This window comes from Monodelphis domestica, chromosome 1, assembly GCF_027887165.1.
Source record: "Monodelphis domestica isolate mMonDom1 chromosome 1, mMonDom1.pri, whole genome shotgun sequence".
NCBI classification, from domain to species: domain Eukaryota; kingdom Metazoa; phylum Chordata; class Mammalia; order Didelphimorphia; family Didelphidae; genus Monodelphis; species Monodelphis domestica.
Genome location: NC_077227.1, coordinates 432,412,425 through 432,645,288, shown reverse-complemented (window position 1 = coordinate 432,645,288; position 232,864 = coordinate 432,412,425). Strand labels below are relative to the sequence as shown.

Sequence of the window (232,864 nt, the reverse complement as noted above, 5' to 3'; positions counted from 1 at the left end):
CTGCTCTTGTGTCCTCTATCATATAGTGACATATAGTTGTAAAATGTGGGCTGCACTGAGAAGTATCTCCTTCTTTGTGTAAGATTCATGTTCCCTTAGTCACTTCATTTTCATGTTTGAATTTAGCTTTAAAATTGGGTAAAGAAAGCTGGCATATCACACAGATACTGTTGAAAGTTTGGTGTTTGACAGAGAGTGGGGACAGGAAAAATGTAAAAGGTTATTACTGGTGGTCTTTCAGAGATTTTTAGTTTAGAGGACAGTATGATAGCAAGGTTTTTTTGTTCTTAGTGGTTTTTTGTTTTTTTTAAACCTCACCTTCTACCTTAGATAGTTAATCAATATACTGTGTATTGATTCTCAGGCAGAAGAGTGGTAAGGGCTAGGGAATGGGGGTTAAGTGACTTGCCCAGGGACACACAGCTAGGAGGTGTCAGGTCATATTTGAACCCAGGACCTCCCATGTCTAGGCCTGGCTCTCAATCAACTGAGCCACCCAGTTGCCCCCTTGATAGTGAGGTTTTGATGGGCAACTGTGCTCTTATCCTGAAGTAAATTTATAGCCATCGTTTTCTTTATTGCTCCCAGTTTATTTAAAACACTATGACCATAGTAGTGAACAATCAGGGCAATTGGGTGATATTAGAAAAAATAAATAATACTAATGACCTGAAAATATAAACATCTTTAGGATCTACTGAGGCTTAAGAATTGGCCATCCATCCATATATACATACATAACCAAAACCAGTGCCAATGGAATAACCCTTTTTAGAAACATCAAGTATTAGCCTACACAGAAGCAGTCATTCTTAGTTATATGAAAGCTAAATGGAGTATCCGCCCCTCTCAGACTTTAGGAAGTTGCAGGTTTCTGGTAATTCAGTGTGAAAAGTCGGTGAACATTTTTACCAGGACACTGATTTGAAGTATTTGACACTTCTATACCATTTTACCCACTGGATTGTTAATAAAAATAGAAATCCATCAGAAACCTTTTGATCAAATTATTTTGCTTGTATAGGGAAATCCAATTTATTTGTGTTTTATTTATTATTTGTAGTTTAGATATTTATCCCTCTGTCCAAATCCCATTAAAAAGCTTTTTTTTTTTTTAAGTTTAAAAACTAATAAATTTGTCTAAGATTATAGTAACTAAATTAGATTAGCCTTTTACTGCAAGAGAAACTAGAATCAAGCCAGGGAACACAAAAGTTTCATAGACTAAAGGAAGAGATAGTAACTGGTACCACTAGAGATCTTATCATGAAAAGAACCCCAGAGTAAGAATCAAAAAGCTTCAATCTGAATACTAGGTCTCTGCTTAAGCAACTATTTGACCTGGGGCAAGTATTTTAATCTCTCAGAACTTTAATTTTCTCATCTGTTAAATGAAGTTAAACTATGCTGTCTCTTCCAGCTCAAGCTCCCTTCCTGTTCTTAACATTTTATCATAATTGGATGGTCCACTGATCTCTTTAATACCAATTTTCCGTCTTGAACATTAAAGTTCTTTTATTCCAAATTATTACTCAGGTTAAAAGTAATGGTGATGAATCTTGGCTACAGTTCCCGTTTGAAAATTGCAAAATCTGAAAGTGTCTTAAAATTAACGAGTGATAGAATATCTGGGATAAATGGTTGATGGCCCAAGAGTTATTTGAAGACTGCAGATATTACTAGAAACACTTGCTTTCTGAGGTACCAATCATGTTTGTATTTCCCAAAATTATGGAACACATGGTGCTCATTTGTATTTCCTAAAACATGAAGCAATGAACTAGACTTGGACACATTATAAGCATTCAGTTCAAACAGTGTATTATGAACACTTACTATGTATCTATTGTCAGTCCTTCACTCTCATCTGATTTCATGACCCTATAAACCATACTACCCATAGGATTTTCCTGGTAATACTAGAGAGGTTTGCCATTTCCTTTTCCATTGGATTAAAGTGAACAGGATAAATGACTTGCCCAGGATCACACAGCTAAAGGCTGGATTTGAATTCATGGAGTCAGTCTTTTCTGACTCCATGGGCCATGCTCTATCCACTGAGCCCACCTAGCTGCTTCCTAAAGATTATAATGACTTATTTAAAATCTGACTCAGCCATAGAGTTTCAGATCTGGAGAAGACCTTAGAGATATAATCCAAACCCTCTTATTTTACATATAAGGAAACAAACCAAAGGAAGGAGAAATAACTTGTCAAGACTAGAACTATGGTCTCCTGATTCTCAAATCTAGTGTTGTCCACTACTGGAGGCTTCTTGAGGGAGAGAGTATGTCGATAAGCCTGCATTTAAACACCTACTATGTGCTAGGCATAGGGGAGGCCCAGGTTGGCCTCAAGAAAAAACACCAATACTACCCACACACACAAACACAATACTCAAATTGCTTCTAAGTAACTTTAATATAGGTTAATTAGGGAGATATTGACTCATTACTATAATGATGAATTATTGGGAGTGGGGCTTGTGGGAGAGAAACGGATGCATGGGAAATGTAAGTAATGTAAGGACAAAAAAATTTGTATTAATTAAAAAAGTAAATGGAGACCCAGAAGCCCAGGAAGTCGGGTTCCTGTGTCCTTGGTGGGAAAGATCTGGGAGGACAGACAAAAGACCTTTGTATTTGGAGACTGAGAACTCTTTAAAAAGCTCAGAGAGAACCCCCAGGGGCCTGAAGCCAGATGGCAAATATTGAAGGAAGCTAGTTGGTGGAGTGGAGGTGGAGAATGTAAACCATTCTCTCTAGGAGTTGGATGAAATTCCTTTCCTGGCTGAAAAGGACAATTACAATTAGCATCTAAATCGCTAACTGGAATGTTAAAAATCTTACTTGAAACTTGAGTTGTAGCACCCTATTCCTCCTTGCCTATACAATTGCACCTCCCAGTGGAGAAATGAAGCTTTCTTGCATTCCAACCCTGGGAGTTGGGAGTTCCAGTAGAGTTTGAACTCCAAGAACAGCTAACTGCCTGGTCTGTGTCCTGATTGCTGAAAAATGTCATTCATTCTACCAATTTCTGGGAATCAGAGCTGCAGCTTCAGAAGTTGGGGGGGGGGGGTCCCCTCCCAACTGCTTTAACACTTGATTTTCAAGTCTGTGTCTTCCTCTTGTTCCTCACACAGTTCCAAGGATATGACCGGTAGCTTTTGGTTTCTAGTTCTAGTTTTTAATGAGTTCATTTTATTCTACTAATATTATTGGTAGAAGAGCCAGAGGGAAAAAAAATAGAAATGCTATGGCAAAGATTCATCCTGGAAACCTGCCTTTTTCCACATTAACCATCAGGCCAGACTTCAAAGATCTCCCAGAGATGGACCCCACTTTCAGATGTTCTCAGGTAGTCCTACTGTTATCACCAAGGCCTCTGAGGAAGTGGCAATGGTAAACCTCTTTAGTAATACCTAACATTTATTTTTTAACCTTTACCTTGTGTCTTAGAACCAAACTATATGTTGGTTCTAAGGCAAAAGAATAGTAAGGACTAGGCAATGGGAGTTAAGTGACTTGCCCAGGGTCACAAAAGTGTCTTGAGGCCAAATTTGAACCCAGATCTCCTATCTCTAGGCTTAGCTCTCAACCCACTGAGCTACCCAGCTGCCCCCAATGGCTAACATTTATATAGTGCCTACTCTGCCAGGCATTGTGCTAAGTGCTTTTCATTTATCTCACCCTTGACCGACTACAATCTTGGGAGGTTGGTGCTGCTATTATTCCCATTTTACAGATGAGAAAACAAACAGGATAAATGACTTGCCCACGGTCATCCAGCTATTAGATGTCTGAAGCTACATTTGAACTTGCTTCTTCTTATCCAGACCTGATGCTCTGTCCATTAGAGGGAATTTTGACAGGTAATTAATTACATTTAGGTCTTCCTAGTCACATCTTATAGTCTAAAGCATGGTGGCTTTAAAAGGGAAAATGATGACTGTATCAGTCAGCTGCCAATCTACTTGCTAATCACTTTCACTTCATATGCTGTCAATGCCAATTACTGTTAGGTAATCCCCTTACAACCCTCTCATTGCCATACTGTACCCACTAGTAAATTGTTCAAGAGAGAAAAATGATTTTCAGTTGAAAAGGCTCCAGCTCCTACTAGTGCTTTTTTTGTCTACCTTGATGCTAATATGCTAATATCTTTTATGTGTATATTGTTCCTCTTAATATTACTGATATGGGTGAAACATAATTTGGATTTTTGCCGTAGAGATCATATAATAAGGATTTATCAGTTCTCAAAAAGGACTTTAATTGAGTCGCCAAGTACAAAGGATGACAGATGCCTCTGAAAGGAACTCTTTGAGGACCAGAACTTCCTAATCTTCCCACCTCTTTGTCCTTTGGCTTAGACTGCTTTTTGCTCTACCTCCTGGGATCCTGCGGGACCCTCTAGGCACAGTTTGTTCAAAAGGGAGTCTAGCAATTCTGAGGGCCTTATGGGAAAGAGCACTATCCACATTCAGAGGGAAAACTGTGGGAGTAGAAACACAGAAGAAAAACAACTGCTTGATCACATGGGTCAAGGGGATATGATTGGGGATGTAGACTAAATGATCATCTTAGTGCAAATAATATGGAAATAGGTCTTGATCAATGACACAAGTAAAACCCAGTGGAATTGCGCACCAGCTCTGAGAGGGGGTTTGGGGAAGGGGAGGAAAAGAACATGATTTTTGTAACCTTGGAAAATACTCTGAATTAATTAAATTTAAATAATAAAAAATATTGCTGTCACTAGGTTTTAAAAAAAGGAGGGAGGGGGGGGTTTCTAGGCAATAACATTGGCAAATTAAATGGACTAGACAGAGACGTTCTGGGAAGTAACAGGGATCCATCTGGACTGAATCACCAAGCACCATGCATAGAGCAGAACAACTCCCTGGCAATGGGATGTCTAGCAGGACTTAAAAGGACTTCATTTTAAGGTACTGAAAGTCCTTATAGCTCAAGTACCTGATTTCTGGTGTCAAAAGGGAATCCCCTTTTATCATTTTTAGCTTTGAATTTTTAAGGGTGTTGCTAAATCTCCTTGCCCTAGGGACAGTCATCTCAAGCATTGCTTTGGCCACCAGGTTCCTCCTTGAAGAGATCTCTGCACCCACTAGGTCACCTCAGGTTCCTGTGTGCGACAGATCCCCTCTGGAGTTTCAGTCATCTCTCCCTGAGGTCTCTGTGCTCTCAGGCCTTATACATTGATTATTCCAGTGATTATTTTTCCTCCACTTTCAGAACAATTGCACTTTTCTGTTTGGTGTCTCTGAATCATGGGTCTAAAAGTAAAAAGTCAATTGTACATTTCCCTAGATGACATTTCAGACCAGAGGAACATGATCAGGGCCAATCAACAGAGGACTCGTGATCTGAAGATAAATTTACAGTCAATGCAGTCTACAAATCATGTCAAGTTTCTGATGATGAAGACAGGGCACCTGGGCCCCAAATTCTTAGTAGCCTTTCCTGTAACCCAGGATCTGTTTTCAGGAACCAATCCATTCTAGGTTTGCCAAGTTTTTTGTCCAAATGTATAGACACATTTACCCAGAGAGGAGAGACTAGATTGGCATTTCCAAACCTTGATTAGGGCCTAATGCTATCCCCTTCTTGAACAACTTCCTCTGTCACATTTTGTATGATGGATGATATTGACTCTCTTAAGCCCTGCTTGGTTCTTACTTGTTGCTATCAGGCAGAAATCTAAAGCCTTTGAGCTTAAAGTGGACCTCTTGGTTCACAGGCCTGCTCTCAGTTCCCATCCCTTTAGTTTAATATCCCCTAACAGCCTTCTCCCTGGGGCTGACGTGGTGTGGATAGGAGGTGTCATACCTTTCTTGTCTTAGTCCTTCACCAGAAATCTGATGAAGCATCTTGGAGAGCTCAGGGGTGTGGGTCCCTTCCCCACCTCCAGGCCAGACCCATTTCTCATCTACAGTCCAGCTGGCCACAAAGAACAAAGGTAGGTTTCAAAGGAAAAGAGGGGAGAAAAGCCTAAACTGACTGGCAAAATAGAAAGAGCCCTGAATTGGGAATTATAAGACTAAAGTCAAATCCTACTCTTGCCATTTAACTACTGGTGTGGCCATGAACAAGTCACAATACCTATGTGCCTCAATATAATTTATTTTTAAACTTTAACCATCTGCCTTAGAATCAATACTAAATATTGATTCTAAATCAGAAGAGCTGTAAAGGAAATTGATGTTAGTGATGGCCAGTGTCACACAGGAAGTATGTGAGGCCAGATCTGAACTTAGGTCCTCCCAGCTCCAGATCAGGCACTCCCTCCACTGTGCCAGCTAGCTCCCCTCATCATTTGTTAAATGAAAAGTTTTGGATTAGATGACCACTCTGCTCTGGCTCCATTACTTCTTGGGTATATTTAAAAGGGAAGGAGAAATGCCCAAAAGCACTGCAAGTAGGGGTGGGAGTGAAGTTTCACCTCCTGGTCAAAGTCTTTGTTTCTGCTACAGTAAACCATCTTAAGTTCTCACCGTTAGCCCAACAATAGTTCTTTTTTTCCATGAAGGTCTCATTTTCGCCATAAGATAGTTTTAACATTATTTCTTTTATGTGCCCAAGGCCCAATTTAGTTGAGAAAATGACATTTGGACAAGGAAAGAAGCCAAGGAGTACTTTAGCATTCGATTTCCCCCCCCCCCCAAATATTCTGAGTAACTTAGCCACATAACATCTTGTAAACTATCCAGTTTGATTTTAAATAGGAGTTAAAGCTAAATTCTTGAACAATAGAACAGTCAGTCACTAGGAACTACATTGCTCATAAATTTATTAATGAATATGAAATCCAAGATTATGTGCCCAAGATGCTCTTTACAGATCCCCAATCCCCTTATCCAGACATATTACATATTCTTCCACAGACACACTTGGACATCCCTGTCTGCCTTACAGATTCCTGAGTACATGACAGGATTTCCCACTTTCCTCTCTTCTTTTTGTTTTTTAACCCTTACCTTTCATCTTAGAATCAGTACTATGAAGAGTGGTAAGAGCTAGGTAATGGGGGTTAAGTGACTTGCCCAGGGTCACACATCTAGGAAGTATCTGAGGTCAAATTTGAACCTAGGACTTCACATCTCTACACCTGGCTCTCCATCCACTGAACCACCCAATTGCCCCCTTTTCCTTCTTCTCTTGCAGACATATTTTATATTCCCTCATAAAAATACCTAGACTTGCTACAGACCTTTGAGCATGCCCCCTTCAGAGATCTCTAGCTCTTTATAGATCTCTACATAGCAATATATTTGAGAAAATTTAACTAGAAATGCAGAAAAAGAAGTAGAAAATATATATTTTAAAAATTGGAAATAATCCACATGCCCCATACTCTAGGATGCACTAAGTAAAAGTAGTAGATAAATGGCCTGGAGCACTAAAGAGCCATTGGAAATCATGCATATCTCTCATCAGAGGCTCCATCCTGACACAAAAGACCCAGATAGATGTCTGGGGTCCTTTACTTCTCTGATCCATTATATCAATTCAGAGGGGATACCTGGGAATGTCTGGATCTGGTTTTGTTGTTTGTCCTTCATTTTCAAAGAGGACTAGTGACTTCATGAAGTGATATCTTGATTTGGGCATGAATTGGATTTAAGTGAGTCAGAGTTGCAGGAAGTCATCAGCCTCACTCTATTCTCAAGAGTTATTGAAGTCCTGGGGCAAAACAAAAGTCAGGATTACCAGTGATGGCCTGGGATGTGGTGAATGACTTTAGCATCTTTGATGCTGACCAAGCTCTAGGCACACCATAGTGCCTGCCTCAGTCCATTGGAACAAATCTTTCTCATCCACCCATTACACTGGGGGAAGTCTTCCCTTGCTTAAGACAGCCACTTCCCTTACTCATCACTGGCTTGGAGCCCACTGCTAACTCTCAACCTGGGTTAGTCCATCTCCTAAAACAGTTTATTAGGGGATGGCCTCTCTATCTCCTATAGCTTCTTGGAGATGCAGGTGAGAGTTGAGTGCCAGGTAGACACCAAAGGTTCTTGAACAGTCCTAGGAAGTGCTCTAAGGAGCCACCTGGTCACAAGATTTCACAATTCTAGTGGATAAAATATGAAATGACTGAGAAAACAAAGGTTAAATCTTCTGATCACATAGATTTATTAAACAATGCATGAAATTGCCTAACAAATCAGGACCAGACCCCTTCCTCAGCTTAAGGCTAAACCTCCAATATAGGGGAGGCAGACTTTTATACATTAAAAACAATCAAATGAGACCAATTATCTAAATGGAAACTAATACATTAGGGACTCTGATTTCTAAATGGATAAAATATAAAGGACTTTCCAAGTTGGGGGGAATGAGCAAAATAGTGTAATTCCCTGAATTCAGAAAAAGAAGTACACACTTTCCCCATGTATGTATGTAAATAATCAAAAGAACATATAAAAAATAATGGGTTGATCAGTATGGGGCCAGATTTCAAATAAAGACACATGGGTTCCTTGACATGTATAATTGTGAGGATATATCAATCTTTGAATCTGACTGGATTTCTGTTCAGCATAGCCTAGACCCTTAGTTAAGGGTCTCTAAACAGCAGATACAGATCGGTCCAGTTTCTTGGCTGCACAGACCTAAGTTTAAATGATGCCAAATTTCTTCCAATTTCCACAAATTGAATAAAACTCTCATTGGACAGAATTTGGACTAGACTAGACTAATTGAATATGAAAAGATCAGAACTAGAATCAAATCACAAGATGAAGTCAAGGTGGTTCACACCATTTGCTGTCCCAATCCCCTCAATTCCCTTTAAAAAGTTTAATTTACCTGCAAAAGGACACAAAAAAGATTTACAATCTTTCCCATGGAGAAATCACAAGCCTCTCCATCCATGAGGCCACATTCCCCCACACACATACAAACACCTGTATGGCTGCAGTGACTTAGAGAACTACTCTAAGTTAGCCCCCAGTAAAGAGATGAGAGTTATTCCCCTATATTTGTGCTCTATATCACATACCTCCCCCTAAGCTATTTCTCTAGCTATTGGACTCTTGGTCCTCCATAGTTCTCAGCATCTGTTGCTATACTCAGCCCTGCTTTGCTACTCCCTACTCAAGCTCAGCTCTTCTTGAAGGTGCTAATTACCTTCTCTCTGAGTACCACCCTATCCTCACACACACACACATACAACACAGAACTTTCTATTGAGTTTTATGGAGATTCACTGACACCCTCATTCTCTTTTATTGTGAAAAAATTCCCTCTGTCCTTCCATTTCCCAACTTCCTCTGAGGCAGTTGGTTGAGTTAAGCAAATTAGCCCAAGCCATGTCTCAGAGATCTCCAAAAGGAAGAGGGAAAGATCTGCTCCAGGCCTCTGGAACAAACCACTGTGATTCAGAGGGAGAAGGTTAATGCTATATGCATTAATGTATTTATCTCAGAACCATACAAAATCAGTCAATGAGTATTCATTAAGTACTTGCCATGTGCTAAGGCACCATGCTAAGTGGTGACCAGAGCTAGAAGGGACCTTCGAGATGGATCTAATGTAGCTCCTCATTTTAGAAATGAGAAGACTGAAGACCAAAGAGAGATAGTAATTGCATTCTGACTTGAACCTGGATTTCCTGAATACAAATACAATGAAAAGAATATTAAATAGCTAGTATACACTGATCACAATCTCACACACACTGATTTTGATGCCTCCCTCTAGGTAAGGAAGACCCCTGGAGGCTATAAATTGATTGAATTCTATGTATGTTTGGTCTCATTTTATTTGGGGGTAGGGGATGGTTCATAAGGAAAGAGCACAAATTGTTAGTCCTAAAAATAAAAAAATAAAAAGACAACAATGGGCAGAATTGGTCCTTTCCCATGTCTGAAGATCAGTCTTAGGGGAGAACAGTCCTACTGAGTAGATCAGTGTTGTTCATTGAACAGAACAATGAGTCAGTCCATAGATATGAAAAGGTGATTTTACTTCTGATTTTGCTTTTATGTGCCTTTTTTTTAAAAATCCTGATCTTCTGTCATAGAATTGATTGTAAATATTGGTCCCAAGGCAGAAGAGTAGTTAGAGCTAAGTAATTGGGATTAAGTGATTTGCCAAGGATCACACAGTTAAGAAGTATCTAAGATAGGGCAGCTAGGCTCAGTGGATTCAGAGCCAGTTTAGAGAAGGGAAAGTTGAAGTTCAAATCTAGTCTTAGACAATACTAGCTGTGTGACCCTGGGCAAGCCACTTAATTGCTGGTTGCCTTGCTCTTACCACTCTTCTGTCTTGGAAGCAATACACAATATTGATTCTAAGATGGAAGGAAAAGGTTTAAAAATAAAAGCTTATAGAGAAGAGTTTGGTGTAATATGAACAAGAAGATGGATGGAGGACTGGACATTTTACTTTCATCCCCACTTCTCCAAGATAAAGCAATGTCAACTTTCTTCATGATCCAGGACACCCAGAATCCAAAAGAAGGTTAAAAGAATAACAGTCATCCATGAACCAACTCTTACAGACCCTAAGTTCATTCAACACCACTCTCCCATTTTCCATGTTACCAGCAGAAAAGCTCCACTAACAGGCCCCAGGACACAACACAGGCTTACAACAAAATCTTCCCCCTCCCTCTTTCCAATACCATTGAGACTGGATCCAAGTTACATAAATTCACCACGACCAAGGCAAACAACCAGGTGGCAAAAGCCTCCACAACCCTTGTGGAACCAGCACTGTCAAGCTCCAGACTGCCAGAGTAGAGTCAAAGAATTGAGGAACAGAGGGGGCAAGAAAAGACAGGAAAAGACATTGGAGGAGAGGTGCCACTAAAAGGTTGCTGTGTAGCATTCTACTTAGCCTGAGGTAAAAGGGCACAGCATCTAACTGGTCTAGTTCTGATCACCCAAAACTCAACTAGGGCAGAGACCAGGGCTGGCAAACTATGAACTTGCCCTACAGGGAAAGAAAGTGGGATGTTTTCAGGTCTAACTCCCCATGAAACCACAATCAGAGGAAAAGAAGTCATAAAGTTGACAACAGAAGAAAAGGGGAGGTGTCCTGAATTTATCAAAGATTTCAGGAAGGAGAAAACTCAAAAGACCTTGAACACAAACAGATTAATCAACAGGAAAAAATAGTAACAGTAAAAGGAAATATGGCCTTCAGAACTAGTTCAGGCATCTATGAATAAATACTGCAAACCAAAGAAAAATGATCCAACACTTAATGAAACAGAGGACCCTGTGGAACTTTAGAACATAGAACCATAATGTGCTGTCCCTGGGCAGTTCAAAAGAGAAATAAGAATTATGACAGGAGTATACAAGGCAAAAATAATGGCCATGGGGGCAGCTGGGTAACTCAGTGAATTGAGAGCCAGGCCTAGAGATGGAAGGTCCTAGGTTCAAATCTGGTCTCAGACACTTCCCAGTTGTGTGACCCTGGGCAAGTCACTTAACCCCCATTGCCTAGCCCTTACCACTCTTCTGCTTTGGAACCAATACACAGTATTGATTCCAAAACAGAAGGTAAGGGTTTTTTAAAATTATAATAATAATAATAATAATGGCCAGAATAGAAAAACTGGAATCTTCAATGGCAAGCCTCACCAAAGAAGCAAAAGAGAATAATTGTTTGAAAATGTAAATACACAGAAATAAAGGACAATCTAGAAGAAGAATAGCAAAAAAAAACACCCAAACATTATTTTAAAATATGCGCACCATGCAAGCAAAACACACTGATCTTGAAGGCAAGATATATACACAACCTAAGAATCATAAATCTTCCAGAAGAACATGACAGGATAAAAATTCAACACTATAATGAAGGAAATGATGGAAGACTACTGCCCAGAACTTCTTGACAGTAGTAATTGAAATATAAGGGGAAAGAATTCACATATCATCTCCAAGAAAAAACCCAGCTTTGACAACTTTAAGACTAATAATTTTTAAATTTCACAATGCAATCCAGAAACAAGAAGTGATCTGGAGAAAGACCTTCAAATTAAAAAAAAATTTTTTTGAATAATATATTACTTTCTTGACCCACTAGGAAATGTAGAACAGAATGTAATCATTTTTTCTGAAGAGCAATGAAGGTCAGAATGCAGGCCCAGGGTGACTGACCTACCCTATAATCCTGAGTTTAAATCTATGTGAAAAAAGATGGATATTCAATAATAAAGAGGAGTTTGAAATATTTGTAGAAAGAAAACCGGAATTGAAGAGTTTATTAGTACCTCCAAACAACAGAATACAAAAATGAATAAATGCAACCATCAAGGACAGAAACAGCAATAGAATGATAGCAGAGACCAATATGAAACTTTTTCTAAGAATGCTCAAGGAGATAGGGGTAAAGCAGAAATCTGGTAGAAGTAATAGTGAAGAGGCAGAAGGGAGCATTATAGTCAAAACCAGGTGGAACCCTGCCAAAGAAGAATTAATGTCTTTGGGATGGGGGTGGGGAGGATATTACATTACAACATGAGAAGATATTTGAAAGAAGAGAGGAAAGCAAATGGATAGAGTGGAATGTGTGATGTGCCTTGGTCAAATCAAGATCTAGCAATGAGAGAAAATTGACCTCTGATCTTAGAAAGAGAAGAGTCTGCAGAAGAGTGGGTGAAGAAAAAAAAAGAAAGATTGGAAAGTAGGAAGAAGGGAGGAATCCATGCTTTGGTGGTGGGAAAGGACTCCACTGATGGATAAAAAGAGATGATCTGGGAAGGCAGATGGGGACTCTTACCTAAGAGTTTTGATGCTTAAAAAATTTTATCATCCATTGAAAAGGGAGCAGTCAGAACTAAGACCAACTGACACTGGGGAAATAGGAAACCTTGGAAACAGGGAAGAGATTTCAAGGCAAATGTAGAATTAAAAAGCAACAACCAGGGTCAATAATGGGCTTACATGATCAGAGATGTGGAGGGAAAGGAGTCCTATCATGGAACAATATCCTCTCTGACACCTGAATAAACAACAATTTCTGAGAAGAAGCACAATGGAAAAAGAGAATCCTTGGGGTAAACCCTACAAGGCAGTGGCAGAAAATAATTGGAGGAGAGGGCCTAAAATTGGAAGCCCTCTTGGAAGCACTATTGCTTTAGAAATTTACAGAACAGAGAGATTAGACAATGATAGGTATCCTGACTCAGAGAATAAGGGTCTAGAGTAGATGAAAAGGAGATTAAGATTGAGAGAACTCTTTTTTTGGAAGAGGTACCAAAAAATGAAGTTTTAAGAACTGATGAAGAGAAGAAGAGGAATGGGTTATCTACTTGACTAAAATGAAAGTAGGAATGGGGAGAATTATATAACCAAATAAAACCAAGAGAGGAAAAAGAACTAATAAACAAAAATGAAAGGAGGGGATCAGAGGTGAGAAGAGAGGCAGTGGGAACCGGGCCACTTAAAAAAAATGTAAATATTTGTTACTTTAAAGTAAAAATAACTGAAGTTAATTATAAAAGAAATTCTTTTAAGTTAAAGAAGTTAAATAATTTCTTTAAGTTACTTAAAACCTTAAGGCTTAAGTATGTAATTGAAGGAACATGATACTATGAAGAGAAAAAAATCATTGCAGAAGAGAAAAAAATCATAACTTAGAAAAACAAATTAGACAGGAGGAAAATATAAACCTAACTTTTATAACTTTAAATGTGGACGGATCAAACAGACCCAGAAAATTATTAGATAAGAAAACAAAATTCTACAATCTATTGTTTACAAGAAACACATTTTTTTTTAAAGACATTCATAAAATAAAAGTGAGAGAATGGGGGGAAATTTACAACTCATCAAGTGGACCCAAAAAAGCAGGAGTTGTGATTATGCTACCTGACAAAGCAAAAAACATTCAGAAAACAAAAGGGGATCAAAAAGGAACTAGAACTATGTTATGCTGAGAGGAACCATATGTAAGAAATCAATATCAGTAACAAATATATATGTTCCACATGCCTTACCATCCAGTTTCATAAAAGAATATGAACTACTGCAAGAAGTCATAAACAGTAACACAATAGTGAGACACTTCACTAATCCTTTTTTCATTTTGGGATAAGACTATCACAAAGATAAGCAAAAGGGAAAATATGTTGCCAAACAAATTGCTCAAGAAACTAGAGTTAAAAGAATTAGGATATCTTCTAAATGAGACAATAAAAAAATATACATGTTTCTCAGGACTACTTGGAATTTTACAAGAATTAACTGGGAAGTAGGGCACAGAGATAACACAAACAAAGGCAGAAATTGTTTATACATTTTTCATAGACCACAGCACAATAAAAATAGAAATTGGATCAGGATCATAAACAAAAGATACCAACCCAAATAAGACAACTATGAAATCCTAAATAATGAGTGAGTCAAAGAAGTCATAGAAACAATTGCTTTGTAAAAGGAAATTTTAATGATGAAACATTATCAGCATTTCTGAGATGCAGCTTAAGTAATCTACAGAGAGAAAATTACATCCTTATAAGCATATATTAACAAAATGAAAAAGGACTGATGAACTGAACGTACATTTTTAAAAAATAGAAAGACAAATAAGAAAACAAAGACAAAAGAGGAGGTTTTTTTAATATAGGGTAAACAGATAAATTAAAAACAAAAACCCCCATAGAAATGATAAATAAAACTAAAAGCTGGTTCTTTGAAATGACTGATAAAGTTAATGATTCAAAATCGTCACCCCACAGCTTCAGTCTCATTTTCTTGGAAAAGTCTAGGGCTCACAAATATTCTGGCTCAGCCCCCAAACCTGATACCTGGAATTCTCTATCTCTTTTTCTTCTCATGCTGTAGTGGACTACACTGGCTGTTCTTCCTGTGCCATGTTCATATTCACTTCTGTGGAGAATCCAGGCAGAAGAGCTATGGAGAAAAGGCTAGGACTTTGAAATCTTTGTTATGAAAGCCCTGACTCATCTTCCTGGAGCAAATTACAGTCTTTTCTTTTAGCTCCACCAAGGGAAGTTATCCCAGGGAAACACCAGCCTGATCAAGATCTTTCCTTCTAAGCTAGGACTTCGATAATCTTAAGGCAGAAAAGTAAGGATGAGTGATTCCAATAGAAGTGGAATGTCCCAAGGCGGCATCATGACCTTTATTCATTCTAAACACGCTCTACTTATTTCAATGTAGGTCATGCTTTTTTCCCAAATTCTGGCTTATAAAAGCCTGAGTGCAACCTATAATCATGCTTAGTATTACAGCATAGTAAAGCAAAGACTTAAGATCACCTGTCCTTCTCTTTGAGAGATGGCGCCAGTTGCCTGGTGAGTCATTCATTATGAGATGAATGTAGAGACTGTTGAGTGTTTTTTTTTCTAATTAAAAAATATAGGTTACTGTTGAAAAAATGCAAGCCCATTGTCAGTCAGAGGTTGAAACTCAATTCCAAATCAAATTTTAAAACAATTGTCAAAACTACACTCAGTAGAGAAAGAGGAAAAATAATAACTGTTTATATTTTCATAGTACATGAACTAGGATAATGGTTATTTCAGTGGAAAGAAGAGAATATTGTGGAGATTGTAAAAGATATCGTGGATGTGGAGATAGCAAGATTTGGCAACTGATTAGATATGGGAGATAAAGAAGACAGAATCTCCAGAAGCTAATGAAAAGGGAGAGTTTTTAAGAAAGGAATAAAGATGGCCTAGGACAGAGTCTTGAGAGGTATAAGCCTTTAGATACAAGATACATAGGGATGGAGTCCTGAACATGGAGCTAAGAAGATGTAGACTCAAATCCTACTTCTGATACTAACTAGCTATATATCTTTAGACAAGTCATTTAATCTCTTGAGCTTCCATTTCTTCATCTATAAAATGAAGAGACTGAACCAGATGGCCTTTTAAGGTCCTTCACAGCTCTAACCATATGACATCAGCCCATGGAAGCAGGGAGGAGATGGTCTTGGAATAGCTGCTGTGAGGAATAAAATAAATAATCAATCAGGGGACAGCTAGGTGGCTCAGAGGTTAGAGAATCAGGCCTGGAAACAGGAGGTCCTGGGTTCAAATCTGATCTCAGACACTTCCTAGTTGTGTGACTCTGGGCAAGTCACCTAACCCCATTTGCCAATCTCTTATCTTGGAACTAATATTTAGTACTGATTCTAAAACAGAAAATAAGGTTTAAAAAAAAAAGACTCAATCAAGAAAGATGAGGTTGCTGTAGAAAAGGAAGGTTGAATTTAGATAACATTTTTTTTTTAAGGAAATCCAATTGACATAGTTAAGTAACCTTCTCTAGAAGTACTCAACAGCAAACTAACAGATGGATATAAATAACTAAGGGCTGGAGCTTGTTTCAAACTAGATATATTTACAGTCCACCTAGTATGAGGATATGTTGTATCCTTGATAAGCTACTCTTCCTCTCCAACCCTGGTGTCCAGGAATTCAGAACACAAAGACCTAAGGTCCTCCTTCCTATTATCAGGAAAACCCAGCATACCACGAAACAAAGCTGCTGACATCCATCTCTTCCCTGCCCAGATCTTGAAAGTCAACAGCACAAGATCCTGATGCCATAATCAGAATAGAAACCTTTCAATTTCAAATTGGCACTGAGAAGACTAAAGCCATCTGAACATCTCTTTCTGGCAGCTCCCCTCTTATTTTTCAAAATTGCTTAATCTCCTCCTACTTATCCTCCATATCTCCATCACAGGAGAAGATATATATCCCTACTACTTCCTAAGGGATCCCTCTACCTGTTCCCTTGATGTCATTTCCCCTGTCTCCTCCAAGATCTTGATCTAAAAAACCTCTCTGTCTCGATTTTCTTATATCTTCAATCTCTTTCATCTCTGGCTCCTCAGGTACCTACAAAAATGATCGGATTTCCTTAGTCCTAAAAAGACTTTCCTTTTTCTTTCTAATTTGTCTAGATTCTATCTAGACAGGACTCTTTCCTCCCTTTCACTCCTTGAAAAACCTCTAGAAAAATGTTTCTAAACCCATTCCTTCCACTTCCACACCATTTATTATTACCTCAACTTCCTACAACCTGTGAGTTGTCCCCACAGTTCAATGGAAATTGCTCTTTCTGAAATCAACAATTGCCAAATCATATCCAATGGGCTATTTTTTTAAACCTCATCCTCCTCTATTTGCTTATGACTTTTATGCTTATGACCATTAACTATTCTCCTCCCAAAGAATATCCTCTCCATCCTCAATAATAAAAACACTATACTCTCTTGGTTCTCCTACTTCTCTATTCATTTCTTCTCCATCTCTGACTGGGCCCCTATTCTCTTACCCTAATGTGGGTATACCCCTACAGTTTACCATCTGAATTTCACTTATTACCCTTTTTCTCTTGACAATCTCATCAACTTTCAGGGTTCAATGACCTTTTTTTGCTTATCACTTCTAAATCTATTTTTCTAGTCTTGATCTCTCTTCTAAATTCCACAGACCCATCTCCAGTTATCTATAAGGATTTCCCCTAAACATCCCCTCAGGACCTCAAACTTGTCTAAAACCAAGCTCATTTTCTCCTCTAAATCAGCTCAAAAATCCTCCAATAACTCTCTAAAGAATGTGTTTAACTCCTCTGTCTGGCATTCAAGGTCCTCATAATATGGGATCACCCTTTTTTTTCAGCTTTATCTCATATTATTCCCTCTAATATGTTCTATGTTTCAGCCAAATTAGCCAACTCTCTGTTCCAGGAACATAATCTTCCCACTGACATTTCTATGCCTTTGGACTATTTCCAAAGCTGGAATGTTCTTACTTTCTTTACCTGTTAAATTCCTCAGCTCAAATGTCATCTCTTCCATGAAATCTCCTTGACTCCCCCGACCCTCATTTTAAAACACCATTTTCCCTTATACCTCAGGTAGCACTAACTAAAAGAATCTGTCAGGAATATTTGCATGATAGCAAGAGATACTGGGGTAAACTCCTTGAGGGCAAGAACTGTATCCCCTTTAAATGTTGTATCTTTTCCTCTAATACAAAGTTCTGCATGCAACAGGAAATAAATAAATGTTGGTTGTAGTGTGTTAGATTATAAATGGCCAGAGGGCAGTGACGATGTCATTTTCCTTCCATCTTGGTATGCCCAGCACTACTCATGCTGGCTTGCCCTTCAATAAATATTTATTGAATTGTTGAATTTTTGTTTATAGTCTATAAAAATACTGCAAAAATGGTAAAACTATTCACTCATAATGAACTAAAAATATCTTGAGGCTAGGTTTCATATTCCCCATTAGGACTAAGAGGGAAATAGTATTGTCCATTAGCCCAGGAGTCAAATCCAAGAAAATATATAAAGGATAGATGTACAAAATGGCCCCTGACTTTTGGAGCTGTGACTAGCCTACAGTTCCCAAAGAAAATACCCAGGAGTTTTACTGAATTATATATTCAAATAGTCAACAGAGTAACATGGCAATCAAAAAAGCTAAAGCAATCTTTAGTAGAGGCAGTGTCAAGAATGAGAAATGGGAAAACCCCACCATTTTCACATATTCCACCCCATCAAACCCAGTCAGGTCACAGGTGTTCTGTTTAGTTTAAGGTGCCATACTTTAGGAAAATATTCTGGGCTGACCTTGACTCAGGCAGGTCCCCAGTAAATTAGATAAATGTTACTGGAACAAAATGAGACATGCATAAGTTATTCACAGATAAAGAAAAGATTGATTTAACATCAGCAGGATAAAGTGTCAGGCAAGAACAAATCAAGAACTGAAAAAAGTTTGATTAAGAAGTTTATAAAGGGGCAGCTAGGTGGCACAATGGATGGAATACCTGACCTGGAGTAGGAAGGAGCTGAGTTCAAATTTGACCCCAGACAATTCCTAGCTGAGCAAATCACTTAATACCAATTGCCACGCCCTTATGGCTCTTCTGCTTTAGAACCAATACTTAGTAGTACTTAGTATTGGTTCTAAGACAGAAGATAAGAGTTATATTTTTTTAAAGCTATTTACAGTTAACAAATGATTGACTTAACAATAAGAGAAGGTGTTAGGCAAGATCAAGAATTGAAAAAAGTTTTACTAAGAAGTTCATTAAGTCATAAGGAAAAGGGGTGAGCTGAAATAAGTGGCTTTCTCCCTGCAAGCCTTTGTAAACCTTTACAAAAAAGAGAGTTCATGATGTCGAGTAAACTAAGCAGAACCAGAACACTGTACACAGTAATAGCGATATTGTATGATGATCAACTGTGAAAGACTTAGCTACTCTTGATCCTGGACAATTCTGAGGGATTTATGACAAAGAATGCAATCCATCTCCAGAGAAAGAACTGTTGGAATTGGATGCTGATCAAAGCATGCTATCTTTTACATTAGTTTATTTATAGTTTTATTCTAGAGTTAGGATATGGAAGCATGTTTTGCATAACATGTATAACCCCTCCAAGAGAAGGGAAGGAAGGGAATTCAATTTGGATCCTAGAATTTTGGAAAACTTAAATTGAAAATTATTATGTGCAATTGGGAAAATAAAGTATCTTTGAAAATTAAAAAAAAATTTAAAGAGAGAGGTCAGATCAACAGAAGGAAACAACAGCTGACTGGCCAGAACACGGGCAGTTTCCAGAGAAGATACATAGGTTACTTGAGATATATAACAGGATGAAACTCCTTATATTCCTTGCATCAATCTTTGGATTCCCTGGAAGGTTTTTTGAGGTTATTATGACCTGGAATTACTGAGTTAAACATTAAACAAAGCAATAAGTCTGATCTCTCAGTCATGCGGGGCTCAGTTGAAACAGTGTAATGAAGTTTTCCCACAAAGGATATTCAACAGAGACAGGTATTGAGCATATCTCAAGTTGATTCAGCTGAGTGAAGCTCCCTTACCATCTTGATCTCCTAACCAAACCTCCAAGCCAAGGAACTCCTACCCCACAGCAACACTGACAAACTGGACTCTGTCCAAAGGAAAGTGATTAGGATAGGAAAAAAAGATTGAAAGCTGATGGATAAGGATTGGTAAAAGGAACTGGGAGTGTTTATTGTATAGATAAAAAAGCTTGAAGAAAAACTTAGAAGTTCTCCTAGTTTTCAAAGGCTGCATTGTGAAGGATTAAACATCTTCTGCTTGACCCCAGAGTATAGAGCATGGGGCAAAACAGGATAAGATTCAGTGGATTTCATTTGTTCCTAAGGTAAATGCAAACTCCTCTGCATTCAAAGCTTTTTGAAATCTGGTCAATGGTGATTCTTTAAGTGCCAGGCACTGTGCTAAATGCTGGGAATACCAATATAAGAAGGAAAAAAAAAAGACAGCCCCTGTCCTCAAGGGGCTTACATTCTAATGGGGAAAGGCAAAACACAAAAAGCTAAAAAGTGGGGAAACATGAGAGGAAGAAGACACCTGACAGAGCGTAGGGAAGGTCATGGTGGAAAAGTCTGTCAAAGAAGACCCAAAGTACTGCAGCCAGGTGATAGATGATATACCTGGACTGGTGAGCTCACTTCTTAAGTGGAGATTTGGAGTTCATGGCCCCCATATCCCAATCAGGGAGGCAGACAGTAATAATGAGGTGGAAAGCCAAGGCAGATAAGGTATTACAGGATCATTATGTAATTCCAATACTGAGTTGGTTCTAGGCATTTTTTCAGGTTTGTTACTCTTCATGTCTCTTCCTGCAATCTATATTCCAACTGGTCAATTTGCCTTTTTTCATAATATTTAATTCCTTCTCCATGCTTTTGCATAGTCTGTCCCTACATGCCTGGAATATACTTCCTCCCCAATCCCTAAAAATTCCTAGCTTCTATGAGAACCCAGCTAACTTGCCACCTCCAAGTAAGCCCTTTCCTGATCCCTGTTCTTCTCCCTTCCCTCAGGTGCTAGAGTCATATGCCACTCCTCTGCTAAATCATCTTTTAGTAGTTTTGGCAGTGGATAAAGAATCAGCCTTGAAGCCAGGAAGACCAGGATTCCAGTCCCACCTCTGACATAGTGACCCTTGCTCTGTCATTTAACCTCTTAGTGTTTCAGCTAGGCAGAGTATAACTTGTAGAAAAGTTATAGGCCTGCATTAATTGGGGAAAGTTTCCTTACACTAGTGAAATTAAGGGTTCAGTTCTTATATTGCTAAAAATTCTCCATATTGGTCCATATCTGGGTACATGTTATCTTCCCTGATAGAATAAAAGCTCTTTGAGGACAGAGACTATTTCTTTTTTGGTTTTGATCCTTAGTACATAGCACAGTGCTTGGCAAAGAAAAGATGCTTAATAAATGCTTGTTGATTATTTGATTGAGGTTGATTTTAGGAAGAAAATATTTCCTAACAATTAGAGCTATCTACTAGGAAAAGAAGGGAAACTGTCAAATGGGGGGGAAATTTTGCATAAAATATCTTTTAAAAGGTCCAATTTCTAAGATATATAGAATACTAACAGAAATATGCTGATGAAGAGCTATTTCTCAATCCATGTCAAGGGGCTATGAAAAGATAGGCCCACTTATACACATATGCATGTGTATAAATATATATATATAATTTGTACACATATATAGCATATACTTATATATGTATATGTGCAATTATAACATATATACATCTATATCAGTGGAACTATAAAATGGTCAAACCATTTTAAAAAGCAATTCAGAATTGTGCTAGGAAAATGACTAATATGTTCATATACTTTATCTGAGTGATCTCAATCCTAGGAAAATACTCCAAAGAGGTCTAAGACAGAAAGAAAAGTCTAATATATACCAAAATATTCATAGCAACATTTCTTTGTGATAGTAAAGAATTGGAAACAAAGTATATTCCCATTGACTGAAAAATGGCTAAATAAATTGTGGCACATGAATGTAAAGGATAATCATTATTCCATAAAAAATAATGATTGTCCACACATGCAGAGGCAGCAACAGCAGTCACAAAAGCAGCAGCTTTCAAACTTGTCAGCCCAGAGACAGTAAAAGATCAGAAAGAAATTATAGGGCTCCCTTTGCTGGCACTGGACACAATTAGTGCTGATTTGCAAATCTATTGCCCACACAAAGTTCTGGGTTGTATCAGGGCAAAGAAGAGCACTAATGGTCAGTCACAAAGAAGCAGAGACTCTGGTTAAAGTCTCAAATGCAACTTCATAGGAGCAGGGACCCTTCATGGATAAAGACCAGAGTTCAAACCAGGAGAGTAGTGACCATACCTTTCCAAGGATAATACCACCACGGAAGCACCAAAAAATTGTAGAACCCTAGAAAATAGCACCATGAAAAAGCCTAAAGCTTGGAGCAGTACCTCCCAATCCCAGAGGAGTAAAGTCCAACTTTAACATAAAGTTCAAAGTAAAAAAATAGGCTGGGAAAATGAGCTATACATAACAAAATAATTATTTGACCATACAAAGCTCCAACAGTGGCAGAGAAGCCCAATTTATAAACTCATAGAAGACAACAATATGAAAACAGCTATCAAAAAAAACTTTAAAGAAAAATACTAATTGGACCAAAGCCCAACAAGAATTCTTAGAAGAATTAAAGAAAGAGATAAGAATAATGGGGAGGGGAAGTTGGAAAAGAAATGAGAGTGATGCAAGAAAAATATGAAAAAAAGAATTAACAGCTTGATAAAAGAAATTAAAGTAAATATTAAAGAAAATAACACCTTAAAAACAGAATTGGCCAAATGAAAGAGGTACAAAAATTCATTAAAGAAAATAATTTGTTAAAAATTAAAATTGGTTAAGTGGAAACTAATGACTTCATAAAACATCAAGAAACAACAAAACCAAACCAAAAGAATGAAAAAAAAAAGAATATGTGAACTATATCACTAGAAAAAAACAACTGATCTGGAAAATAGATTGAAGAGGGATAATTTAAAAATTATAGTGGTACCTTGGTACTCATCATTAATTTATTCCAGAAGGTAGATCAAGTACCAAAGAGGTCAAGTACCAAATGAATTTTTCCCATAAGGAATAATGTGAATTGAATTAATTCATTCTAGACATGCAGAAAACTTAGATTTTATAAGGTATTATATGCATTAATGAAGTTGTCCTTTACTAAATAAGCATTATTAATATACATAGACATAAATAAAAACCAATAATTAGATTAAATAATTTTAACTTTACTAGTAGTGAAAGGAATTCATGAGCTAAGAGGATGTTGAGGAAGCAAAATATTGTTGTCTGGAAGACAAATCCTCTTCCATAATATCTGAGGGCAATTGCACTTCTGGAGTTCTTTCTCTCTCTTTTCTGTCCCTTCTAACCACTGAACCCTGCTTGAGATTAACCAGTATAAGTTTCACAAGAAATCTATCTAATAGTGTTTGTTTTTGTTGCATTCAAAATTCCTCTAAAGTGGGCAATGGTCTGGTCATTTAACAAATTTGCAGTACTGATTGCTAAAACTTTATCAGACCCTGGGCAAGTCACTTAACCCCCATTGCCTAGCCCTTACCACTCTTCTGCCTTGGAACCAATACTCTTCCAAGATGGAATTAACTTCCAAGATGGAAGTTAAGGGTTTAAAAAAAAAAAAAAACTTCATCAGAATGATATTTTTCAACAAAGTTTTGAACTTCCACCGATTTTGCACACATTTTCTTGATTAAAGAAGTGGGAACATCCTTCTTTTCCACCTCTGAAGAAAACTTACCCACCACTAGCTCTTGATGCTCCCTTTAAAGTTCCTGCAACTAGTCAGTGTTGAGCTTTTCTTTATGTTCCTGAACTAACATTTGAATCTTTTGTTTCAGCTGGAGTGGAAATATGCTTCCCAAGATCATGAGACCGAGTTATAGCAAGCACACCAAGTACCAAGCAAACATCAAATACCATAACAATTTTTTCTCATCAAAATGAATCAAGTAGCAAATTCAATGTGTTCCTAAATCATCAAGTACCAAAGTTTGACTGTTTTAAACTATCTGAAAGCCGTGATCAAAGAAATAACCTAGACATAATATTTTAAGAAATTATCAAGGAAAACTGCCCTGATATCTTAGATACAGAAGGAACTAATAGGTACAATAGAAATTGAAAGAATGTACCCATCACCTAATGAAAGGGATCCCAAAATGAAAACTAGAAAACCAAATTTCAGAACTCCCAGAACAAAGTGTGTAGTTAGAATTCTTTCCTCAAAGTCCCTCTTACCCAGCCTCCTCAACCACATTTCAAGAAGAGAGAGGGCAGTGCCACACCAAAACTTTTATCCTCTGTCCATTCACACAGTGTTCACACAGCGTAAGCATGCAAATAGGATGCTATGTAAGATGGACTTTGGGAAGAGAATTCTATCTACACAATCCCCCGCTGTGATTCTTTGGGAGACGAGCATGTTTAAATCTTCCAGATTTACATGTCTAGTCTCCCCAATGAATCATTTCACATAACCAACTTATATCTCTAAAGATCTCTTACTAGAGGTGTATACAATATTGCACTTTCTAAGGGGAAATTACAATAATTCAGGGATAAGAGGGAAATAAAAGAGAAAGATAACAAAACCAATGATTGCTAGGTATTGACAAAAAGCCAACTGGGGGCAATCCCCTTTGGCATAAGAGTGTACATTCAGAGTAAATGTGTTCAATCCCCCTCAGTTCAATTCACTACATTCCAAAGTTCATTCTGGACCTTATGATGCAGTGTGTGGTTTCAGCAGGCATCTTTATGGCACCTTCTCCAAATAGTTCACTTTCTCAGTTCGGGGAGTTGAGTTTCTTTTCCTGCAATTACTCTCAAAAAAAATTTTTTTTTAATCTTGAATACTACAAAAATTATACAAAAGGAAAATACTTCAAGTAGACAGAAAAATAATTCAAATATTGTGGAAACACAAGTGGTATTACACAAAATCCAGCAGCTTCCCACTTAATGGAAGATTTGGAACACATTATTCTGGAAAGCAAAATAACTAGACCAATCAAAAATAACTTACCCAGCAAAACTGAGTGTAATTCTTCAGAAGAAAAATTTTGATATTCAATGAAATAGAGGATTTTCAAGCATTCCTAACAAAAAGACCAGAGCTAAATGGAAAATGCAATATTTAAACAGAAAACTTAAGAGAAGCAAAAAAAAAGTAAACAACAAAGAGTAATGATAAGGGACTAAATAAACTTAAGTTGTTTACATTCCTATATGCGAAAATGATATGTATAACTCCTAAGAACTTCATCATTATTAGGGCAATTTAAAAAGTTTACATAGACAGAGGGCATGGGTATGTCAATTACATTGGAATAATCTCCAAAAAAATGAAGTGATGAGAAAGAGGGTTGTTCTGGGAGAAGGGAAAGGTAGAATGGGAATTTTTTCTTGTATAAAAGAGACACACAAGGAAGAGCTTTTAAAATAGGGGGGAGGGTGGTGGGCAGTGCTTGAAACTCACTCTCATCAATTGATTCAAAGAGGGAAGAATATACTTATACACCCAGCTATATATAGAAATATAGCTTACAAACTGTGAATACCTTAGACCAAGCAATGTCATTACTATTCCTCAAGGAATCCAGGGAAAGAGGAAAAGAACTTTTATATTCCAAAATATTTATATCAGCTTACTTTGTGGCTGCAAATAATACAAAACTGAAAGGATGTCCATCAACTGGGGAATGGCTAAACAAAATTGTGGTATATTATTGTGATGGAATACTACTATACTATAAGAAATGATAAGCAGATTAATTTTAAAAAACTAGGAAAGAACTACATATGATAATGAAGAATGAAACTAGTAGAACCAAGAGAACATTATATAAGGCTATCGATTTAATATTTGAAAAACAACTTCTCCAGAGAATGAACTGAGAAATGGAAACATGATGTTTGCCAAACGATACCTTGTATGGTGTGGGGAGGAGAGGGAGAGATTGAGATATTGGGAAATAAATTCAAGGAAGGAAGGAAAAAAATGTAACTTAGTGGGACAGGATAGGTGGTTCAATGGAGAGAGAGCCAGACCTAGAGATGGGAGGAGTTGAGTTCAAATCTGACCTCAGAAACTTCCTAGTTGTGTGAGCCTGGGCAAGTCACTAAACCCCAATTACTTGGCCCTTACCACCCTTCTGCCTTGGACCTGATACTTAATAAAGGTTTAAAAAAATGAAATATAACTCACCCATAGGGAAATAGGAGGGAAAGGAAATAAAGAAGTGGGAGTGATGATAAAAGGGGAGGGCATATTAAGGAAGACCAGGGTTAGAAGTAACTTTTGATGAGGGACAGGAGAGAGAGACAGAGACAAATAAAGAGACAGAGACAGAGATAGAGAAACAGAAAGAGAGAGACAGAGAGAGAGATGGAATAGCGAGAAATGTACAGTTACTAATCATAACTGAGTGTGATGAGCTCACCAATAAATTTAAAGCAGAGAAACCAGAATTCAACAATATGTTGTTTACAAGAGACACACTGATGCAGAAAGATACATATGGTTAAAATAATAGGCTAAATCAGAATCTAATATGCTTCAGCTAAAACAAAAGAGACAGGAATAGCAATCATGATCTTAAAGCAAAATTAAAAATAGACCCAACTAAAAGAGAAATTAGATAAACTAAATTATGCTAAAAATACCATAGACAATAAAGTAATATTAACAATTTTTGCAGAAAGTTTCTCTGATAAAGGCTTCTTTTGTCAAATATATATTTTCTAAAACAGACTCAAATTTATGAAAATAAGACCCATTCCCCAATTCATAAATGGCAAAAGGATATAAGCAGACAGTTTTCAGAAGAAGAAATCAAATCTATATCTATAGTCATATGAAAAAAATTCTCTAAATCACTATTGATTAGAAATTAAAACAACTCCTTATACCTATCAGAAATAACAAATGCTGGAGAGGATGAGAGAAAAATTGGTATAAGATGAACTGATGGTAGAGTTCTGAACTAGACCAGCCAATCTGGAGAACAATTCGAAATTCTGTCCAAAAGACTATAAAACTATGACCTTTGACCTAGCAATACTGATACTAGGTCTATATCACAAAGAGATCAAAGGAAAAGGAAAAGGACCTATATATACAAAATTATTTATAGCAGCTCTTTTTGTAGTGGCAAAGATTTGGAAATTGAGGGGATGTTCAGCAGTTGTGGAATAGTTGAACAAATTGTGGCATATGACTGCAATGTGACTATTATGATATAAAAATTTATAAGGGACGTAGTTTCAGAAAAACACAGCAAGAACTATATGAACTGATTCAAAGTGAAGTAAGACCTGGGAGATCATTGTACACAATAACAACAATAGTGTAATGATGATCAACTGTGAAATCTTGGCTACTTTGATCCAATACAATGATCCAAGACAATACCAAAGGACTCATGATGATAAAATGTTATCTACCTCCAGAAAGAGAACTGATAAACTCTAAGGGCAAATTAAAGTATAATTTTATATTTTTTCTTGCTTTTTAAAAACTATCACTAATTTAGAAATATATTTTGCATGATTTCACATGTATGATTGATATTATATTGTCTTCTAGGTGGGTATGTAAGAATAGAGGGATAAGGGATAAGGGAACATGCAAAATTGTCTCTAAAAGGGAGAGAGAAGTTAGCCATGAATCCTGGTAAAAGATTCTAGAAGGAGAAGGCAGTGCAGAGGAGGGTTTTGGGAAGTTAACTGATTTAACTGTCACTACACAATGGTCCTGTCCCTGTGCTAGAAGGGAGAACAGCTGCTCCTTCCACTCCTGTAACCTGACTAGTTTTGTGGAGAAACTTGGAGGGTTTGGGCTTGGAAGATACTTAGGAGGAGATCTGGGTTTCCCTGCAGTGCTGTGGACAATTTGGCTGTGATAATTTGGCAAAGGTAAACCAAAGGGTTTAACATTTGGGACTTTGGGTTTTTTACCTAAGAAGCCAACCCCAGGCTTGGAAAGGACTCAGTCCACTTGTGAGTTCATTCTCACTAGCCCTTTTAGGGACAATTACGGTTAGTGGACTAACAATCTGAGATACTTAGTATAGATAGTCAGATGGTTTGGGGGGTTAGATAAGATCAGGGAACTGAAAAGAAGAGTTGTAGATGATCAGAAGAGCTCTCTCCAGAAAGAGAAGTAGAAAGTGGGTGGAGATAGAGCTCTGTAGAGTCAGGGACATATTGAATCTTAACTATCAGTTCCCTAACCTTAATAAGCAAAATAAACGTGTGTTTTCATATAGTCTCAAGGGGTTTTGCACTTCACTGGCCCTGGGAAGGTCCCTAGGTGGGTTTTTCATCACCAATCCATCTGGGTCCTTCTCTATCCACAAATCTCCTTTTGGAGATACATTTCTTTTTCAGGTTTGGGATGGGGTAAGAGGGAGAGAGAATTTGGAATTCAAAATTTAAAAGGCAAAGGATGTTTTTTAAAAAATTATTATTATTTTTTAATTTAGTCAATTTAGAACATTATTCCTTGGTTACAAGAATCATATTCTTTCCCTCCCTCCTCTCCCCCCCTTTCCCATAGCCGATGTTCAATTTCACTGGGTATTACATATGTCCTTGATCAGAACCTATTTCCATGTTGTTGATGTTTGCACTAGGATGTTCATTTAGAATCTACATTCCCAATCATATCCCCCTCGACCCTTGCAATTAAGCAGTTATTTTTCTTAGGTGTTTCTACTCCCACAGTTTTTCCTCTGAATGTGGATAGCGGTCTTTCTCATAGATCCCTCCAAGTTGTTCAGGATCACTGTATTGCCACTAATGGAGAAATCCATTACATTCAATTGTACCACAGTCTCTGTATCAGTCTCTGTGTATAATGTTCTCCTGGCTCTGCTCCTTTCACTCTGCATCAATTCCTGGAGGTCATTCCAGTTCACATGGAATTCCTCCAGCTTATTATTCCTTTGAGCACAATAGTATTCCATCACCAACATATACCACAATTTGTTCAGCCATTTCCCAATTGAAGGGAATCCCCTCATTTTCCAAATTTTTGCCACCACAAAGAGCGCAGCTATGAATATTCTTGTACATGTCTTTTTCCTTATTCTCTCTTTGGGGTACAAACCCAGCAGTGCTATGGCTGGATCATAGGGCAGTCTTTTATCACCCTTTGGGCATAGTTCCAAATTGCCCTCCAGAATGGTTGGATCAATTCACAACTCCAATTTTGCCACATCCCTGTCATGTTAGCCAATCTTCTAGGTGTGAGGTGATACCTCAGAGTTGTTTTGATTTGCATCTCTGATTATAAGAGATTTAGAATACTTTTTCATGTGCTTATTAATAGTTTTGATTTCTTTTAACTGAAAATTACCTATTGTGAATTTTAAAACTATTCCACCCTAATCAGACTGTACTTTAGAAGATCCGATTTAGCTATTTCCTGATTAGTAACAATGGAGATACTTGGTTTAACAGAATCAAGTCTTGGGAACTCTACATTTCTCCACCCTACTCAGTTTAACAAGGTCAGGAATGTCTGCTCCATTCTCAAAGATTTAATTATCTGAGAAAATGGCCTTAAACAGACATGTGCAGAAAACAGTGGACAGACCCCTGGGCTGTCCTAAGTCAGGCTAAGCTATCATTAGTACAGATGAGACATAGGAAAGTGACATAAAACCATCTATATAAGGCACGTTACTGGCTCTCTTCGCTCTCTTTCCCTGGAGAGGCAACTCTGGCTGGCAGCGTGCTAGACGTTCTGATATCTTGGAGTGGTGGTAGTTATTTGTCTGGATTTGGCAGTGAGTTTGCCCTTGAGCTGATTCAGGTTCAGGCATCTTGGCTGAGCCCTTTTGGAGTTCAGGCTGATTCCTTCCTCCTTCACACTCCAAAACCTTACTTTCTAGATCTCCTAATCTTCCCACACGGTACTAACCAGGCAGGAGAAATCCTACTCCCTTTCCTTCTTCCTTCTTCTTAATCTCCTCCACTTTATCAATTAAATTTTCCAGCTGACTTGGGTATTTTATTATTTGGGATTTTCCCTGGTGACCAATTAAATTTAGAGTTTAAGTAACAACACTGAAATTAGCCTTGACATTATTCATGTCCCTTGCCCATTTATCAATTGGAGAATGGCTTGATTTTTTTTACAATTTATTTAGCTCTTTATAAATTTGAGTAATTAGACCTTTGTCAGAGGTTTTTGGTATGAAGATTGTTTCCTAATTTGTTGCTTCCCTTCTAATTTTGGTTGCATTGGCTTTGTTTGTATAAAACCTTTTAAATTTGATGTAATCAAATTATTTATTTTACATTTTGTGATTTTTTCCCCCCCTAACTCTTGCTTGGACTTAAAGTCTTTCCTTTCCCAAAGATCTGACATGTATACTATTCTGTGTTCACCTAATTTACTTACAGTTTCCTTCTTTATATTCAAGTCATTCACCCATTCTGAGTTTATTTTGGTGTAGGGTGTGAGATGTTGATCCAAACCTAATCTCTCCCATACTGTCTTCCAATTTTCCCAGCAGTTTTTATCAAATAAAGTGGATTTTGGTCCCCCAAACTGGGATCTTTGGGCTTATCATAGATTGTATTGCAGAGGTCACTTAACTCCAAGTTTATTACACTGATCCTCCTTTCTGTCTCTTAGCCAGTACCATACTGTTTTGATGACCACTGCTTTATAGTATAGTTTGAGATCTGGAACTGCAAGGCAACCTTCCTTTGCATTTTTTTTTCATTATTTTCCTGGATATCCTTGATCTTTTGTTCTTCCAAATGAACTTTGTTATGGTTTTTTCTAGTTCAGTAAAAAAGTTTTTTGGTAGTTCAATGGGTATGGCACTAAATAAGTAAATTATTTTGGGTAGGATTGTCATTTTTATTATGTTAGCTTGTCCTACCCATGAACGATTGATGTTTTTCCAATTGTTTACATCTATTTTTAATTGTGTGGGGAGTGTTTTGTAGTTGTGTTCATATAGTTCCTGTGTTTGTCTCGGCAGATAGATTCCTAAGTATTTTATATTGTCTAGGGTGACTTTAAATGGAATTTCTCTTTCTAATTCTTGCTGCTGGGATAGGAAAAGAATGTTTTAAAAAATGAGGTTTTTTTTTTCATTAAATAAAATCAATAAATAAAAATAAAGACAACACATAAAAGACTCACACGATAGACCAAAACATACTATATTTCATTTTCTTTCTTTTTCTTTTTTGTTCAAAGTCTCTTCCAAAAAATGTTTTACATTATTGCACATGTAAAATCTATATCAGATTGCTTGCTGTTGTGGGCATTTAATACTAATCTGTATCCTTTTTTTGGCACCTAAAACAACCATAGAATTTTAAAGGGGAAAAAGTTTAATCTTGAAATTGAAGTTATAACATGCTTCTTCACCCACCCACCCCACTTTTGAATAAATGTAGAGACAAAGTCTTTGTTTATCTGTAAATAAACCTCTTAAGATAGAGTAGCAGAGAAAAGTGGATATGAGCACTTTGGCTATTCTAAAGATCTGGTGTCCAGAAGACCTGTCTCTTAGTACAGAGTGAGGTCAGAGTGCTCCAATGAAAGAGGCTTGGGAAAAGGATGTCATGAAGAGCATAAATTGGAGCAAAGGGAGGAAGTAGACTGGTGGGAAGGGGTAAGGAAGGCTGTCAGCCATGCATTCTCTTTCTCTGGCCTGTTTTCTATTATTTCACAAATAATTTTAAATTCAAATATGGCCTCTAGAGAATATTAACCCTAACACCATCTCAGGGAGCAGTGAGGGGAGAAAAGGAGTGAGACAGACAATTTAATTCAAAATTTTATTTTAAAGGGTTAAAATCTTTTTATACACAATTGAGGGGGGGGAAACATATTTTTAAAAAAAGACTCATATGAGCTGATGCAGAATGAGTTAAACAAAATCAAGAAAACAATACAAAATATTTAGGGCTTTGTTAATGAAAGGATCAAAAACTGAATCTAAACTTGATCCTGAGAACAGGTGAAAAATTGAACCAGAACAATGTTTATACTGTCATACTCCATTGATATATTGCTTAGTTTTGCTCAATTTATTTTTTCTCTTTTATTTTTAGTCTCTGTTAATATTGATGGTGCACCATGAAAAAAGGGATATATTTAGAAATTAAAGTAAAAAATAAAGATACCAATAGACATTTTCTTTACAAAAAGATAAAATTATCCAAAGTAGAATGGGCTGCCTTAGAAGGAGTGGCTTCACCTCCTTTGGGGTTCTCTAGCAGAGGCTTATCAGAGAATTTTATTCAGATATTGATTAAATTATATCAGTTAGGCGGTACAGTAAATATAGCACTGGTCTCGATGTCAGAAATATAAGATCCAGGATCCAAAGAAGGAAGTACATGGAATGCTACATGGTCCTCTGCCTGTGATGGGCAGAAAGGAGAGAACACAGGCTGGGAAAGAAAAGTCAATGGAATGGGGAGGAGAGGATACCACTGTAGGAAGGATAGGACTCTAGAGAGGGAAAGAGAGAATCCTGCTAGCGGATAGTAAAATAACACTGATGATGAGTATGCTTATCTATATATCTTGCACTGTGCATTGCACATAGTAAAAGCTTAATAAATTTTGAGCTGGTTGAAAATTGCTGGTGGTTGGATGGAATAGGATAGCTGTTAGAGGGAACTGATAGCAGGAAGGCCAGAAAGCTGATGGAATGCCAAAGGAAAAAAAGTATGAGTCAGAGCATAGACATAAAAAAAGGGGAGGAGACATAAAGGTATGGAAGGAGGCCTTAGAGGGATGCTTCAATTCTCCCATTGGGTAGCACAGCCAGAATCAGAACTTTGCCTGCCGGGCTCCAGGTAATACTGGGAAGCAGCTGGAGGCACAGCCTGAATAAGGAGATTTGGAAAAGGTGAGAACAGCAAAGAAAGAATAGTCAACTCAGTGAAAGTAAAAGATGCAAAAGGAGAATAAAAGTCCACTGTGTAGATAGTCCCTTTCTTTTTCCCAGTGGGCAAAGTTTCTGGTTCCTGACTTACCTTGTGGCTCCTTTCCATCATCACCCCAACTTCTCATTTCTGAGCCTCTCCCTACTTCCGTTCTCCAGCCTGGTTGGCCCATGACTCTGGGCTCTGGCCTCTGTTTGCACCCACAGAAACAAGTTGTCTGGCCAGAAAGTCTGGCCAACACTTTTCCAGAGCAGCTCCCAGACCATGAGGTAGGTAGGAATGTGATGCTTTAAGCCAGCTTCCACCTCCCATCCTGAGGATCACAGCCATCCCATCCCTTCTACAAATAATCCTCAGGAGGCACAGCCAAGACTACTCTTCCAGACTGAATCTCATCACCCTAGAAGAGGGGGAGATTGCTTTCTCCCACTCTCTGCCACCCCCTTTTGACTTCCCTATTTCCTTCACCTATAAAAGGGTTAGGTTGGATTAGACAAGCAATAAATTCCCTTCAAATTCAACCCGTACCTTTCCTTCCTCCTCTTTTCCCTCCCCCTAAGTCCCCTCCACTTCTCCCTTCGTTCCCTCCTCCAAAAACAAATACTAGACATTCCACCCCCAAGATGTAGCCTTAGGGGCCTTTCCCAAAAAAAAAGACAGGGATCTGAGGCAAAACCTCTTTGTACCACTTCCCCACTCCCATTCCTCCTCTCTCCCCCAAGTTTTCTAATCTTATTCAAAATGTCCCTTAATGTGATGTTTACTTGGCTTTTCTAAATGAAGGTAAAAATCAGTCCCTACAAATCTCCCTATAAACCCTCAAAAGTTTTTTAATTTTCCAGAATCTGGTGTCTTTGTGACTGAGAGCACAATGCATTTCTCTCACTTCCTCCTTCCATTTTAGCATGGATTTTTGCCTGAGACCTCTCTGTATCTGTAACTTAATTCTACATCTTTTTCACTCTGAGTCTTTCAGAAGTACACACTGGGGAGCCCAAAAGGGTCATCCCTCCTTTCTTCTTGCTCAAATACTGTCACCCCTCATTTCCAAAGAGTTCCTGACACTTTGGAGGTGAGATCTCTAGCAGCTGGAGGACTGAGAAAGGCCTCTTTCCTGCAGAAGGTGGGATTTGAATTAATTCTTGAACTATGGTAGGTATTCTAAGAGGTAAGTAGGGAGGGCATTCCAGGCTTGGGAAGTCAGACAATAAAAGGCATGGAGATAGGAGATAGTTTGTCATACATGACTATGAAAAATGTCAAGAGCATCCAAATAATTTCACACAATAAGGTGTGCTCCCAGGCAGAGAAGGAATGAGATAGACTAAAGGGTGAATCAAACCGGTACCCATCTCTTCTTTTTTTTTTTAAGCCCTTACCTTTCCATCTTAGAATCAATACTATGTATTGGTTCTAAGGCAGAAGAGGGCTAGGCAATGGGAATTGTGACTTGCCCAGAGTCACATAGCTAGGAAATGTCAGAAATCAAATTTGAATCCAGGCCTGGCTCTCCATCCACTGAGCCACCAGCTGCCTCCTACCCATCTCTTCTGATCCTGTTTCCTCAAAGGACTTTTTATTTAATGAGGACTAAATAAAATGAAAATTATAATTCATTGAGCACAGTGCCTGACACAAAATAGATATTTAATAAATGTTTGTTCCCTTCTAAGGCCTCTTTACCATAACTATAATAATATTGGAATCCAAAAATCTCTTTAAGAGGCAGATGCCAATGTTTTTCTGATAACAGAGCCCCACATCTGCATTATGTGTTCACCTGTATACTGAGAGAGCAGAGTCAGCAGAATCAATAAGGTCAATTTCAGAGTCAAGCTCAGGAATTAGAATCAGAGGACTTGGGTTTGGATCCCAGTTTAGCTACTTACAACCTCTGTGACTCTTGGCAACTGACAAACTTTATGGTCCTCAACTTCATCATCTGTATAACGGAGAATTTGATTAGATAATGTCTTTGGTATTATTTAACACATTTGTACCTAAGTTAACAGTTTGTTGTATCAGGAAGGGCTCATTCCATGGTGTGGAAAAGCAGAGATCATGGTCCAACAGTATCTATTCATAAGCTAGAGTAAGGAGAAAAGGATCATCAGTTAATCCAAGGCTCCTAGAAAAATAAATTTAGTTTTTTCTTTTTTTTAATAAAAAAAAATTTTAACCCTTACCTTCCATCCCGGAATTAATACTGTGTATTAGTTCCAAGGCAGAAGAGTGGTAAGGGCTAGGCAATGGGGGTTAAGTGACTTGCCCAGGGTCACACAGCTGGGAAGTGTCTGAGGCCAGACTTGAACCCAGGACCTCCCATCTCTAGGCCTGGCTCTCAATCCACTGAGCTACCCAGCTGCCCCCTTAATGAAAAAATTTTTAAGTAAAATTTATCCTCAGATATCCTAACTCCTCCTTCCCCTCCTTGCACCTTTGAAGGTAGCACCCCACAAAAAGATATGCACATATAAATTGTCTTTCATGGAATGAATGTTGTATTTTGTCAAAGGTCTTTTCTGGATCTATATATATAATCGTGATTTTTGTTATTTTTGTTGTTAACAAATCAATTTTATGATAGTTTTCCTTACACACACACACACACACACACACACACACACACACACACACATACACACACACACATATAAACCATCCATGTATTTCTGGTATAAATCTTTATTTGATCACAATGTATAGTATTTTGTGATATGTTGTTGTAGTCTCAGCTAGTATTTTACTTGGGATTTTTGCAGCAATATTCATTAATAAAATTAGTCTATTAGATCAGTTTTTCTAATTTTGGGTGGGTTTTGATGCTGGGAAATGTTTGCCTGAATTTCAAAAGGCTCTGTTCTACTAGGCCCTCCACATTTCTCTCTCTACACTCTTGGTGTCCTCATCAACTCCTATTGGTTTAATGATCATATTTATGGTGATGACATATGATGCTGGCATGTATATATGTATGCATTTTACAAATTTATATGTATTGTATATAAAAAGTAACCAATCTTGTGTCATTAATTGCCTATTGGACATTGCAAACTGAATGTCTCCAATATATCTGAAATTTAATATGAACAAAATTGATCTAATTATCTTCCCCGCACCCCCACCCAACACACACTCTCCCAAATTTCCCTATGGATGTAGCCAATTCCAATTGCCTAGGTTCATATCCTTGGTATCGTCCTCAATTCCTCAGTTTTCCTTAACCTATATATCTAATTAGCTGCCAGATGTTGCCATTTCTTCCTCCCCAATATCACCCACTTCTGACAGACATTTCTCTCTGCTCACATAGCTACCCCCTTAGTTCAGGCCCTCACATTTTGCCTAGATTATTACAATAATCTCTTAATTGGTTTGGCTGCCTCAAGTCTGTCCTGATTTCATTCTCCACACTACTACCAGAGTGATTTTCCTTAAGCACAGATATCACTTCCCCATTCAATAAACTCCAGTGGCTTCTCGTTGCCCCTAAAATAAAATATCAACTTCTGTAAATCATATCACCTCCACTTTGCTCATCAGCCTCACCTCCCCACTGGAACTTTGTACTCAATACCTAAAAGCTCTCCCTATTTCCAGCTTGCCTTCCTGTGTTATAAAGAAGCAACTAGGTGTCACAGTAGATGCAGAGCTAGACCTGGATTTAGGAAAACTTGAGTTCAAATCCAAACCTGAGACTCTTACTAGCTGTGTGATTCTGGACAAATATTTAACTTTTTGCTTGCCTCAATTTCTTTGTAAAATTGGAATAATAATAGTATTTATATCTTCAGGCTATTTTGAGGATAAAATGTAATATTTGTAAAGTACTTGAGGGCAGGAACTGCATCCCAGATAAATTCCACTTATAGCCTATAAAGCTCTAATGTTCCTTATCCTTATTCTTACAGATGACTCTTGGGTCCCAGAGATTATATCTCCCCAGAATTCCAGAGGTACCTCTGAATCTCTAGGGAGGGGAAGGGAATTAAGTTCATAGTTTCACCCAGTTCTTAGAGAGCATAGTCCCTCCAAATTTCAAGATTAAATCTCTGCCTTTGTTTAAGTTCCAAGCATCCTGACTTCTCAGGGCTTCCTTGATAGCAATAAATCTGGCCTGGAATGCTGTCAAGTTGCCATAGCTAGATTTAGATTCTAGGTCTGGGGATACCACTTAGTTGCTCACCTGTGCTTATAACTGAAAAGGACAAATAAAAACCGAAACCTGAGATAGTAAATCTATGGCATATGTGCCAAAAGGGGCATGTAAAGCCCTCTCTGTGGGCATGCCTGTAGTCACCTGCCATATCCCCTTACTAGAAAGCCAGAGGGACTTGGGGTAGAGCAGTTCCTGGCCCCCTCTCCATGCACCTGAGGACATTCCTCACTTCCTCACCCCTCTGCCCAGCAGCCCAATGACAGCACTTCCTCTCCCCACCCCCCACTTGGGGTAAGGCATTGGTGGTGGTGGTGGGGTTCACATGCTGTGTGAGGAATCAGCACAGACAGCAACCTGTTGAATCTGATTCCTGTAAAGGTGATTCTTTAGGTGGGATTGGAGAGGAGCTAGGTTTGAGGGGAACATAACTTACAGTGTGGCACATTGCTGGAGGGGAGCAGAGCTGGAGTGGTCTCTGGCCAGGGCATGGTGTGGCACTTGGTATGTGTATAGGGGGTGGGCACCAAACTCAGTCTAGGGGATGGTGTGGGGGCAGGGTCCAGCACTCTATCTCTAAAAGGTTCACCATCACCGCCCTAAACCAATTTTTCAGGGCTATACTATAGGGCCTTTAGGGAGAGGTGGGAAGGTAGTCCTTTTCTTTACCCAGTTCAGTTCATGGTGCCAGGGCTGTGTGCCCTCATGTCTTCAGACATAGACTATTTTTAAAAATCCTTATCTTCTATCTTGGAATTGATAATAAGTATTGATTCCAAGGTAGAAAAGTGGGGAGGGTAAGGCAATTGGGATTAAGTAATTTTCTCAGGATCACACAACTAGGAAAGATTTGAACCTAGGTCTTCAGGTCTTTTGCCTGGCACTCTCTATTCACTGAGTCACCTAATTGCCCCTATACATAGATTATTGCAACAGTTTGCAATTTGGTCTGCCTGCCATAAGTCTCTCTCCACTCAAGTCCATTTCCTTTTAACTGTCCAAGTAATTTTCCTAAAGCACAGATCCAACCATTTCACATACACATACTCTCCATAAACTCCAGTGGCTCCCTATCACTTCTATAATCATATAAAAATCTTCTGTTTGGCATTCAATACCCTTCATAACCTAGTTCTCCATGCCTTTGTAGACTTCTTATACCTTACTCCTCCATCATGTACTCATTGATTCAGTAATTCTGTCCACATTATTCCTTTAAAAAATACTCCATCTCTTGATTCTGGGCATTTTCTCTAGTTTTCCCCACTGTCTGAAATATTCTCCTTCTTCATCTCTGCTGCCAAGCTTTTCTGGACTTCAAGTCCCAGGTAAAATTCCACCTTCTACAGGAAGCTTTAACCAATCCTTAATTCTAAAGGGCATTTAGATGGTACAATGGACAGTGTACCTGTAGACATAAAGTTTCATCTTTTTGAGTTCAAACCTGGCCTCAGATAATTACTAGCTTGTCCCTGGGTAAGTCACTTAATTCTGTTTGTCTCAGTTTTTTTCATCTGTGAAATGAGCTGGAGAAGGAAATGATAAACCACTCCAGTATCTTTGCCAAGAAAACCCCAAATGGGTCACAAAGAATTAGAGATGCCTGAAAAATAACTGAACAAATTAACTTAATTCTAGTGCCTTTCTTTTATTATTTCATTTAATCTCATATGTAGGTTGTTTGTACATATTTATTTGTATGTTGTTCCCCATTAAATTGTGAGTTCCTCCAGGGAAGGGACTGTCTTTTATCTACTTTTGTAATATCAGTGCTCACGACAATGCCTGGCACACAGTAGTTGTTTATTGATTGACTATGGGTAACTAAATCTCTTTTTTTAAACTTTTCCCTTCTATCAACTAAGTATCAGTGGTCCTAATGTAGAAAAGCAGTAAGGAGTAGTTGAGTGGGGTTTAAGTGCCTAACCCTGGGTCACACAGCTAGGAAGTATCTGAAACCAAATTTGAACTCAGGACCTCCTCCCAACTTTAGACTTGGTGATCTATCCATTGTGCTACCTATTTGCCTTGTAAATAGGACTTTTTCTGGACACAACTGGAAATAAAGAATGAGATTGTTTCAGTTTGGTAATTTTTAAAGTAGATGCCTAGTCCAGGGGGCAGCTGGGTAGCTCAGTGGATTAAGAGCCAGGCCTAGAGATGGGAGGTCCTAGGTTCAAATTTGAACTCAGAAACTTCCCAGCTGTGCGACCCTGGGCAAGTCACTTGACCCCCATTGCCTAGCCCTTACCACTCTTCTGCCTTGGAACCAATATACAGTATTGATTTCAAGACGGAAGGTAAGGGTTAAAAAAAAAAAAAACCTATTCCAGCTATGTAGCCAACTGAAAGAATACTACCCACATAGAAGACAAAAACATATCTTCCAGAAGCTGATCTTGGTACCTATGTATTAGGTGATCTGGGCATGAGCAAGGTAGAGCCCCATTACACTGGGCACAAAGGGTACCAAGAAAACACTTTCTAAATGATGTCATTTCACTTCAAGGAGTACCTTTCAAAGACTTTTTACACCTACTCTGAAATCTGTGATTGATATGGATAGTATCTTATTATTTATACTGGGGTGATATGACTTAGTTTATCTATCACCTTATCCTTATACCTACTTGCATGTTATATTCACAGTACTTAGAATAGTGAATTCCCAATAAATGCTTCTCTCTCTCTCTCATCTATCTTTTAAACTCCTTTACAACCTTGCTTTAAACCCATCTTTCCAGGTTCATCATACATTACTCCCCTCCTATATACTCTGGGATTAAGACAAAGCTAGTCTTTCTGTTTCATATAAAACACTCTCTGTCTCTCATTTCCTTGCCTTTGTACTGGACATCTCCTTCACCCAGAATTCCTCCTTCCTACCTCTGCATCATAGATTCCATTTCTTCCTTCAGGTAGTAGTTCATGTACCACCTTCTAAATGAGATCCTTTTTGATTCCCTTAACTTCAAGTATCCTCCTTTTTAAACTATGGTGGATTTATTCTGTATATAACATATATGTGTCCTCGTTTTCTCCGATTAAAACATCAGCTTCTTATCAACATGGATTATTTCATTTATTGTATTTGTATCTCCAATACCTGGCACAATGCCTTGCACATAATAGCTGCTTAAAAAATCCTTGTTGGTTGATAGGAGCCCCTTTACCATTATGTGTCACTGCTTTTATTCATCTAAAAACTGAGGGTGTCCAAACAAGTAGGAATGTTCTTTCCTCAGAGAATATCCTGAAATCACTTTTACTTCCTTTTCAGAAACAATTTGGCATTACTATCACTGAGGCCCCAAGGCCTCTGGTTATGACTACACTGTGTGTTCCTGTTTTCTACTATGTACTTATCCAACCACAGCTGTTTTTGAGGGCAATGAGAACAGGAATGTAGAGGATCTGGTTGTACTGGTTGATCTGGAATGAATGGCATCATTCAATTCAAATAAGGATTTATGTGGAAAAAATACACAAATGAAATAATCTCTGCCCTCAGGGAGCTTACATTTTACTGGGGATAAAAAATCTGTACCCAGAGAATTAATTATTTAATATATATGTAAAATAAATATAAAGTAATTTCTGAGGGTATGGAGGAGTTTTAAGGATTCCAATAAGCAGGAATGAGGAGGCAGTAGAGGATGGGAGAAGGGGAGGTGAGAGCAGTGATTGAGCTCTGGAGAACACCAGCTTCTGAAAATGTGTTGACCTTTGAGTTCAAAATTCTAGGAGTTTCCCATGTTGAGAAAGCAGCCCTAAGGAATGCACAACCAGGACTCATTGGGATGGCTCTGAATGAGGACAATATTGTGATCTTGGATTACGGAGCAAAAAGGAAGACCCTTATGACCTTAGAGCAAAAGAAGTAACCCCTGTTAAAGAAGTGGCCTTTACTTTAAATGTGCAAATTTAGTGAGCAGGAACATGGCCAAGTATAAACCAGGTTACACAGATACATATCATGATGAAACCAATGGGGTTGTTCCAGTCCTGACTACACCACACCCAATTGTGTCATATCTAACCATCTTTCACCTGTTGATTTCATACTCAGTAGTTATTTATCCTGATAGTCATTCTTCCTTAGAGAAAGGGGACTGGGACAGCTGATCTCTAAAGATGTAATAGGGACAATTTAGTGGTTTTTTTATGTTGTACTTGATCTAACAGTGGCCATTCTTTTCTGTGAGGAGGAGAATCAATTGTTTGATAGTCCAGTTTGCATGGTAAGACCAGGTTAGGCACATAACTCTAGTAGCACCAGGACTGAAGGGCCTTGAGGATTTTTCTGGAACCCATTATTAAAGTTCCAAGCTAAGAATGTCTTGTCCACTGAAACTCTGGGGCTCCTCTTCCTCCTCCTCCCTGCTTATTCAGAAATGAGCTTATCTTTCCCTCTAGTTTCACAGAGCTCATTATCTTTGTTTCCATTATTATAATTTTCCTTCTACATTCACCACTGTCATCCTGTTTGCCCTTCAACTAGGTGGAAAGTGTTGGATTTGGAGTCAGGAAAATCTGGATTAAAATCCTGCTTCAGCTACTTCCTTAGCTGTGTGACACAAAACAAGTCACAACCTCAGCTACAGTTTCCTCAGCTGTAAAATGGGGATAATAATAACATCTATTAGACAGGGTTGTTTTGAGGATCAAAGGAGGCAGCTAGGTGGTTTAGTGAATAGAGCCTTGGGCCAGGAGTCTGGACCACCTAAATTCAAATCCACACTGAGACACTCACTAGTTGTGTGACCCTAGGCAAATCATTTAACATTTGTTTGCCTAATCTGCTAGAAAAGGAAATGGCAAACCACTCCAGTATCTTTGACAAGAAAACCCCATACAAGATCACAAAAATAAAAAAGGAACAAAAGAATACTTTGCAAACCTTAAAATGCTATACAAATGCTAGCTATTAACATTTTTCAACTAACCTTCATGTACTGTGGTCTCCAGTCCTTCACACATCTTAATCATCTTCCACTGAATGAGTTCTCAATGTTCTTCCTCATAGTGATTATGAACCCAGAACTGGATTCAATACTCCATATGTGGTTGACTGGGTCATACAAAGGAAAGCAGGAAATGTTTTGGGAATTGGGTTCTAATTTCAACTCTTTTTCTGGACTATCATTAAATCAATAATACCATTGCTTTACAAAAGACTGTCAATTGACTACTGTATTCATAAATCTGCCATCCTTGTGATTCCCCAGAACAAAACTTTATTCCCTGGCTACCAAGACACCTATAAATGTTGTCTTTTAATGTTAGACACAAGGTCCTTAAGAACAAGGATTGTCTCTCTTTTTTTCTTTGTATCACTGACACTTCGCACGGTGCCTGGAGCACAGTGTTGTTCATTCTTTATTCTGAATGGAACCATCATGGGGTAAAGTCTTGAATCATGCATGAATTGGATTTAAGTGAGGTAGAATTGCACAGTCATCAGCCTTACTTTCTTCTAGAGTCATCCAAGTTCAGTGGAAAGAAAAAAAGTCAAGCTGACTGGTAATAGCTCAAGATGCAATGGATGACTTTGTATCTTTGATGTATGACCAAGTTCTAAGTGTTCCACAGCACCTGCTTCAGGATGCCTTCATGGCCATTGGAACAAAATGAACAAATTGTTCTTATCCACCCATTCCACCAGGGATTTGGGTTAGACATTCCCCTAACTCACCAAAGGCCTGTCAGTTACCCATAACCTAGTTAATTATTCCTTCTGCCAAGATGGTTTTACTGAGATGTGGTAGCTATGCATTCTACAGTTTTCTGGAGCCACAGGTGAATTGGGTGAATTTGGTGGCAGACACAAAAGATAGATAAGCAGTCTTGCAAAAGGTTTAACACAAGAGGTGTGTTCAGGGAGGACTTGGATACAGTAAAGGTTTAATAAATATTCATTTATTTATTCATTTTCACTCTCTCATCCTATAAATGTAATCAATTAGTAAGTCCTCTCAACTCTACAGCTACATCTTGCATCCTTTCCCTTTTGTCTACTCAGTGTCCACCAGACCTCAGTTTAGGCCCTCATGACCTCTATGGCCTATTGCAACAGCAGCTTGATTGGTTTCCCTGTTTCCTTGACTCAAATGTCTCCCTGCTCCAATTTAATGGCTTTATATGGCTGCCAAAGTGATTTTCTTAAGGTGAGTCTAATCATGTCACCTACTCAGTAATAGTAACTCAGTAACAGTTCCCTGTTACCTTTAGAACCAAATATAAATTTCTTTATTTCAAATATATCTTTATTTCAAATATTTGGCATTTATTTGGCATTTAAAACCTTTCTCAACCTGGTCCCTATTTATTTTCCCAGTCTTCATACACATTACTGCCTTTGGTGTACACTATGATACAATCAAATTAACCTGATCAATCCTCCTACGTGGATTTTTATCTCCATTGCCTTTGCATTGGCTGTGACCCCAAGCATGGAATGCACTTTTCTCTCCCCTCTGGTTCTCAGAATACTTATTTTCCTTTAAGGATCATGCAAGCACTACCTTCTACATAAAGTCTTTCCTGCTCTCTCCAGTTTTTCCTCCTTTCTCTCGAGAGACTACCACTAGACAAAATAGATAAAAGGTAATATTTTGTATGTACCTATATATAGTCAAGTTGCACTTATATACATGTCTCCTCTGGATTGATTTTAAGCTCCTTGAAAGGGATTTTCGCTTGTATCTAAGTCGGCTCTTTTCAATGAATGCTCATTTATCGATTGAGTGTTAGTGTGTGTTTAACTTGCAGTATGCTGGAGATGGAACCCAGAGCTTGTAGTTAGATTCGGCCTCAGAACTCAGGATGTAAATCCTTTTTCTTAGGGCTCAGTTTCCCCTTTTGTAAGATGAGGGACGGGATGAAGTTTGATTTACATCTCAGACTCAGGAATGAGACCTAACGTTCTAGCCTTTCAAGTCCGGGGCCCGCGAGGTGACAGGGGAATCCCCCAGGCGGACCCTCAGGGACTTTGCTCCCAGGAACCCCTGCCCCGCCCCGCCCCTAATCTGCTTTTCCAGCCAGCTAAGACCCCCATCACCGCAGCCTAGACATTCTAGCAGTGAACCCCTCCCACCTAGGGGCACCGCCTCCAGGCAGCTCACTTCTCCTTGCCATCCCCTCTACCCTCCATAGCCCTCCATCCCCCGCGGTCCCGGCCTCAGTCCCGCCCCTTCTTGCACTACGGTCAGCCTTCCAGTCTATCAGTCAGTCAGCCTCAGGGCCGCCAGCAGCCGCAAGGGGGGGGCGGGACTGGGCGCATGACGTCATTTCCGGTGTACACAGACTGGCCGTCGCGGGCGCGGGGGGCGAGGACGCGTCGCAGGTGAGGAGCTGAGTCTCCGGGCAGGGTTGGGAATTGGGTAGGGGTCGAGCCTTGGGTTTTGGCCGGGTGGGACGTCTTTTTTGCGGTCCGTCGGTCCCTGTCTTCGAGGAGGGGAGGTCTGAGGCAGTGGTATGCGCTGCTCAGTGCTCTTGTCTTCTCCTCGGGGCCGGGGCCGCGGGGGGCGGCGGGAAAGGACGGAAGCCGGGAGGAGCTGTGAGGCTCGGATTGTGGAGCCGATCTCGGGGCTGTTGTGAGCACCCTCCACCCCCACCCCCTCCAGAGGAGCTGGGGTCGGGGAAGCCGGGGACTGCAGCGCTGGGCCGAGACGGATCCAAAGCCACTGAGCCTCCTGCTGACACCTGTCACTGCACCCGACGGTCAGGCGGAGGAACAGGGGTGGAGGCCAGCAGCACCGAGGCGCCCCGGGATCCCGGGTGTGGAGGATACTTTGGGAACGGTGTGGGCGTTAGATTGGGGGCACAGAAGCTATTCGCACTGTTTTTGCTAAGAGTTTCTCTAGAGAAGAGGAGACAGCATTCGTTCCTCCTGGTTTTGTGCTCTCTCAGTCTACCATCTCTTCCTTGGCTTGGTCTGTCCCCAGACCCTCCTCGTCTATCAGGGACGGGGATGATTGAGGATTGTTGGGTACGGGCTTATCGCCTCCATGCCAGGTTAGTATATAAACATTGTGTATCACCAGAGCTCTGGGTCAGAAATGTATGTAAATCTTGCTTATGACTCATATCTTCTCAAATCTGAGCTTAACCAGGTTTCACGTAGGTTCCCTCCCTCCCTCTCCCGAAGTTGGCCAAGGAGGAAAGCCCCTAATCTTTCCAAAGTAGTTGTATTCCCTGGAACGCCGAATTAGAGCTTTCAGAGCTGCAGGTTATTCAGTATTTCTTTGCATGCACTAGTTAATAGGCATGTTTCCCAGGGAATCCCATAGAACTGTGCTGCCCCTGTGTTTGATCGATGATTTGGAGAACTCCGTGTGCCCGAAAGAGAGCTGTTTTTCTTCTATTTTGTGGTTTTCATCCTCTTCCCACCCTATCCCCCAATAAACAAAAATAAGCAAAGCAAAACAAAAAAAACTTTATACTTGGAGTGGTCATCTTTTATATGGTTTTGCTGGTCAAAATAGGAATGATGCCAGTTGGGGGATGGGTAGGGTTCCAAGTACCCTGCTACCCTGGTTCTCTCCCCCATGTCTCTTACAGTATTTAGATTATTTCCTTAACAGTCAACTTTTTTCACTTTATCATCTATACCTCTTAACCTATTTATCTTTCTGTTTATCATTTTCTAGTACACATCCTGAGACTTTTCCTTTTGCACCTCAAAGGGAACGTGCTTTTCCTGTTTCATTTAGGCGTGTTCAAACGTGTCATGTGCTGGTCCATGTAGTGATTGCATTTTTCTATACTGCCCTTTCTATGGTGACTGAGAGCACCAACTTGCACTGTAGAAAGTCTGGTCTGCTGGTGTTTAGCGTGTACTAGGATGTAGTCCCTGTGTATGAAACAGAAAGCCTGAGTATAACATTCACAATTTTAGCAGGGAGGAGTCTTTTAAAAGGCACTGGCAGATGAATGACTATTCTAAGAAAAGGGTAATTGAATTTGTGTCTCTTCTCTGCTTCTAATACTGCCTGCTTGCAGTACTCTGAATAAATGAAACATTTCTGCTTGGCATGATAAGAATTTTGTTTATACCCACTCCAGAATTTGCCAGATGCAGATTCAAAGTTCCAAAGCAGTTACTAATTCTGTGTGTGTGGGTGTGTTTGTGGGATAATGTCTTTGTATTTTGTTGCTTTTATTTATATATATTGAGAGAGTTCAAGTTTTGACTGATTGTAGTCTGTACTTCCTCTTTATGATTTTTCTTTTTAAGAGAAGTTACTCAATATCCAGGCGAATCTTTAAGCAAATATTTCATCAGATCTAATTTGCTTTTAATTTGCTTAGGTGGTTTATTGATATTTTCAGTGGTTGAGTTTGGGTTTTTTTTGCATACTTCATAAATAACTCCATGTGAGGTCTTTAGGTTCATAGTAGTCACTTTTCACTGTAGCATTTGAGAGACTAATCTATCTCTATTTTTGCACACAAATACGTAGGTTAACATTGGAGACAAAGATAGAAAAGTCTTCTCAGATTCCCTTGGCAGGCTTAGAGTTTTTCAATCTAAAATTATCCCCATATTTGTGCAAGACGGACCATGTTTCAACCATTATCCTTTTAAACTAGTTAAATGTTTAAGATGAATTATTTTCATTTGATTCTTCTGATGAAGCATGATTTAAGTCAGGGTTAGTATGGTGGAGTTTCTAAGTCCATGGGAAAATAGCTTCAGGTTGAATAGGAAATTGATTTGTCTTGCTGGGCCAAAGTATACTCCTCTCTCCCCTCCCCCCAATTAAATTTTGTTGTTGTTGATCATTAGCAGAACCGAGAACCTGTTCTCCTTTATTAAATCTGACAATATAGACTAAGCAACTTATTTAGGGGACATGTAGCAAGTTAGTGGCAGAACCAGGTTTGGAACCCAAACTGCCTTCACTTTACTCTTTCCATGTTAACATGCTGCTTCTGTTTGTGGACTCCAACTCAAAATCATTTTTCATAATTCATTATACTTAAGGTTCATGAGGCACATTACATATTTTTAGAAGATTTTCATAACAATTTTGCAATATAGTGATTCTCTTTTATAAACAAGGAAAATGAAGGTTAGAAATTGTAGCTTTTCCAAGATCACATAGCCTTTTTTTAATGGCGAATAACCCTCTTCTGACTTCCAAGTTCACTGTTATACTATACTATTCTGCCTCATTCAAAGATAAATAAGACAAATGATCCCCACTCACATAGAGTTTACAGTGAATAAGAGAGATGACACAGATATAAGTGTAGTTAAATAAGGCAGATATATGATAAATGTATGAGTGGTATAAACAAAGCACTGCTAACATTCATATGAAGCAGAAATCATTTCAATTTGGAATGATGATCATGGAAGCCTTTCCCAGAGAAGGTGATATTTGAGCAAGGCCCTGAATGATGGGTAGGATTTCAAAAGCTAAAGATTGATATTGAGAGTGACAGAGGAAATGGTGACATGAGCAAAGACATCAGGAAAGGGGGCAGGTATCTTTAGGGAATAGTGAATAATCTGTTTGCCCTTAAGTGGAATAATGTGACAATCATAGTTTGGAGCTAAGTTGTAGAGGTCCTTGAGTGATAATACAGAGCCATTGAAAGTTTTCTAAGTGAATAAAAGAAATGACTGCTCCAGTGACTACTGGAAAAAGGAAAAGCTCATCTTCAGAGGATGTGGAACAACACAAAAATATTTTGTAATTATAATTATAAATAGCACCTCAGTCTGAAATACTTGTGCTTTTATATGTAGGCATACCAAAAATATTTTGGGGTTCTGTTCCAGACCACCATAAAAAAGTGAATATTGCAACAAATTGTGTCACATTAATTTTTTTGTTTCCCAGTGCATGTAAGTTAATTTGCATTATACCATAGTCTAGTAAATGTATAATAGTATCATATCTAAAAAAACAATTTATATGTCTTAATTTTGAAATATTGTTAAAAGATGCTAACTGTTTTTTGGATCTTTAATGGGTAGTAATCTTTTTGCTGGTGGAGAGTCTTGCTTTGATGTTGATGGCTGCTATGCCAGATGGGGAGGTGGTTGCTGAAGGTTGGGGTGGCTGTGGTAATTTAAAAAATAAGACGACAAGAGAAATTTGCCAGTGTCAATTGGCTTCTTTCTTTCACTTGATCACTTATAGGTCATTATAGTGTTATTAATTGGTCTAATTTCAATATTGTAATTCAATTGTAAATCAATATAATTCAAGGATGTCAGGAGAAGGAACAGTCAAACACATTTATCAGTTGGTCTTTTATGGGCACTCTTTGTGGCACCCCAAAGTAATTTCCTTAATAGCATCAAAGATCATAGATCACTATAAAATTTAATAATAATGAAAACATTTGAAATATTAAGAGGATTCCCAAATTATGACACACAGACATGATTTGAGCATAAGCTGTTGGAAAAATGGCATTGATAGGCTTGCTTAACTCAGATTGCCACAGATCTTCAATTTGTAAAAAAACACAATATCTGCAAAACAAAATAAAACAAAGTTGAGTAAAATGAAGTATGCTTGTAGATCTCTCAATGATAAGTTTGAATAAATAGTGAAAGTCTGCTTTTTTTTGGTACCTAGGTTTCAAGTAATATAAATCTTATTTTATTGTTAACATGATTTAACCACTCTATTGATAAAAAGACAGGACATGAAAAATTGGAATTTTTCTTGGTCTTGGAAATTAAAAAATCACTAGTACATGAAATTTGCAATAGGTGTATATACTTTAACTTTGAGTAGAGAGAACAAATATTTCTTTAATTAATTGAGAATAATTAATTTCAGTGGCAAATTATAATTTTCATATTATAGAATGAATTTACATTCATATGAACACTTATTAAGCTCCTTTGTGTCAAGCACTGTGCTCAGTGCTAGGGATACATATATACATACATATGTATGTGTGTATATATATATATCTTTCCTTCAAGGAACTTAAATTCATTATTGTTTATAATCTCTATGCATTATTTCCTAATACTCTGAAATTTATTTAAATATTTAATTTCTTGGCTGAAAAACTAGAGAAAGATTATGGAAAAGGTATGTTTGAGCTTTGGAAAACTATTTTGGATTTCTTAAAGGATCTAACTATTATAATTATATGTAACTTTTTGCATTTCATCTTCTAAAACATTGAGGCTGGGTGATGATGGTGTACACCTATAATCCCTACTCTTGGGGGAGCTGATGCTCTTGAGAGAGTGTTAGATCATTGAGCACAAGAGTTCTGATTTTCAGGAGGACTAAAAGCCAATTGAGGCGTCTCGTCTGAGACTTGACTCTTAATATGTTGAAGGGTAAGAGCATCCTATGGAAGAGGCAACTGACTCAAGTTAGAAATGGAGCAATTCAGAACTTCTATGTTAATTGCAATATTGAAAAATTAATATTATGCCAGGTGTAATATGCTAAGTGTAATATTTAGAAATTGGTTTGGAAATAGGATATTTGTGAAAAATTGGTGTGGTAGCCATTTATAAAATAATTAACACTTAAGTCACAAGGATGATAGTGACCTTTAACAATTTAATTTTAATATATAAGAAAGAAATAAGGAGAGAAGGAAATAGATTTCCTAGCCTGCCTCCCTAGTTTTACCAGCCCACATGAATGTCTTCCATCCAAGCCACCAATGCTGGATCCCAGACAAGCTCCCAACCAAAACTCTCCAAGAGCAAAGACCCACCCAGCCTACTCTACGGTCTCATTTTTTTTAAACCTTTATCTTCAGTCTTAGTATCATCCAAGGTAGAAGAGTGGTAAGAGATAGGCAATGGAGGTCAAGTGACTTGCCCAGGGTCATGCAACTAGGAAGCATCTGATGCTAGACATGAATCTAGGACCTCCTATCTCTAGGCCTGGTTCTCAATTCATTGAGCCACCCAGCTGCCCCATATAGTCTCATTTTTATAGTCCTCCACATCATGTCCTTTTCCTGTGCATTGGTCTAGCACATCTCAGGAACCCAAAGTCTCTGTTTGGAGCATTCCAGTCAAGCCAGTGGGCTGGTGCAAATGAACAGAAAGTTCAGGATCCTAGAAGGAAGGGATTCCTTTCACACATGATTGTTATTGGTTTGAGCCCATAGGTGGCTGCTGCAACTCTAGTCTGGGAAGACCCAATAACAACAAAAAAAGAAAAGAAAAGAAAAATTGAAGTGAAACTTGTATATTTTACAAACTTTTGGACCCCTGTGATCATAGAAGCCAGAACCTATTTTCTAAAAGTAATTTTTCTCAAATGAAGTTTTAAAAAAATTATAAAATTTGTTTCTCAATTACATGTAAAAACAATTTTAACATTTATTATTTAAAATTTTGAGTTCCAAATTCCTTTTCTCCTCCCCTCTTTCTCTTCATTCAGAAGGTAAGCAATTCCTAAGATAAAGTTGTGACATTATCACTTTTCCAACTCTGTAAATTCCTGTGGCTTCCTATTGCCTCTCAGAGAAAAGATAAACTCCATTTGGCAAAATCCTTTACTATGTGGCTGCAACCTATCATTACAGCCTCATTATATTTATTCAATGACTATTTCCTTTCCCACATAATAAATCTAGACCAGTGATGGTGAACCTTTTAGAGATGGAGTGCCAGGCCCTTTCCCCCCAAACCCCCCAGACAGAGTGTCATGCCCACCCTTCAGACTCCCTGCTGTGCCCCCTTCCCTCCCACATGCTGGGTACACCCTGCCCCCTCCAGCTCTGTTGCCTGTGAGCCACCCACCATACCCCCTGCATGCTCCCATTGACTGCTGAGCAGAGGGGTAGGTGATGTGAAAAAATGTCATCAGACATGGTGGAGAGGGATAGGGGAGTAGCTCTGTCTGAGTCGCTCTGCCTTTCTAGTAATGAACTCTAAGGGTGGGGGGTGGGAAGGGAGTGGTGGCCAAGTGCCCACAGAGAGTGGCCATCCTTGGCACCTGTACCATAGGTTTGCCATTACTAATCTAGACATTGGTCTTCACATACTGTACTCTTATCTCTAGTTTCTGTCTTTGCATGGCCATACTCCATATCTATCCTTACCTTTCCCTCTTAGAATCTCCTACTTTCTTCGGCTCAGGTGCTAACTTCTACATGAAACCTTTCTGGATCTTCACCACTATCTTGCTAACCCCACTCTCTTATAAGTGCCTACCCTTTTTAGATAATTTGAATTTGTTTCATATTTATTTTGTATATATTTACATATGTACTTTTTGCCTTTTCTGATAGCATGTAGCTTAATGTATGCATTTTTTATCTTAAAAGGTCAGTCAATAAATAGGGGCATGTTATTTGTATCTCTGTCTATTGTATAACTGTAAGGATGTGGCCTGTGGAAGAAAATTGTATGTGAAAGTCATCCTCTTTTAACAACCATAGAAAAGATTGCTCTAAGTTCACTACTAATAAGAGAAATGCAAACCAGAATATCTCTTAGGTTTCATCTTACATTCAGAAACTTGACAAAATGACAAAAAGATGGTACTGTAGGGACTATGGAAAATCAACGTACTAATACATTATTAGTGGAATCTTGATTTAGTACAGTCATTCTGGGAAGCATCTTGGAATTAATAATTGCAAAGAAAATGTCTAAAATACTCATACCTTTTGAATAAAAAATCCACCATTTATCATATACCCCAAGGAAAGAAAGATCTTGTATGTACCAAAATATTCATAGCACTTTTTATGGTATCAAAGAATGGGAAACTTAAGTAAATGTTGATAGATTGGAGAATGGTTAAACAAACTGAGGAATGTGAATATAATGAGGAATTACTGAACCGTAGGAAATTATGAACACAGAGAGAGGCATGGGAAATCCATGAACTGATGCAAAGTTAAGTAAGGAGAACCAGGGAAATAATAAATATAATATGAATAGAAATTAAAAGATGCTATGTAATTATGCACAGTTGAAGAGAAATTCAACTTCCTCACTTTTTTGAAGATGTGGGAGACTGTGAATATACTATACTGTATGTATTTTCAGGCACAGTTGGTGAGTTGGTAAGTATAAATAAATTTCTTTTTCTTTTTGGGGATGTGTGCTACAGGTCATGGCCCTCTCAGTAAGAGAGGGAATAGGTATATTTGGAAAGAAACATATTGTAAAAACAAATAAAAATGAGTCTACCTGTTTTTTCTCATGACTTCATGTATGCCTTTGATGTGTGTATAGACAAAAACAAAATATTTTATACTTAAGAAGTTAAGCATGTGAATGTATAGTATCTAGTATCTTCTCAGTTGTCTTTTTTTTTTTTGCTAGAGGTACTATATATATGTATATGTTTTTGTGATTTTTTTTATGTGATTTTTAAATATTTTTTGGGACCTTTTCTTTGAGATAACTGTTTCAGGCTAGGACTGTTCAAGGTTAGTCTCATAGTAGTTTGTGTTTGATATGGGAACAAAATTCAGTGACAGTGACCTCCTTTGCTTTTTCTTGCACAAAACACTCCCTCTTCTGATTCTGTCTTTTCATTGGATGTCCCCCATGCCTAGAATTCTCTCCTTCTTCATCTCTGCCTCCTGACTTCCCTGGCTTCTTTCAAGTCTGGCTAAAATCCTACCTTCTCCAGGAAGAACTTCTTGATTTGCCTAAATACTGGGGTCTTCTTTCTTTCTGTTGTTTGTTAATAAATTATCCTGTATATATCTTGTTTGTACTATAACAGTTAAAATTAGTTTCTCTGCTAAAAGTAATATATTGTATGAGGTTTATTAAAGATTAAGAAATAAAGAAAATACAAAATAAGAAAGCACATGCCTAGGCACAGAGCCCTTTCACAACCACTTACTTTACATTTTGCCTGCTAGGTAGAGAGCCTCGTGTGCTTAGAAGCGGAAGCAGAGAGACCCGAAGTAGGCAGAGAGTCAGTTTAAATACAGTTTTTGTTCTCTGCCCAGGTGGGAATTCAGGTGATATTATAGGGAATTCTGGGAACTGCCAAGGACTTCTGGGAATTGAAGTCTGGGATTCAAATCTCCATTTTTACAGTACATAAATTTTGCCTTTCTTTATATCCTCAGTGCTTAAGTGTCTGTTGTTGTTCAGTCATGTTGGACTCTTCATGATCCTGTAGACCATATTGGCCATGGAATTTTCTTGGCAAAGATACTGGGGTGATTTGTTATTTACTTCTCCAGTGGATTAAGACAAACAAAAGTTAAATGACTTACCCAAGGTTACACAAGTAGTAAATGTCTGAGGCCAGGAAGACTCATGTCTTCCTAACTCTAGACCCAGAAAATACTTTATTCATTGAGCCATCTAGCTGCTCAACTTAGTTGTTTGTTAACTGACCGACTGACTATGCTTGTAGGTCATTCAGTAGTTAGGAAAAATTTAGTCATGTCAATAGGGATAATCATTGAAGATACTCTTGTTTAATTGAACTGATTAAAGTTCTATTTCCTGACTTGTGCATTGTGAAAATAAAAATTGTTTTTTCCCCCTCAAAGGCAAATTCTTATTAATTTGATTCACTTACCTATATATCTTAGAAATGAGATCTTTATCAGAGAAGATTACTGCAAATTTTTTTTCCTATTTACCTGCTTGTCATCTTCTCTTAACTGAATAGGTATTTTTTTGTGCAAATATTTTAAATTTTACACAAGATTCAGAATTTTTCATTTCACTTTCTGTTACTCTCGCTACCTTTTGTTAGGTCATGAACTCTTCCTTTATTCATAAATTTGTCAGGTAGTTTCTTCCATGCTCCTCATGATGTGACCTTTTGTGTCTGAGTCACATACCCATTTAGAGCTTATCTTGGTATGTGTTATGAGAGGTTGGCTTTTGCCAAACTGCTTTCCAATTTTCTCAACAGTTTTTGTTGATTATTGAGTCTTGACCCAGTTGTTGTGATCTTAGGGTTTATTAAACTCTAGACTACTGTGCTCATTTGCTTCTATATGTTGTGTACCTAATATGTCCACTATTCAACCACTCCCATTTCTTAACCAATACTTAATTGTTTTCATGATTATGGCTTTGTGATATGGTTTGATGTATGGTACTACCAGGCACCTTTCTTCCCAGTTTTTTCATTGTTCCTCTTGATCTTTTGTTCTTCTAGATCAGTGGTTCTCAAGCTCTCAATTTGTAGCAATGAGAATGCATAATGCATATCAGGTATTTACATTCTGAATCATAACTGTAGCAAAATTACAGTTTTGAAGTAGCCACTAAAATAATTTTTTGATGGATGAGGAACTGTATTGTGGGGTCATGGCATTAGAAAGGTTGAGAACCACTGTTCTAGATGAATTAAAATTTTTTTCTAGCTTCTAATACTTTTAAAAGGAATCTAATTTGCATGGGAACAATTATTAGTATACTACTTCTATTACAGGTTATCTTTAGTCATTTTCTGAATCCCTTCAATATTGTGTGCTGGATTTAGAATCAGGAAAACCTGAGTTTGAATCTTGCTGTGACCATTTACTAGCTCGTGTAACTGTATAATAGGGATAATAATAACACTTGCCTCATAGGCTTATTGCAAGGATCAAATGAGATAATATATAAAATACTTTGTTTTATATATATATATATATACATATGTCATATATAATATGCAAAATACATTGTGATATCAATGTTAATAATTATTATGGCTTTTAATTGGCCTCACTTTCATAAGAACAGTGTGATATGACTTTGATTTTCTTAGTAAAGTAGGAAGCAAGGACATCTAGAGAGGGAGGGATAAAACTTGAGGAGAAAAGAGCTCTGAAATAAGTCACTGAGGGCAATATAAATCAGTATGGTAGCAAAGAATGGGAGGGGATATGGTATGTAAATGTAATGGAATATCATAGTGATAAAAATTGATTATTTAAATTAATACAGAGAAGCACAGAAAGATATATATGATATTGATGCAGAATGTGGTAAGTGCCAAGAAAACAATATGTATAATAATGCACATGGAAAGAATCACAAAAAAATCAAAAGTAAATGCTGTAAAATTATAAATAACAAATATGATTTCAAAGAAGACTTATGAGAAGACACTTCCATTCTATCCTTTGGTGGAAGTGAGAGGTCCAAAAGTGTTGACCACTACATGTTTTCGGTCTTTTAAAATTTCTTTCCAATTTTATCATTTTTTTTATCAATGTTATTAATTATGCTGGGGAGGGGTTTCTTCTTTAAAAGAATACTTTCCAGAGTGGTAGATCAGGTATACATAATACAGTTATAAATGACCATGGTAATCTAGTGTTTGATAAACCCAAAGACCCAAACTTTGGAGATAAATGCTTAATAACAAAAATTGCTGGGAAAACTGGAAAATACTCTGGCAGAAACTAGGTATAAACCATCATCTCATACTGTATACCAAGATAAAGTCAAACTGGGTACATAATTTCAACATAAAAGTGATATCATAAGCAAATTAGGGGAGCATGGAATAGTTTCCTTGTCAGATCTATGGATAAGAAACAAATTTATGACCAAACAAGAAATAGAGAGCATTACAAGATATATAAAACAGATAATTTTGATTATATTAAATTTAAGAGTTTTTACACAAACAAAACCAATGCAACCAAGATTTTTTTTTTTAAAGCAGAAAACTGGCAAAAAAAATTTTGCAGCAAGTGTCTCTGATAAAGGCCTCAGTTCTCAAATATATAGAGAACTGAGTCAAATTTATAAGAATCCAAGACATTCCCAAATTGATAGTCAAAGAATTTGAACAAGTAGTTTTCAGATAATGACATCAAAGTCATCTATAGTCATGACAAATTTATCTAAATCACTCTTGATTAGAGAAATGAAAATTAAAACAACTCTGAGGTAATACCTCATACGTATCATTTTGACTGATGATAGAAAAGAAAATGATAAATATTGGAAGGGATATGGGCAAATTGGGTTAGTGGAGTTGTGAATTGACTCAGCTGTTCCAGAGAGCAATTTGGAATTACTGAAAGGGCTCATAAATGTGTGCATACGTTTTGATTCAGCAATACCACTATCAGTTCTGTATCCCAAAGAAATCAATAAAAAGAGAAAAGAATCTATTTTTACAAAAGTATTTAGAGCAACTCTTTTTGTAGTGGCAAAGAATCGGAAATTGAGAGGATCCCTATTTGGGGAATGATTGAATGAATTGCATTATCTGATATAATGAAATACTACTGTGCTAGAAGAAGTGATGAATAGGATAATTTCAGAAAAATTTGGACTTACGTGAACTGATGCAAAATGAAGTGAATAGGACCAGGAGAACATTGCACTTAATAACAGCAATATTATATGATGATTAGCTGTAATTGACTTAGCTATTCTCAGGCATACAATGGTCCAAGATTACTCCAAAGGATTTGTGATGAAAAATGCTGTCCAACTCCAGAGAAAGTACTCCTGGCATATCAAAGCATATTATTTTCCACTTTATTTTCTTTGTGGCTTTTTTTGATATGTATCTTCTTCCACAACATGTCTAATATAGAAATACAGTCTGCATGATTACAGATATATAACATATCAAATTGCTTAATGTCTCGGGGATTGAAGGATGGAGAGATTTTGAAACTCAAATTTGTAGAAAATTAATGTTAAAAAGTAGCTTTGTATGTAATTGGGGAAAAAATAAAACATTGGAAAAAATTAAAAAGATCATTGAGGGCAAGGAAAAAAATTAATTTCCATCTCTCAGCAAAAGACTTTGTAAAATGCTCTACCTTTCTTCCACCATATGTTTGTATGTGTTTTTAATTTATTTTTATTTTTAAATCAAAGTATAATCATCAATGTGGAGCCAGTTATGTTTGTCTGGTGTTAAACCCAATATTGCAAACCTTTGTTCCAGCAAAAGAACTAACATAAACAAAATTAAAAGAAAACTATTTGTATATGGAGTGGTTCTTTGGGAGGTAGGGAAAATTATGATGATTTTAAAAAATCAATAGAAACTTATTTTTTAAAAGAGTCAGTGAAGGAATAGAAGTTTTTCTGTGTAAGCAGTGAGGGCATAGTTGAGATCATTTAGAGTGAACCCAATTGACAGAGTACTGTGCCTTCATCGTTGTTTGGTATTTGAGAATAGATAAGGCAATTAAATGGTAGGAGTGATCTAGGAATGAAGAGCAGTGGGGGACATACAAACAGCAGCAGGACAAGAGAATTGTAGAAAGAAGTGACAGTATATAATTTAATTGATTAGAGTCTCATCTGAAGGGGGAAAGGGAAGCTAGGGTAGAGGTGATAGATTAAGAAAACTGAGAATGATAAAATGACTATAGGCTGTGCTGAAGATGAAGATCAGGTTTAGGAAGAATGAGGTAGAGAGTGAAATAGCACAAGTCAATTATAATGAAAGGGAATTTCAGAGTTCATAATTATAGAAGTGGTTATTATGGGCAATAATGAAATCTTAGCTATTACCATCCTTATAAGTGGCTATAGTAGGTTGATGCTATAGATCATGAGGGTTGAAGCAATTGAAGTGGGATGCCACAGTATTTGAGAGGACTTCTATATAAATTGTAGTCTTCACAAGTATGAGGTTAGAGGTAAATAGAGTGCTAAACTTAAGAGTCTGGAAGACATGAGTTTAACTTATACATAAAAAATTTACTGGTTATGTTACCATGGGCAAGTCATTTAATCCCTCTTAGCTTTAGTTTCCTTTTTGGTAAAATGGAGATAATAATAGTACCTGCAAGATTGTTGTGAGATTAAAATGAGACAATATATGTAAAGTGCTGTGTAAACCTTATAAGAGTATGTAATTATATAGGACAGCTGGGTGGTACAGTGGATAGAGTACCAGACTTATATTGACACTAGTCAGGAAGGTTGATCTTCCTGAGTTTAAATCTAACCTCAGATATTTGTCAGCTGTGTGACCCTGGGCAAATCACTTAACCATCTTCCCCCCTCCAAAAAAACTAAAGCTTCCCAAGGGGAGAGAAGCTTTAAGGTAGGAAGATAGAGGAAGGATAGAAGTTTTGGATACTACAAGGGGGATGGCGGAGCCAAATTATAGATATGAGGTGGCAGGAATGAATCAGAAATCCAGGCCTTATTAATTATCAATGAGCCACAGCAAAACTCCGATCAGTGGACTACTCAGAAGGCTTGTACCCATCCAGTGATCCAAACTTAATACCACACAGGTCGGAGAGATGATAGAGAAAAGAAAGTGCCTGGCCAAAGGCCAGGTCCCAGGTGAGAGAGATAGAGAAGGATTAAAGATGGAGCTTGGCCACTCCAGCAAGGACAGACATCAGTGGGAACTGAGATCCAAGTGAGGAAGAGAGGGAAGAGAGGAAGAGAGAAGGTGGAGCTAATCTCTTTGATATGCAAATATACACAATACATAGGGATGATTATCATTGGTTATCGACAAGGTATAGGTGTGGTTTCTCTTAGCCAGGTGAGCACAAAGAAACCTGTTTTTCCACCTAACCTGTGGGAAGTTGGGGTCAAGGGTCAGAGGCTTTCCTAGCCAAGCACAAGACTGAGCATGCTCAAGACTGAGCATGCTCTCTTCTGAGACAATCTGTACATGCTAACTGTTTCCCTTGCCCATAGCTAGGGGTGGACTGCTACAAAAACCCAAAACAAAACAAACAACCCAAACCCAACTATTATAAGTAAATAAGGGGCATTTTTTATACTGATAGTAGTAGGCTTTATGTGGACAGGGATTATATGTTATCCATATAAAAACATTTTTTAAGTTAAATAAGAAAATGATTAGTGATGCAGGATTACTTCCTCAAATTATTTTGAAACAAAAATTGGTCTATATGTAATCAAATGATTTATAAATTTGTGGAAAATTTATAGCTTTTAGGCTATTGGGTAATTTAATGAAAAAGCTACCTATTTTAAAATACTAAAATAAAATAGATAAAATAGCACATTCCTATTCAATTTGAACTCATTCTCTCCCTAGGCTGCTTTGCTTAACATGCATATTTAAACATACTTTTTCCTTCCTTAGATAGAATTCTATTAGATATTTTAGTTCTGTAGTTTAGTAATTCTTTTACAAAGATATTGCATTAGATAGTGAGGGCACCATCATCTTTCTAATTACTCTAGTTCACCCGCTCCAAATCATTTTTACAGAATTCTTTATATTTAATCTATTTTTGCTAAGTTTTAACATTTTCTCACTAGCATCTTTCATGTACTATTCTCTGCTCATATGGCCATCACTTTAGTTCTGGCCCTCATTTCCTCTAGCCTGGATTTTTTTTTGAAATATTTTGTTTTTATATCATTTATCTTTATCTCTCTTATCTTTCCCAGTAAAGCCCTTTTCCAGGTAGCCATCCCTTATAAAAAAATAATAAAAACACAAAGAAAACAGTTCATGAAAATTAACCAATGTATTAAAAAAAAGGTCTAGTATTTGTAGTATTTCCACACACCTGGTCTTCACTCAACCTCAGCAAAAAATTGGGGAAGGGACCTTGCCTTCTCATTGTTTTTCTTTGGAGACAAGATTGATTGTTATAATTTTATTGTATTCAGTTTCAATTCTTTTGTTATTGTTGTTCTTTCCATTTGCATTATGTGCCAATGGACCCAGGCTTCCAATGCCGAGAGAGTGGGACTGTCTCTGTGCATCGACTTTTCCACTTAAATCTTCATGCACAAGTGTCTTTGTGCACAAAAACACACAAAGACAATCATCATCCTCAGTTACCGAGAGACTACTACTATACTATACTATTATCATCTGTGTATACTATTTTCCTGGTTTCGCTTACTTCTCTTTGTATCCATTCATATAGGGTCAGTGATGGTGAACCTTTTAGAGACCATGTTCTGTGCCCTGCCCCCCAAACCCTCCACACAGGGGAGAGAGGAAGCATTCCCATTGGGCAGCTGGGCAGAGGAGTGGGTGAAGTGAGGAATGCCTTCAGGGAGTGTAGAGAGGGGGAGGGGAGGGGCCCCGAGTGCTCTGCTCACCAAAAACTCTGCCACCTGTGAGCCACCCACCTTACCCCTTGTATGCCCCCTTTGGCTGTTGGGCAGAGGGGTGAGGGATGTGAAAAAAGTCATTAGGCACAGTCGGGGGGGGGGGGGGAGCAGCTCCACCCAGTCCCTCTGCCTTTCTAGTAAGGAACTTTGGGGATGGGGGGTGAGGAGGGTGGCCAAATGCCCATAGAGCACCCTGTGTTTGCCAGCATTGATATAGGTCTTTTCCATGCTTCTCTGTTATTAATTATATTCACTGATTCTTAAAATGTGGTAATATTCCATTACTTTTGTATACTATAGCTTAAGTCATTTCTCAATTGATAGCCATCTACTTTGTTTCCAGTTATTTATTACTACAAAAAATGTTGCTATATTTTTATTTCTATGAGAGCTTTTTTTTTTAATTTTTTATTGATGACCACCAGTATTTGCCTAGCAAGGGAATCTCTGGGTAAAAGGGTATTGGATATTTTAGTGAAGTCACTTTGTAAAATTTGAAGTTGTTTTTCAGAATTTGCCTGGACTCCATTGCAACTGCTTCCTAATTTCACTTTTGTCTTCTAAACTTTTTCCTTTCCATCCATCCTTCATACAACTGCCAACATAATCTTCGTAAAGTATGAGGCTGACCATGTCATTCCTGTGCTCAAGAAATTTCAATCCTTCATTTAACCTTTAAGATAAAATACCAACTCTTTTTTTGCATTTAAATTCTTTTGCAGCCTGGTTTCAAGCTGATTTTTTTCTGACTCCCCCCTTACTCTACATTCAAGCCAAACTGACCAACTTATCTCCTGAAGTAGGTACTCCAGTTCTGGTTTTTGGCTCTTTGCCTGGAATGTATTTTCTCCCCACTTTTTTACTTCTACCTCTTATACTCCTCTGTTCCTGCCAAGGTTCGGTCATGTACTGTTGCCTTCTGGAAGCCTTTTCTGTTCTCTGTAGTTGATATAGCTCTCTCCATTCATCTAAAATTATCATATGTGTGTATGTATTTGTTGACATGTTGGATCCCTCTAGTAGAATGTAAGATTCCTGATAGTAGGGATACAAAATGAATAATAGTCCCTGTCAATGTAAAACTTTAGAGTTGATCATTATACTGGATATCCCAATTAGTCTTGGTGCAATTTTAAACCTTAATAGCTTTTTTTAAAAAACCATTACCTTCTATCTTAGAATTAATACTAAATATCAGTTCCAAGGTAGAAAAGTGGTAAAGGTTAGGCAATGGTGGTTGACTGACTTGTCCAGAGTCAGTGTCTATAGTCACATTTGAACCCAGGTCCTCTAGTCTCCCGGACTGGCACTTTATCCACTGTGCTACCTAGCTACTCATATTAAATAGCTTCCCAACTCTTAAAACTGCACCAAGACTTTTGGGACATCTGGTACAACAATCATCTGTACAGTTATCATAAATATACTTTTGGTAAACCTACTATTTTGGAATTAATGTTTTCAAGTTTAACCAGATAATGGATAGTCTTCTTGACCACAGAACCAACTAAACTAATGCATACATTCAGAATATCTCTAGTCACATGAATTCTTTTTCTTTCTTTAAAAAAAAATTGGCTTATTTATTTTTACAACAAAGAGTCTGCATTAGTAGCAAAGGTTAGCAAGTGTCCCAAAGTAGCAGTGTCCCAAAAGTCTTGGTGCAGTTTTAAGCCACAAAAACTTTTTTAAAAAATTGACTTAAATGGCTTTTTAATAGCTTTTAAAATGCAATTAAGGGGAAAGCTAGGTGGCTACAGTGGGTAGTGAGCCAGACCTAGAGATGGGAGGTCCTGGGTACAAATATGACCTCAGATGCTTTCTAACTGCATGACCCTGGACAAGTCAACAAACTCCATTTGCCTAGCTCTTACCTCTCTTCTGTCTTGGAACCATTACCTAATATTGATTCTAAGATAGAAGGGAAGGATTTTAAAAAATGCTATTAAGACTTAATTTTTTTTTCATGTGACTAGTTAACATATTTGGCACAGGATATTTTTATGTATTAGTTTAGTTGTTTCTGTGGTCAAGAAGAATTTTTATCTGATTAGGTTAAAAATCACCATTTCCTTTGTAGATATATATCAGATGTAAAATCTGTCCTAAACCACTAATGATAGGCACTTTGTTTTTGTAGAGGAATGTTACATTTTTGTGGTGACAGGTTGAAAAAGAAAAGTAAATATGTCATCACTGTAAAGACTTAGTGAGTTATTCGGGTAGTTTGTTTTCTTAGAATATGGGCAAAATTAACTTGTTAAGCTAGTTTTTTTTTTTTTAAGGAAATATCTTCAATTTATTGAAGGAGTTGCCATTGTTAATGAAAATGTTTCTCTACAACCTTTTTGTCTCCTCCTTCCAGTTTTTCCACTACTGACAAAATAAAATTCATATTGTATTACTATATTTTAGTTCATGGTTCTATCATACTGATCAGTAAAATTTCAAATCCTTTAAAAAAAAAAGACCTGGAAAAATGTCAGTAGTTTTTGTCACTTGTTCTTTTTTTTTAAACCCTTACCTTCCCTCTTAGAGTCAATACTATACCTAGGCAGTGAGGATTAAATGACTTGACTAGGACTACACACCTAGTAAGTGTCTTAAGTCAAATTTGAACCCAGGACCTCCCATTTCAGGCCTGTTTCTCTACCAAGCCACCTAGCTGCTCCCCTTGCTTCTTGTTCATAAATGATTTATTATTATTGTTATTATATTTCTAGTGTGTGGTGTGTATATATATATATATATATATATATATATGTTTTTGCTATTCAGAACTTGAAAGAATAAATCAAATTTAATATTAGTCACATTGTTTATGAGATTTTGGAACAACTTAATACAGTTTAAGTATGCATTCATTCTTTGTCTACCAAAATCAGTACACTTTCTGAATCTTGGGAAGTTATTCTTGTATAATAGAATGGTGGAAAATTTTAAGAACTTTGGTAATCTACACAAGAGCAACAAAGCTTATCTATAGTTCAGACAAGGTCTTTTCTACTTACAGATGTGACTTCCTTTTCCATTGTCTTCTCTCTCCACCCCAGCCTTTCCTTTTTGATTCTTTAAAGATACACTATTTAGTGATTTGTATTATAGAGGCTGGGAAATGGTTATTTTTGTTGCCCTAGAGCCAACTTCCTTTTCTACTTCCTTTTCTTGCATAGCAACTGCAGGGAAATGTGAAACTCTCTGGCTACAGCTGGCTACATTGTGAAGGAGGCTGCCAAGGAGAGCACCACACAGCTATGGCTGTTTACAAAGGTGGGAAGGGGTTCTTCTAATTATCCATTTTTACTACACTCCTAAAGACTACTCATAGATGGAGCAGAAGAGTGGAGTTATTTGTGCTGGTAATAGCATGTTTTCAACCCATCAGTAGGTAACCAAAATTTATTAGCACCTATGACTTACAATGCATTTTGCTAAATAGAGAGCATGACCTATTGGAATGAATATCCTGGATTTAGAATAAAGAGAAATTTGATTTTGGATCTTGGTTTATATACTTGGTATTTCTTTGAGGTCATTTAGCCCTTCTGAGCTTCAGTTCCCTCATTTCTAAAATACCTGCTTCACAGAGTTGTTAAGAAAGCACAAGAGGATCATCAGATCATAGATCTAGAGTTGGAAGATTTTAAGAGGCCATTTAATCTAAGCCCCTTATTTTACAGTGAAGGAAACTTAAGGCCTGAAGAAAGTTAAATAACTTGTTTATAGTCATACAGATATTAAGCAGTAGGGACAATATTTGAATTTTTGACTCCCAAACCAATGTTTTTTCCACTGTAATATGCTGGTTTTCCCTTTACAAACTTCAAAGCACTCTAAGTGTGTATTATTATTAGAAGTTGGGAGACGAAGATGAAAAAATATATCTTTGCTCTAAAGAACCTATATAGTTAGGGAGATAAGTCATTCATTTTTGCATGAAAATTAATCAAAGAAAACAAAAAGGATAACCTAGATGGCTAGAAGATTAGGGAAAGGGGTTCCTTAAACATATTGCCTCAATTGAGAACTTTGTCTTCTTTTTAAGAAAAACTTAAAAAAAAACCCCACACATTTTTGATTAAAAAGGATTTATTTTTCTTTTCTCTCTTCTACTGGAAAGAAAAAAAATTTTGAACAACTATGCATAGTTAAGTTAAAACAAACTCTTTCATTGGCCATGCCCCCCCCCCCCCAAATATATATATATATATAATTCTGTACCCAGAGTCTGTTACCTTTCTGTCAGGAGTTGGGTAGTGTGTTTCAGGAATCATAGTTTGCCAATGGCAGTGATCAAAGTTCTTTAGTCTTTAAAAGTTGTTGGTTTTTATACTGTTACTGTATATATTTTTCTCCTTGTTCTGATTACTTCACACTATATAAATTTATACAAGTTTAATTGAAACCATATCTTTCAGAAAATGTAGGTGTCTCAGTGGATATAGAGCTAGGCATAGAATTGGGAGGATCTGGGTTCAAATTTGGCCTCAGACACTTCCTAGCTGTGTGACACTGGGCAAATCACTTAAACCCAGTTGTCTAACCTTTACTGCTCTTTTGCCTTGGAACAAATTCACAGTATTGATTCTAAGACAGAAAGAAGACTTTTAAAGGTTTAAAAAAAATTCTTCCTTGTATCATTTTTAAAAAAAACATTTTATTTGGTCATTTTCAAACATTATTCATTAGAAATAAAGATCATTTTCTTTTCCTCCCACCACCCCCTCCCCCCACCTCTCCCATTGGTGATGCATGATTCCTCTGGGTATCACATGTGTCCTCGATCCAAATTCATTTCCATGTTATTGGTTTTTGCATTAGGTTGTTCATTTAGAGTCTCAACTCCATCATATCCCCTCCACCCCTGTTGCCTTTCCTCAGTGTTTTTACTCCCCCCGTTTGTCCTCTGCTTGAGGGTAGTGTTTGATCCCTGCAAGTTGTTCAGGGACATTGCATTGACACTAATGGAAAAGTCCATTACATTCGATTGTACGGTGTATCACTCTCTATGTACAATGTTCCCCTGGCTCTGCTCTTTTCGCTCTGTATCATTTCCTGGAGGTTGTTCCAGTCTCCATGGAATTCCTCCACTTTATTATTCCTCTTAGCGCAATAGTATTCCATCACCAACATATACCATAATTTGTTCAGCCATTCCCCAATTAAGGGGCATCCCCTCGTTTTCCATTTTTTTGCCACCACAAAGAGTGCAGCTATGAATATTCTTGTACATGTCTTTTTTTCTTATCTTTTTGGGATACAAACCCAGTGCTATGGCTGGGTCAAAGGGCAGACAGTCTTTTATCGCCCTTTGGGCATAGTTCCAAATTGCCCTCCAAAATGGTTGGATCAATTCACAACTCCACCAGCAATGAATTAATGTCCCAACTTTACCATATCCCCTCCAACATTCATAACTTTCCTTTGCTGTCATGGAACAAACATGGAACAACCTCAGAGTGTTTTGATTTGCATCTCTCTGATTATGAGAGATTTAGAACACTTTTTCATGTGCTTATTAAAAATTTTGATTTCTTTGACTGAAAACTGCCTATTCATGTCCCTTGCCCATTTATCAATTGGAGAATGGCTTGATTTTTTTGTACAATTGATTTAGCTCTTTATAAATTTGAGTAATTAGACCTTTGTCAGAGGTTTTTGTTATGAAGATTGTTTCCCAATTTGTTGCTTCCCTTCTAATTTTGGTTACATTGGTTTTCTTTGTACAAAAACATTTTAATTTGATGTAATCAAAATTATTTTACATTTTGTGACTCTTTCTATATCTTGCTTCGTTTTAAAGACTTTCCCTTCCCAAAGGTCTGACATGTATACTATTCTGTGTTCACCTAATTTACTTATAGTTTCCTTCTTTATGTTCAAGTCCTTCACTTCTGAGTTTATCTTGGTGTAGGGTGTGAGGTGTTGATCCAAACCTAATCTCTCCCACACTGTCTTCCAGTTTTCCAAGCAGATTTTGTCAAATAGTGGGTTTTTGTCCCCAAAGCTGGGGTCTTTGGGTTTGTCATAGACTGTCTTGTTGAGGTCACTTACCCCAAGTCTATTCCACTGATCCTCCTTTCTGTCTCTTAGCCAGTACCAGATTGTTTTGACCACTGCTTTATTATATAGTTTGAGATCTGGGACTCCTTTTTTTAATTAGGTTGACCAGTACTTTGTCTATTTTGTTTGTTTTTTCAAAGTACCAGCTTCTTGTCTTATTTATTTCAATAGTTCTATCACTTTCAATTTTATTAATTTCTCCCTTAAGTTTTAGGATTTCTAATATGGTTTTCTTCTGGGGGTTTTTAATTTGTTTGCTTTCAAGTTTTTTGATTTGTATGTCCAATTCATCTCTGCCCTCCCTAATTTGTTAATATATGCACTCAGGGATATGAATTTTCCTCTGAGTACTGCTTTGGCTGCATCCCATAAGGTTTGAAAGGATGTCTCATCATTGTCATTTTCCTTGATGAAATTATTAATTGTTTCTATGATTTGTTCTCTAACCTATTTTGGAGCATCATATTATTTAATTTCCAATTGATTTTTGATTTTGCTCTCCATGTACCCTTACTATCATTATTTTTATTGCCTTATGATCTGAAAAGGTTGCATTAATTAATTGTGCTTTTCTGCATTTGTATGCCATGTTTTTATGACCTAGTGTATGGTCAATCTTTGTGAATGTGCCATGTGCTGCTGAAAAGAAGGTGTATTCCTTTTTATCCCTATTTATTTTTCTCCATATATCTATTAACTCTAATTTTTCTCTAAGATTTCATTCACATCGTTTGCCACTTTCTTATTTATTTATTTATTTATTTGATTTATCTAAATTTGATAGTGGTTGGTTGAGGTCTCCCACTAATATGGTTTTACTGCTTATTTCCTCCTTCAATTCTTCTAGTTTTTCCATTAGAAATTTGGATGCTATACCATTTCTTCCATACATATTGATTAGTGATATTTCCTCATTGTCTATGTGCCCTTTTATCAGGATGTATTTACTTTCCCTATCGCTTTTGATCAGGTCTATTTTTGCTTTGGCTTTGTCAGATATCATGATTGCTACTCCTGCCTTCTTTCTGTCAGTTGAGGCCCAATAGGTCTTACTCCAACCTTTAATTCTGACCTTGTGAGTATCTACCTACCTCATGTGTGTTTCTTGAAGACAACATATGGTAGGGTTTTGGATTCTAGTCTACTCTGCTATTCGTCTATGTTTTATGGATGAGTTCATCCAATTCAAGTTCAATGTTATGATTGTCATTTGTGAATTCCCCAGCATTTTGATATCCTCCCCTAATTCTGCCCTTTCTTCTTTTGCTATAATCTTTTATACCAGTGATTTACTTTAAATCAGGCCCCCTAGTCCCCTCTCTTGTTATGCTTTCCTTTCTGGCCCCTCCCTTTTTGTTCCCTTCCCCTCTCCTCTCCTTCCCTCCCTTTTTGTACTCCCTCTCCCCCAGCCCCTCTTAGTTTCCCCTCTCCCTTACCCTGTCGGATAAGATGGAATTCAAGATCTCAATGGATCTAGATGCTCTTCCCTCTCAGAGTTGATTTCTCTGAGAGTAAGGTTTAAGTAATACCAATTAGCACTCTCTTCCTCTCCTTCTTATGAGAGAATTCTTCCCCTCCCCTTCCCATGTGTATCTTTGTGTGACAAAGATTATTCTATTTAACTTATTTCTATTTCTTCAAGTATATCTTAGTACCATCATTGATTCCCCCCCTCCCTTTTTCTTTCTTTCCATTTTTTCCACTCTGAATCTTGTTAATGCCCTGATATTTCCGTATGAGTGATTCTTCAGATTTCTCTATTATTGCATACAATTTTTGAAAGTTACATATAACATTTCCTCCATATATTAGTATATATAATTTGATCTAATTGTAGCTCTTATAGAAGAGAGTTCAAATAAAAGAAAAAAAAATACTTTTCTCCTTTTCCCTTCCTTTCATATTTACCTTTTCATGTTTCTATTGCTCTTTGTGTTTGGATGTCAAACTTTCCACTGAGTTCTGGTCTTTTCTTTACAAATACTTGGAAATCTTCTATTTTGTTGAATGCCCATACTTTCCCCTGGAAGTATATAGTCAGTTTTGATGGGTAGCTGATTCTTGGTTGAAGACCCAGTTCTCTTGCCTTTCTGAATATTGTGTTCCAGGCTTTGCGGTCTTTTAGTGTGGCTGCCGCTAGATCTTGTGTAATCCTTATTGGTGCTCCTCTGTATCTGAAGTTCCTCTTTTTAGTTTCTTGTAAGATTTTTTCCTTAGCTTGGAAGCTCTTGAATTTGACGATTACATTCCCCGGGGGTTGTCTTTTTAGTATAGAGGATGTTCTATGAGCCCTTTCTATTTCTATTTTTCCCCCTTGTTTGAGAATATCAGGGCAATTCTTTCGATGATTTCTTGTAGTATGGCATCAAGATTTTTGGGTTTTTCAGGTAGACCAATGATTCTCAAATTGTCTCTCCTTCCTCTGTTTTCCTGGTCTGTCACCTTGTCAGTGAGATATTTTATGTTTTCTTGTAATTCATTAATTTTTTGACTTTGCTTTATTAATTCTTGCTGTTTTGCAAGATCATTTGTTTCCAGTTGCTCAATTCTGGTCCTTAAGGCCTGGTTTTCTGCTTTAATCTTTTGGCATTCAGCTGTAATTTTTTGGTTCTCTAATATAATTTTTTGGTTTTCTTTTTGAACCATTTCCCACTTTTCTTTCCAGAGGGCTTCCATCTTTCTGATGATAAGCTCCATTTGAGACTCTTCCAGGGCTTGTGGACAATTTTCATTTTTTTCGGTTTTGTCTTTGAGTTTCGTCCAGTATTTCCTCTGTAGCCTGGGTTTTTCCTCCATAAAATATTTCGAGGGTGACAGCTTTCTTTTTTGATTTCCTGCTGGGATTTTGAGGCTCCTGTGTACAGTTTGCCATTTTTTCTGGATGTTTTCAGTTCCCTCTTTAGTCAGAAATCAGAATCTGCTGAGCAGGTTTTTTTTATATATCGAGTTAATGAGCAGGCTCTAGATTTTCCTCAGTCCTTTGCGGCTTTTCTCGGTACCTTCCTCCAGGGGGTGCTCGGTGTCTGGCTCTCTTGCCCACATGGTTTTCTGGTTTAGCTACTTTCAGGGGTGGGTCCCCTGCAGACCTAGTCAATTCCCAAGGACTACAAAAACGCTCCCTGTTCGTTCCAGAGGCACTCCTGTCTCACTCCCTGGCTCCGGTTGGAGAGCTGGCTCTGGGCACCTGAAGTCTGTGTTCTCTCACATCTTGAGTTTTTCTGCCTAGTTGCCTTTGGGGGGGGGTCCCCCTGGTGTCCTAGTCAGTTCCCAAGGGCCCAGAAGTGCCCTCTCCTTGCTTCAGAGGCGCCCCTTGCTTGTTTGTCTCAGCGTGCGCTGGCCCCGGCTCTGGCCCTATAGGTGTGTGTGTGGGGGGTGAATCCGCTCGCGTTTGGGAGGAAGCCCTTTCCCCCTCTTATAGGCTGGTAAAGCCCCGATCCCACGCACCTTCACTGCTGCACCCCGCTTTAAAGCTCCTCTGCTCCTCTGATATAGATTCTTGAGGTCTTTTGGGGTGATCCTTATCGGTGTATGTCAGTGTATGTCGGGGAGAGTGAGTTAAGCCACATTTAGCTGGCCACCATGCTTACCTGGAAGTCCTTGCATCATTTCTTATGGCACCGTTGTATTCCATTATACTAGTAAACATAATTTGTTCAGCCATTTTCCACATAATGGATTCCCCCTTAATTTTCAGTTATTTGCTATTATAAAAAGAGCAACAATAAATATTTTTTCCTATGTCTCCTTTTTTTCCCCTTTGATCTCTTTGGTGTATAGACCAGGAAAAGGGGTATCACTGGTCAAAGGGTATGTACAGTTTAACTCTTTGGGCATGGATTCAAATTGTTTTCCAAAATGATTATATAAGTTCAGGAAAAAAGGTCTCATTAATGTAAGAGAAAGACTCCTGGGCTACCATATAGAGTCTCCTCATTTTAAAGTTCTGATTTCTGTCATTTGTAGAACTCAGTTCTTCAAATATAATTTTAGTAGTACAGTGCTGCCAAACTCTATTAGGAGAAATCAAAGAACCATGCTGAAAAGGTATATTTCTCATTTAGTTAATATCAATTCTTTTATTCATCCCTTTGACTCTAGCAATTTAGTTTCTGTTCTAAACTTTTCCTTAAGACACTTAAACCACCGCCTTCAACCTTCATCAGTAGATCTCAGTTTATACTTTACCAAGAAATAGTTATGTGTTCTCTTCTCTTTCCAGTACTATTGCCAGATCCTCCCAACATCATTTCCAATTTTCTACTCTTTTGTTCATCTTGAATGTAAGGGGGGACTTATTTTCTCAGCCAGATAAAACTTTCTATTTGTACTCTTGATTTTATTCCCTCCTGTCTTGGACTTCTAGGAACTTGTTCTTTTTGTCATCTCCTCTTTACCTTATTCTTCAATGCTCCTTTATCCATCGGCTTCTTTTAAATACGGCCATATTTTCCCATCCTTTAAAAAAAATTAAAAACCTTTTGGTTGACCCTACTATTATTTCAGGTTGTCATTAGTCCTATATCTCTCCTCTCCTCTCTTTCACTACCAAAGGATAAAGAGATAATGATAGATTAGGGTTGCATTGGTAGAAGGATAAAAAAGTTACCAATGTCCATGACACTTAGCACCTTCTCTATAGCTTACTTACAGTTGTAGAGAGTAGCCTGGATCTCTGAGAGGTTAAGTGATTTGCCAAGTGTGACATTAATTGTTGCTTTTTTTTTTAAGCCTTTCTTCTCAAATCTGTGCATTGTGTCTTCTGATCTTCTTCCTTGACTGATATAGCTTTCTCCAAGCTTATGGACAATCTCTGATTTGCTAAATCAAAGGAACTTTTTTTTTATTTTTTTTATTTTAAACATTATTTTATTTTGTCATTTTCAAACATTATTCCTTGGAAACAAAGATCATTTTCTTTTCCTCCCACCCTCCCACCACCCTTCCATAGCCGACATGCTATTCCACTGGGTATCACATATGTCCTTGATTCGAACCCATTTCTATGTTGTTGGTATTTGCATTAAGGTGTTCATTTAGAGTCTCTCCTCAATTATGTTCCCTCCACCCCTGTAGTCAAGCAGTTGCTTTTCTTTGGTGTTTTTACTCCCACAATTTGTCCTCTGTTTGTGGATAGTGTTTTTTCTCCTAGATCCCTGCAGAATGATCAAGGACATTGTATTGACACCAATGGAGAAGTCCATTACGTTCGATTGTACCACAGTGTTTCAGTCTCTGTGTATAATGTTTTCCTGGTTCTGATCCAAAGGAACTTTTCTAAAATCCGTCTATAGAATTTGTTGGTAACGCTCTCCTCTTCCTACTATTTGACACTAAATTTGTCTGGTTTCTCTCTATTTGTTTTTATCACTTCTCACTAAATTTTGTTTAAAATTTTAGCCATTTTGAGACCAATTTATTCCTTTTAGTATATGTGTGTACCCTGTCTTTTGTCAGTCAAGGAGATTTCAGCAGTTTCCTTGGGTTCAACTATCATCTCTATATAGATGACTCAGAAATCTGCATATCTAGCCATCCTCTGTTTTCTGATTACCAGTTGTATATTTCTGCCTGTGTGCTATACAGCTCTATTTAGATATCTTAAACTCGTGTCCAAAACATAATTTATTTTTCCTCTTTTTAAAAGAATTATTTTAAAGTATTTTTCTAAGTTTACATGCTTCGTGTTCTCTTCCTCCCTCCCCTCTTCCATCTCCCCTCTGGGAGCTGACAAGTAATTTCACTGGGTTATACATGTATTATGTATACCTATTTTCATATTATTCATTTTCATAATAGAGTAGTCTTTTAAAACCCAAACCCCCAAATACTATACCCATATAAACAAGTGCTAAATCATGTTTTTCTTCTGAATTTTTACTCCCACAGTTCTTTCAATGTGGATAGCATTTTTTCTCATAAGTCGCCTTGGGATTGTCCTGGATCATTGCATTGCTATTAGTAGCCAAATCTATTACATTTGATCATCCCATAATGTTTTATTACTGTGTACAATGTTCTAGTTCTGCTCATTTCACTTTGCATCAATTCATGGAGGTTTTCCCAGTTTTTATAGAAATCAAGCAGTTCATTATACCTTATAGCACAATAGTATTCCATCACTATCATATACCACAATTTGTTCAGCCATTCCTCCATTGAGGGACACTCCCTTATTTTCCAATTTTTTGCCACCACCAAAAGGAAAAGTGTGACTATAAATATTTTTTACAAACTTTTTTTTTAAATATCTTTGGAGTAAAAAGTACTCTCTTTGGAGTAAAAACCTAGTAGTGGTATTGTTGGATCAAAGGGCATGTACTCTTTTAAAGTCTTTTGGGCATAATTCCAAATTGCTTTCGAGACTGCTTGGATCAATTTACAACTCTACCAACAATGTATTAATGTCCCAATTTTGCCATATTCCATCCAACATTTATTATTTTCCTTTACTGTCATAATGGCAAATTTGCTAGGTGTGAGTTGGTATCTTAAGAGTTGTTTTGATTTGCATTTCTCTAATCAGGAGGGATTTAGAATACTTTTTCGTGTGATTATTGATAGTTTTTATTTCTTAATCAGAAAACTGCCTATTCATATTCCTTGACCATTTTTCTTTTGGGGAATGGCTTGATTTTTTTGTACATTTGACTTAGTTCTTTATATATTTGAGAGATTAGACCTTTGTCACAGAATATTGTTATAAAAATTTTTCCCCCAGTTTGTCACTTACCTTCTTGCATTGGTTTTATTTGTACAAAAACTTAAAATTTAATGTGATCAAAATTATTCATTTTACATTTTGTGATGTTCTCTTTGTGAATGTTAAAAACTATAAATGCCAAACTGTAAGGGATAAATTTAGTGTTTTGACTTAAAATCTAAAATAAGTGGTCGCCATGGGAAATTCCCAAATATGAAAATACCCAAGTCAGCTGGGATTTATGGAGATTTTAATTAATATAAATGAGGGAATTAAGGGAAGGAGAGAGAAAGAGAGAATAGCTAAGCAGTAGAAAAGGGCCTAGGCCTGAGCCTAAGAGAGAGCAAGTCAGTCTTTATCACTCAAGACAAGATCGTCTCCAAGCAAGGTTCTTTTCCTCTGAACTGAAATCCTCTCCAAATTGAATTCAATTGTGAACTCAATTCAAAGCATCCCTCACTTCAACTGCAAACTCCAACCAATTCAACTCAAATTCAATAAGATCCTTCCTTTTAAAGAAATGTTCTCTTATGTTACCTCCCCTAAATTTTCACATCTACCAATCACAGTAGATGCTTTTTCTCAGGACTGCCCATTCTTAGTTCTCATCTTCTTTTGTTCTCACCTTCTCTGGTTAGATAAAATCTACTGAGTACTTCACACCTCTTTTGTTAAGCTTGCCTTTTGTAAGTTACTTAACTTTTTAGGTACTAATTTAACCTTTATAGGTACTTAGCACCTTTTTGTGTTAATCTAAAAATAGACCTAGCTTAAGGTTCTAGCTTTACTATAAGTATGATTTAGGGACTTTTCATTGTTCAATCAGGAGTTTGCAACTTTATCTTCCCCTAAGGCACTGTCTGAGAAGGGAGGAGTAATTTTTAAAGTTCTCAATACATTCCTCAATACATCAAGTACCTCCATTGTTAAAAATGGGGAATAGCTAGGCAAAATCTTTTAAGGTTCAGTCTGAGTAGTTTTTAAGATTCACAGCTTATCTTTTTCTTGGTCTTAAATTCTTTCCTTTCCCATATATCTGACAGGTATACTATTCTATGTTCCCCTAATTTACTTATAATTTCTCTCTTTATATTTAAGTCATTTATCCATTTTGAATTTTTCTTGATAATAGGATGTGAGCTGTTGATCAAAGCCTAATTTTTCCCATACTGTTTTCAAATTTTCCCAGCAGTTTTTGTCAAATAGCAGGTTCTCATCCCCAAAGCTGGGATTTTTGGGTTTGTCAAACACTAGCTTGCTGAGGTTATTTACTCCATGTCTATGCCATTTATCCACCCTTCTATCTTTTAGCCAAGTACCATATTGTTTTGATGATCACTGCTTTATAGTACAGTTTAAGATCTGGTACTTCTAGACCACATTTTTTCCCCTTAATTCCCTTGATATTCTTGATCTTTTTTTCTTCTAGATGAACTTTGTTATAATTTATTCTGATTCTATAATAAAATTTTTTAGTTGTTAGATATAGGTATGGCACTGAATAAGTAAATTAATTTAGGTAGGATTGTTATTTTTATTATATTAGATTGTCCTACCCATGAGCAATTAATGTTTTTCTAATTATTTAGATTTAGTTTTAATTGTGTGAAAAGTATTTTGTAGTTGTGTTCATTGTTAATCTTTCCTCTTAAACCATTCCCTGTTTCTAAATTCCTAATTTCTGTTGAGAGTACCATCATTCTTGTCAATCATCAGATATACTGTTATTTATTATTTACACTATTATTTGCAACCTTGTTCATCCTAAACTTTTCATATTCTTTCATATCCAATGTCTAATCTTTTACAGTCTTGCCGGTTCTATCTCCACATCACCATTCCTATAAATGTTCTCTTCTTTCCTCTCAAACCATGATTATCCTAATTCATATCCTCATAACCTCTCACCTAGACTCTTGTAATAGTCACCCAATTGTTTTTCCTGCCTAAAGTTTCCTCTTTCCTGTCCATCTCTCACAGTGTAATATTCTTTTTTTTTAAAACATTATTTTATTTGGTCATTTCCAAACATTATTCATTGGAAACAAAGATCATTTTCTTTTCCTCCCCCCGCCTCCCACCACCTCTCCCATAGCCGACACGCGATTCCACTGGGTATCACATGTGTCCTTGATTTGAACCCATTTCCATGTTGTTGGTATTTGCATTAAGGTGTTCATTTAGAGTCTCTCCTCAGTCATATCCCCTCCACCCCTATAGTCAAGCAGTTGCTTTTCATCGGTGTTTTTACTCCCACAGTTTATCCTCTGCTTGTGGATAGTGTTTTTTAGATCCCTGTAAATTGTTCAAGGACATTGTATTGACACCAATGGAGAAGTCCATTACGTTCGATTGTACCACAGTGTATCAGTCTCTGTGTACAATGTTTTCCTGGTTCTGCTCCTTTCACTCTGCATCACTTCCTGGAGGTTGTTCCAGTCTCCATGGAATTCCTCCACTTTATTATTCCTTTTAGCACAGTAGTATTCCATCACCAACATATACCACAATTTGCCCAGCCATTCCCCAATTGATGGGCATCCCCTCGTTTTCCAGTTTTTGGCCACCACAAAGAGGGCAGCTATGAATATTCTTGTACAAGTCTTTTTCCTTATTATCTCTTTGGGGTACAAACCCAGCAGTGCTATGGCTGGATCAAAGGGCAGACAGTCTTTTATCACCCTTTGTTCATAGTTCCAAATTGCCCTCCAGAATGGTTGGATCAATTCATAACTCCACCAGCAATGCATTAATGTCCCAACTTTGCCACATCCCCTCCAGCATTCATTACTTTCCATAGCTGTCATGTTAGCCAATCTGCTAGGTGTGAGGTGATACCTCAGAGTTGTTTTGATTTGCATCTCTCTGATTATAAGAGATGTAGAGCACTTTTTCATGTGCTTATTAATAGTTTTGATTTCTTAGGCTGAAAACTGCCTGTTCATGCCCCTTGCCCATTTATCAATTGGAGAATGGCTTGATTTTTTTGTACAATTGATTTAGCTCTTTGTAAATTTGAGTAATTAAACCTTTGTCAAAGGTTTTTATGAAGATTGTTTCCCAATATGTTGCTACCCTTCTGATTTTAGTTACATTGGTTTTGTTTGTACAAAACCTTTTTAATTTGATGTAGTCAAAATTATTTATTTTACATTTTGTGACTCTTTCTATGTCTTGCTTGGTTTTAAAATCTTTCCCTTCCCAAAGGTCTGACATGTATACACCTAATTTACTTATAGTTTCCTTCTTTATGTTTAAGTCATTCACCCATTCTGAATTTATCTTGGTGTACTATAAATATTTTAGAACATATAGGTTCTTTTCCCTTTTCCCTGTTTATCTTGAAATACAGACCTAGTAGTGGTATTTCTGGGTCTAAGATTAGATATACATAGTTTTATAACTCTGGGCATAATTCCAGATTTTCTCTCCAAACTGGTTAGATCAGTTCACAGTTCCACTAGCAGTGTATTAGTATCCTCATTTTCCTATATCCTCCATCTCACTTAAATTGGTCATCAGTCCATCTACAAGTTTGTTTGGCAAGTCGTCTTATTTCTTACAATCTCCTTAGCAGCTTATTTCACATCTTATTTTTAAACCTCAAGTCAACCTTTATTTATCTTTCTCTCAGCAGTTAACCTTCACCTCTTTTTATGGCTATGCTTCACACAGCAGAATTTGCCAAACCTTCTTCTTGTCAACTATTCTTTTTTTCCTTCTCCCCTCAGAGAGTGAATTGACTGGTCTCTCCACTTCCCACCCCCATTTGAGACTTCTATTTCCTGATCCCATCCATTTGATCCATCCATTCTCAGGTTCTCTAGGACCTTGCTTTTTATCATCACTCTTATCCTTGTCTCCTGTCTCATCTTTTGATTGACTGCTATTGATATCTTCCCTTTTGCCTGTCTACATCCTCAGATAACTATTATCAAAGAAATATAGTTAACTAGTTTACTCTTTTTAGTCTCTCAAGTTACTTTATTTTTCTCTTGCCCTTTCTTGCGTTCTGAAAAGTAGTTTTTTTACATTAAAAATTTTTGGTTATTCTGAACTTGACAAATGTCAGTGCACATAAACATTTACATATGAACAGAAAAAAGAATTGTTCATGAAACTGTGAATCTATTATGAAGAGCTTTCAGTTTTTAAAAGAAAATAATACTTTTTACGTTTGTCCTTTTTGTATCTCCTCAGTCTCTTGTTTTCATCTTTTTGAAAAACGCTACAGTGACCCAATTTTACGTCTTTTATTTTTTTTGCATCTTGCAATTTTTTTTAGAATTTCTCATTGTTAGTTCTCTCACTTTAATATCCTAAGTTTTAAAAAAGATAGTATAGTACTATCTCATCACTTCATTTAACTTTTCAATTCATTTTTCAGTCCACTGCAGTCTTGTTTACAGTCTCATTGTTCTACTGAAACTGCTCTCTTCAAGGTCATTATTGTTATTATTATTGCTAAATTAAGTGAACTTTTTTTTTTCAGGCTTTATCTTGCTTGACATTTTAGTAATATTTAACACTCCACCTGTCCTTCCTTTTTGCTACTCTTTCCCTCTTGGTTTCTCAGACAGTGTACTCTTATGATTCTTTTATCTTTGACTTTTTTTCCTTTTATTTCTCATCCTCCTTTCCTCAAATATGAACATTTTCCCCAAGTTCTGTCCTAGCCCTTTTTTCCCCCATTTCTCTACAGCTTCTACTCTCACAACTTCATTTATTATCATTTATAAGCACATGACTACCAAAATCGCTTCCACCTTAAACTTCCTTCAGCTATCTATTTCCATATTTCTAACTGCCTTCTGGATATCTTCTCCTGGATGTCTTGTCATTACTTTAGATTTAACTGTTTAAAACTGTACTGTGTCATTTCTCTTTCAGACTCAGTCCTCCTCCTAACCACTTTTTATTAATGGCCTTGGGGTCATCTTTGATTCCTTCCTTTCCTTTTACCTTCCTTCCCTTAACCCCTAAACCAAGCCACGTTCCATCTCTTTTACCTTAATACACCCTCTCATATCTGGAGCTTTCTACTACTATAACTACCTTCAACTTTTTTCCACCCATACTATTATAATAAACTGATTGTGTTGTCTGCCCCTTTTGTGATCAATTCATCCTCTACACCTCAAATAGAAAGGGAACTACTAAACCCTACATCAGGATCTCTCTTGGCTCCAAAGTGACTTTAAAAAACATCTTAACGTTGTCTATGTTCTATTGTGTTTTATTTTTGTTGAATATTTTTCTATGTTATTGTTCAAATAACTTCCTAAGGTGCCATTTGGATTATGATACTCCTTTGTTCAAAAATTTTGTTCAAAAAAATTTTTTTTGAACAAAAAAGATTTGTTCAAAAATCTTCACCAGTTTTCCTTTGTAAAATGAATAGCAGAGAAATTCCTTTTTCTAGCATTCAAGTTTATCCATAATCTGCCTCCCATCTATATGACCATTCTTATGGCAGACAATATTTTTAACATATTTGTGAATTCTGCATTACAGTGAAATTGGACCACTCTGTCCCACAGTTTCATCTTTCTCTCTTCTACCTGTGTCTTTTGCCCATTTGGTGCTACCTCATCTAAGAAGCTGCCTTCTCTGATTTTCTGTCCATTAGGTGAAAAACGTTCTTTTTCTGCACAGATTTCTGATAGCACTTTCCTTGGTTCTTTGCTTTCAATTTATCTCTCCCCCTTTTTTTGTTTGTATGTATGTATGTATGTATGTATGTATGTATGTATTTATGTACCTCTCTTTCTTACTGTGATGTCTGGCATCTTTCCAAAACCAATTAAAGGTTAAGCTAAATTTTGGTTCCTTTGAGATTGTGTTATTCTATGATTTTTACTTCTATACTGAGGGAAATTATTGATGTTTAAAATATGGTTGTCTTTTATTGTGTGTACAGGGAGTAACTTGTAATTGTTGAAAAAATTATACAATTTACTCAAAATAATACAGAAACCTCTCTTCCTCTTAATTCTGAATCCTGATCATTGTCTTTTGGTTGTGCCTGTCCAAAATATATTTATTGATGGATTAATTCAAAGGGTTTTTTTCCCATTCTAAGTCATGCTATCTTTTTTTTTTTAAACCCTTAACTTCCATCTTAGAATCAATACTGTGTATCAGTTACAAGATAGAAGAGTGGTGAGGGCTAGGCAGTGGGGTTAAGTGACTTGCCCAGGGTCACACAGCTAGGAAGTGTGAAGAGAGATTCGAACCCAGGACCTCCTGTCTCTGGGACTGACTCTCAATGCACTGAACCCCCCAGCTGCACCCGCCCCTCCCGCGCTATCTTTTGATGCCTTCATCTACTTGATTTTTTCCATGCAGATTGCTGAGTCAAACTCTTTGAGGATTTTTGATAAAACGATAATGGGTAGTAGAAAAAAGATTGAATTACTGAACTTGTTTTCCTTTTACCGTTTTCTTTATCTGAAAGAGCATCTTTATATTAAAAATACCTGAACAAAAATATTTAATGGCGAATTGAAACCAAAGATAAGTGGGGCTAGAGTAAGAGTTCCTAGTTGTCTTTATTCACCAGACCTAGACAAACTACATTCCAAATTGCTGAAAGAATTAGGATTTGTGCTTGCTGAACTTTAAAAGATGATGGAATATGATGGTGGTAACCTAGGTTTATAGAAGGGCAAACATCCTACTTGAGAAAATGAGAGAGACAGACAGAGAAGAGACTGGAAACTCTCTGCACACTATAGTCTGGTGAACTTGACTTTGATTAAGAACAAAATTCTAGATTGTATTATTAGAGGGATAATGATCACAAAGAGCCTGTATGACTTCATCAAGATCAGGTCATCCCAGACTAACATCAATTCCTCAGTTATTAAACTAGGAGGTCAGGGGAATCAAAGCATTTTATAGAATATCTCAGGCTATTCTTGTAGACAAGATAATAAGAGGATGGCTAAATAATAGTATTGTTAGGTGAAATTCAAACTAGTTGAGTAGCTGAAAGTAAATAGTAGTCAGTGATAACTTCTTGTCAGCTTGGAAGGTCACTTAGTGGAATACCCTAGAAAACTTCCCCACCTGGCCATGTGCTATTTAACATTTTTATCAATGGAAGGCAGAGTTATAATGGCAGAGTATCTGAAAGAAGCATAGTTTACTCTTCCCTACCCTTCTCCCATCCAAACCTCCTCCCCAAAGATCTAGAAAATGTATCAGACTAAATTCCAATTGGGAAATCCAAGGAAAAGTCAGTGAATTGTTTTACTAGTTCTTTAACAAGACTGGCTGTTTTGGTAACACTGTGAATGGGATTTGTCCAGGAGTCTACTATACATAGAATGTGACACCACCCAGGAACTGCTGCTGCAGAGTGAAGTGTACAGAAAATCAGAACAATCTAAACAATAACTACAATATTGTTAAGACAAACAACTTTGAAAGATTTAGGAACTGTGATCAACCCAATGACTAACCAGTTTCATAGTTGATACTTATTCTTTTCAAGGCCAATCTCTCTAATTGTCTCCTTTATCCCACCCCTTCCTGTTTCCTCCAGATTTCCCCTATTATCATCTGCTCTTCCCCCCTTTAATTTTCAAGTTCTCTTTATCTACTGATTCCTTCTTTGCCAGCATACTTCTTTACAAGCACACTCAGATTTCCTCTCTCCTTTAAAAAACCCTTACTTGACTGTGGATGTTTAGTGTTTTCCATTTCACATCCAAATTTTCTGTGATAAGGAGAAAAAGAACTATATTTGGAGCCAGAGGATCTGAATTTTGAATCTGCCTCTTTCACTCATTGTGTATACTTGACGGCAAGTTACATAATCTCTATGGGACCTCAATTTCCACATCTATTAAAATGTGAGGATTAGACTGGATGATTTGAAAGATCCCTTTTAGCTCAAAATCAGTGATTCTATAACCCTCACAATACCCCCATGAGAGAACATTTGATAATTTTTTTAATCCCTTTTTTGAGGCTGAATGAGCTAAGCAGGTTACCTGCTAACACATATTAAAGTCAGTGCTTTTTCAGCAACATCATATTGCACTTTGATAAAGAGTTTTAAAGTTTTCCTTTTTTCAAAAAATGATTAGGTGACAATCCCAACCCTGGAGGATTTGGGAAGTATATATTTTAAACTCTGTGCAAGTTCTACTTAATATAAAATTATTTTGGTTCCAAAAAAGAAAAATGTAGTTATTTTAGAGTCTCAGAATCATAAGCTAAAATGCAAATAAAATATTTATTTGGAAAAATGAGTGCCACTTTATGAAACTAAGATGCTCTTTCTACTGTATGAAGATATTTCACTGCAAAGAGCAATAAGAATTAGTTTTCAGTCTACTGTTAGTAAAGAAAGACCAACATTTTATATTAAGTATTCTCAGGGGCATTGATACTTCTCTAGAGAACAAAATGCCTTTCAGTAAAATATGTGACATTTTAGATATCTTACAGTTATGTGATATTTTTTAGGTTGCTTATTAGTGGTGTCAGTACATTCCTGGGGAAGAAGGGTCACCAGGAGGAATTTGGTAGGAAGAGCTAGCAGGTCCTGACTTCTTGTCTGAACTGAGAAATGAAAGGCAAAAAAGCAATAGAGAGAATAACAATAACTTCCCTCTTCTCCCCTTCCTAAGGGGTCACACAGTTAGAAAATTTTGGAGGCACAATTCTAACTTCCTGACTCCAGGTTTATGTACTGTGTCAATTAACCTAATAGAGAAGGAGAACACTATTAACAAATTTAATGTAAATTTTAGCAAAACTTTTGACACAGTTGTCTTTTGTGAAGAAGATGGAGAAAGGTAGACTAGTTAATACAATTTGGTAGATTCAGAACTGGTTGTATGGATTAGATGCTAAGGTTCAGTGTCAATGTAGCAAGAGATTTTAGATGTGAGGATTCCAGGGAACTGAGCTTGGTTCTCTGTTTAATAGTTTTTATCAATGGCTTGGATAAAGGCTCATCAGATTTGTAGATGACACAAAGCTTGGAGGAATAGTTAACACAATGAATGAAAACTAGAATCAGAAAGGAACTTGACAGATTAGAGCATGAGGTTGAATCTAAAAAGATGAAACTTAATAGAGGTAAATATGAAGCTTTATATTTGAATTGAAAAGATTAACTTTATATGTGTGAAATGGTGGTGGCATGGAGACAGCAGATATTTTGAAAAGGATTGGGGATTTTAGTGAACTCTGAGTACACTATGAGACAGCCATATAATTTCCCAGCCACAAAAGCTAATACAGTATTGTATTACTTTCAGATAGCACACTTTCCAATGCATCTAGCCACCTTGTTGTTTAAGTATTTGTTGTTGTTGAGTGTTTTTTCAGTTGTGTCCAACTCTTCATGACTATTGTTTAGTATAGTTGTTCATAATTAAAATGCAGCACATTTCAAACCAGCTTTCATTTATTTGTCCTTGGAAAAATATAATTGAGTTCTTTTGAATACCTAGTACAATTTCAAGTCATCAAGGGTTAATGTAGTTCTTCATTAAAATTAGGTTTCGACTAAATCAACTAAGTGAATAATTTTGAATTGTATTGAATTGATAAATTTTATTCTCTTTTGTATTAATTATTCCCATTATTCATTATATCAGGCACAAAACATAGATATTATGTATGGTGTTGCTTGAGTTTCACTTAAAGAATTTTTCTCACTTTTCTATGTGGTGTTCCAAAGTCAATTCTTTGGAGGGAAAATCAGTTCAACTTTAGCTTCTTCAAGAAAAAAAAAAAGGAAGTAATTGAATTTTTTATTCTTAAACCACTACTATTTGACATGTAGATATAGCAAACTGAGAAAGAGCTAAAGCATCTTTCTGATTATCAGAACTTAGCATATTTGTGTATATTTTTCAGGTCTTCAGTATTCTTTGAAATGCTTCATTCAGTTAGTTCTTAATTTCAGTTTTGGATTTAATGGTAATATACTGCTCTCATGCTAATACTCTATTTTTGGATTAGAATTTTGAAATCTAATAGTTACAAATTTGTAGGTTTAGCTTTGTCAAATTATCACTTCTTTAAATGTTGTAAAGCAATCTTTGTATCTGATTTTTATTGACAGATTGATTCTAAATAGAGAAAATAGCACAGGAGGAGTTAAAATGTGAACAGAAACTACTCATTGTTCTATAACCTTCTTAACTTTTTTCCCCCTTACAGGAAATGACCTAAAGGCCTTACAAATACATTTGTGCATTCTTGCCTCAGACTTTACAATTGAGTATAAACTCAATCTGGAAACAACACTTATTAATGTTACAAAGGAAACAACTACCTCAAAAAACAGAAGGAAAGGAAGAGGCACCTTGGCAACTTGAAATAACAAACACTCCAGTTTTTAATAACTTGACTTGCGAAAAAAGAAGACATTTTATTTTTTTTTCCTGCAGCATTAAGAAGAAGCACTACAGGTAAATGGATTTGGCAGACTGGCTCTGTCAAAATAATGCAGATTGGATCTGTCAAAAGGACTTAGTTTAAAGTAAAGATTCTCTGCACTGCTTTTTATAGTCGCTGTTGATCAGTGTGTGAGTTTTTCTTTTGTTTTGTTTTACTTTTCTGATATGTTATTGGAAAGTATTGAATTTTTTAAATTAAGGTTATTTTTTCTGTCCATATAGATAAACAGTATCAGGTGTCAAAATATTCTGGCAAAATAATTATTAGTAAAAGGTTTTTTTTTTTTCTGTTTGACAACTGTATCTTATGGAGAGAGTGAAATACTAAACAAAAAGATTTTGAGTTTTCATTTTTGTGAATTGTACTTGCAGCAGAGCTGCCCTCGAAACATTGACACCACAAAGCTGCCGCTCTCTTTGTTGCTGAGACACACTGTGGGGGTACCTGCCTATTGGAAATGCCTTTTATGGAACTCTTGTTTGCAGTCCTCCACTATTATTATACATAACCACAATTCTTAAGGAAGAGAATTGGAAAACTGATTAATTCAACGACCTTTGGACAATTTCTTACCTATGTATTGTTGTAGTGCACAGGAAAGTAAAATGGACTACAAGCGGCGCTTTTTGCTTGGCGGGTCCAAGCAGAAAGTGCAGCAACACCAGCAGTATCCAATGCCTGAGCTAGGCAGGACCCTGAGTGCCCCCCTGGCATCCACTGCCTCAGCATCCCCTTTGGTCTCTGCAGCTGCTGCAAATAGCTGCAACCATACTGTAGCCCACACTACTCCAATTGCAGACATCCAGCAGGGAATCTCCAAATATCTGGATGCACTCAATGTGTTTTGCCGTGCAAGTACTTTCCTTACAGACCTTTTCAGCAGTGTATTTAGGAACTCTCCCTATTCAAAGGCAGCTATGCAACTGAAGGATGTGCAGGAACATGTCATGGAAGCAGCCAGTAGACTAACAGCAGCAATAAAACCAGAAATAGCAAAAATGCTGATGGAGTTGAGTGCTGGAGCTGCTAACTTTAAAGATCAAAAGGAATTCAGTCTCCAGGATATTGAGGTAGAGTACCCTTTTATGTGTTACTTTAATAGTTAAATTTATTTGATAAGACAAATTGAATGGCAAATAAATGAATACTTGAGTTTTGTTAAATAAACATTTCCTGCTTTGCTAGATCAGCTTATGGTCTTTAAACTATTTTTTCTTATGATATGAAGTACTGTCTTAGATATGTTGAGTCTTAATCTTTCATGTGGTTTCATATTAAGTATAAGATTTATGTCTACCAAGTGAATGCTTTTATTTTTAATTGAGCATGTTGGTAAAAGTTCTTTCATATCATGTTTTTTACCTTTTATTAAAATCTAAGTCAATTTCTTTGAGAAATCGTATTTGCTTCAATTTATTTGCATTTAGAGAAATATGTTGGAATAATGGATAGAGAATTGGTCATGGAATCAGAAAGACTTGAATTCAAATCCTGCCTCTGAAATATACTAGCTGTATGACCTTAGGCAAGTTACCTAACTTATCAGTAACCCAAGCAGCTCTATAAGCCTGAAGAATTGTTACAAAGAACTTGTCTATGATCAGTGAACAGTGAATGGAATTAACACTCTAGGATTTTCCTATCCTGAAATCACAGGTCCAAAATCAGGAAAAAAACCTTTTGCATTGTATGATGTACCTGAGTTCAAATCCAGCATCTGACAATTAGTAACTCTGTGACCAATAGACAAATAACTTAACCTTTTTTGTGTCTCAAGCAACTCTGAAGGTCTATCTGTTATTGGTGGAGGAGGGAGTTCCTATGCTTGGAGTTGTCCATACAGAGGCAATCACAGATGCCTACACTATTTGATAGTTTGTCAGAAATTGGTAGGGCTGAAAAGGCTTTGAGTAGAGGGACTCAAGATGGGCTTTGTACAGGTAACCCACATTCTAGGATGAGCTAACTTGTAAAATCACCAGATTTTATCACCAGAAGGTTTATTACTTTGGTTTTTGAGTATAACAGCTCAATAAAGTAGTAGCATGGCTACTGGTTTCCATCAGAATCAGGTGATCTGAATGGATTGAAGAGCCACTACTGATATCCCAGATGTATAACCTTGGGCAGAACTGTTTAAGAACTCAAGTTCCTGACTACTCTTTCTATTACTGATGGATTAAGTGATGGAAGTTGCTGATCTTCACTAATAAAGGGAAATTCTCCTCATTGGGACTTGCTCATACTCATGAAATCACAGATATGGTTAAAAACAACTTACAAAGACTATTGGTAAGACATGGGAAATGCATTGTAAAAATTAAAGCTGTCAGTGAAGACATACCTATATTGATGAAATCACAAAATTTTATCATTTCTTAATTTTTTGAAAAGCTCTAAAAATTGAATGTAAATAGGTTTCAAAAAGGAGAAACTTCCTAGCTAACTGGAAGAAGATATCTTCACATAAACCATACTATTGTATTTTATGATAAAAATATCAAATTTTAGAAATATTAGTGATCCGTAACTATTGCTAGAATAAACCTTAAATGTATTGAGTATCAATTTTTAAGAAGAGTGCATTTATTAAAGTATTTAAAATGTGTGTATTCAGTTATCTTGCTCAGTTTTCTGTTAAATTACACAGATTTTAAATATAAGGCTGGATTTTAGAAACAGATGTAGTTCCTAGTTGTAAGATATCATTATTAAGAATAATTTTGGTTCAGTGCACATATGACAGGGAGTGTGGCATGATAGGAGTGCCAACTTTGAAGTCAAGATGACCTAGGTTTGGGTTCTTCATTCCATGCCTATGCACTGACTGTATAATCCTGAGCCAGCCTCCGCAGCTCAGATAACTACAAGATTCTGAAGTTTCAGAGCAGTTGTAGACATGCATTGGTAAAGGGAGCTTTCTTTCTGGAATTTGTCCGTATCACTGAAATAATTAAAAACAAAACAAAACAAAACAAAGCAAAACATACATATAGAGCTGTTACTCTTAGATACAATTGGATACATGAAAACAAATATGTACAAGCAAGTTCTATGCAGACTAAAATCGAGATATTAAGAATGGCTTCCTGTAGAAGGTAGGATTTTAGCCAGGAGATAGCTAGTGAAAAGCCCAGAGTCAGGAAATGGTGTATCTTGTATGAGTAATGTCAGGGAGAGACCACTGTCATTGAATGGCAGAATGTGTAATGGGATATTAAGTATAAGATAACTAGAAAAGTGGGGTCAGAGAGTGCCATGTTATGAAGGACTTTACTCCAAAGAGGATTTTATATTTGATCTTGAAGTTGATAGGGAGCCCCAGGAATTTATTGAATGTGTGTAAGGGAGGAAAAGGACGTGTGACATGTTAAGATCTGTGGTTTAAGAAAATCGCTTTAATAGTTGAGTAGAAGATGAACTAGAGTCAGGAGGAGACTTGTGGAAGGAAGACTAACCAACAGGCCAGGTGTGAGGTGATGAGGGCATGCACCAGGGTGATGGCAGTATCAGAGGAGAGAAGAGGGCTTGTGCTGGAGAGGTTCTGGTGGATAAGAAGATTTGTGTATTGTTAGCATAGAGATAATAATTAAATCAGTGGGGACTGGTGAGATCATGAAGTGAAATAATATAGGAGAAAAGAAGAGGGTCCAGGATAGAACTCCATGGTTAGCAAGCATGATCTGGATGAAGATCCAGCAAAGGAGACTGAGAAGAAGCAGTCAGATAGGAAAAAAGAGAAATGCAAGTTAAAGCAACTCTTGAGGTACATCTCACACTTTTCAGATTGGTTAATTTGACAGAAAAAGAAAATGATAAATGTTGGAGGGCATATGAGAAAATTGAAACACTAATGTGCTGTTTTTTTGTTTGCTTTTTAATTAATTAATTTAGTCAATTTAGAACATTATTCCTTGGTTACAAGAATCATATTATTTCCCTCCCTCCTCTCCCCCTGCCCTTCCCATAGCTGAGGCACAATTTCACTGGGTATTACATGTGTACTTGATCAAAACCTATTTCCATGTTGTTGGTGTTTGCACACTAATGTACTGTTGATAGAGTTGTGAACTAATCCAACTGTTCTGGAGAGCCATAAAATTAGGGTCTACCTCATACTCTACTGGGGAGTAAAACAGGGAGAAGCCAAATGTGGTACTGTGAAAAGAGAACTGGATTTGAAGTCAAAGTATGTCAAAAGCTCTACAATTTCCTATATAACAAGTTACTTTCCACAACCTCAGACAAGTTACTTACTCTCTTTGGATTTCAGTTTATTCATCTGTTGAATCAAGGAGTTGAACTAGATGAACTTTTTAAAAATTACATTTTATTTTTATCATTTTTTTTGTCTTGAGAAAATTTTATTTAATTAGCTAATTTAGAATATTTTTCCATGGTTACAAGATTCGTGTTCTTTCCCTCCCCTCCCCGCAACCTCCTCTCGTAGCTGACACACAATTCCACTGGGTTTTACATGTCATTGATCAAGACCTGTTTCCATATTATTTGTACGAGGATGATCATTTAGAGTCTACATCCCCAATCATATCCCCATCAGCCCTTGTGATCAAGCAGTTGTTTTTTTTCTGTGTTTCTACTCCCACAGTTCTTTTGAATGTGGATGGCGTTCTTTCTCATAAGTCCCTCAGAATTGTTCTGGATTGTTGCATTGTTGCTAGTAGAGAAGTCCATTACATTTGATTGTGCCACAGTGTATCAGTCTCTTGGTTCTGCTCCTTTCACTCTGCATCAATTCCTGAAAGTCATTCCAGTTCACATGGAATTCCTCCAGTTTATTATTCCTTTGAGCACAATAGTATTCCATTATCAACAAATACCACAATTTGTTTAGCCATTCCCCAATCGGAGGACATCCCTCATTTTCCAATTTTTTTGCCACCACAAAGAGCATGACTATGAATATTCTTGTACAGGTATTTTTCTGTATTATCTCTTTGGGGTACAAAACCTAGCAGTGGTGTGGTTGGATCAAAGGGCAGGCAGTCTAAAAATTACATTTTATTTTAGAAAATTATTAAAACAATTTTTCTTTACTTCTCTCAAATCTCCCTTTCCCCATAAATGAAAACAAAAATAAATGGGAAGAGACAAGCAAAATGAATTCCCACATTGCCCATATTTTAAAAATGTGTGATTTATTCTGTTCACCTCTCTGTTAGAAGATGAGCAGAGTTCTTCATCATTGACCCATTGGAATCATGGTTCATCACTGTATTGATATCAGGCTCCTCACAGCTCTAGGTCCATGCCTCTGCTGTCCAAGAGCATCTAGATAGAAACAGTGATGTGTTGTTGACCTTTGTGCTGTAGGAAAATGAGAGAGTAAGAAAGGAATCTGGTGCTTTCATGCTTATTGGCAAATTTAGTTTAATTTTTGCCTTTTCCTTTCTTTTTTTAAACCTTTACCTTCTGTCCTAGAATTGAGACTAATTGTTTCTAAGACTAAAGAGTGGTTAGGGCTAGGCAGTTGAGGTTAAGTAACTTCTCCAGGATCATTCAGCTAGAAAATGTCTACAGTGAAATTTGAATCCAGGTCCTCTGATTCCAGGGCTGGTCCTACATCCACTCTAGCCACCTAACTACTCAAGATATAGATGTTTCACTTCTATTAATAGAGTTTAAGATTATGCTAATTTTAAAAAGTGTCTGTCATAAAATACTGACCCTTATTAAAAGTCTATGCTCAAATGAAAACCTCAACTTTCTTTTACATTAATCCTTGTCAAAACCAACTATCAATAAGCATTTGTTAAGTGTTTTCTATGTGACATCATCTACCATGTTCCCATGGGCACACTGTCCTCATATCTTTTGATAACATTTAAGTTATGTTACAGTTACTCATCTCTCATTTTCCACTCTCCCCCAAGCCATCCCCAGCAGTAGACTAAGATCGTAGAGGCAGAAACCATGTTGTTATTATTTTTTTTTTAAACCATACCTTCTGTCTTTGAACCAATATAAGATAGAAGAGCAGGAAGGACTAGGCAATTGGGTTTAACTGAGTGCCCTGGGTCCCACAGCTAGGAAGTATATGAGGTCAAATGTGAATCCAAGTCCTCACAACTCTAGGCCTGGCTGGCTCTATCCACTGAGTCACCTAGTTGCCTCTTGCCTTTTCTTTAAATCTATATTGTTTAGTACAATACATGGTACATAATAAAAGCTTACCAAATGCTTATTGATTAATCAGTTCTGGTTTTGCCTTTGTTTTTAGAATGTTTGACAAGATTAAATATAGTTCAGAGACATTAGTCTTTTTTCCCTAGGACCACAGTAAATAATCAGTGTAGTATCAGAAAATTAAAGTCAAATAGAAACATTTTATACCTAGATGTTCTTGATCCCTTGTTCAGATGAATACTTTTATAGTCATACACAGTGATTAATTATAACTGAACTATAAATGAATTAATTATAATTGAATATTTTAATAATAGCTAGCATTTTTATAATGCTTTAAGGTTTATAAAATCTTTTAAAGTACTATTGTTATTTCTATTCCTATTGGTAATGATTGCAATTTATTTATTGATTTATATGTTGCTTTACATATATAATTGCATTTTAGTCATATAAAAATCCTGTGAGTTAGATATAAATTATGGCCAGTCATAGTAGTAGTTGGAATGAAGACTCCTTGAATTCAAGAAATTTAAAAATGAGGTAGACACATGATCAGTTTCTCTCAAACTATTTTACTTCCTTCATTTAGTGACAAACTGATTTTTTGTTCCTTTCTTTTTAAACAATTTGACTAAGTTTGTTAATTTTGTTGACTTTTTCATATAACCAACTTTAAGTTTTGGTTATCATTTCCTTAATTTTGCCTTCTTTAATAATCATGTGTAATCTTGATATGCCATCTATTGTGTTTCTGGTATCACTTATCAAGGATATATCAGTGTATCTGTGATTTATTTTTTCTATTGGCATATCAACTTACTTGTTAAGAAAAATCTCACGTTTAGAGCATGACCTCTTAAATTAATATTTTTAGATAGTCTTAAAAGACTGATTCATAGCATCCATTGATTGCCATTAAACCATGCCCAATAATACAGCAGTGGAAGGGGGCCACACACAAAACTGAGGGGGACCATTTTATATTTTTATCAATAGGTTGCTCTGACCTTAGAATTCATCACTTAGTGGCTGACTTTTTTTTTTTTTAAACCCTTACCTTCTGCCTTAGAATCAATACAGTGTTTTGGTTCTAAGGCAGAAGAGTGGTAAGGGTTAGGCAATGGGGGGTCAAGTGACTTGCCCAGGGTCACATAGCTAGGAAGTGTCTAAAACCAGGTTTGAACCCAGGACCTCCTGTCTCTGGGCTTGGTGGCTGACCTTTTTGTGATGATCCTCTTTATACCATAGAGTTGTCCTTGAATAGTAGAGAAAGTCTGTTGAGAGGATTTTAACATAGATATTTTATGAGACTTTATTGAAATTCAATTTGCAATGCTCTGGAAAAATTTATTTCTTCTATATATGGCTCATCTAGGTAGGCTGCCAAAGAGATCAATTTTTCATTTTTTGACATAGGAATTTTATGTCTTGGGCAAGGCTTCTTAGTCTTTTTTGTGTTATGGATCTCTTTGGCAATCTGATGAAGCCTTTGGACCCCTTCTCAGAATAATGTTTGTTGCCTAAATTAATATTTGGAAATGCTAAAAGGTTATAGGAAAGTAAAGATGTACTTTTTTCCCAACCAATTTCATGGATACCCTGAAAACTTTCCACAGAATCCTTGGGGACTTGTGAATAAGAACTCCTGATTTGGAGAGTACCTTTTATCTGTGTTTGCAGTAACTCCTTCAGTATCGTTATCATGTGAACAGATTGGCAAATACTTTTTTTTTAAAGCATTACAGATTGATTTTTTATTTTCATTTTGATAATATATACATTTTTTAATTTTAAACCCTTACTTTCCATCTTGGAATCAATACTTTGTATTGATTGTATTGTTTTGTATTGATTTGTATTGATTCCAAGGCAGAAGAGTGGTAAGGGCTAGGCAATGAGGGTTAAGTGTCACACAGATAGAAGTGTCTGAGGCCAGATTTGAACCTAGGACCTCCCATCTCTAGGCCTAGCTCTCAATCCACTGAGCTACCCAGCTGCCCCCTCATTTTGATAATATTTTGTTGATACTGAATTTTTCATAGTACCTTCTAGCTTGATAGAACCTGACAAATTTTGTTCTCCAGCCAAGTCTTCAAGAACTTATCACTACCCTCTCTTGGAGAAATGTCAGAGGAGAACTTGGTACTAAAAAATAACAGCTAGTATTTATAACACTTTACAAAACACTTTATATGTTTTCTCAATTGAACCTCATTATATTCCTGTGAAGAAGGTGCTATTATTTTATAGCTAATGAAATTGAGGCTGACATTTGCCCAGGGTCACAGAATTAGTAAATGTCTGAGTATGATTTGAATGCAAGTCTTCCTAACACAAAGTCTAGCACTCTACCTCCTAACTGCATAAATAAAGATCCAATAGCCTAGAACCATGTTAGAGGGAAAAGAACCCTTGATATGGAGTAATAAGAAGTCTGGGTTCAAAACCAGAATCTAATATTTATTGGCCAAATGAAGCTCCCAGTGGTTTTTCCTGCTCATACAGTCCTTTTCTGCCTCATTTCTCCTTGATATTTACTGTAGCCAGAAGTGTCTTTTTGGTAGAACTCTCACAACACTTTTATTTGTATCTCTCTTATATTTCTATAGTATTCTACCTGGTATTAAAGCTCTTTGTGTAGATGGTTTATCTTCTCCACTGTACTGTAAATTCCCCAAGAATAAGAATGCCATCTTATCTATCTTTATATCTCCCACCAGGGGACATGTTTGAACATTGCAGGTTTTCTTAATGTTGATTGCATTGAATTTATCAAATGGCTAAAAATGGCAGATGACTCAATTGAACATCTCATAAATTCTCAAGTTAAGTTTCTTTGTTGTCAATGCCATTCATGCTTTATGAGCTTGAAATATTTGATAACTTAAGCCTTTTCAGGGAGGAGCTTTGCAGACAGTGACACAGGGCAGCAGTGGTGGCAGCAGCCTATGTCCCAAAGATTTGTGTGGATTACATTTCTTCCAAGCTATCCTAAACTATAATCAACTGTAATTGAACAGCTACTATATGTATAAGGATACAATGTGAAATGACCTTCTAGAGTTCACTAATGTCTTTCAGCTTATACAGCTTGTCATCATTAAACTCCTCTTCTCACCAACCCTTTTAATTGCCTTAAAAAAGATGACTATAAATATAAATTTATACTTATGTGGTATGATCAGGAGTCAGCATGCTCTTGTCACTAGTGTGTTACATTCAGAGTTAGAAAAACCTGAAAATTAATCTTGCCCTTGCCACTTACTGGCTTTGTGACTTTGGCTAGCTAAGTCACTTTGCCACTTTAAGCCTTAGTTTCCTCATCTGTAAAATGAGGATAATAATTAAAGAATCTTCCTACAGAGTTGTTGTGAGGCTCATTTGAGCTAATACAGATTGTATTAAATTCTTGGGGTAACCTTAAGCTATTAAAAAATTTCAAACTGCACAAAGGTTTTTGGGACACTCTGTATGTATAAAGCACTTTGCCAGCTTTCAAATGCTTACATGTCAGGTCAAGCTAGACCTGTGGTGAAGGCAAAATATCTTTTTTGTAGAAATATTTAGAGAAATGTCTCGCCCTGCCCTTTGTTCAGTGGAGCTATATCCTTGTAACACTGAACATCATTATATTGTTTTGTTCTGTTTTTTAAGAGATAATTTGGACCCTAAAGCTGAGATCAAACTTTGAACTACATGCCATTTTGGACTTTTCCCTACTTCCAAGCCTAAGCCTCTGAGTCCTTAAAACAAAACATCCTGGCCACCTGCCTGGTCCTGAGCTTCTGTTCAGATTATTTTTATCCTTGAGATGGGAGCAGAGTTAGGCAAGCCCCTTGGGTAGGATTCACCTTTGCCAGACCTCTGACTCTTTCCAATCTATAAATAGCATAGCTACTGCCTCAGAGCTGGTCTTCTGCCAAGGGAAAGGCAACTAGGTGGACTTTTAGGCCTGGAAAAGAAGTGATAGGAGAGAGGAGGACTAGGGTAAGTGCCTTTTCCTATTCTATTTTATTGTGTTCTTCATAATTGCTGACTGTTCTCTCTTGTGCTATGTTGGTCTTTGTAGTGTACTTCTTAATAATTTATGGGGGATCCCTTGAAATGCAAATAACTGGCCTTTGGCAGTACTTTGTTTTTCTATATATGGCCAGTGTAGGTATGCTGCCAAGGAGATTAGTACTAGGAAATTTGTATTTTCCATTTCTTAAATAGAGGAATTTTACATATCTGTGAGAATGTATTTGTTATTTTCCAGTGATTCTAGTGACTAAGTATTCCTCCTATATGAACAGACTGACAGATACATTTTTTAAATTAATCAATTGAATTAATTAATTTAGAATATTTTCCCAGGGTTACATGATTCATAGTCTTTCCTTCCCCTTCTCCCCCTTCCCGTAACCAATGAGCAATTTAACTGGACTTTACATGTATCATTGAGCAAGACCTATTTCCATATTAATATTTACATTAGAGTGATCATTTAGAGTCTACCTCCCCAATTGTATCCCCATTGAACCATGAATTGTCCTGGATCATTGCATTGCTGCTAGTAGAGAAGTCCATTTCATTTGATTCTGCCAGTGTATCAGTTTGTGTATAAGATTCTTCTGGTTCTGCTCCTTTCGCTCTGCATCAATTCCTGGAAATTGTTCCAGTTCACGTAGAATTCCTCCAGGTCATTATTCCATTAGACACAATAGTATTACATCACCAACAGATACCCTAATTTGTTCAGCCACCCTCCAATGGGAGGGCATCCCCTCATTTTCTAATTTTTTGCCACCACAAAGAGTGCAGCTATAAACATTTTCATACAAGTATTCTTCCTTATTATCTCTTTGGGGTACAGACCCAGCACTGTTGTGGCTGGGTCAAAGGGCAGGCACTCATTTAAAGCCCTTTGGGCATAGTTCCAAATTGCCTTCCAGAATGATTGGTCAATTCACAACTCCACCGGCAGTGCATTAATGTCCCAATTTTGCTACATTCTCTCCAACATTTATTACTTTCTTTTGCTGTCATATTACCCAGCCTGCTAGGTGTGAGGTGGTACCTCAGAGTTGTTTTGATTTGCATTTCTCTGATTATAAGAGATTTAGAACACTTTTTCATGTGCTTATTGATAGTTTTGATTTCTTTATCTGAAAACTGCCTATTCATGTCCCTTGCCCATTTATCAACTGGGGAATGGCTTGATTTTTTTGTACTATTGATTTAGTTCCTTATATATTTGAGAAATTAGACTTTTATCAGAGGTTTTGTTATTAAGATTGTTTCCCAATTTGTTGCTTCCCTTCTAATTTTGGTTGCATTGGTTTTGTTTGTACAAAAACTTTTTAATTTAAGTAATCAAAATTATTCATCTTACATTTTTTGATATTCTCTATTTCTAGCTTGGTTTTAAATTCTTTTCTTTCCCATATATCTTACAGGCATACTATGTTTACCTAATTTACTTATAGTTTCCTTCTTTATATTTAAGTTGTTTACCCATTCTGAATTTATCTTGGTATAGGGTGTGAAATGTTGATCTAAACCTAATCTCTCCCATACTGTTTTCCAATTTTCCTAGCAGTTTTTGTCAAACAGTGGGTTCTTGTCCCAAAAGCTGGGATCTTTGGGTTTATCAAACACTAGCTTGCTGAGGTTATTTACCCCAAGTCTATTTCATTGATCCTCCCTTCTGACAGATAAATCTTTTCATTTTGGTGATAAATTACATTTGTATATCATATAGTTAATATGTCCCAGTTAATTTGAAATTTGGGTGTTCTGAATTCAAGGCTAAGTCTTTCCCTCACACTTTTGTTTCATGTTTTATTACATGTGGGACTGTTTGAGATCAGTTTTTTAAAAATAGATCTTGGTAGCTCACTTAGAGCTTATTTCAGTTTGAATAGCTGTTTGTTTTGGATAAGGATGTGCCAAAGATATTATAGACTAGTAGTAATGGAAAATAACAGAAGCTTCTTAAAAATATGATTCTCATTACATACTTGAAACCAAATCGGCAGATTATATAGATTTTCCAATGTTCTTTTGGTTTTATTGGTGGCTGCTCTCTAGACATTTATAATTTAGTGGCCTATCCTCTGATGATGAGCCTCTCCAAACTTAGTTAGGCTGGTCCTCAGATAGCTGATAGAGAGTTCATTCTTTGTCAGACATTAGACATCTGTCTACTTTGATAAAGAATCTAAACTTATGCTATGTGGCAAAGCATTTGAGAAATCATTGAAGCATCCCACACTGATGATTAAGGTGTGAAGTTGAATGGATGTCATTCTTTGAGATAAATGATAGTATTTTTCTGCTAGAGAAAACATGTAAAAATTCCTAATGTATATATTATATACATTCCCTTTCTCTTTTCTAGTTCCTCATCCTCTTAACATTTCACATTGGGTCTTATCTTGGTATTATCTTAGCATTATCATTTGACTACCTGATCTGTGTTGGGGACTTCCAGATCTGCAAATCTATTCCTGACCTTCCATATAATGTCAGTAAAGCACTTTGTAAATTTTAAATGTTATAATAATAATAGCTAACACTTAAATGATGCCTACTATGTGCCAGACATTATGATAAACACATTACAATTATTATATTACTTGATACTTACAGACACCTGGGGAGGTAGGTGCTGTTATTTTTTCTGTTTCATAGATGAGGAAACTGAGGCAGATGAGTTGAGTGGCTTGCCCAGGGTCACACAATTATGTAAGATGCTATTAAAATTATTAAATAATATTAGTATTATTCTGAGCTCTAGACTGGCATCTCAAATTACCTGAGAGCATCATCTGACTTCAACCAGTATATTTTATCTACCACATCCAAGCATAATCCTTTCTATTAAACCTATTTTTTTTAACTTTACTATTTCTCTTCCTTGTTTACAATCTTAGAGTAATCTACAATGCTTCTCTTTATTCTCACTTCATATATTCATTAGTTACTAAATCCTGTAGATTCTACCTTTATAACATTTCATCTATTTTCACCACCTCCACTCTCTTACAAGAAATTCATGAATAATACTTTGCACATAGTGGACAATAAATGTTTGTTTCAAAGCAAATTGGCCAGATCTGTGCTAGCATTTAACAGCTGTTGCAGTGATGTCCTCATGGACCTTCCTGCTTTCATTGGCAGTTATGTGGCCCATTGGACTTGGAGACAGCAGGACCCAAGTTTGAATTCTGTATCAGACACTTACTTAACTGACTCTGGGCAAATGACTTCAACCTCTCGGTTTCAATTTCTTCACTGTAAAATGATGCTAACAATAGCACAGCAGCCTTGTGAAAATTAAATCAGAATATACACACAATGCTTTGCATACCTAAAGTGCTATTTAAGTAATTGTTATCATTTATTCTTGGATTTTCCTATAATCTATATCTTTTATAGCATTGTCTGAAAAATCTTCTGAGGGCATAGATACAAGGTGAAGCAATTAAAGGGCCAGACTTGCAGTTGGGAAGACCAGAAATCAAATCCTGTTTTATTTGCTCTGTGACCCTGGGCAAATTAGTTGACCTCTCTCAACCTGTTTGCTTAACTATAAATTGAGAATAAGAAAAGCACTTATTTCACAGGGTTGCCATGGGAACCAAATGAGATTAATATGTGTGCAGTGATTTGCAAACCTGAAAGTATTATATAAATGCTAACTGTTAATGGTGGCATATATTTTCCCAGTTCACTTTGAAACAAGCATTTGTTGCCTCCTATGTACAAAGTACTATTCTAGGGGTTTGGAATACAAGTTTGGAAAGTTCTACTGTCTGTATATGTTAAATGTTTATAGTCTATAGCCATGATGGCAAACCTATGGTATACATGCCAAAGGTGGCACGCAGAGACCTCTTGGTGGGCAGGCGCAGGTCCCGGACTTGGTCGACAGGGACCCTGGCCTTTTCACTGAATTCAGGGGTTGGGGCACTTGAGCTTTTCTCAAGGTGGTGCTCAGTCTTGGTTTGGCCAGCCAGAAACCTAGCCCTGGCTTTGAATGTGGGAGGGGGTGTGATGTGGGGCAGCACCATCCTGTTGGAGGAGCACTGGCCAGCCCAGGACTGCTGGTAGCCCCCACCCCTATCCGAATGCAAGATGGGCATTGGAGCCTTCCTGCAGAGCTTAGCCCTGGTTTTGACAGCCAGCATTCCAGCCCTGCATACAGTTGGGAGTGGGGCATGGCATACAATGGGGGGCAGGGCATGGGCACACAGTCAGGGGTGGGTGAATAGGGCATGGCATTCTGGGTCCCTAAAAAGTTCTAAAAGGAACTGGTCTATTACTGGTCTATAGGAAGAGCAGTTGACACATTATCTATACTGATAACTATAATACATGGTATAGTGTCGTAAGGACAAAAAAGAAATCCAAATGAAATGGTCCAGGCCCTCACCTAATTCATTCAGCAGTTGTATTTGGCAATGCTATCTACCATCTCCTAAATAAATAGTACCTATTTCAATTAAGATTACTTTTACGGTATGACTTAACATCACCTATGACAACTTCATTAGTAAATTTTCAGCCTTGCTACCTGAACAAGAATCACTTCTAAGATATATACAACAGGAATAGATAGAAGGCACAGTGAATAGAGTGAATAGGCCTGGAGTTTGGAGGACCTGGGTTCAGATGTGGCTTCATGTACTTCCTAGCTTTGTGACCCCGGTAAGTCATTTAACCTCAGTTATCTTGCTCTTGCTACTCTTTTGTCTTAGAATTGATACTATAACTGGTAAGGGTTTTTAAAAAATAAAATATACCCAACAAATGATCATCTGACTATTACTTACAAATTTTAGATTACTCTAATTCTTGGGAAGTTTTTTCTAAAATCAAGCTTAAATTTCTGTTGTAACTACCACCCACTACTTTTTATTCTGTCCTCTGATGCCCAAAAGAAGCCTAATCCCTCATCCACATAACACATCTCTTCATATACTTGAACACACTTGTAATCCCCCTAAACCTTCTCTTCTAGGTTAAACATGTTTAATTCTTTCATTAGTTTCTTACATGGGATAATTTTTTTTTAAGTTATATTTTATTTGATCATTTCCAAGCATTATTCATTAAAGACATAGATCATTTTCTTTTCCTCCCCCCTACCCCCACCCCCACCCCCCATAGCCGACGCGCAAATCCACTGGGCATTACACTTACATGGGATAATTTTGAGGCCTCTCCCCATTCTGGATTCCCACTGAATATTCTCCGAACTCTATAGTCATCTTCCTAAATGCCATTTGCAGATACAAGCACAATGCTCCAGAGTAGGGGGTTTGCCCAGGACAGAATTTAATTTAGCAGGATAATCACCTCTAGTCTCAGATGCTGTATCTCCCTTGATGATGCCTTAAGATTACTTTTTTGACTGCCATTTCCCATTTTTAAGTCATATCAAGTTTGCAAGAGATTAACACCATAAGACAATTTTCAGAGAAACTGTTCCCCCTTCCTAATCTTGGGAAGTTTATTTTTTTGAACCCAAGTGTAAGGCTTTACTAGTGCCAAAACAGGCTAGACTTGGACAGAGGAAGACTACTAGGTTTAATTCCTATCACTACCACTAGCCCTGTAGCCATAGGCAAATCCCTTATGTTCTCTGAACCCTTGTTTCTTCATCTTTAAAACAGATAAGTAATACAGGTCTTACCTATAAGTTGTTACCTAAAAAGTGCTCTGAGTTTCAAATACAATAAAGTACTTGCTAGAGTATCAAGTATTAAGTGATTTATAAATGGCAATTATTCCCTATTAGATTTGACAGTCTTAGACACATTGTAGACTCACATTGAGCTTTCATTTTATTGAAACCCCCAGATCTTTCAGCTGAACTTCTGACTTGATACATCTCTTTCTCTCTTCCTTCCCCCCAACCCCCTTGAGATCAGCTTCTAGAGCTGGAAGGGCCTTGGAATTTTTCTTATCCAACCACCTCCTTTTAAATACAAAGAAACTAAGGTCCAGAAAGCGTAAGTGATTTATTCAAGGTTACATAGGTGATGGGACCAAGATTTTGAATTCTGGTGTTTGGGGTCCAGGGGCCTTTAGTCCTTCATCCATTGTGAAATTGACCTTTTGAATTCAAGATTTAAAAAAAAATAATTATAACACCACTAAAACTACATGTTGCAAAGATTGTGTCAGATTACCCCTTGAATAATTGCTTGAACATGTAAGTTTTTTTTTTTTAATTTTAAACATTATTTTATTTGGTCATTTCCAAACATTATTCACTGGAAACAAAGATCATTTTCTTTTCCTCCCTGCCCCCCTTCCCACCACCTTTCCCTCTCCCATAGCCGACGCACGATTCCACTGGTTATCACATGTGTTCTTGACTCGAACCCATTTCCCTGTTGTTGGTATTTGCATTAGAGTGTTCATTTAGAGTGTCTCCTCAGTCATATCCCCTCCACCACTGTAGTCAAGCAGTTGCTTTTCATCGGTGTTTTTACTCCCACAGTTTATCCTCTGCTTGTGGATAGTATTTTTTAGATCCCTGCAGATTGTTCAGGGACATTGCATTGCCACTAATGGAGAAGTCCATCACCTTCGATTGTACCACAATGTATCAGTCTCTGTGTACAATGTTTTCCTGGTTCTGCTCCTTTCACTCTGTATCACTTCCTGGAAGTTGTTCCAGTCTCCATGGAATTCCTCTACTTTATTATTCCTTTTAGCACAATAGTATTCCATCACCAACATATACCACAATTTGCTCAGCCATTCCCCAATTGATGGGCATCCCCTCGTTTTCCAGTTTTTGGCCACCACAAAGAGGGCAGCTATGAATATTCTTGTACAAGTCTTTTTCCTTATTATCTCTTTGGGGTACAATCCCAGCAGTGCTATAGCTGGATCAAAGGGCAGACAGTCTTTTATCACCCTTTGGGCATAGTTCCAAATTACCCTCCAGAATCGCTGGATCAATTCATAACTCCACCAGCAATGAATTAGTGTCCCCACTTTGCCACATCCCCTTCAGCATTCATTACTTTCCATAGCTGTCATGTTAGCCAATCTGCTAGGTGTGAGGTGATACCTCAGAGTTGTTTTGATTTGCATCTCTCTGATTATAAGAGATGTAGAGCACTTTTTCATGTGCTTATTAATAGTTTTGATTTCTTTGGCTGAAAACTGCCTGTTCATGTCCCTTGCCCATTTATCAATTGGAGAATGGCTTGATTTTTTTGTACAATTGATTTAGCTCTTTGTAAATTTGAGTAATTAAACCTTTGTCAAAGGTTTTTATGAAGATTGTTTCCCAATATGTTGCTACCCTTCTGATTTTAGTTACATTGGTTTTGTTTGTACAAAACCTTTTTAATTTGATGTAGTCAAAATTATTTATTTTACATTTTGTGACTCTTTCTATGTCTTGCTTGGTTTTAAAATCTTTCCCTTCCCAAAGGTCTGACATGTATACACCTAATTTACTTATAGTTTCCTTCTTTATGTTTAAGTCATTCACCTTGAACATGTAAGTTTAATGAAAAACACTTTTGTTGAGATTGATTGACCTTCCAGCTGCTTTGTTCTCTAAGGTGTTTTGTTGTTGTTGTTGTTTATTTCTCTATCAGTGTTTTATTGATAACCTAAAAAATGTTCTTAACATTACTGCTGTTTCCCAGTAAGTTTTATTTCCAACTCTGCCATGTAATAGAGTCAAGAAAAGAAATCAAAACCAGACATGATATCATCCTTTCTGATTACAGGAAAGTGGCTTAGTCATATACTTTGTCAGGATATGTATTTTTTACTCTTTCAGCTAATGAGCAGGATTAGTTATTTTTGTAATGCAAAGGATATTTAACTTTTAAAAAATAGATTACCTAAAAGTGGGAAAGGACCTACTTTATAAAAATATTTATAACTGCCTTTTTTTTGGTGGCAAAGAATTGGAAATTGATCATTTGGAGAATGACTGAACAAATTGTGGTATGTGATGGTAATAGAGAACAGGATGATTTCAGAAAGCTGAAAAAACCTACATGAACTGATTGCTGAGTGAAATAAGTAGAAACAGGAAAGCATTGTACACAGTAACAGTGATACTGTGGAATGATCAAATGTGATAGATTTAGCTACTATCAGCAATACAATGATCTAGGATCTGAAGACTTATGACCAAGAATACCATCTGCCTCTTGAGAAAGAACTGTTGGAGCAGGAGTGCAACTGAAAGCAAAAGATTTTTCACTTGTTTATTTGGGTATATATTATAGGGTTTGGTTTTATAAGATTATTCACTTACAAAAATGAACACTATGGAAATATGTTTTATTATTTATTTATTATTATTACTATTTTTTACTAATACATGATAACTCAGATTGAATTACTTGCCAGCTCTGGAAAGGGGGAGAGAAGGGGAAAGAGAGATAATTTGGATCATAAAACTTTGGAAAACATGTGGAAATTTGTTATTATATGAGATTGATACAAATAAATACATTTTAAGAATGGGTTGGCTGCAAATGTTCCTTTTGAAGTTTTAGTACCCCTCCCCCCCCTTTTTCAGAAGCTCAGCCTTGGTCACAAGAGAAGAGAGCAAGCAGGCAAAAGTTACAGAAACCTATATGCAAACAACATAAAGCACCCAACTTGGGGAGGAAAAGGAAGGGGATGCTGAGTAATGAAAATGAATTCTGGGAGATGGAGTCCAAGGGTTCAAGATTTGTCATTATACAATTTCTTGCTTTCCTCTGATACCACCCCAATGCTGGTGCAGATCCATATAACCTCACATTTAGACTATTGCTTAGTTGTGGATCTTTTCCCCTTGTCTTTCTCTCCAGTGCAATCTTTCCTCCATTCATCAACTAGCGTGATTTTCTTAAAGCACAGGTCTGATATCTCCTCCTTACCTTCCCCTTCCCCCCTTAAACTAGTGATTCCCTTTTGCCTCCAAGATAAAATGTTAAAATCCTCTGTTTAACATTCAGAACTCTTCATAACCTACTCCCTGTAACCTACTCCTACTGTAAGAATTTAAATTTAGGATTTTATGCTAATATGAAAATTCTAAAGTAATATTGTGGTCACTGATTTAAGGATATTACAGCTTAATTATTGATTATGAATTCATCTTGTTCATTTTTGATGCTCATAATTTAGTTTTCTCTTTTTTTCCTAATCAGTCAGTAGCTTAGCTATTTTTAACCAAACCAAATCCTAGTTTTATTTATTAGTTCAATTGATTTTCAGGTTTTCTATTTTAGTGTCTAATTAACAGTTTTTAATTTAATGGTTTTCTGTTTTTCCAAGTTATTGATCTGTTCTTTTTCCTTTTTTTGATGCGTTTAGAGGCAATAGTTTTCCCCTAAGTAAAGTAGGTTGTTTTATTATTGTCATTATCTTTCATGAAGTTATTAATCATTTCTCTTATTTGTTCTTTGAACCACCCACTTAATCTGAAATATTCAATTATTTAGTTTCTACTTGGTTTTCAATCTGTCCTTCAAGGTCTCTTCATTAATAAGTGTACTTTTTTATTGCATTAAGCTGTATAAAAATGCATTTAGTATTCCTACTTTTCTGCCTTTTTTTCAGAAATCCATTTTCCTGGTCAATTGGGGTGTTTTTTCCTATGATATATTTATTTTACCAGACTATTAATTCTATTTTCATAACTTTCTTGGATAGTTCCCATTTCTTTTCCCATGTTTTCCATTTTCCCCTTACTATTATTATTCAGTTTTAAAATCAGTTTTTGCTCTTTTTTTGGTCCCTTTAACCTATATTTTAATTCTTAAAGGAATTCTTGTTGGGTTTGTGTAATCTGCATTTTTCTTCAAAGATTACTTCTAGATCTTTTTAAGTTATTGTCTTCTGTTTGTGTCTTGAATTTTGCTGTTACCGTTGTAGTTCTTTATTGTTGGGTTCTTTGTTGTTGTCTACTAATTATTCTAGCCTGCTTATTGATTTTGTACTTTATGCTAGTGGAATACCTGTTCCCCACTGGGAGGGATGTCTGGTTTGAATTTTACCTCAGTCTAGGGCCCTGCAAGTTTTCAAACCGTTCAAAGTGGTGTGATCTGGGGCAATTTCTGAACTTTGCAGGTTTCTGACCCAGGTTTTGGAACTTTTGGCTTGTGTGTGGTGAAGTTTCAGTAGACTCTTGCTGAACTCAATCACTGTTAGTCCAGAGGGAGGTTCTGCATATTTAGAGCAACTGAAGTGCTGGTTTCCCTTTGGTCTTGATATGATGCCTATTCCGCCCCCCCCCCCCCCCCTGCCCTAAGCTTAGGTACAAGGCTAAAGGTTAGAACTGACTTGTTGCTTTGCTTCTGAACTCAGAGCCACACAATTAAGTTTCTGAATTTTTTTTCTTTTCTATACAGCTAAGGCCCTTGACTAGATCAGGTTTGTACCTCTTCAGTCTTGGATCTATGTCTGATTTTAAACTAAGTAATGGCTGGCAGAGCTACTCATTCCTTCTTCCAGTGCTTGTTCAGAGGTTCCCTGGGATCTCTGCACCAGAACTTCCTGTCTTGGTGTTCTCTCTTGGTTCCTCTTCTATCCCTGGGAGGGTAGAATGCTTCCTTCCAGTGCTGCCACTCTGGAACATTTTCTGGCTAGCCATTACCCTGTTGTCTGTAGATTTCTTTGTCTGCTTTCCTAAGCTGCTCTGGACTGGGAAAATGACCCACTGTGACTGTCTCTTGCTTTTCCTAGTCAGGGCTTGGTCTGTCTCTTGAGGGTTGTTGTGGAGGAAGTGTGTTAGGAGAACTGAACAAAATCATCTTGACTCTGATTCCTTATGCCTTCCTCTCCCTATCATGTACTCTTCAGTCCATGGACGCTGGCTTCCTTATAATACCTCAAACAAGATACTCCAGCTCAGTTACAAACATTTTCTCTGGCTGATCCTCATGCCTTATGGTGCCCTCCCCCCTTAATTGCTTCCTGTCATTCCTTGTTTCCTTTAAGTTCTAACTAAAATCCCATCTTCCACAAGAAACCTTTCTCAACCCCTTTTTTTATAGTGCCTTCCTCATTTAATTATTTTCTGTTTTTCTGGTGTGTAGCTTTTTTGTATATATTTATCTCTCCCATTAGATTGTATGCTCCCTGAGGGAAGAAACTCTCTTTGCTTCTCTTTGTATGCCTAGTCCTTGCCACACAGTAGACAATAACTGTTCACTGATTGACTTGTCTCCTACTTGTTCCCCTTTGCCTGGAATGTACATATTCCTTACTTCCTGCTTTAGTAAATGTTTGACTTACTGATCTGAATTCAAATTCTAGCTCAGAAACATAGTAAGCCATGAGATACTGAACTTCAATTTCTTTGTCTATGAATAATAATTCTTATACAATCTACTTCACAGAGCTGTTCAATTAGCAAGTATTTATTAAGCATCTGCTCTGTACCAGGCACTGTGTTAGGTGCTGGTTGTATAAAGATAAAAAATAAAACTGCCTGTGCCCTCAGGAGAATCATATAGGCATATGATGAATGTAATATCTCTTCAAAGCAAATAGAAGAGATGACCTTGGCAGCTACGAGGTCAGGAAAGGCACTTTAGAAGCAGGGCATTTTAGCTGAGCTTTGACAGTGAGTAGGGATTCTAAGGTCTGGAGGTTAGTGGGGAGTGAATTGTAGCTTTGGGAGTCATGTTGAGAATAGCTGTACACAAGCACCAGTACAGAAGATGGAATTGTTTGTGTGAAGAACAACCAGGGGACAAGTTTGAATTCTAGAGTTTTTAAAAGGGAGTAATAAATTATAAGCCTGGAAAGGTAAGTTTTGAGCCACGGTGTCTGTGGCTTTAGGTGCAAATATAGGAATTTATATTTTACTTTAGAGACATTAGGGAACCTCTGGAAATTGTATTTTTCTTTTCAGTATGGGAGAAATATGATTAAGACCTCGACTTTTGGAATAGCACTTTGTTATGAGGAAAATATTTTGCTTTTCTTTGAATTAAGATTTGTAGAAATGTAAACCAATTATTGTTATTTATGTTTACTAAAGGAATTTAAAGACTACAGGTATCAAAAATATTTTAGTGTGATTATTTTTAATGTTAGCAAATTAATTTTAAAATATAATTTAAGTATGAAAATCAATAAAATCTAAATATTTGAGTTGAAAATTATCTTGACAGTTAAGAACTTTGATTTTCTGTTGAAGAAAAAAGTCATATAGATTTAGGAGCTTCATTTGAAACATTCATCTGTTTGGCCAGGATGAATGTAGAGAACAAGCTTATGAGTGAGGAAATGAGAAAAACAGAAGGATAGGAACTTTTGCTTAATGAATGGAATTTATGAGTTTAAGATTTTGGAGGTAATACAGTTCCTTAGTAATGGTAGGGACTAAAGTATGGTATGTGGCTGTAATGGGAAGGAAGTTGAGGTTGAGAAATTGCACACTGAGAATATTTTGAGAGTTATCAGTTACCTCTCTGCTGAACTCCATTTCCATATCTCAAACTGCCTATTGGACATTTTAAACTGGATGTCCTGTAGACATCTTAAATTCAACAGATCCAAAATTGATACATTATCTTTTTTCTGCAAGCCTCCCTTCTTTCTGACTTAACTATTTTCATTTGAAGTCTACAGCACCATTCTCCCTCTCACTCAGGCTCACGTCAGAGATGTCATGATCAACTCCACACCTACTCTTATCTGTTGCCCCGACTTGTGGATTTTACCTTCATAACATTTTATTATATATAATATATATAGTATCATAACATAACATTGCATATGCACCTCTGACCTCTGACACTGATCCACTGACACTGACTTCCTTTACTCTTTCTCGCACAAGATACTCCATTTCCTGTTCAGTCATTTTGACTCTTCCTGACCCCATTTAGGGTTTTCTCAGCAAAAATAATAGTGGTTTGCCATTTCTTTCTCTAGTACATTTTATAGATGGGCAAACTGAGGCAAACCAAGTTAAATGACTTGCCCAGGGTTATAGAGCTTGTGTCTTAAGGCCAGATTTGACTTCAGGAAGTAGTTTTCCTGACTCCAGACCTTGCACTCTATCCACTGTGCCATGTAGCTGACCTTCATCCTGACTCCAGTCATTTTCACCAACTGTCCAACATTTCTAAATGCTCTCCTTCCTCATCTCTGTCTCCTGGCTTCCTTCAAGTTTCAGGTAAATTCCCACCTTCTACAAGAAGCTTTTCCCAATCCCCCTTACTTCTTTCTAGTCCCTTCCATTTCCAGTTTGTCCTGTCTGTAAATTGCTTATATATAATTGTTTGCATATTTATTTTCTCCCCTATTAGACCATAAACTTCTTGAAAGCAGAGACTGTCTTTTACAATTTTGTGATCCCTAGCATTTAGCACAGTGCCTGGCACATAGTAGGCACATAATAAATGTTTATGCACTAGCTGAAATCTCCTAGTTATTCTCTGTGCCTGGAATGTACTTTCTTCTTTACCTCTTCTTCAGAAGATTTATCTTCCAAGATTTAGCTTAGGCTTCTGCTCCCTCATGAAATCTTTTTTCTTCTATCAGTTGTTAATATTCTCTCTTTTTTCCAAATTGACTTGTATTTACTCAGCTACTATGTAGTTCTTTGGGAACAAGGACTGTTTTGTTCTTGTTTTAGTATTCCTGTGGCCTTTTGTATTCCTCTGTGCCTTGCACAGAGTTAGCACTAAGTGAAAATTTGTAGAATTGAGTTGAATTGCCTGAGATCATATAGCTAATAAGTAGTAGAATCAGCAGAATAGGGATTTGAACTCAAATATTCTGACTTTTGGCTCAGTGTTGTTCTTTTTAAAATTATTTATCTAAGTGATCAAGCATTATTTTAATCTCTCATTCTGCCATCTCTCAGTCTATCCCTTAGAACATAAAGCATATTTAAATTCATTTATTTTTAAGTGTTTTTCTAAGGTTACAGGATTCATATTCTCTCCCTCTCTTTTTCCATTTCCCTTCTTGGAGTTGTACATGTATTATCACTAAATACCTGCACAAAGCACACAAAACACAAAGCATATTAAGCAAAACATATTCTCTCCTTGATCATGTTAAAAAATGTCTCTCGATTTTAATATTAGTCTGTCAACTGTTATGTATAGTATTGATCTTATTGAAATATTAATATTGATGGGCAGTTGATATTGGTAGGTTAATGCTATCAGGAAGCTCTAGTTGAAGCCGATTGATGAATTTACTAGATGCAGGTTAATCCAATTCCTATTTATTTATAATTAAGAAAAAGGGCAGGGAAAGGATAAAAGTTAGAAATAAAGTAGGATCTATTAAATTTAACACTAAAATTTCTAACTATAACCCTAAATCCTTCCTTCTAAGTTAATTAGCTAATTAAATTCTTATTCTAACACACCTCTGTCATGATGTGGATAATTCTTAATCATCATCATCATTCATTCCTCTCCTGCTTTTCCTTCGAACTTTTAGGTTTTTATCCCATATCCCAGCTGCCTTTGCAACCTTGAAATTCTCTCTGGTTTTATGACCTTCGCTCACCTTTGAACGTTCTTCTGCCCTGAAGCCTCCTTCTTCAATTGATTCTATTTTGAGAGGCCTGGATCAGCCATCTTTAATTCCTCTTTGCTTCTGAGCCTTTGAACTACATACTCCGTTATGCACCCTCCTTTGTAAACTCCCTCCACCACTACCTTTTCAGCTCATGTTTATATTGTCTACCCTCATCAGAATGCAACATCTCTGAGGACAGGAACTTTCTTTCTTCTTTATATTCATATCATCGTCACTTAGTACAGTGCTTGGCACATGGTAAACGCTTATTAAATGTTTATTGATTGGACTGACATTATTCTAAAATCAAAGTTGATTATTGCATTGATTAGAGTTTTTAGGCCTTCCAGAATTGTTCATTTTTATAGCATCGAGGACATAGTATAAATTGTTCTCCTGGTTCTGATGACTTTACTTTGTATTAGTTCATTCAAGTCTGGGTTTCTCTCACCTCCTCCTTTATCATTAAAAAATTTTTTATTTTAATAACAAATTTCCTCCTTTATCATTTTTTATAGCTCAATAGTATTGCATTACATTATTTTACTGTAATTTTCTGAATAATTTTCTAGGTGATGGATGCCCCTTAATTATCAGTTTATTGCTAATACTAAAAGTTATACTATAAATATTTTTATGCATATAAAACCTTTTCCTCTTTGTTAGATCTTTTTGAAGTACAAGACTAGTTATATAATCACTAAGCCAAAGAGTATGTAGAGTTTAGTTATTTTGGGGGCGTAGTTCCAAATTACTTTTGTAAGGGAGAGATTTAAAGGTTTTTTTATGTCTACCAATTACAGTTTACAAAAGTACAGTTACAGAAACTTTGCTTAGGACTGCCCGGGGGCAAGTCAGTTTGATTCTGATTCATCACCTACTATTGTACACTGGGTCACTGACCTGCCCCACTCAATGATTAAGTGGGATCACCCTTTTTGTGATTAATCACCCTTTTGGTGATTAAATCTAAAAATGGGCAGGAGAGTTAATTTAATCTTCACAATTGGGAGAGTTAATTAATTTCATTTTCACAATCAGGGGATAGTTAATTTAATCTTTACAATTCCCCTAATGATCATAGGGAGTCTAGTATCCCTAATTGATCATTTAACATAATCATCTTGTACACCTAAACATTTTCTAACTACAGGCATATACAATATTGCACCTTCTAGGAGGAAAACTACAATAGTTGGAGATAAGAGGGAAATAGAAGAGAGAGAAAGCAAAACCAGTGTTTTTCTAGGCACATTGACAAAAGCCAATTTGGGGGCAGTCCCCTTTGACATAAAAGTTTACATTTAAAATAAAATGTTCAACCCCCTTTAGTTTAATCAGTTGCACCCAAAAGTTCATTGTAGATCTTCTTGATGATTGTAGGTTTCTGCAGGCATCTTTCTTCAAACAGTTCATTCTCTAGATTTGAGGAGTAAACAAGCTTCTTTTCCTGAAATTTTTCTCAAACAAAATTTTCAATCTTGGATTTTTTATAAAAATGCAATACAATCCCCCTTGAAGAGGGTTTTCACCAATACCTGGATCAACTCAGCATATATGGTTGAGTTATGGGGGTGTATGAGTCAATTATCAGAAGAAAACCAAAAACATAAAAAGGAAAAGTAAATAGAAAAAAATTAAACTTTGGGTGAAATAAAAAATTCAGAATCAGAATCAAAATATAAAAAATCTATATATATAAAAATTTTTGAATAAAACAAGAATAAATTCATAACAGACCCTTGTATTTGGATCCAATTAAAGTAAATTTCTGTCCTATAAATCTGTAGGGGAAAAAATGCAGTAATATTTTACTTACCCACTATAAGCCAGGACTATAGGAAGTTACCATATTATAAGAGAGAAAAAAGGACTAGATTTTTGCGTAAAAGGGAAGTGTCATTCCCTGGTCTGATCTTTTGTCATTTTTCAGGGATAGGGGAGCCAGAACAGCCAATTGTTCGGTACTTTGATAGAAAGTATTTCACAAGGAGTGTGGTTCAAGGGGTCCTGCGTCTTAACATATGTCAAGCACCTCAACCTCAAGTCTCACACTAGGTTCAAGTCCTTTTGTATTGGCATAGAAGTTCATCAATCCCACCTAGATTGGTTTCTTTTTATGACCTCTGTGCTCTTTTTTTTGGCACTACTTAGGTTAAATCCGTGCTTCTATGGCACTGTATAGATGAAGTCTGTGCTCCTTTTTTCATTCCATTTCCTAGAATCAGACACAAACATTAAAGTCCCAAGACAATTATCAATAAATGGTAGGTTTCCATAGTCTAAAGCTTTGGGATATGCATTTATATGCTAGTCCTGTGATGGTGAACCTATGACACATGTGTCAGCATTGTAATGCATAGCCATTTTCGATAAAACGGTGGCCACATGTGGGCTCAGTGCCCTGTGGCTGTGGCCATGTCCTGGCCCAGCCTGGGGCAGGGGAGGGCTGCTCCATGTGCTGGCTGCAGGAGCCGGGGGGCAAGAGGCAGGCAGTGTGTGCCAGTTGACTGGGGTGTGTTGGGCTACTGCAGGGGTGGGGAGGAGGAGCACAGGCAGGCAGCCTGGCAGGTGGCAACTGCTGTTCTCATGATGCCCCCAGGCCAGCTGTCTGGGGAGGGGCAGGGTGGGGTGGTGCCAGTGGAAGACTAGGCGGGGCTCTGGCCCAGTGTGCAACAGACCTGGAACCAATTACTAGACACTTTTAGCACCCTGAAAAATATAGCAATGGCTTTACTCACAATTTTTCCCTCTACATACTTTTGTGAGACCTTATTCTCCGTGTTAAATAATATCAAAATCAACAAAAGAAACAGATTGACAGATGAAGTTAGTAGTGCTTCGTAATAGTTAAAGGAATTGTTGAGGATTGAAAAGGTACAAGGGATAAGGAAGGTTTTGTAACAGGGAATGGAGAAGTTGAAGGGATAGAGGGAATATAGATGCTGGTGAGGTAAAAGGAGAGAGATACCCCTTGCTGAAAGGCTATCTTTGAAAAATGGGGTTCCCAAGAAATGGGCCAACTATGATAGCCTGAGGGGATGTCTTCTCTATTGATTGATATTGAAGATACCCCAGGACAGGTAAGCACAGACCCTCCTTAGGAACAACCCCCCCTGCCTCCCTCCCTCCCCCCACCAAGGTGGCCTGGCAGGGGTCCAATAAGGACTTTTTATGGTTGAATGGCTGTCCTTAGGTTCCGCTCCCTTTATGTCCCCCTGAAATGATAGTCCTCCTCTTATCTGAGTGCAGGTTATTTAACTCAAGATGAATTTAATAACAAGTTAAAACTGGGAAGGTATCTGGGTAGAGAGAAGAGGGATTTCCCTATACTTTGCCACAGATTAGATTTGAGTCTCTCTCAGCTTTTGAGCTGAGGCCAGGCCTCACAGGCTTGTGGAGGGTTTCTTTTATTTCTGTCTATGTTATATCTGTGCTAGCTTTCTTAAGTTAAAAGTCTTAGCAGTAGACAGCAAGGTTCTGACCTTCAGAGATGGTTGGGTCTGTCTCTTCAGACTAGTGCCCCTAAAGAACAGCCTTATAGTTCAAACTGCTCCCCTTAAATCCCTTTGTTCAATGACATGATCACAAGAATCCAAGTAGAACACACAGTTGGGAAATATCCAGGAATAGAGGTACTTATATCATGAGACAGGGAGAGAGAGCTCTCCTTTCAGTCCGAGGGCCAGGAAAGAGTAACCTCAAGAGCAGCTGTCACTCTCCAAGTTGCCCCTCTCCCCTCCAACTGCCTTTGCTGTCCAACAGTCTTCACTCTTAACATTCCAACTGCTGTCTCCTCCACCTCAGTGGCAGGAAGGCCAAAGCTTGATTCAGTTGTCCTTTCCACATCTTGCTTGGGCTTGAAGTATACAAAATACCAACCTTCAATTGAAGATTTAACCAATGAAATTCAGTAACAAAAAAGTCACTAATGGGCAGATTAGTTAAAGAATTCCCCCTCCCCCTCACTTATCTTAGTTCACAGCACCCCACACAAGTTAAATAATATCAAGACCAACTAAAGAAACCAACTGACACATGAACAAACAAGTCACTAAGCAGGTAAGTTTTAAATAATTAGTTTTTGGTTTATTAAATAGTTATATATTACAATTATATATTTTTGTTATTTAAACTATAAATATTGAAAAATTATGTGTTTTTTTTCTCGAAGTGACACACCACCTGAGTTATGCTTGCTTTTTTTGGTGAATTTTGACACACCATGCTCAAAAGGTGGCCTATCACTGTGCTAGGCAAATGGACATCTAGCTTATTCTATTGCAAAAATCAAAAATAGTTAAAAGAAAATGTTCTCAATTTTGGTGACATGCTTCAAATGCAACAATGAGGGAAAAAATTAAATACTACATGGCACAAATAAAGTGCAACAAAATAGTACAGATCTATCAATAGGGAAGTCTTATCATAATCAATGATCAAATATAATCAGTACAATTAATTATTCATTATCTACAGAGGGTACAATCAATCACATGAGTTCCTATGTGACAAATACATGCTACAAGTTGTTTTATATCTAGCAAATCTTGCAACCTTGGAGGAGATAGGTTTCAACAAATTCCAAAACACAAGCTTCTGTACTGCTGAAAAAAATACTCTTTTGGGTCCAAAATAATCATCCAGAAGTCAGTAGACTTCATGGGAAATGTTCCCTCTTGGGAATTATCCAGGCGTAGCATGTCCCCCAGGATACTGACATTCTATATGTCTCATCCATTTCATATCTACAAAAGCAGAAGTGAGGAATGCAAATATTACTATAGGACTTTCCTTCAGTTACCAAATGGACCCTTATATCTTATTACACACAAATCAAAATCAAGAAGTCAGAGAGAGTGGGGCTATGAAAACCCACTTAAAATCAGTTAGTATTTAGGTTATTAAAGTCTCCAAAGGTTGTGTACAGGTTGATGGACCATTTTGCAATGTCACAAGTAGAATGGTACAAATAAAGATAGTAAAAAGCTAGACAGGCACTATATTCAAAACTCTGTTTCTTCTTTGCTACTGTGTAGAAGGGACACAAAACTAAAAATGGTTAATGTCAACAAAAACAATAGAGTCTAAGGGGCACCACCATCTGCCCCACATGGAGGGGCAGTAGAGCCCTGAGTATTTATCATGGACAAGCTCTACTTAAGTTATACTATTGTGGAGTTAGTTGGTTTAAGTTATCATTTCCCCAATTTTTATTCCTAGAATTGTTGTCAGTCCTAAAATTGTGATTCCTATAATCATTATTATAGTTATTATTTCAGTAGTTGTTATTCAAATGCATATTATTTTTGATTGCCTTGAATAAATTTCTACAGTTTATAATTTTGCAGCCCTTCTTCTCCCAAAAGTGACAAGTAATGGATTAATAGTTAGATTCATGGAGAGGGGCAAGTGCCATTAGTGGAATATCATGCCCTTTTTCCTGTTTATCAACTCTATCTCTTAAATATTTCAGTTCCTTCCAAATTGTTTCCATGAAATCATTAGTCTCTTCCTGTTTTTCTTTGTTGCCTTTTGAAACATATAGAGCAGTTTTCCTCAATTCATCAAGATCCATCTCTGGCCACCTTGGGCAATGCGTTTTGAAATAATTTCTGACTATGTAAGAGTTGTTGACATAGTGTCACCTTATTTAATATCCTTTTCTTTAGAAATGTCGAAATCTAGGTACTGACCCCCAAACTCAATGAGCCTATCCATGAATTTGGAGCATGTCTCATCATCTGATTGTTTAAGGTTTTCAAATTTTGTCCATGTATCTGTATTTTCAGAATAATCTCTTGTTGTTAGAATAGCCTCCCTACAACAATATAATTGTAAATAGTCCTCAGAGGTGTCATAATCCCATTCAGGATCTTGAGGTGGCTAGGGTGCTGCATTGCGCCCTCAGACTTTATTGACATGAGAAACGATTTTTATTTTTCTCATATTCTGTTAAAAACAGCCTGGAGTAAATTTTCACTGTCTTTATAAGAAGGATTATATTGAAAAAATGTCAGCCATTTTTTTTGTTACCACAAAGGGATCTTCTTCGTAACTTAGAACATTGTGTGCCAATTCATTTATATCTTGGGGAGTAAAAAGTATATGGTGTCTTAGGATTACCACATCCCCATTGTGTCCTATTTTGGGCACTTCCCTTAAGGGGAAAAGAAATTTGTTTGAATTGGGTAATGGTGAGGCAGCTTGGGAAGGAACTGTTTTGTTAGGAGGATGAGATTTTCTCAGGGCTGGAATTGGTCTTGGGGTGGGAGAAGGAACAGGAGAGAATGAGTCATCAAGAGAAAAATCAGGGGAGGTAAGGTTAGCCAGGAGTTGTAGAGCATGAGAGAGGTGATTCTGCAGCTGAGATATAGGAGAGGGGTCTTCCATCTCTATTTTGGGGGAAATAGGATTTTCCTCTCTTAGTGGTTCAGGAACAGGCTTATAAAAATCAGACATGTTTTGGTTGGGCTCAGAATTTGCCTTTGGACCAAGTAAGAAGTATTTGAAATTGTCCAATTGAATTTACATGTTGGCCTGCATTTCAGTTTTAACTTTTCATGTGGTAGCATTTCTTGTCATAACATTTAGGAATAGAAAAATAAAATTACCTAAGAACATAAGGAGTAGGAGGTATTATGAGACCTTTAAGGTTCCCAATTGGACAACTTTCTAGAGTATGTCCTTTCTGTTATACCGTGTTGCTCTATAATTCATAGAACTCTGTAAATTTGTTGGCAGAGATTTATCAGTTTGCTATTTATATAATAATCAACTTTTAATAAAATGTAATGACAAATAGCTATAATAAAAATATGGTTTAAATTAGTTTTATGTTTTAATAATTGTAATAACAAATAATCTGTGACTCCTACCCACTACTTTTCCATTTTTTTCATCCATTTGTCCATGTTTCTATGTCTATGTTCTCTGTGTACTGATACCTTTCTGGTGATTACTTTGCATGATTTCAGGCATCATTCTATATTTCATTCCATAATTATTCCTTCCTTCCTCAGTATTCAGTGTCATGTAAGATAATGCTATAATGTAATTGTAAAGATGTCAATGCTTACTAGCATATCAATACTAGTATATTTTGGTTTGTTTAACTATTTTCCAATTGTTAGATTATTTCTAGCTTTTTGCAAATTAAAATAATGCTATTAGAAATGTCTTTGAACGGGGCAGCTGGGTAGCTCAGTGGATTGAGAACCAGCCCTAGAGACGGGATGTCCTAGGTTGAAATCTGGCCTCAGACACTTCTCAGCTGTGTGACCCTGGGCAAGTCACTTGACCCCCATTGCCTAGCCCTTACCACTCTTCTGCCTTGGAACCAATACACAGTATTGACTCCAAGACGGAAGGTAAGGGTTTTTATTTTAAAAAAAGAAAAAAAAGAAATATCTTTGAAGATAACTTTTTCTTCCTTTTTATACTGTTCGTAGGTTATAGTTCCAATAATGGGCATACTATCAAAGACCATGAGTGAATGATGAATGAATTTTAAAAGTATTTATTAAGCACCTTTTACGTGTTATCTACTGTTGTAGATGCTATAAAGAAACAAATATAAAAAAGTATGTTCAAGGAGGTCTGATTCTAATAGGAAGAGGCAATATATATGGGAAGAAGTGTGACCAGAAGGTACTTCACTAGGAACAGGGATTGTGAATGGAACCCTAGAGCAATGGAGTGGTGGACATTTTCCAGAATCAATAGAATAGAGATGATTATTTGATTATTGTTTGCAGAGCAAGATGGTTAAGTAAACTAGACAGTTTATGTGTGTGTGTTCTGACTAATCCACATAGCTCTAGGGCAGGAAAGTAATATTTACTTCTGGATTTGTAGGAAGTAATTTATAGTTCTATCACTATATGGATTGTATTAGTTTCTCCAGAACTAAATTATCATTGAGTTCTGTCCCTTTGTTGAGGGTAGAGGAAAGTTTTTCAACTTGAGGCTTTTCATTCAGAGATTTTCACCTCCAGAGAACATCTCAAGTATTCTTAAAAGTATTCCTATGGCTAATTATTTTTGTGATTCTCTTTAGGTAGACATAAAATGTACATATTTATTTATTGAGAAAACTTAATTTTTTGTGTTGGAAATAAAAATGTAATTTAGTTCTTGATAACTTTTTCCTTCAGTAACTAATATAGATATAAGTATCTTGATGATGTTTTAACTATTGGATGAAATTTTGTGATTCTGATTATTAAAGAGGCTAAGATTTTTAACAGGAAATCTAGTTTAACAACAGTCTTTGAGCGTTTGTTCATCTTGGTCAGGTGAAATGGAGGTAGGCTACCTGATCCCTTCCCATATACCTATTCTAGAGAAACTCTTTGAATTTCTCCCAGTCCAAATAATGGTCAAGAAGAGAAACTATAGCAACTTCTTCCCAGAACTGTTTAAAAAGTTAACCAGGCTTCCAACCCCACCCCTATCAAAACCAAAGACTTTTGGGGACATTAGGCTAAAACAAGAGTAGAAAACTCCCCTAAGCAAGACCTGATTTTGAGATCTTGAAAGCATTAAGGAGCAGTAACAAGAAGCAATTTATAGTAATCAGCAGTGTTACAGTACTCAGACTGGGAATATCGCATGTCCAAAGCTTCTGAGATCCATAACACTTTTCTGAGGAATCACAGAAGATCCTAAAGACCCAACACTGGACCTCAAACAAGTGGTTTGGGGAACTAAACCAGAGAGGAAGAGGTCAGAGCAAGAATCCAGAACACTCAAGATTAGACCACCCCACTTAAAAAGGTAGCAAGGCACAAAGTACCAGTTGGGAACTATAGCTGAAGAGATCAAATCAAATACAACAGTATCTAGCATCAACAATTACTGTAATAACTATCAACTACAAGCTGAGACCAAAAGGAAAAATATATTTTCCACAAAGACCATAATGAATACCTAGCATAAATGAAACAAGAGATACATGAAATAAAACTTATTGAGAAGAGTTGGAAGAAACAGTGGTATGTCTTACTTGGAAAATGGAATCCTTGAAAACTTGAATATACCAAAAAGGAATAACTGGCTTAGTAAGATGTCTATAAATATCAGATCCAAATCAAAAGAATGAAAAAAAAAAGATAAGACATCTGTTATTAAAAAACCAACTGACATGGAAAACAGGTCAAGGAGAGTTTGTTTGGAATCTTTGAAAATAATGATTTCTTTTTTAAAAAGCTTCTATACACTCTATTTCAGGAAATCATAGATAAAAAGTGCCCATGTTCATTGGACCTAATGTACTAAGTAATGATAGAAACCAGTAGTCATTTCCTAAAAGGAAAAGTCCTAAGAATAGCATAGCCAAAATTCCCAACTCCCTTGTCAAATAAAAAATATTATACACATCCAAGGGGCCAGCTGGGGTCGGCCCAGTAGATTGAGAGTCAGGACTTGAGACAGGAGATCCTAAATTCAAATCTGACTTCAGACATTTCTTAGCTGTGTGAGACCCTGATCAAATCACTTAACCCCCATTTGCATAGCCCTTAACATTCGTCTGCCTTGATCTAATATACAGTATTGATTCTAAGACGGAAGGTAAGGGTTTAAAAAAATATATTGTAAGCATCCAGAAAAAAGGGTTCAGACACCTGGGACTGTAGTCAGGATCACATAAGACCTAGAATTTTCTCTTAAAAATCAGAGAGATTTGGGACTTCCAGTCAAGATGGCAGCTTAGAGAAAGCTAAAGTTCAGAGCTCCAGAAACCCTTCCTTACCGATCTCAAACGGAATGCTCCTAGGGCTTCGAAATTCAAAACAAACAGCAGAATAGACCCCGGAAACACTCCTCTTGGACCTGGATCAAAAGGTACGGCCCCCCTATAGTCAGAGCCCAAGATCACTCAGATCTAAGGGGAATGCAAAGGGAAGGTCCCAGGACCCATCCCCCCCAACCCAGAGTGCTGAGTCCGAGGCAGCAGCAGGAACCTCAGGGCAGGCAGGGGGGCCTCGGGAGCCGGCTGTTCTGAGGGCCTCCCCCTGAAAACGCAGGGGCACCCAGATAGCAGGGAGGCGGGGGGGGGGGGGTCTAATGGAGAAACTAGGAGAATTGAAGGAAGAAATAGACAGTAAAACCATATTAGTGGGAGACTTAAACCAACCATTATCAAATTTAGATAAGTCAAAAAATAAATAAGAAAGAGGTAAAAGAAGTGAATGAAATCTTAGAAAAATTAGAATTAATAGACATATGGAGAAAAATAAATAGGGATAAAAAGGAATACACCTTCTTCTCAGCACCACATGGCACATTCACAAAGATTGACCATATATTAGGTCACAGAAATATGGCACACAAATGCAGAAAAGCAGAAATAATAAATGCAGCCTTTTCAGATCACAAGGCAATAAAAATAATGATCAGTAAGGGTACATGGAAAACCAAATCAAAAACTAATTGGAAATTAAACAATATGATACTCCAAAATCGTTTAGTTAGAGAAGAAATCATAGAAACAATTAACAATTTCATCGAGGAAAATGACAATGGCGAGACATCCTTTCAAACCTTTTGGGATGCAGCCAAAGCAGTAATCAGAGGTAAATTCATATCCCTGAGTGCATATATCAACAAACTAGAGAGAGCAGAGATCAATCAATTGGAAATGCAAATAAAAAAACTCGAAAACGATCAAATTAAAAACCCCCAGCAGAAAACCAAACTAGAAATCCTAAAAATTAAGGGAGAAATTAATAAAATAGAAAGTGATAGAACTATTGATTTAATAAATAAGACAAGAAGCTGGTACTTTGAAAAAACAAACAAAATAGACAAAGTACTGGTCAGTCTAATTAAAAAAAGGAAGGAAGAAAAGCAAATTAACAGCATCAAAGATGAAAAGGGGGACATCACCTCCAATGAAGAAGAAATTAAGGCAATCATTAAAAATTACTTTGCCCAATTATATGGCAATAAATACACCAATTTAGGTGATATGGATGAATATATACAAAAATACAAACTGCCTAGACTAACAGAAGAAGAAATAGAATTCTTAAATAATCCCATATCAGAAAATGAAATCCAACAAGCCATCAAAGAACTTCCTAAGAAAAAATCCCTAGGGCCTGATGGATTCCCAGTGAATTCTATCAAACATTCAGAGAACAGTTAATCACAATACTATACAAACTATTTGACATAATAAGCAAAGAGGGAGTTCTACCAAACTCCTTTTATGACACAAACATGGTACTGATTCCAAAACCAGGCAGGTCAAAAACAGAGAAAGAAAACTATAGACCAATCTCCCTAATGAATATAGATGCAAAAATCTTAAATAGGATACTAGCAAAAAGACTCCAGCAAGTGATCAGAAGGGTCATCCACCATGATCAAGTAGGATTTATACCAGGGATGCAGGGCTGGTTCAATATTAGGAAAACCATGCACATAATTGACCACATCAACAAGCAAACCAACAAGAACCACATGATTATCTCAATAGACGCAGAAAAAGCCTTTGATAAAATACAACACCCATTCCTATTTAAAACACTAGAAAGCATAGGAATAGAAGGGTTGTTCCTAAAAATAATAAACAGTATATATCTAAAACCATCAGCTAATATCATCTGCAATGGGGATAAACTAGATGCATTCCCAATAAGATCAGGAGTGAAACAAGGATGCCCATTATCACCTCTACTATTTGACATTGTACTAGAAACACTAGCAGGAGCAATTAGAGAAGAAAAAGAAATTGAAGGCATCAAAATAGGCAAGGAGGAGACCAAGTTATCACTCTTTGCAGATGACATGATGGTCTACTTAAAGAATCCTAGAGATTAAACCAAAAAGCTAATTGAAATAATCAACAACTTTAGCAAAGTTGCAGGATACAAAATAAACCCACATAAGTCATCAGCTTTTCTATATATCTCCAACACAGCTCAGCAGCAAAAACTAGAAAGAGAAATCCCATTCAAAATCACCTTAGACAAAATAAAATACCTAGGAATCTATCTCCCAAGACAAACACAGGAACTATATGAACACAACTACAAAACACTCTCTACACAACTAAAACTAGACTTGAGCAATTGGAAAAACATTAACTGCTCATGGATAGGACGAGCCAATATAATAAAAATGACCATCCTACTCAAACTTATTTATCTATTTAGTGCCATACCCATTGAACTCCCAAAATATTTCTTTACTGATTTAGAAAAAAACCATAACATAATTCATCTGGAATAACAAAAGATCAAGGATATCCAGGGAAATAATGAAAAAAAAACACATATGATAGGGGCCTTGCAGTCCCAGACCTTAAACTATATTACAAAGCAGCAGTCATCAAAACAATTTGGTACTGGCTAAGAGACAGAAAGGAAGATCAGTGGAATAGACTGGGGAAAAGCAACCTCAGCAAGACAGTATACGATAAACTCAAAGATCCCAGGTTTTGGGACAAAAATCCACTATTCGATAAAAACTGCTTGGAAAACTGAAGACGGTGTGGGAGAGATTAGGTTTAGATCAACACCTCACACCCTACAGCAAGATAAATTCAAAATGGGTGAATGACTTAAACATAAAGAAGGAAACCATATAAGTAAATTGGGTAAACACAGAATAGTATACATGTCAGACCTTTTAGAGGGCAAAGACTTTAAAACCAAGCAAGACATAGAATGAATCACAAAATGTAAAATAAATAATTTTGACTACATCAAATTAAAAAGCTTTAATACAAACAAAACCAATGTAACTAAAATCAGAAGGAAAACAACAAATTGGGAAAAAATCTTCATAGAAACCTCTGACAAAGGTTTAATTACTCAAATTTATAAAGAGCTAAATCAATTGTACAAAAAATCAAGCCATTCTCCAATTGATAAATGGGCAAGGGACATGGATAGGCAGTTCTCAGATAAAGAAATCAAAACTATTAATAAGCACATGAAGAAGTGTTCTAAATCTCTTATAATCAGAGAGATGCAAATCAAAACAACTCTGAGGTATCACCTCACACCTAGCAGATTGGCTAACATGACAGTTATGGAAAGTAATGAATGCTGGAGGGGATGTGGCAAAGTAGGGACATTAATTCATTGCTGGTGGAGTTGTGAACTGATCCAACCATTCTGGAGGGCAATTTGGAACTATGCCCAAAGGGCGACAAAAGAATATCTACCCTTTGATCCAGCCATAGCACTGCTGCGTCTGTACCCCAAAGAGATAATGGACAAAAAGACTTGTACAAAAATATTCATAGCTACGCTCTTTTATGGTGGCCAAAAACTGGAAAACGAGGGGATGCCCATCAATTGGGGAATGGCTGAGCAAATTGTGGTATATGTTGGTGTTGGAATACTATTGTGCTAAAAGGAATAATAAAGTGGAGGAATTCCATGGAGACTGGGACGACCTCCAGGAAGTGATGCAGAGAGAGAGGAGCAGAACCAGGAGAACATTGTACACAGAAACTAATACACTGTGGTATAATCGAATGTAATGGACTTCTCCATAAATGGTGGTATAATGTCCCTGAACAATCTGCAGGGATCTAGGAGAAAAAACACCATTCATAAGCAGAGGATAAACTGTGGGAGTAGAAACACTGAGGAAAAGCAACTGCCTGACTACAGTGGTTGAGGGGACATGACAGAGGAGAGACTCTAAAGGAAACCCTAGTACAAATATTAACAACATAGCAATGGGTTCGAGTCAAAAACACATGTGATACCCAGTGGAATCACGCATCGGCTACGGGGTGTGGGGGGAAGGAAAAGAAAATGATCTTTGTCTTTAATGAATAATACTTGGAAATGATCAAATAAATATTATAAAATTTAAAAAAAGAATAAATTTTGCCTCTTCATTGAGGCAAATTAGGAAAAAAAAATCAGAGAGATTTTAGACTACCAATTACTAAAAACTTACAATTAAGAAAAATGTAACCTGCATAGCTGAATGTAATTCTATAGATTCGAAAATGTGTCTTTAGTGCACTTCCAAGTATTTCTGATGAAAAAGGTTGGATGTGAGTAGGAATTCTGAAATGCGAATACAGACATCTAGAGAAACTTTGAAAGGTAAATTTATCTGAGCCATTGGAAGAAATAGTATTATGATATAGTGCTAACATTCCAGAAGGGGAAAAAGAAACAAATGCCCCTTATATTATCAGAAGAGATTGAGGGAGTTAAAAAAGCAAAACAGGTTTTGGGGGTCGTTTAATACTGTTCTAAGGGTCAGAAGAGAATAAAGAAAATGAGGAATAAGAGGAGTAAACAGTGTGGAAAGTAAGAAAACTGTTACTCATAAGTGAGATACATGAGTAAAATATACAGATATCGAAGTAGAGGGAGGATTGGACCACAGATGACTCATAATGTTATCTGAAACAAAGGAGGGTTGAATATTCACAACTCACACATGTATAGAGCAATACACCAAACTCTATAGGGAAGCAAGTGAGAATAAGGAGGAAATATTAAAAGATGGTTATTTCAAGGAAAGAATTATCAAAATAATAACAAGTAAAATAAATTTCCTAATCACAAAGGGAAAATTAAAAGGGAAAAATTAAAAGAGGAGAATAGAATTAGAATTGAAGAAGTGGCATTAGATTTCCTCTTAGACAATGGAAGAATGAAATTGTGGGGCAATCGTATAATGGATTATTGTGCCAGAAGAAATAATGAATGAGACTTCAGAGAATCCTTAGTATGAAATGAACAAAACAAAATAAGTAAACAATGAGAATCCATTTATACAAGAATAACAACATTGGAAAGAAAAACTTGAAAAGAATTAACTTTGATCAAAGCATTGACCAATTATGTCTTTAGAGAATGATGCATGTTAACTCACCTCCTCACAAAGCAATTACTAAAAAACCAAAACTGAACCAGGAAGAGACATACATTTTTGGATATAGCCACTATATTAATTTTGCTTTCCTATACTTATTTATTAGAAAAGAATTTCTCTCCCTTATTTTTTATTGTGGAAGAGGGGAGGGAAGAGAAATTAAATTAGCAATAATATTGCAGAAGGAAAAGCACTGAAGAGAATCAACAAAGTTCAGAAGGAAGTATGGACAAAGAACAGTTTTGAATACAATATATGGAATTTATTATATACTTATAAAACATCAAGTGATGTGCTTGGAAGGGCTCAGTTTTTGGTGTTTAAGTTAAAACCTTAAAAAGAAATAGATCACTGCCCCCCAAAAAACAGTCAACTAAAGTTTGATCCAATTGTTGTACTTAAAACAACAATTAGTATAGTTTGAATAAGGAAAAAATAAATAAAAATAATGTTTCTTTAGACTACTTTCATTAACAGGAATTCAAATTGTTTTAATGTAAAGTATAAAAATATTTAAATGTTAGTTTAGGGTCATCAGAGTAGCATTAACCAATGTTTGCCCTTTATAATCTAATTTTCATCCTTAGTCCAGACAGAAATTAAATTCATCATTTGTCTAGGATAAATATTTAAGTGTTTTTATATAGCTTTCTTATCAAAAAGAGCTATAATATGCTAGTAAGATGAAGATAATTATATAATATTGGAGTAATAAAATAATTTTAATGAGATTTTAATAAAAAAAAATCTTTCACTGGAGCAAAGTGTGAGTAGATGTTCTGGGGACTAAAAGGAAGGAAATTATTTAATTACCCTGGAATTTTCAGTGAAAGCAGCCAGTTCGAATTTGTTTCATTCCTGTCGTTTAACTCTTTATAATGTTCCCCTCCTCAGGAAAAAAAAAATACCAGCACATCTAGAGTTTCCAAAACTGTTTGGAAAATGCTATATGCAAAATTATTCACTTATCTACAAAATATATTCATGAAAGTATGCCTACATCTTGTGAAAAGTAAAGAACTTGTGAGAAAGAATGCTATCCACATCCAAAGAATTGTTGAACTAAAAATGCATAGAAAATATATGCTTGATCATATAGTGCAAAAGGGATCTGATTAGGGTTTTGATGTTAAAAGATCACTCTACTGCAAATATGAATAACGTAGAAATAGGTTTTGAACAATGATGTGAAACCCCTTGTCGACTTTGGGAGGGGAGTGGAAAGAGAAGGGAAGGGGGGATTATGAATCATGTAACCATGGAAAAATATTCTAAATAAAAATTAAAATTTTTAAATGACATCTGTTTCTCCTTCAAAGTTCCTGCTCTGCAGTTTATTGCAGCCTATCCACATTCACATCCATAGACCATGTTTCTATCCATTGCCTTTTGAGTGATTTTCATTGTCTTTGGAAAATATAGTTCCTTTTGAAACATTTTTTATTCTTCAATTTTATTTTTTTTTCAGTTATAATTTTTTTCCTTCACCCCTCACTCTCTTCTTCACCTATTGAAAAGGCAATAAAAATAAAACTCATTACATATTTATTTGTACATATACAAACCAAATTACAATGTATATGTATGTAATAGTCATGCAAAATAAATTTCTTTATTAGCCATGTCCAAGAAGCAATTTTAAAAAGAAAGAAAAAATATATCATTTTTGAGTCTATCTGCTCTCTGCGTAGAGGTGGATAGCATGATTCATCATGAATCCTTTGAAATTATGGTTGTTCATTGTGTTGATCAGAGTTACTCCGTCTTTAAAAGTTGATTACCTTTACAAAATTGCTGTTACTATATAAATTGTTCTCTTCCATCCTCCAATTGATAAATAAATGGGTAAAATATATAAAGAGATAATTTTCAGATGAAGAAATCAGTTACATACAGGTATATGAAAAAATGTTTTAAATCATTACTGATTAGAGAATTGTAAATCAGAACAATTCTGAGATAACATCTCTCACCCATTAGATTGGTTAAAATGACAAAAGGGCAAAATGACAAATATTGGAGGGGAATATGAAAAAATGGGGAGCTGTGAACTGATTCAGCCATTTTGGAGAGCAATTTGGAATTCCATCAAGAGTATAAAACAAAGTATACCCCAAGACTCAGCAATATCATCACTGGATCAGTTTCCCAATGAGATTAGAGAAAAAAGGAGAACCTCTATGTTCCAGAATATTTATAGCAGCAAAGAATTGGAAATTGAAGGGATGTCCATCAGTTGGGAAAAAGGCTAATAAACAAATTTTGTTATATGATTGTTATGGAATACCATAAGAAATGATAAGCAAGCTAATTTTAGTAAAACTTGGGAAGAACTACCTGGGATAATAGCAAAATGAGTAGAACCAAGATATAGCTACAGCTACAGATTTAATTCTTGAAGAATAAATTCTGAATATCATATCCAGAGAGTAAATTGAAAGTGGAAACATGAAAAGCATAACTTGTATGAACATGTATGTCTCCCAGATAATGACTTCTGAGATGCAGGGAGAGTGGGAAAGGACAGGGACACTTGTGGACAAATTCTATTAAATAATAAGATATAAATAAATAGTTCTCTTTGTTCTATTCCACTTTATATCAGTTCATAAAATTCTTCATGAACTTTTCTGAAGCCCTCCTTTTCATCATATAGCACAATAGTAGTCCATCACATTCATATGCCAATTTCTAATTCCTTGCCACCACTAAAAGAGCTGCTATAAATATTTTTCTACATAAATTCTTTCTTTCTTTAATCTCTTTGTGACATAGACCTAGTAGCAGTATTGCTGGATCAAAAGATTTCAACAGTTTAATAACTTTTTTTTTTTAACCCTTACCTTCCATCTTAGAATCAATATTGGGTATTGGTTCTAAAGCAGAAGAATGGTAAGGGCTAGGCAATGAGGGTCAAGTGACTTGCCCAGGGTCACACAGCTAGGAAGAGTCTGAGGCCAGATTTGAACCTAGGACTTCCCATCTCTGGGCCTGACTCTCAATCCACTGAGCCACCCAACTGCCCCCAATTTAATAACTTTTGGGGCATAGTTCCAAATTGCTTTTCAGAATAGTTGTTTGCATTAGCTCCATGTTGGCAAAGACATGGCATTCGTGCCCTGGCAGCATGGAGGGGGCTACTCTTGTTTCCTGTCTCCACTGTGCCTGAGGACATTTTTTGCATGCTCTGTCTCTCTGTCCAGCAGACCAATGTGAGCACTTCCTCTGCTCTCTGCAGTAATGTGTTAATGTGGGATGGAGGGGTGGAGGTGGGGGAGTGTTACAGCCAGCTTGAAGGTACAGTTTGGGTATAAAATCTCTAAAAGCTTTGCCAATGCCAATGCAAAAGCAAGTGATAGCTTATATCTCTACTGGTGGTGCATTAGTATGCCTTTTTCCTTCTCCAGCATTTGCCTCTCCTTTTTTGTCATCTTAGCCAATCAAATATGTTAGGTATAACCTCAGAATTGCTTTAGTTTGCATTTCTCTAATTATTAGTAATTTGGAGCACTTTTTTCATATGGCTCTTGATAGTTTTTATTTCTTCCTCTAAAAGCTGCCTGCTCATCCATCTTCTTGGACCATTTGTCAGTTAAAATGGTTTTTATTCTTGTAAATTTGACTTAGTTCTGTATATTTTTAAAAATAAGACCGTAACCAGAGAAACCTGCTGCAAAATCTCCTCTAAGCCCAAGCTCAGATTCCTGTTTTTCTCATTTTAACTGCATTGATTTTGTTTGTGTTAAACTTAAAGTTTTTTTTTAATCAAAATTGGCCATTTTATTTCCTTTGTACCCCTCTTTTTTGTGATTTGGTCATGAACTCTTCTCTATTTCTTCCATGCTACTAAATTGTTTATGGTGTCTAAATAATGTACCCATTTTGAATTTTGGAATATGTGAGAGATGTTAGTCTGTGCCCCATTTCAGCAAGTTTCCAGTTTTTGCAACAGTTTTTGTATTGTTTCAGTGGTTGGGATTCTTAATTTTACCAAACACTACACTATTATGCTCTTTTGCTTCTGTATATTGTATTCATCTGATCAACCTGTTTCTTACCCAGTACCAAATTGTTGAAAAGATTATGAATTTGTAGTATAAGTTGACATTTGGTACTGCTAGGCCCCTTCCTTCACATTTTTTTCTTTCATTGGATTTCCCTTGATATTCTTGACCTTTTGTTTCTCCAGATAAATTTTATTGTTTAATAGTTTTGATCAACACAGCATTGAATACTTAAGTCAATTTAGTTTTATTGTCATTTTTATTGACTCAGCCTACTCATGAGCAATTTATATTTCTCCAATTGTTTAGATATTTATTTGGGGGAAGAATGTTTTATAATTGTATTCATATAGTTTCTGTGTGTGTCTTGGCAAATAGATTGAAGTATTTTATTCTGTCTATATTTTATACTGTGTAGATATTTAAAATGAAATTTCTCTGTCTTTTTCTGATGGGTAATATACAGAAATCCATATTTGTATGAGTTTGTTTTCTTACCTGTGACTACCTTTAAGTAAACCATCTGATCACCTGCAAAGAATGATTGTTTTATTTCCTTGTTGCCTATGCTTATTCTTTCATTTTTTTCTTGTATTATTGTTATAGCTAATATTTCTAGCGCGATATCGAATAGTATTGGTGATAGTGGACATACTTGCTTTTCCCTTGATCTTACTGAAATAACTTATAGCTTATCTCCATTACAAACAATGCCTAATAATCATTTAAAGGAAAGCTTTGTTTTATTTCTGTATATTGTTGTTTTAGTAGGAATAAGTTTTGTATTTTGTCAGAAGCTTTTCCTGTACCCATTGAAGTAATCAAATGATTTTATTGGTTTTGTTATTAATATGGCCATTTATGCTTATAATTTTCTAAATGTTGAAACAGTCCAGCATTAGTCATAGTTTATATTCTTTGTGATATATTTTTGCAGTCTCTTTCATAGTATATTTTTTTAATTTTTTGCAACAATATTCACTAGATAAATTGGTCTACAATTTTATTTTTTCTGTTTTGACTCTGGTTTAAGTATCAAAGCCATATTTGTATCATAGAAGGAATTTGTTAGGATTTCTTCTTTACCATTTTTTCAAGCAATTTATATAGTACTGGAATACATTTTTCTTTAAATATTTGGTAAAGTTTATGGTTTATTAAATTTTCTTTTCTAAGATTAAAGTTAAGTAATCTATTTCCTTTTCTATTAATGTGGACAATTAATGTTTTAAAAAATAATTTCATTTAATGTAGACTCTAAATGATCACCCTAGTGCAAATATCAATAATATGGAAATAGGTCTTGATCTTTACACATGTAAAACCCAGTGGAATTAGGCGTTGGCTATGGGAGGGAGATGGGAAGAGGGTTGGGAAAGAATATGAGTCATGTAACCATGGAAAACTTTTCTTAATCAATTAAATAAAGTTTAAAAAATAATTTCATTTAGATTGTAAGTTTTAGTATGTAGTCAGGAGAAATAACCCCTGATGATCCCTTTTATTTCATCTTTATGAATTTGCCCTTTTCATTTTTATGATGATAGTTTGGTTTTCTTCTTTCTTTCTTTCTTCTTTAGTCAAATTAGCTATTGGTTTATCTATGTCTTCTCAAGCCCCTCCCATTTCCACCCCAACAAGAACTCAACTCCCAGTTGTATTTGTTAATTCAGTAGATTTTTTTTCTTTCAATTTTGTTAATCTCTTATTTTCAGGATCTTTATTTTTATAATTAATTGGGGTTTTTTGATCTTCTGACTTTCTAATTTTTTTTAAACCCTTACCTTCCATCTTAGAATCAATGCTGTGTATTGATTGTAAGGCAGAAGAGTGGTAAGGGTTAGGCAATGGGGATTCTGACTTGCTAGGGTCACATAGCTAGGAAGTGTCTGAGGCCAAATTTGAACCCAGGACCTCTTGTCTCTGGACCTGGCTCTTAATTCCCTGAGGAACCCAGCTTCCCCTGACTTTCTAATTTTTTAAAAATTGCATGCCTACTTTGTTGATCTACTCTTTTTTTATTTTATTAATGAAAGAATTTAGAGATGTAAAATTTCCCCTGATTATCTGTTCGGCTTATCCCATAAATTTTGTTATATCTTATTTTTATCATTTCTCTAGTGACATTAGTGACTACTTAAGTGATTTGATTTTTAGAATTGTTACCTAGTTTATAATTAATTTTAATACAATTATTTAAATAGATTAAATTTATAAAATATAATTTTATTGCATTATGTTTGATAAAGACATATTTAACATTTTTCCTTTTCTGCATTTGTTTGAGAGGTTTATATGTCCTAAAATGTGGTCAGCTTTTGTGAATATGTCATACAGAGCTGAGAAATTGCTATATTCTTTTCTATTCCAATTTAGTATTCTCTAGATGTCCATCATATCTAACTTTTCTAAAATTTTATTCAGTTCCTTAACTTTTTTCCTTGGTTTACTTTTTGTGTTTGTTGTATCTCAGGACAAGAAGGATAATTTGAAGCTTTTTACTATTGTACTTTTGCTACTTAATTTTTCCTCACTTTATTTTTCCTTTAAGAATTTAGATGCTATGCCATTTGATTCTCATATGTTTAGTATCAATATCCATTAATTGTCCATGGTTCCATTTAGCAAAATATATTTTTCCTGCTTATATATTTTTAAGTTAGGTCTGTTTTTTACTTTATTTTTATTTTACTTAACTGAAGTATAATAGATTTTATTCCAGGCCTTTATTTTAACTGTCTATATCTTTCTGGTTCAAATGTATTTTTTACATATAGCATATTGTAGAATGTAATGTGAAGTGGCAAAAGCAGTTGCATAATGTTAGTATATATACTTGTTGACCATAGGAAAAATACAGACAAGTTTACAGAGAGAAATGAGCAGAAAGAGAGAGAATAATTAGTAAAGTGTTATAGACATGCTGGATTTATGCATATAGGATTTTATTTTCAGGGGTACACGGTTGTTTGGTATATAGGCCTGTGATTTCCTTGATATAGATCTTACCTTGAGTAATCGCTGTTGGGTCAACACAGGGTGTAGGGATTACTATGTCCACTTCCTGTTCTATACCCAAACATGAATTTGGACCACAATTAGTCTTTGGAACCATCCAGATTTTTCTTAAAATCTAACATCTGCCTGGGATGCAGTCAATCTCTGAAGCAACTGCCATCTGTGGGCTATAACCTTTCCAACAAGTTTTCATCACTATATCATACTCCTCAGGTATATACTCCCTGACACCCCCTTTTCCCCTACTACCTCCTCAGCCCTCAACCGTGTGAAATGTAGTTTTAGGTTCAGACTAACATATCTTTCAGTTTGACAGTTTGTCCATATATGCCTATTGCCTGTCTTATTCCTTATTCCATATTATTCTTATTGTGCAGTGCTTTTAATTATTCCTGAACAGATACAGTATATGAATGTAATTATTGCATAAGAAATGACAAAAGGAATAAATTGAGAGAAACCAGGGAAGACCTGTATGAACTGAGCGAGAGTGAAAAGAGCAAAACAAGGAAAATAATTTAAACCTTTAACTACTTCATTAGAGAAAAAAACTGTGAAAGATTCATTAGGAACTGTGCACTGATCAGTTATGATTCCAGAAAATGAATGATGAGTCATGCTTCCTGAATCTTGGAAGAGAAGTGATATACTAGAGATGTAGAAAGTGACATACATTTTCAGACACGACCAATGCATGGGTTTGTTTTATTTAAGTATTTTTTTTTTAAGAAAGGGCTTTAGGAGGTAGGAATTGTGGGTGATATGGGTAGTAGGGATAATAATCCAAATATAAAGTAAAGTAAATAATATAAATAAGGTAAAGTAAATAGAGTAAAATAAAGTAAATAATAAAATAGAGAATAAAGTAAAGTAAATAAAATAAAGTAAAAAGAAAAGAAAAAATCAACAATGAAAAAAATTTAAATACATAGAGTACAGAGGCAATTACAAAAAATGTAATAAATAACTTTGATAATGTGAAAGAAACACGGAAGGAGAAGAGAATAAATAAGCATAAAGTACCTGCCATGTGCTGCTAGCCATTGGACTAATTATTTTATGAATTTACCAAAAAATCTCATTTGATCCTCAAAACAATCCTGTGAGATATATGCTGTTATTAGCTCCATTTTACAGTTGAGGAAACTGAGACAGAGATTCAGTTACTTCATCAGAGTCATACAACTTATTAGTATTATATGCTAAATTTAACTTTGGACATCCCAACTCCAGGCCCAGAGTTATATTCACTGGACCACCTAGCTGCCTCTGAAATTAAAAATTGAAAAACTTTTGTACAAACAAAATTAATACATTTACCATAAGAACCAAAGAGGAAATATTCGTGTTCAATTTCTCAGATAAGAGTTTTGTATACAAAAGTCATTCCCTTAAAAGATAAGTGGTTAAAGGACATGTACAAACAATTCTCAAAAAGAATTATAAATTATTAGCAACCACATGAAAGAATATTTCAAATAATCATTAATAAGAGAAATAAAAGTTAAAACAACCTCAAATCTTACTTCATATCTAACATTGACAAAATAGGGCAAAAGGATTGGGGAAATCACTATTAGGTTTTGAAAAGACAGATACATTAATGCATTTTTGGTAGAGTTAAATGATAATTTTGAAAAACAGTTTGTAGTTATGTGAATAAAGTGACTAAAATGTCCATATCCTTTGACCCAGAGATTCTATTGCTAGATATATACTTCAAGATATTCATTGATTTAAAAAAAAAGATTCTATATAAATCAGAAGGCTCATTGCAACACTTTTTGTCAAGCAAAGAACAGGGAAGAAAATAGTTTCCCATTAGTTGGGGAATGACTGGACAAACTGTGGAATATATATATAGGATGGAGTTTTACAATGCTATAGTAAATGATGCATATGGCAAAGAGAAACAGTAAAGTAAGCAGAGCCAAGAAAACTATATATTCATTGACTACAACAATATAAGTAGAAAAACCTCAAAAAAATTGAATGTTGTAAAATTAGTCAAGAAATGTTTATTATGTACTTACTACATCCTAAATACTGGAGAAGAAAATGGAAAACAATTCCAGTATCTTTACCAAGAAAACTCCATGAGCAAAGGTCCACTGGGTCAAAAATATACTGAAACAGCTGAACAATGACAACAAATGTTCCAGATACCATATTAAGGACTGAGGATAAAAATATGAGCAAGGACTGCCCTAAAGAAGGGTCACAGTATAATGGGGAAAGGCAGCATACAAAAGGAATCTGAAAAGTATGTTTGTAAGGAAGGGTAGAAGAAGAAGGTACTTAGAAAGTTTGAAGGCTTAATGGAGCCTAGTCTAAGAAGTGTAAGGTAGTCGGACGTGAAGAAATGGTTTTAAGATGTTAGAGGTCTTTAAGTGTGAAATACTGTATATAATGTTACTTTTTTCCTCTATGTTGATTGATTTTGGAGAATTTTTGTCTTTTTTCTCTTCCCTTCCCAGTTTTTTATTTTATAGGGTATTACAGGAAGAAAGTGAGGCAATGTACAAAAAAAAAATTATGAGAGCAAAGGGAAGTTCATAAGGACACAGATTAATAGGTCCATATTGGAACTGCTGAATTACATTTTATATATATTATATGTATTTTTTAAAATCAGGCTATACATAATAGCAATTTGTTGTTTCATATACAATTCTCTTTCTCTTTTTATTAGACTGTGTTTGCGCGCGCACACGCACACACACACACACACACACACACACACACACACATCCCCCTGGGATAGATACTGTGGATATATAAGATATATATATATATATATATCTTAGGCCCCAGAATTGAAGAGAAGAGTGGGCTAAATTTTGGGGGGGAAATTGTGCAGTGCTTTTAATGATCCCCAGATTTTCATTAAAATGAATGTCTTTTTTATAATCTGTATTCTTCATGTGAAGAATGCTACAGTAACAGTAATTGAATACTGGAAAAAAGAGAAGATTATAAAAATCATAGTTTTTAGACCATGCATGAACTTTAACTTGACTTATAATAACCTGAATATGAGATCTTTGTCCAAACACAAATGAAGTGACAGGCTATTTAATCATCTGAATCATACCTTGACATTCCCAATATAAATTAAACAGAAAGAAGGAAGCTAAATCTTAATGGGGAAATGGCTAACAGATACTGTTTGTAGAGTCAAAAGAATTGGCAGAGCTAGTTCTATTGTATTTGAAAAGCAACAAGAAAAATCATTTCATGAGACATTTGATCATCTTGTATTACAGTGCTAATGATAAACAAGTGCCAAAAGACCACTGTGACAGTAGTTATATTATAGCTTCTATACCAACATCTGTTACAGAGGATGAAGAGGTAGAAAAATTTCAAAAAGTACTCAAGACCTTTCAATTATGTCAACATGAGCTATAATACTTATTGACTTCAGTCAATAGGTGAGATTGGCAGGAAAGACACAGGACATCATGAGCCAATAATGTTGAATGAAAGAGGCCAAAGATTTGTAGGTTACCAAGAAATGTGACATTACATAATTTATGCTTTCTTTGAGGAGAAAATAGACATTAGACACGATAAGCACTGAGTAACATGATACCCCCCCCCCATACAATATTTACGCAGACAGGACAGATTTATTATGAGGGATAATGAATAGTAGATAGGATGGCACCTATTATAATAATTTCATTCAGAAACTTAGCAGATATAAATCATTTATACTGCTAACTAGCAGACTAAAAGAACCTAAAAGTCACCTTAGCTTGTAGGTGAAGTCCTCCAAACATCCTTCTTTGTAGAAGACTGTGCTGGTTACATTAAATTTCAGAATTTGGAGACCAGTCTTGAAGAAATCTTTAATCATTCAAAAGATCTTGGTCAGTTGGAAAAAACAAATGGATAAAGAATGTCTCTTGCCCACATTATAACAACAACCAAACCTTAAAATTTATCCATAGGTAATTCGATCCTGCAACATGCATGTAGATATATTAACCAGGAGAATATATTAGGAAACTGAAGGGCCCTTTTAATGACACTAGATTTCTCCCAAATGCAATAGCCCATTTTAAAAAATGTTGATTATCACTACAGTAATCATATGGCTTTGAGATGGGGAATGCAACATTCTACAGAGAATTGAAAATCAATGTCATAGAGAGGGCAGTGAAGAGCTGCATGGTGGGTTTAAACAGACTGCAAAGATAAGGATTGATCTTATGATCAGGTTAAGGGATAATAGTTAGATAGTCAAAGGACTTGAATTGATATCCTCACAATATCAGGAGAAAAGGAAGATGACTTCTAGAATGTTGGGTGTGCCCACAGTGTAGAATTTGTAGAACACATGGCAATAGTTGAATGTGATAAGCAAGTATGGATAATTTCCAGTCTGTATCAGTGTAGGGAACATCCAAAATGGTGAGATCACAGATCAGTTTATGTATTCTAACTCTGATGCTTTATGGCTGCAATTTATGGAATACTAATCTGGCATTTGTGAAATATTGAAAAGAATTTTGGATTGGAGATAGAAGACCTGGTGACAGAAGACCTGTTTGTTTTTTTTTAAACCCTTACCTTCCGTCTTGGAGTCAATACTGTATATTGGCTCCAAGGCAGAAGAGTGGTAAGGGCTAAGCAATGGGGGTCAAGTGACTTGCCCAGGGTCACACAGCTGGGAAGTGTCTGAGGCCAGATTTGAACCTAGGACCTCCCGTCTCTAGGCCTGGCTCTCAATCCACTGAGCTACCCAGTTGCCCCCAGAAGACCTGTTTTTAAATCCTGGGTCTGCCACTTAAAGCCTGGGTAAATATGAACCAATTTCTTTTAACTTCTCTTGGGCTTTCCCCATCTGTAAAATGAAAGGGTTTGACTAGATGGCATCTAAGTTCCCTTCTTGGCTCTAATTTTGTAGTTCTGTGACCCTATTGTTTCAGAGGCCATCAGATCTAATCTATACCTGAACAAGTATCCTCTCCAAAACAAATCTGACAAGCAGTTTTTTAGACTCTAAAGATTCATAATGAGGGGAAACTCAGTATCTTTTAAGACACTGTTAAATACTTTACTCTTCAACATGCCAATCTTGAATAGTTACAATTTTTAGGAAATTTTTCTTTATGCCTAAATCTTTTTCTCTATAACTTTTGCCAATTTCTCCTGCCTCTACTTTGGAGCTGAGCAGAATATTCTAATCCTTGTTTCCAGAGACAATATTTGTTTCCAGAGACAATTTATGACAGCTGTCATACTGACCACGTGACCTTGGGTACATTCCATTTTTTTCTCTAATGCTTAGTTTCTGCTTCTCTAAAATGAGAAAATTCTTGCATATGACATTCCATTTCCTGGCTCTGGGTATTTTCATTGGCTATTCTCATACTTGGAATTCTCTCCCTCCTCATCCATCTCCTGATTTATTTGAAGCCTCAGCTAAAATCTCACCTTCAGTAAGAAGCCTCTCCCAAGTCCTCCTTAATCTTAGTGCCTTCCTTCTATTGATTATCTCCAATAAATGCTGTATACATTTTGTTCATACATGAGTTATTTTCATATTGTCTCCCCACTTAGACTGTGAGCTCTTTGAGAACATTTTTGTTTGTTTGTTTTTCTTTGTATTTCTGGTGCTTAGCATAGTGCCCAACACATAGTATGCTTGCTGGCTGATTATGGAGTCCAAGAACTTGGGTTTACATTCCATTGACGCTATTTATTAATTATATGATCTTGATCATGTTACTTTCCTCTCTCTGGAAAAATGTTTTTGTCTCAGGTGAAAATATCCCTAAGTTTTAAAATATTTTCCAAAACCAAAAATAGATTATATTCTGACCACATGTTAGTTTAGTTATCCAGTCCACAAATTTCCTCCAGTTTGTTTAGAAATAACTAAAAATGAACTCTTCTGATTCAGAAACCAAGGACTAAAAAAATCCTGAAATGTACTTTTCTATTTTCATAGGTACTGGGCCGATGTTTCTTGACAGTGATGCAAGTTCATTTCCAGTTTTTGTCCCAGGCATTACAGAAGGTGCAGCCAGTGGCCCACTCCTGCTTTGCTGAAACAGTAGTGCAAGAAAGAAAGAATGTTAGTGGCAATGGGAAATCTTGCTTAAGTCCCACAACTGAACTGGAAGATGCATTAAGATCTTGGAGAGGGGCCGCAGAGGTAAAGTTGCCAGTTAGAGGGAATTCTTTTACTTCTTACTGCCCGACTATGCTAGATATGAGTTGTTCAGATGCTCTGGAGTATATATCTGTTTACCTTGAAAAAGAGCTTTTATTATTCACCATTCCAAGAATGAGCTATTTATTTTGTTTAGACCTCATTTTTCATAATTGAATTGTGATCTCTAGTAATTTCAATCTAGGGTTTCTTGATAAATTCTTATATTACAAATAAAAAGAACTCATTAGAAAATTAGTTGGTTTTAATTTATTTACTTATTTTATATTTAATAACCACTACCAGCAACAACAAAAAAACCATTTAAATAAACAAAGGCATAAAAATTTGGTAAACCTCAAACTCCACATTGTTTATAACTTGCTTAAAAACATGTAAATTACATATGTGTGCTAATATAAATATCCTCTGTTTTTGAGTTCCCTTTGTATTGATTTTACTTTGATACTTTTTTTTCTCTTGATTTTGGACCTTTTTTTTTTTAAGAAAACTAGTTGTAACTACAAGGTGACTAGATGGATTTTCCTCCTTTTACTGTAATTACACCACATACATTTTCTGTTTAGGTTTTTAGCAGTGTTTCTTAAGTCTAGAATATCAGCAGACACTGACTGAATTTTAATTTCTAAAATTATAATTCCAGTGATTATTCATCTTGATATCTGCTGTTGCATACTATGACATATGAATAAGAGATAGACTGGAAAAAAATTATAGGCAAATGAGGTCAAAACCCATGATCTAATGATTTCTCATCCTGAGGGCTCCCATTGACCTTCAACCTCAGCAGTGCTTAGTGGAAAGACCATACACTGAGCTGAGTCAGAACACTGACAGGAGCTTAGCTCTTGTTTGGTTATTGTTTAATCATTTCAGTTGTGTCCAACTCTCTGACCCCATTTGGGGTTTTCTTGACAAAGATACTGGAATGGTTTGCTTTTTCCTTCTTCATCTCGTTTTATAGGTGAGGAAACTGAGGCAAACAGGGTTAAGTGACTTACCCAGGGTCACATAGCTAGTAAATGTCTGAAGCTTGATTTGAACTGAAAAAAATGAATCTTTTTCAATTCTAGGCCCAGGCCTCTTTCCATTGTACCACCTACCTATTTTATGACCTTGAATCTAATTACTTTTTTTTTATGTGCCTTAGTTTTCCTACCTAGAAATTGGAGGGATATACCAAATGATCCCTCAGATCTTTCCAAGTCCTGACTTTCTTTGGTTCTATAATTTTTACAACTCTTTTAAATATGTACTTTTTTACTTAATAATGCTTCTGTTACCCCCAATAAATTTGAGGTAGAATCAGATGATTCTCATTTGACTGTAGGTTTTTAATACCTTCTTGGATACTCATTAAACAAATTTAAGGGAGGAAGTAAGAGGATCATAACACACTTGCCCCCCTTTATGTATTTGTTTGTTTGTTTGTTTAAACCCTTACCTTTCATCTTGGAATCAATACTGTGTATTGGTTCCAAGGCAGCAGATTGGTAAGGGCTAGGCAATGGGGGTTAAGCCCAGGGTCACACAGCTGGGATGTGTGAGGACAGTTTGAACCTAGGACATCCCGTCTCTAGGGCTGGTTCTCAATCCACTGAGCTACTCAGATGCCCCCACACACCTGCCCCTTTTAATAAGTATTTAATAATCATTTAATTCCTGGGTATGGAAATAAGAGGGCACAAAAAAAATGAATGTTTTTCAACTACAAGTTAAATATTTCATCTCTGATAAAATTTTCTGTCACTGGGCTGAAAGTAAGATATATGATGGAGGAAAAAAACTTAGTTCACTCAGAGACTCTCAAGTATTCATCCTCAAGCTCAGCCCAATAAACTGATATGACTTCTGGCAAATCATTGGACCTCTAAGGCTTATGTTTGCTCTTTGTAAAAATGAAAGAGCCATTTAGATAGTGAAACCCCATTTTGATTTAATATTTTGCAACTTTGTTATATTACTTTAGCTTTATCAGACTATACTGTAGACAAGGACAAACAACAAGGAAAAACACTATAAGAAGTATACACGTGTAGGTTTGACTGTCATTTTGTGACCTTGGACTTCAGTTTTGTCTTTTATAAAATGAGGTTGCCACTATAGATATACTAGAGTTATAAAACATTGGCTCAATACACAAGGACTGGAGCTCTTTGGGGAGCTAATTTCATAGGAAGTTTACTTGTCCTTTACACTAAAGATGCTTCTAACTGTCAGCATCCATGCGGGATTTCAAGCTTATTTGCTTTTCTGATAGTCTTTATAATTTTTCTAAAGTAAATTTATGTTCCTAGGACTTATTGCTTCTTATGTTCCTAATTTACATTTAATAAAATTTCATATGACAACATCTATCTTGAATTATACATTGAATTTAGGGCAGATAATTTATCTCTTTTTAAAAATTTTTAACTTCCGTCTTAGAATTAATACTATGTATTGGTTCCAAGGCAGAAGTGGTAAGGACTAGATGATGGGGGAGTGACTTGCCCAAGGTCACACAGCTAGGAAGTGTCTGAGGCCAGATTTGAACCTAGGACCTTCCATCTCTAGACCTGGATCTTAATCCACTGAGCCACCCAGCTTCCCCCTAGGGCAGATAATTTAATTTTATATGCAAAATAATCATCTTTACTCATTTTGTAGCATGCTACCTCTAACATTTTATAAATAATTGAAAAACTTTTTATTTGCTACTTTGGTACTTTTACTTGCTAGCATATTAATCTTTTAACAGGAAATCCTATTCTGTATGCTGGCTGATACCAGCATCTAGTGTATAGGACAATAAGTAAACTTCCTTTGGAATTAAAGTTGAAGAATAAACTGCCTGTCCTTATTGAATTAGTACTTTATAAAAGGAAAGTAACCACTAAACATTTTCTATATTGTTGCCCTCTCTTAGTTCTCTGCTATAAGACCACCTTTTGTGACTACAATGTAAGCATTCCTACACAGAGATCCTTTGGGTACTCTCTAACTTGGATGTTGTGTAATAGTAATGGGAATACCCATTTAGTCAATAGTAGTTAATTTCCTTTGAGTACTTTGTCCTGAATTTAGAATTCAGTGGCAATATCTTTAACAAAAATTGACTTTTTTCACTAAAGCTGCTTGTCTTACTTCCAAACTTCTATTTTAGATACTATTTTATGTTTTCCAGACATAGTGAATTTGAGACCACTATTATGATTGATGCCCAGGAATTTGTTTAGATCACCAAGTTATTAAAAATCATTTAAATAAAAATAAACTGATTTCAGTATGTTTAATCCCTAGTTACATTTCTTATTCAGTCTCTGGCGTGTGGGTGGTTTTTTAGATTGCCACTGATTCTTAGAGAAATGGAAATTAACTTTTCATGAAGATTTTGTTGTAAAATCTTCTATTTTTGCTTTAATGTACAATTCTTTCCTCTTTCTATGGAAGGGTGATTAGGATGTTTGGTCTTACTGCAGGAATTGCCCAATCTACATCCACTTGCTTAAGGCATAGTCTGAGATTGTCTTTCTAAAGCAGAAAAATAAAGCCCCTTGCCTAAGCATTGCTGCATATAGCTTTTTTATATATATATATATATACATATATATATGTATGTATGTATATGTATATGTATATATGTATATGTATATATATGTATGTATGTATATGTATGTGTATATACATAACTAGCATTTCAACAGTGACTCTAAAAACTGTTTTATTCTCTTCAAGATGTTTCATTGTTAGCAATGCAATGATATAGGACAGTCCCAAGGGACTTAAGAGAAAGAGTAGAAACGCATAAGAAAAACATATGATTTATCACTTGTTTATATGGATATAGGATGTGGAGTTTTGGTTTTTAAGAGATTATTACAAAAATGAATTATATGGAAATAGGTATTGAGCGATAATACATTTATAACCCAGTGCAATTGCTTGTCAGCTCCAGGAGGTGGGCGGGAAAGAACGTGAATCATGTAACCATGGAAAAGTATTTTTAAATTAAAAAAAAAAAAAGATGTGTTGCAGAAGTCTATCACTAGCTGGGAACAGATTCGCACATAAAAGTCACTCCCTACTACTTTGTATTTCTGCTTCTTTCAGTATTTCTTGCTTAATTTTAGTTTGATTGCTGATATTGATTGATTATAAAAACATATTTTATTTACCATTTGTTTGTTTTGGTTTGTGTTTTTTTTTCCTTGTTGTTTAAGGCAACATCTAGACTGAGAGAGAGAGGCTGTGATGGCTGCTTGGCTGGAATTGAAGTTCAACAGCTCTTCTGTTCACAGAGTGTGGCAATCCCTGAACACCAGCTTAAAGAACTGAACGTGAAAATTGACAGTGCTTTGCAAGTTAGTTGTTTTCTTTTCTGAAGAATTAAAAAATGATTATTTCAGGTGAAAGAAGTTATCATCCATAATCAGCTGAACTGTTTTAATGAAATTTTGATAGCATATAGCTCAAATCTATTACTACCTATATTTTGTTGGACTTTGTTATATCATTGTAATTTGCTATCAAATTATGATATATGAAAAAATCTTCTTTTTAGGCATATAAAATAGCTCTGGAGAGTCTAGGCCACTGTGAATATGCAATGAAAGCTGGTTTCCACTTGAATCCAAAAGCAATTGAAGCAAGTTTGCAGGTAACCATTTTTTCTTTATGTAACTCCTTAACTCTGCCATGCAGAGGTTCCTATTGACTGGGGCATCTTTCCTAATCCCAGGTGTATTGACTATATATCTGCATTGTTTGATATCTATTTGAAGGGCTGCTGCAGTGAAGCTGAGGCACAGCAGACTGGGCGGAGACAAACACCACCACAACCAATCCAGTGTGAGCTCCCAACAGTCCCTGTCCAGATAGGATCACACTTTTTAAGAGGGATATCTTTTAATGAGTCTGCAGCTGACAACCTGAAGTTAAAAACGGTAACTTTAATTTAAATCTAAACAGCTCAATTAAATATATTTGATAGAATTTTTTGAATGGAAAACTCATAGAGGTTTAAGAAAGAAAAATATTGGAAGAAAGTCCAAGTTTCACTAGGCATATTTAAGTTTCATTGGTCTCTCACACTAGGTTAGATTTAAATAAATGTAAGAAACAGGTGTAATAATAATAAATACATATAAGAGCATGCCTTGTGACCTAGCTATGCTACTGCTAAGAATTATGAGGAAAATAAGAGCAAAAAAATATACCACATATTCAAAAATATTTATAACAATTCTTTTTTTTGTAGTGTTAAAAAAATGGAATAATAAGATGCCATCAGTTGAGGAATGACTGAATAAATTTTGGTGTTTGTAATATTATTGTACTCTAAAAATTGAGGAAATAGATTATTTTAAAGAGACATGGAAAGACCTATATTAATTAATGCAGAGTGAAGTGAATAGAACCAGGAGAGCAATTTATACAATAATAGCTCTTAAACAACTTTAAAGTCTATAAGAACTGATTGCAGCAATTAGCCATGATTCCCGAAGACTAGTGATAAAACATGCTGTCCACTTTCTCATAGAAAAGTGATGGATTTAAGATACAAAATGAAACATTTTTAATATAATCAATTAGGATTTTTATATAATGGGTGTATTACTTCACTAGACATATCTCTTACAATGAATTTGTTTTTCATTTGTTTTTATTCAATGGAATAGTCATGTTTTCTATTCACTTAAAAATAGAGAGATTAGAGGGAAGGCTATAGGTTTAGAATGTTGCATATAATTTCAGTTGAGATCATAATATATTATTAATTTACTTAATTGATTTATTATAAGAGAGCTCTCTTAGGGTAGGGTAATCTTAAAATGTTTAATATTGGTCATGTAAAAACAAATGTCAATAAAAAATTTGAAAATATAAGTATGCATACATTTTAATAACTACTAAATGAACAAAAACTTTTATTACAAACTTCCCTTTAAATATTCCCTAATTGCTTCATCAGAATTTGGAAGTAATTTTGGATTTTGCAGATTTTTCCAGTGGAGTATAAACTCTGGCAGGTTTTACCAAACTTGAAAATCTTCAAACTGGAATTGTATAATAGAATTTGTATTTATCTTCCAAGGGCCAACCTATTTAAATTCAGAGAGGCTTTTTCCTAAGTGATGGATTTTGGACTGGGGTAGGGTGGGGGGTCAGGGGGGAAATAGGAACAAAGCAACTCAAGAAGCAATCACAAAGTGGTTACACTCTATATTTTTTTAACTAACAAATCTAAATGTCACTGCCTTAGAGAGGAAAATCTAGGTATCATCTAAAAGATACATTGATTGGCTTTCATGTTTCCCAACAAATTTTACTTCTTTTTAGTAAAATTAATAATTTTAAAGTAGCTCAGCAAAGTGAGGATTATTGAGGTGATATATTTTATATAGAGACCTCTAGGATTCAAATTCTTAGCATAGAAATCTTATCATTTTAAATAGCTGGTGTAAGGTAAGACATCCATTGTATCTAGATCAGTAATTAAATAGAGCTATGATGAATTATCTCTTCCTTAAGAAATTAAAAGCATTAAATAAAGTAATTTAAACAAAATCTGTTCCTGATAATGAATGTTCAGATAAGCACCCAAATAACTTTCTGCAAATTTTCACTCATCCTATAGTTTTTTCCTTATGTATTGTGCACTTTTCTTCTTATCAATATGCAGCACACTATGCTACAGCTGATTAAAGAAGCAGGCTGTCATAATGGGATTACAAGGGATGATTCTCCTGTAACTGAAGTGCTGAACCAAGTTTGTCCTTCTACTTGGCGAGGTGCATGTAAGACCGCTGTGCAGTTACTATTTGGCCAAGCTGGACTGGTAAGTAAATGTGGTCAAAAAAAATGTGACCTTGAATTTGTTAACTTCTCAGAGCCTCATTTTCTACTTGTAAAATCAAAGAGTTGTACTAGAAGATCTCAGAGATCTCTTCTGTCTCATTAAAGGACTGTATGTGTATGTGTGTATGCGTAGGGTGAGTACATGCCCTGATTTAAAATAATATATATCATAGTTTAGAGAATTTCAAATAGATGTAAAAATTTACTTAAAGTAAAAGATCAGGTATAGAGGTTTTTTCCTATGTGGATTTTCTAATAAAAATGTTATCTTGAATTTTCAAACTTATAAGAAGTCTATAATATATGGTCAGTTAGAGGGTCACACACACATATACTGGGGAACTGGAGAGAGGGAAAGAAAAGAGTTGAGAGAAATGAAGCGAGAGAAGAGATTGATCTTCCCTTTTCTTCCCCTCAGGGAAGGTAACCTGGCTTTGTCTCCTTGAGAGACAGAGTATGTCTCCTCAGAGAGTGGTTTGGAATGTAGAGATTAAAACTAGAGGCAAGAGCTTTAGTGAAATGTCACATAGCTTCCCTTCTTGGTCTCAGCTATGGTTGAGAGACCATTTGGACCTTCCTGTCTCTGGTTCCTTCAAACACCCCAACTGCCACTTCTCCTCCCCCCCAAAACCTGGAGTTACTTGTCTGCCCAGAGGAGAGGATTACTCCTTTGCATCTAGTTATTTGGATTCCCTCAGATCCTGAGTTAACCCTCCCTTTTGGGGAGAGGTATGGTTCTCCCCAAATCTTCAGACCCCTTTCTTAGAGTCAGGAACTAGGCAGACCAGACCTGATCTCAGTAGTAATACTTTATTTGGGGTCACTCAAGGAAGGGAGATATGAAGGTATTAGGTGAGGAAAGTGGGTAGCAGGAAACCCTATTGACTAGCAGACCCCCCCCCCAATCTTGGGGGTCCAGACTTTCGTCCTTGACCCCTTTTCTGGTCAGCTGCTGATTGGGTCCCTACTCCTGATCTAATCTAGTTAGAAATTTGGAGTTCAGGACAAGTTGGGGAGAGAGAGGTGGAGAATAATCTTTGTAGGGAAGATTTTTCAGTAGATGGCTTTCTTCAAAGTTCCAGTCTATGATGTCTCAAACTGAGTGAGATATTTCAGGGATGCACTGGGAAGCAGTTGATATCCAGAGGGATCCCCCAGCCTCAGACGTCCTCTTCTCAGTCTCTCAGCTGGAGGAGTCAGGTGACCTGGCAGTTTTGAGTTCTCTCAGCTTCTGTTCTCTCCCTGGAATCTTGAGGTTTTTTCCTTTGCCCTTCCCCTATGCTTTCTTTTGGCAGCTGATTCCTGCCAAAGATTTTCTCTCTTATAGATTCCCCCTTTTCATCTTGTGTAGAATTGTCACCCTAACATTGCACTAAGTTAGCCAAGTTACTTACAGTTGTTTCTTTAGTACTATGTTCCTATCTTATCTATATTCTATGTCCCCCCAAAAAAAATAAGAAATCTGCTTTCCCTTGAATATATCTACCCTTATCTTACTTTAGCTACCTAAGACTACGTTAAGAAGAAGTTTTGAGAAAATATTCAGGGTAGGTGTGTTTTTGTTACAAGAGGTTGATACAATTGACTAACATATATTTGGAATAACAATGTCCTATAACAATATGCAACAATATTGATTTAACTTTTTGGTAACAATATCTTAATGATGTATGACTATGGTAATATTTTTCTAACTCCTTACGCTATGTTTTCTTAACTTCTCTAACTGTTACAGATTCTTTAATTTTTTGTTTTCCTTCTTTATGCTATCCTGGCTCTTTCCCTTTTACTGGCTCCCTAAAATTTGAACTTCCCTTGTCGGCCCTGGCTATCCTCTTTCCCTAATCTAAGTTTTGTTAAGAGCGTTAGTCTGATTTCTAACTTATGTTAGTATGTTAATGGTCTAAGATTTATGTGAGTCTTGAAATTTATCAGACTTGTGAATGTTAAAAAAATTCCCCATTGGGGAATTTTCCATTGGAACAATTCCCTACTGGGACCTTTCCCCATTTGGAAAGTGAGAACTCTACTTAGATCAGAAATGGGAAGACCTCTACTCCACCCTTACTTAAGACTGCTTTAGGGGAAAAAACTCCTTGCTGAACAATGAAAAGTACTTAAACCCGTACTTAAGCCATGCCTATTTTTAGAACTAATACAAAAGGTTGCTAAGTACCCATAAAGGTCAAGCAACTTGTGAATTTACAAGGAACAAAGAACTGGGAAATTTACTCAGAGCTTTCCTGGTGTGAATTACTCAAAAATCCACACCTTCTTAGGTGTGGACTAAGAATGGTCTGTCCTTTGAAAAACGTCTACTGTGATTGGTGGATGTAAGGACTTAGGGGAGGTGACATAGGAGAAATTGCCCTTTAAATAGGAGCTCAAGGGAGACAGTCTGAAACATTCAGATTGAAGATTGAGCTGGTGAAAGCAGCTGAGATGATGCTGGCCTGGTGTCACTAGAATCCTTGCTTCGCAGATCTTGTGGTGAGTGGTTAAAGACTGACTGATCTCTCTATTAATACTCAGATCTAGGCCATGTTGGCTTAAGGCCCTTCATAATTATTCCTTTCTTACTCTTTCTCTCTTTCTTTAATTCTTCATTGTATTATTAATTAAAGTCTCTATAAAACCCAGTTGACTTGGGTATATTCATAATTGGGAATATTTCCCTGGAGACCACCTTAAATATTTGATTTAAAACAAGACACTGTGGTGAAAACATATTTCCTGCGGTCACAATTTACTCACCCACACTTTTATCTATCACAATTTATATCTTCCACTATTTTACTCACTACAGTTTACAACCTCAACTATTTTAACTCTTACAGTTTATGGCATCCACTCTTTTAAATGCCACAGTTTGTGTATGTTTTATGTATATTCATTACATATATGTATATGGTGTATATATAGTACATATATACAAGAGTTCTGCTTTGGAGTCAACAAGACAGAAAGGTTGTTTTTTTTTCCCAGTCCTTTTCTGTCTGAGTCTTGCAAGAATTGTATTTACAAATTTATACATTTTTCATTGTTATGGGTTATACTTATCTACAACAGGACCCCTAAATCAGTGTGTTTAGAGGTTATGTACTAAATATGTTGTGTGGCATGTACATACTTACTCCTTATTGACAGGTATCCTCTTCATATGTTGACTGATGTGGTCTATCTTCTTTTGTTCCAGATTTATGTACTTTTTGAATGAGTTCAGTGTTAGAGCTTCTTAGAGAATGTATAGGTGTTTGATCTTGTCTCATTTCTCCCTCATCCTTCTCCCTGGAGGTTGTGGAAGTTGCTGGTCCATGGGAAGACATGCCTTTTTGGTTTGGACTTTCGACGATGCCTTCTCCTTCCTAGCTCTTCCTCTCAGTGGTCTCTTATGATGGTTTGAGGTTCTTGTTTATTAATTCTATGTTATTATCAGAGTGTTGTAAATCAGCTGGGAAAGAAATCTTTTGCTCTTGGATCTAAGTTGGATTTTTGTTCACACTCTTTTGATTCCCTCTGTACAGAAGCTTGCCCTTGCACTTTAGCATGTGGGGGATGGATTTTTGTGTCAGAATCTGAGTCTGGACTTTTCTTGGGCCGTCTTCTGCTTTTTGCTTATTCCTTTCTCTTTGGGATTTGGAGAATCAGTGAAAGATTTGCATCTAGTAAGTTTTCTGTTGTGATGCTGGATTTGGGTTAAGGACTTGTTATGAACCCCTGTGCATTCTGACTCCAATAATTCTTTCTCTGAAGGTAGATAGCATTATTTGTCCTAGGTCTTTCGGAATTGGCCTGGATCATTATATTGCTGAGAGTAGCTAAGCTCTAGCTCATTTTATAGATGAGGAAACTCAAACAGAGTTAAGTGACTTGTTCAGGATCACATAGCTAGTAAGTGTTTAAGGCCACATTTGAACTCTGGAAGTCGAGTCTTTCTAACTCTAGCCATAGCATTCTATACACTACTCCACCTAACTTCCCAGATTATTGTTACTAACAAATAACAAGAAACTATGTACAATTACATAATGCTTTAGGCTTGCAAAATATTTTCTTCATTATAACCCTGAGATAGATAATGCAGGTACTTTCCCTATTTTTCTGATGAAGAAACTGAGTCTCAAGAGAAATTAAATCACTTAATCAGCAAATATTTATTAAGCTGTTACTATGTGTCAGCACTGTGCTATTTAAAAATCATCCCTGCCCTCAAAGAGGTTAATGTTGATCCAGGACTCGGACTTCTTTTGACACTATGCTTTCTATCCTTTTCACCACCTTTGTATTGCTTGGAAAGCAAAATTTTCCTTTCTTGTTAATCAAAATGCTTGTCTCCCCTATTTACACCCCTAGGAAGTCATCCTTTTTGAATTTACTTCACAAACCAGGCAATCTCTTCTAAGAAAACATTAATAAAATGTAAATTATAACAAATTATTAAATAACACACAGGTTAGTGTGAGAAATTGACATATTTCTTCTTTAAAAAAAAAACCCTTAAGCTTCTGCCTTAGAATCAATACTATGTGTTGGTTCCTAGGCAAAAGAGTGGTAAGGGCTTAGCAATGGGGGTCAAGTGACTTGCCCAGGGTCACACAGCTAGGAAGTGTCTAAGGTCAGATTTGAACCTAGGACCTCCCATCTCTAGGCTTGTCTCTCAATCCACAGAGCCACCCAGCTGCCCCCGACATATATTTCTAATGACCATTTTAGATTAAGTCAGGAGGGAATAATGAGATAAAAAACTATAGCTATAACTTTCTTTAGATAAGAATTGTGAAAACTAGGAGAAAGAAAGGCTAAACATTAAGGAAGTGAGTTTTATGAAAAATTGTTATAGCTTGAATGGTATAATATGCATCCAAGCTGAAATATTATATTCTTCACATATGAGGTTTTATGTGCTGACATGTATCATTTTTTTAAAGTTATTTTTCAATGGGTGGAGATAAAAGGAAACACCTGTACAACTTGAACAATAGTTGTTCAGGGTACAGGAAGCCATTTCCCCAAAACCCACTAGACTGGGTGGAGAAATGTGTCAACCTTAATTTTACATTTATGTTACTCAGAAGCTAGATCTCTCTAAATCATGAAAATATTAGCAATTATATGCCTTTTGTTTTACTACTTAGTGGTATGGTAGTTTAGGCAAATTGCTATGGAGATAATCATTAAAACAGAAAAAGATAGTAAGCATTCAGTGCAACATATAATGATAAAAGAAAACTGGATATAAATGTTAAAAATTAAATTTTTCACCAGATTTATTCCAAAATTATCTAAATTTTGAGTGAGGAAATTTGCATTTGTAGTTTTAGCCTAATACTTAATTAACATGCCACATTATTTGTTTATGTTTTGCCTACAAATATCTTGTTCTGGTAAGGTTTCTTAAATTAAGATGATAAATAATGAATAAACAGGCATTTATTAAGAAACTACTTTAGATAGGCACTGAGGTAGGCTAAAATACTAAGTGGACTATACTTCTACTGTACTCTTTTATATTGACTGTTGAAGATGGTTTTTGATTGTATCTATTGCTGATTTTGTCAGTTATCCAAAATGGATTGTCACTACCGAGTGGTTTGATATTAAAGTTAGAAAAATGAAGTGACCAGTCATCAGTGCATAAAATCCTTGTGGCAAGTTGGGCAAGTAAAAATATGTAAAGTGATGTGTTTTCCACGGAGGTTTAAGGTGCAGGAGGAGTCATTTAAAGTATCAACAAAATTTGCTTTAAAAATGTAAATCAATAAAAAATATAATCTAGATTGATGTATCAGTTACAGTACAACCTTGCTTGACTGAGTTAGGTTTGAATTGCTAAAAAATTACAAAATTGCATCTTTACTCTTTTCAAGTGCAAAATAACATAGCTTATGGAAAGAGAACTAAATTACTATTTAATTCAACAAACAAGAATTACATCTCAGTACAAAAAAAATTGACCTTTTTAGTTGAGAGTAATCATGAAAAGATTTATGGAGCTTAGTAGGAACTATCACTTTAAAAATATTATTTTTGTATTTACTAAAATGTAAACAAATATTTTTTTATTGAATGGATGTATTAGAGATTTTTAAAATGTGGATACTAACACCAAGGAGGGACTTGAACAAGTTGTTAGCCTGCCTTTCTAAGAATGCTTTTCTTATTGGCATTATTAATGTACTTAACATACCATTTACTCTACAAATGATGTAAAACTTAAGCTCAATATTGTTAGAATCATTGCTGATGAAAAATTAGTGGAATTAAAGAAAATTTCCTGTGTGTCTCTAACTGCTTTGAATCCTATATGAAAACAATTCAAGGATCACTGGATGGTAATCTTCAACAGGACATACAGAAAGTGCTTAAAATGTGTCTGTTATGTTTTCCCAAAGTTTTTAACTAGGAATTCCATTCAGTCTAATTCAACGAACATTAAGTAGGGATTTAACCCCCTGGAAGGCATTGTGCTAGGTCTTAAGGACACAAAGATGTTTTGTTACAACACCAGCCCTGCTGTTAAATTTCCTGACAGTCCATTGTGGAGAGGGGGATTGAGATAAGATATGTACACGGGTAAATATCATACATGGTAAATATGATCATTATGAAGGAATTTTCCCAAAAGTGTTACATGATATTTGACAAGAGTGCAAAACTTTATATGGGAGAAGAAAGGAAGGCTTAGTAATCCCCCCATTTATTATTTATTTATCTTAAGCATTCTTTTCTTTTTAAAGTTTGAGTTTCAAATTCTCTCCCTCCCTTCCATCTTTTCCCCTACTCACTGAAAAGGCAAGCAATAGGATAAGAAGAGGAGACTTAAAGAAAAACATAATACCTGAAATTCAGTTGATTTCCAGTCTAATTATTAGGGTTTAAAGAATTTCATAATTCCCTTAACTTCTTATAGTTCACTGGATAAAAATTATTCCTATAATGCTGTATCATTTTTCAGATAGTAGAGGACTTTTGGTAGAGAGTAAATTTGATGAGTTTTGGATCATGATAGTTAATGAAAGGATGATGGATTTCTGTTAACTTGGAAAAGGAGTCAAGAAAGGGTTGACCTATATTTTTAGGCATCAAATTTGAGTTTGTTATTATTTGATCAATAATTGATTTAGTTGCCCTTATTATATACATCTCTAATCATTTTTGCGATTAATTTTCAAAAGCTAAATAATGTCATGATGCAATTTCTTTCCAATAGAGAATTCCAGTTAAATATACCTCAGAGACCATCTAGTCCAATCCATACTTGACCAGAAGTCCCCTACCATATAGTCCAGCAAGTGATTATCCACCTTTGTCTTAAAGCTAGCACATTTTCTTTTTGTATTGCCATTTTGCCACCACTACTTCCTTTTCTATATGTTCACTAAGGACCCCTTTAAAAATAAGTTCTAGAATTTTCCCAGAAATCAAATTTAATCCCACCAGCCTATAGTTTACATATCTCATCTCTCTTTAGAAAATCAGGACAACTTTCATTTCATACCTTGAATAACAACTCTACATACTATTTTTGTTATATCTTTTCCAGTGCAAAGATCTTTCCCTTGGCAAAATACAGGTTCAGGTGGTGTTACAGAAAGAGTGTAGATTTGGAGTCTGAGAATCTGTGCTTGACTCCTGACTCTTTTACCCACTTCTTTGCCTAGCTTATCTCTAGGCACATTACTTTACATCTATAAAAGAGGCAGCTGGAGTATGTGACCTTTAAAGTACCTTGTTTTTCCTATTCTTTAAATCTATAAACTTAGGAAACAGAGGCAAAATAAAATCAGAGTTAAGTCTGCCTTCTTACTATTACCAGTTATCACCCAATCCACACTGAATTGTGATCTTATTCCTTCTTTGTGCTGCTTTTCCCTCCCAATATAATTAAAAAATAACAAAATCCTCTTGTTACTGTCTTCAGCTTTCTTTTCTCACCTAAGAGTCTTTTGTACTTTAGCACTTCTGACACAGAACCATTCATTTCTGTTCAATTCTCTCTTACTTGCCCTTGTTGTTTATTCATTTTTTTAAACCCTTACTTTCTGTCTTGGTAAGAACTCTGAAGTCAGAAGAGCAAGGGCTAGGCAAACAAGGTTAAGTGACTGGCCCAGGGTTATACAGTTAGGAAGTATCTGAAGCCAGATTTGAACCAAGGGCCTCTATCCACTGTGCCACCTAGCAGCTTCTGTCTTTTAAAAATCTAAGTTGGGTGAAGATTTCCCCATGAATACATACTGTGCTTTTTAGCCAACTCCCTTTTTTTCTTATCAGCTTTATTTCTCTTTGTGCCTTCACAAATTCTAATATTGAATAGTTACTTCCTTCCATTCTCCCTTAATTTTGACCCTCAACAATTAGTTCCTTCTTATGGTGAAAATCTGAACCAGAATAGTATTTTCTTTTGTTGGTTCCTCTAAATTTGTGAAATTATCATTAAATAAAGTCAAGAAATTATTAGTCACTTTGCTTTTTTTCTTTTTTGACCATTACTCTCTGTCTTAGAATCAATACTGTGTATTGGGTTCCAAGACAGAAGAGCAGCAAGGGCTAGGATATGGAAGTGGAGTTATTTGCCCAGGGTCACACAGAGAAGTCACGTTGCTTTTGGAAAAGAGAAAATGTGTGTGTGTGTGTGTGTGTGTGTGTGTGTGTGTGTGTATGCACGTGTGTGTGTGCGTGTGTGTGTGTGTGTGTGTGTGTATGCACGTGTGTGTGTGCAAGCATTTGGTGGCACAATAGATAGAATGCTGGACCTAGAGTCAGGAAAACCAGAATTCAAATCCAGCCTCAGACATTGGGCAAATCAATCTCTGTGTGCCTCAGTTTCCTCAATTGTAGAATAAGGATAACAATAGCACTACTTACAAGGATGTGAGAATCATGAGATAATTATAAAAAGTGCTTAGCACAGTGCCTGGCACATAGTAGGCTCTATATAAATGCTTATTTCCTTCCTCCCCCTCAAATATCTAGACAACCCTAAGGCAGTTCCCACTGTTACTGCATATATATTTGTGCTAAACTTGTCTTGGAGGTAGAAAACCCAAGTTGAAATATACCCATACAATCTCTAGCACCTTTTAGTAAATCTTTTAACCTTTCTAGGTTTTAGTTTTCTCATTTATAAAATGAGTAATTTGAAGTTTATATGCTGTGCCCCCTTCTTCTCCCCAATATAACTTGTGGCATAAAACAAGGAGATATTCCTGGCAAAGGTGTTTGGCACTGTTCATATTTCCCTTATGTTAAGATTAAAATTTCCTTCTATCCATTGCTTTTCCTTTTGTGCTTAAGAGTCAGTCTAATATTTCCATTTCCGGGCCCATCAAATATTTGAACATAAACCAAACCCTCCCCCAACTTCTCCCATATCTTCTCTTGGTGGGTAAATCAGTTTGTACCTTCAAGCCTCTGTTTCTTCATGTATAAATTAAGATTAATGATTCATAAAAAAGTAAAATGGAGTTTTAACTAAAGAAACTCCATCTTGTTTCTGAATACCCATAACTAGTATAAGTAGCTGAATTATCACAATTTATAACAATGTTTACCTGAAAAGGCATCCTATACCTTTTATCCTGCTTTCACAGATAATCAATATTTTGCCCTTTTTCAGGTGAGATTTATTTGCTGCAGTTCACTGGTTAAAAGTTACATCACATAGATCCTGTTTTTATGAATGTCTCATTAGCTATAAAATGTTTCTACTATATATCATTTATAGATTAAAAAAAAACATGTTTTTAAATTAAAAGTTTGTTTTTTAATTAGCATATGTATTCTATACTTTGTTAACTTAGCAAATAAGAACAAAATAAGCATCTTTTATTTTGTTGGTTCTTCAGTGTAAAAGAAGCTTGATAGAAAAATCAAATTAGTACTCAGAGTTGTTATCTTTCTTTTGGTATAACTTCTTGCCAATAAAGTATCCCAACTTAGCAACAGTGTTTCAGAGTTTTCTTTTAGGTTTGACAGCAGCTACTTCATAGGCTTTCATGACTCAGAAAATGTATGTAGACACTGAATTGCTATATAAAGTAATGGCAGTGGTAGTACTAGTACTTCTACTGTACTACTGTACTTCTACTACCATTCTCACTACTATCCCCACTGCTACTTGTTGGATGATTTGAAATTTTCTTTTTCAGGTCTATATATAGACCAAGGCCAACTTGGCCACCTAAGTGTGTATTTAGAACTAGACCTTTTATTTCCTAGAAAATAAATATCTTGTTTTCTTTTTCTTTTAATAGGTGGTGGTCGATACAGCACAAATTGAAAATAAAGAAGCCTATGCTCCCCAGATTAGTTTAGAGGGTTCCAGAATTGTGGTTCAAGTCCCATCAACATGGTAAAGTTAATATGATTTAATATCTTGATTTTTAGGAGAGTTTTATTATCTGTATTTCCATCATCAAAATAATTGATCTATATGCAACTGGCACAGTGTGCCTGTAAGTCTAAGACATGGCAAACACAGACTTGTTGGCATCCTGCAATTTATGGACATAACCACTGTACTATAATATTTGCAAAACACTTTCTGAATGGACAGAATTTTACATTCCTTTTTATCCAGATGCTCAAGTGTACTTGCAGCTTTTCAATTTAAGGGCAAAGTATCTGCATTAACTCACCCTTCGTGTGTTGATAATAATGAGAGAACACAGAACTCATTATTCCTCTTTTCCTGTTTTATGTTATGATCCCAATTCTTTCATTTGTGCAAGAAAACAACTGACAATACAAAACTTTTTTCAGAAAAAATTATTTTATAAAAATTTTTAAGGAAAAAAGGGATCATCTGGGATGCTAACCTACAAGGCACGATTAATGTAAATAATAATCTTTCTTTAGCCTTTAAGTACGAAAATGAGCTGACCCATACACATAGATTATGTTAAATTGTTTTGAAAATTCCTCATTGAAATTTGAGTATGTGATAGGAAATTCTACGAGGCAATAATGCTGAAGAATTGATTGTTACTAAGTTAGCATCCTACCCATATCCAAAGTTTCCCCCTCTCAAAAAATTTTGATAGGAAGGAATCCAAAAAGGAAATAAAGGAATCCCTTTGGGTTGAATTAATTTTTAAAATGATATTATTTGCTAATTTGTTCCTACCAGATATTAAAAGAGCTTAATTTTGTCTGAACTATTTGTGTTCCTTTATCTTTAGAGTTTGTCTTAGAAAGACAATTTATTGAAAAGTCAGTAAACATATCACAATTTCTATTTTGAGGAGAATAAATAATCTGTGCTTTACAAGGGAAGGATTAATTTGGTTTCTTTCCTGGAAAAAAAAAAGTCTGATTAAAATGTTTTTGAAGATGCTCCTCCTACTGATTGTTTTTGGTAAAGCAGAGTTCTTTCTGTTAATGATTAATGTGTTTATATGATCTGTGTATTGTAACAGATTTGACTTAAAAGGTATGGTCTCTGTTCCTTGAGCTCACTGATAAGCTAGAGACAATACAAGTTAAATGGATTGCATTATAGTAGCCTTTGGTGAAGGTCTCATCATGTTTACACATTGTTCAGATCACCATTTTCTTAACATTTTAAACCAAGAAGTCCAGTCTTTAAATGTTCTACTCTATGATCTTGTAGAGACTAGCTAATTCCTGGATTTTCTCTTATGTTTCATGGTTTGCTTATCCCTGTCATGATACCTAGTGGAAACAAATCATCATTCCTACCGATGTAAGCTGGTGGTTAAAGGCTAGTAATTCAATTTGATTCAATTCAATTCAACAAGCATTTATTAAGCATCTAATGCATACAAGGTTAGGTGTTGAGGATACAAGTACAGAAACATAATTCTTTTGGTTTGGATTTTGTGCTATGCTCTTGTACCTTGGCTGGGGTTACCATTGCAGTAGAATCATCTAGTCTCTTGACCTTGTAGGCCAGGAACCTTTTGTGTTCAAACAACAACAAAAAGCACAAAGTATTTATAGAAGAAAATTGATCCTCATCTCCTATCTACCTTGGTAACCAAGGACTGATACCAGATGCCAGGCAATAGCACTTTCCTCCCCATTTTACATATCCTTAGGATATATGTTAACTTTAAAAAAAATTTATTTTCAATATTTTTCCATGTTTACCTGATTCATTTTCTTTCCTTCCCCCCCTCCCAGAGCCGACAAGCAATTCCACTGGGTTGTACAAATGTTATCACTTGATACCTATCTCCATATTATTTGTTTTTGCTATAGAGTGTTTTTTTAAAGCCTAAACCCCAAATCCCATACCCATATAAACATGTGATAAATGATGCCATATATTTTGCTTTTGGATTTCTACTCCCACAGTTCTTTCTCTCAGTGTGGGAAGCATCTTTTTACATAAGTCCTTCAGGAATATCCTGGCTTATTGCATAACTACTAATTGTAAAGTTCATTACATTGGATTGTTCCACATTGTTTTAATTTCTGTGTACAATGTTCTCCTTGTTCTACTCATTTCACTCTGTATCAGTTCAGTATATGTTAACTTTTGGCAATAGCTTTTTTGTGTCAGCTTCCTTCCCTACATGTTCACTTTAACTTTCTAAATGCAAATATAAGGAACTAAATTACTTAGCTCTGAGTTCCTCAAGTCCCCTGTTTTCCTTGAGGGTGGCCTAACTACTTGGGATACTACATTTCAAATCAGAAGATTGCTTATCTTAAATAAAATCAGAGGAAAGGGAATGGGGTGTTTCTAAGGAACATTTCTTTCAAGCTATGGTAGTCTAACATGGAGTAGCTCTTTTCTAATATTGTCTAAACAGAACACCTTAAGTGTAAGCAATCTTGAGGGCACATTAATAGGGAGAACACTTCCTAACATCTATCATATTTTCTGATTATATTTTTAATCATCATTCCAACATCCTTTAATATTATTTTTTAGATTCCAAATTTACAGTTCAGTTTACATGATGTATGATAAGTGAGGTATCTAATGTTATTTACTGGTGATTGAGGATGGAGTATCTTTGATGTTATTTCTAATAGATCTTAAAATCTTAATCACAAAAGATAGACTTTTCCTGGTCTGGTATCTTAGAATTCTCCTTAATTTGCCTTCTAGATCTTTCAGACCATCATCATTGCCTTGTGTTTCCTGATAGCCTTTTTGGTGCAAGAAAGGTTAAAGTTAAGGTTATTTTCTGTGATATGTTCTCTGACATGGGTGCCTAGTTGGGGCATAGCAGTTTTTGATCATAGAGGTAGAGGCTTATACGGGTACTTTATTTAGACCTCCTGTGGAGTTCTTCAGTCTTTTGTGAACTTTGACTTGATGCATTAAAATCCTGCCAAAGTGATGAGATATTTTTTCCTTTATATAGTGTTGCTCCTGCTACTACATTCCATATGATATTTCTTTTTAGCCTATATTCTTATATTAGCATATTTTCTTCTCATACCATATTTTCTTATTTGTGTATTTTAATTTTTAATTTAAATCTATGGTTTTGTTGGTAGAAATTCTCCTTTCATGAATGTATCTGTGACCTAAGGCCCTGGAGAGGTGCCTGGGGTACTGATAGGCTAAATGACTTACCTGTGACCATACTTTTGGCTTGTATCAGAGGGAGGACTTGATCCCAGTTCCTGACTATATTTACTACAACATAGTGACTTAATTGACATTCCTAAACCTTTGTTAAATGCTAATAATGCTTAAAAGTAATGACTCTTTTGATGAGAGAGCTTAAAGAAGTGAAACATAAACTTTTTAAAAATCATCTTTTATTTGTACAGTGGACAATGCTCCTACCAATTTGTTAAAATATAATCACATACTATTTTCCCTGATAACAAACAATTAACTACAAAAGTAAACTATATCCAGAACTATCTGTATTGATATTTACTTTTAGAAGTTTTGCTTAATTGTTTGGAGGAAAATTGGGTTTGGCGTTGGCATATGTGGATATTATTATATTCCTACAATGTTTATACAAAACAATAGAAAGTTTTTATCAAGCATTAACAAAAGCTAAAAATACTTGTAATCTTATACAAAATAACATGATAATGATATAAATCCTTGTTTTTATAGGTGCCTGAAGGAAGATCCTGCAACCATGTCTTTGCTCCAGAGAAGTCTGGACCCAGAGAAGACTTTGGGCTTAGTAGATGTACTTTACACAGCCGTATGGGATTTAAATCGGTGGAAAGAGGGAAGGTATGTATGCCCATGACTAAAGCACAGGAGGCTACTCATTCATTTCTTTTAAAACTATCTAGAATTATTTTGATATTTTTTGATATTTATCACAGTGTTACAGAAGTTCATATCTTCTAAGCCCAATAGGGCTTAGAATGTATTTGAATATAGAACAAAGGGTTTGAGAAAGACTGTTATTTAAACTTCTACAACCCATTTATTGGTAAGAAAGACTCCTGCTTTAGTGGCCCATTGAATGAGCAATGCAAATGCCAAATCCAACAGCATTTCTTATTTATATATTTCTCTTTCAGGAGTGATATTATCTAATACTTTTATACCTTAAGGACTCATGACTTCATGATGTGGGCACTCCCTCTTCCAAAATTCAAATGCAACTTCTTTGTAATTTGGTATATAGTATTTGAGAGTGACTAGAGCTAGAAAAAATCCCTCACTTTGTACTAATATCCGATGGTGCACCTCTGTATTTAACTAGGCTGGTCCACAGACAGCAGGCATATATTCTGTTACTAGGCTTACACTGAAGACTTTTTAGCTTGATAGGATTTAACCAAAACTTCCACTCATACCCTTTAAGAATCCAGGATTATCTCCGTCCCTGTTAGGCAATGAAGGATGAATAGCTTTAGTGAATGGACTTTATCTAAATGCTTTTTAAGTGAATTTAGAATAACTTAAGGGGAAAAGTCCATTTGTAAATCATACTAAAAAGTGTTAAATATTACTATATATTTTTCTTGTGTCCATTATATCTTCTAGTTGTCGAGTCAGCTTCTGGTTCTTTCTCCTTCCCATTTCTAACCCTTTTATTCATTTTGTATCCATTTAGATTTGATTAGCTTTCATTTTTAGAATAATCTTTGGTTTCCAATATCTCAGCATTTTCTCCTTTTCTTTGGCACCTCAATTAAATGTCTTTTTTTTTTTTGGAAATTTGTATTCACATCATTTCTTATCCTTTATTTAGAAATATTACTTGGAGGGATGGAAACCCATTGTAATTTTTCAAAAATTTTATATACACTATAGCTCTTTTAAGAATATTGATTGGTATTTATATAGTGAGCAGTTTAAAAAATCTTATATGATCATTTATTCATTTGAAAAATTATAGACTATGGAATATACTTGAAAAAAGTTAGTATTTCCTTTAAAAAACTTTAAAAAGAAAAATTTTAACTTTTTTGTTGAAATATAAATTTTTTTTTTCAAATTTAAAAAAACATTGATACATTTCCATTTAAACAGGGAGCAAGCTTTGCCTTGTATTCAGATTCAGCTTCAACGTGAGATCTCTGACTTTGGTAATCAAGTTGATATGCCTCCTGGAAATGGAAATAAATCATCAGGAGGGTTGCAAAAGACTTTCTCAAAACTGACTTCACGGTTTACAAAGAAAACTTCATGTGCCAGTTCAAGCAGCAGCACAAGTTACTCTATTTCAAATACCCCTTCCAAAAATGTTTTCATAACTGGAAGTACTGAAGACAAGGCTAAAATCGATACAAGATTACAGAGCATTTTGAACATTGGTAATTTTCCAAGGACTGCAGACCTATCAGCCCAGAGTGTCAATAATCAAATAGTTAATGGTTTTCTAATTGAACATAGGGAAAATTTCCTCAAAGGAGATGATGGTAAAGATGACAAAGGTATGAATCTACCAAGTGACCAGGAAATGCAGGAGGTTATTGATTTTCTGTCTGGCTTTAATATGGGCAAATCCCAACAGGCTTCCCCAATGGTAAAAAGACGTAACTCTGTTGCTTCTACTACAACAGCTGAGACAAAATCGGGGACCCTGCAGCCCCCACAGCCACAGCCTCAATCAGTGGCACATGTAGCTTTGCATCCTTCTCAGCGAGGGTTAGCCCAGCAACAGCCACCATCCCCTAAACAGCAGCAGCCACAGATGCAATATTACCAACATCTGCTTCAGCCCTTAGGGCCTCAGCAGCCACAGCCACAGGCACGGACACCTGGAAAGTGGCTTAATAGCTCTTCACAACAGCCCACCCAGGCAATTGGAACTGGATTGTCTCCTCTTGGCCAATGGAATAGCCCTGGCCTGTCAGATCTGAGTCCTGATTTATATAGCTTAGGTCTTGTGAGCAGCTACATGGACAACATGATGTCTGAGATGTTAGGACAAAAGCCACAAGGACCTAGAAATAACACATGGCCAAATCGTGACCAAAGTGAAGGAGTCTTTGGGATGCTGGGAGAAATTCTGCCTTTTGATCCTGCAGGTATGTATGAATATTTTAAGTGGTTTAATACTCTTAATTGAAGACTTGAGTTGGAATGGGACTTTGAAGCTGTATGTATGTATGTATGTATGTATGTATGTATGTATGTGTGTGTGTGCGTGTGTGTGCATGTGTGCATGCGTATGTATGTGTGTACACATGTATTTTCTCACAGCCACATGTAAAAATAATTTTTAACATTAATTTTTTTAAATTTGAGTTCTAAATTCTTTCTCCCTCCTATCCCTCCCTGAGATATGTATTTTTATGTACAATACAATTTAATATGTACAATAAGCAATTTTAGAGTTCTCAAATTAAAACAAGTGAAATATAGTACATTTTATTCTGCATTCAGACTCCATCAGTTGAAGCGCCTCTTAACAAATCCTACTCTCTGATGGTAATCCCTGAACATCAGGTAAATGGGGCATGGGAGCTACTGTTAAGTAAGTAGACTTCATTTATGGACTCCAAAAATCCTCCTATACTCATGCTCTTTGAGAATGATGCTACCTAATCAGTGTTACAGAATATCTCCTAATGGTAGATGATTCTGACTTTTGCTTCTGCCTCTACCCTTCCTCTTTTTTCAATCCTACAACTTTTAGTAGAGGAAATATGGTTGGAGTAGAATGTGAATTATGGAGGTGACTTAGTAGATAAGTTTTACTTAATATGATTTTCTAATAAGCTCTTCCAAAACAGAACATTATTTTTATATCTAAGTATTTGAAATATGTTTCTTAACTTTGCTGTAATACTATTAACTTATCTTTTTTACTTCTGTAGAATATCAAATTTCAAAACATTAGTATTTATTTGACTACATAGTTTTGTTTTATCCTAACCTTGTAACCATTATTTTTAAATTTTTCATGTTACAACCTAATGAATAAAAGTAATTTATGTGCTTCTGTGTAATAAGTCCTGGGATACAAATACAAAAGTGAGACAGCCGCTGCCCTTAACAAACTTGTATCCTAATAGGGAGTGGCAATATAGAGAGAGACATGATGGCCAGTGAAAGGTGTTCTGACCAAGGAAATTAATGATAATGAAGGGAACCTTAAAATTGGTAAATTACCAACCTATAAAAAAGAAGGCATTTAATGACATTACCTATTACAAATTCACAAAAATTTACTAGATTTTTTTTTTTGCTGAATTGTTAAAGCTTTATTCATAAGTATACTTTAAGATTAATTTCCTCCATCAAGTGTCCAACTTTTAAGTTCCTGGATTCACCTGTATTTATCAGCCAATTTTGACTATGCACGCACAGAAGAACTTATTTTCAGGCAAGAACCTCTATAACCAGCAGTCCCATAAATACAAAAGAAAGGAAGTTTCATTCATGTGCCTAGCAAGCCATACTTCCATTGTCAGGTAATTGGCTAGATCTTATACAATGTGTTACTCAAGTATTCAGACATGTTGGATACCAAGCCACTGAGAGCTAGTACAGGTTGCCTTTTTGTCCTGTCATTTTCCATCTACCTGGTTCTTTAATATAGTTTGCCATTGATAAAAAACCTTAAGGTGAAATTGTATGCATAATATTAAGCACTGGATAATAAATGAATTTATACTTGATACAGGAAAATCATCATACTGAAAGAATATTCTTCTCTCTTTCCCACTTGTCCACATAGTTGAAGATACACTCACTGATTATGTACTTGATTGCTAACATCTGGCTAGGTAGTAGTAGATGATCCACTTGGAAAATAGTAGAGAATTGACTCTGCTGTAATATTGCTTTTTTTGAGGATTAATATCTCCTGAATGCTTTTTTGTTTGTTTTGTGCTGGGGTAGACAACCAAGCTTAAAGGCTTAAAAGACCATGATTAATTATAGTAGAAAAGAAATGAATATGTCAGTAGGGACCTGACAATTGACTGTTCTTTTTGTGTCTAGTTGGCTCAGACCCAGAGTTTGCCCGGTATGTAGCTGGGGTAAGCCAGGCTTTGCAACAAAAACGGCAAGCCCAGCATGTCCGTCGTCCAGGCAACGCACGGAACAACTGGCCTCTTCCGGATGATGCCCATCGTACCTGGCCCTTTCCTGAGTATTTCACAGAAGGGTGAGTGCTTATAAGCATTAGGTAGCACTGCTTCAAAGCCCACAGAGTAAGAACTGTAGGTTCCTAAGACAAGCCAAAGATCTTTTTTTTTTTTTTTAAAGCAGGAATGAGGGGGCTGTTTTATTGAAGAGAATGTCTCTTAAAGTGCTCTTTCGATTTTTTGGTTTTGTTTTTAGAGAAATAGAGAATTTCTTTTGATTATAAACCAGATGTTAAAGATTTTGTCCATTTCGTGATGTTCAGTATTGTGATGAGCCCCCCTGTGGACACAATAAATACAAATCAATGATTTTTAAAACAGAGCAAACATTTTCTTGACTTTGATTGTCCTGGGAAAGGACTGCATTAGAACCAATTGCTTCACATTACTTTGGTGCCAAAAGATCAGGGTGATTATGTTATGAATTAAATGAGTGAAATGCAGCAGATTACCATTGTTACCTGCTAAGAAAAAAAGGTAAGAATTAACCTGCATTATCTTCAAAGAATTATAATTCATCTTACATCATTTCATTTGAGCTTCACTATGATCTTGGAAGTTGGGCAGTTCAAGTAGTATCACCTTCATATTATAGATAAAATCATTCAAGTTCAAAATGGTTGTGACTTGCCCAGTGCCACTTTTAGTGGGCATATGATTATCTTTAATTATTCTTTTATCTGTTACATGAATTGTTGCCCTGCAAACCCCCAAAATATCTTCAGAGAAACCAAAATATCTCAGAATATTTCTTAGCATTTCTGAGTTTGAAAATGCATATTTCATGTAGACCTGTAGCATTTCAGAATGTGTTATAAAGTACAGCACCAAAAAGATGTGTTATTCAAAAATATGAAGAAATGTATTTTGTTATAAGGAAACATGAGGCTTCTAAAATCTTTAATGAGGAATATGAATGTATCTAGGCCAGAGTCTTATATTTTCATTGACTATAAAACAAAGGACAGGGAAAGAGACTCATTCTACTATTGCATATATTAGTCTTCAGAAATAGAATGATAGTTTTGACTAATTTCTTTTATTTGTCTTTTAGTGACATGATAAATAATAGCTGGTCAGGCACTCAGGGAGACTCTGCCAGTTCAAGTGATGAGACATCCTCTGCTAATGGAGATAGTTTGTTTTCCATGTTTTCGGGGCCAGATCTTGTTGCTGCTGTTAAGCAGAGAAGGTAAGAATCATCTTAGAAAGCTAATGAGAGGACAGAAAGCCATTTGAATTTGTTATTTTGTTTTTGACCAAATTCAGAAGGCAAGAAGCATTATCGTAAGATTGACTTCCTATGCAAGTGGTTCTCCATTTATCCTAACGAAGTAACTATGGTCCTACCTGTACTCACCCTTTTCATTTGAGCTAGATTTGTTTTGAGAAGGGCTCTTTCAGTAGTTCTTCAAATAAAGCAGCTTCACTAATAGAAATGCAAAGATCCAGGACAATTCTGAAGGACTTATGTGAAAGAATGCTATCCACATCTAGAGAAAGAACTGTAGAAGTAGAAATCCAGAAGAAAACATGATTTATCATTTGTTTATATTGGTATATGATTCGGGGTTTTGATTTTAAAAGATTGCTCTATTACAAAAATGAATGATAAGGAAATAGGTTTTCAGAGATAATATATGTATAACTCATTGGAATTGCTTGTCAGTTCCAGGAGGGAAGCAAGAGGAAGACAACATGAATCATGTAAACATGGAAAAAATGTTTAAATAAAATTTAAAGTAAAAATTAAAGCAGCTTCATTTTTTTGTAAAGTCTACACAAACAGCTTTTGTAGAGCAGTTCTCAGCCTTTATGGCATGGCCATGGAATCTGCTAAGGGACTCAGCATGTAATTGAATATTCTATTTGTACAAGGAACTGATTTGAAATGGATGGGAAACAAATACATATGAAGTCATTATTACCAAGTACATAGTTCCACATGGGGATAAAGTAGTAATAGCAGTGTTAAAAAAAAAAACAGACTTTAGATAAGTATCTTTGAAGATATCAAGTCCCATTGAGGAGCCAGTAATTTATCAAAGTAGTTAGGTTTCAACTTTAGTTGATATCATAGTACCTTGGAGAGCTAGTTCTTCCACAAATTACTCCATGACTTTGGGCAAAATACTTAAATTTTCAGAGTCTTATTTTCTAATCTGTAGCATAATTTGATTAGACTAAGTTATCTCTAAGCTGTAACATTCCATTGTTATGTGACTGATTTTCACTACTCATCTATTATGTATATATAACATTCAAGACTTTGTGCTAGATATTGCAGGACATGCAAAGATAAAAGAAATAGGGTCCCTGATCTCCAAGAACTAATATTGAGTAGGGAAAGATATGATACATTCACAAATAAATACATGAATTACATTATAGTTAATGTTTTAAATGAGTATAAAGTGCCATGAGATTGGATGAGAGAGAAATCACTTTGGTTTGGGGAAACAAGAAGAACTTCATTTCAACTGAATCTTGAAAGATGGAGGGATAAGATATCAAGAGATAGAGATATGGGGGTTCATTTTTGATATAGAATAAAGTGTAAGAAAAGTGCCACTTATTTGTTATATAACCTTAAACAAGTTGCTTAATCTTTCTTAATCTTGAGCTGTCTCATCAATAAAAAGAGGGAGCTGAGCTTAGTCTGTTCTAGCTCTAAGTCTCTGACCCTATAGCCATAACTCTTGTATGTAATATTTAGAAAGGACTAAAATATTTGTTGATAGATTATTGAAATATAGTATCTATATCATGGTGTCTTCTATATAGTAGGCACCCACTAAATATTCATTTTGAATTTGAATTGAAATTTGAAAATTTGAAAAAAACTATATCTTCACATAAAACTGGCACTCTTTAATGATAGATTGAAGTATTTTTTTTTTAATTAAATCTGAAACAGCCTATTTATCACTGGAAGGTGATGACTAGAGTCAGGCTCTGGGTTCAAATTTTGTCTATTATATCTACTACTTATATATATGACCTATGGCAAGTTACTTAACCTCCCTGGGTCTCAATATGCTTATCTGCAAAATAAGGGATTGGATTAGGTGATTCTGAGATTTCTTCTACTCATGGATCTATGATCCTAAGATTTCCTTCTGCCTATCTGCCCCTCTCATTATTTCAAGACTAGCCTTTATAGTAAAGATCACTCCACATCTCAAGAATCTTTTTGCATGTGTAGTTCAGATGTAAATTGCTTATGTTACTAGGTTGTAGTAAGGAAGGCATTATAGAACTATAACTCATTTAAATATGAACTATTATTATATTATCTTTTGCAACAAAAAAATAGTCCTCTATCAATAGGAGGAAACCTTTTTTGTTACTGGAGTAATAGTCTTAGACCTTTTGGTACAACCTACAGATGTTATTGCCTGTTTTCCTAATTGTGAAGTTTTGACAACATTAAAACACCCAGTCCTTAAATATCCAAACAAAACTAGAAAAAATAGCAATAAATGGAGCTTTTCTTAAAATACTAAGCAGTATATATCCAAAATTAATATGGATAAACTAGGGGATAAACTAGATTCCTTACCATTAAGATCAAGAATGAAAGAAGTATGTCCATTCTTAGCATTATTATGTATTGTACATTATTAGCATTATTAGCATTATTCAGTATTGTATAAGAAATACTAGGTATCTCAATAATACAAGAAAAAAAAGAAAATGAAGGAATACATAGTCAATGAGGAAACAAAATTATCATTTTTCGGAGATGATACCATGATATAGTTAGAGAACCTTAGAGAATCAACCAAAAGAACTAGTTGAAGCAATTAAAAACTTTAGCAAGCTTGCAGAATATGAAATAAACTCATTTGTGTAAAATGATCAGTATCTCTATATAGTAACAACAAAACCAAACAGGAGGAGATAGAAAGAGAAATTCCATTTAATATAACTTTACTTACTTACCAAGACACACACAGGAACTATATGAATACAATTACTAATTGAATTAACTTTGGTGGGGCAAAGCTTATAGATAAAAAATACATGGCCTTTGGAAAAAAAAGATTGCCTTTTCTGTACATTGCTGTCATGGGGGTAAAGTTTACAATATTTGCAAATATTGTTAGCATAAAGGTTTTTGTTTGTGTAATAGACAAAATCAATTTAAAATCTTGTAAGGCTTTTCTTTTGTGAACAGTAAAATGTTCCACATACTGTACAAGTCATAAGTTTCTAGAGCCGAATAGAAAAATATGTATTTTATCCCCTTTCAGATAATATAATTGAATTCTTGAAACTCAAGAGTGCTCTGGTACTAATGATAATTCTCCTTTAAATGTTATCTTTTATGAAACATCTCAACTGCATGCATGTACTGCTCAACCAAAAAGTCCTAGAGATACAGCTAAGTGTCCTCCATTCCTGTTATGGGCCTTTGGTTAGGTATAAAGTAATAATAAAGTTAAGTTTTCTTGAAAGATCTTGTATATAAATAATGACTCCTCAATCTTGTTATACATAAAAAAAAATTTAAGAACTTCACAATAGCTGCTGAAAGATGTCACCTTTTAGCAAATAGGGGTGGATACATCAAAACAGTATAACCCCTAAAAGTCAGTCATGAATAACTGAGCAATTACATAATACCTTTTGTTCTTTCAGGAAACATAGTAGTGGTGAACGGGAGACTACCACACTACCATCACCACCTCTTCTTTCCACAGTAGATGACCTTAGTCAGGTATGGATTGTGATAGTTCCCTCTCAATTACATAGTAGCAGTCACTGTTTTTAGGAAGATGGACTGAACAAGGATCCAGAAGTGCCCTAGGATGTCTTCAAACATATTAAAACACTTAATAAATGTGTTCTTAGATAATTTTGATATATGGTGAAGTATGTGGCTAACTCAGAAATTATAGCTTCATGCTTCAGTCAGACACAAAGAAAAATAAAACTTCGCTTAGCTATGGGCATGTTGAACAAACTTTAGAAATTATATTTAAAAGAAAAAGTGCATGAATTTCAACATAAGTATTTAAATTAAAAGTTGTCTTTTATCTTTTTTTCTTAACCAATCAATAAGCATTTATTAAACTCCTACTGTGTACTAGGCATTATGCTAGGAACTGGAAGTATAAGGCTAGAAGTGGAATATTCCCTATCCTTAGGAACTTGCATTCTGTCAGGGAAGACACACAGAAATATATTCATAGTATATGCCAAGTAATAGGGATAGGAAGGAAGAATTGGCCCTAGCAGTCGAGGATCGGGAAGAGCTTCATAGAGAAGATGGTTCTAGAGTGAACTTTGAAGGAAACTAAGGATTTTAAAAGATAGAAGGAAGTATGGAGTGGTGTATTCTAGGCATGTGGGGCAGCTGAGAGATGAAAGATGGAATGTCATGTTTGAAAAATAGTAAGAATGCCATTTTGACTGCACTATGGAGTGTGCAAATAGCGGTAATATATATTAAGCCTGGGGTAGAGAAATCAAGTTATTAAGGACTTTAAATACCAATCAATGGTTTGTGTTATTTCTTATAGTTAATAAGGGGTGATGGGTGTTTGTTCAGTAGGGAAATGACATGATCAGAGTTTTGCTTTAGAAAATACACTTTGGCAGGAGTATGGAGGATAAATTGGAGAGGAGAGAGAACTTGAGGCAGAAAAACTAACTAGGAGTTACTGTAACTGACAGCAGAAGGCAACTAGATGGCACAGTGGATAGAGTGCAGGGCCTAATGTCAAGAAGACCTACATTCAAATCTGGCTTCTCATACCTACTAGCTATGTACCGTAGGCAAGAGTCTTAAATGACAGTTTCCCTCTGATTCTTCATCTGTAAAATGGAGATACTGCTAGTATCTACCTTTCCAGGGTTGTGAAGATCAAATGAGATGAAAATTTTAAAAGTGCTTTTCATAAGGTGGGGCACATGGTGAGACCAGGCAAGATTATAAGGGCCTAAATTAGAGTAGTAGCCAAATGAGAAGAGTATAAGGGATAGATGTGAGAGACACCGAATAGGAAGACTAGATAGGACTTGACAGATTGAGTGGATGTGTGGGGTGAAAGGTAAGGTTAGGATGACTCTTGAGACTGAGAACCTTGAGTATTCACAGAAATTATTCACAAGATCTGAATAGATATGGGAAAGTTCACAAAAGGAATCAGTGTAAAGGGAAAGATATAAAGAGTTTTGTTTTGGACATGTCAAGCTTGAGGTACTTAGGGAAAATCCAGCAGACTTTGGGTAATGCAGAAATATTTAGGAGAGAGAATGGAGCCAGATATATAGATCTGGGAATAATTTGCTTAAGTATGATAAGTGAACCATGGGATGAGATGACACAGAGTATTGAGAGAGAAAATGAATGAATATGTGTCTTTTCTTCCTATTTTACCATTTTCTATTTTTCAGAATTTACAATAATAATGGCTAATGTTACTTTGAGGTTTGCAAAGCATTTGATATATATCATGATAATGTGATCATTCCGGTACATTTACTTAAGCTATGACAACATACTAGAGATGCCTTATTAACAAGAAATTGGAAAAACAGATGATTCTCATGGAGATAATATAGATGTTATTTTTTTTTGGTGTATTTTATTTACATAGCCAGAGCCAAACATTCCCAAGTCAGTGATGAGTCTGTTGGTCATTGCAGAGAGAGAAAACATTAGTGGAGCCACATTCTTGTTTTGCACTTAGCAAGTTACAGTCAGCCAACGGCTTTAGAATCTCCCTTGTTTCTACTGCACAAAACAGTATCCAAATCCTGGCATAAGTAGTTGTTAACTGATTCTAGTCAGAAGACACTAATGGTTCTTGGAATTCTACCCTTTCCCACTTCCATTCTCCCAAATACTATCAAGAGAGCTTTTTTTTGGGGGGGGGGATCAGAAGGAAGTTAGGATTCTGATACATGTGAATATGAAATAGATGGAAGCTTGAGTGGTTTTTCTAAAAACAGTCCCCCATAAAACGATTCAGGGAATGAATTCTGTTGGGCTTTGACTAGCATTATCCTGGTAAGTTTCCCCTCAAATGACAGTTTCCCTCCTTGGAGAAATGTGTTTTGAAAATAAAAATTTTAATTTGCTTTTTTCTTGGCAGGAAAATAAAACCAAAACGTGGCCTCCAAAGGCCCCCTGGCAGCATCCTTCACCTCTCACCAACACACTGCCCAGTCAGAGCCCGTCTTTGTATCATATTACCAATCCTGTCAGCCAGTGGAATGACACGATGCAAATTTTACAGTCACCAGTTTGGTCTACAGCTAGTGACTGTGCTCCATCAACAGGGATTTCCTCTACATTTGCCTATGGGCAGCAAGCCCAGGCTCAGGCCCAGGCACAGCAGGCAGCAGCCCAGCACAAACCCATGAACAAGGGCTTTAAATCTTTTCCCATGAAGCAAGAACGCAGACCATCCTATCTACATCAGTACTAATGGCTTCACACTGCAGAAGGATACTGGTTGTCTCATCAGTAGCGACGGGTGGCCATGAATGGGCCTTCACAATTCTATGAAAAGATAAAGCTATTTTGTGGACATTCTGTTTGATAAAACATGGCATTATGTCTGGTTACTTTTGCAAAGGGAGATCCCATTGAAATTGACATACCTAAGCTCAGATGTTGAGTAAATGAGGCCACTATTTTTGTTAGGCACACAAAGCAATTCAGACTGTAACATAAAAGAGCTTTTAAAATGTGTATATTATCTTTACTTTCTAAACCTTTTTTTAAAAATATTGCTAAAAAAATACTACCATACCAAACACTATTTTATAGCTATTTTTTCATATAGATTTATAGTTAAAACATCTCTTGCCTAAAATGCATTTAATATTTTAAAATAACAAATGTAGTGGTCAGAGTTTTGCTCAACATTGTCTTCATTTAAGTTTATATATAAAATGAGCAAATGATAAAAACCTTTATACCCTAAGATGAGCAACTTGGGCCCTGTGGGTTTTCTATGGGAATGACAACCAGCAGCTTTTCAGAGTATATCCCTGGAGGTAGATAGTTTCAGCTCTATTTGCAAAGCATCGCCAATCTGAGAATTGCAATATTGACCTATTGTAAGCACAGATCAACTGAGGGTCACAAATGGCAGTAGCTTTCCTACCCAAAGGAGGCCTGTTTTCACTTGGTAAGAGGGGAAGTTGATTTTGATTCACAATTGGATACTTATCTATTTGGCCATAGATCTTTTCAACTTTGTCTTCCTTTGACATGACAAAGTATATAAGCTAAAAGACAACTCTATTTAATTAAGTCTTTTTTCAGACACTGTATTTACAAGTAACATTTGGGAGCTGGCTCAGAAAAAAAACCCAACAAATTGAAATTTAGGAAGGAATAAGTTGAAGACAGTGCTGCTTTAAAAGTAAACAAAAAGAGAGAACTTGGCTCAGTTAATATGTGCCATTAAATAGATATTACCTGTGGAATTAGAAATATTTTCCAACCAAAGTGGATTTAGAAGAGTTGAATGGTGCTTACATTGAGAAACAATGATAAATATATGTATAGTTACCCATTGTACATTAATTGAGATTACAAAAGATTCTTTATATAAAGCTTATTTAAATTTTCGTATTTCATTTTTGAAAGAGTCTAACATTAAAATCCACAATATTTTCTGGTATGAAAGTTTTGACAGTATTAATCTTATTTTTATATTTTCTTAAATCATTATACCATTCTAATATGTGTTAACTACCAGTAAATGAGATATTAGTTCTAATGCCATATAAACTTTTTTCAGCAAAAATAGTAATAGCACATTTATGTTCTCATTTTTAAAGACATAAATGAATCTTATATTTAAAGATACCAAAAAAAAAAAAGGATATACAAAACACTAATATAGAGAGATTCAGGGTGTCTCAGCCCAGCCTCCATCTTTTCTGTTGTATGATGCTGGGTCAAATTTTTAGTCCCAGAATGTGATTTTTGTGTGTTGTTCAAAGATGCCAATGTTGCCTGTATTTATGATATTGTCACCATGTTTTCTGAAAATTCACACTCACCATGTTTACAGAGAATTGTTTGCTGTACATAGACTTTTTATAGGAATGTGCTTTGCACAGTCATTGTGTGGCTTTTGTCTGTGTAAATTGTCATAATGTCCGCATTCGTTTTACTTTGGATGTCCTCCTGCTGCAATTGTCTGTGACTATTTTGCTTGACAGATGGTGTTTGGTTTCCCAAAGTAACATGTCCACAGTGCCCTGAATCCAAAGTTCTATTACACTGAAATACTATGATTTATCAATGTCTGCCCAAAGGTTTCATTCCTGGATGGGTAGTTCTTTCTGCTCTGACATATTGCTCAGCACAGGTGCCATCCCTATCTTCCTTTTTCCAATTTGTTTGTGTTTTGAATTAAGGCATTTTCTACCTGGAGTCAGAGTGAGCTGTGGAGACTGTGAGGTGAAACCATTGGTGTGTCTCTGCATGGGTGCTATATCCCTGGAGTCAGAGTGAGCTATGCAGGCTGTGTGAGGTGAAGTTATTTGTGTGTGTCTCTGCATCGGTGCTACGTCCCCAGCTTCCAGTCCTTCGGAGCCCTGGTGCTTCCAGGTGTGGTCTGTGGCAGATGAGTCTTGCTACCAAGGAGCTCGTCCCACTGCTCAGTATGAAGGCTCGGTGCTTTCTGACATCCCATTCACTTGCCCTTACTGCAGTGCTTCATGTGAATGGTTCAGTGCTTCTGAACTGGAACTGTATATTTTGTATTTTACTTCTAATGCTTCTGTAAGTAAAATAACTATTTGCTTTATTAAAGATATACATTTAATAATATGCTGTAGCTTGCTTTAACTCAAACTCTGACTCTCCCTAGCAAGCCCCATGTTTGTTATTTGCTTTCAAAGTTCAATTCAATAATTTGCCATTATTTGAATTTTTACTCTGAAGCCAAACTTGCTCTTCAGATGATTTTCTAAGTAATATTTAACAAAAATGTATTTATGAACCAAAATCAGAAGCTTAAATAATCTACAGGAAGCTCTCTTCATCTTGGCAAGAATCCCATTAAAGAGACTTCCTTAGCAGCCTTGTAATGTATGTGAAGTCCATGATGTCACCATGCTGTACTTACTGTTGGGGGAGGGAAAGGGATCGGATGGCTCCAGCATTTGTCCCATTACCCATTCAGATCTTGATCTTAACTTCCTTAAATGGCTCTTTCCTTCCTTCTAACTCCAGTTAATGCCTAGACAGGTGGCAAGTGCTTAAAACCTGAGAATCTTCAACAAAATTAGAAATATTTATACTTTTGACTTATTGTGCCATCTTTCCAGCTAGTGCCTCCTCCATGCCTGCCGTATGTGCAGAATTCTAAGAAACAACTATAGCTAGAACAACTCTGGGATTGTTCTTAAGAAACAAAGCAACAGATTCCACAAAATGAATTATGTATTCAGTAGTGTATATGTTTTCAACAACTGTTTCTGCTTCCACTTAAAGGTGGGAAGTAATAAAATGAGAAAGTGGGCTAGAATTTGAACCATGGTACAGTGGAAATTATCCTGGCTTTGAACACAGAGGAAATGAATTCCATGGGGTCCATAGAGTCAGTTCTTTGAAAGGGGTATTTGCCTGACTTTGCCATTTAATTTCATTGAACTTTAGTTTCTTTATAAAATGATGGATTGGAATGCATGTTCTTTAAATTCCTTTCCAGCTTCAATTTTTTGGATTGAAATATTTTATTGGAACTGTAAGCAACGCACTAAAAGTTTCTAAAGAAAGTTAGTATTCGAACAGAAAAGAAAATCAAGAGGTTTGGATATTAGGAAGAGACTCCTAAGGACTGTTCCAGAATACAGTATTATCTTGTAAGGTAGTGAATTCCCCATCACTGGAAATCTTCAGGCAGAGGGTGGATGCTATAGAAAAGTTTCTTACATCAGATATGGAGTCAATCTATATAGAGTCCTTAAAACCCCTTCATCTCTAAGCATTTAGCTCAGAGCCTGGCACATAGTAAGTGCTTAATAAATGTTTATTGATAAGAACTTTGGATTTCTGTTCCATGAAGCATTAGATCATAAAAGTCTTATGGATGAGATAAAATATTTTAATCTGAAATGGTAGTGTTACAATAGAATCCTAGAAATTTAATTTGCTAATTTTATTTCCCAGTCATATTCCTAAAGTAACACAACAATAGGGGATTAGAAAACTGACCTTAGACTCAGGAAGAACTGGGTTCAGGTCCTTCCTCTGATGTATTTTGTGTTTTCAGCAACAGTATCTGCTTCCACTGAAAGGTGAGAAGCAATAAAATGTGAAAATAGGCCAGAATTTGAACTATGGTACATTGGAAAATTACACTGGCTTTGGACACAGAGGAAATGAATTCCAGAGTCTCTCTTCTTTGAAGTATTTGTCTGACCTTGCCATTTAATCACAAGTGACAAGTTACCCAACCTCTGAGAAAACTTTAAGACCATAGGTTGTAGAAGAGTTAATTCGTGTTGCATTTGTGAAGAGAGTTTCCTCTTTGGGTTCTCTTTATATCCATTTAATCACGTCTAGTTAAAAAAAAAGTCTCCTAATGTACTCTATGATCCTGGTCAAATATAGGCCTCAATTTTCCCAAGTGCAGCTAGGTGATGCAGTAGATAAAGTGCTAGGCTTGAAGTCAGAAAGATAAATTCAAATCTGGCTTCAGACACTTGCTGGATGACCATGGTCAAGTCACTTAACTGCCTCAGTTTCCTCATCTGTAAAAATGATGGGGAGAAGGAAATGGCAAAATATTCTAGTATCTTGCCAAGAAAATTCCAAATGGGGTCATAAATAGTCAGACATGACTAAAAAAATCACTAAACAACAGCTTTCCTATCTGACAAAATTTGGGAGTTGTTCTCAATTCCCTCCAGCTCTTACAATTTGTGACTCTAATTATTATTCTTATAGCCTCGGTATCAGTGACATTTCATATGAAGGAATACTACTTGCAGTTCCACTCAGTAATTTTTAAACTTTCCTAACTCCTTAAACCTTACAGTTCCTGAAGTTAGGTGTCACACAAGTAGGATGGTAACACATTAGTTATGTCTACTATTATAATGCTCTTCCTATTACCCCCTCACCTTCTCCACCTCCTACAACTTGGATCAAAGGGAGAAGCTAGAATTCACTGTCACTTAATCTTCACATGCTTTGAAACAGAACCCCTTCAGGGTATCCAAATATTTTTATCTTCATTTGAGATTTGCATTTAAATACTTGGCATTTTTCTTGAACACAACAAAGGTTATGATTAAGAAGGAAGGAAAAAGCTTCTACAACTGGTCAAGATGATAATGAAGGTCTTAAACTGCTCAGTACCCACAGGAAGGAGGGGAAAAGACAGAAATTAGGACATATGTTTTGTGCCTTTGACACTAAAAAGATTGTATAGTTAGTTCACTAGAGCAGGGCATATGATAAATACCCTATATTTTATTTTTCAGCATGACCAATCAATAGCTATTTAGTTTAGGTTTCATTTAATTAAGAATAATCCCAGAATGACAGAGTTGGGATATTAACCAATCTAACTCCTGCCCAAATTATGGAAACTCTTCCATAACGTTCCTAACTATTAGTTATCCAGCCTACACCAGCAATAGAGACTTCATTAACTATTGAGGCAGGATTTCTGAATCATTAACTGGGAAGTTCTCCATATTTGTCTCTATGAAGGTGATGCCCAAATCTCTATGTTCTGACCTAAGGCCACTTGAGCTCTCTACTATATCACTATCAGCTAGACTTTTCCACTTGGACGTCATTAAAATGTTCAAAAATATTCAAAATGAAATTTATTTTTTCCTTCCCCCCAAGTCCCAACCTGTCCCTCCTCCAAAATCCTATATTTTTATTAAGGGCCTCATCATTTAGTCAATCAAGTTTTCAGTATTAGAGTCATCTTTGGCTTTTCTCTCTTCGTTACCCTCCATATCCAATCAAATGCCAAATATTTTCAGTTCTACCTCTATAGCATCTCTGAATTAGTTCAGTTCTTTCCACTCACATTCATTACCTTAGTTGAGGCTTTATTTCTGATCTAGACAATGCAATGATTTTCTAATTATTTTCTCAGGTCCATTGTCCCTTCTCTAACCTATCTTCCACACAGCTTCCAAAATAATACTCCTTAAGCACAGATCTGATCATGTTACTCCTTTACTTGGGAACCTTTAGTGGTTCCATATTGCTTACAAGAGAAAATATAATTTCCTTAACTTGAAATTTAAAGCCCTTCATAGTTTTGTTTACAACCTGCTTTTTCATATTGACAGCCCTTTGGTTTTCTTCACTCTCATATTTTAGCCAGCTGGTCTGTTTATTGGTCCCTGAACTCTTTATTTCATCTTCCTTTTCTGTCCCTCGAATATACACCTTCATTTCTACTGTTTAGAATCCTTAGCTTTCTTTAAGGTTTAGTTCACTAACTACGTCTCAGGGGGAGCCTTTCTTCATCCTTCCCTAGCTCAGGAATTCTTAGGCTAGGGGCTCTTAATCTAGAAACTTTTTTTAAAATTTGATAATTTAATTTGTTTCATTTGTAATCTTATGTATTTTATTTTATGTATATAAAAACATTATTCTGATCAGGGGTCCAGGCTTCACCAAAAAAAAGAGTCCATGACACAAAAAAGGTTAATGCTTGCCCAGTTTGTTATTCTTAACTATTCTCAAATTTTTCTATATTTATTTATTTGTACAATGTATCCCCCTATAAAAAGCAAACTCCTAGAAGACATTTTTTTTCATGTTATTTTTGTATCTCCAGCACTTTACACAATGGGTTGCCCATATACTAAGTGCTTAATGGATGCTTATTAAATTGAATGGTTTTTGACCCCAAATATTTCAATATAACTTTCCCTTTTGATCCTACTTTTGCCCTCTGGAACCCAGCAAATAAATCTAATCCCTCCTCCGTGTGATAATCCATTAAGTATTTGAAGACAGTAATTACACCCTATTTTCTTAACTTTTCCCTTTTACAGGCTAAACTTTACCAATACCTTTCGTTGATCCTTGCATTACAGAGTTTCAAGGCTTCTCATCCTTTTGGTCACCCTCCTCTTAACCCATACATGACTTGTCAATGGGATTCCTAGAATGGCATACCCCAGACTGAATGTACTGCTCTTAATGGAATATGTCCAGAGTAGGACTCTCACGTCCCATGCTCTGGATCTTATACTTCTGTTTGTGTCTTCTAAGAGACATTTTTTACATGCCATATTGCACTATTGACATGCTGAACTTGAAATCAACTAAAATTTGTTTTGTTTATTTTTACCACTTTCTTGCCATTTATGCCCATTACTATACTTGTGTAATTATCTTAACTAAATACAAATATTTAATCTGTCCCTATCAAATGTCATCTAACCTGTCACAATCTTTTAAAATCCTAGTTCAGTCATCCAATGTGCTTATTGCTCCTCCTATCTCTCTTCTCCCAATTTGATAACCATGCTTTTTTTGCCAAATCCACCAGCACACTAAGATGCTTGCCTCAAGGTTAAAATCAACCAATAATCAACCTTTTTTTGGCCAAGCCATTCAATTAGGCTTAAAAAAAAAAAACAAAAACCCTTATCTTCCATCTTAGAATCAATAATGTGTATTGGTTCCAAAGCAAAAGAGCCGTAAGGGTTAGGCAATGGGGTTATGTGACTTGATCAGGGTCAAGGCCATATTTGAACCCAGGACCTCCCATCTCTAGGCCTGGTTCTTAATCTACTGAGCTACCCAGCTGCATCCTCAATTAGCTTTTGATGTGCCTAGACCTACCCTGTCATCTACTTCACGTCTCTATATATTTTTTATGACATTATAAAGGATTTTTTAAAATTCCTTACAGAAATCTAGGTAATGCCATGTGCTTTTAGCTCTTCCCTCTTCACTTTCTGAGTGTTAAGGAACCATTGACTGATTACCAAACATTTAAAACTATTTATTAAAGTAACTCTTACATTGAACAAGTTATATCCTTTCTTAAGCAGCACTTTGACTAGTTGTCTTTGAATCCTTAGCCTGTATAAGTTTTATTGATACCATTTTTTTCATATTGCAGTAATTGCCCTTGTTGACCTCCCCTTATTAGGGGAAAAAAAAGTACACAAAACCATCCAACACTGTAAATGCGTTGTCATTTCTATTGAAACCACACTCTTTGTGACCCCATTTGGGGTTTTCTTGACAAAAATACTGGAATGGTTTGCCATTTTCTTCTGCTGCTCATTTTATAGATGAGAAAACTGGCTTTTTCCCCAGGGTTAAGTAACTTGCTCAGGATCTCATAGTGAGTAAGAAGTTGAGGACACATTTGAACTCAGGAAGATGAGTCTTTCTGACTCCAGGCCTGACACTGTCTCCACTCCACCAGCTAGCTTGCCCCATAGTTAATGCACCTAATGATAGGCAGCATTCCGTACCCATTCAGGGCATTGATGCCCCAAGAAAAGCCCTCGGATGCATCCCCTGGCAAGTGAGAACTGACTGGGAGCCTCCTCTACTGAGTAGGTATTTATTATGTCATAATCTGGACCATATCATCTTGTTACACGTTCTGCACCAAGGGACTAGTTTCCAGCCCATCACTCAAAAAGCATTCATTAAGCCCTTTCTCTGTCCTCAAGGAGCTCACAGTCTAATGGGGGAGGCAACATGGGAACTGTGCACAAACAAGGTATAACATGTATGTGGACATATATACATGCATACATGACCCATACATGGGGTATGTGCATGTATAGATGTGTTACATACTTCTATAAGTGTATGTATATGTATATATGCACATGCATATGTGTACATAGCCACCTAAATACATGTACATGTATGTATTATACATAGCTATACACATGAATATGTGTATGTTTGCATCGTGTGGGGGGTATATACACCCATATATGGGTTGTGCATGCATGTATATGTACATATATATGAGTGTGTTTTATGTATATATAGGAGATAGTGTATATTCTGTTGTATATGTGTATATATAGTATATATTATATGTATATTATATATACAGGAGATAAGAGGCCTCAGGAAAGTCTTCTCATAGAAGGTGGGATTGTAGCTGGGAGTGGAAAGAAGCCAGGAAAGCCAAGAGGTGGAGATGAGGAGGGAGAGCATTCTAGGCATGAGGGACAACTGTCCACGTGAAAATAACATGGAGTCGGATGGGAGTGTCTTGTTTGAGGAACAACAAGGAGGACAACGTCACTGGATCAATGGTTATGTGGGAGGAGAGAAGTTGGTAAGGTATAAGAAGCCTGCAAAGGTAGGAGGGGGAGATTATAAAGGACTTTGAACACCAGAGGATTCTATATTTGGCCTGGAGGTGATAGGGAAGCCACCACAGTTTACTGAGTAGATAGCCTGGAGATATAGGGTCAGTCTGCCACTTGGCTGAAAAACTCAGCATGTCTTGGACTTGCCTCCCTCTCAATATCCACAACAGATCATCAAATCCCAACTCCTTAGTCATACATTCAAGATTCCCTTTCTAGTGCTGTTTCCCTGGCCCCTTGCTGTTTCATCAAGGCCAGGATTAGAGCTGTTGGTGGAGTGGTCCCAGACCAGTCCTTTCAGGTGCTAAGGTTCACCTGAGCCAATACTCACTTGGGGACTGAGGATTGACCCACAAGCACCCATCTCTGAACTAAAACTTGGGCATTCAATACTATGTGATGGGTCTGTGTGTGTTATAGAAACAACATGTAGATTTTGATCTGGAAGACAACTTTGTGCAAAATCTGGATCGTTTATTCTGTACTTCCCCCAACATACCATACTGCCTCCTTTATTCTATACATGGGGAAACTGAGGTTCAGGAGTGTTGTATCTTCATTGCATTCAGACCATAAGCTTATAGATCTAGACCCAGAAGGTACCTCAGAAGCTTTGATATACAACTTACTTGTAGTACTTCAGGCTCTTCTAAGGCTGTTTTTTTAGCTTAAGTTCAATATTAAAATGAAATGAAACTCCTAAAGATCATTCAACAGTTTTTTAAAAAGGGGGGGCCTACTTAGCCACATCAAGGAAAGAACAGATAGGTTACATCTTTGATTCATTTGTGGGTAGCTATGCTGGTTTGCCGCTTAGAAGCCTGAGGCAAAGTCTCCTCTTGAAGAAACTTCTTGGAAATTAATCCACTTAAGCTGCATCAGTGGTCCAAGTGTTAATCTTCTGGGCCAATTAAGTTTTGAGATTGTTTCAATATTGCTTAAAGAACAACTTGCCTAGCCTTCATGGAGTAGAACCTTAGACTATTGCTCCAACCACATACATCATTTTATAGGTGATCAAGCTGAGGATGAGAGATTATGCTTTGCCCAGGTCATATCAGTAAGGTCAGAAGTAGGATTTGAATCTAGGACCTTTCAGTCCAGAGCCAATGCCTTTTCCATCATGCCACCTGCCTCCTTTATTTTCTAGATGGGGATATTGAGGTTCCAACAAGTGACCTCATGCCTTTTTTTTTTTTCTAGATGATGAGTTCCCTAAAGGCAGAGACCATTTCTTCTCCTGTCTTCCACTCTGATCCCTGTTCAAGCCTGGCACAAAGTGAGTGAGGCACAAGGAGAGATGGTTCCTAATTCAGTTAATCAATCAAGTAGGATTTATTAAGTGTTTACTATGTGCTGGGCACTGTATTAAGCTCAGGGATACAAAGAATTACATAAATACATTTTATGCTCTCAGGGAACTCACTTTCTAAGGGGTGAGACATCAAGCAAACAACTACCTACCTACCTACCTACCTACCTACCTATCTATCTATCTATCTATCTATCCACCCAAATGGGAGATCATCTCCAAGAGAAGACACCAGCAGTGGAAGGTGACCAGGAAGGGAAGATTTGAACTGAGTATTGAAGGAAGCCAGGAAAGGTAAGAGGTTGAGGAGGGAGACCATTCCAGGCATAGTTTTGGGAGATGGAGTGTCCTTTTCAAAAAACAATGTAAGACCACATCAAAAATATCCTAAAGGTTATAAAGGGCCCTTTGTGAATTTTAGGTTTACCTATATGTCAGGTTAAAATGTTCTGATCATGAGGAGACTGAACTTACCTATTTCTATTTCTTTGTCTCTTTGTGGTGACTGGTGAAATTATCTAACCAGGTAAAGGAATTATGTAATATTTGAGGAGATTCCATTCAAATCCTTTGATACCTTATCACTTTTTTGAAGTGAACCTAGGTTCTTGAAGGCTATTGAAAGCATATTAGAACTTATAGCAAGACCTACTGAGCTGGGAAATTTTAATGATGAAATATTGAAATGATAAAATGAATTGAAATAAGGATATGATACCAGGCCATGTCATCAAAGTACTAGCTTCATTAAGTTTGGAGAGGCTTATCAACAGAGGTTTGGCTATCAGAGGATGAATATTCTTAGTTACAGCAGTTCACAAAGACCCTCTGCTAAGGCATGGAAGAGACTGATATCTCAGTTGATGGAGGGAGCACTCACATTGAAACAGACCTCTACCTCCTGATGGAATATGAAAAATACCATGTTACTGAGTCAACTCCTCCCTTCTAGGAAAGAGGAAAAAGGTTATTTCATCAAGGCTCCAAACTGACCTAGTCTGGAAGAAGAGTAATACCATTCCTTCAGTTCCAATACCTGTTTCCTCACCCAAGGCCCTATAAGAACTCCTTGAAGCCATATTCCTATGGGCAATGAAAATATTCCTAAACTCACTCCTCAATGATTAACAAAGTTCCTATTAGTCATACTCTTCCCTATCCCAGTGATTCTAATCCCAAACTGTCATCCTTCAAACGTTATTGCCTTTTCCCAACTACCTAATCCCCTTATTCTCTTTCATCTCAATTAAATTCTTTCCTTCACCCAAAATCTCACTCAAAAGCTACTCACTCTTTCTCCTATGCTCTCTGGAATGCCTTCTCCATAGAGAGTAATCTTAATTCTTTTCCTTACCTACTGCTGTCATCTTTTGACTCTCATTGTAACCTCACTGCCTCCTAATGACAGCGTTCCTGGCAGATTTTTCCAGCACTGGCTGCACTTTCACTCATTCCTTGACCCACTAGTCAAATTAGCAAAGTTGAAATACTCTTTATTACCCATTGCCACTTCTAGGTTCTGGAGGGCCATCACTGGAGTGACCTCTCCTTTGAGGTTCTCTCAACCCATATATATTACCTAATAAAAATCCTAGTAGCTATTTTTTTTACTAAGTTCCAGGACATTTTTCCTCTTTCCCCCACTGAGTTCAGTGCATCACTCACAGTCTCTCTCTGTCTCAATTCTTTTTTTTTTCTTCCTCTAATATTAGGGGACATCAACATGCTGTTGATGGTCCCTCAAATACTCTAACCTCACAGGTCCTCATTTTGCCCATTTCTCAAGACCTCCTTTATATTCACCTAAGGTACACACAAAAATGTTTATTCTCTTGATCTTGTCATCACCCACAAATGCACCACTTCCTTGATTCATAAACTCTGAAATTCCCACATATATTCACAATCTATTCTCATTCCACTTCTAACTTGACTTTGCAACCCCAAACCGTATTTTCTGTATATACCAGGACCTCCAATCTCTTAGTTCCTCAGTTCTTTCCTAGGCCATTACCCCTGCACTGGCTACACCCTTCTTTCTTCCCCATCTTGACCCCCTGGTTAACCAGTTTTGACTACACTGTCCTCTTCTCAAGTCCCTTTCCCTCTTCTTACATCATCAGATTTCCCTAGCATATTCTTAGCCCTGAATTACTCTCATTATCTGCTGCCTTTCCTCTTATACTTGTGCTGCAGAGTAAAGGTAGAGAAAAAATCATAAAACCATGCCGACTAGTGCACTTCAAATTTATTTTGCATAACCTCAACTGGGCCCTCACTGCTGAAAGGCAATTTTTTTACATTTCCCTAGTTAATTCACACCCCTCTCATTATAGTAGCACTTCCAAACCTTTTTATCCCTCCTGAAACCACTCAAGGCTATCTTGCCTTGCAACCTCTCAACTGAGAACAGTGTCTCATTTCACTGAAAAAAATTTGAAGTTATTCTCCAAGAGCTGCTTCTTCTCTCCTCCACATCATCTAGATACCCTCTGCCATTATCTTTCTTCACTCTTGTGAATAATGAGATGGCTCTTCTTGTGAAGGCAAACTCCTCTGTATGCACAAATGATCACATTCCATCCTTTCTTCTCCAGGAGATTGCCTTCTTTATCATCTCCACTCTCACAACTTTAATCTCTCCCTGTGAACTGGATGCTTCCCTACTGCTTATGAACATTCCCATGTCTCTTTCATTCTCAAAAAACCTTCATTTGATCTCTCCATCCTTTCTAGCTATCAGCCCATATCTACCCTCTGTTTTATGGCTAAATCCCTTGAAAAATGGCACCTCTACTTAACCTTCCTCTCACTTTATTCTTATTTCTCTATAATCTAGCTTCTAACCTTATTAATCAATTAAATCTGCTCTCTTCAAAATTACTAAAGATCTCTTAAGTGCCAAATCTAGTGGCTTTTTCTCAATCCTCAGCCTTCTTGACCATTCTATAACCTTTGATATTATTGATCAGACTCTTCCCCTCGATAGTCTCATCTCTCTAGGTTTTTGTGACACCAATCTCTCCTGGTGCTCTATAAATCTTACCACTCTACCTTAGTTTCTTTGGTTAAATGTTGATCCATATTAAGTGCTCTAACCTTAGAGAGCCCCTGGGGTTCTGTCCTGGAGTCTTTTCTCTATTCCCTCTTATTTTATTTTGTTTTTTACCGGATTGTTCATCACTTCCCATGGATTCAATTATTGACTCTGCTGATCTATTTATCCTGCTCTAACCTCTTTGCAAACTTCCAGACTCACATTCACAACTACTTTATTGGACATCTTGAACTAGATGTCCTATTGACATCTTAAACTGAACACATACAAAACTGAAATTATTATCTTCCCCAACCCCAACCCTTCCATCTTCCTATTTTCCCTAATTCTGTGGAGGATACTACCATCTAATCACTGAGGTTCACAACCTTGGTATCATCCTTAACTTCACTCTCTCACTGACCCCCATCCCCCTTCCATTCTGTTGACAAGGATTTTAACTCTGTAACATTACTTGCTTATGTCCTCTTTCCTCTGACACTACCATCACCCTGGAGTAGGCCCTCATCATCCTATGATAAGACTCTTACAATAGCTTGCAGGTTCCTTTGTCTGTCAAAAGTTTTTCCCTACTCCAGTCCATCTTCCACTTGGTTGCCAAAGTGATCTTCCTAAAGTTCAGGTCTGGACACACCACTACCTACTCAGTAAATTCCTTGGGCTTCCTTTCACCTCCAGGATCAAATATCCAAACCTCCATTTGACATTCAAACCCCTTTATAACCTACTCCCCTCCCCATGTTTCCAGTCTTCTTAAATCTAACATTCTCTCCCTGTAAGGCTCAGCACCAAGGTTGGCCAGCCCTGTGTGACCTTACATGGGGTAACAAAATGAAGAGTAACGAATGGACACTATATGAAAATGAATAGCGACAAAGTTTATTGGAGTCAGACTAAGCATATATAGGTTAAGACCCACAGGAAGATATGATGTTACCATCCAGCAACAGCAGGAACCAATAATTGGGCAGATTCATAGGAATACATGACGTTACCTGCCAGGCACAAGGAAGAACCGAGAGGATTCCAAACAAGCAGCTTTCCCACAGTCTCTCACAATTTCTCACAAACCTTATCAGTCCTCCCTCTGCTGCTACTCCAACCTTGAATATGCAGCTGGGCAGGTCGTACATAGTTCAACCCACGACCTTGACTATGCAACCCAAGCAGGGAGAAGAGGAGGGCTTTAACCCTTACGGTTCTTCCTCAACTACATCTCCCTTCACCATGTAGTCTGGAATACAATGACACTAACCTCCTTGCTATTCTTTGAACAAGGCACTCCATCTTCCAACTCTGAGGATTTTTACTAGCTGTTCCCTGTTCCTGGAATGCTCTTCCTTCTCATTTCCACCTCCTGAATTCCCTGATTTTCTATAAGTTTCAACTAAAATCCCACCTTCTCCAAAAATAATCTTTCCTGTGCCTTGTTGATTATTTCCAACTTATCCTGTATGTAACTTGTTTCTCCATAGTTGTTCACCCTTTGTCTCCCCCATTAGACTATGAGCCAGTCAGGAACTTTCTTTTACCTTTCTTTATATTCCCATCACGTTGTAAAATGCCTGGCACATATTAGGTCCTTAATAAGTGTTTATTGGTTGACTGACAATGTGCGAAATTATAAATATTTTAATTATTGTGGAATGAGGACCTCTTGTGGTAACAAGGTAGCTATGCCATCAAAAGGTATTCTGATTTGCTGAGAGAGTCTGGAACTGGAAGATTTACAGGTTCATAGATTTTAAATTGGATGGCATTTTATGGCCATGTAATATAACCTACTCATTTTTAAAATTTTTTGAATTTTCAATCAACAAAAGTTTGTTTCCCATGCTCTCCCCCAATTGAAAAAAAAGAAAAACAATCTTTGTAACAAATATGGCTGTGCACAGTCAAGTAAAATAGATTCTCATATTGTGTTTAAAAAATGTATATCTCACTCTACACCTTGAGCCTGTCACCTCAGTATCAGGAAATGGGTAACATCATCATTGGTTCTTTGGAATCATGAATAACTATTGTATTGATCAGAGTTCTGGAGCTTTCAAATTTGTCTTTACAATGTTGTTATTATTGTATAAATTGTTCTGCTTCTGCTCACTTTACTACAAGTCTTCCCAGGTTTCTCTGAAGCCATCACTTTCATCATTTCTTATAATATAATAATATTAACATTGCAGTCTTATGCCATAAATTCTTATACAATTACATTCATGTGCCATCATTTATTCAGCCATTTCTGTTTGGTTGCCACCTCCAGTTCTTTGCCATCACAAAAAAAAAAGCTGCTATAAATATTTTGTTCATATGAGTCAAAATATAACAGTTCATAAACTGGTGTATCTGTTTTCCCTCAACCTTTCTAACATTTATTATTTTCTTTTCTTTCCAATCCCCTCATTTTACAGAGGAGGAGATAGTGGCCCAGATAGGAGAAGCAAATCATCCAAAATCATGCAGTGGTGGAACCAGAGTTTGAACTCAAGTCCTCACATGCTAAATCTAACCCTATACCACATTATATTATTTCACAGTGGATGGGAGAACTTAGTCTAGAAAAATAGTTCTCAAACTTTTTGGTCTCAGGACCCCTTTACATTCTTTACTGAAGACTTCCAAAAGAGCTTTTGCTTTTGTGGGTTATACCTCTTTGTTTTTCAGTAGTTTCGGTCCTGTTTGACTGTGACACCATTTGGGGTTTCCTTGGGAGATACTGGAATGGTTTGCCATTTCTTTCTCCAGCTCCTTTTGAGATGAGGAAGCTATGACAGAAAGGGTTGAGTAACTTTCCTAGGGTCACACAGAGAATAAATGTCTGAGGCCAGAGTTGAATTTAAGAAGATAACTCTAGGCCTAGCACTGTATCCGCCTCATAGCTGCCCATCTATCTATTTACCCTGTTAGAAATGTAAATGCTTTAGTATTATTATGAAGATAGTTTTGACCTTGCAGATGCCCTGAAAAGATCTAAAGACCCACAGGAGTCCCTGGATCCCTTTGAGAACCCCAGTTCTAGAGAACACAGGTTAAGTAAATCCCAAATTTAGCTTAAGTGTTCTGAAGAACAGATGCCATTTTCATCTAAGGCCATAAAGGAAGAATAGAGTGGATGCTATAGTGCCTTCCTCAGCCTAATAGGAATCTAAATATACTATCATTTATTCAGCCATTCTCCATTTGATTAGCATCTCCAGTTCTTTGCCACCACAAAAAAAAAAAGCTGTTATAAATATAAATATTTTGTGAGTAAATATTTATTTGAACAGAAAAGAAAATCAAGAAGTTTGGATATTAGGAAGAGACTCCTAAGGACTGTTCCAGAATACAGTATTATCTTGTAAAGTAGTGAATTCCCCATCACTGGAAATCTTCAGGCAGAGGGTGGATGCTATAGAAAAGTTTCTTACATCAGATATGGAGTCAATCTATATAGAGTCCTTAAAACCCCTTCATCTCTAAGCATTTAGCTCAGAGCCTGGCACAAAGTAAGTGCTTAATAAATGTTTATTGTTAAGAACTTTGGATTATCTGTTCCATGAAGCATTAAATCATAAAAGTCTTATGGATGAGATAAAATATTTTAATCTGAAATGGTAGTGTTACAACAGAATCCTAGAAATTTAATTTGCTAATTTTATTTCCCAGTCATATTCCTAAAGTAACACAACAATAGGGGATTAGAAAACTGACCTTAGACTCAGGAAGAACTGGGTTCAGGTCCTTCCTCTGATATATTTTGCGTTTTTAGCAACAGTGTCTGCTTCCACTGAAAGGTGAGAAGTAATAAAATATGAAAATAGGCCAGAATTTAAACTATGGGACATTGTCCTCTGCAGCCATGTGTAATTACTAATTTCAAAAAAGACATTCAGATTTTTTTTTGAGACTGGTTATCTTTTGGGGTGGTAGGATACTAGCCTATTAACAATGGCAGAGGAAGGTATCCACCTCTCTTTAAAATTTGGGCATTACAAATCCCTGAAATCAAGAAGCCAAGCCATTTAGGGGATCAGGAAGGACCAGGAAGCTAATAAACTCTAATTGGAATTCTGGAATCAAGTACATTTAATAAAGAATGAAAATTTTTTTAAAAAGGGGGAACTGATAAATTGACAAAGAGTTCCTGAGACCCAAGACCCAGGTCAGTACCATAGAGGTCAAAATTAGGCATACTTTTTATTTTTAATTTAATTTTATTCTTTTTCAATTATTGAGCTTTTCTTTTTTCTCTCTTTCCCATTGGGGGGTATAGTCAAAACAAATTCCCATATTGGCCTTTTCCAAAAATATATATTTCATTCTGCGTCCATGTCTCTCACCTCTCTGTCAGGTTTAGAGGTAGGTAACATTCTTCATCGTTAGTCTTCTGGAATTATAGTTGATCAATCAGAGTTCTAAAATTTTAGGTGTTCTTCAGAAAGATAATCTAGTCCAATTTTGTACCCAATACAGGAATCTAACCTTAACACCTCTTGAGGTCTTAGAAGAATTGGTTTTCAGTTTTATCTTGAGTGAGAGCTCAATATTATGGCATCCTAGTCCATTGTTCAGCAGTACTACTTGCTATTAAATTCCTTATCCTGAGCTGGAATCTGACTTTCTTCTCCTCTCCTCCTCCCTACCTTTTGTATTACTCCTGGTTCTACCCTGTATGAACAAGCAAATCTAATCTCTCTTCCTTAGGACCAACCACCCTTTAGATAGGTGACAATAGCTATCATGTGTATCCTGTAACAGTTAAAATTTAGGGAATATGGGGAGACTGAGGCAGGCAATTTCAAAACTCAGTACAAAATAAATTCAATCAACCTTCAGTTCAAGCAGAATAATATTGAATCCAGTAATATATGAACTTAAAATCACAAAGTTAAGCCATAACAAAAAAATGCAATAGAATACAGAGATTTTTTATAAACCATTGGAGTCTGAAATGCCTTAGAATATAGCCTTTAGTCTCTTCAAAGTTCCTTGGGTTCTTATCCATTTAAATGGCTATTGTCAGAAGGCAGAGTGGTAAGGGCTAGGCAATGGGGTCCAAAGGACCTGTCCAGGGCCCCATAGCTGGGAAGTATCTGAGGCCAGATTTTAACCCAGGACCATGCTCTCAGTGCCCTGAGCCACCCATTTGCAAATTCAAAGTTGAATCTTTGGGCTGAATCTTTCTTCTGGCACGCAGGTGAAATCAATGAAATTACCAGAACAGTCAAAAGGTATCCTTTTAAACAGCCCATTGCTTAAAAGTCTGTTTGAAAAATCTGTTTCTTCTCCTCTCCCTTTTTCTCTCTCCCCTGCTCTGATACCTCCTCCTGTCCCAGTTCATGTGGAGCCAATACACCCCTTTTGCTCAGAGGCTTAGCCTAAGGGAAAATTGCCCATTCTCCTTTACCTCTTGTCTCTCCCCTCCACCCACGTGGCCAATACTGTTACCAGCTGGTCGCAATGAGTCCTCAGCAATCTGCTCCAAGGATCTGGGTGATGAGCTGGCTGGGGTTGAGCTCCTGGGTCTGGGGCTGGGGTGATGGGTCGGGGTCTGGGTCGAAGGCCAGATGGGTGAGAGACAGACTGCTGGGGTGGGTCGGGCCGGGAGCAGGAGCTCAGCTCGTGCACCAGGTGAGAGGCCAGGAGCAGAGGCAGGAGCTAATCAAGAGGGTTTTCTAAAGAGCATCTTGGAGAACCGTGGCTTTAAAAAAATCATTATCTAGGCTAAAAAATTTGAGAAGTTCTCATCCAATCTAGTGGTCGCCAAAATCCCCTCAGTCTTCTTGTTAAGCAAGGGGACATAGCTCTAGAGCTGGAGGGAATCTCAGAGGAAATCAATGTCCTGGGAAATTTTACAGATGAGGAAACTGAGGCCCAGGAAGATTAAGAGACTTGCCAAAGGTCACACAGCAGGATTGGAATTTGATGCCAGATCTCCTCTGATTCCAGATCTAGTAGCTCTTTCCACTATCCTATGATATCTTTCTCAGTTTCTTCAACTAGTACTCAAGAATCAGAAACTGTATATTCTGTTACCTCTTCTTATTACCTGCAAAAACCTACTTGGCTAGATTCATTAAATTCTCCTTTGGCTCAAGCCTCACTCACTGAAACTTCCTTTCCAGATGCAGCCATAATTTTAAAAAAATTGCTTCTACTCTAAATTATGGCAAAGGCAAAACATTTTCCTTAAGAAAGCAAAAGCAAAAAAGAGCGACACTGCATTAAAAATGTAGCAGAAAAGGGCATCTGGGTGGCTCAGTGGATTGAGAGCCAGACCCAAAGATAGGAGGCCCTGGGTTCAAATTTGACCTCAGATACTTCCTAGCTGTGTGACCCTGAGCAAGTCACTTTACCCCCATTGCCTAGTCCTTACCACTCTTCTGCCTTAGAACTAATACACAGTATTGATTCTAACATGGAAGGTAAGGATTTTTTAAAAATGTAGCAAAAAGCAGTAACATGAAATAAAACAAATAGAATAAATATTTATTTGATAAAATAAAATTAGATATATTTATTAAAACACAATTATATTTTATGATCTAGAATACTATATATTATATTTTATAATTGAGAATACTATATATAATATTTTATGTAATATGTTTTATGTATAATATATTTTATAGATATTTTGTTATGCAATATTTTTATTATGATACATTTTATTGTATATTATATTATTTTAAATATTATAGTATACTATAATAAAAATAAAACAACTTTAAAAGGCTTAATCATCTCTGAAAGTCAAGGTTCTCTTCCCACATCTCTCTGATTACAGTCCTGAAATGACTCTAGGCTCCTCTGTTCAAGCTACTCTCTCAAAGCAGTTCTTATTCTCTGGGAAGCAGATAAAGCCCAGACAGGATTTGCTATATATAGATATTAGCTGTGGGCACTCCATTTCAAATATGTATTGCCAGTGCAAAGCCCAGTGTGATCTAGTAGCTAAGACACAGCTGAACATGTGCGATGTTCTCCCTATCTGCTGCCTGCCAGTCCCACCTCAGCCCCAGTTGGTGGAGTTGCTGCCCAGGTACCCTTGGTGGTAGCTCTTCTTTTCTTTTGTCTTTCCCCTCTCATTTACTGTCTGTTCTCAAGTCAAGTAGCCAGTCTAGTCCCTGATCCCTGGACACCAAACATCCTGGGAAGAAGAAGCAAGCTAGGCTCTATTGGAGCAGAAAGATCCTGGTAGAGGACCAGAAAATGTCCCTCTTTGATTCTTGCTCAGTCCAAAAGTTGTAGTTGCTGCAAATTGCACTGAGCACGTGCGTTAACATGCCATATAATCATGTTAACAGGCATTTAATGTAATTGTAATTAATTCTCTTGAGATGCAGGACCCAAATAGGCACAGGGTAGCCCCTAGTCACATGTGCAGCATGGACAAACAGATGTGGAAATTGCAGGAGTGGTCCACACAGCAGAAGCAGGTACAGTTGGTCTCACAAAAACTAAATCTGTGGTACCACATAGCAGAGAAGTGCATAACAGGGATACACAAAGGTCACATTCAGATGCATGTGTTGCAATAGAATATATCACGAGGAAGCATTCCGTAGACCAAACTCATAAGCCATATGGAACACATATAAGGAATGTTTTACACTGTCCACTAATGGCATTGTATGGCTATAGGCTACCCCCTTATCTGTTGCACCTTGAGCCTCCTAAGATCACTTGGTCAACCTAGGGGCAACTAGGTATAGTGGAGTGGACAAAGTGCTGGGCCTGGAATCAGAAAGATCTGAGTTCAAATTTGGCCTCAGACATTTAGTAGCTGTGTGACCTTGGGCAAGTCAATGAATCCATTTGCCGCTGTTTCTTCATCTGTAAAATGGGGATAATAATAGTACCTGCCTTTCAGATTTGTTGTGAGGATTAAATGAGATACTAAGTGTAAAGCTCTTAGCACAATGCCTGGCAAGGAGTAAGTGCTATCTAAATTTTATTATTATTATTATTGCCTGGATAGTACTTGCACTTCTACTGTGATTGGTTCAGTTCACTATTGGTTTCTTCAGACATACTGGTATATTTTTCCTCACCTGAGCTTATGGCTAGCCCAGGCTGACTTATATCCTCAGGCCAATCAGCCTGACTCTGAGGTTTTAGATGGCCTAGATAGGATACCTGTAGCTTTTTTAGGTGGCCTCCATCCCCTCCCAGATTCCACAAGATGGAAAATCAGGCAGGAAAGGGTCACCATCTGAATGCAGAATCCCCCTCCGCCACCAATCTGGCTGGTGTGATAAAGGATGAAAAGGTTTGCAATTTGCAAAACTGTTGCAAAAAAAAAAGAGAGAAATGCATACCTAGGAATGATTGAGAGTAGCATGTGACCAAGGGTCACTTGGGAGCCTGAGCCTGAGGGATCTAGGTGAAGATTCCATTCTGCCCAACTGAGTTCTGATCTCCTCAAGAAATTGAGATGAAGGCTTGAAGAGGAGTTTTCCCTGTGATCAAACTGAGGAAGGAGTTTTTCCTGTATCTGGCTGTTGGCAGCATCAATCTTACTTGGACATCAGGACTTACTTGGACATCTAACAACAAAAGATTCTGGCTCTGTTTTTTATTTTGGACTCCTGCTGTGAGATTGGGGTTTTTGGGAGGTTAACATAGTTAATATAGTTTAGTTAGTTTTAAAATAAGAATAAGAATAAGTATATTCCTAAACCCTTATTCCTTTCCCTTCCCAAACAATAAAGCAGATTTATTTATGTTTTCCTCTTGTGTTTCCCTTACCCAAAATCCTTCTCCTAACACTGGCTAGGTAGAGATACCCCTTGGACCAGGACTATCTTGTCTAACTTCTCTCATCCTTCAGAGCACTGGTGTCAAACACATGGCCTGTAGACACATCTAGGTCTCTAACATTCCTGGTGAGGCCTAATCTGAATAAAATATAATTAAGATATATTTGGACAAGTAAGTCACACAGTGGATAGAATGGAGCTGGGCCTGGAGTCAGGAAGACTTGAGTTTGAGTCTGACTTCAGACATTTGCTAGCTTTGTGACCCTAGGAAAGTCACTTAATCTTGCCTGCCTCAGTTTCCTCATTTGTAAAATGAGATGGAGAAAGAAACAGTATCTCTGCTAAGAAAACCCCAAATGGAATCAAGAAGATGTCTGAACAGCAACAAAGATTTAACAAAATAAAAATACAATAGAACATAGATAATGTTAATATGTCAAAGTTAATATATTTCCATTGGGATCCTTTTTTTTAAACTCTTATCTTAGAATCAATACTATATTGGTTCTAATGTAGAAGAGTGGTGAGGACTAGACAAGGGGGGTTAAATGACTTGCCCAGGGTCATCCAGTTAGAAAGTATCTGTGGCCAGATTTGAATGTAGGACAGCTCATCTCTGGGCCTGACTCTCAATCCACTGAGCCATCTAGCTGCCTCCCCATAGGGATCTTTATGCAAAGTGTAGTGACTCATTTCTATTTGAGTTTGCCACTGCTACTCTAGAGGTCCCAATATTCAATTACATTTTTTTTTAAACCCTTACCTTCTGTTTTAGAATCAATATTGTGTATTTGTTCTAAGGCAGAAGAGCAGGAAGGGTTAGGCAATGGGACTTGCCCAGGGTCATACAGCTAGGAAGTGTCTGAGGTCGGATTGGAACCCAGGACCTCTCATCTCTGGCCTGGCTCTCAATCCACTGAGCCACCCAGCTGTCCCCTCATTCTTTCATTTTTGAGATTAAATCCTTATGGTGCTTTTCTTACCCTTTTATTGACTATGAGAACTAATTTCTTCTCCATTTCTTTTGAGATTCTTGTCCCTAGTAGTATATGTAATGCTCATTTTAACTAAATTCACCCATTTCTGTCTATTTAAGTTCACTGATTCTCAAGGTATTGATGTTTAAACTTTCTATCTCCTGTTTGACTTCTAAAATATAGTTCTGACCATGTTATTCACCTGTTCAATAAATTCTAGTGACTTCCTATTGATGCCTAAAATAAAATATTATTTCACTTTTATTCCCTCCTTTTAAATTTTTTGTTTTTATTATAATATTATACAATATAATTATAAGTATAACATTATGTATATAACTATGAATATTATGTACATGGACATGTATATATCATATACACACAATACATTATATATTATATTATTGTATACATAATTATATTTATATATTATACATAATGGTACAATAATAGTACATGTATATAATTTATATATATATATGAGGTACATGCCCCTAGATATTTTACTGATGGGGATGCATGATTTAAAAATATTTAGAGACTATGCTGGTCTTGATAAGGCCTTCAAAAAGGAAATAAGGCAAGTCTGAATTATTTTGATGAATGAAACTTAGGGGCAGCTAGATGATGCAGCAAATACAGTGCTCTGCCTAGAGTCAGGAATACTCATCTTCCTGAATTCAAATCTGGCCTGAGTCATTTATTAGTTGTGTGACCCTGGGCCAATCACTTGATTACCTCAGTTTCCTCATCTGTAAAATGAGCCGGAGAAGGAAATGGCAAATCACTCTAGTATCTTTGCCAAGAAAACGCCAAATGGGGTCACAAAGAATCAAACAGAACTGAACAACAACAATATCTTCCTTTCTAAGTTTTCCCAAACTATCCTTTTCATAACTTATTCTATAGTTACTTGACTGTGAGGTCCTTGAAATAAAGACTTGTCTTTCTTTGAATCCTCTCTGTTGAGCATAGTGCCTGACACATAGTAGGTGCTTAATACATGCTTGTTAACTGACTGACTCCAGTTTTTCCAGGAATCAACATTAAACTCTACCATCCTAAAGGGCTGTGTTGGTGAACCTATGGCACCTGTGCCAGAGGGGGCTACTCCCCTCCCCCTCTCCACCATGCCTGAAGGCATTTTTCACTTCATCTGCCCCTCTGCCTAGCAGCCCAATGGGAACCCTTCCTTCCTCCCCTGTCTGGGGTAACAGGGCAGCTCCCACGTGGCATGAGGGTGCAGTTTGGACACTCAGTCTTTAAAAAGTTTGCCATCACTGCTGTAGGTTATAGAATCTACTTCCTTCTTTAATTTTTTTTTTACTTCCTTCTTTAAAAAGCTGACATTTGCCCATTTCCTTTCCCTTGGCACACACACCATTCTTCAATTTTCTAAAAGGTACTTTTTTGTCCAACAATTCTATTTGCAAGTTCTTTCAGTACTCTGAAAGGTAATTTTAACTCATTGAGTGGGTAATTCAGTGACTTGATTAAAGCCAGCTATGTGCTCTGTTGTCCTTTCTTCACTTATTTGGGGTTTAATTTCTTTTAAATTGTATTTTTCTTTCCACAGATCAGAGGTTTTTCTCTACATAGAGACCATTAACTTCCTAAGCTTGATTTGGGAAAAAAATATCAACAGATTTGGAATAGATTTGGATAAATGGATAATGAGGCTCCATCACCGAGAGTGAGGGAAAGCAGGCGAGAGGTGATAAAATCAGCCTGGCTAAGGCTGAAAAACATGGAGGGTGCTAAATTCACAGGATGGAACGGGGCTAGATCCATCACCTCGGGTCCTCTTAGGGTGGAATTGACATTCTTTTCCCTATTTCAATTCAATGTAACAGTCACAAAGCATCTACTATGTGCAATATGCATACAATGTTCAGTTGATGGGCAGAGAACCTGTAGGAGAAATCTGACAGGCGGAGCCACTTTCTTCCCTTCCAGTCGGGAGCGGGGCGGAGCGGAAGAGGTGGGCGGGGCTTTGGGAGCGAAGGTGGGCGGGGACACATATTCTATAAAAGTCAGAGCCGCGGCCATGGAGGAGCCATTTGTAGACTACAGTGAGACTGTTTTCGCTGCTATTTCCTTTAAAACTGGTTCCCGTGCCATGGCCGCTTTCACCCAGGACCCGAACTTCCTGAAGCTAATTCAGTGGCACCAAAAGCACGGGTCTGAGCTCAACCTACGTCGCCTTTTCGAGACAGACCAGGACCGATTCAGCCACTTCAGGTGGGCTCGGGGCCTGGGGTTTAGGGTGGGTGACAGGGTATGGGTGGCTGGGCACCCTGGGCTGGCCCGAGGAAGGCACTTTGGCTGCTGCGAGGTACCTGCAGGATGAGAAGACTCCATGGCATTGGGCCCTGAGGGATATATGGAGAGGGGTACTTGGGCGGAGGTCTGGGCGCGGGGGATGCTAATTGGTGGGCACTTCCTTGAAGCTATGGGGACAGGCGAGGAGCGACCCAGGCTCACCCCTCCCCCCTGCCCGGAAGCTGCGATGTGAGCCGGGAAGGATGGCTCAGGAGCCGCCTCCTTTTGCCCTTGACTCCTCCTTGCTACAGAGCGGATACGTGCGGGGAGACACACACCAAAGGAGACTCAATTTGGTGGTATTTCCCTACCTCTAGAGGAGTGCATGGGGGAGATACACATTGAAAGAGACTAACGCAGTGATATTCACATAGCCCGAAAGATTTACGTGCAGGGAGACACACTCGTATGCTCACTCTGAAGGAGATTTAACTCTGATTTCACATCCTGGGAGAGGTGCACACAGACTGGTCCAGGGTGGGGGGTGGGGTACACTGTCACCACTGTAATGCACATAGGGAGAGGGATAATCACGCCCAGCAAATGGAGGTATGGGGAATAATGACCCACACTGGGGAGGTAGGGGAATCTACGTACATCGATGCTCTTAGATGGGTATATGGAAGATAATCATGTGTACATGGAATGAGAGATACATATACATGGGGAAGAGTAAGCAAAGAACAGAGATGTACGCGATGGGGGGAGGGGAAACAGCCTTACGTGGAAGAGAGACCGCAGCATGAGAGACGGAGCTAAAGTCACACTCCCTGTGACACACCTAGGAGCACACAGATTCACATTCACGAAGCAGTCTTGTGCAGTTCTGGTTCCAGGCTTTCCCCACCCAATGAATGTGCTTAGTCATGATGAGATGCAGCCTTCAATCCTCTCCTACCTCTTCCCAGTTATATCTCTTCTTTTCCAGTTTCTACACATCCCTTCACTTTTAAGTTCCAAATTCTGACCCATTTTATTTCTAGCTATTAATTCTTCCCCCTTCCCCTCTCTATCTTCCAGTCATTGAGAAGGCAAGAGACATCCTTTTAACTTTTCCATTTACCCCAGAGTTTTCATTCCTTTTATTAAGTATTAATTGGGGAGAGGGGTATAAAAGGGCAAATCCTGGATTTCTCTGCCTCTTTATAATAGTGTTGTAAGGTCTTAGTATGACACACCAAAAATCTTGTAAGCCTAGTCAGAATTTATTAAGCACTTTAAGAACCAGGCTCTGTGCTAAGTTTAGGGCATATAAAGAGTGACAAAAAACCACATCTGTTCTTAGGGAGTTCATATAGTTGGGGAAACAACACAAATAACTATGTACATATTATAAATGTATATATTTGTATGTAGTATCAGAGGGAGTGTACTAGCAATGAGTGGCATTCTCTCCTCTTCCTTTCAAATCTGGCCTGAAATAACTGAGATGTATGATGTGGAGCAAATCACTTAATGTCTGTCTGCTTCAGTTTCCTTAATTGGAAAATGATGGTAATAATAGCAACTAATTAAAATGGTCATGAGGATCAAAAGGTATCTGTAAAGTGCTTAGCACCATGCCTAGCAGAGTAGATGCTTAATAAATGCTTATTCCTTTTCCCTTTCCCCAGTTTGCTATTGATATAGTGTGCTAGACACTATGCTTAGCACTTGGGATAAAAAAACAAAAGGCAAAAGACAGTCCCTGTGTGTAAGGAGTTCATAATCTGATGAGACAAGTCTACAACTACAAATAACCTATATATTGGATAAATAGAAATAATTTTCAGAGGGAAGGTATTAGAATTAAGAAAGGTTGAGAAAGGCTTTCTGTAATTGCAGATTTTAGCTCAGTTTTGAATGAAGCAGTCAGGTGGTAGAGATGAGGTGAGGAGAGCATTCCTGCATTTCAAAATGCTGGAAGGCCCTGGGATCACCAAAGAAAATTCTGGAGTCTCAGAGATGGAAGTGTCTTGTTTGTGGAATAGCTTGGAGGCTAGTGTCTTTGGATGACTGGGTATGTGGTTGAGAGTAAGATATAAGAAGATTGAGAAGGTATGGGGGTGGGAATTGATTAGAATGCCAAAGAGGATTTTAGATTTGATCTTTTAGGTGCTAGGGAGCCACTGGCGCTTTTTTGAGTTTGGGGGAAGGGTAACATGATTGAACCTACATTTTAGAAAAATTACTTTGGTGGCTGAAAGGAGAATTGCAGTGAGGAGAGACGTGAGGCAATAAGATTCCTTAGCTGACTGTTTCAGTAATTCAAGTGTGAGGTGATGAGGGTCTGTATCAGGGTGGTGGCAGTATCAAGAGGAGAGGAGGTATTTTGCAGAGATATTGCAAAGGTGAAATCGGTTGACCTTAGCAAGAGATTCAATGTTGGGGTGAGAGATAGGGAGTAGGCGAAGATGACACCGAGGTTGAAGCTTGGCAGATTGACTGGATGTCCATAAAACTTTTTCCTTAGTCTTCTGCCTCCCAACCGCTATTATTCCCTTCCCTTCCAAATGTCTTTGCATTTGATTACTTTGTATTTATTCTCTCACATATTTATTCTACATATATGTACTTGTCTTCCTTGTAAGAATGTAATTTCCTTTCCAGTTATATTTTCAGTCTAGTCCACTCCTTGCTACGTAATAGATACTTAGTATATGAACTCAGAGGAGTGATACTGAACTCTAGTGACTAAATCAAGTGCCATAAGGGCAAGGACCAGGTCTTATCTATACCTTATGTCTCCCATACTGACACAAGACCATCCTTTCAGAGAGAAAAGGACTAAGAACAGAGCTAAGGGGTAAGAGATTGTCCATATTTATAGGAAGAAAAACCAGTGAAAGATAAGAGGAGTGGTTAAATAAGATAAGAAGCAGGAGAGAGCAAATTTCCTATTGTGGAAATTGATAGAGGGGTGTCTAGAATTGGGAGTTGGAGGAAGCTAATTGAAGATGAAAATAGCAACAACAAAACACTTGGGTTTGATGATGAAAAGATCAACAGTGACTTCAGAGAGGATAGTTTTAGGGGAATGATAGGAATACAAACCAGTTTACAAGATAAATAGGTGATAGAGTAGTGTCAGCATATGTAAACTGCTCTTTCCAGGATTTTGGCAATGAAAGGGAAAGAGAAGAGATAGGATTATAGTGTGAGTGTTTAAAAACATCAATTGAAGTTTTCTTTTTAAAGCTTTTGAAACTGGAGCATTTGGGCAAATGAGCCCAGTAGAGAGGGATCAATGGAAAATGAGAGAATGGATAATCAACATATCATACATAGTCTTTGACTGGATAAAGGGCATCATAGAACATCAGGTTCATGTAGGCAAAGGGGGAGCTACTTCATTTTTTTTCAAGGTTGTGTAGTAATTTTTTTAAATTTTAATTTATTTAGTCAATTTAGAACATTATTCCTTTGTTACAAGAGTTACATTATTTCCCTCTTCCCTCCCCCCACCTTTCCCAAAGCTGATGCACAATTTCACTGGGTATTACATGTGTCCTTGATCAAAACCTATTTCCATGTTGTTGTTGTTTACACTAGGATGTTCATTTAGAGTCTACATCCCCAACCATATCCCCTTGACCCATGTATTCAAGCAGTTGTTTTTCTTCTGTGTTTTTACTCCCACAGTGTTTCCCCTGGATGTGGATAGTGGTTTTTCTCCAGGTCCCTCTGGGTTGTTCAGGATCACTGCATTGCCACTAATGGAGAAGTCCATTACATTCAATTGTACCAGTGTATCAGTCTCTGTGTACAATGTTTTCCTGGTTCTGCTCCTCTCAGTCTGCATCACTTCCTGGAGGTCATTCCAGTCCCCATGGAATTCCTCCACTTTATTATTCCTTTTAGCACAATAGTATTCCATCACCAACATATACCACAATTTGTTTAGCCATTCCCCAATTGAAGGGCATCCCCTCATTTACTTCTTCCTCTTAAGACCAGAAGACCAGGAGGACCTTTGTCACTGCTGGCATGGATGTCACTGATACTGGTAGGGCCAGGGTTTGATGACCTGAATTTAGGTCTAGGCTCTCTTTCCATCAGCTTCCTCAAGAAGCTGTGTATCCATCTGTTCTATTGCAGACTTGCCTAATGAATCTTGGCTACAGAAAATCTGCATATAGCTTTAAATATAGGGTAGCTTATTCTGGGCACAACCTAAGGTCATTTGGCCAACAAACAAGGCATTATGGTATTAGGGATACAAAGAAAGGTAAACAGTACCTGTCTTTAAGGAACTCACATTCTAATGGGGTATAGTACCTAACTGCCTCTGCACAGATATAGGGTAGTAGAGGACTGAAGGTAGGCAGCAGGTAGAAGATGAACAGATCATTATGGATCTAATGAGGATCAAAGACTCCTGCATGACCTAGAGCCATCAGAGAAGGGAAGCTTTTTTTTTTTAATTAAAAAGTATCTTTTTCTTTAAAAAAAATTTCTTTTTTATTATGTAAAATACATTTCCATGTTGTTCATTGTCCTGAGAGTACTCTCTTACAGAAACAAAACCCCAAAATAAAACTGTAAATACACTGATGTGAAAAATAGTATGCTTTGATCTGAATTTAACCAACTCCACCAGGTGTTCTTTCTCTGGAGGTAAATAGTATTTCCCTTCATAAGTCTTTTAGGACTGTCCCAGATCTTTGCATTACTGATAGTAGCCAAATTTTCATAGTTGATCATCATACAGTATTGTTGTGACTGTGTACAATGTTCTTCCAGTTCTGCTTATTTCACTCTACCATAGGTTCATGGGAATCTTTCCAGCATTTTCTGAAATTATCTTGTTTGTAATTTCTTATAGCACAATAGTATTCCATCACCAACATCTACCACAGTTTGTTCAGCCGTTCCCCAATTGATAAGCCCTGTCAATTTCCACTTTTTTTGCCACTACAAAAAGAGTTGCTATATTTTTGTTCAAGTAGGTCTTTTCCTCTTTTTTATGGTCTTTTTGGGATACAGACCCAATAGTGGTATAGGATCAAAGGATCTGCACAGTTTTATAGCTGTTTGGGCATAGTTCCAAATTGCCCTCCAGAATGGTTGGATCAGTTTACAGTTCCACTAATAATGCATTAGTATCCCATTTTTGCCACATCAGAAAACGAAAGCTCTTAAGAGGATGGCAGAGAGTCTGTACAAGGGCAACTGGTAGCAAGGAGTAGGTGCTGGAAGAATGACAGGCTGACTGAGTTGCTTAAGGCCAGAAAGAGGGGAGGGGAGAGGAGGGAATCCCTGTTCTTACACCTGCTTCTTGGCACAAGTTTATAACCTGTGAGTCATATCTGTGTCTTCAGAGTGGAAATTCAATTGAATTTCTCCCCTGGGTAGAGGTTTCCTCAGAGGGAGCTGTACTTGGTCCCAGGGATGATTTAACTTCTAAAAGATTTGCCTAAGATATCAGGAATGAATGGATAGGGACAAATGCCTGGGAGGGGCAGGAGGGAAGAGAGCATGAGTGCCAGATTAATTTTTCCTCTGATCACTTTCTTTTGGCATGTTGTATCAAGTTTGCCCTGCTGTTCACCCTGCACTAAGAAGTTCTTTTTATGACATTGTTCAGAGACTGCTTTATGACACAGCAACCTAATAGTTTCATTTGTGATTTGGCATCCAATTCTAAGCATTTGCCAGACTATGGGTAGGGATCTGATGCTTACTGACTCTATGGGAATTTACCTAAAGCTGCATATTTTTTGGTACTTCCTACATGCATCAAGTATACCTTGTTAGTATATGTTCTTGGTAGTTTCCTGTATGACTCTGACCTGGTTTTCCATTTCATCATCTATAAAATAGAGGGTTATATTAAATAACTCTTGAATTCCCTTCTAGCTCTTAATCTATGTTCTTTTTATCCTAATGAGAGGAAAAAACAATTGTTTGTCAGATGATTGTACATTGATGGAGCCATGTTTTACTTTTCAACTGTTTGGGGTAAAAAGGAGGGATAACTAAGTCCCTGAATGTAAGAACAGGCACCTGTTCCCTTCTTTTGGTTGAAGTGGAGCATCATAAATGTTTTCTTTTCACAGCCTGAATCTCGACACACAAAATGGACACATTCTTGTGGATTATTCCAAGAACCTCATTACAGGAGATGTAATGAAGATGCTAATTGAGCTGGTAATTTTACTCCTAAAGACTTGGTTTTGGTCAGTGCTATGGATTATGTTTAGTTTTGAACCTTTCTCCACAAAAACAGAGCAGTAACTTTCTATCATTCATAATCTTGAAGAGTTCCTTGGGGCCCTAAGAAGCTGAGTAGATGCTACATCTGTGGTTACATGTATCAGAGGAAGGACCCTGAAAACATTTCTCTTTGGCTTCAAGTCTGACCCTCTGAGCATGCTCAGCATTACTTAGTAAAAAACTTAGCATAACTAGCATGCAGAGGGTCATTCCTCCTAAAATTCATTGTTGCCACAGTTTTCTTGTTTCCTTCTAAGTAGGATTTGGCTATGTTTAAATCTCTCCTGGCAATGAATCATAGACCCAGAGAGAGTCTCTCATTTCTTTAGGCCCTTCAGGGATAGGGTCTTCATCTCCTTTTTCCTTTGAGCCTTCTGGACTGGTCATATGGCTTTGAATCCATTTGGGGTTTGGGAAGAACTTAAGTGACAAAGTGACCCTAGATTTAGCAAGAGTTATGACTCATGGAAGGTGAGGCCCTGGGCACCTTAAATAGATTACTTTGCTTTCTCTCTTCTTAGGCTAAGTCCCGAGGGGTGGAAAAGGCTCGGGAGGAAATGTTCAAGGGAAAGAAAATAAATTTCACAGAGGTAAGTATGATTGTTGGGGTGCTGACACCCCAGCTCAGGCTAAAGGTTTGAAGTCTCCTGATTATTAGTAATGATTTGGACCTTTTTTTTTAAAGCCCTTATTTTTTGTCTTAGAATCAATATTCTGTATTGGTTCCAAGGCAGAAGAGTGGTAGAGTCTAGGCAGTGAGGGTTGAGTGATTTGCAGCTAGGAAGTATTTGAGGCCAAATTTGAACCCAGGACTTCCCATCTCTAGGCCTGGCTCTCAATCCCCTGAGCCACCTAGCAACTTCAGATCTTTCTTTTAAGACACTGAACTTTGTGGCCACATGATATGGATGACAAATTTTATGTAGACACTTAACAGGTGAGTATGGCAGAGTTTGTAATTGAAGCCATAGGGATCTTCCAGGGCTATTTGTAGGATCCTGAAAATGCATGGTAGACAAGATGAAAAAGCAGCAGTTCTGGAGTCAGAACTTGAGTTAGAATATGATCTCTGACACCTATTCCTGTGTGACCTTGAGCAAGTCATTTCATCACTTACCCTTCCTGGACCTTAGTTACTTTGTAAAATAGGTTTGGACTAGATTGTTTTTATAAGGTCTCCCAGAGACATGATCCAGGGATAAAGATTTAAGGGCTCCAAGACATCATCCAGTCTATGCTCTTATTTTACACAGGAAGAAACTGAGACTTGAAAGGGAAAGTGGATTGCTCAGGATTGCAGAAGGTCATTCATTGGTTTTGGAGCCCAGGGACTTAAAGCCAAGTCCTCTTGATCCCCATTCCAGTGTTCTCACTAGCCTTCATTGCCTCTCATCCTTTAGGGCAGACTTGGTTTTCTGCACTGTCATTGTGAGGTTTTTCTGTTACATAATGCTTTTAGCAATACCAGTATGGTAGTCTGAGTTTCAACATGCTCATTGCAGGACTTGTTCTGTCAAAAACAAGTTTGGTGTGGTGGCCTCTCATCCTTAGAACATTGACTCTTATGTGGAAAAGGACTAGAGTCGGTTGTATTGTTATAGAAGACAGAGCTTTTGCTGAAGCCATACCTTAGGAAGCAGAAGTGTCTGAGAACAAGTACTATCTCAGGAATCACAAGGGCCTAGATTTGAACCTTTACAACATTTGCTATCTGTTTGACTTTGGAAAGTTATTTAGCCTCCTTGATTCCATTTTCTTATCTGTAAAATGAGGCCATTGAGATCTTTCTGTGATCTATGGGATCACATATAGGATTTGTGATCCTATGACCTTTCTTTCCATCTCTTAGAATTAGGTTGTATTGACAGTTTCTTTGGGGCTTAGTAATTCAACTCAACAAATTATTCTTAAGAATCTTCTCTGTGTAAGGGGTTAGGGAATATGAAGACAACTTAAATAGTTGCTGTCCTCAAGGAACTTATAGTCTAATGGGGAGAAAGCATTTACACAAATAAACCTACTGTGAGGTAATTCAAGGAGGGAACAGAGTATTGATAATCAGGGAGATCATGAAAAACTTCATGGAAGAGGGGATAGAATTGAGATGATTTTTTTTTTAAAGGAAAATCAGGATCCTGAAGGTCAAAGATGAAAAAAAATGTATAGGTTGTAGTTTGTGAGAATTCTTGAAGGTAGGCAGTAGAATGCTGAATTTGGGGGGGGAAATGGGGTGTTCATTTAGCTAGGACATAAAGGCTATGAAAAGGAATGATATTTGTAAAAGGCAATAAAGGTATATAGGGAACAATTAAAGAGGTCCTTACAAGAATCTGGTCAATGGGTGATGGAAGACCTGAACTAGCATGAGAGTGTGGGGAGATAGAATGGAAGAATCAGGTAGGGAGATGGTAGCCTTATTCTTCTTGTCTAGTCCCTGGGATGAGTACTTATGAGTCAGTCTTGGTGGGCAATGACCCCAAGAATAGATGTACGGTGCTTTGCAGATGGTCTGTGAGATCATTTGAGGCCAGTAGGAGGAATCAATTCTCATCTATTTTCTGGAGTGATGGTGGTTGTTCATTGTCTAAGCTAAGGACGATTTTCTGAAGAGGTATATTTTTGAAGTATTGGAGGAACTGGAATGATTGAGAGGTGCAGAGACTATGTTACTTTATGAGTAGGAAGAGCCACTCACTGTGCCTTTGTTCATACTGCTTCTCCCTGTCTGGGAATGCCCTTTCTCCCTTCTTCCTATACCTCTAATCTAACCATCCTGCAGCATCCAGCCCAAATGTCACCTCTGTAAAGTTCTTCCTGATTACTCCAACTCACACTGTCTCCCTCTTTGATAGAGTTTTCACTAGACCTTTATTACTGAGTTAGGAAACTTTCAAATGATCAGATATTCATTGGTCTTCCCCTTCCCTATGTACCCAACTCTTGAGATCCTGGGAAACATATCATTGCACGTAGGGAGCTTAGAGTTTATATTAACTTAATCCCAGCCTAGCCCAGGATGAGCATACATACACTTTGTAAGTGCTTTCAGAAGTTCTGGTGTTATTCTTTAAAGGTGTGTCCAGCATTTCTTTTCATGGATAATCCACTTTCTGGTTTCTGCTATTTATTTTAAAGTGCCTGTTGGGTCATGTAGGCTGTGCTTCCTGGAACATGCTGATTAAGCATGTTATTCTTATCTGGCTCCCAATTTAGTATTGATTTCAACTTGTGTGACTCTAGGAACCCAGATTTGTGTTATAATCCAACTTTGAGATCAGTGCTGTGCTTCTGACCATTTTGTATGCTGTATCAGTTTTTTCCCAACTAGCATGTGCCCTATTTTGACTCTCTTCCTCTTCTTTTAGGACCGGTCTGTGCTCCACGTGGCACTGCGGAATCGCTCTAACACACCCATGCTAGTAGATGGCAAGGATGTAGTACCAGAGGTGAACAAAGTCCTGGAGAAGATGAAGACATTCTGTGAGGTACCAGCTGCATTGGACATATTGCTTGTATTCCCTTGGGGGAGAGAGAATGACTGTAGGGGAGAGAGAGACAGACAGAGACTGAGACAGAGAGACAGAGAGAAACTCATTTTGATTGGGTATACAATGCTGTTCTTGCATTGATGATTGGGGTGAGAAAAAGAAGAGGTGCAATTGTGTGGGTATCTTGGATACCTGTCAATTTGGAAAGGGCTGCTGTGTGTATGTTGATGTCAGTGGGTAACGACTACGTATATAGCCCATGTTAGGTATGCTTGTGAAGGACGGCAGTGGGAGAAATGGAAAATTGATAGGGTGGTGGACAAGGTGAGTGTTGATTCCTTCTTCATTCTCTTTTTACTCTCTTGCCTTCTCTTCCTAGAATGCCCTCTATTTCCCTCCTGGGGGTCTGGATACAGAGATGTCTGTGGGACTTGGAGGGTGACCCTTGAGCCACAGGCTCAGGGTGAGAGGTTAGCTTTGTTGGGACTTCCTGGGCTAATAGATTGATTGTGGTTTTGGTTTGTCTTCAATGGAGTATCAATAACTTGATCTGAAGAGGAGCAGTAATAGCTCTTGACCACTTGCTTCTCCAGTCCTTTCCTGTTGGTCAAGACCAGTTTCTTCTTCTTACATAGGCTACTCACATGAACTGTCTTTTGATACTTTTTCCAGTAATGGTGTATGGAAACTGGGATTGTTGTTTCCTTTGCTTTTTAATTTAATTTTGAAACTTATCTGGAGGATATGAGTATCTGTGACACTGGCTTACTAAATGGATTTTCCCTTCTTTTTTTTTCTCTGCTTAGGCTAGCCTCTGGTATTGTTCAGAAAAACACTGGCTCTTCTGTTTTCTGCAACTGGTCTGAGCTTCAAGGCTAGGAAGCATTAGTTCCTGTTTGAAGCCTGGTCAAGGGCCAAATTTGAGAATAAAATGAGTACTGGGATAGAGTGAGGGAAAGGCTTTTGATTTTTAAGACTTGCAAACCTAGAGGAACTGTTTAACAATGGCAAATGACCTCACTTTGTTCTTTTTATAATAATAATAGTAATAATCATAATAATCATAAGAGCTAACCTATAGTGCTTTAAAGTTTTGCAAAGTGCCTTACATAGATTATCAGTTAGTAGGACAGAAAGTAAGGGTTTATTTTTTAAAAAGATAATATTGACTAGATTTTGAAGCTTTCAGGTAGACTTGGAGTCAGGGAGACCTGAGCTGAAATTGTGCCTCAGATACTTCTTAGCTGTGACCCTGGACAGATAAATCATTTAACTTCTTTGTATTTTACCTTATTTGCCTTGTCTATTAAAAAAAATAGCATCTGGGGGCAGCTGGGTAGCTCAGTGGATTGAGAGCCAGCCCTAGAGATGGGAGGTCCTAGGTTCAAATCTGGCCTCAGCTACTTCCCAGCTGTGTGACCCTGGGCAAGTCACTTGACCCCCATTGCCTAGCCCTTACCACTCTTCTGCCTTGGAGCCAATATACAGTATTGACTCCAAGACGGAAGGTAAGGGTTTAAAAAAAAAAAATAGCATCTATCTGAGAGGACCATGTTGTGAGGCTCAAATGAGATAACATACATAAATACTTTATACCTAAATGCTATGTATATATTAGCTATCAGTTATTATTAATCATTAGCTATGAGCCATTGCACTCTCAGAAGTTATGTCTAAGACAATAAGAAGGGGATAGCTAGGTGGCACAGTAGCTAGAGTGCCAGGCCTGGAGAGAGATGTCCTGGGTTTAAATGTGGCCTCAGACACTTCCTAGTTGTGCAACCCTGTGCAAATTGCTCAACCTCAATTGCTTAGTCCTCGCCATTCTTCTGTCTTAGAATTGATATTAATACAGAAGGTAAGAGTTAAAGGGGGGAAAAGATAGTAAGAAAGTTAACTTTCCTTTCATAGCATTGTTTTGGAGACTAGTTAAATGACCTCCAGTGGCAGATCTCATACATGTAGCACTGGGACCTATTTGAAGGACACCCAAGCTCTAACTGTAGTTGCTGAGCCTGTGGATCTAGGATTGGAAGAAGCCACCTAGTCCAATCCCCTCATTTAACATAAAATGGGGTGCCCAAAGGTTAAATGATTTGTACAGGGTCACAGAGACAGTAAGCCCAAGAAGAAGAATTTGAATCCAAGGCCTCTGGTATTATTTCTGTCATACCCATTAAATATATAATTTCTTTAGGAGAGATTGTCTTGTATGGATGCCATATGTATAATTTGTCCTATTGTGGGTTCTTCCCACACTTCTTGTACATAACAAATTTGTTGGTGTAGTATGATAGGATTTCTGTGTTGTGCCTAGTGTAGAAGGAAGGTGGAAGAAAGTAAAGAAAACATTTATTTATTAAGTGCCTGCTACTGTGGGACAGACCCAGTGCTAAACACTTTTACAAATATTTTCTTATTTGATCCTCTCAACTCTGGGAGTTAAGTATTATTATCATTTTACAGATGAGGTAATTGAGGCAGGCAGAGGGTAAGTGACTTGCACAGGGTTACACAGCTAGTATGTGTGTCAGATCAGATTTGAATTCAGGTCTTCCTGACTCCGAACCTAACACCCCATCTGCTTCACCACCTTGCTTTAGTAGTGTATATAGTGCTAGGCTTGGAATCAGAAAGATCTGGATTCAAATCCTACCTTAGATGCTTACTGTTTGTTTGAGCCTTGGCTATTATTTTGTTGTTGTTCAATCGCTTTTAGTTGTATCCAACTTTTTGTGACCCCATTTGGCTTTTTTTGGCAAAGATACTGGAGTGGTTTTGCTATTTCCTTCTCTAGCTTATTTTACAAATGAGGAACTGAAGCAAACAGGGTGAAGTGACTTGCTCAAGTATCTGAGGCCAGATCTGAATTCAGCAAAATGAGTTTTCCTGACTTCAGGCTCTTTGCTCAGTATCCACTGATACACCTAGCTTCCCTTTGAGCCTGGGTCATATAAACTGTGCCTCAGTTTCCTTATCTATAAAATGTGATGGTTGGACTCAATTTCTAAGGTCCTTTCTAGCTCTAAATCTGATCTTTTGATCTGTGGCTTAAGTAACTATTATGGTCTTTTCTGTTTTGACTGAGATTTCTAGGAAAATGATTTGATAAAATCATTGTTGAAAACTCCCAAGAGACTTTTGAAAGTGTGTGTGTAATAGAGAGAGAAAGAGAGAAAACATGAGAATGAGAATATGTGTGTGTGTATTTGTGGGGTAAGTTATAGGACAAAATAATTAACCTTGGTCAATCCACTGATGATTTGTGACCTAGTGGCCTTTTTTTCCTCCAAAGCTCTTTTGGGAGTAGCACAGTATGTATGTTGGAAACTTGAGTTTGAATGAGCTTGGTATAGACTTCTTGGTTTGGTTACAGTGTGTCCGTGGTGGAGAGTGGAAAGGCTACTCCGGAAAGACAATTACAGATGTGATCAACATTGGCATTGGAGGTTCTGACTTGGTAAGTTAGTTCCAGAGGAGTTCAAGCTTTTTTTTCATTGACTCCAGTCAAATCTGACCCCTCTAACTTGGTGGTTCTGTTTGTAGGGGCCTCTGATGGTGACAGAAGCCCTGAAGCCCTACTCCAAAGATGGTCCTCGTGTCTGGTTTGTCTCCAATATTGATGGCACCCATATTGCCAAGACCCTTGCTGAACTCAACCCAGAAACTTCTCTTTTCATCATTGCCTCAAAGGTATGGAGTAGAGACTTTTTCGGGTTGGTTTGAGAAGTGACTGAAAAGAGATTTGCAAAAGTTTGAATTTGATAAAAATAGAATGAGCATTGAAACATTTCTGAACACCAAGATGTAAGTGTCCTTTGTTTTATGAAACTCTGTGCTCTTGAAACCTTGAGCATTAAACATACTCTATAAATCAATCTAATTGTTTTGAATGCACCAGAAAAACTATGATCAAAGGACCTTTGCAGTGAATTATTTTGTGAAGAGACAGAATATTTTGTAAATAAGTTTACTTATATTTATTTTGCTGATATGATTCTAAAGTGTTGACTTTTTTATATGTTGATTCTTCTTAAAGTAAGATCCCTTGTATCTCTCAGTATTTTCTGTTATTTCTGAGTGGATTTATCTGCCTTAGAGGGTTTTAGGAAACTTCCTGGGAGCAAGGAAACGTCTTCTTAGAAATGTGGTTTTCATTCTGACCTTTGCCTGTGGGAGGAGCACAGATGTGCTCTTTTTTTTTTTCCAGAATGAAATGAGGGCTGCTGCTCAAACGAAATTCTTTAGCACAGTTCTGAGGCTTGGTGTTTGAGGCCATATGCAGGGGGTCCTGTTTTCTTTTTTTAAAACCCTTACCTTCCGTCTTGGAGTCAATACTGTGTATTGGCTCCAAGGCAGAAGAGTGGTAAGGGCTAGGCAATGGGGGTCAAGTGACTTGCCCAGGGTCACACAGCTGGGAAGTGTCTGAGGTTAGATTTGAACCTAGGACCTCCTGTCTCTAGGCCTGGCTCTCAATCCACTGAGCCACCCAGCTACCCCCTAGGTCCTGTTTTTTAGCCTACCTGGGGAATGAATAACTCACTGGGCAGAGGGGCTGTTGGTGGTATTGATGATAAGAGTATGAACTTATCCAACAATCAGAAGTTGAAACAAGAATTCCTCATAGCACCTGTCCTACCCATAGCTTGTCAGGTACTTAGTCTCTAAGCGATAGAGGGACCTCCTCTCCTTACTTCTAGAGCTCAGGTTGATTTTGCCAGTGAAGGTTTTTGAAAGGCTAGTGGTGGGATTGTCCTGCTTGGAAGAGTCAGAGGCCTATGTGACTATGTATTTGAGGGCTGTGAGAATAAAGAAAGAACCTTTTCTGTTTTGTGTCTCAGTATAAGATTTCCAAATGGGCCCTTAATTCTCTTTTTTTTACTTAACTGTTCTGTTTCTCTTTAAATGCACTCTCTGATAGCAGACTCCCTCTCAGGGTACAGCCACAGGCATGTATATCATGACATGCATTCTAATGTATGGATGCTTAGCTATGGACATAGCATATACTTTGACACATGTGTGGATCCTGGGGATAGAGCATTTACCATGGCATCTGTGAGAAGCTGATGGCTCTGGGCATGATATGGATTATGACAATTTTGTGTATGGGTCTAACAGCTGTGTTTTCTGACCTGCAGACATTCACCACCCAGGAAACCATCACCAATGCAGAGACAGCCAAGGAGTGGTTCCTTCAGGAAGCAAAGGATGTAAGTGTGGATCATTGCTTGGTTTCTATGGTCATCTGACTTGAATATCTGTTTATAAATCTTGAGTAAATTCTATAGTCCCCAAAGATTGCTGGCATGGAAGTACTACCCTGGGAAACTATTATATATACACCTGGGGAATGTAGCCATTTTTATCTTTAAATGGGATCCTGAGGGTCTTTCAGTCACATCTGTTTTGGCTTAGAGAGATGAGGTTGGAATGTTAAGGCTATATTTATTAGAAAGATAGTAAATACTTGTGGAATTTCATCGAATTGATACATTGGAGGAAGTGAGATTAGGAAGAGAGATGGAGGAACATGGTTCTGGGGAGATGCAAGAGAAGCTGAAAATTACTATTGGGTTGGAGGGGGGGACCACAGTCTGATTGGGAAGCCTTGATAGGTTTCCAGTTCTAAAGAGAAATTAGAAGTGGCTCTTTCTCCTTGGGTTTAATGTGTTTGTTAGTTATATTTTATCATTTTCTCATTCCCGGCCTCCTGCTAAATGTTCTCAATGACTTGTTGGGCAATGGATCCTTTTGATATTTAAGAAACACTTTTCACTCTAAATGCCCGAGGTTAACCACGTTGTGTGTTTCCTACAAACTGTCTATGTGGCCTGAGTGGCCTAGTCACAGATTATCAAGAGGTGCCATGATAACCACCCTTACACAACTATTATATTTGATCTTCCTTCAAAATTGCATTCCTGTACATGGCTTTGTCTTTTCCTCAAAATTGCCCTTGGAGAGATAGATGTTGAGCAGCAATTTATTATCATCACTTTATAGATGGGGATACTGAGGGAGGTGAGTTTCCTTTCCCAAAGTCACTGGAAGAACAAGAACAAGAACCCAGAATATCTTACTTTCCCTCCTCCAGGGTTCTTTCCATTGCCTTTGCCTAAAAGAAGTACTTAGGAAATCCTTCTGTGAACATTTGTTAATCTCTGCCAACTCTGAGCTGAGCCTCAGACAGACACTGGGGACAGTCTTTCTCACTGAGCCAGGTGCTGTGGCTTGCCAGCAACAGTTGAACTGAGTCTTGGGGTCATGGGCAGGGTATGGGCTTTTGCGAGATTTCACAACAGCTGATGCTAGGGTTGGGTTATTTTTGTACTCTGCTCCCATCCTGTGGACAGGCTGTCTGGGTGAGAAATTCTGAAGAAGGCCTTGGAGAGGAGAGTGTGAGCAGGGACTCAGGATGTTTCAAGTCTTCACGGGAAATATGAGTGAGGCAATGGATATTGATTGTGGATTTGGTGTTCCTTGGGTTCAGGGCCCGACTGCAAAGAGCAGTAAACTGGCATCTTGTAGGCTTCATCTCACAGGGCTCATTTTTGTTACCTGTCAGTCAGTTAGGGTGGCAAACCCTAAAATCACAATTTCATGAAAGTTTAATGATAATTGCAGATATCCTTTGGCAGACCACATAAGTAATTGGGCCACATCTTCTTTGCTGGGATCCTGGAAAGGCATTGTGAGATTACAGACATAAAAGGAGCTTTTAATCCTGAAGAGCTGTGTATGTGCAAAATGTCACCTTTATTATCTGCATTCTAGACTTAACTTCTCTTTTTCTCTCTCTTAGCCTTCAGCTGTGGCAAAGCACTTTGTGGCCTTGTCTACAAATGCAGTAAGTATGTTACTTTATGCAACATTTGTTTGTTTGCCTTGGTCTTAAACTCCCTTGACTTAAGGTTCACATCTGCTCTAGAGAGGATGAACCTTCAAAGGCTATATCCTCCTCCTAGAGTTGTTAGTCATGTCCAAAGATGGATCCCAAATGCCTACCAATTAGGGATCATTTGAACTAAACACCTAATACTAAGTTACAAGATGCCAGAGCTGAGGGACCTTAGAGACTGTGGAGTTCAATCTCTTCATTTCACAGATGGGAAAGTAAGACCTAGATATGGCAAATGACATACTCAAGGTCATACACTGAAGTTAGTGTTGAAGCTTGAACTTGAACACAAACTTTTTTAATGTTAGTCCAAGGCTCTTCCATTCATAATGTGCTTTTCCATGTGGTCATGGGGGTCATTATTGTTTAATTATGAGAACATAAAACTTTTCTCTGAGAGATGTGTTGTTGTGGATAGACAGCTGGCCTCAGACTTTGGAAGACTGGGCATGGCTGTTCACTTTTTAGTGCCTCAGGTAAATCTCTTGAGACTCAAAGGTGTAGAACTTATGGTGTTAGTACTGGTGGAGACTTTCCTCTCTGGATCTTCTCTTTGCCAACAAAATGACAAGTCTAATAGGAGGGAGAAAAAATTTGATTCTGAGGAATTTAAAGACCTGTTAGGTAAAAATGAATAATAACTCCAAAGAAGTTCTATCTTCCTTGTGCCTTTCCTCATTGCCCCAGAACTTCTGATAAGAGCCCATAAAGGAAGTACCATTGTACAATTTTCGACTTTGTAATAACTCCCTGACCTCATTACCCCCATATTGACATGGCATTGTACTAGGGAAAGTGTTCCGCAGACATTATCTCATTTGAACCCACAAAATACTTGTGAGCTACATAGAGAAAGGTGATAGTATTCCCATTTTCCAGAGGAGAAAATTTGAGAAGCTTTCACTTTCTGGGCTGAGTGTGGGGGTTGAGGTGGCAGGATCCAGAATCATAATTATCTAGAAGCTTAATGATATTTAACTGCAGGTTTCCTTTGGCAGATGACCCATCTAGCTCAAGGCAACTCATGGGGTATAATATGCATGTTTCCGTATGGAGGAATTGCTGATCTGATCATGTTCACATAGTTAAAATATCTATTTTTTTCTCACTTTTTAGCCAAAAGTTAAGGAGTTTGGAATCGACACTCAAAATATGTTTGAATTCTGGGATGTAAGTAAAATCACTGTGCTCTATGCCATCTATTGCTGTTTCATAGCTACTATATATCACTGAATTTGTAGAGAGAAAACTGAGGCCCAGAAAATGAGTCACACATAGAGTTGAGAAGCAAAGCCTGGATTCAGGCTTCTTTGACTCCCAAGTTGAGTGCTTTTTCAATCGCACTGCACTGTTCTAGGTAAGATTGTCCATGCCGTCATGGCACTTATAGTTCACTAGGAAAATAAGAAATTACTGTAGCAGAGTACTGTGGGAAGAGTGTGTTCACTGTAGGACCAGAGGACCTTGCTTCAGTCCCATATCTTCACCTTATTATACCCTGTGAAAACTTGGACAAGTCACTTAATTTTATTCTTTGAGTCTTAGCTTTTTAGGTATAAGATAAAGGGTATTCATGAGGTGACCTCTGAGTGTTGTGGAAAAAACAATCTAAAATTTGTAGTAGGATCTCACCATAAGAATTACTTTACCTAAGTGGGCAATGTAGGGGGAGGGTAGAGTACAGTATAAGACCAGTATAACCAATATAAATACAGAACAGAACAGAAGGAGTGATTAATAATATGCAACAGTGTAAGACTTACTTAAATTAATTAAGATTGAATTAAATACAGAATGGAACAGTATAAGTGATTAATAAGACACAATAGTTAAGTGCTTAATAATACAGATTTGCAATTTATGCTTGGCTAGTGCTAACTGGTGGAAAAATAAAGGATTTCAGAACATGGGGGTCCCGCTTCTATTATTGCCCATATCCAAAATGAGATCCAATCACAGTTCTAAATCAATAAATCAAACATTAATTAAGTGCCTATCATGTACCAGGCACTGTGCTAGGCACTGGGGAATTCAAAATCCAAATTCCTATACTCAGGGAGCTTATATTGCGATGGGGAGACAACATGCATATGTATGTGAATTTTGTGTGGTTTTTGTGTGTATGTATGTATGTATTTATGTATAATAAAAAACATAAAACAGATTCAAGGTAACTATGGGGCAGGCACCAGCAATAAAGGTGACCAGGAAATATTTAAGTGCCAAACAGAGGATGGATTGGAATGGAGCATGAGTGAAGGAGATCGATTTTGAAGCTATTATAATAGTCCAGATGATGAGGGTGACCTATATATAATTAAAATTAGGGTGGTGACCTACAAGAGAAAAGGGGGTAGATGGGAGACATGTGAAGGTAAAAATGACAACATCTGGCAACTGATGGGAATGTGGTTAGTGAAAATGAATCAAGGATTATAGGGATTGTGAACCTGAGGCACTTGGAAGGGTGGTGGATAGAGATTGGGAAGTTTAGAAGAGAGGAGAGATGAGGGAGGAAGGAAGAATGAGATAAGAAGGAAGAATAATGAATTCTGTTTTGGACGTGTTAAACTGGAGATACCTAGAGATACCAGTTTGGATTGTCCAGGAGGCAATTGGTAAAGTGGGATTGGTGCTTATAAGACTAGGACCCTGTATAGAAGTCATCTTGCATAGAGAGGATAACTGAACCCAGTAAACTAATGAGATCTAATGAGGACACCAAGTAAGAGAGTGTAGATAGAAAAAAAAAGAAGAAAACCTGGGAATAGCGTTTTAGGGTATACTCATAGACGTGATAGAGATAAATATGCATCCAAGACATCTTAGAAGAATCTGTCATACATACAGGAGGAGAATCAGGAGGGAGCAGGGCAGCAAGCAAGCAAGGAACTAGTAGATTGGGAGAGATCAGAGATTAAGGGGGAATGATACAGAGGGTAGCTGGAGAAAACTGAGGGGATAGAATCTTTGATCAGAAAAGTATGATGATTACATTAGGGAGGTGCCAACAAAATCTGTGACATTCACAGGGGAAGATGTCATTATTAACAGTGGGGAGGAAGTCCTTCCTTGGATTTGTCAGTTTGATAGTATAGACTCTACAAAGTTCCTTACTCAAAGACTAGCAATTGGGGCATAGGAAGACCCAGAAATGCTGAGAGCTCCCAAAGGTCTTTTGTAAAAGGTCATAAGTCAAACCTTGCCCTGGAGCCACTGGTGGCAGCTGCTGTGTAATTGGAGCTTCCTCTTCTTTATTCTCAGCACTGACATTTCTTTGTAGGTTGTGTGAGCCTAAGCATATGGAAAGGTCAGTAGGGTGGAAGGCCTGGACAGAGGGCTAGAGTGATTTTGGGGAACTTGAGAACCAGCCACATTTGGGTGTGGAGCCATAGGCCTGGCCAATGCTTTGATTTATCTGAGATTGGGTTGGGAATGAGACCTCAAGTGGCCCAAAAGAACAGAATAGATCCAGTTGGCCGCTATAGCCTCACCTGCCCTGCTAGTTTCCCCTGTGAAAGAACATACTTTGTTCCTACCTAGAGGGAGATTATTCTTCATTTCAGTCGTTCCAACTGAATTCTCTGATTGTTCCCTGTACATGTAACATGTGACTTAGGAGAAGGCTTCTCTTTGGTGAAGACAATGTGGTGGCTTTCTTGGGGCTGGTTTGAGAAAACTATCTGGAACTGGTCAGATAAAGAATAGAGTGCAATCTTGGCCTTTTGGTTTCATCTCTGAGAGACTCATTTGGAGATGTTCACATTCTGTTTGATGGCACCTCAAGATGAGAAAGATGGCAGATAACCTGTTTCTAGATCTGGGGCACACAGAACAACTTCCTTGTAGATTTCCACAAAGCACATTCCTTTCAGAGGGCTAGTAACTGTTTATAGTCAGCAATACCTCACATTTTCAACATCCTTTTAAGGTTCGCAATAGCCCTTAGAAGGATGTAGGATGCAAGTATTTGTAGGCTCCATTTTACAGATGAGGAATCTAGGCTCAGAGAGTTGAATACAGCAACCAAGTGGTTAGCCTGGGACTTAAAACTGTTCTTAAGTTTTGAGTTCTACTCCAGTGCTTCTTACCTTGTTTGGAGTATGTTTAGTATACTAGAAAAAAATAGATAATTCCTCCCAAAGGTAGAGCAAATGAGGCTTCTTTTTCCCATTTTTTTTCCCTTTTCTAACATTGATCCTGTTTTTTTCCTAGTGGGTTGGTGGACGTTACTCGTTGTGGTCAGCTATTGGCCTCTCCATTGCCCTGCATATTGGTATGTATCAAGTCAGGGGCAGGTTCTTGGCATTCTAGTCCCATGGTCATGGTATTCCTGTTTTGGGGCCTGGACTGTTTTTTTTTTTTTTAATGTATAAACCTTCTTGATGTTATTTCAGGAGCTCCAGCATCCCCTCTGTTATGTGTTAGAATGAAGCCTGAGTGATGATATGTTTGTCTTTTCATGGAATGCCTCATTTAATCTGTGTTAATTTAGCCTTTTGCTGCTTAGTGGCTGGCAAGTGGAGTGATCCCTGGGTGGGAGGCAGTAATTTACCAATGTTACTTGTATGTAGATGCATTTATCTTAAGTCTCCAGAAAGAGGCATTTCTATCCCGGCCCTCTTTGATGCCAAGACACCAAGTGGATCCTCTAGGGTCTGAAATAACTCAGGATCAACTATTTCTCAGAAGCCTAAAGGGTTGCTTTTGGCTTTTGATTTCCTGCTAGAGATAAAAGCTAGGACCCTCCTTGCTTCTTGGGAGAGAGAGGAAGGAGAGAACACTCCTTGCTTAGGAAGTTTTTCTGTCTTAGGTTTTGATAATTTTGAGCAGTTGTTGTCGGGAGCTCACTGGATGGTAAGCAACTTCATTTATATTTGCACTCTTCATGCCTTTCTCCAAAGTGGGTACATAAAGAGGCCTGTTTGCCTGATGGCTATAGGCTTCTCTTACCCTATGACCAACGCAATGAGGGCACGCCTTCCCATATAATTGTGGTTGACTGGCTTGTTGGCTTAATGAACTGTGGGCCTTGGAGTTCATTCTCTTGTCAAAGGAGGGGGAAGGAACTAAGCGATTGTGGGGAGGTCATGCTTGTTTTTGGAGGGCACAAAGTAGAAGGTTATGCTTGGTTTTTTTGTCTTCTACATTTTATTAAAGGACAATCACTTTCTTACCACCCCACTGGAGCGGAATGCCCCTGTTGTGCTTGCCATGCTAGGCATTTGGTACATTAACTGTTTTGGATGTGAGACTCAGGCCCTGCTGCCCTATGACCAGTACATGCACCGCTTTGCTGCCTACTTCCAGCAGGTATAGAGATTGATTGCCTTGTACTTCCCTATATTCTTCTCATGAATCCCTGGCATATGCCATCTCTCATAGGGTGAAGTGGGTAAGTAGCCTAAGGGTAAGGACAAATAGCTTGAGGTTTCTTTCCTACCCAACTTTCTTCCATCCCATTTCTTGTGGACTTTTTGCTGTCACTAAAAGGGGAAATTTCTTATCCAGAGATGACTCTCCAGGCCTTGTCTTCCTTCCTTTCTTTTTTTTTTTTAACCCTTACCTTCCGTCTTGGAGTCAATACTGTATATTGGCTCCAAGGCAGAAGAGTGGTAAGGGCTAGGCAATGGGGGTCAAGTGACTTGCCCAGAGTCACACAGCTGGGAAGTGTCTGAGGCCAGATTTGAAACTAGGACCTCCCGTCTCTAGGACTGGCTCTCAATCCATTGAGCTACCCAGCTGCCCCCCTTGTCTTCCTTTCTTTAGTGCTACCCTCTCACCCTTTCTACCAATTGAGCCCTATTCCTGGTGGTAGTGATCCCTAAATTCTGTCAGCAGATATGCTGCTATTGATCAGTTGGAATTTTGAGTGAGAAACTGGTTTGCTCAATTCAGCCTGTTCCCATTACTGGGAACATAGTTGAAAGCCAGTCCCATGTTCTCACAGACAGTAGGGGGTTCAGGGTGTGTGTGTGTGTGTGTGTGTGTGTGTGTGTGTGTGTGTGTACATACATCTGAATGTATGTGTATGCATTTATGAGGCTAAAGGGAGAGATGTTATTATTTTGATGTGAGTTATGTGGAGTCTCTCTAGCATGACCATGGAAGCTTAGGCCACAGCTTCAGAGGGGACTGAGCAAAGCTGGGAAATCAAAGCTTTATTCCCTACTTTCTGTTATAGGGTGACATGGAGTCTAATGGAAAGTACATCACCAAGTCAGGAGCCCGGGTTAACTACAATACAGGCCCCATTGTTTGGGGAGAGCCAGGAACCAATGGACAGCATGCTTTCTACCAGCTTATTCACCAGGGTATGAGATGTTTGTGGGGAATATCTGTTCTGTTGCAAGGCTTGGTGGTTGTAGAACTGGACTTGGAGGTGGCATTCTCCTTATAAGTGGAAAATTGCAGAGACAATTTGGGCTTGATATGTGAAGAAACTTTATAGAAGTAAGTTAATCCAAAGAATTACTCTTAAAGAATCTTCAGTAGCTCCCTTTGTCTCTAGAAAAAAGTATTTACTCTCATATCAATTTTGACTCCAATCTTGCCTTTTAGTTTAGTTTCATATTTCTTCTAGCATAGTCTATATTCTTGCCTTTTTTGTTTGTTCCTTTATATATGACATACTTTTTCATAACTGTTCCTTTTTACAAGCTGTCTATTCTACATGCCTGGAATGTTCTCCCTCCACACTTTTGCTTGGTATCTTTAGGTCCCTTCAAGACTAAGTTCTTCTACATGAGACCTTTCTTGCTCTCCTTTCATATGTCACTCCTTAGTGTTCTCTCCCTCTTTCCCCTCAAATTACTTTGTGTTTATTTTGTATTTTACTTATTTTTGTACTCTTGTTTTCTCTCTCTGGAGTAATATAACATAAGTTTCTTGAGTAGAAACTGCCTAGTTTCCAACATGCCATAGGCATTTCATAAATGCCTGCCAAATTAAATTGAAAGTAGGAAGGGTTAGGAGGAATATCAGACTTTCTCTCATTCATGTGCTTTAAGCAAAGGGAAGATAATCACTTGGCAGGGATCAGGTGGTGGGGACTTTGGTTCAGGTTCTCTTAGATCTCTGGTTCTTGGCTATTCTTATTCTTTTTGGAGGAAAGGAGTGTTCCTCCTTTGGGAAGTATGGGGAACTCTATTACCCTCTATCCTTTCTCCTTCTCTCTCTTTCTCTATAGGTACCCGAATGATTCCTTGTGATTTTCTCATCCCTGTTCAGACACAAAATCCAATCCGGAATGGCCTCCATCACAAGGTATAGTGCATAAAAGCAAATCCACATGTAGGGGAGCTCAACAGGCCCAAACTGGGTTTGGGAGGTGGAAAGAAATCTGGCTTTTTCAACTTAACCTAATGAAGTGGGTTAGGATCATTTAGGGATTAGGGAAAGGATAGTTTCATTTTCATTCTTGTGTCTTATCTCCTCTGTACCTGACACAGTATTCTGTCCATAGTAAGTACTGAATAAAAAGTGTGTTCAATTGAATTCTTGGCCCAGCTACCCAAAACTCTGCTGTCCTTTGTCCTTCAGGAATCAACTTGACTGTAGCAAATATAGAGATCTCTGCCTATATACCCCAAACTAAGAACCTTGGGAAACTTCTGTTTTCCTTCCCAGTGCTACTGGGAATTCACTGTAACACAGCGAATCTTTCATATATGTCTTATTCCTATTGCTCTTTTCCCCTAGATTCTTCTAGCCAATTTCCTGGCTCAGACTGAGGCCCTGATGAAGGGGAAAACAGAAGAGGAGGCAAGAAAGGAGTTGGAGGTTGCGGGCAAGAGTGGTGATGCCCTGAAGAAACTGCTGCCTCATAAGGTTTGGGGGTGAGGGGCTGGTAGGATGGGTTTGAAAATGGGACCAATCTATATTCCTGACTGACCTCATCCCTTAAGTTGGGAGTCTCAGACCTCTCACCATCATTGTAGCCTCCATACTTAGTGTCTGGGTCCTTAGCTGATCACTTCTTGCCTTAAACAGGCAATGACTTAGTACTGCTTTTTTATGACTTAGTAGCTGCATGTCCCTTTCACCTCTTTTGTGTCGTTACTCAGAGATTTGTAGGGCATGATGTGGGTTGGACTAGTGATGGTGTTCTTATGCCCTTGGGTTACTATTAACATCTGTGACAGAATCAGGACCTGAATCTAAGCATCAGACATGCATTTTTTACTTTGTTCTCTACCTTGGCAGTGTTTTGGAATTCACCCTTTTTTTTTTCCTAAAGGTCTTTGAGGGAAATCGTCCTACTAATTCCATTGTCTTCACAAAGCTCACTCCTTTCATTCTGGGAGCCTTAATTGGTGAGGAAAGGCAAGGGGGCATGTGGTCTTGGGGTGGATGGGACTGGCACATTATCTAACTGTTTTTCTGTTCTCTCCATAGCTATGTATGAGCACAAGATCTTTGTTCAGGGTGTTGTCTGGGATGTTAACAGTTATGATCAGTGGGGGTGAGTGTCTCTGGGTAGTTTCTGTCCTGCAAGGTGGTGGGATATGTATCTGGGTGTCCATGACAGGATTTATTCATTTTACTTACTAGGGAGTCATTCCCAATACTTTTTTGGGTAGTTATTCTTTTTTCATAATATCATTTTGAGAAATTCTTTTGTGGTTTCCAACCTAGCCTTTTTAGGAAATAGGAGTTTTCTTCCATTTGAAATAACTGTATTCTGATGATGGTTGGGACTAGGAAGGATATCCAACATCCCTTTATACCTTGCTCCCCTTCTCCCAAACAATGGTCAAGGCCAGAGATTTCATTGGGTGCTGGGTTTCTATGATGATGGGGACTTAGTTTCCTCTGTGTTTGTGTTGGTATTTTTTATGTCTTCTTACTTCTTGCCCTCAATGTTTGGCCTGCAGAGTGGAACTGGGAAAGCAGTTGGCTAAGAAAATTGAGCCTGAATTGGATTCTGATAAACCTGTGACGTCTCATGATGCCTCCACTAATGGGCTGATCAACTTTATCAAGCAGCACTGGGCCTAAATCATGAGGCAGATACCTGTGACCCCTGTGACTCCGTGACCCAGTGTGTTGTGTTATGACCTGATCTGTGTTGTAGTGACCACTTGGTTCCTTCCTGCCTTGTCACAAAGAGATCTACTTGTCATCCCTTAAGGCGGGCTCCTTCCTTCTAGTCTGGAAAACAAGGCCCATCTCATGAGACTAGTTCAGTCTGGTCTTTTTTATTTTTATTTTCAGTCCTCAATGTCACATGCAAGCTCACACTATCCTTCCTTTACACTGATAGAAGGATTAGCCTTTTCCACACTTTTCAGAGCTGATCCTAAAAAATAAAGTTGGCTAAAAAGACTGTTTGGTTTTCTTGCACTAGAGGTCATTAGATTTCTCTTTTCTTTGGTTTGGGACTCACAGAGATATTTAACAGCTGGTGCCTGTTGGACTTGTATATTTATAGTAATTGTATTGACTTCTGCTTCCATTCCTTAAATGCTAAAAGTATTTGAATGTTGGATCAAGCATTATCCCATGTGTTGGGAGTACAAAGACAAAAGAAAGCTCCTCTCTTTTAGAAGTTATGTAACTTTAATAATATTCATTATAATTATATCAATATGTAAATTATAATTTTTAATTTTATTTATAAATCAAAATTTATAACTGAAGGGAGGTAGAGTAGGAGGCTGGTAGAAACACACAGATTAAATAATAGTGGGGTGGAGAAAAAAGTCATAACATAATCGAGACCTCATAGAAGAGAGTTCCTGGGTGGAGTTAACTCACAAATATTTAAAAGCTTACATATTAATTGATGGGTTCCCTGCCTTCCAGGAACTGAACATTTTATAAGAGCTAGGAAAAGACTGTTGTCTAGGCCTTGAAGTAGGAAAGTTAATTGCAAAGGCACAGAAGTGAGTGGCCTAAAGATAAAAATCGGTCAAATACAGTTAGGAACTAAAAACTCTAGCAGACAAAAGGGATCCCCTAAAGTTCATTTAACAAGTGCATGTCTTAGTTATACTTTTGAAGTAGGAATATAAATTAAATGATTATGTAGAACATGGATTGCAAAGAGGGGGACTTGAAAGCTGGGAGACAAATTAGCAACTGCAGTAGTCCCATGGGTGGAGCAGTAGAGGGGAGTGTACAGAAGATGCTGGGAGAGATGTGTCTCCCAGATTGCTAAGGACTGGACGTTTTTGTTTTCGGCACGAAGATACACGGGGCCAGTTCGAAGGAAATCATAATGAGCTCTGTTGTGGAATATGTTGATCCCTATTCGTTTCTGGAACGTGGGGAGCTGCTGATAGGCAGATAACTAAGATGGGCACGGCAGGGTTTTCTCCAAGGGTGCCGCCTGGTGTTAGTTTCGGGAGGTGCAGCAACTTCGGCGTTAGAACGCCCACTCACTCGAAGAAGCGGGGAAACAGTTGAGGCTGCGCGAAGAGCGTGATCGCAGGGATTGCTGAGGGACTACAACCCATTTCTATCTCCAGGGAGTTCTGAGTGGTAGGGAGGAGGAAACAAACCGTGCCGATCACATGTCCATCACCTTTTTCTCCGCTTTGCTGGGTTATAAATCACACTGACACTTTTCCCTATCGATTCCTCGGGACTGACCGAGATGGGAGAAAGTTTGTCCCTCGTCGGTCGTCGGAGTCGGTAGTTGGCGCTTGCGCATAAGGCATTCCGGTCATCATGGCCGCTGCTGCGAGCCCAGTGCTTCTGGGCCTTCGAGACTCTGAGATGAGGAGCAGTTTTGAGCAGCCCCGGGATGGGGCCTGGGCTGTCAACAAAATAGGCGGCCTCCCGGTGAGGCGGGGTTGGGGTTGCTGAGGGTAAAGTGAGACCAGGACCTGTGGGGATGTAGGGTGGGGCTCAGACCGTGGGCGGCGGGCGCCCCTCACCTAAAGCAGAGCTTGAACTCGGGGTCACTGGCTCTCTCTTCCCCAGGATAGCATGCCCACAGTCCCCGCCCCACAGCCGTGCTGCGGGCGCTGTGGGGCTGCGATGGCGCATGTTGTTCAGGTCTACTGCCCTCTGGAAGGCTCGCCTTTTCACCGCTTGCTACACGTGTTCGCCTGTATCCACTCGGCCTGCGTAGGCCAGCCTTGCAGGTGCGTGAGTGTCTTTCCAGCTCCTAGGTCATCCCTCTCCACTACGCTACCACCTCTAGTTCTCTTTTTGCCTCACCCCCCCTTATGTCACTGAAGTGTCCACTGCCCCACTTGTTCTTCCCATTGTCTTCGAAGGTAATGACCTGGTACTCACTTTTCTGTGGGCCTCATATTTTTCCAAAGCTGGAAGGTGTTTCGCTCCCAGTTTTTGCAGAGGCAAGAGGACTGTGTGCAGGACGCCAAACTAATACAGGTATGTTTTATGTGTTTAAACCACATAGGGCCTTCAGTTTACTGAGTTGTAAAAACGAATTCCTTTTGACTTTTTTTTTTTAATTTTAAAAGAAGTAGATTTACAAAGGAGCTCTAATTAGATGATTTAGATTCTAATCCTGACTAATTTACAACCTGTGTACCTTAATCTCTTTATAAAGTATGCTCCATTTTCCGTATTTGTAAAATGAATTTGGAGAAGATGATTTTCAGTTTCTTTAAGGTCTGAACCTAATTCTGCTATAATCTTTTTTTTTTTTTAATTTAAAATCCTTACCTTCCGTCTATCAACATGGAAATGTAGAGACCCCCAGTTTATTTAGTTTGAGTTTAGAAACCCCAGGTTTTGACCTTGTCACTGGGAGAGGTTTCCCCCTGAGGGAAGGTACCACTTCACCAGACAATAGACATCCACTTTCTGTGGGGAGGTAAATCCCATCCAAAGTCAAGTAGCTCTTTTGTCTCCAGAAGCTTCTCTCAGTATATCACACCCTCCTTCGGAAGATCTAGGATCTTTCCTGTTTTTTTTTTCCTTTCAGCTTTGATCACTTTGTTCCTTATGGACCAGCAGTTTTGCCAGATTGCTAGCATATATATATATATAGTGGGTCAGTTACTTTTCAGCCCAATGGTTATATTCAGTTATAATGTCATTGTTTTTCCTAAAGATGGTGCCCCAATTTAAAAAATTGTGGCAGCTTTTTATTGCAATTTAAATGTTGTTTAAGTTAGTGCCCTTTATATAAAAATGCATTTAACTATCAAGTATCTGAAATTCACAAATTCTTTAGATCTTTTTCAACATAAAGATATAGATCATTAAATTTTGTATTTTTTTTCCTTCCTCTGCCTCTCCTGGCCAATATGTATAGTAAAAAAATTTTCAGATGGTGAAAAGTTTTATCAGGGTTTGTTCAGGAAGAGTAAAAGATTTATAATTTGTACTTTTATTGACATTTCAATATGTATTTATTGGATATTTGTTGCAGAAAGAGGAGAATAATTTTGCAGTTAAAGACTGGTGTGAAGGAGCAGAGGACTGGGGAGACAACAATGAAAGTGATCTTGAACCATGGATTAATGTAGCTGAAGACACAGAATGTATGTCCCAATTCCAGAAACTCACACTAGATGAAGTTTTAAGTGACTCTTGTCCCTTTAGTTACACAATATCTGCTAGAGAAGGACGAATACTGCCCAGCTCATCAGTTCCTATGTTTCAGCCCTACTATGTCAATGTTGTGGATGAGGAAGATTATACTAATTTTGTTGATACAGATCATGCCCAAAAACTTCTTCGGGAGTATGGACAAAGAGAGGGAGTTGAAGTGGAACTTCTGATGGCTCAAAGGTGAGAATGTTTGTATTATAGAGGAAATTGGGACAGGAAGCACTCATTGGCTTATACTAAGAAAATGGAAGGAGTCCATTTATACCATTCTTTCAGCATTTGTCATCTTGTTAGTGATTTTTAGAACAAAATAAAACTTATTGATAAGGGCTATAGAGGAGAGAATGACCTTACATAGGGCACCAAAGAGAGAGTTATTGAGAGGCCCTAATGGTATACTGACTTAGGATCCAGGAAAATGGAATTTTATAATAGTCCTCACCTTGCTACTGTGCGACCTAGTCAAATTGGTCAATTTTTGGTAACTTGAAAGATTTGGATTAGATGAATTCAGGGTATCTTTCACCTCAGTAATTCTGTGATCCACAAATTCCAGAATTAAAGAATTATTTTGAATCTATTGAAGTAATTAAAAAATACATCAATAGCTAACAGAAATCCCAGAAAATTCCACTAGAAAAATTCCTTGTATAGTAACTTTATTGACTTCAATTTGGAGAAAACTTTAGCTGATTTGTCTTGTTTCAGACTAGTGTGGTGCATGGACTGATTTTCATCTTGAAGAATCCAATAATGTATTTTTTTCTCTTTTAAAAAACTATTTTTTCTCTCCATCTATAAACCATAACATGACTCCTGTTTCTTTTTATAGTTTTATTCTTGACAATCGTGAAAAATATGAGAAGGCTGTTATCAAAAATAATGATAAAATATTTTATAAATTTATGAAAAGAATATCTGCCTGCCGTGAACAGATTCTTAGGTAAAAAAGGGGGTGCTTTGGGGCTATCTTGTTTACAGATTGAAAAAATATAACATTTACTGTTCATTTAGGTGTAGTAACCTTTTATTGTTTTGATACTGAATATGTAGATTTGCAGCTCTGTGATTTTTTTTAATAGAAAAAACAGCTTTTATTTCTTTCTCTTTTTTATGGGGAAAAATTATAATATTTTGCCGAAATTCTAAGCCAACAAGAGTTGGCTTGAGAGGGATTCTGGAAAGACTACTAAATGTATCAGTTCTTTAAAGTGAAAAATTGAATCTGATTAGCTGTATTTATTAGCTTCTCAAATCTTCCCTTTGGGAAAGTAGGTGAGTGATAGCAAGACTGCCTTATGTAGTTTTCAGTCAAATGTTTATATGATGCCATATTATGTGTATAAAATGAAAGCAGTTGGGCTTCATTTTTGTGTGCTTTGTGTCTAAGAGCTTCTGCCTTTCTTCCAGGTACTCTTGGAATGGAAAGCCTCTCTTTATAACCTGTCCTGCAGATGCTACCGAGATTCCATACTGTAGTAACTGTGGAAGTTCCAGAGTATTTGAATTTCAGCTTATGCCTACACTGGTCAGCTTGCTCAAAATCACTCATTTAGGTAGTAAACTATTATTTTAATAATATGAGCTATTTAGCATTAGTTTTACATGATGCTAATGAATTGTAACTAAAATCTTCCTTAGTGCTTCAAAGGCCATGATAGCAGAACATAAACTTTACCTGGTCTTATCAATTTGGAAAAGCTTTTAAGTATGGATCTAGTGTAATGAAACACAGTCAGTCTCATCAGTCAATCAGCAAGTATGTATTAAATGCCTGTTGCATAGTAGGCATTCTGCTAATGCTAAGGGTACAAAGATACAAGTGAAGGAATCAGTCTTCATCTTTGAGAAGCTTAGAGTCTAGCTAGGTGAAACATATGTGTATGTGTATTTATGTTGATGTAAATATACACACAAACACACATATTGGCAAGAAAGGCTTTGTGTAGCAGGTGGTGTTTAAGCAGAACCTTAAAGGAAGCTAGAGATTTTATGAGGCAGAAGTGAGATGTGAAAGAGCCATCATAAAGGCCTAGAGATGAGATGGAGCACTGTGGGTAAGAAAGTTTTTCTAAAATTCAGCCTACCTAAGTTCAGAGAGGCTTATCACCAAAGGGTGGAACACCAAATGTTTTTTTTTTTAATTATCAAACTCAAGAAACCATGTATTAAATGAAGGAGTTTCTGCCTTTGATGTAGAGCAGTGGTTCTCAACCTTTCTAATGCCGTGACCCTGCAATACAGTTCCTCATATTGCAGTGACCCCAAACCAAAAAATTATTTTGGTGGCTACTTCAAAACTGCAATTTTGCTACAGTTATGATTTGGAATGTAAATACCTGATATGCATTATGTATCTCATTGCTACAAATTGAGAGGTTGAGAACCGCCGATGTAGAGTAAGTTACCCACCCTTATGAAATCATGTATCTTTTGAAATAGCTTAATTTTTTTACAAAGGAAGACTGGGCATATTTGTCATTTAAAAAAGGAGCGGCTCTCAGAATGTTTTACCAGTGGTTTTATATACAATTTGTTTCAGAAGCTTAGTTGTTTATAGAAATTTTGTAATCTGTTAAATATCCAGACTTCAATATAATATATAGTTATTTAAAAAAATTAACCAGCATATATGAGGTTCTGAATTCATCTTCACTGTATAGTGAAAAAAACCTTAGTTTTTTTCTCTTTTTAAAACTCTTTGGTTTCCATAGTATTATATTATCTTTGCCTCTACTTAGAATCGATCACTTCTATTCCTTTTATTGACTTTAACTCGCAAGGTTTGTGAATGACCTAAGATGCTGGCCTGTGTTTTCTTCTTTTTATGCTTTCCCCTTTGGAGAACTCATCCTTTCACAGCTTGAACTAGACTTACATGCTGATTACTCTAATAGCTATATCTCCAACCTATACTCCTTCCTTAAATGCCGGTTACTTATCTCCAAATTGGCTATAGGATGTTTTAAATTCACTTTAAACTCAGTACATCTAAAAATGAACTCATCTCTTTGCCAAATCAACCTAACATACTTCTGTTTATTCAGTTACTGATGATTGTCATTCTTCCAGGTACTCAGATTAGAAATTTCTTTAACCACTCCTTTTCACAAACTCAATAAGATACATAAATGATGTTGACTTTTCCAGTATGTCGAATAGCCTATTGCAAGCAAATGGTCTAAAGCAGGGATTTTTAACTTTTTTCTGTTGTGACTTGACTGTATGATTAAAGCTTATGGACCCCCTACTCAGAATAATGTCATTAAATCCATAAAATAAAATATATAAGATTATAAATGAAGCCAGTTATATTTAAATGTAGTTATCAAATTATTAAAAAATAAAAGTTCATTGACCCTACTACAACATATCCATATATTCCAATCCAGGAATCCTTACTGTAAAAGGACATGTTATCAGCCCAGTTCTTTTTTAGTAGCCATTTCTGAATATGTTCTGAATATATTCACACTTTCTGCTTGTACTTATTTTTGGCAAGAGTAGCATATGCTTATACTTTCTTTTTGTGAAATATTTATTTAGTTTTAATTCTGATTTTGATAGGAATTCAGACATTATATAGTTGAAAAGAACTTTTAGAAGCCACATTTTATCTTTTCATTGCTTTTCCTCTTCTAATTTTAAATTTGACTCCTAAGTTATGGTTGGAAAGCTTCATCATTCCAGAAATGTATCTAAAAACTGGAACAACCATGTGAAAACAGTTTTTAATTATATCCCTCTCACATTTCCAAGTTCCTTGGCTAGAGCCACATGGATAAAATATGGCTTTCAAAAAATAGTGAATTTATTTAAAAGGAGTTTCTATATACTTATCTTTTGTGTCTTACAGATATCTCTGTTGAATTTGGAACTATACTAATTTATACTTGTGAGAAGAGTTGCTGGCCAGCTAATCATCAAAGTCCAATGGAAGAGTTTTGTGTTATACAAGAAGATCCTGATCAAATGTTATTTAAATAGAATCAATCCTTCCTTGTGTAAATAAATTTTAATTTTTAAACTTGCAAAAGCACTGGTATTATAGTAAAAAGATGAGTTTTTGTGGCAGTAGGCATTTGAAGAACATTAAAAGTTGTTCAGGTTCACAAATGTGATTAAACCTAATTTTCTTCTACTTATTGCTCCCTAGAACTAATTTTCTTTTTGGAATTGCCGTGTATCACAGAATACCAGGGTCTCAAAAGAATCTGAATTCTATATGACCTTAAACAATGAAAAAACACATGGTGTGTGTGTTTAAGTGAACAGTGGTATTGGCTTGTATTTGAGAAGTACCATAAAAGGAAATAATCAAGTACTTGTGTGATTAGAAATGGGATGGAGTCTGATTACTGCTTCAGATTTAACAATATGAGAGAAAGGCCTCCAGCACATTAAATAGTTCCTTTCTAGAGAATTTATAGAAAGACAGAAATTATAGAAAAGCCAGTTGAGAAGGGAGAATTGAAGGAAATCAATTATATACTTGTAACTTCTATAAAACATACATTCATAAGAACATAAGAAATATGATCTTTAGTCAAACTGTTATTGTTTAATCAAGGGTCTTTTTTCTTAAGTGTCAAGGGATTGAAGAATGGTGCTGTTAGATGCCTTCCCTCTTAAACTACTTTTTATTTTGCATTTACTTTATGCTTATGTGAAGAAAGTTTTAAAAATTATATAGTCACCAAAGATTGTATATACTCTTAAAAAAGTTATTTTGAATGTGTTTATCCTATTCCCCCTTTAGAATGTGGACTCTTTTTGAGGGATAGATTACATACCTGGCATATATATAATAGGCACTCAATAAATACATATCAATTAATTGACACCTTACTTTAAAATAGAAAGAACACTGGATTTTGAAGAAGTGGACCTGGGTTCAAATGTGGGCTTATGCTGCCTCACCATTTTAGAGGCTTATTGATGTTGAATTGTTGATTTCTGAGCCTGGTTTCCTCATGAGTAAAATGAAGAGGTTTTACTTAATCTTGGATCTCTTCCAATTTTAAAGTCTGTATTACTTTTTAAATCCATGGTTTGGCCTAAATCAGGTTTTGGGGCTAAGTTTATTCCTGCTATGTAGAGTTCTATTTCCTGGTAGTACATCCTTCCTGATATCCTTAAGGATTCATGCTGACAGAAGTGACCCAGGTTCTTGAAGTCCATCACAGCAAAGCAGAAACCTTAGGCTAGAAATACAGGATGACTTTGAACAGATCTTAAAGACATCTAATTTGTTAACAAAGAACAATTAGGAGAAATTGAGAAACGGGAAATCTTTTAAGGTGATTGATATTGTTTGAGTAAAACAACTAGAGGAACAACAGACATTTCCCCAAATCATACATTAAAGCTGGAAGGAACCTTAGAAGTCATGGAGTTTGGGACTTTATTGTTTTTAAATTTTTAATATTTTTCATAGATGAGAAAGCCAATCTTTCATTTTACAGATGAGGAAACTGAGAAGGATCTTATCCATTGTGTCATGACTAGCAGTGTGTTGACTGGGAAAAAACCACAGCATTTATAAATAGTAAAAATCACTCTTTAATCAAGGGCAGAAGGGGTTCAGTGCTAGTAGGCCACATATGACTGCACAAAGGATTGAACTCTGGTCACTGACCCCTGGGAGTGGCACCAAGACCAGATAGATGAAAACTCCAAAGAACAAAAGAATTTGGGAACCTATATACCATTTGGAGAATCCAGGGGCAGGGAAAGATGATTGACATTACTATAGCTACAAAGAAAATGGGAATATTTAAACTATTTTGACAGGATACAATCAAGTTTGGGAAAGGAATTATAGCTAGAGGCTAGGGTGTAAGAGAAGGGGCTACTTACAATGGATACTAAAGGATGGTTTCTGCCCAGGTGTGGATCTTCTTGGGAAAGGGTCTGATACAAAAGGGGAAACATACCTAAAACCAAGAGGGTCCTTAGCATATGCTTAGTCTCCCCCAACTAGGACTGACATTCCCCAGAGGGTCCCCGACTCAGTCTGAAACTGTTAGCCTGGGATTCTCTTCAGGGTAGATTCCCATGGGAACAGGGAACAAGTACAAACTTTGGGGTCTCCAACCTATAAACTAGTCCTGAAACTTGGGGTTCATCAGTTCCCACTAGGCCACAAGTTTGGGAATTCTAGATTCCATGTTGACAAGTGTCAGAACTAAAGTTTAGGATTCCTTACTGTAAACCTTAAAATTCCTTAGACTTATAAATGTTGGAAATTTCACCATTGGGAAATTTTATACTTGGAAAATTTCTTACTGATAGTCTATTGGAATGTGAACCCCATTGGCATGGGAGGTTCCTCCTCCTCCCTTCTTAAGATTACTTTAGGACAGAAACCTTTTGCTGAACAATGGAAAGGTCTTTGACCTATGCTTAAGCATAGGACAGGAATTTCTTTGAGTCATGATTGATTTTAGAATTGATACAATGGAGATACTTGGAATCAATCTCCACCCTACTCAGTCCTAACAGGATTGAGAAAGGGCTGCAGCATAGATCAAAATTTAATTATTCCAATCTCTACCCTACTCAGGTTAACAGGATTTAGGAAGGGCTGTAGCAAAGGATCAAAGATTTAATTATTTGAAAATATGACCTTCAACAGACATGTGCAAAACCAGAGACCTCTGGGTGGTCCTGAGTTAAGCTAGAGCCTCCATTGGCACAGGGAAATTGATGGACAGTGATTGGTAGATGTGAGAACTGAGGGGAGGGAACTTGGATGGTTTCCTTAAAGAGAGAGGGGTCTGAAGACTCAAGGGGGTGGTTGAGGAGTTGGTCTGAGTGGTTGGAGTGTGCTCTGAGAAGCTTGCTTTGAAGGAAGCTGAAGGTGGGGGCCTCTGAGACTGTTTCTCCATTTTGGTCACGTGAGTAATAGGGACTGATCTCTTTTCTTTGCCCCGGCTATCTAAGGGCTTGGGCCTTTTGGCCCAGCCTAAACAAAAGGGGTATCTAAGCCCTATTCCCTTCTCTCCCCTTTCTCTCTCCCCCTCTCTCTCTATCTCTAATTCCTTTCTTCCTCATGTTTGAAATTAAACTCCATAAAAGGTTGACTGCTGACTTGAGTTTTCATTTAGGAATTACATAGCTGAATTCCTTGGCGACCTTAAATTGATATATATCAGTCTTTTAAAGTGATTTCCTTGTCACATTACTCCCAAGTCTAAGTTCTTTCCTTTATGCCAGGCTGGAGAGGCTGCCAAAGCTTTGTTTAGGGATTGGCAATGGACTACACATTTGTCATCAAGGAAGGAATCTAAACTAAATAAGGGTTGGCTATTGGGTCATGAAAAAAATTTTTTTTTTTTGGTTATGCTCAAACGCCAAGGTCTGGTCTCCAATGCCTAAGGTAAAAAGCAAACTACAAATTCCATAGTGTGCCATTTAAGGCCTTTTATGGTCCATCCAAATCCAGACCTTTTAATGTCTTTTTTCTGGCATCCCCTTTTTGAGTACTCTACATTCCAGCCAAATTAGATTAGTATCTCTTAGCATGATTGCTCCAGCACTCTATTGTAGGCCCCTAATTTTGTCCTCAAGATCTTGACCTTTATTTTCTCTATCAGCTTCCATGGATTCAGGTATTGTCTATATGGATGGTCTCCAAATGCACCTTAAATATCTCTCCTAAACAGTCTAGCATCACCTGATTGCTTGGATGTTGTATAGCATCTCCAAAGTATATACAAAGTGGAACATTTCTCTCTGAATTTGCCCTCTGTCAACGTGGAAATATAGAAATCCCCAGTTTATTTAGTTGGGAGGTAGAAACCCCAGGTTTTGACCTTGTCACAGGAGAGTTCTCTCTAAGGGAAGGTCTTACTTCACTGGTCTCAGGCTAACAATAGACAATCCACTTCAGGTGGGAGCTAAACCCAATCCATGGACTGACTCTGGCACTACAGGCAGTGCCTCAGGCTTCAAGCTGAAGGTTTGGAGTTCAATACTCCGAAGGAGGGTATGATATACTGGGAAAGGCTTCTGGAGATGAAGAGTCACTGGACTTCGGATTGGGTTTAGCTCCCACCTGAAGTGGATTGTCTGTTGTTAGACAGAGACCAGTGAAGTAGGACCTTCCCTCAGGGAGAAAACTCAAGGTCAAACCCTGGGATTTCTACCTCCCAACTAAATAAACTGGGGATTTCTAGATTTCCATGTTGACACCTCCATTAAAATTTCTTATTTCTGAAAGAAAACTATAGACCAATCTCCCTAATGAATATAGATGCAAAAATCTTAAATAGGATACTAGCAAAAAGACTCCAGCAAGTGATCAGAAGGGTCATCCACCATGATCAAGTAGGATTTATACCAGGGATGCAGGGCTGGTTCAATATTAGGAAAACCATCCACATAATTGACCACATCAACAAGCAAACCAACAAGAACCACATGATTATCTCAATAGACACAGAAAAAGCCTTTGATAAAATACAACACCCATTCCTATTAAAAACACTAGAAAGCATAGGAATAGAAGGGTCGTTCCTAAAAATAATAAACAGTATATATCTAAAACCAACAGCTAATATCATCTGCAATGGGGATAAACTAGATGCATTCCCAATAAGATCAGGAGTGAAACAAGGATGCCCATTATCACCTCTACTATTTGACATTGTACTAGAAACACTAGCAGGAGCAATTAGAGAAGAAAAAGAAATTGAAGGCATCAAAACAGGCAAGGAGGAGACCAAGTTATCACTCTTTGCGGATGACATGATGGTCTACTTAAAGAATCCTAGAGATTCAACCAAAAAGCTCATTGAAATAATCAACAACTTTAGCAAAGTTGCAGGATACAAAATAAACCCACATAAGTCATCAGCTTTTCTATATATCTCCAACACAGCTCAGCAGCAAAAACTAGAAAGAGAAATCCCATTCAAAATCACCTTAGACAAAATAAAATACCTAGGAATCTATCTCCCGAGACAAACACAGGAACTATATGAACACAACTACAAAACACTCTCCACACAACTAAAACTAGACTTAAGCAATTGGAAAAACATTAACTGCTCATGGATAGGACGAGCCAATATAATAAAAATGACCATCCTACCCAAACTTATTTATCTATTTAGTGCCATACCCATGGAACTCCCAAAAAATGTCTTTACTGATTTAGAAAAAAACATAACAAAGTTCATTTGGAATAACAAAAGATCAAGGATATCCAGGGAAATAATGAAAAAAAAAACAAATGAGTATACTGTCAGCAAGACAGTATACGATAAACCCAAAGATCTCAGGTTTTGGGACAAAAATCCACTATTCGATAAAAACTGCTGGGAAAATTGGAAGAGTGTGGGAGAGATTAGGAATTGATCAACACCTCACACCCTACACCAAGATAAATTCAAAATGGGTGAATGACTTGAACATAAAGAAGGAAACCATAAGTAAATTGGGTAAACACAGAATAGTATACATGTCAGACCTTTGGGAGGGGAAAGACTTTAAAACCAAGCAAGACAGAGAAAGAATCACAAAATGTAAAATAAATAATTTTGACTACATCAAATTAAAAAGCTTTTGTACAAACAAAACCAATATAACTAAAATCAGAAGGAAAACAACAAATTGGGAAAAAATCTTCATAAAAACCTCTGACAAAGGTTTAATTACTCAAATTTATAAAGAGCTAAATCAATTGTACAAAAAATCAAGCCATTCTCCAATTGATAAATGGGCAAGGGACATGGATAGGCAGTTCTCAGATAAAG

At 37.0% G+C, this 232,864-nt stretch overlaps 3 protein-coding genes across 10 annotated transcripts; all 3 read left to right on the top strand.

The window, feature by feature from the left end:
* Positions 1-44,264: 44,264 nt before the first annotated feature.
* GARRE1 (granule associated Rac and RHOG effector 1) lies at positions 44,265-171,057 on the top strand. 5 transcript variants are annotated; one of them, XM_016422822.2, is made up of 15 exons: positions 44,276-44,335; positions 63,148-63,244; positions 82,926-84,235; positions 135,681-135,887; positions 140,108-140,248; positions 140,449-140,544; positions 140,669-140,830; positions 142,570-142,725; positions 152,999-153,096; positions 156,802-156,927; positions 158,182-159,182; positions 161,104-161,269; positions 162,304-162,441; positions 165,894-165,972; positions 168,356-171,057. In XM_016422822.2, the coding sequence occupies exons 3-15, from the start codon at positions 83,741-83,743 to the stop codon at positions 168,689-168,691; spliced, it is 3,201 nt and encodes a 1,066-aa protein (XP_016278308.1). In that variant the 5' UTR covers positions 44,276-44,335; positions 63,148-63,244; positions 82,926-83,740; the 3' UTR covers positions 168,692-171,057. The 5 variants fall into 5 exon arrangements, with proteins under 5 accessions (XP_001365227.1, XP_016278308.1, XP_056678428.1 ...); XM_056822442.1 differs by lacking the exon at positions 44,276-44,335 and adding an exon at positions 60,385-60,773; XM_001365190.4 differs by lacking the exon at positions 63,148-63,244 and having other exon boundaries at positions 44,265-44,335.
* A 22,463-nt stretch (positions 171,058-193,520) lies between these two features.
* On the top strand, positions 193,521-219,894 carry GPI (glucose-6-phosphate isomerase). The gene is made up of 18 exons (XM_001365130.5): positions 193,521-193,901; positions 200,021-200,111; positions 200,699-200,767; positions 203,543-203,662; positions 207,042-207,125; positions 207,212-207,358; positions 208,807-208,878; positions 210,471-210,515; positions 211,683-211,736; positions 214,782-214,842; positions 215,380-215,423; positions 215,727-215,879; positions 216,751-216,880; positions 217,756-217,832; positions 218,268-218,396; positions 218,806-218,881; positions 218,964-219,030; positions 219,443-219,894. The coding sequence occupies exons 1-18, from the start codon at positions 193,708-193,710 to the stop codon at positions 219,564-219,566; spliced, it is 1,737 nt and encodes a 578-aa protein (XP_001365167.3). The 5' UTR covers positions 193,521-193,707; the 3' UTR covers positions 219,567-219,894.
* A 387-nt stretch (positions 219,895-220,281) lies between these two features.
* PDCD2L (programmed cell death 2 like) lies at positions 220,282-227,244 on the top strand. Of its 4 annotated transcripts, XM_007474756.3 has the most exons (8): positions 221,064-221,354; positions 221,496-221,659; positions 221,843-221,912; positions 222,922-223,033; positions 223,211-223,283; positions 223,936-224,046; positions 224,514-224,659; positions 226,960-227,244. In XM_007474756.3, the coding sequence occupies exons 1-8, from the start codon at positions 221,241-221,243 to the stop codon at positions 227,088-227,090; spliced, it is 921 nt and encodes a 306-aa protein (XP_007474818.1). In that variant the 5' UTR covers positions 221,064-221,240; the 3' UTR covers positions 227,091-227,244. The 4 variants fall into 4 exon arrangements, with proteins under 4 accessions (XP_001365022.1, XP_007474817.1, XP_007474816.1 ...); XM_001364985.4 differs by having other exon boundaries at positions 220,282-221,354; positions 222,922-223,283; XM_007474755.3 differs by lacking the exon at positions 221,064-221,354 and adding an exon at positions 220,290-221,051 and having other exon boundaries at positions 222,922-223,283.
* Positions 227,245-232,864: the final 5,620 nt, after the last annotated feature.

What these genes read in the sequence shown, in the direction of transcription:
- GARRE1 (XM_001365190.4), top strand. Translation starts at nt 83,741, where the DNA reads ATGTATTGTTGTAGTGCACAGGAAAGTAAAATGGACTACAAGCGGCGC. An exon ending in AAATTGACAGTGCTTTGCAA is followed by an intron (nt 140,249 to 140,448) that starts GTTAGTTGTTTT and finishes TCTTCTTTTTAG; the next exon opens with GCATATAAAATAGCTCTGGA. An exon ending in ACAACCTGAAGTTAAAAACG is followed by an intron (nt 140,831 to 142,569) that starts GTAACTTTAATT and finishes ATCAATATGCAG; the next exon opens with CACACTATGCTACAGCTGAT.
- GPI (XM_001365130.5), top strand. Translation starts at nt 193,708, where the DNA reads ATGGAGGAGCCATTTGTAGACTACAGTGAGACTGTTTTCGCTGCTATT. An exon ending in TGAAGATGCTAATTGAGCTG is followed by an intron (nt 200,112 to 200,698) that starts GTAATTTTACTC and finishes CTCTCTTCTTAG; the next exon opens with GCTAAGTCCCGAGGGGTGGA. An exon ending in ATATGTTTGAATTCTGGGAT is followed by an intron (nt 211,737 to 214,781) that starts GTAAGTAAAATC and finishes TTTTTTTCCTAG; the next exon opens with TGGGTTGGTGGACGTTACTC.
- PDCD2L (XM_001364985.4), top strand. Translation starts at nt 221,241, where the DNA reads ATGGCCGCTGCTGCGAGCCCAGTGCTTCTGGGCCTTCGAGACTCTGAG. An exon ending in AGGACGCCAAACTAATACAG is followed by an intron (nt 221,913 to 222,921) that starts GTATGTTTTATG and finishes TATTTGTTGCAG; the next exon opens with AAAGAGGAGAATAATTTTGC. An exon ending in TGCCGTGAACAGATTCTTAG is followed by an intron (nt 224,047 to 224,513) that starts GTAAAAAAGGGG and finishes CCTTTCTTCCAG; the next exon opens with GTACTCTTGGAATGGAAAGC.